This window comes from Mytilus trossulus, chromosome 6 (genome assembly GCF_036588685.1).
Source record: "Mytilus trossulus isolate FHL-02 chromosome 6, PNRI_Mtr1.1.1.hap1, whole genome shotgun sequence".
NCBI lineage: Eukaryota > Metazoa > Mollusca > Bivalvia > Mytilida > Mytilidae > Mytilus > Mytilus trossulus.
Genome location: NC_086378.1, coordinates 72384528 through 72672885, shown reverse-complemented (window position 1 = coordinate 72672885; position 288358 = coordinate 72384528). Strand labels below are relative to the sequence as shown.

The following is a 288358-nucleotide window of genomic DNA, read 5'->3' as shown; positions in this document are numbered from 1 at the left end:
GCTTGATTCATCACTGTGACTTTACTCTTTGTGTTTTGTGTGGGTTTTTTCTTCTATAAAATTGAGAAAGGAAATGGTGAATATGTCATAGCGACAACCACCCGACCATAGAGCAGACAACAGCCGAAGGCAACCAATGGGTCTACAATGTAGCGAAAATTCCCGCACCTGTAGGTGTCCTTCAGCTGGCCCCTAAAAATATGCATAATAGTACAGTGATAATGGACGTCATACTAAACTCCGAATTATACACAAGAAACTAAAATTTAAAATCATACAAGACTAACAAAGGCCAGAGGCTCCTGACTTGGGACAGGCGCAATATTGCGGCGGGGTTAAACATGTTTATGATCTCAACCCTCCCCCTATACCTCTAGCCAATGTCTGCTTTGCATGTTCTTTTCTTGTGTCATGGATACATTTCCCATATATTTCGTTCATCTACAATTGGATTGTCTGCGTTTTGTAATAATTTGTTTAATTTTAATAATTGTTTGTTTCAGATTTAACCATCCATGCACCATTAAAACTCAAACCTGTTTTGGTTTTAGATTTCTCCTACTTTCATTGAGTTAGTTAGTCTCATACTCTGAATTTGTCAGATTGAAAAGCAACACAAATTTTGATTTGATTTATCGCTTGTTTCTATCACCAGCAATGGTCCTAAACTCATTGCACTTACTATTCATATAAACAGTTTTGTTAAGCGCTGCCAATGGAAAGTCTTTTGCAAGCCACACTCTGACTTTGGCAGCACCATTCATGTAAGGTCCCTTTAAATGAACATTTTGTGGTCCTTTGTAGTCGTTTCGGGATCCTATAATACAGTTGATGTAGTTTATAATACAACCCTTTGCCACAATCAATCATGTCGTTTGTTTGTTTTTATGCCTTTATATTTGATCATTTGGTCTTAATTTAATCTTGATAGCCTTTATATTGTACTTTCAATGCCACTTTTCTCATCACCTTTATAAATTTGTTAAAGGACATCGTGATAATTTCGTTCTGTTACAACTTTAAACTTTAAACAACATCCGACGTTCCGAAATTTATTTAGTACCAATACAAAAGTTCAAAAAAGAGATTCCTGATTTTTTTCAAACTACATTTTTAGCCATGGCGTTGTCAGTTTATTTTCGATTTATGAGTATGACTGTCCCTTTGGTATCTTTCGTCCATCTTTTTAAAACTACACTTTAATCTAACAACAGATAAAGTTGTTCTAGATTACAGAAGACACGTGTTCCATATCTTTCTAAAAGTTGCATTTCTGTAAATATTGACAATGCAATTTTCCCATAGGAACTCCTTTTACGGCTAAAAATCTTATCCTAGAATTGAAAGTTCATATGCACCAAAGTTCAAAATAGAGGGCTGTGCTGCAAATTTTAAATATCTATATGCCCTGAACAGTGTTTAAACTAACACTAATTTTCTTACTACTCCTTCATTTGTACCTCAAATGAAAGGTTACCACATTTGTCAATGTAAACAATATGCACGTGTTTATATACTGATCACATTCCCAAGTTGTAACACAGAGACCATAACTGGGAACCAGTATGTTAACAAAATTAATTTTCTATGAATATTCAAGATCTCCCCAAAAGAGGCGTGTTTTGAGAAACAGCTGTTTTTACAAAGGGCAAACTATTATAACTACAGGTTTTCCAACGAGGTTTTAACAAAGAAGCAAAATATACAAATGATGAATTCATACTCACAAAACAAAAATACACGGATAGTGCAATTGTTAAAACGGAAAAATTACCACTAGAAAAACAGTACACAAAAGAGAACATGAAAAACTAAAGACTACGCAACATGAACATTACCATAATTGGGGAGATTATCTCAGCTGTTCCAGAATGCTCCACAGATTCTAACCGACGTGTGACACCAGTAATGTATAATTTGGTTTACTACTTTACGACCGATTTTAGAATATAAGTTATAATTTAATTTTACTTTCATAGATGCATGCAACTTGATGCTATAAACACGGTATCAGAATAGTAATTCTTAGCCTCGAGAAACGAAGCGTTCTTGGTTTCTATGATTTTTACCGTATAAGGTAATCGTCAAATGAATAAAAGAAGTCTAAAATATTAAACTGCTTAAGTGTTTAAGAAGTTATACATTGTTTAAATTTTGGTGCTACAAACATTGTAATCCGATTTTGTTTTCAAATGATTCATTTAACACATGATCTTTATAGTTCGTTCTTTTTTGTAATCCAAAGAAATTCATTGCATTCTGTTCGGTATTCACTCCTCAATATAGAGTTATATTTGATTCTAGAAGTGCTTAAATTTGAAAGCGACTTATTCATGTCTATTGTACCAAATTATAAGCGGGTGCTTGGTTTTAGTTCACCAAAAAGTTTTGCGCAAAAAAAAGACTGATGAAAGTTTCGTATACAATATAAAACAATTAGAAGATGAATTATGATTGCAAATGAAACAACTCTCCACAAGCGACCAAATGATACGTTCGTTTTCGGTAAAATTCATAGTATGTTAAATTATTCAAATCACTACGGAATTCTAACCCAGAAATAAGTCACCTAAGCGCTGTATTTGAGACACTTACTCGAAATACGTAGTTTTCAATGCTACTCAACTTTTTATTTAAACTCACCTTTTATCTGATTTGTTCCAAGCGCCACTGACAATTTCCATGAAAACTCGAGTCTACCGTGCACACTAATAAGATTGGCTAGGATATTTTTTACCTGTAAATGCAACTCCTCCGGTAGCGAAATCGTTGTTTTTTATTGGAAATGTCAAAATAACTTCTTTTTTATTGTATATGTAAACTACTCCTCCGTAAGGGCGATCCCAGTCGTCATCTCTGTGTGCAGATCCAATTCCAGTGAAAATAAAGTTTGTTCCATTTTCCTGGATTTTAATTTGGACGTCAACTTTAACTGGATATTCGCCGAGATCATGTTGTATTTTGAGAAATCGGTAAGAGTAATTTTGAGCCTGTATGCTGTACCATTCACTTTCAAAGCTTGGTTTGGAAATTGAATCAAGTTTTTCTGAAGTCACTGAAATAAATAAGTATCTATCAAACTAAGTTATACTGCGTGTATTATTGTGATGTCTTTGTTCTACGTTGGCTATAGGTATCAGGGGATGTTCAACCACGCAGCATATTTGCGCCGGTTCAAAATCAGAAGCCTCTGACATTCGTTAGTACTGCATGATTATAATTTTAGTTCATATATATGTTTTTCAATTTTCTCTAAACTAGTACACACTTTTATTTATTATTCTTAACGTTGAAATGCAATATTTTGATTGGATAATACGAGGGTGTTAATTTACTCTATCACATGGCTGAGCGCGTGACAATTTTTTAATGTTACCCTCCCGTCCAGACAAATCAAAAATCGATAATTAAGGACAATGAATTGAATTTACATTAAGTAATAAAATAAATTACAATGCTTAATTTCTAGGTTTTGGTTCAGATTTTTTTTTTATTTGACGGTAAAAAATAAAAAATAAATAAAACATCTTGCTTAACTTTTGTTGTTTATTTCTAATACTCGTAACGTTGTCAATAGAAAATAATTTTAAAATAAAATTAATTTGTAAAGACAGTAATGATAGGACATTCAGTATAATAAATTAAATAACACATAGCTGAGAGGATGATAAAGCAGATTGGTACCCCTCGAAAAAGTATTGTCAACCTTGGCTTCGGTTGACAATGTTTTCGCGGTGTACCAATATTCACTTTCACCCTCTCAGCTATGTGTTATTTAAATGTGTTATTTATTCATTATATACCTATATGGAGTTATTTTCTTTCAGAACGTCAGGTCATTCTTTTTCAGAATCAACCCGGACGATACCATGTTTCAATGGTATATGCTCCAAGGTATAAAATAATGACCTGTGTAAGGTCATTATTTTCCTTGTTTAACATGCAATCTATGATTTACTTCAAAATTTTATTCGTCTAATAGTTTTTTTGTGCCGATTTGGATATTTATTTTATAAAGTTCAACCGATGATAGTCGTAAAACAAACCGTCATTGTAGACCCGCAATTTAATTTTAGAAACAAATAACGTGAAGTTTTGTTGATTTATCGCTATAATAATTATAAAGAAACATTAGCATATAGGTCAGATGAATTTTAATGTAGACTTTCATAAAATAAATCCAGATTTAGCATATTCGTGTGTAAGATTTAGAAAATATTATTGAGTCAAACTGAATAGGTTGATTACTTAACGTCCAGTGGCAAATATTTCATGCATGCTCAGAACGATACAAACTGAATAGGAAATCATACTGTGACCTACATGTATTTATATTCGTCTTCGTAACTTTTTTAAATTTATGTATACCTTTTACTCTATCAAATGATCAACTAATAAAATAATCTTATATTCTATTGAATAACACGAAAGGGTCGGTGCAGAGGGTATATAATTTTATCCTGATTATCTTTTAATAAAATGCATTGCTGTTCGAAAGACAATCTTTCTGAATTTTTCATTCGATTCAAGTAAAATGGTTAAATAAATAACAACTTTTTTCTCGATAAAAATAAAATAACAAAACGAAAAAAAAACACATACCCCTCCCCCTTTTCCATAAGCTAAGTGATACAATAAATAACTTACAATGTGTCTTGTATATATTTGTCATACACCGTAATCGGATGGTAACAATACATTTGTGTCTTACTTCATGCAGTTACAGTAATATTTTTATTGTGTACGGATAACAATTTTTAAAAGGTTTATATCTAAATTATTTAGTGATTTTATTTCACATTTTTAATGAGCCGCAGGGCGTATTAAACCTGAACGCATTAGAAAGGAATATCCCACTTTAGTGTTGTCGGTAAAAAAGGATAATTAATTTTACAATCTTTATAAAATTAATATTTTTTGACGGTATATAAGTCAGATAATGCATATTTTAAGGTTTTTCTTGTCGTAGAACACACCTTGGGGTGTCAGGATTGTTCAAAGAAAGACCTCCCTCCGTTAGGTCTTTCATTTGATCAATCCTGTCACCCCTCGGTGTGTTCTACGACAAGAAAAACATTAAAATATGCATTATCTATAACTTAGGTGCCAGATTAGACCCAATTTGGAGTGCTGCATAGAAGACCCACTGTTGGCCGTCGGTTGTTATCTTCTCTTTAGCCGGTTCATGTTTCTTTAACATATTCCCCATTTCAATTTTCAATTTTAATTTGATATTATCCTTTGGGAAGGATATATAATATTCATAGATAATTTGATTTGTTGACAAACTGGTTCCCTGATATGATCGCTATCTTTTATCTCATTAAGATATAACTGGGGACTGTAACCCACATAAGTAGTACATACTATTGCGGTGAAAAAGGAATTCTGATGTAGGTAAAAAGTTAAGGTAGGGGGAGTACACAATTTTAGAATGAGTTTAAAACTCTAACAAGTTCAGGGCATAAACATGTTGAAAAAATACCGAACAGCCCTATGTCTCAACCTTTAAATAAAACAGTAGTGCATATCAAACTTCTATATCAAAGGACGTAATTTTTCATGTAACTTCAAAGTAAAAGTGTCACAGTTTAAGCCGCAAAGGGAGTTCCTATAGGGAATTGCATTGTATATATTTATAGAAAAACTATAGAGACATTAATTTATGTATGGTCCATATGGTTATTTTCAAACAATTATCAAATGATGATCCTTTTGATACTGAAACAGTAACAATATATTGAATATGGTCTATTCTGTTAAAATAATATTATCAAAATTGGATAGAATGAACGGTAAATTCCAGAATTTACTCTAAATACATTTATAGCATTTAAATGCCAAACAGGTTTCCCTCTGATGATATTGTTTTTTTTTAGGATGAACGATTTGAATATAACTAATGAAATAGAAGTAAACTAAACAAAATTGTATTTTATGTACACTTAATAGAACATTTGTCACAAAAAGAGTTGAAAATATGTTAATGCCTACCTTTATTTCCTTTGACTAAACTAATTACAATACGTAATGTCCATATACTTAATAACAACATTTTCCTTCTTTGCACAATTAAGAAATGCACATAATCTTAATACATATATAAAGAAAAATTTCCAAAAAGTACCTGACAAGCCTTCAGAAAAGTTAACGAATTCACAATACTAATGGTTACATGTACATATGCATTTATATTTTTCTGTTTAATTTTGAATTAGTTATAAATGATAAGATAACATACTAATAGATCAATGTTATGTTTCCACTTTCTCTATTTTGAAATCTACAAAATAGGCAGGTAAGATAACAGATAGTTTGTAAATTGGCAAAAATAATACATTGTATTTAATGATTGTGGATAACAATTTTTATCGTTTAATTAATTATCCTTCAAAATTCTTGTGAATGACTTCCAAATTTGTTTTTCCTTTTAAGACAGTATATGTACAAATAGTTAATAAAAGTACCAGGATTATAATTTAGTACGCCAGACGCGCGGTTCGTCTAAATAAGACTCATCAGTGACGCTCATATTAAAATATTTTGAAAGCCAAATAAGTACAAAGTTGAAGAGCATTGAGGATCGAAAATTCCTAAAAGTTGTGCCAAATACGGCTAAGGTAATCTATGCCTGGGATAAGAAAATCCTTAGTTTTTCGAACAATTCAAAGTTTTGTAACAGGAAATTTATTAAAATGACCACATTATTGATATTCATGTCAACACCGAAGTGTTGACTACTGGGTTGGTGATACCCTCGGGGACGAAACGTCCACCAGCAGTGGCATCGACCCAGTGGTGTAAATAGTTATCAAAGGTACCAGGATTATAATTTAGTACGCCAGACGCGCGTTTCGTCTACATAAGACTCATCAGTGACGCTCAAATCAAAATATTTATAAAGCCAAATAAGTACAAAGTTGAAGAGCATTGAGGATCCACAATTCCTAAAAGTTGCGCCAAATACGAACACATTTATTCCTACTTGTTCCAAAATGATTTATCTAATTCATTTGTTTAATTTGATTCGCTTTTGAAATATGTAAAAAGCACGAGGGGCAAAACCGTTGTTGGTGAATTGATTGGCTTATAGAGTACCGTTTGAAACTATTTATATCATATCTAACATTTAAGATACCTTAGCTTTGTTAATCTGGGAGAAATATATTTGACAACTTTAGACTCATTATAAAATCTCAAATAAAAGCTATTTTAACAAATTTTCATACATGTTTTGTTATTCCTTAATTTTCCTCGTCTACACAAGGAACATTTTAAACCTTATCTTCAACCCATAAAGTATAAAACAATTAAATGAAATTGAACACTTCCAAAATATGATATTTTTGTTCTTTGACATGATTCTTTCTTGAATGAACTAAAAACTATCAACAGAATAACGAAATAACGGAAAAAAGAACTTAAATTGTTTATATTGAGCATAATTTCGTGATGTGTATACAGAAACATTAAATAGTTAACATCAAGGGTCATAATATCTATGATGAAATGTCATATCTATCATTATCATTTGTCGTATCAACATTTTAACTGTCTCCATTTTCGGAAAATTACATCTGTTATAAACATAAACTTTGAGCTACATATCTACACATAGAACCAAGTATAATAAAAGTTCAAACTATGTACTGAAAATCGAATCTGCACAAAACCCCTTATAAATATACATTTATTTCGTCTTCAAGCTATTGTCTCATTGCATATTTTTTATTCTACTTACTTGTACACTTGGTACAATAAAAAAACCTGGTAAAAATAAATCAAATAAAACCTTTGAAAATAGTGCAATTAAGTATCGGTCCTTACCGAAGTATTACCCTTCCGGAGCACCTGAGATCATCCCTAGTTTTTGGTGGGGTTCGTGTTGTTTATTCTTTAGTTTTCTATGTTGTGTCATGTGTACTATTGTTTTTCTGTTTGTCTTTTTCATTTTTAGCCATGGCGTTGTCAGTTTGTTTTAGATTTACGAGTTTGACTGTCCCTTTGGTATCTTTCGTCCCTCTTTTAAGTACTTTTGGAGTGTCAAAATATTTGATTGTGTTCCCTATATACGACTTCGCCTCATTTTTTATTAACAAAAAAAATCACAAAACTAATTAAATGGGCATTAAAAGTCAGAATGTATATATTCAAAGTCTTTTGTGTAATTTTTTAGTAATATCAAACAACAGAAGTATGCCAATATGGCCTGCTTTGATATTATAACTGCACTAGAATTTTTGCTAAACACCATTTGTATTCGCTTTATTTGAGATTTTGTTTATCTTCAAGTTATCGGAATTATTATGGGGACTTACTGTGCACCACTTATTGTGGGCCTTGTTTTTTGTATTGATATGAGTTACAAACTATGATTCAATCAGCACCAATGGAAACAACATCTGATACAAAATATTAATGATTTAGATATTTGGATGATATATTGGTTCTCAATAAAGACAACTTCAGTAGATACGGTAATGATATTTATTATATTGATGATATCGATATCAGCACGGTTGCAAAAGCTTAATCCCACCTTTGATCTGAATGACGTCATGTCATCGATTGCAGTCACTGTTGCAAAGGCTTTATCAAAACCCTAATCTGTATGACGTCATGACAAACCTATCATCTGTATGACGTCCAATCAAACCTCCTTATCTGTATGACGTCATGTCACATAAAAATCATCTACTTAAGGTATGTGCATATAATGAAGTGTATATGATATTGCTTTTTCAATATCACACACAGTATCAACCCTCAACAAATGGTGTCTCGTGTTGATACGGATGCGATATTGAAAACGCCATATGATATTCTCTATTTATCTTAGTGAACTGACTGACCTTCAATAACACTAATAATAACAAAGAACCCTTTCCTGGATCTCGACATCTACTAGTATATCTTAAACAGGAGGCTTAATACAAAAATGTCTGACAAAAGAGATGATTTTTAATTTCCTATAGTTAATTAACCATTTTTCCCTTATCACCATCTCACGGTGTTAATGTATCTGAACTTGTTCGATTCGCTCTTGTATGTAACAATGTATTTGATTTAAACAAAAGAAATGTCTGTTCTACTGAAAAATTGTTCCATCAGGGTTTTTGATGTCATAAAATAGTCAAAACATTTAGTAAAATTTATCATCGATACAAGGACATCATTCCTAAATGCAGACATCTTATACCTTCAAGTATTTCACATCCAATCTCTAATGGTCATATTCTACAGATTTATTAAGAAGGGATATAGTTACGATAATGTTGTCATGCCATTAAAGAAGCCATATTTTGGTATTGATATTGATTCACTCATAGGTCTTCGCATAGAAAATAAGCACATTTATTAATGTTGATATGACTCGCGATCGGGTTATGTTCTTTTGTATATTATGTTCTTGTGTATATTTAATGTTGGTATAATACTTAACCCCTAAAGGAAGGGATTGTGCAGAGACTAATAAACAAATGATATATCCCATACTAATTTTCTTGCTTTGCCTTTTAATTGATAATAAAGAGTTGATTATGGTACTTATAACATACGTACACCATTTTAATTCAATGAATGTTCTGTTAGACAACTAGCGATTATCCCTAATTGTGTTCGTGGATGAACATCCTTGAAATGAACGATGACAAATAAATATGCTTCTACATTTCTACATTTACTTTAAGCTCTCGTGAACTTGCAGTGAAGTGAACGTGTGAACTTTATGTTGAAAATTATATGTGATTTTTTTTATAAAAAAAAGCAATAAAATTGCTGTTTCTTTACTATTGGATAGTTCACGTAAACGAAGTGGTTTAATGTGATAATGACACATGCTAGTTACGATACTGATGTCAGGTCATTAAAGATTGCATATTTTGGCGTTAATATTGATTCACTTATAGGGTCTTTGCATCGGAACTAAACACATTTATTTTAAAAACAGTTATTGGCATGACACGGGTTATGTTTTTCTCATATATGTTATGATAGTATGATACAAAATCCCTAACGGGAAGGATTGTGCCTGATATTCATATGATGAAATCATTATCTTTCGGTCAGTTTTATTGAAGTCTGGAGCTGGCATGTCAGTTAACTGCTAGTAGTCTGTTGTTATTTATGTATAATTGTCATTTTGTTTATTTTCTTTGGTTACATCTTCTGACATCAGACTCAGACTTCTCTTGAACTTAATTTTAATGTGCGTATTGTTATGCGTTTACTTTTCTACATTGGCTAGATGTATAGGGGAGGGTTGAGATCTCACAAACATGTTTAACCCCGCCGCATTTTCGCGCCTGTCCCAAGTCAGGAGCCTCTGGCCTTTGTAAGTCTTGTATTATTTTAATTTTGGTTTCTTGTGTTCAATTTGGAAATTAGTATGGCGTTCATTATCACTGAACTAGTATATATTTGTTTAGGGGCCAGCTGAAGGACGCGTCCGGATGCGGGAATTTCTTGCTACATTAAAGACCTGTTGGTGACCTTCTGCTGTTGTTTTTGTCTTTGGTCGGGTTGTTGTCTCTTTAACACATTCCCCATTTCCATTCTCAATTTTACATCTCATGCTCTCTTAAGCTTTATATTAAATTGTTTGCCTCACAATCCATGTATAGGCTGTAAACATAAGTGAGTTATTACCAGAATTTGTGTGTTGTGACATTCATGAATTTAAAATAAAGACAAAGCATCAACTAGAAAAAATATTTTTCAACCACAGCCTTTTATTCAGCTATATATTAGTCTGCCAAGCACTTAATCAAACTAATTAAAAATAGGTAATTGTTTTTTCCCCTTTTTTTCTGTGAAAGAGAATGTGATGAAGTGAATTATTTTAGCTAACCCAATCCCTACTTATTACTAAATGGTGAAACGAAAGGTCTGACAATGGATTTCAATAGAACAGATTCAACAGAACAGAAAAAGCAGTTGATATTTGTTTTAAATGATTGGCACAACTTTTGGGAATTTTGGGTTCTCTATGCTCTTCAACTTTGTATTTGTTTGGCTTTATAATTTATTTTATCTGAGCGTCACTTACGAGACTTATGTAGACAAAACGCATGTGTGACGTACAAAATTATAATCCTGGTACCGCTGATAACTAATAACATGTACATGTTTTACAATATTTACCAATTTGGCAAACATTGCTTTTGCAGTCCACACTTACTCGTAATTGAGCATGTTATATCTGACACTGTCGTTGCTTATTTTATATTTCTCTTTATAATAATCTTGAGATACCATTTTAATAAGAAGCATATAGATAGATATTAGAAGATGTAGTATGCGTGCTATGAGATAACTCTCCATCCAAGTCAAATATGTTTATATTCATTTTGATACATTTCGTGCCTCTGAAATGCCATCAAGAATAGATTATGATATTCATCAGGAATCTCAACCCCCAACTTAAACAGACAGAAATGTATTAAAAAGTAGTCAGGTAAGCGCTTTATGACCAAAATGACATACAAAAAGCAGCCAAACTATGTGTAAGTAAACGTAGTTAATGGAAGTTTAATTTAGTTTCTAAATAAAATATTATTCATGGACAAAGAAACTACAAAGTAATGGCCTTTAACGACAATCGACAAAAAGACTACTAGTACACAAAACACAATAAAGAAACCCAAAAACCGCGAAACAGCTGTAGGTGTTGCTGGAAGGTTCCTAAATAGAAATGAAAAATTACTATTGGGAAGCTAAAATAAATTTTTTTGTCGCAAAGTATTGTTTTCAACCAACCTTCGTCGTCCATTTCCAGATGTATGATTAGATATGAAGGCCTTTTCATTCTATCTGTTGTATCCTTTATTCTAAATTCAATGGGATATAGTGTTTAATAAAAATCATATCAATTGTCGACAACCTGTTGAACTAACAGAGATATCGAACCAATGCTGTTAAATTAAAATGTAAATTAATAACTTTCGTGCATTCTCTATTTTTTTTTAAATCAAGGCATGTAAAAAAAACTAGCAATTGTAGAATCTGAATGACAAAAAGGTATCTTAAAAAATGGCCAAACTCATCTACGGTCAGCAATTAGGTTAATTTTTTAAATCAAGATTGAAACCTGCCTCGCGCGTGGTACTCGCAAAACATGACCTCATTTTTTTTTCAAAATACATGTACGAGTTCACAATAGAATACACTCTATCTTTTGATCACATGTGTATAAACATGTGTATGTACTAAAGTTTGGGAGTGTTAACCATGACCAGTCTTAACAGAATCTATGACATTCGAGACTATTACATTCTTTTTAATTTAAACACTTTCCCAAACTTAACAACAATATACCAATAAAATTGAGAATTGGAATGGAAAATGTGCCTAAGGGACAACAACCCGACCATAGAACATACAACATCAGAAGGTCACAAAAAGGTTTCCAATGCAGCGAGAAATTCCCGCACCCGGAGGCGTTCTTCAGTCGGACCTTTAATAAATATATATATATATATACTAATTCAGTGACCATGAACGCCATACTTAATACTTCACCTACATAGGGAATATACATTTTCAAACTCATTCTATATTGTCATTCATAGTGTCCTATTTGTAACCTTTATCATTTAGTCCTTTTTTCATTATCTATATGTGTATATGGCATGGGTCAATACTCATACGTCCAGCCATTGTGGTATTGTGCTATGGTCAATTTGGAATAATGGTCTTTCAGTTTTGCTGATGTACTTTGTCTATATGCCATTTAGTGTTTCTTTGTTGAAACAGTTCTTAATGTTCATAGTGATCAAGATTACATTCAATATTGACTGCTGTATCCCAATTTTTAAAGCTTTTACCTATTACGTCTCTTTGGTTTGTTCACACATCGTTGTCAATATAATTGAATGTATGCTACTGTCATACAAGTGAAAGCTTAGCTAGCTACAAAACCAGGTTTTACCCATCAAATTTTACACGGAAATATATGTACAGACAGTAATATGACAGTTGTTTTCAAGTCGTTTGATGTGATGTTGTTGCGCTATTGAATTTGCCATTTTATAAATGATTCTTGAGAACTTTTGACCATAGAGTTCTGACAAAGAAGTTACAGACATTAAAGAATTTCATTTCACAGTGTTTTGAGAGAAGAATTGTCGCGCCATTTTATATTATTGAGACTTTATATATATATATACATTTACATTACCATTAACGTTATTAGATTTTTATAAACGCATCAAATATCATGAAGATGAGCTGACTGTCAAGGAAACACTTTTCATATTCCATGGAAACAGATAGAATAGAAAGATCATATATGGAAATCAGATCCTGTTTCGTCGTAAGAATTCTTGAGAGTTTTTTTTTTTTTTTTTTTTTTTGTACTTTATAACGAAAAATACTTCTGAATTAAAATGTTAAGTGTAATCATTAGAACAGGAAACAAATGAAATGTTGGATCAAGACACACAATATATTGATTTAAACAACATATAATTTTGCAAAAAAGGTAAGATAGGACGAAATCGAAATTCTCGGATTTAAATAGGAGCCAAGCTTTATTTTTACATATGACTTCCACAGTTCTTAGATTTAAACTGATACAAATTGAAACGGAGATTCATATGTCCAATGCAAATACAACACTATTTGCCCTGGGAGATTCCAACTCGTTATCCGTATTTGTAACAAAACCATATTCCAGTCTATCTGTTGTATTTGCATCAGAATTCGGATCTACTTGTTTTGCTATAGTTTTCCTTTGCTGTTGTTTTGGTAATACAATTTCATTGTCTTCAGAATCACTGTCACTATTAACACACTCAAAAGGTATTATTTCGTAATGTATATTATCCCCTTCCATTTCACCAACCCCAACATTCTCAATATGTGTAGCTCCATTATCTATGAAGTCATCGTATTGATCATTACTGTCTGTCTGTTCGGTTATCTGATCATACTGATCTTGTTCAGACACATCTTCTTCCAATCTGAAAAGCACAGAAACAAAGAACATGATTCACATTCTAGTTAACAGTCATATTACTATCAAAACAATAAACTAGAGGCTCTAAAGAGCCTGTGTCGCTCACCTTGGTCTATGTGCATATTAAACAAAGGACACAAATGGATTCATGACAAAATTGTATTTTGGTGATGGTGATGTGTTTGAAGTTCTTACTTTACTGGACGATTTTGCTTCTTACAATTATATCTATCATGAACTTTGCCCATTAGTAACAGAGAACTATATTTGGTAAAAATTTACATAAATTTACCAAATTAATGAAAATTGTTAAAAATTGACTATAAAGGGCAATAACTCCTTAAGGGGTCAATTGACCATTTAGGTCATGTTGACTTATTTGTAGATCTTACTTTGCTGAACATTATTGCTGTTTACAGTTTATCGCTATCTACAAAAGTATTCAAGATAACCAAAAACGGCAAAATTTCTTTAAAAATTACCAATTGGAGGGCAGCAACCCAACAACCAGTTGTCCAATTCATCTGAAAAATTCAGGGCAGATAGATATTGACTTGATTAACAATTTAACTTCTTCTCAGATTTGCTCTAGATGCTTTGGTTTCATAGTTATAAGCAAAAAACTGCATTTTACCCCTATGTTCTATTTTTAGCCGTGGCAGCCATCTTGGTTGAATGGCCAGGTCATCGGACACATTTTTCAAACTAGATACCCCAAAGATGATTGTGGCCTAGTAGTTTCAGTGGAGATTTTGTAAAAGATTACTTAGATTTATGAAAAATGGTTAAAGATTGACTATAAAGGGCAATAACTCCTAAAGGGGTCAACTGACCATTTTGGTCATGTTGACTTATTTGTAGATCTTACTTTGCTGAACATTATTGCTGCTTACAATTTATCTCTATCTATAATAATATTCAAGATAATAACCAAAAACAGCAAAATTTCCTCAAAATTACCAATTCAGGGGCAGCAACCCAACAACCGATTGACCGATTCATCTGAAAATTTCAGGGCAGATAGTTCTTGACCTGATAAACATTTTTATCTCATGTCAGATTTCCTCAAAATGCTTTGGTTTTTGAGTTATAAGCCAAAAACTGCATTTTACCCCTATGTTCTATTTTTAGCGGTGGCGGCCATCTTGGTTGGTTGACCAGGTCACGCCACACATTTTTTAAACTAGATAACCCAAAGATGATTGTGGCCAAGATTGGATTAATTTGGCCAAGTAGTTTCAGAGGAGAAGATTTTTGTAAAAGATTACTTTAATTTACGAAAAATGGTTAAAGATTGACTATAAAGGGCAATAACTCCTAAACGGGTCAACTGACGATTTTGGTCATGTTGACTTATTTGTAGATCTCACTTTGCGGAACATTATTGCTGTTTACAGTTTATCTCTATCTATAATAATATTCAAGATAATAACCAAAAACAGCAAAATTTCCTCAAAATTACAAATTCAGGGGCAGCAACCCAACAACCGATTGACTGATTCATCTGAAAATTTTAGAGCAGATAGATCTTGACCTGATAAACATTTTTATCTCATGTCAGATTTCCTCAAAATGCCTTGGTTTTTGAGTTATAAGCCAAAAACTGCATTTTACCCCTTTGTTCTATTTTTAGCCGTGGCGGCCATCTTGGTTGGTTGACCAGGTCACGCCACACATTTTTTAAACTAGATACCCCAAAGATGATTGTGGCCAAGTTTGGATTAATTTGGCCAAGTAGTTTCAGAGGAGAAGATTTTTGTAAAAGTTAACTTTAATTAACGAAAAATGGTTAAAAATTGTCTATAAAGGGCAATAACTCCTAAACGGGTCAACTTACCATTTTGGTCATGTTGACTTATTTGTAGATCTTACTTTGCTGAACATTATTGCTGTTTACAGTTTATCTCTAACTATAATAATATTCAAGATAATAACCAAAAACAGCAAAATTTCTTCAAAATTACCAATTCAGGGGCAGCAACCCAACAACCGATTGACCGATTCATCTGAAAATTTCAGGGCAGATAGATATTGACCTGATAAACATTTTACCCCATGTCAGATTTGCTCTAAATGCTTTGGTTTTTGAGTTATAAGCCAAAAACTGCATTTTACCCCTATGTTCTATTTTTAGCCGTGGTGGCCATCTTGGTTGGTTGACCGGGTCACGCCACACATTTTTTAAACTAGATACCCCAATGATGATTGTGGCCAAGTTTGGTTTGATTTGGCCCAGTAGTTTCAGAGGAGAAGATTTTTGTAAAATTTAACGACGACGGACGACGACGGACGACGACGGACGCCGGACGCCAAGTGATGAGAAAAGCTCACTTGGCCCTTCGAGCCAGGTGAGCTAAAAAGGAGAGAAGATGACATATGTTGCATCACAAATTTTGAATTTTAGCAGAAAACTTCATGAAAACAAAACAGAAAAAGAACGATAAGTCATTAACACAATGAAGGACATAGAAAACGGAAAATTCAGTGATACAAACCTTGTCAAATAATTGTGACTGAATGCAGATGCTCCAAATGTGTTTGCAATTCATGAAAAATTAGGCGAGTTTCATTTTAGAATTGCTGGAATAAAGAGACTTGATATATTTACCGTAAATGATTTTCTATGCTATCAAAAAGTTGTTTACAAGTAGGACGCTCGTCCTTGTCTTTACTCCAACATCGACTCATTTGTTTATACAACCACTCTGGGCAGGCTTCTGGCTGGTCTGGCTTGCCATCACTGAATAGATGGTCACGTAACTAAATTGTTAAAGAAATGTAGACTGTAGTACTGATAGAAAAAGGTTGATACAAGCTAAGTTAAGAGATAAGCTTTTCTTATTTTGCCAATCACAAGGCACAGTTCAATAACTTAAAAACAAAACAGCAGGTGTCAATGTGTTTTATTTTCCATTAATATACAATTGACTTCTAAATTGATTTGACTTTTCCCTTTTTATGCATTTACAATAGTTTTTAGTAACCAAAGTTATCCACAAATGAAATAGGGGTCTTAACTTAACTGTTATTTCATTTTGGGGGGTGTGATCCTCTACGCCAAATTTTATGGTGTATGGAAAACTTGGAAGATTTCCTCTTGAACTGCAGATCAAGTTAAAAATGGTATGTTTTTGGCACAAGCTTGCAACAAACGATAAAAAATTATCGGGTAAACTATACAAGTTACTTTGGTACAAGCATGAGCATGAAGGTTATAATTTCAAATGGTTTAACTATGTAAAATCTGTGTTTAATGACTGTGGCTTTTGTGAAATATATAATATTCCGGAACAAGTTGATTATATAGACAGTAGTGGTACATTGACTTGACATGTCAACGATATAGGGATGAGACTTAGAGACGTGGAAATGCGAGGCTGTGCCGAGCTATTTCCTCGTTTAGGGCCGAATCCTTATATCGTTGATATGTCAAGTCAATGCACTATTATTGTCTTCATACTGCAATCTAAAATAAAACTTTTTTAATTGTTGTTTAATGCGTTAAGTTTATTTATTTGATTTTAATATTTGGGGAAATCCCTTTTAAAAAGGCCTCATATCATGCTCGCGGAGAAATATACAACACAATGATATGTACATTTACCTGTTGAAACCTATACTCGATAGTGAAATCGTTTGAGTATGGACTAAAATATCAACCATAAGCATAAAACATAATGATTTATATGTTGCAAACAAAAAATATTAACAAATGAGATATGTTTTTTCAAACAATTGCAAAAAATAAACAAGGTTGAGCCTTTCCACTTATCGTTGTATGCATTGGAAACAAGAACAGGTTGAAGGGGTCGTATGAATACTAAAGTATTGTTTTGGAAACTTCTATTGAAATATTCATGAGGAAAAGTGATATCGGGGCAGTGACTGTATATGACATAGAAATAAATTAAGGGTATGTTATACAAAGTTCTCCATTGAAACAGGAACATAGAGAAATGTACCACGAAGTGAGAGAATTTGTCCACTTTGTAAAGCTGGTCTTGGGAATGTGTACAACTATATTTGTATATGTACCAATTGTGAAGTCAAAGATTTAAGGGGGAAGTTCAAACCTCTATATTATTTAAAATATTCAAATGTTAAAAAAGTACTGGGCTACTTAAATATTGTAACAATAATGTGCTGTCTAAGCTGTCAATTTTTATTCAAAAAGTAGAAAAGATGCTTGTCTGATTTAAAATTGCAATAAACAAAGATTTATTTCTGAAGATGTATAAATTAGAAATGTATACTGTATGTATTATGAAATATGTTGTGATTTATATTGTGTTTACTATGTTCCTGTTACGCAGTCTTCTGCGGCTGAGTTTTTTTTTAATAAACTTAACTATGCAGGGAAAAAAAACTGTTATTTCACCGATCGAAAGAATATTAATTGAAAGGTAATAACATATGTTGGCACAATTAATAGCTTAGCAGTAATATGTAAAAACACAATCCTCCATATGGAATTGCAATTGATCTGAATTACCATTTATTATCTATTTAAAAATGATGTTTACTTATCGTATTCATAATGTCAATGGAGAAATGTATATTATTTTATCTTACGCATAAAACCTTTAATCGAAAAACAGAAACACTTGGATTTTTTTCAAGGCTAAGAAATGATTATTTTGATGAAAGAGGTCTTATAATTCTAGTAATGAAATTGGGAAGCAAAACACTGAAACACGTAGATTCAAGCAGTTAAAAATGCAATTTCTTCCAATTGTTGACATATTATGATACACATGGAATTAGTTAGTCTCTTTCCAGTTTGAAATAAACTTACATCTTCAAAAGCTACGTATGGAAAAGGTGCTGATTCCATTTCTCCTGCCATTGGATCTTTCTGATTAACAGACAATGTCATGAAAAACTCGTAGATTGCCATAGCTAGTGAGTACATGTCTGATGCAAATGAGTACTGTTTGAATTGAAGCACTTCTATTGGGCACCTGTTTATTATGAAAAAAATGGTTCACTTCCTTTGCACTAGTCAACTAAATATTTTGTACAACTGTAGGGTAATATCAACATATAATAATAAAGAAACTTATTAAACCCTTTTCATAATCACTTACAATTTCTTTACACAAAATTCAGAAAAATGTTGACTTTTGCCTTATCTAACTTGTGTTTATGCACATGAAATATGTTTCAACTTAAATCGAATAATACAAAAATATATATTAGGTTGGATATTTGACGTCATAAATGATATTTTATATACTGAGCAAAAGCAGTTTTGCACCAAATATATTTTTTTAATTTTATTACAAAATGATAATAACGTACAATTTTAATAATTACAAAATGGAATTATGACATGTCAGAAGAAACATGCATAGATATCACTCACATTCGATAGAAATGTCCTTGTATTGAGGGCAGTAGGGTCAAAATGCAGAATGAGTATAGTGTTATTCACAATCAATTTCTCTTCCATGCTCAATGTGCATAAATAAAGAATTGGTAAGCACCACAGTAGCTACCCTTAGCTTATGCTTTTAACTCTTGTGGCCAGAATAAACTTATCACGTCTTGACGTAAAGCGAAGGTAGTGCTCCTCCCTCGGTGTTATTTTTTTTTTTGGGGTCTACTAGAAACTGGCCTATCCTGTGCATTTTCAATTTCTCGATATCTGTTTGTTAACCTCTAAACTTTAACTTATGCACATTAAATCGAGTCGCGGCACTGGCAACACTTACCGACATCAACTATTCCAAGAGCCTTCTGACGGTCATTTTCGGGGAGGCCTGGTTGACACCCCAATGCAATATTTTCTAATGTTTATGTGTTTTTCTTACCGATGGTGTGTCTCTGGACGTTAGTGAAGAACAAATTTCAAATTTTGTGGTAAAAGTACAGGTACAGAAGGTAAAACATCAATTACACACGCAGAGTTTGAATTGCGTGAAATCAATCACCCGGAAAAAAGTGCAACTGTTTAAAATTTCAGGTAGACCTTATTTTTATATCAATGATGTTAACAGAAACAACAAAAAACTTTTTTGGCTCAGTATATTTTGACATCATTACAAAACAGAGAACAACAAAGTGAATGAACATCGCTCTTTGTCATATACCGCTGACAATGCAGCATTATCACATTTGTGTGTAATTATTCGGTTTAACATGACAAATATCATTATAATAAACATTGAACCATTGCTACTTTAGAATTATATACAGAAAAAACACTGAACACATTTACGTACTGCAGCTCAGTAGTGTTAAGTAGATCGAATAGAAAAACTGGGTTTTAAAAAGTGGATTAATTCAATTCATGTCCAATTGTGTGTGAAAATTTTAAAACAAAATGTAATATGACACCTTAGTTGATTTTGAAAGAACTTCATCAGGTACTCTCAATGTTGAAGGTATTCGACACTAAATAAAAATTTAATTCATAATTAAAAATGAACCTATCGTTTAAGTTCAAGTTTACAAACCATCTCAGAGTATCTGTACAATCGTGACTAGCAATAACATAATCATCTTTTAATCCTGATCGGTCAAACCATAACATTCTTCCTAATCTAGCCATCACAACCTTAAGTTAAAAGATTAAATATAATTTACTTATGCATATAGTGCCATCCAATGCATTTCAAAACGGAACGAAAAACTCTCACACATTGTAAACATTATAAAGTTTTTTTAAAACACTTATAATAATTAGGAGGGTTACAAAATGAGTAAACATTATTAAAATTTAAGCAGATTCTAAATTATTATTCTTTTCGATTTGAGACATAAAAACAATGACAATGCTAATTATAAGGTTAATCTCGCCGTTTTTTTAAATTAAATATATCAAAAATCTGCCTCCTTAAGTAAATCTAAATAAAATAAAAGCATTTAAAAGAATTTCTGAAAAGGATTAACCATTTCAGCAGAGATATATCAATATTGTCTTGTACATAATTGTGTGGTATATTTTGTTTGATAAATACTAATCGGATATATTTCATGATACATTTTTTGTACATTCAGACTCATTCTTTGGTTTCAAAAATAAAAATTGAAGTTGAAACACAACAAGAGTGAACAAGTATCTCATTGATTGCTTTCAGGCAACATATAATGTTGCATCTTTGTTAAAAAATAAAAAGACATTTCAATTTTCTTAGTAAGCTAGAGTTTAAGAGTCGTAAACCAATTTAGAATATGATATTGAGACACAAAAAATTAAATGAAGCAAAAGAGTATATCATTTTTTTAAATACCCATGTATGACATTTCTGTATTAGCTTTACAAAGAAGATATATGACAGCCTTCTAAAAATATCTAGTATAGCCTAATTACCTGATCATTTTCATTAGAAAGGTACAAATCGGCACATCGTATTGATCCAAGAATCCACGAACAACGATGCATTTCCATAACGAACTTCACCATTTTAAGAACTAAGTCAATGTTTTTCTTTATAACAATATCAATAAAGGGATCCCCGAAATGTCTTGAACTTGCTATTTCCATAACACTTGTTCTGCAGTCCATACTATACTCCTGTACGTTATATCAAATAGAAAAGAGAAAACATGTGCATTGAATCAGTACTTTTAAGTGTCAATTAAACAGGATACCCTGTATACAAATACATGAAGTAACAAAGTATACCTAATGGTATTGCAAATAGTTATCATTACATCATATCGTCCCCGAAGGTTTCACCTGCCCAGTAGTCGGCACTTCGTGAAGTTAAGGTCACCAATGCTCTTCAATCTAAACTGTATTAATTTTTTTCACTGCTTAGTCTTTAGTAGACGAAAGGCGCGTCTGGCGTACCCAATTTAAATCTCGGTTTCTATGATGAGCATAATTCTTTAGCATTGACTTAATTTTTATCTAATAGGAATTGAATTTCGTCGTCTTTAAAACCAACTTGCTGCGTTGACAAAATCATATACATAAAGCGAGATTTTGTTGGTAAAGTTTAACGAATCCTTTAATACAAGTTCATAGTTTGAATATGAAAAAAGTAAACTTACAAGAAGGTATGTGTCACTCTGTCCATCTGTTGTGGTCCATGTTGGACATGTTTTCATTCGCAGAAAGTGTGTAAAAGTTTCTGTGTCAAGATGTGATCTGATGTTGTCTATAAGAGCAGTTGATACAGGCTCCCGAACGTGTATATTGCTATCCTGTTTATAAAATTGTATTGTATACATGATGCATGATCATGTCGGTTTTGTTCAATGCTGTTTCATAAAAATTCATCAAACTAATTCATCTAATTAATTAGCGACATCATTCAAAGTGGCTTACCATAAGATTTAAGTTATGATTACAACACGGGGGCTTCTAGCAAAGCAAAAAGCGGCTTATCATTCGAGACCAAACGATTTCGTTCCTGTTTTGGTTTGTTTTTCTCAATCGTTATAAATTAGTTTTCTTTAATGTTTGTGAACTGTTGTTTGTCTTTCATGCTTTTTAAGGAAGCTGGCTTGTCATGTTTTAGATTTTTTGTCAGATTTTCGGAATCCTCTGGTTTTATCCATTTGAATACATCGAACAAAATTGCCCGGTGACCCACATTTTTCTGTTTGTTTTTCTTTTACATGTATAATAATAAGCCATCTATAAAAGTCTTATGAAATTTTAATTACTTTTTAACAGTTTATGAGAACTTCAACGAAAAGTCAAGAGGGAATATTTTCCCGCCAAAATTTCAATGGCTAATATCTCGAAACAAGCACGGTGACCTATATTTTTTTTTTGCTTTTTGGATTCCTTTATTAATCCCTTATGAATATAAAATAGTGTTTTGAAAAGTTTATAACTTTAAAACTGACAAGCGAACTCCCTCGGTGGTTTCATTCTTTGTTCGACCTTCCAATGGGGAAAACTTTCATATTGTCAATCGAAACTAGTATATTTTTTGCAAAATACGATAAAAAATATAATATTGTTGATAGCTAAATAAAAAACACATGAATGGAAATAATACAGAAAAGCAAAAACAATCATTTTAGTTAATCAAAACAAGTATCTGACACGTCACATTTTTTTCAAAATAACAATCATTTAATTGAGATATTTGAGAAAAAGTTTAATTACTAGCCTCATTGTCTACACGTGGTCTATCCGGTGCAGTTAGCTCAGAGATCTGAATCTGTAATTCTGTCATTTGACTACTCCTTTCTTCAATTTTAAGGTTCGTGTATGCGTTGTATAAGTGATCTTTGAATATGAAAATACAACAAACTTGCATGTTTTAGGACAAGTATTTTAGAATTTGTTCTCAAGTGAAAGAGGCAAAGGATACGAACTAGTAGAAAATGAACGCAATTTCATATAAGTACCGAGACTTGTGAACATATTTTAACCGATTGACTGAGAGGATATATCGAAAAATTGAATTAAAAGACAGGCGTGTCTATTTACTGTTTTCTTAAAAAAGTAAAATCTCAAACATGCTTTACTCCGTCCAAAATTCAAAACATGAGGGTCCCAAAAATGGCAAAATAAAAACTTCAAACACATCAAACGTATGATTTACAACTGTCATATTCCTAGCTTGGTTAAGGCATTTCCCTTATTATCAAACAAAATAGGTGGAAATAGGTGAAAGTATCAAAAATAGGGTTACAGCAGTAAACAGTGTGTTATAACCTAACTCACTATGAAAACAAACAAAAACGAAATAAAGAATCACAAGCGGTCATATAGACAACGCAAATTATCACAAACGAAAGACAAGATTATAAAAAATATTACCATTACATAATAACACCATGGCGGAATGTACCGATTCACGTCATGTAACAAACAAACACATGATGCATATAGACAATGCACATTAGCAAAAATGAAGTAAACCAACAAAATTTGATTACCCTGGAGTAATAACACAATGACGGGATGTATGAATTAAGGAACCATGTCGAATATACATCAATTAAAAACAGACTAATCAGTAAAAGTAATATTCATTAAGACAAATAAAATAAAAAATGAATATTTAATTGAGATATTTAGGAAATAGGACGAGACGTTTTCTCACATTACCCTGCTTCGTCAACTTTCTTTCGGATATTTGTGAGGTAGGAGCTGTAAGTTGGGAAATATATATCCCATATGCAGGTGAAGTTGGTGCATTGGTAAGGGGTGGTGGATTGGTAATTTCAAAAATGTCATAAATTCTCGTACAGAGATAACCGTGTGTGTCAAATACAAGGTATAAGTCTAAAGAATAGGAAGTTCTTGAGTAAGAAGTTCAGTTCTTCAGTAAGGGTTTAAGTTTCAAATAGCTATTCTAGTTGGAAATCAACTTAGGAAAGTGAACAAACCTAAATTGAATTTGAATAGACAATTCCATGATAAAAACAAAACTTTTCACACAAATCGATAGATTGATGAACATCATAAACCTTGGAGATCGATACGATGTCTAAATCTTTTTTAAATAGTATTTGTTTAAAATATTATTAGAAAATTCATACGTTTCAGTTCTGTTTAAAAACAAATACTTATATTTCATCAAATTTGCAGGTGTTATTCTATTTGTATTATCAATTACCTGATCTGCTTATGGTCTGTTTTTTCATTTGAAGAAAAAGTTGAGGTATTCCCTACAACACAGCATAAACATATATCATAAATGAATTTGTTAGAATACATCAACCATCAAGTCAGGAGAAGTGGTGTTACACGTAGCTAACGAATTAAAAGGCTTTAATGAATTTCTAAACATTCTTAGAGTTTGTACTTGTGTCTGTGTCTAAACTTACTAATGCAAATTTTACCTATCTTCGTTGAAAATGATAATTTTGGGAAACTTAGATTGAAGTCTATCATTCCTGAGCTGGCTCCACCAATAAGTTTATAATTCGTCTTTTCATCTTCCGCATTAAAACTTACATTTCTTGGGAGATCCTGTTTTGGATCTATACTGGGATACAGTTCATTCTCTTCAGATCGGAGGGAAAGATGTCGTCGTCTGGATCCTTTTTAAGAATTAAAAATTATTTTATACAGAATATAAAAAAGGTAACGAATCGTATAATAGAAATAGACGAAACATTTCAAAGCAAAACTAACAAATTCTAAGTATACAAGCTGAAAGAAGAAATGATAATTTTTAAACTTTAAGAACAGCATTACTAGTTATTTCATTGGACGTCTGATATACAGCTTGTAAGCATGGTGTTGCGCAAATCTAAAAGTATGGATTATCTTATCTGGACTTTATCTTCATATCAATTAGGTTTTGATTTAATCCCCCATAGAAATCTGTAGTCTGCTAGCTGTCTTTCTTATTTTTTTCTGTACAAAAACAGTTTTAATCCACTCGCTAACATATTTCTTCACCCTTCATGACAGGTGTTCATTTGTAGGACTATGGAACAACCCAGGCATAAGAGACCAGACAGGAATTGCGGTTTCACCTCACTAGCAATATGTTTTCCAAGTTTTAGATCTTCTAGAATCGTTATCTAATCTGTATTACCAATCCTAATGGTGACATTTTGAGTGTGTACTCATATCGGCATGTAGTAAATGATATAAAACTAATCTTTCAGTACTTTTCAAAATTTCCTTAACTACTATCAAAGAGCTCATCATAAACCATTGTTAAAATATATATGAAAATTGGTGGAACTAACTATTTTTGGAGATTAAAAACATCTGTGGTTTTTTTAGATAAATAATATGCTTTCGGCGGTCCTTTTCATTCTCTTGACAGTTTTGACTTTCCTACCCTTTACACTAAATTCCACACCATCTTTATTAAATTAGATAAGAAAGCGTTGTTTGATAATATCAAACAATGTTTTCTTATCTAATTATCATAAATGGTGGATCGGTAAATCTGAATGAAATGTATTGCTGCAACTCATTTTAAGCCTTCTTCTCTATATACAATGTATATGCTAGGTATACTGAATGGAGGTGTGATAAGATGATTGAAGCTTTTAAGTTTCTCCTTGATAATATTTATGTACGTTTCGACAACAAAGTTTATCGACAGGCTGTATGTATTCCTATGGAACTTATTGCGCCCCTTTAAACGAAGACTTGTTTTTGTACTGTTATGAATCACAGCTATGACCAAACTCAGAAAAGAACAGTTTAAGTTGCATTTAATTGATAAATTCAACAAACTTACCGTTATATTGATTACATTTCGTCGTTAAATAATCAAGAATTTGCACAATATACTAGTCTGGTGAAATTTACCCCGAGGAACTTATTTTAAATAAATCATATTCAAACGATAATTACTGTCCCCGCCTAGACTCGCATATCTCGTTTTTAAACGGGAAACTCCAACTTAAATTTACGACAAGAGGGACGATTTTTCGTTCCCTATTGTAAATGTTACCGTTTGGATGAGGGTGTTTCTTTGGCACCATCTTACGGTGTTTATATTTCACAACTCTTTCGCTATGCAAGTGTCTGTGGTGACGTTTTTGATTTTAACGAATATAATCTATTTTTTACTGTTAAATTATCAAGCAATGGATCTTGGACCACAAATTACTTAAAACTTTTACTAAATTATTTCATAAACATAAAGATTTGATTTTGAAGTTTAGTTGTTCCTTTAGAAATCTTATTTCAAACGGGATAACATATCCACATTTGTACGGAAATCTTGTGCCCGGAAATTTAGAAACGATCCTTGTTAAACTATCGATCCTATTGAAATAAACTTATTTTCAAAAGTTACCAATTCAACACTGTAATTAGATCCCTAAATATTGTTTTTATTGGTATTGATATTAATTTTGTTATCAGTAAATAAAAATCAAACTCAACATTATTGTTATATACATATTCATTGACCTGTAATCTGTCGATACTATATTGGCATTGCACAATGTCAGGTTTTCTATGACTGTTTATGAGGTCTTTACACTAAATTCATTGGATGGTGGATGCATGTGTACTGATTGTTAATTTAGTCATAGATGTACTATTTAGTTTTAGTTAGTGGCTTTGAACTAGCTGACTTCGAGTATTGTCAGATCTGTACTAAATGTCTTTTAGTTATAGGAATGTATAGTGGCCCGGCTACTTGTATTTGTAGAATTTGTATTTTATCCATCTGATGAGTTAAGCCTTTTTCAACTGATTTTTATAGTTCGTTCTTATATTGTACTGTTACACCACTGCTGTCCCAGTTAGGGGAGGGTTTTGATCCCGCTAACAAGTATAACCCCGCCACATTCTGTATGTATGTGTATGTTTTACATTCTCATTTCGGGGTCTTTTATAGCTTACTATGCGGTATTGCTTTTTGAAGGCCGTACGATGACCTATAGTTGTTAAATTCTGTGTCATTTTGGTCTCTTGAGTATAGTTGTCTCATTGGCATTCATATCGTATCTTCTTTTTTTTTATATCATATGGCGGATGATACGTACACAACAGAAAAATATCAACATGCTGAACCACTCAGTCTCGTCCCTTTTTAAATTATCCAATTTCCCCAGTTTTTGTTCAATTTGCTTGTCAATTTCTTTTATGTGGTCTTTCAATTTGGTTATCAATAGATATTAAAAGGCAACTGTAATATTCCGCTGTTCAATAATCATATAGTGATGGATTGGAACATAGGTAAACTACTCCAAACGTAATTTATAGATATGACTGATGAAACATAACTTGTGTGAGGATGCTATTATGAGGATAAATGAAAAAATCATAAATAATGTGTATAACTCTATACTTGTGTGTTTTCGAAAGATATTTAAAATGCATATAACTAGCAAACCAAGTAAAAGAATATTATTCACTACGCATACAGAAAACTACGTATAGCATGCCTATCATCAGTAAATGTACAATGGCAGAATAGACATCACCATTTAATTACGGTTGGTGTTGATTGAACGATTTTGGACATGAATCTCAAGGCTAGATATGAACTGCAAAATATTCTTGCCTACGACATGCAACTCAATATTCTGCAATGCTAATTGCAGGAATTAGAAGTGTTCAAAAGTGAAAATAATAGTTTCCTTTCCCTCGCAAAATACATCAATTGTTCGTCGCTTGTCAACAATTACATAATTGGTTCAGTTTTGTTTTGCATCTTCTGTAGTCATGACAAGCTCATCCAGCAAAAACAAAGTATGCATGTAGGAGGGATGAACAATTTATAATTGTAGTAAATTTAACAAAGCATTCTTTCCAATGAGACAACTCAACACGAGACACATAAATTAACAGTTATAGGTTACTTTGTTTTGTAGATGGGTTTGATGAACAACAAAAGGTGTGGCCAAAACATTAAACCTTAGACAGCATTTCATACATTATATTTAAATAAAGAACTTTTTTAAATAGCTTAAAACACCAAACATGCAAACATTAAACCATACAAATAGAGCATAAGGCCTACAAAGATATCATGCCATGCAAGACTTACAAATTGTTCTAAGTATTCGTGCCTTAAACGTCTGTAAGAAATAAAGCAAATAACACGTATTGTAACAATCAAATGCATGTATATTAAAACTAGACTTAACTATATCAGTCCACCTTTATTAAACAATACAAATTGAGAATAGTTTGTTTAGTTTCAATGAATCAAAGTTAATCAAGGTGACCATTCTATTTCGCATAGTTTGTTCAATTGTTATTCAATGAAATGGTTTAAACCTAGTAGTCAACACTTCGTTGTTGACATGAATATCAATTATCTGGTCATTTTTATAAATTTCCGGTTTACAAAACTTTGAATTTTTTGGAAAAACTAAGGATTTTCTTATCCCAGGCATATATTACCTTAGACGTGTTTGGCACAACTTTTTGGAATTTTGGATCCTCAATGCTCTTTAACTTTTCACTTGTTTGGCTTTATAAAGATTTTGATATGAGCGTCACTGATGAGTCTTATATAGACGAAACGCGAGCCTTGCGTACTAAAGTATAATCCTGGTACCTTTGATAACTAATTAAACAATTATGTCAATGTGGCTTCACATTTTTTAAATTAAACTTTAAAAGAGAGACGAAAGATACCAAAGGGACAGTCAAACTCATTAATCTAAAATAAACTGACAACGCCATGCCTAAAAATGAAAAAGACAAACAGACAAACAATAGTACACATGACACAATATAGAAAACTATAGAATAAATAACACGAACCCCACCAAAAACTAGGGAGGATCTCAGGTGCTCCGGAAGGGTAAGCATATCCGGCTCCACATGTGGCACCCGTCGTGTTGCTTATGTACTAATGAAGAAAAAAAATTAATGTAGAGCAATTCCAACATGGAATTATTACCTTGATTGCTATACGAATCTACTGTCTCTTTTAGTTTATGTTGTATCTCAGATAGATCTCTCCTGTCTTCTGGGTTGCGTTGTAATAATGCAATGATTAGTTCATAGATACACTTTGGAATACACTGCCATTGCTTTGGCTGAAGGTTATGAAAAACAACCTGGAGTGTATATAATAAATGCAAATGTTATTAAAAAAAAACGTTTTAGTAAGATTACTGACAAATAAAAATGCAAGTGTAAAAACAAATAATATAACATCGCTTAAAACACATGTCATATGCCTGACATGAGGCTAAGCATTGATGCTTTAATGTGTCAAAGATGTGACGGACATGGTATCCTTAGAAACTAATATGGTTTATCTTATTTTGAAAATATGTATAACTCCCTTATAAATACATGTTTCAGTATAGGAGTAATACCACCATTTTGATGCCCTACTAGTTTTTTTTTAATAAATCTGCGGAATTTATCTTTGTTTTCGAACAACTTGGCATGAACAACGTTATATTATATCCAATACTACAGGCACAATTTCAAATATCAAGCTATTGTCTGTAAGATAATCACTAACACTGGAAGTTAACTAATAGTATTTTCATAGTCTTTTTCCTGTTTTCAAGCCTTATTATTCATATAACCTTTAATTTAAAAAATGTGTTATAGAAACACGAAGACAACATGTTTATGAATCAGAATTTATTGTCTGCAATGAAATGAAGTGGTGATTTCCTCATGCAGTCAAATTTGAAAGGGAATATCTTTCAAACCCTTTTTCGCATGAAATTGGATGTAACGTAATATGTTTTATGTGGAATTACAACTTACAGAAACCTTTAGAGGATATATACACATGGAAAAAAGTATTGCAACACCTTGATTTTTTAAAACTTGAAAAATCAGTCTCTTATTTTGGATGGAATATTATAAAATATTTGTAAAATAATATTGAAACGTAGTTAAAGATAAACAGTTATCAAAGGTACCAGGATTATAATTTAATACGCCAGACGCGCGTTTCGTCTACATAAGACTCATCAGTGACGCACAGATCAAAACAGTTAAAAAGCCAAACAAATACAAAGTTGAAGAGCATTGAAGACCCAAAATTCCAAAAAGTTATGCCAAATACGGCTAAGGTAATCTACTCCTGGGATAAGAAAACCCTTAGTTTTTGAAAAATCAAAGTTTTGTAAGCAGAAAATTTATAAAAATGACCATATAATTGATATTCATGTCAACACCGAAGTGCTGACTACTGGGCTGGTGATACCCTCGGGGACGAAACGTCCACCAGCAGTGGCATCGACCCAGTGGTGTAAACAGTTATCAAAGGTACCAGGATTATAATTTAATACGCCAGACGCGCGTTTCGTCTACATAAGACTCATCAGTGACGCACAGATCAAAACAGTTAAAAAGCCAAACAAATACAAAGTTGAAGAGCATTGAAGACCCAAAATTCCAAAAAGTTAACATTGGCTTTAAAACGAACAAAAAATGTATGAACAAAAAAAGTTTTATCTTAACAAAATTTTTAAAACAAAATGAAGTTTTTTTGTTAGAAAAAATGCATTTCACAACTTTTACCGTAGTCGAACTTTACAATGTCAGACATTTCAAAATTAATCTTTAGATGATTGTTCACATCATGGTTGATCGTTTTTCGCCAAAGAATTAGTACTTTGTTTGCAGACTCCTTTCAAACGGATAACCGCATCTTAACGTCTTCTGATTCCTGCCATAAGTTGACTAATTTGTTGCTAAGCTAGCAGCAACCATTCTTGACGAAGGGTATTGTTTATTTAATGACTTGTTTGAACTGGGGTGTCCTTTCATGCACTTTACGCCCAATAGTGTCCCATATATGCTCGATATGGTTCAAATTCGGGCTACGATTGGGCCAAGGAAAATAAACCGAATTCCATTGGAACAATGGAAATTCCTCCACGACGATAATTTCCAATTTTGATGAGCTCTGCACTATATTTAATACGGGCATCTGTGTGTCTGTTCGTAGGCAAAGGTCCCCGAAATGGTATAATCGCACGATAACCAGTAGCGATGAGTCGATCTCGAACAGTTCTTGTTTAAAGGCTCATGTATGGTCATCATTCTCTATTTAGGATTGTTTTGTTTGCAATGGGTTTCCTTCTGACCAACCTTCATTATGCTTTATTTTCCCTAGCAGATGTTATAGGGGGTCTTCTTGACCTCGGAAGGTCTCTTTAACATCGTTTCTTGCCTAGTTTTTATTCTTAAAACGACTTATAGTGGAATGGTGATGACCAACATTTTGTGCAATTATCACAGCGACATACCTGCTTCCCTCATGCTTGATATCTGCCATCTTGCTGAAGCTACGAGTTGTGGATGACCCATTACATGGTGTCAATAACATAAATTTATAAACTTGGTTATTTTTAGTGTTGAAAACAATGAGGGTACAAACATCTGTTTTAGTGTTTACGAGTCCAGTAGCTGCATGTGCAGATAAGAACTGAGAGAGTCGATATTTATTGATTAAACTCAGGTGATATTAATAATGTTTAAATAGTTCTATTTCAAAAAAAAATTAACAAAAAAAATAAAAATTGGTGTTGCAATACTTTTTTCCATGTGTATATATACGTATAAAAATGTGTCTATTTTGACTATCAAAAATTCATGCTACACCTGTTTCTTTAACATGACTTACGTGGCATGTTGCTATATCTACTCACATAAGACAGAACCTTGTCGATACCAAAAGTGTACATCTCTGTATATGGCTGGCATCCATGTGTAAAAACTTCATACAGTAAATGGCCAACCATCCATGCATCTGATTTTACGCTGTATTTGTCTTCCAGTATGCTCTCAGGTGCTGACCACAAGGTTGGAATAAGGCGGTAGTCGTCGGCTGTATAATAATAGCAAAACTAGTGTAATTGATAAACATTTCAAGTAGACAATTATAACCTACAGAGCATTTTTGACAGAATTCACTTGAATACATTATATCATAATTGCTCCTTATTGGGATAAATGAAATATATAAAGAAAAAGTGTATTTTTATCATAAAATTTTCAGCGAGCGTTTTCTTTTCCAAAATGATTTTAACATATAAATTTATCAAGTTCTTGCCTTGTATGAAATCCTTGCCATCTAGCTTTAATGCTATGGAGAAATCATGAAGAACGATTCTTTGGCCACCATCACATATCCTAAATGCATGACTAGTAAGATCTCGGTGAACGATACCTCTGTCTTTTAGAAAAATCACCACATCAACAATTTCCATCACCAATGACGTTAACATTTTGTAAGTCTGCCATTTTGATTGCTTCCGTTTTCGTAAAAGAAACTCATTCAGTGTTAATGAGGATATCCGTTCTGTGATGTAAAATAATGGCAGTGGGTGAATCTGATATGCCAATAGTTGTATCACTGAATTGTGCGTTTTCCCATGCTGCAGATATGTAAGCATTTGTAAACTGTTAATGTGAACGTGTTTTTCCTTTTTGCACGCTGCTGGTTGGCATTCGGTGATTTTGCCTTGAGACAAGCAATGCAATGTAGGCATTAAACAATAGAGAAGTATTTCCTTGTCGTTATAGCTTAAAATTCCTTTGGTGGTTATCCATTTTGGTTCTCGTTCGTTTAAACAAGTATAATTTGGAAATGTAATTCCTGTATATAAAAGCTCCTTCATAGTGTATTGTTGAACAAGTCTGGATACAGGTACTGATTTTTTGTGATTATTAATAAACACGCGCAAAATTCGTTGAACGATTTCGGTATTTTCAACTAAGAACAGAGGTTCTAAAACTGTCATTAAAGACATTCTTGTTTCTTGCAAAACATTGGTATTCATCAAAATTAAATCTAAAACATCAAATAATCCTTCGAGTCTTTCTTTTGATTGAAGTTCCAGGTAAGTATCTGAAAGCCGAAGGTTTGAAATAATCATATAACTTTGATAATTATTTCAATTGAGTACTTGTCGTTCGTTTCGTATGTTAAGGGGAAAGAAGTGTTTTCATGTAGTTCTATGTTATTGGGTGTTTTGGTTTATTTTGGTTAATTTCTTTACAAGGATAAAAATTTACTGTTCGTCACAAATTGTAGAAATAATTTTATATTGAACCTTCCTCGACTTTAACTTGCAGAGCATGCGTAAACTCACCCGCTTAGCTATTCAAATATCTGTTTGCTGAAGTAATAAATCAAATCAAATCAAATCCAAGATGGATATAAAAATTCAGACAAGAAAATGTCTCCATACATTCTTTTAAATATATAGTCTGCTTCGAACAGCGGTATACTAGTGTTTCCTTTATTTAAGGTTTGTTTTTAATTTTCTAACGTATACATTGAAAAACGTATCTGGTTTCCATTTTCAATTATATGAACAAAACGAAAAAGCATAAAAACGTTTTTGTATGTATATGTCGTGTACAAGTTGCGATTTTGTACAGGTTATAACATTTACAAAAATATTGTACATGTTATAACTTGTATAATGCAAAAATACAAGTTATAACATGTACAAAAGTACCTCATACATGTTATAACCTGTACAAAATATTGCTTAAAAATGGTTTTAACTTGTACAAAATTAAAAACAAATCTTTAGGAAGTAAAATATATATTTAAATTCACCAATGCATAAAGAACAACAATTACTAGGCCAGAACGTGTCTTTTCCTGTAGAGGACAATGATCACAAAGTTTCAGAAATATATATATTTCATGACTTTTGTTGGGAAAATGTGATTTCATGTAATTGTATGTTTTTTGCAGTCCATCATGGTTTAAATAAGTGTGAAACTATTTACTAAAAGCTTGCATTTCCTCAATGACAATTACATTAGATACTAGTAACTAAATTTTTCCAAAATATTTAAAAACGATGCCTAATAGTTTTGGGTAATACTCCTCCCTCTCATTTTATAGCATGCAAAGACAAAACAATGTCTTATATGCTTATATTACTCTGTAAAAGTAAGAGAGAGCTGAAATAGTTTTCATTGGACCACGCTTCATTATCAATATCTTTTGATCTACTCTTCAACATGTTTGGCCTTCAGCATGACTTATGTAAATTGATAACTCTATCTTTTTTAATAAACTATAGAATCATTGCATGAGGCAAATGTCATTTTGATGTTTTAAATATATATCCTCTACTTTGAAAGCATGTATCTGTGGCCTTTGGATGATGTCTGCACCATGGGAGGGATGTTGTCTTTTAGACACATACCCCATTTGAATTCCCAATTTTATTTGTAGACACATCTACCTAGCTATCCTCTTATGTCTTTTAGTGTCAACTAGAATGAAAGTATTTTACTATTGCCTTCAAAGTGGACACTCACAATTATAATTAATCAAATGAAGATACATGTATGTCCATAGATAGTCATAAGAGGATCATAAGACATGGCCTAAGATATATCTAATGATAGGTCTTAGAAATGCTTCGTATACCGACCCCTAGACATTAACTGTATCAAAAAAGGACAAAAATCACTAACATGAAGGAATGATAAAAGAAGTTATGAAAATGTTATTGAGGTCAAAATCATCTGTAACAGTTGCAATAATAGAAACATATCCTTATTTTTCGATTTTGTACAAGTTAAAACCATTTTAAAGCAATATTTTGTACAGGTTATAGCATGTATGAGGTACTTTTGTACATGTTATAACTTGTATTTCTGCATTATACAAGTTATAACATGCACAATATTTTTGTAAATGTTATAACCTGTACAAAATCGCAACTTGTACACGACATATATATGACAAAGACAAAAGAAAGAAAAATTCTTACCATTTCTGAGAAGAAGATAACAACCGGTTGTTACTAATCTAAGTATAATATCTTGAAAAGTACTATTTTCTGATTGAGGCTTGTGTTTCTTTTCAACAAGAAGCCTGGTCGTACACTTTAATTCCTCCACATACTTACTACAATCTGTAGAAAGGAATATCTAAAACAACATTAAAAGACATTATCAGATCATTCACTAGTTTAAATATAATAGATTATTGGTAATTACATCATTAGCGGTAGCAATGTTCTACATCAGATGTCTTTTCGGTGAGGTTCAGACTTCTTGGCCAAAATATTTGTAGAAATAACATGTGCGCAAACGTTGATGAACTGACCAAAAACCGAGAAAGACCTAAATTAAAGTATACCCAAATCAGGAGAAGGAATCCGAGTTTTGCATGAGTGAGATATTTCATTAATCTAAAATTATTTCTAAAATTTTATATCAGCTAATTCAATCAACAATATCCGTATTTTTATGCCAGTACCGTGATATAACATATAATGGATTTAAAATTAAGTAAGAGTATCACATGAAAAATTTCAATCAGCATGTGAGGTTAAAAAAAAGACATATTTATATATAGTGATAGTGGAGTATCGCAAATAAATGACGAACACTTATGTTTGATGCCTGCAATGATATCATTTTTAATCCCTTCATATTCTGTATTGGTCTGTTCTATCTCGGGAGCCTGTAACCTAGTTTTTATTGTGTGTGGCTGTATATCATAATAGGTTTTTTTTGTTGCATGTTTTATCTAACTATAATCGGGCCATTAATTTTCGTGTTTGAATTTTTTTACATTAAAATGTCTGGAGTGATAGCTTACTATGCGGTAATTAATTTTGCTGATTGTTGACACTAATACTGTCTTGCTATATTTAACTACATCATTTGGTCTTTGATGGAATTTTGTCTTATTGGCATTCATACAATGAATTCTTATTGTATGCTGTACTTAATTAATGTCAAGTCTAACAATCTATCTCGCAATGAAGTACAACTGTCTAGTATTGCTTAAAGAAAAGTTAAGCATTGTATAAACAAAACAGAGCAAGAAAAAAGAAGGTCTTACCTTATTTATGATTCCGAATAAATGGGAATACTGGTCTACAAAGTTCGTCGTCGGAAAACTTTGTCCTTCTGCACTACTCTTAGGAATTTCCCATTTCGTTGATGACTGCATCTGTTCCGTTAGCAACTTTATTGCGCTCAAACGATGACAGACTTTTGACGTTCTAAGAGATCGGTATCTTTTTTGGCATTTTTTGCACATGTTTGTTTTCAATGTCATTTGATTTTCACTATATTTTCTCCGAATAATTGATGCCAAATTAAATAGTATCAAAAGAAGATCTGGGGAAGAATTGGCAATAGTGAAAACTTCAATTACTGCATTAAACGCTTGATAAAAATCTTCCGCATTTCCACAGTACAATTCTGTTTCAATTGTCTCTTCAAATAATACTGGAATTACTATGTCTGTGATAGTTTCACTGCCTATGTGTAAAAGCTTCGCAATACCTTCAATATTAGTCCGCCTCAGGCGTGGCAGCACTTTAGTTACAATATACCTCTTAAAATCCTGTTGACGGAGATCTTCTATTGCGCCAGGCAATGTGTTAAATTGAATCAATTCGTCAATTGTTAGTGACCAGTCTTCTGAAATAAAAAAAAGTATTATTCATGTGAATGCTTTCCGCAAACGATTGACAATTCTTTATCACGAATTGTAACGGTAAATTTGCATTCTGAGAAACAACAATTCGCGTAACTTTTTAAAGAAAAAAACTTGTATCCATAATATTTATATAATTATGTCTTTTAAATAGATATTAAAAGACGTGGTATGAGTGCCAAAAATATTTATAAAAAGTCAAATCAGAAAAATACATAACCTTGAGCAAAATTCAATCGGAAAGTCCCTAATCAATGGCAAAATCAAATGACAGAACACGTCAAACGAACGGACAAACACGGTCATATTAATCCTGACTTGGTATAGGCATGTTCAAATGTAGAAAAGCATATATAACAGTTTTTGAAATCAGGACATACAATTGTGACATATTCAATCATAAAAGGGAGAAGACATCACTTATGAATGTTATAACTTGCGTCCAATTCCTTTTGCTTTATACTTTTGCAAATGAAATATATTTTAACTTAAACAAACATATACATGTATCTTTCGTTTACTATTTGCTTACCAGGTGGGAAGTGCAAAGAGTCTTTAACGAATATTCCTGAAGTATTATCATCTGATTCTAATCCTTTTGTTGGAACAAAACGGTTGACTGTCGTACTTTGGAATTCCTTTGATATCGGTAGATCTGATAACAGTTGATATTCTGAAGGCACACGGGAAAATCCACCTGTTGGCGAACGAATGCTACTATATAAAAGGTTTCTATCTGTTTCTGGAGATCCAGCAGTTCGTTTTAACCCTATGCTTAGATATGTGAATGCAGTATGCGCGGAGCATACGGAAGTATTTGATCCAACTGAATCATTCAACCTTAGATTATTACTATATAAATTGACCTCTGAATCAGATAAACTGCCTCTGAAGTCATGTCTGTCTTTTTGCAAGCTAGTTGCATCACTGTAACTGGTGTGTTCGTAAGATTTTAGAAAAGTGGTTGGTCTTCTTGGTGGTAAGGGTGGTGCCCCAGAATTTCCGACTCGCTGAGCAGGATTATTAATACAGTTTTGACGAGTCGGTGATCCAAGTTCGGCATACGGCATCTCTTCTTCGTACTTATCGACCATTATTTAGCTGCAGTCCTCTAAATCCTTCGTACAAAATATAAAAATATATATGTCATTTTATAATTTTTGGCATTCTGATTTAGACTTTACTAGGGTTGCATCTTTAACAGGTACATTTGCATATTTAGTACTTTTTGAACTGAATCTTACTAAAGTATGCAAAAAATACCGCTTGATGACTACTCGATCACTCAAGCCAATTTTACTGGCTTAGCCCAGTAGTCAGCACTTCGGTGTTGACATGAATATCAATTATGTGGTCATTTTTATAAATTTCCTGTTTATCAAACTTTGAACTATTCGAAAAACTAAGGATTTTCTTATCCCAGGCATAGATTACCTTAGCCGTATTTGGCACAACTTTTTGGAATTTTGGATCCTCAATGCTCTTCAACTTTGTATTTGTTTGGCTATATAACTATTTTGATATGAGCGTCACTGATGAGTCTTATGTAGACGAAACGCGCGTCTGGCGTACTAAATTATAATCCTGACACCTTTGATAACTATTTACACCACTGGGTCGATGCTTTTGCTGGTGGACATTTCGTCCCCGAGGGTATCACCAGCCCAGTAGTCAGCACTTCGGTGTTGACATGAATATCAATTATGTGGTCATTTTTATAAATTTCCTGTTTATTAGACTTTGAACTTTTCGAAAAACTAAGGATTTTCTTATCCCAGGCATAGATTACCTTAGCCGTATTTGGCACAACTTTTTGGAATTTTGGATCTTCAATGCTCTTCAACTTTGTATTTGTTTGGCTATATAACTATTTTGATATGAGCGTCACTGATGAATCTTATGTAGACGAAACGTGCGTCTGGCGTACTAGAATATAATCCTGACACCTTTGATAACTATTTACACCACTGGGTCGATGTCTCTGCTGGTGGACGTTTCGTCCCCGAGGGTATCACCAGCCCAGTAGTCAGCACTTCGGTGTTGACATGAATATCAATTATGTGGTCATTTTTATAAATTTCCTGTTTATCAAACTTTGAACTTTTCGAAAAACTAAGGATTTTCTTATCCCAGGCATAGATTACCTTAGCCGTATTTGGCACAACTTTTTGGAATTTTGGATCCTCAATGCTCTTCAACTTTGTATTTGTTTGGCTTTATAACTATTTTGACATAAGCGTCACTGATGAATCTTATGTAGACGAAACGCGCGTCTGGCGTACTAAATTATAATCCTGGTACCTTTGATAACTATTTACTGACCATTTGAGTACATCCTTATCCATGATTTTGTAAAAGTTATCTATAGACACCGGTTTTATATCCTAACTGCATTCGCAATAATATATGTAACACGAGTTTCAGTTTGAAATAAAAGTTGAATAAAACAAGAGGAAAGTAGCTAACCGATGTTAGAATCTAGTAATAGAAGGTTGCCCAGTATCGAAACAAATGTCTAGTTAACGAGTTTACGTTCACGGATAACACACGGCTATATTTATATGCAAACTATTGGAATAAATCTTTATATTTTCCAATTATGAATGTCGTCGTAAGCTCCCGTGGTCACGTTTTTCAATTTTTTGTGGTTTCTAAGGGTACCCAAAGATACATCATCATACAGGCCATCTTCAACACACAATATACAATTATTGCTTTTGTGTTATTTGTTCAAATGATACTCATCATTTAGCTTAAAAATTAAATTTATCTTAAAACGAAAGCTGAAAAGATTTATATAATTTAAGTATAAGTATTTCATGATTTTAGTAAGACTATTTTTTTAGCTGAAATTTACAATATTTGAACTTAAGAAAAATTTATTGCGTGTTACTTTCACGAGATTCTTACTCTGAATACATAAATATGAGGTCATAATTTATTACGACATGGTTCATATGTGTGCCAAATATCTTTCGTGTAATGTTAATCGGTGAAAGAAAATAGCAATTTAAAACACAGGTTTATGGCACGCCGTTATTATATTTATTCAATTTCGAGATATCTTATTTAGTTAAATAAGATATCTTATAAACTAATTGAGATATCTAAATAAAAAAATGAGATATCTTATATATTAATTGAGATATCTAAATAACAAGATGAGATATCTTATATATTAATTGAGATATCTGATTTATTAAATAAGATATATAATATGTTAATTAAGATATCTTATTAAAATGTTTATAAAGATCTCTTATTAAATATATAAGATTATTTAAAATATAAGATATCTCTATTAATTTAGGAGATATCTTATTAACTATATAAGATATCTTTTATATAGTAAATAATAGAGATATCTTATTTACTTAATAAGATATCTCCATAAGTTAATAAGATATCTTATAAAGTATGTATTTAAAAGATATCTTTATAAAGAAGTAAGATATCTTATATACTTTATAAGATATCTTATTAATTAATAGAGATATCATATTAACTTATAGAGATATCTTATAAACTCATAGAGATATCTTATAAACTTTTAGAGATATCTTATTAACTTATAGAGATATCTTATTAACTTATAGATATATCTTATAAACTAATAGAGATATCTTATAAACTTTTAGAGATATCTTATTAAATTATAGAGATATCTTATTTAATTGGTTATAAAGATATTTTATTTAATATATAAGATATCTCCATGAATTAATAAGATATCTCTATTAGTTTATAAGATATCAGTATTAATTAATAAGATATCTTATAAAGAATGTATTTAAAAGATATCTTTATAAAGAAGTAAGATATCTTATATACTTTATAATTTATTCTTATTAACTTATAGAGATATCTTATAAACTAATAGATATCTTATAATATAATAGAGATATCTTATTTACTTTCAAATTAAATAAGATATCTTATAAAAATTAAAGATATCTTAATACTTAATAAAATATCTTGTTAAATAAATAAGATATCTTCAAATTTGAATAAATATAAAAACGGCGTGCCATACAGGTTTAATGATAATTCTGCCTTGATACAAATACGCTTTTTCTCGTGTCGTTAATCGTTTTGTAGCTTACACTATCAGGTCATTAACTAGGACAATTGTCACTAACTTCATTTCTCTTTTTTGCTTGTAAGGCCGTTAAACTACCCATGAGGCAATTGCCTCACTAAAATTTTAGCACTGATTTTTTTCCGACGTAGTCGGTATAGTTTCGGTTTGTGCCCTTTGAACTTAAGAACGCTTAACTATGGCAACAGAATGCGCATGCTCGAAAATCCTTTCTGTGATTGGACAAAATGCTGTCATGGTGGGTGATTTGGTTGTGTTTGAAAAAAAACGTCTCGTTAGTTATATCGTGATGGAAAGCAAGTGAAAAACTATAAATATTTGATCTAGATCTTATAAAGATTTATATTTAATTAAAATAATTGTTTCTCCAATTGCTCATGGCATCCATGACAGCTGTTTATTCGGGACAATTATATAATTTTTAATGTAAACTTTGTTGCACGAACGTACATGACTTTTAGAACGCACCTACGTATGTAACATTTCCGCGGGATTTTGGTGAATGTAAACAGAAAGATACGAGGACCTTGAGTCATTGTGCTTCTGAAGGTTATCGAAATGATAGTTTTATACATATACTCAAATTTGATACGTCGGAGATCTTTTTCAAAGATAGTTCTTGTTTATACATATATATAAATAAAATAGTCATTTGTTGTTCTGTCTCAACTTTAATTTCTTTAACTTGTTGTCATTCCTTTTAAACTATTCTTCCTGGATATAACTCAGCATCTCAACGGGTGATGTTTCTCCATTACATTAACCTAGTATTAACGATAATCATCATGGATCTCTAGCCGAAAAAGGAAAAGCGACACAGAAGGTAAAGAAGGCCGGAATAATTCTATTAAAATAGTTTTTTTGTGAACAGAGTCTGAGTATTGTATAAAACATCATTAGACATTCCAAAAACGATAAGTAGACTGACAAATCAAGAACTGGCCTTCGGAAGGGGGCATTCCTGTCTGCGTATTTATTTCTCCGTTTCACCAACTTTTAACAAATCAAGTACTTGGCATTGAGAGGGGGCAATACTGTCTGCGTATTCATTTCACGAACTTAAAATCTTTCTCTTTACAGTTAAATTAAAAAAAATATGAAACATGCATGGATTAGTTTTTATCCATGTTTCTTTAACCTTAAAAATTGAAAGAATATCTCGTATTCCAATTTGATATTATTGAGTAATGGTAGAACCTTTAACACAGGATTTTGTCTTTACTTATTCGGAACTACGGAATTTCGTTTCTTTATATTCGGGGTTTCGGAATCGGACACCCCTAACCCCTTATCCCTATATTTATAGATTCTGGAACTAAAATACCACCAACTATTTCCAGAAAAAATTTGAAATTACGGACCTAAATGTTAACGTCAAAAACTCTATTTCAATTCCCCTGTACCCATATCATATATACATTTTTTTTCTTACTCTATAGATAGAATCATAAACATGTATCTTATCTCATTCTATCCCTAGTTAGGGCCCCGCCGACTAAGGCGGGTCGCCCTATAGTGATAAGTCTGTCCGTCCGTCCGTCTGTCCGTCCGTCCGTCTGTCCGTCCGTCCGTCCGTCCGTAACACTTTCGTGTCCGCTCCATATCTAGAGAACCATTATGATTTCATACTTAATACTTAACATGATTATCAACCAACACCAGAGGGTGTGTCATGTTGTATGTACAACTTTCTAGGTCAAAGGTCAAGGTCAAAAAATTTGGTTTTAGTTGACAACCCCCTGTCCTGTGGTGAAGATCGTGTCCGCTCCATATCTAGATAACCGTTATGATTTCAAAGTTTATACTTGACATCCATTTCAACAACCACCAGAGGGCGTGTCATGATGTATGTACAACTTCCTAGGTCAAAGGTCAAGGTCAAAAACTTTGGTTTAGAGTTGACTACCCCATGTCCTGTGGGATTGTGTCCGCTCCAAATCTAGAAAACGGTTATGATTTCAAAGTTTATACTTGACATCCATTTTAACAACCACCAGAGGGCGTGTCATGATGTATGTTCAACTTCCTAGGTCAAAGGTCAAGGTCAAAAACTTTGGTTTAGAGTTGACAACCCCGTGTCCTGTGGGATTGTGTCCGCTCCAAATCTAGATAACCGTTATGATTTCAAAGTTTATACTTGACATCCATTTTAACCACCACCAGAGGGCATGTCATGATGTATGTACAACTTCTTAGGTCAAAGGTCAACGTCAAAAAAACTTTGGTTTCAGTTGACAATCCTGTGTCCTGTGGTGAAGATTGTGTCCGCTCTATATCTTGAGAACCATTATGATTTCAAATATTATACTTGACATCCATTTTAACCAACACCAGAGGGTGTGTCATGATGTATGTACCACTTCCTAGGTCAAAGGTCTGTCTGTCTGTCTGTTGGTCTGTCCATCGCTAACAAATTTGATCCACACTATATTTTGAGAGGACAGCTGTTATTATTTCATACTTTATACCTGACAAACATTTTCAACTTAACATATATATAAACCAACACCAGAGAATGTGTCATAATGTATGCATCCTAGGTCTAAGGTCAGTCTGTCAGTCTGTCCATCCGTTTGTTGTTCTTAACAAATTGTGTCCGCTCTACCTCTCGAGAACCGTTAATATTTCATACTTTATACTTGGTGGGTCATAATATATTGAAGGCATAATTCTAAAAATATGTGACAAATATCAATTGGGCAGCACCTTTAAACATATTGTTCAAACATCAATCCATACATCCAGAAGTCACCTTAGAGTAGTCAACAATTAGTTCACATCATGCAGTCATATCACTATTATACTATGAAAGTAAGATGAGAATATGTATCAGTTTTAACTTAAAATCTTAGATTGAAATCACACATGAGACTCCTTAGAGTAGTCAACAATTATTAGTAGTTCACATCATGCAGTCATATCACTATTATACTATGAAATAGTACTATCACTATTACCCCACGTTATTGACAGCGGGGCCCACAGAGATGGCTTCCATCTCAATGATATCTAGTTTGTCTACTCTTTGTCAGCATAAAAACGAGTTTAATATTTTGTAACTGTTACTGTATGATGGTGCTTACAGACAATCTTAATTCCCTTTTGCAAACAAAACTGTTACTACCGATACTGCTACCGAATTGCTGAGGGAGAAGGAATTGGAAGAAGACATTGCTCATTGTTTTGATGATAATGTACTACCTTTAGAAACACAGCCCTGAAACGATTGAAAACTTGGAAAAGAGCATGCATGAGTGGCGAGAGATTGTGCGGTCTTGCCATGCTCCATGTTCAACATGATAAGGATATTAGCAGACCAAATTATGATTCTGAAACGATTTGACTGAACCGGCCATAGAAAAATTTGGCAAACTCTACTGAATCGAAGTTTGTTCTATGTTCTGGCAGCAGACTCAAATCTGTGATGTTGAGATGATCATCTCACATATAAATTAATATAAAGTTGTTAAAATTTGGTGTAAGTAAAAGTCTTAAAATATGAAAAAATATATATATAAAGTGTCCAAATTTAAAACATTATCAAACTCTCTAAAAATGCCTAGAATGCAGAATTTTGCACTATTCATTTCATACCCTCCAAAAAAAAATTCGCCTCGCTTCGACTCGCTTCGCTCGGCTCAATTATTTTTGCCTCAATAAAATAAGATGCCTAGTTACGGCCGTGGCTTGTTGTGTGGTCGATTTGTGTATTTGAAATAGTCCATTTAGTTTGAAGATCGTTGTTTTTTAATTGGAAACATTTTTTGTTGGTTTTTCTATCTTTAATTGCTTTTTTTATTGATAGTTTTGTTGTAATTGTAATATACAAATCAAATCCTTCGGTCACGTTTCAGAAACTAACAGACACAACTGTATATATATATATATATAGTTATTTTAAAGCTGAATCAAAATCTTGTTCGTCTGTAAAAGTGTTTGATGTATCGAAGGTAGTCAAATTCCTGACTGGAGAAAAAACAGGCGTTAATCTGATTTCTTGCATGGCGAATCGATTGTTGAGCATCATGATAGATCAACAGTTAATATGATACATGAGGAAGTCATATTCTAACTAGCACTGCCAAGGACCCTAAATCAGCTCAGAAGGAGTTTTCAGGTTTTAAGAATTATTTGTACGCCCGATGATAAAGATACTCGCATGATTTTACATGCTATTCACGAAGACAAAGAGTTCGTTGTAAAGGAATTAAGGGTATGATAATAATAAAGTCACTAGATACAGATGTTCTGATCTTATGCGTCCATTACTTCCCCTCCATATAGCATACGCGCGATCTATGGTTTCAAACAGGCACTATAACTTGCACTCAGGATATACGCCGCTATATACCTGTCCACGAAATATGTAAAAGTCTCGGGTTTTCCAAATGCCAGCTACACAAGCTGTAACATGATGCGATACAACGTAATCGGTCCTTTTTATGATCGGTAAGCGCACTGTTTGTTTAGTCTTGAAGGACAACCCAAATGATTTCACCGATTTGTCAAATATTTCTAATTGTGACATCGATGAATCTATATATGCAGCTCGAAATCTTGATGTTAGGTTAAAAGATCTTAAAGTCAAAACTCAAAATAGATCATTGTGACCTAAACAAATTGAGCGTAAAATTGGATACAATTTAAAATTTCTCCCTTGTTAAACTTCTTCCTTGTGAATCTTCTTTTAAACAATATGTAATAAGAGCTTCACTACAGACGTAAATTTTATGTCTTCCCATTTGGCAAAAATACCCTGACATTCTCCTCTTCGGTTCGAATAGGAAAGAAGAATGACTTGTTCCTGTCTATCTCAAAGGTCAGATGTTATCCGAATTTCTGCAAGATTAAGTTTGTTCTTGTAAGGGGAAATTTGTGTTTTCAAAGGGTTGCATTTGCTTCGAAAAATATCTATCATGTATAGATGTATAAAATTGAGAATGGAAATGGGGAATGTGTCAAAGAGACAACAACCCGACCAAATAAAAAACAACAGCAGAAGGTCACCAACAGGTCTTCAATGTAGCGAGAAATTCCCGCACCCGGAGGCGTCCTTCAGCTGGCCCCTAAACAAATATATACTAGTTCAGTGATAATGAACGCCATACTAATTTCCAAATTGTACACAAGAAACTAATATAAAAATAATACAAGACTAACAAAGGCCAGAGGCTCCTGACTTAGGACAGGCGCAAAAATACGGCGGGGTTAAACATGTTTGTGAGATCTCAACCCTCCCCCTATACCTCTAACCAATGTAGAAAAATAAACGCATAACAATACGCACATTAAAATTCAGTTCAAGAGAAGTCCGAGTCTGATGTCAGAAGATGTAACCAAAGAAAATAAACAAAATGACAATAATACATAAATAACAACAGACTACTAGCAGTTAACCGACATACCAGCTCCAGACTTCAATTAAACTGACTGAAAGATTATGATTTAATCATATGAACATCAGGTACAATCCTTCCCGTTAGGGGTTTAGTATCATACCATCATAACATATATGAGAAGAACCATGTCAGTCAAATGACATATGTTAAAATGTAAATACTCGTCTGGTTGCAGTTAGAAACATTGATGACGATGTATAAGATTTCATTTTTCTGTATGTACCTTATAAATCATTGTTAGCTATCGAATAAAAAGGTTGAAGATACCAGGATTGTTATTGTATACGACAGGTGCGCGTTTAATAAGGATTCAAAACATTTAAAAACGAACAAATGACAAAGCACTTTTTGGGGCTCAGTGAACTTCATGGCGTAAGACCATAGTTAATAAGAGCAAACTATTCTAGTATTAAAATATCTTTATTTTTTTATATGTGGAAAATGATTGTAAATGTTAGAATGTTTATAGGGTGCCGGTTTCTTTATTGAAATTAATGAATTAAGCTACAAGCTATATAGAGAGAGCATACTTCATTAAATGTGTGTCTTTACTTTGTGAACCAGGAACAATATTATCCTTTAAATTCGGAATAAATGCAATTTACATAATAAATGAGTAAATTTACAGCTGAATTAAAATATATTGCACGAATAAGACATGTGGTTCTTGTACTTACGTTCAATCAATAGATACTTTTATCATCCAAAATTTCAATACATTCTTACGTAAGATCACAGCTAGGTTTCCATTTAAAAGTTTATGACTTGGTGACATACCCGTATAATCAATGATGCGATTTGTAGGTCGTTGATAAACAGATAAACTTTCCCTAAAAATAGTTAGGCGGTGTTTGTCAATAAAAAGGCATCTTACCTTTTAAGATCATTTATAAAATGTATATCAAATTGTTTCGGTATACATGTATTGTAACATGCAGTACAAGACAGTGAAATATTTGTATACTTGAAATCATAATCGGAAAGAAAATACACACCTAAACACGACGTAGTTAAAGTTCTCAGTCAATCCGCATTATCAAATTACTTATGTACTCGTACGTCTAATAAGTCAACATATAAAGCTAGCAGACTTATTCTGTTTCATTGGTACATGTACTCATACTAAATCTTCTTGCTTATGTTAGCTGTATCTGTAATGTATGGTGGCCGGTTAAGGCCATTTCGCGTTTTCGCGTTTTCGCGTTTTCGCCCATCATATTATATTGGGCGAAAACGCGAAAACGCGAAATCGCGAAGTCGAAAACGCGAAAACGCGAAGTCGAAAACGCGAAAACGCGAAAACGCGAAGTCGAAAACGCGAAAACGCGAAGTCGAAAACGCGAAAACGCGAAATATTTTTTCTTTCCGATTTCGCGTTTTCGACTTCGCGTTTTCGCGTTTTCGCGTTTTCGACTTCGCGATTTCGCGTTTTCGCGTTTTCGCGTTTTCGCGTTTTCGCGTTTTCGCGATTTCGCGTTTTCGCGTTTTCGCGATTTCGCGATTTCGCGATTTCGCCTTTTCGCGTTTTCGCGATTTCGCGTTTTCGCCTTTTCGCCTTTTTGTCTCGGTACCATAAAACAAAATCTTAGATATCAATTCGTGGATTATAATCCAAACCCGAAAGTTGAATTATCGATTTTATATATATCTATGGGGGTTGTTGTTGTTTGTTCATGCAGGTCATATGGTCTTATTAAGGAAGGCAGTAAAAATCGTAAATTATTTTGTAAATTAGGCCGTTAGCTCGTTTGAACTGTTTCATTTTTTTGTCGGGGCATTCAATGTTCAAAGCCACACAGTGTCCTTTGATCACTTTCTATTTTAAACATATTTTATTTGATCAAGTTCAAATTGGATAAGACACAAGTCAAACAGATTTATGAAGTCTTCTCCATTTAACATTTTTAGCAATATAATACAAAATGTATGTATGAGCATTCATGTATAGAATGGTATATCTATAAGTATATATTGATTTATGTCAAAAGACAGAGAAGAGCAGATAGAAAAAAAGAAAAAAAAGAAAAAAATATATAAAAATAAATAAATGAATAATTAGAAAACTAAAACACAAAAAATAAAAATACAAATTAAACAAACGAGAAAAAAAGGATAGACTGTCACGTAAATGAAGATGTGTGTGCGATCATGGTTTGCTATCTAGAAAATTAGAAATCTTTCCGAACTTTTAATATACTGGAAGACATTTTTTAAATTAGTTTGGTTTTTATCTAGATCAGTTTGAGCTGTACAAGATCTGCAAAGAGACCCCGTCTGCAATAAACTGATACAAATATCCACTGGAGTTAATTAACTCATGTAGCAGAAAGTGATGAACATCATTATACCATTCTGCAGACTAATGATTCATTTATTCCATCAACCATACGTCTTTGGAATAATCTTGATGATTCAACTCGTGATGCGGAATCAATAAATAATTTTAAAACTGAACTAAAAAAACTTTATCCTCAGAGTAACATATTTCTACCGAAGAAATTTGAGTTAGAAATTCGAAAACTTAATATTATTCTAACCCAACTTCGATGTTTTTGCATCATCCTTAAACTATGATCTATATAGGGTCAATATCATCCCTGACCCTTTTTGCCTGTGTGGTGTTAATCGTGAAGATTTCTATCATTTCTTTTTTAAATGTATATTATATTCAGAAATACAAAATGATATATTTGAAAGTCTGCGCTGGCTGTAAAATTAACTAAGAACTGCCAACCTCGGGTAGTTGTCTTCTTTCTCTAGATAAAAACCAAACTAATTTAAAAAATGTCTTCCAGTATATTAAAAGTTCGGAAAGATTTCTAATTTTCTAGATAGCAAACCATGATCGCACACACATCTTCATTTACGTGACAGTCTATCCTTTTTTCTCGTTTGTTTAATTTGTATTTTTATTTTTTGTGTTTTAGTTTTCTAATTATTCATTTATTTATTTTTATATATTTTTTTCTTTTTTTTCTTTTTTTCTATCTGCTCTTCTCTGTCTTTTGACATAAATCAATATATACTTATAGATATACCATTCTATACATGAATGCTCATACATACATTTTGTATTATATTGCTAAAAATGTTAAATGGAGAAGACTTCATAAATCTGTTTGACTTGTGTCTTATCCAATTTGAACTTGATCAAATAAAATATGTTTAAAATAGAAAGTGATCAAAGGACACTGTGTGGCTTTGAACATTGAATGCCCCGACAAAAAAAATGAAACAGTTCAAACGAGCTAACGGCCTAATTTACAAAATAATTTACGATTTTTACTGCCTTCCTTAATAAGACCATATGACCTGCATGAACAAACAACAACAACCCCCATAGATATATATAAAATCGATAATTCAACTTTCGGGTTTGGATTATAATCCACGAATTGATATCTAAGATTTTGTTTTATGGTACCGAGACAAAAAGGCGAAAAGGCGAAAACGCGAAATCGCGAAAACGCGAAAAGGCGAAATCGCGAAATCGCGAAAACGCGAAAACGCGAAAACGCGAAAAGGCGAAAACGCGAAATCGCGAAGTCGAAAACGCGAAAACGCGAAAACGCGAAGTCGAAAACGCGAAAACGCGAAGTCGAAAACGCGAAATCGGAAAGAAAAAATATTTCGCGTTTTCGCGTTTTCGACTTCGCGTTTTCGCGTTTTCGCGTTTTCGACTTCGCGTTTTCGCGTTTTCGACTTCGCGATTTCGCGTTTTCGCGTTTTCGCCCTATATAATATGATGGGCGAAAACGCGAAAACGCGAAAACGCGAAATGGCCTTAACCGGCCACCATAGTAATGTGTGTGGCATCCATTATTTCAAGTTCGGATTGTTTGTTGCGTTACACAAATTAAGTCATCATACTTTGTTACTAATTACTGTATAAGAGAAAACACCATCTTTAAAAAAGCACTTAAAGTTTGAAAGATGCTATAGGCTTTCTTTACACTCATGATGGGAAGTTTAAACTTTTTTTTAGATATAATCTTGTTTGAATAAAGAATCAAGTTGGAAAAAATATCAGCACCGTTAAAATTACCAATCGTCTGTTGAAAAAAATCTCAAAAGAAGTGTGATTTTTATAGTGTACCTCTGTTCTTGTTCTTGTAGATTTTTATAGGCTATGATGTTATAAACATAAGCTGAGACTACTATAACACAGACATAAGGTTCAATTATATACTAACCTAGTCTATTTGGATAGAAGTGAAATGATCTGAAGCAACTAATGTTCTAGTTTATATAGATTTTATATAAGGTAAAATCATAATAACATTCATTTTTATCCAATATTCCATTCACTAAGATGTCACCGGGAAAATGGGGTGACTTGTGAGGTCGTGCAACAAGAGCCTGACTGAATGGCCTCTTGTTACTGAAACTGTGTGAAACACCTGACCACACAACGAACGATTGCTGTGAATAGCAATGAGAACTCTGACACTGAAACTCTAGTGAAACTAACTACTGAGACTGATCGAGACTCTGGAACTAGCAATGAATAAACCAATAATTCAGCATGGAATACTAATACTTTTATTACAGATGGACTGTGTTCAGGGTAAAGTCCTGAGTCCGAATTTTGCTTATAAAATTTATAAGCAAGTATTTATACAGAATTGAATTAACAAGTATAGACATAACAAATAACAATTAATTTGATATAATTCAAATACCTTTACTGTATTGCTTATAAATACACACGCGTACAAAATTATGAAAGCCGGAGCTATATAGTTACCCAGAGACATATATACACATACATAAATAATGTGACGGGGTTAAACATGTTAGCGGGATTTGGGAAATCTATGCAATGGTTCCATAAATAATTTTATTTTATTTTAGGTCAATCAACAATTAAACAATTAAATAAAATTAAAACAGATATAAATTCAGTTTCTCACGAGACAAAATTCGGCCACAAAATTCTACTGGCTACATATTTTTTTATATATGCTTCATTTCCTTTTTTGACATGTTAAAAGACTATTTTTGTTTTCCTGATTGAACATACACTAAAGTATAGCCGAGTGCTTCTGTTAAAATAAAGATCTGGTCATGGTTAAAATAATATATCAGAATTTGTTTAGTTTTGAAAAACAATTGCGAAGTAATAATCCATTTAGAACTTCACCTCCGGCAATAATCAGGTGATCGGAGGGCAATAAATTGCGTAATCGCATACCTGTGAATCAACAGTCACAACTCTATTAAGGACATAATTACCGGAAAATCGGACACACAAAATTTTACTGTGTAATTGAGCAAACTATTGCAAAGATATGCCGTACAGAAAATTTCTTAGATTTAAATTATAAATAATGAAATGCAGATAAAAATATTTTTTCTCAAATTGACAAAATGCTTTAAAGATCTTTAAAGATAAATATAACATTCAAGTATTTTTTTTTAGAAAAGAATTTATAATATGATCTGATATCATTTTCCCATTGCTTTTCTTGATTATCTATCGAGGTTATTCATCCCTGACTTGATTACATGTGGGATGGTTAAGGTCACTCAGCACTGTTTTTAGCTATTTGGGCATAATAAACAGTAAAACCGCCGAAGCGGTACATAATTGCTGTATGAATGGATAACGTCTAATCATTGGTATTTTATGATAAAACAATAAATTATGTTTCATATTGTTTTGATTTACCCTGGAAAAAAAAGTCACGTGACGATCACATGACTACTGTGGCATTTATATATAAAATTATAGTTTTCCGTAAAGTTCTAGTACGTACACTTAACGTAAATATTTCCTTTTGGTCTCATTTTAACGGGAAAAGTATGTGGAATAAGAAAAATGCTATACACTGGTGAATACTCACAAGAGATAATAAAAAATTAAAATAAACAAGCGAAAAATCGTTACGATCAACCTTTTTAAGTAAACAACGCTTTCTGTTTAATTCACCAATATTGCCACGCAAATTGTATATCAGTTTTCATAATCCTGAAAATATTCCGATTTTAAAAAGCTAATCATATTAGAAAAATACAGATGATTAATTCTAGAACTTTCGCTCTGAAGTTGACCAATGTCAAAATTCTTAATGTACGTCATTACTGTCAAACGTTCAAGTGACGTCAAAAGGGACACAACTCTGTAAATTATTCTGACGATCTTTTCAACATAAAAATAAATCGATGAGAGGACAACATACCTATATTTTAATAAAATAAATGTCATTCCCAATACATTTACCAAGTTTTATGTTTTTTTAACAACTTTCAAAACTATTTCATACAGAAATTATTAAAATAAAATGACAGCTTTGATATAAATGCCGTTGGTATACCTTTATCCTTTTAATAAAAAAAAAAAAATGTTTTTTTTTGTGTGAAAAAAACTTACCTTTAAATGCATAATGTTGGTAATATATATTTCAGCTGCAGAATAATATTTCAGTATATTTTTTTTCTTTTAGTTGCTGATAGTGTTAGAAAGACTTCCAGATGACCATATCTAGGATCAAAGTTCCATCACAAGCGACCCACCCTATTTGTTTGCCTTTTTGTGATAATAAAGATCTAAGTTATGATCTTATAATTATTTTAACCACCTAAAACGAAATTTTTACTTCATCAACATACACAGAAACATTTAGAACATGCTGGACAGAATTTGAGGGGGGGGGGGGGGGGGGGGGGTACTGGTGTTGATAGTATGACCAGGTCTTAACATTAACCCATCACACTTGTATTTGAAAAAAAACCACCAAATAAAATTATTTGTGCATCTTCCCCTGAGAATAAGTAGTTTTTGTCAATGGATAATCAAACTTTTTATGTGGAGCATCCAGACTCAAGTCTCATATATTTCTATTCATTTCTGTTTTTCGACTTTATTTTGTTTTTTAATCATTGTTGTACTTTTTCTGGTTGTATGTCTATCTTTTTTCTCAAAAGTCATATCATAAAAATCTTCTGGAAATTATCTGTATTCAGCAGAGAATAGCAGCAGCAGCAGCAGCAAACCAAACATGGAAGTCATCTGAGTCATAACACAAACATTTTTCATCTTGAATTTTATTTTGCATCTCAAATTTTGACATATATATCATGAACAATAATACAAACAAGAATATGCAATGATATAACAAAAAATATCAAATACAATGAACTACTGCAATTTTGCCAAAGTAATTATTGCAAGGTCAACAAAGGACAAGACTGCAATTGACAATTATAACCAGTCAAAACAACAAAATCCAGAGCCTGATAAAATTTTGAAGCCCCATTATAATAATCATTTGTCGATTCAACAGCGTTATGAAAATTACAGCATTTTCATGGGAAAATATCCAAAAATGCTCATCAGCAGCTACAATTATTTTCGGCTAAAACTGCCAAAACTACAAGATTATGTATACCAGAATAGATACTATCTCAACAAAAACAAAACTGGAGAAAAGGAAAAATTTGTATCCCAGTTTAGTTTGGTCAACTGGATGCAAATGAAGGAAATTGAAAAACATCAGCATACCCTTGAAGACTGCCCAATCTGCACCACAAAATACAATGTGTCTTCGTCATTACATACATGTAGAAAAGTTGAAAATAAGGCAGAAAATCTTAAGTCTTCCTGTACAAATCTGGTGGACACAATTCAGGAAGAGTTTTCTGCCTCTCCATCTTTAAACAAGGTGTGGTAAAATAAAAATTCTTAAAATTAAGAATAATTGGTGTATAAACTGGAAAAATATCACTGACAAAGTGAACCAGTATCATGATAAGCTACAGGCCCAGCAGCTTAGGCTTGTAAAATTGCATTCAGATCCTGTCTGCAGGCCAACAGAATCTAATAAAAAAATCCTAAATTTGAGATCAGATTTTAAAGTTCATCTTGAAAATCGAAAATCAATAAATAAATGAAAGAATTTAATAAAATGTATGTGCAATGTGATCTATAGTTTATGAACAGATAAAGTCCTTTACAAAAAAAGTGATTATCCTTATCTCTATAAAACAAATAACTTCTAGAACCACTAACATAAGCCTTCTCAACAAGAATCATACTAACATATTTCCTCATACACAAATGTATATAAGATTTCTAGATTGTAATCATTGATCATATCAGACTATCTGTTTCAAAATTAACATCGGTTTAAAAAGTGGGAGGTATGCATGGCAGGGAAAAATTGCCTTCCATGTTTTAACTGCCTATAAGGATCAGGCAAAATGGTAAAATAATAAAACTAATAAAAAATAAACACCAAGCTAATCATTCTACTTTGAAGTTCATTCATTATAAGTTAGAAAAAGTGAATTAGTTGTTAGCGTTTCTGGTTATGGAAATAACCAAGTTGGAGAATTGGTTAGAATAATAGAAAATTAGAGTTATCTCCCCTAAATGCTTATTTTTAGTGCATTTCAACCAAATTGTATCTTCTATTATCCAGACAGTATAAGGAAAAGAAACTATCCTTTTTTAATTCTACTTAAAAAGCCATGAATAACAATCAATGTAAATTATGGTGTTTTTTTTGGCATGTTTTCACCTGGTACTGGCAGCTAAATGATTTATTTTTATGAACAAGCTTTTTCAACATTATATAAACTTCTACTACTTTTAAAACATTAAGTTGGTATAACTGGGTTTTGACACAAAAATCAATTAATACAATGACAAACTTGTTCAGGTCAGGAGTTCAGCCAACTGAAATGAGGACCAATTTCCTAATAATCAAAATTATAATAAAATTTGTCAAAATTAACTGTCTAAATCTCTAGCCCTTCAGCTTTACTTGTGAAGTGAATTTTAACTTGATATCTAATTCAGTATTTGTACATTAAATTTATATTAAAGATAAAAAGTCTAGCTCACTATTCAAACTGATTTATAAATGCATGTATCAATGCTATACAGTTGTCTGAATAGTCTCCCTTTAACACTTATTCATAAAACAATTACCTTTAATAGTGGTACATTAAAATATTCAAAAATACAAAAAGATCTGACATCTTTATAAGACACAACACAATATTTGGAATAAAACATTAATAAAAAAAGAAGTTGAAATAATTGTAAATGATATAATATGCAGCTCACAAAATAAGAAGACTGGTTTCCTAAGCTTTAATACTTTTGATTAAAAATTCAACATATAAACAGTTTATTTATTCTTACTTTATTGTATTTCAGTGTGCATGGGCAAATCAGAAGCAAAAATGCATTCAACACAAATTAGGAAAACTTGAAAGAATACAATACAAGTTTGACTCATTAATGTCTAGTTTTACTATTAAATGGTCCTCCTCCTTCATGATTTATTTTTCCACAAAAGCAATTATATCATACAAATTTTCTTTCATCAAGCAAATTTATTCAAATAAATTCAATTATGTAATGAATTAATTAAACATTTCCTAAATATATTTTTAAAATTGAACTAATTCTAATTTTGATCATCAATATCTTTGTTATGACTCTCTTGAATTTCATTTCCAAATCATTATACTGCCATTATGATAGACTTAGATGAAATTAAAAAAAAAAAGGGAACAAAATAAGCTTTAAAATGTTTATAGGTTATTTAATTCATTCTCAAGATGTTTGATGTTGAAAAAAATGCTGAAAAAGGCTTTCTCTGACTTTTACCTTATATTAAAACCATGAATCTAAGGAGAAAAAACAAAGATGTCTGAACATATGACAAAAGATACCAAAACCTCATATCAGTATATTCCTTAAATTGCACAGCATTTAATGATAATCAATTCATGCAATCTGTTATGCTGCAAATGCATATAAATTTGCACACTCTAGTTTATAAAACATTACCATAAAAAGACATATTCACCTTCAACAAATGCAATTTTTTTTATAAATGAATCTACTATATTTGTAACACTATTTGTAGTCTCTTAAATATAACATGTTACAATTAGATGTGTAATTAAGTGACCAGTTTAATAAAATAACTTGAGTCTTAACTATAAATCCATGTCCCTTTATAAAGTACTTAAAATGTTTTCAGTAAAAGACATTCACACAATATTATAAAAGGTAGTTCTGGGGATACTGATTTTAATATGTGAAATTGCCAAGCTTTTTAGATTTTAAAATTAATTGTCCGAGTTGAGAAATATTGTAGTACACAAGATGAAGCGTTTGAATTTTTCTTCTATTGACTTTTAAACAAAATCTAATACAAACTTTGTCCTGTCATTCCAAAAAACTTCAGAAAGTTGTGTTCTTTCTATTTGACGCCATATCAAGCATGGCTGCCCTTTTTCGTGACGTCACATTGAAAAATTTAAATAAAAGCAAGAAATTTTGATGTCATAATTAAAATTCAACCAATCATGCCAAGAACATGATAATTATTTTTCTCACAAAGGTGGATTAATGTGAAACACATTAAAATGAGAGAAAAGGCAATATAAACATTTTCTATTAACCAACATAAATATTTTGTCAATGCATTAAAATTTAAATGATCTTAGATCAAAGAAATATTTCATTCCCCCAGAACTACCTTCAATTAAACAACATACATTTCATTTGTAATACAATCCATTATTCTACTACAAAACTGTTTTAACAGGTGACAAAAGCTGTTGTGCAAGTTATAAACCCAGTATTTGCTTCAAAATTTGATGTAAACTTTGAAACTGCAATTGCTGAATCTTTTCATCTGTCACCAACTGAAACCGCAGAAAGCAGGAAAAACACAATGGAACAAACACTCAACATGTCCATGCAATCTATCAACAGTGCATTAACTGACAATGACAATGATGTTAGGCAGTTCTTAACATTAGGGAAATCGTATAAAAGCCATGACCGCGAGAGGATGATATTTTTTTCAACAAAAGAAGAGGCAAGAAAGATTACCCAAAAGAAACTAGAGCAAGAACAGCTTGGAAAACTGAAACCAAAAAAACATCACGGGAATTTTGATAAATACAAATTTGACAGAGAGAATTTCATTGAGGAAATATCAACTATTGAAGAGGGTCAAATAATAAATTGGACCAGCATGGCAAGAAAGCACAACTTTCAAAATCTAAATAACAAAATGCCACTCAATTCAGGACAGATTTTAATGGCATATGCTAAAGAGCAAGGTATAATGAAAGCAATTTTTACAGACTCCTTTATTTTTTAATATTTACTGAATATAAATTTTTAATAGATCCATGGATTGCTTTAAACTCTTTATTTAAAAGTTTGCTATTAAAAGTAAATTTGTAATCAAGCAATCCACATCCTGAATGGCAAAAACAGTAAAAAATATTTTTGTAAGACATATCAATTTGATTTAAAAAAAAAAAAGAAAGGAGTTGCTATTATTACCCAATCAGAACCATACTGTAGCAATTATAGAATGTGTCCATAGTACACAGATGCTAAACTTGCACTATTATATTCTATGTTTAGTAAATTCATCAAAAATCTAATTTGGCATCCCTTTTGATAATGTTAAAATGAACTTTGATGGTCTGAAACAGTTGCTTTCAATCTGCCTTTATTTTTTTCATTAGGAATAGATATTTACAAATTTAACAAGCAAAGTCGAGTCAGCGGCAGGGATTACATGCGCCGTGTTCGTCGTGCAAAAAAAAGGTTGCTGAAGACAAAGATTTCTATCAATACACCAAGGTCAGCCAAAATACTGAGAGGTATAGTTAAGGAAAAGGTAGAGTCAGGCGAAATTAACATTGGAAAAAAGATAGCTCCAAAAACCTTCCTAACAACAACGATAAATAAGGAAGGAAACCTTATTGAAAAATCAAAAACAGTCTATGGTAGAAAAATTCCATTAAAAGAAATATTGGAAAAAGAAAACCATAGGTTACATGCAGCTGGGGTTCTTAGAGTGAACACTGATGAATATTATGACGAATTAACAGAGCCTGAGCTAGACAAGTGTCTGATCAACTTGCAAGAGAATCATCACTGCAACAGCAACACAGAAACAAAACGTAACATCTTGAAGGCAATTCAAAGATCAAGAAACATTAAAGTCTGGCATGACCATTCTGATATTCTTAGCCATACCTACATAAATTTCATGATAAGTTACATGTATGACTCTGCAAATTTTCTAACAAGCAAAGAGTATCTGGAAAAAAATCCTACCATCAAAGATATAGACATACAGAAAATTGTTGAAAGGCCACAACTGTATATTTTAGGACAATCAGGTAAAAAAAGTACTACATGACAACAAATATATAAAGTATAAGGAGAAATATTGTATGGAAAGAGTTTGTAACTGATCAAATTCTATTTAAAAAGAAAATGGGGTACGACTACAAATGGTACTCTTTCTCCAACTCATGAAAATAAAATTGGGTTTGATTACCAATTATATATTTCTTTGTCCTATTCCATGAAAATAAAATGGGGTATGAATACCTATTAAACATTTCTGTTTCCTATTCTATATAAACAAAATAAAGTATGTTTACCAATTTTACATTTCTGTGTCCTTTTCCATGAAAATAAAATGGGGTTTGATTACCTATTAAACATTTCTTTGTCCTATTCCATGAAAATAAAATGGGGTATGATTATCAATTATACATTTCTTTGTCCTATTCCATGAAAATAAAATGGGGTATGATAACCAATAATACATTTGTGTCCTATTCAATAACTAGAGGCTCCAAAGAGCCTGTGTCGCTCACCTTGGTCTATGTGAATATTAAACAAAGGAAGCAGATGGATTCATGACAAAATTGTGTTTTGGTGATGGTGATGTGTTTGTAAATCTTACTTTACTAGTCTTGCTGCTTACATTTATCTCTATCTATAATGAACTTGGCCCAGTAGTTTCAGTGGAAAATGTTAATAAAAATTTACAAATTTTATGAAAATTGTTAAAAATTGACTATAAAGGACAATAACTCCTTAGGGGGTCAATTGACAATTTCGGTCATGTTGACTTATTTGTAAATCTTACTTTGCTGAACATAATTGCTGTTTACAGTTTATCTCTATCTATAATAAAATTTAAGATAATAACCAAAAACAGCAAAATTTCCTTAAAATTACCGATTCAGGGGCAGCAACCCAACAACGGGTTGTCAGATTCATCTGAAAATTATAGGGCAGATAGATCTTGATCTGAGTAATAATTTTACCCCGTGTTGGATTTGCTCTAAATGCTTTGGTTTTTGAGTTATAAGCCAAAAACTGCATTTTACCCCTATGTTCTATTTTTAGCTGTGGCGGCCATCTTGATTTGAAAGTCGGGTCACCGGACACATTTTTAAAACAAGATACCCCAAAGATGATGATTGCCAAGTCTGGATTAATTTGGCCCAGTAGTTTCAGAGGAGAAGATTTTTGTAAAAGATAACTAAGATTTACGAAAAATGGTTAAAAATTGACTATAAAGGGCAATAACTCCTAAACGGGTCAACTGACCATTTCGGTCATGTTGACTTATTTGTAAATCCTACTTTACTAAACATTATTGCTGTTTACAGTTTATCTCTATCTATAATAATATTCAAGATAATAACCAAAAACTGCAAAATTTCCACAAAATTACCAATTCAGGGGCAGCAACCCAACAACGGGTTGACCGATTCATCTGAAAATTTCAGGGCAGATAGATCTTGACCTGATAAACATTTTTACCCTTGTCAGATTTCCTCTAAATGCTTTGGTTTTTGAGTTATAAGCCAAAAACTGCATTTTACCCCTATGTTCTATTTTTTGCCGTGGCGGCCATCTTGGTTGGTTGACAGGGTCACGCCACACATTTATTAAACTAGATACCCCAATGATGATTGTGGCCAAGTTTGGTTCAATTTGGCCCAGTAGTTTCAGAGGAGAAGATTTTTGTAAAAGATAACTAAGATTTACGAAAAATGGTTAAAAATTGACTATAAAGGGCAATAACTCCTAAACGGGTCAACTGACCATTTCGGTCATGTTGACTTATTTGTAAATCCTACTTTACTAAACATTATTGCTGTTTACAGTTTATCTTTATCTATAATAATATTCAAGATAATAACCAAAAACTGCAAAATTTCCACAAAATTACCAATTCAGGGGCAGCAACCCAACAACGGGTTGACCGATTCATCTGAAAATTTCAGGGCAGATAGATTTTGACCTGATAAACATTTTTACCCCATGTCAGATTTCCTCTAAATGCTTTGGTTTTTGAGTTATAAGCCAAAAACTGCAGTTTACCCCTATGTTCTATTTTTAGCCGTGGCTGCCATCTTGGTTGGTTGACTGGGTCACGCCACACATTTTTTAAACTAGATACCCCAATGATGATTGTGGCCAAGTTTGGATTAATTTGGCCAAGTAGTTTCAGAGGAGAAGATTTTTGTAAAAGATTACTTTAATTTACGAAAAATGGTTAAAAATTGACTATAAAGGGCAATAACTCCTAAACGGATCAACTGACCATTTTGGTCATGTTGACTTATTTGTAGATCTTACTTTGCTGAACATTATTGCTGTTTACAGTTTATCTCTATCTATAATAATATTCAAGATAATAACCAAAAACTGCAAAATTTCCACAAAATTACCAATTCAGGGGCAGCAACCCAACAACGGGTTGACCGATTCATCTGAAAATTTCAGGGCAGATAGATCTTGCCCTGATAAACATTTTTACCCCATGTCAGATTTCCTCTAAATGCTTTGGTTTTTGAGTTATAAGCCAAAAACTGCATTTTACCCCTATGTTCTATTTTTAGCCATGGCGGCCATCTTGGTTAGTTGGCCGGGTCACCGGACACATTTTTTAAACTAGATACCCCAATAATGATAGTGGCCAAGTTTGGTTTAATTTGGCCCAGTAGTTTCAGAGGAGAAGATTTTTGTAAAAGTTAACAACGACGACGGACGACGGACGACAGACGACGACGGACGCCGGACGCAAAGTGATGGGAAAAGCTCACTTGGCCCTTCGGGCCAGGTGAGCTTAAAATAAGATGGGACATGATTACCAAATATACATTTCTTTGTCCTATTCCATAAAAATAAAATGGGGTATGATTACCAATTAAACATTTCTTTGTCCTATTTCATGAAAAGAAAACAGGGTACTATTACAAATATTACATTTGTGTCCAAATATTGCAAATAAAGACATTTTTTGTTAAGGGCCTATAGTTTCCCTCGTAAGAAAATCAAACAAGATGCAATGGCTTTTAAATCAAAATTACTTTTACTCTCCAGTCCTACCCTTTTTAAAAGCCTGTTTCACTTTTTGAAAAAACAACTTTTTAAGATTATTCAATGAAATCTGTGTTGCAAAAAAAATATTAAGTTGTCGACCAGATTCCTTGATAGAATTTGAAACTGATCAAATCTGTCTCTGGAGAATATTTTGAATAAACTGGGATACAATTTCAGCAAGTACAGATCAAGACCAAAGAACTTATATACAGACCAGAATGGAGGACATTGTAGAAGTATCTGAAGGAACCAAATTCCAAGATGTCACTTTCACGGACAAAATAAGAGTTTTCAGTGGCGACAACCCGGCAAGACAGTTTGAAGCAGGACAACAGAGAGGTGGAGCATACAGCTGTCTTTGTGGTATTCCATCAAAAGCCCATATTAATCTTGAAAGCTGCTACAAGCAAAAACCTCAGGATCTGGAAGACAGACGAAAACTTGTAACTGAAGGGTATTTGTGGAAAAAAATTGAGGGAGGTAATTTTAATCCCTTCAAAAATTTAAAAAAAGAAGAAATTATCAATGAATTGGATTATAGGAAAATCGAAATCATAAAAGAAGATAAGCCATCCCTACAACAAGAACTGACAGAGCTGTTACATGGAATCTGCAGACCACCAGCACTGATGCTAAATAACCCATCAACATCAGCCTCTGAACATCATATTGCCCATTATGAGATCATGCAGTGTGAACCATTGCATGATATAACAAATGTGGTGCAAAATGTTTTAACAGAACTTCCACACCATGTGGAAGATCCTGAGACAAAGATGGCACTTGAAAAGTTTACAACAAAGGCCATTGGTGATAAAAACCAACTTAAGGGTTCGGATGCCAGATGTATTGCCATCAAACTGGAGAAATTGGTTCACTCTCTCTTCTTAGATGACAAGATATCTAATGATATAGTCAAGATGGTTTCTTCCATGGTGGAAATTATTCACATTGCTTACAGCCCTGAGGAGAAAAGAAGTCCAAGGCAAGTACTTCGCCTTTTCAACATAACCTTTTTATTTGGAGTATTGGCGAAGTCTGTAATTGCTAATCCTGTGAAAATGACACAAAGAAAGTTCTATGGTAACCATTTTCACTCCATTGTTACACATCTAGCTGAAACATACAGGATCATGAACACCAAATCTGTTCTTACTGAAGATGAGGAGAGATCTTTTGGACTTCTTAGAAGAATTTCCGAGACCACTTCAAACAGAAAACCTGGTGATGTGATTGACAATGCTATCATCAGATACAATTGTCAATCACAAGCTGATGACAGATTAGACTCCTTAAAAAAACAAGAATGTGAGATAAGTCGCCTAGCTAAACTACTACCAGAAAGAACAAGTTCTGTATTTAACAAAGACATCCTAATGAACAAATCATCTTTGTATCAAACACATTTAAGCAGGATTGCTGAATTTGTTAAACCTGGAGAAAACATCTGGTGGCACTTCAATGGTGATTCTGTGGTCTTTCATGACAGTCAGCAGGAACCTCCTTTCAGAGATGATGGGCCTCTTCTTTTGCATTTCAGATCTTCTTCCTTAAAACAAAAACATGAGGAAAATGAAAAAATCTGGCAAAATTGCATAGATCAATATGAAACAAAAAATCTGTCATTGCCTTTACTTAAGTTAAACTAGAGGCTCTAAAGAGCCTGTGTCGCTCACCTTGGTATATGTGAATATTAAACAAAGGAAGCAGATGAATTCATGACAAAATTGTGTTTTGTTGATGGTGATGTGTTTTTAAATCTTACTTTACTAAACAGTCTTGCTGCTTACAATTATCTCTATCTATATTGAAATTGGCCCAGTAGTATCAGTGGAAATGTTAATTAAAAATTTAAAATTTTATGAAAATTGTTAAAAATTGACTATAAAGGACAATAACTCCTTAGGGGGTCAATTGACCATTTCGGTCATGTTGACTTATTTATAGATCCTACTTTGCTGAACATTATTGCTGTTTACAGTTTATCTTTATCTATAATAATATTCAAGATAATAACCAAAAACAGCAAAATTTCCTTAAAATTACCGATTCACGGGCAGCAACCCAACAACAGGTTGTCAGATTCATCTTCCAATTACAGGGCAGATAGATATTGATCTGATAAACAAATTCACCCCAAGTCAGATTGCTCTAAATGCTTTGGTTTTGAGTTATAAGCCAAAAACTGCATTTTACCCCTATGTTCTATTTTTAGCCTTTGTGGCAATCTTGGTTGGTTGACCTGGTCACGCCACACATTTTTTAAACTAGATACCCCAAGGATGATTGTTGCCAAGTTTGGATTAATTTGGCCCAGTAGTTTCAGAGGAGAAGATTTTTGTAAAGATAACTAAGATTTACGAAAAATGGTTAAAAATTTACTATAAAGGGCAATAACTCCTAAACGGGTCAACTGACCATTTTGGTCATGTTGACTTATTTGTAGATCTTACTTTGCTGAACATTATTGCTGTTTACAGTTTATCTCTATCTATAATAATATTCAAGATAAAAACCAAAAACAGCAAAATTTCCTTAAAATTACCAATTCAGGGGCAGCAACCCAACAACCGATTGACCGATTCATCTGAAAATTTCAGGGCAGATAGATCTTGACCTGATAAACATTTTTACCCCATGTCAGATTTGCTATAAATGCTTTGGTTTTTGAGTTATAAGCCAAAAACTGCATTTTACCCCTATGTTCTATTTTTAGCCCTGGCGGCCATCTTGGTTGGTTGACCGGGTCACGCCACACATTTTTTAAACTAGATACCCCAATGATGATTGTGGCCAAGTTTGGTTTGATTTGGCCCAGTAGTTTCAGAGGAGAAGATTTTTGTAAAAGTTAACGACGACGGACGACGGACGACAGACGACGGACGACGGACGCCGGACGCAAAGTGATGGGAAAAGCTCACTTGGCCCTTCGGGCCAGGTGAGCTAAAAAAAGGGGTCAAGATGGAAAAATTGTTATAGTGTTGAATGAAAGAAAGAAAGGTAATACATGTACATGCGTCTTCACAGAATATTAACTTACAATGCTTTCATTGCAACCATATTGAAACCTCTCAGCAGCACAAAATTGACCAAAGCCTTAAAAGGTTTTTAAGTGTAAAATACAACCAGATGCTCTGCAGGGCGCAGCTTAATACAACCAGAAGTCAATTCTTGAAGATTTCTTGCTATTGCAGAATACTGTGCAATTGAAAATTTCTTGCTATTACACAATACTTATAATACAATATAATAATTTTGGACCACGATTTGCACCAACTTAAAAACTGGGCCCATAATCTAAGTACCTGTTTAGATTCAGCATATATCAAAGAACCCTAAGAATTCAATTTTTGTTAAAATCAAGCTTAGTTTAATTTTGGACCCCTTTGGACCTAAATGTAGACCAATTTGAAAACAGAACCAAAAAATTAAGAATCTGAAAACACGGTTAGATTTGAAATGTCAAAGAACCCAAATATTTCAAGTTTTGATGAAATCAAACAGTCTAATTTTGGACCCTTTTAGCCCCTAATTCCTTGGAACCATAACTCCCAAAATCACTCCAAACCTTTCTTTTGTGGTCATTAACCTTGTGTTAAAATTTTAAAGATTTCTGTTATTATTAACTAAAAATCTATGAAGAGGAAAATCAACATAATAAAAACACACAACTATCTAAAACTACACCTTATTTCTTGTAGACAAAGAAGTCCCCTATCCGAATGTTAGCACAGGTATCCAGGCAACATCAACAAATAGTGTTGAGCAATCTGGTAGGTCAAAGTATCCTGAAATATTTGTTTAATTAGAGTTTTTGCTTTCATTTCATGTTTCATTTCTTGTTTTTTTTTTAATAGATACGACCATTGTTTTTCCTGTTAGAATGGTTTTACACTAGTAGTTTTGGGTCCTTCATAGCTTGTTGTTAGGTGTTAGCCAAGACTCTGTGATGAAGGCCTTTGACCTTTAATGGTTTACTTTTATAAATTGTTATTTGGGTGGAGAGTTGTCTCATTGACACTCCTACAACATCTTCCTATATCTAGGAACAAAGGACATTATATATATAAAGAACAATTTTTTGTAGTGTTTTAACTTTTTTCTCTCATGATATGCAATAAATCATTGCATTATGATTGTTTGCATTTATTTGGTCTCAAAAACTGCAGCAGTGTGGAAATTATGTTGCAAGTACTTGTCTCTGGACAAGTCTAGCTGTAAATGTTACTTGTCCAGTAAAATTTTACGAAATTGAACTTTGTCATGTGATTTTTTTTGTCCATTGAAAGTAAGATTTAAAAAAATACTTGTCCATGTGTTTCAATGTACACTGTATGAGTCATGCAAGGCATTTCCACACCGATGAACTGTATTATTTCTTACCAGTTTCTTTGTTTTTTAGATGATGAGCATGAACCTGCATTTATTCCAACTGTGGATGAAACTCGCAGCAATCATGAAGAGACAGGTATTTACTAAAATGAAAAATATTTAACATTCTCATCAAATTACATTTATAATTAACATGATATTCTGACCGGATTATACTCATCATGCACAACCTCAGTAGCCCCTGTATGTATGATGGTCTGTGAAGTTTCATCAATACCAATTTGTTTATTCGGGTATTTGAACTAATTACACATATAAAATGATTGTGTATGTATTTATGAATTGCAGTTGTATCATGTGTATTGTTTGTTTCTTATTTTGTATTTGTCATAAACTTGTTGATTATAGTTTATTCCTTACTTGCGGATTACAGAATTTATCTTTCATTTGCAGAGTTATCTCCTTTTTATAGTAAGTACAGCAAATTTTCAAAAACTATTATTTCTTACCAGTTTTTAATTTTTTCAGATGATGAGCAGGAACCAGCATTTATTCCGACTGTGGAGGAAAATCACATCAATCATGAAGAGACAGGTATAAACTAAAAAAAAAAAATATTGCAGCATTATCAATATAAAACATGTTACAACCCAATATTGACTTAAGGTGGTACCTAACACTACAGGGAGATAACTCTGTAAAATCAGCTAAACGTTTTAATTACGTCGTGTTGTAAAGGGAATATTAAGCTTCTCAATGATCAAAATAAGCATTTGTCAAACTGCTATATAACCAGTGTATTTTTTCTGATAAAACGGTTGGTTCAAATTTTTTGAAATTTTTATATTTTTGTCAAAGGGTCAAAGTAAATAATTTGTCAAAATTTTATGAAAATTAAACGATCCAAATTAATTTTAGTTAAAGTGTTGGGTACCACCTTAAGACTTAAGCAACTTAGCAGCACAAAGAGTTTTGTAGGTTAAGCAACATAATTATCTTTTTTTTTTTTTTTTAGATACAGCAGTCCAACATTCTATTCAGGCAACAACAACAAGTAACATGAGTAATGATGAGCAATCAGGTAGGTCAAAGTATCCTGAAATAATTTTATAATAAGACTTTTTGCTGCCAACCTTTATTATTCCATCTGACGTTTGGTAAAATTTCAAAAGCATCTTTCAATATAAAGCAATGTTTTTAACACTAGTTATTAATTATCTTGGAGCAAAACATTTGCTGTAATCTGTCACTAGAAGTTTGAGGCCAATACCTTAGGAAGGTAGCTATATGCCTTGCTAACACATACATTTAATTCAAATTGAATGCAAATTCGTTAAATAGGTATACACACTCTTCTTTTTAATTCGAATTGGCTATTAAATTGTAATTATCCAATTCACATTACATATATGCTTTTGTTAAAACTAATCAAAAGTTAAGGTTGTTTGGACAGTTAAGGCAATTTGACATGCATTGTAATTCAAATTAAAATTGACGTAAGATGTGTTGAATTCGAATTACGTGTGAACTCAGCATAAGTAAGCTATAGCAAACTTTCCAAAAACTATTATTTCTTACCAGTTTTAAATTTTTTCAGATGATGAGCAGGAACCAGCATTTATTCCGACTGTGGAGGAAAATCACACCAATCATGAAGAGACAGGTATAAACTAAAAAAAATAAATATTGCAGAATTATCAATCCAATATGAAATATGTGTACTCGTTGTTTGTTTATTAAATTTCTTGTAACAATGAAACTGAATGAAAATGTCCCACAACTCAGAACCTACAAAATCCAGAATTCATGAGAAAAAAAACATGCAGGAGCTTACATTATAGATACATGTATAAACATTTCTTCAAAGTTTCAGGCATATTGGTTAAAGTGTTTTTGAATTAATGTTCAACAAGTTGATAACGTACGATCAACGGTATACCATCATACGTCCCGTAAACAGGCGTATAAAAACTGCAGTAAACTGTAGCCAGCATAAGTACTAGGCCAGGATTTGAACCTGGAACCTCCTCAACTGGGTTGAGGTGCTCTTCCAAATGAGCTACCTAGTAAACAATAAGGGTCAAAACTATCAATTCACAAAACTGATGAATTTGTCTTATATTTCAATGTCTTAAAGTGTCCAAAGTGAATGTGGTTTATGTTCATGATTTCTCCAATATGAATACTTCTAAAATGCAAAACCTTTAAAGACAAATAATTCAGCCATATTTTTATTTAAGATGATGATTCAATGACCATTTCATCTAAACAGATTGTTTCCCTTTCTGGAGACCATTGTAAATTTTAAAATCTAATACACATCATGCCAAAAACTGAAAAGTTAACAAAATAATTCTACATGGTTTTTCAATACTTATCAGTGTTTTTGGTTAACCAGCAAAACTTTACAAATACTTGGGTTTTTTTTTAGAATGAAAGCCTGTTGTCAAAGAATTCTTATCTCCCTGTGGTGGTCCTTGAAGAATGTCTGGAGGTCCTCAACTTTAATCTTTACTTTTGCATATTACCAATAATTTGGTTAAATCCATCCACCAAGTTACCAACAAATTTTCAACAGTAGTCTTTGTGTCTGAAAAGTAATATTAAAAAACTAATATATAAAATGTAATGAACTTTATTTTAATTTCATTTTCCTTTATCCTTATTTACAGGCTACCAGTTATCAAATCATACTGTACACAATGTTGATGAGAAATTTGCTGCAAGAAAAGTAATAGATAAACAGCTTTCAACAAGTTAGTCTTTTGTTTTAAAATGAGATTTCTGATGACTGAAAAATGCATAGGAATTGCATGTAAAGAAATTCATTGTTCATTTTTTACACAATTGGGCTAAATAAAAATGTAATTGTGGTTCCAGTTACCAGAAAGACCCAAGAACTTTTTTTGTGTCATTTCTGAAAACAACAATTAATTGATCAAATTTGGAGGATTGTGAATTTAAATAATTAAATTCATAGATTCCCGTTTAATATCTGAACTTCATCAGAAATATCAATTCTTAAATGCAACAAAATTAACAAGAAACGTAACATGGCTATTTATTTTTTTCCCAGTAACACTTGAAAAATGTGGAACTTCCGGTAGAGGCATGTATAATACTGTATTCAACACATTTTTTTTTATTGATTTTGACAATCCATCATGTCCATCATAAAAATTTAAAAATAAATAAAATGAAATTCCTCACCTACCGACCCTCATTTCCTAAAAGAATGTTACTGTAACCACACATATATTTTTATTTGGCCTTGGCATATAATTTTTAGTATTCCAGTAACACATACAATACATGTACCTATAAATATAAAACAAATCTAACTTATCTATGTATTAATATATTTATAAACATTGGTAACTTTATATTTATAATTAAGTTTGATGGATGAAGTTTTTAGGTTCAATGTTTTATCTTTCAGGATATAAGCATTTGGAAGATGACAAAGTTAAAGTTCTTTACAACTCATATATTAACAAAGGTATGATAATTATAATAAAAACTTAAAACTCAATCAGTTACATTAAAACTGGCATTTATGAAATACCATTTTTACCATAAAATATATTGCTCGGCAGACCTTAAATTATTTTTTTCTTGCTTTGGCTTGGTTTTTTTAATTTTTTATTCCATTTCATACCTTTATATTCATGAAACCATTGTTGAACAAACTTCACAACTACATGTACATGTAACTGAAAATGATGAAAGTTGTCAGTTTAAATGGCCATGGTAGGGCCTAAATTAAAATATTGTTTGTTTCCCCAATCCCGACCCTGCCAAGCCAGGTGACGGTAGGTAGGTAGGGAAATAACTTTATTTTCTAAAAAGCTTGAACATTATCAGACGATCCAGCAAGCGTGACAATCCAAAATGAATAAAATAATATTCGACTTAGTTTTGACAATAAAATTTTATGAGCAGCACCAATTTTGCAGGGTCGGTCGGGATTGGGGAAACAAACAATATTTTATTTTAGGCCTAGCTCCCTATCTTCATGATCTATGATAACGATGTTATCTGCTTATTGCATGCATTATTTGACAAATATTTGAATTTTTCAATATACAATAATCCAAATGCAAATCTTATTACAGATAAGAAATCTGCTATATGTGACAATGATGACAGGTCAAGTTATACAGCAAGTACATGTAGAACAACCATTAGGAAGAGAAAATTGCAAGTTAAAAGGAATCTTTTTGAAGACAAAAAAGGTAATGTACATCCTATTGAAACTATTACATGTATGACTTGTTGTGTCAGAACGACATAAACAGTCCTTTTTCAAATAAAGTGAAAACCTGCAATATCAATTACAAGTGGAGACTGAATCGTGCACGGTCCAGTATTCAACTGTCTATTTCAGAATATTTTAGACAGACTGAGAGTGCAAACTTAAGTCCCCTTCAACTTCAACGGTAGGGGTCTAATAATAATTTACTTTCCAACTGAAAAGATGCTGTAATTTTCAAGTTTCATATATGATTTCCATGCTTAGAGAATTCAGAAACAAATCATTTTCGTCTTTTGTACATACATGTTTAATAAATAATAAAATGAATTGTCTCTTCAAACTTGATAAATGTGATGTTTTATTTTCAGGTAAAAGTAATAAGGGGATTCTGCTAGAACTTGGACAAATTGACAAAATGAATATGGTCCATCAATATGTATTAGATTCAAGTAAAGGTAAATTGAACAATTTATACATGTTGTAATTAATAAAAATAAGTTGTTCTTTTTGTCAATAATAATCTTGCTTTTGAAATTAAAAGTGCATAAAACAAAATAAAAATTAATGACAGGAATTCTCCCCCCCCCCCCCCTCATATTAAAACATTTAAATGATGATCACTTTTTAATTGACATGAATATCCTAATTTATAGTACATTTGTATCTAGTGTACCTCATTCTTGTATTGCCAAGACACAGGAATATAGGCAAGCCAACAGTCGTATACTCAATAATTATAAACAAAAACATAACTGGACAAAAAAATATAGTTAAAAAGAGGACACAGGACTGACATCTAGGACCCTCTGTATTCTTCTGTCCGTTCATCTATTTTCATTTTACTGCTTTTTTGGGAGGTTTCATTTTAAATCATTTGATTCACATTCTGTTGATAAAACTTACTTAATCATGATCAAATCATCTAGCTACCTTTAAACTCTGAGGTTCCTTAATTATTATTGTCAGCACACCAATTAAATTACTTAACCTGGTTCCAAAAGTTAAGTATATCTATGACAAGTAATAGCTGTAAACCGTAAACCAGTGTGTCATGATTTGACCAAGTACCCTATGTAACAACAAATTTCAATGTATACGAACGAACTTTTATGTTTTGAAAAAAGTTTATTGTGCATAATATGAAAATTTTTATTGAACACTTTTTTTTATCTGTATTTTAAATAAATGCATTTCCTACATAGAACTGTATTTTATTTACAGTGATGGCAGATGTTCAAAAACCTAAAACAGAGATGGACTTTTGCAAAGATCTGTTAGGTGATGAGAATAGAGAAATAATAGATGTCATCAAATACCAAACTCTTCTTGAAAAATATCCAGGCAACAGATCGTTTAAATCTTCATTTGATATTGCTATGGCTAAGTTACAAACTGCAATATCAAAGGAACATAACACACTAAAGAAATTGTTTTTGGAATCAAAGTTTGATCGTATAATATCTGGTAAACTAAAAAAAGCAGAAATGCTTTTGAAAAAATGGAAAGTATATTTCTTTTAACCCAATTTTGGTCAGGTTTTCATTCTTATATATATTTAAATTCAAATGGTAATTATCTTGTTGCAGTGATAAGTATATATCATAGATTTAGAAGGATTATTGGGTTTTTCTTTTTTGATAAGCTGAATGTTATGTTATATATAATTATTTCAAAGAGAAAGCAATTCAAAATGAAAATCTTGTTTTTATTGTTTTTTTCATCGGACTGCGTTGAATTCAACACATGTATCTATTTTACATGTTAATGTATTTACATGTATATGGAAGTTAAAACATCAAGACTTTTTCTGCAAAATGTTTATTTAGGTTTTTTTTAATGTAATTAAGCTCATTTCAAAAACTAACAGTTGTCACTTGACAAAAATAAAAGGTCAACATTGAAACCAGGTACTTGTGTACTTTGAAGGTTTTATGAAGTTTGAGTTTGTTATGTAATAAAGATAATGTTAGTAAAAAAATGTAAATACCATTTTCTGTGAGCTTCCTCAGGTTTTAACAATGGATGGTATTTAAATTTAGACAAATTGTCAATAATCATTGAGTTATGGTGCCAGGGAAACATTAAGGTGGCAGTTAAATTATGGTACTTTTGAGTTATTTGATTGTTATCCATCTACTTTGAACTGTTTGATAGGTTTCCAGTTACAGTAACATATTTTGTTATAACATGTGTAATATCAATATCTAACCAGTAACTTTGTAAAAATGGATGTCAAGCTTATGATAGATAAATTAATTATTTTTAATTAATAAAAGATGAAAACATAAAAGTTAAATCAATTTATGGAATATTTTCTATACTAATTTGTCTTAATATATTATGAATTCTAGATTTTTGCTTACATGCTAAGGATTACAATTATATTATGAATTCTGGATTTTTCCTTACATGTTGAGGATTACAATTATATATTTTTCTCAAATTTGTCAAATGCAGAAAATTTAATTAAGAGTAAACATTTTTAACATCTTAGTCTTTTATATGTACATGAAAAAATTGTTTATTCAAATACATTCATAAATGACACATTATCATAAATATATAGCCACTAATATTTGTGTTGTTATACTTTATTGTTAATTTGTAAATACAAATGAGGGGGAATTAATTGGACCTTAATCGGGACCCTCGGATCAGGTGTTTTTAAGATCAGGATTTTGGGATTCTAAGCCCAGGATTTTGGTATCAGGACCCCTCCTAACCCCCCTCACAAATGTATATTAAAAAGATGTGGTGTGATTGCAAATGAGACAGCCCTTCACAAGAGACCAAAGTTAAATGACACGGAAATTAACAAGTCAACTGTCAAGACTGTATGTGATCATACAGCACAGCCTTCAACAATGAGCAAAACCACTACTGCATAGTAATCTGTATAAGGCCTTGAAATGACAAATGTAAACCAATGCAAACAAGAAAAGTAATGCCCTAAAGCACAAAAAAATACTGAAAATCAAAAATGTAACACAGCAACAAACTATCCTGACTTGGGACAGGCACATGAATACATAATGTGGCGAAGTTTAATTTCAAGTAATAAAAACAAAAAACTCCAGGATAAACTTGTAAAAATAGAGAAGACCAATTAACAACTAAACAAGAATGTGTCAGTTTTAGGTAGAGTTGTTAAGAGATCTGACCTGTTTCTGCTATCCACAAGAACTTGCGGTCATCCACTGTTCAGCACTTCAGTACTTAGATAAAGTCTGTCTGCACCTAATACTTATCCAGAAACATATAGAACTTGTGTTAAACTCTGTTCCAATTTGTTTTATTGGACTTCAGATGGATTTTGTTAATTCAAGAACTTACTTACCCCGCCCACCCATGGCTCCTTAAAGACTTAACACATGTAGGAGTTAGAGGACAGGTGCAGAACTGCCAAAATCATGCATTTTGCCTAAGATTCATGCATTGTCATCGAAATTAATTTCTCTATAATCTTATAATTTTTGCTTAAAATTCATGCATACATGTATGTTGAATTTTGGCACCCGGTAACGACCTAAGATAAGCAAAAAAAACCAAACTGAATATTTTCAATTTTTTGGAATTAAGGACATGACCCCGGATTGAAAGAGTGTGATACTTGTGTCAAGCAACAATCCCTTTTGCGGCAGGCAACTTCAGATTATAAGGCCAATCAGAACATACAAATACAATGTAGCCAAGTGTCTCAAATAGAAATTGGAGGGATATATCAAGTATACAGCTTATCAGATAACATATGGATAGGGCTTTTTTCTTCTGAGTCTTCATAGTATATGAAAATGAACTTTAATTAGATTACAGTACAGACTGTATTAGCTGCAGAAAAGTTCTTGTGTTTAATTTTTATTTTAGTGCACATCTACATGTATCAGGCGCTTAAAATTCTTTTGTAATTGTGGATCAAATTGACGAAATACACTCATTTCCCTTTTGTTTAAAGATATTCATTATACATATAATGAATCTCATAATCTGCTGAGATTCGTTATGTGGTTTGCAGTTTTGTCAAGCATGTGTCATATTAATGCCAAAGTGAGATATGTAGCTTCATACATGTCTACTAAAGTGCATAGATCTGTATATATGTTGATTTTATGACTTCATATTCCTTTGCAAATAGAGAGATGCACTGAATAGCTGTACTTATTCAGTTTATAGCTATCGACAAAAGTTGAAGAATTCTGTATTTGAATTTTCAAATGTCTGGAGATACATTGTATTTGAAATGCCAACAAATGGTCATTTTGACTGCATTTTTCACATAGCCATAGGCAGATCCCCCTTGGATGGGAAAGTTTGGTTGATTTTATCTTAGACTACTCGATTATTTGTACAGGGAATCACAGAAGCATGACTGGAGCCCCCCCCCCCCCCCCCCTTTTCCCTTTTAGGATAAAGCTCTGCACTGTTTCGGGCACAATTTAGTTATTATTTATGACAGATTTTCGCAATAGATAGCAAATCATCAAACTAAATAAATGATTAAATAAATATCTTCTTGACAGGCATCGCTTAATCAACGGATTTGATGCAGCGACACGACAAACACTGAAACAGGTTAGCAGTTAAACACGTGTTCTGGTAAAAAAATTGACGTTCTGACACCAATATTCTGTTATCCGGCGTGACGTATCAGCCGGTAGTTACAGCATCCGGGCATCACTGTAGGTGACGCTTTACCCTAGATACTCCAATCACCGCTAATGGTCAGTGGTAATACCCGAGGGTAAGTTAATTGAGATAACACTTTACATTTATTAATTAAGGTGTAAACAATAATTAGATGGCATACAATTATTTTGATAAGCTAGACAGTGTGGCACAAGGTCGTTATAGTACCAAATTAGTGTTAATTAACAGTGATGAATGTCCATACAAGTTCCCTGCAGGTGTTTGGAAAAATAACCCATCTTGTTGGCCAGATCTCCAGTTTGGAGATGTGTATTCATATTTAATTGACTCGCCAGGTATTTAGAATTAAAAATTATTAAGCTGAGCACACCTATAGATAACTTTAATTATTTTTTCCGGTTTTGAAGAATAAGGGTGTGCCGATTTATGCAGTGAAATATTAGTATGAATATGTCTCTGTGTATTAAAAGTAAGCAGAAAAATAATAAACACATCCTTGAAATAACTAACAAAATATAAAAAAATATATATTCACGGCGATATTATTTAGAACTAAACACAGATTAATACATATGTAATATAGATTTATTGTGTAGCAAAGTTAATTTGGTTATAATTTTGTTCTTTTAAGTTTGATTTAAAAAACAAAAATTAAATGTAAAGGACGCGGACCATGATAGAAGTTGTTATAAATGAAGATGAGATGACACATCTTTGGCAATAAACTTTGCACAGTGGGTGATTTCCTCCCAGGTCAGGTGTGAAAGGATAGATTTTTATATTCGTTTAGTGTCCATGTAAACTTTAATTAATACACGAAGTTATAATTAGGATATGTGTCAAGTTTTTAAAATGACATGAAGCTGAAGATATAGATTAAAATAAAAAGTGAATAACTTTTAAGAATGTTACAGAATATTACTTTAATTTATTAGGAATAATACTAGGTTACGTATTAAATGTTTTAAACATGTGTTTTAAAATATTTGTCAGTTATACTGAAAATTAAATAATGTACAAAAAAATGTACAAAGCTCCTTGTATGCTTAAGGTACTATGGAACAGAATAAATTCTTTTAGCCTTCGCCTTTTTACAAAAATCTGTTATTTTTTTTTTCTAGTAATTTAAATTGTTTTTGCTTATACCGGTATCTTGACATATATGTGTACCATATTTAGAGTGAACTTTTTAAAAAGGTTAATATTGGAACCTATTAAATTTAAATTGAATATAGGACAGTAAATACACCCAGCCGCAAGGACTTATTCTTATGTTAGTCAATATATGATTTTCAGGCATTTTTACCCGAGAAAGTATGAAATCCTATAAGAGTTTGGATGCCCACAACTATTTTCAGTCAGGATGGGTTCAGACAGTTTACAGCTATAAGCCTGCCACCAGTGCATACACTATACTGAAAGCAGATGTTAGGCCTTCACAAAGACTGAACGAGGAACCTCATCACCCATGGGTTGCCCTCTCTGGAGATGGTTCAGTAGCCGTGGCTCACTGCAATTGCATGGCAGGGTAGGTTTTAAAATCGTATTGAAATCATTTATATTTATTATATGCATTCAGGTTACTTTGAAGGTTGTTCTCTTTTTTTTTTGATTTGCTTACGACGGTTAATGTAAAGACAGGAAAAAAGTAATGGAAAAAAGGTCACAATATTTTTTTATGTATGAAACTTGTCATAATAGTCTGTACACATATATCTCTAGATAGCAAAACAAAAATCCTATTTTTTTTTAGGCTTGCAGAATCATGTTCCCATATTGCAGCCCTTCTCTTCAAAGTAGAAGCCGCTGTGAGACTGGGATATACCACTAAACTTTGCACTGAGCTACCATGCAAGTGGAATGCTGATTTCGTTAAAAAGGTACAGCCTGCGCCCGTAAAAGACATTCAATTCTATAAAACCAGCTGTATAAACAAAGCAAAGAAGGTGAAAGTTCGACATTTGTCATCAACCCAACAAGAACAACAGACTCTTCTTCAAACTTTGCATGCTTGTAACAGCAAACCTGTGGTTTTAAGTACATTTGACAACTTCTCTGACAAATTTCACTGGCAAAAAACTGTTTCCTCAGATCCGATTGTACCACAATGTCTTAGATCTCTGTACAAGACAGAGTATGCAGACTTCACAAAAATAGATTTAAGCAGGAAATGCTCCGAAATTAATGATAGTTACAGCATGAATAAAGAGACAATCGTGTATATCTACGATGTTACTCAAAAACAGAGCTCATCTTTAACATGGCATGAACAACGCATTGGTCAAATTTCACTCTTTTCACTGCTAAATCTGGTGATGTGAAGTGGATTTTCCTTTTAGCTACGTTTTCATAACGCTCTATTTTTTTCTGTTTAACTGTCTTTGTATTGGTTACAGCAAAGGAGAACACAGAAGGCACATAGTCAGGGTGGTCGTGATCTTCATTTGGTTTACCTGAAATATTATATTTACTCAATTCAGTTAATGGAAAAAAAATGATTAGAGGTTAGATAGTCTAGATATATTTTTAAATACATGTACTATACAAATAGTTCAAATCGAGAGGTGTATTTATTTGAATTTGTTTTGATTTTAAACAGCGTATTTTAATGACCAATAAATTCAAGGTAACATTTAAAATTCGGGTTTCACTTGTCTTAATGCAAACACAATACTTATTTATGTTAATGTGGTCAGAATCACCTTTCTGTTAATTAGTTTCAATTCAAGATAAACAGTTCGTATGTTATCAGACTGACCAACTTGTTAGCACCTTATAAAAACAGCTTGATTCTAAATTTTATCTTTGCCAGATGACCACATCTACCTGTTATCTTTGGTGTTTGTAATTTTAATATCGCTATTAATTTCAACAGGAATACGATCGTGGCTAATCAAACAAGATATACAATCGCACATGGCTTGGGATTCATTAAAATAATTTCTAATATCCATTTGACTTCAAAATGTTTTATTTTACATCAATTATAAAGGTATTGCAAACGGACTTAAAATAAGTTAAATTAAATGAAAAATATTCAAAAACAGGATTTTAAAAACTTGTCTTTAGGAATTAAAAAATAACAAGACGGTAAGTGCTGAAAAAAAAATATTTGAAGGTGTGTGTTTGTGAGTTGAAATAAAACAGTTAAGATGGTGTATCTGTATGTTTTAAACAGAGTAATTAATTAATTTATAATCATTTTAAACATGAAGTGAAATACAAATGAATTACCTGTGATGAAATGCTCGCTACATATTACTGAGTGTTTTGTTGGAACCCACGGTGTACCGTCTGGTTTGTCTCTTTTAAGTGCAGCTAACCACTTAATTTGTCTGTCGGCATTTCTAGGAAATCTAAAGAATGATAATCTTTTCAGCATCAAGTTGTGATTTTTACAGCCAACTGCACAACATGACTTGGGCATGTTTCAATTAAAATAACAATATAAGACACAGGTGCATTCACGACAAATTCTTTATTAAAAATGAGCATCTGCCCTATTATCTATACATCAAAGCTTCACCTCCTTGACATCGGAAATCGGCGTAACTAGGAAAGGGAGATTACTCGTTTTGAAAATGCCCGTATGTTCGGATAACAGAATATCGTTAATTGAGGTCTTTTCTCCATTATTATTTGACTTACTTGATGCATGCAATCATAAATGTCCTAACAATTACTTGTCTTGCCCAAAGAAACCCGATTCTACAGTTTATTTCAGGTTTTTCTAGGAAAAGTCACTTTACTCGTTGATCAAACAGGTGCTCTCACCCATTCAGAATACAAGCTCTTGAAAGACCCCGAATGATTTTGATTGGTCGTTTAGTCAAAATAGGCGGGGCTAAGTCCGCGATAGAAAAACTGCTAAGATAAATAAACTTTACTTATAAATGTAATTATTATGACGAATTATAGAACCTTAAATAGTCATACACCATATCGGAATACTCAGACAACAATGCATGGTCTGTTTCTACCATATAACGAAATATTTCCTTCCGACGCTGGGTGTGCACTGATGACGTAGTGAAAAATAATGGCGGAACATGGAGTTATCTCCCCTTAGTAAAAAATCCGGGAAAAAATACCTAAATATGCCTTAACAGTCCCGCGCATGTCCTAAAGTTAGCCTGGGATCCGGCCCAATCTAGCTGCGCGTCGTAAGTATACTGACAAGATTAGCCAGGACCCCAGGCTAGTCCTAAAGTTTATCGACGAGAATCTCATCCCGGGGCCGCGATCTTTAACGGGATTTCACAGAGTTGCCAATCTCTGTGTATAATGTCTCTGAGTTACCATACATTCTACTTGAATGCACATTTTCAAAGTAGACTGGGATCCCGCTATATATGATCACCTTGTTCTATGCATATTTATCTAGACAGACGAACCAGTCTAATTTTCAAAGTACCTTTCAAAAGGAAATATCAAATTTAACTCTTTACAAAGAACCGGAAAAATGAGTGCCCTTAGTTCGTTCAGTGGTAACATGGCAAATTCACTGTCTTGCTGGTGTCAGTGAAATAGCGATTTCTATTATAATTTGCTAAATTACCGGCTTGAATTAAGATATTTAAATGAGAGCCGCTCGGTGACGGGATATTAAAGCCACTGTAAATTAATAAATATATGTGTTTCTGGTAGATTCTATTTTCAATTAATGTTATGTTCTTCCGACAGTCTTGTGTTTCAGTATCTCTTTTCGGTATACGGTCAAACCGACAGTATACTGGTTTGAGTTATTTCGATGACCTTTCCTTTGCTCTAAATTCAAACTGTACTCGACGGTTCCAGAAAGATCAGCTTCTCTAGATTCGCAAAATAGGACAATATAACGTATGTAGAACACATTCATCATTCTTTTGTTCACATCTTGATGATATTTTAGTTGGCATAAAACTTGCTTTTTCCTTTTCTTGGCTAAATCTGCAAATTGATTATATTTTTGGCCAAATACTCAAAGCCACAAGTTCCCGCAAAAAATATGATTTGGCCTAATACTGATAACACAAATAACACAAATAACACAAGTATTATAGGCCTCAGACCACAATTAATTCCCTTTGTTCGTAGTCTAAAACATATGGGGAAAAAAATAGTGTTGAAAGTGAAAGTAGTGATTTGGCCAAAATGAAAGTAGGGTAGAAATTAGCCTTCATCCTATTCCTGATGAAAATCCTATCAGAGATGGGTCCGATTACTTTCAATATAATTGATTAAATTACAATTACTTTGTCATTTGTATGATTATATTAAATTAAATGATTACATCATTTCTGAAAGTGTCTGATTAAATTAATGATTACATTGGCAAAGTAATCATGATTACATCTGATTACATTGACAAAGTAATCATGATTACATCTGATTACAATGGATTTAAAACAAAACATGTTGAATGATGTGAATGAATAAACGTTTAATATAACTATAGCATTTTTGAGAAAGTATTTTATTTGGTTCAATTGTAAAATGATAACTTCAAATTAAACTTCATTTATTTAAATAAACACCATATTTCACTACATATATATACATTACACTTAATCACCAATGATCTCTGAATTATTTTGAATTAAATTAATTTGATAAAGAAGTATCATAATTAAGAGTTTTTTTGTTTCATAATTTATATGTATTCCAAGGTGCAGTTTATGGAAGTTTAAATATGAATGAAATAAAGTTACTGTTGAAACTGTGTTAAATTTTAATAGAAATATTTAATCAAATTGTAAACAATATGTAAATACTAAAAATCATTGCATTTTACATGTCCGGTCCAAATACATTTTTTAAAATTTTAAACAATGCATTTGTCCATCTTTTAATTTAGTTTGTGCTAATTAGATGAATTTTCATGCCTGATTTATCTTTTATCATATATATATTTTCCTACAGCTATACTCAATTGGTAATTGCAATAAAAACAAACCTTAATTAGTCTCCTACATGTCAATTCAAAGTTGACAAAAATCACAAAATTATCAAAAGAAAAGTATTACATGAATATATAATAGTTATAATCAAATATTAATATGAAGATCATTATAAACAAAGAACATACATATATGTTCAATATCTTTTACTAAGATAAAAGGTATATAATGGTATTATATGTCTCTGCTTAGGCTAATGATGACTTTTCAATACTGTAACAGTTTATTTTTTACTGTTCAAGTAGACACCATTAAAGTAACCAAACCATTTTAGCATGTTAAAAATTTATCAAATATAAATAACAAAAAGGTTCATTTAATGACCAAAACACAATTTTAGATTTTTTTCATTGTAATCAGAATGTAATCAAAAAGTAATCATGATTACAGGGTATTTTGAAAAGTAATTGATTAAATTAAATTACATGTAATCAGATTTTTGGCTGATTAATGATTACACTGATTACTTGAAAAATTGTAATCAATTACAGCTGATTAACAATTACAATTACAATTACCCCAAGTCTGAATCCTATCCTACTGTAGTCTAAAATCGGTCAACTTGTCAGTTCGTTAGGTATTTTCGTTTGAACTTAACACACATTATTATTGTATTTTTAGGAATTTTGAAATGACATGCTCCTTACGTCTTTCGCTATTTCCCTGCGAAAAAAGCCCAACCAAAATGAAAGGAAAACTATATGAAAAAGCGATGTCCATGCCATAATTTTGTACAGGAATATAGAGTAGGTAAACATGTTTATAAAAACAATTTACATTTATTTTTCATAGATTTTTTTTTATTCATTATAAATAAATCGATATTCTGACCATCATGACTGTAGGTAAATATTTATACAAAATTCCATTGATGTCAAAGGGGATGGCAAAAAAGGAGGTTTCCTGTTGAATAAAACCCCAAATTATTGCAAACTATTTTAAAACAATATGATATCCCACAGAGAAATAAAGTAATTGCCGTAGACTGAATAATCCCCTAATTTAACAGTAGAGTAATTTGATTGGGTGTAACGATTTGACATCACATGATTTTGACGCCATTGAAATTTGAATGTAAACAAACTAGGTCAGAAGGTTCAGTATGGGACAGCATCGTACATTGAGTTACTGAGAAACAATTATAAGTTACCGAGCTTGACAATGCATGCTAATAAAAAATTAAAGCTAAGTCTACAGGAAAAAAAAGAAAAAAATAGCCTTAGGATAACGACTTATCAACACACCTGGATACCATTTGCAATGGCATGTTAATATCATATGGCTCTCAAAAGAAAAAAAGTACTGATGGATTGTCCTGGGACAAGCATATTTTATTCAAATAATAATGGTCTATAAGCAGTTAAATTTATTTCATGGTTGAAACAGTAATTCAATTTAACTTTTACCAAAAAATGCACTGCAACCAATGGGAGGATTAATTGTGATGGCTATACTAGGGCAGAATACTTATAGTTTAATTATATGACTACAAGACAAAAAACACAATAATTAACATTATTTGAATGATTGATTTAACTAAAACATTAAACCTGGGAACAGTATAGGTTATAGTCCAAGATAACTCTGTTGTCCAATGGCTGTTTTGCCAGACAAGCTGGGACCATGGGATGTCAGAGATCGAACCATATATCTAAACCTGGATATTTGATTGTCAAAAAAAGATGCGCTGCTTTGTCACTTCTTTTGCCTGCCAAACAGCCTTGGAATTACATGAATTGAGAATCAATTTGTTTCATTTCTAGTTCATCTGGCCCAAAGGGCCAAGTGAGCTTTTCTAATCACTTTGTGTCCGGCGTCAGCATATGCGTCGGCATCTGCGTCGGCATCCGCGTCAGCATCTGCGTTGTCTGTCGTCGTTAACTTTTACAAAAATCTTCTCGTCTGAAGCTACTTGAGCAAATTTTACCAAACTTGGTCACAATCATCATTGGGGTATCTAGTTTAAAAAATGTATGGCTTGACCTGACCAACCAACCAAGATGGCCACTATGGCTAAAAATAGAACATAGGGGTAAAATGTAGATTTTGGCTTATTACTCTGAAACCAAAGCATTTAGAGCAAATCTGACATGATGTAAAATTATTTTCACATATATATAGTCAATTTTTAACAATTTTGATAAATTTTTGTAAATTTTGATAAATTTTTAGAAAATATTTTCCACTGTAATGACTGGGCCAAGTTCATAATACTAGATAGAGATAAATGTAGCAACAGGAATGTTAGTAAAGTAAGATCTACAAATGCATCTCCATCTCCAAAACTCAATTTTGTAATGAATTTATCTGTGTCTATTGTTTAATATGCACAAAAACCAAGGTGAGCGACACAGGCTTTTGAGAGCCTCTAGTTTATTTATCTCTTCACTTAAATGTAAGTTTCTGTGAAAAGTGTATAAATATGAGAAAAAAAGGGTGGCAGGTAGATGAAACTTACATAAACGAAAAATGAACCAATTGATACACGAGTTATATAATTCCAATGCCGTTAGTTGGCACCAGAAGCAAAGGAGCAGACCATCTACTTTGGACGGGCAAATATCCAGTTTTTAATATGGGACGAGCTCTGACCTCCCACCGCCCCAGCTTGTCTAGCAAAACAGCCATTGGATGTCAGTGGTCAGAGTATCTCTGACTATATATGTTCCTGAATCCTGATAATTACTTTTCTATTTTCTGTGAAACTATTTCTTTTTGCTATAATCTTGCGCATGTTGTGTGCCTTTTGTTCTAACTTGTGCTTTGTCTTAAGATAATATAAAACTTTATTTTGCATACTATTATTTTAACTTTTATGATATCTTACTAAAATGTCCAAATAATTATGACTTCTTGCAAATTCTGTGCATAGTGCATTATTTATTTCAACTTACAAGGTGAAGCTATGATTTTCTGAATAAAGACAACTTATTTATATTTACCACTTCATGGATCACACCTACAAAAAATTGTAAAATGAATTTTTAATTTTAAATGAAAATTTTCAAAATTATTGCATTGGGTACTGTTGAGCATATTGAAGAACAGGCAGAAGCTTGAAACTTATTAGCACATTATTGAACACTGAAATGAACTTTTAGTTTTGATTCCTAGATGCAGTTATTGAATCATTGTATACATAATGTTATATGCTATCAGAGTTTTTTTAAGGAGTATTACAAATCTAGTCCAAATAATTATTATGTCTTGGAGGCTATTTAAAATTTTTGCTTTTACTCCTTCCTGCTATGTACATGTACATGATGTAAGGCGTCCAAAAAAAGAAATATATCATAGCCTTTCAAGACGTCATAATTTAAATTATTGGACTACAGATTCTGATTGGTTGTTGGCTCCACATTACTTGACACCTTTTATAATCTTCTTTTGATCAAAGGATTTAAAAAAAATGTTGATCTTTCAAATGTTAGAGAACATCATTGTTGAAGGCTGTACGGTGACCTATAGTATAGTTGTTAATGTATGTGTCATTTTGGTCTCGTGTGGACAGTTGTCTCATTGGCATTCATACCACATCTTCTTTTTTTATAAGAATTTCCCTTTGACGTTTTATCTTGTGACTTGTGACATGCATGCAGAATTAATTGACATGGGAGATAACTAAAAAAATAATGAACAATAAACAGAGCAATATCTTTGAGACAAAATACTAAGGTTTCTTTTGAAAATTCACCTTTAAAATGCTGTAGCATGAACATTTTGCTGTTGCCACCTATAGGGAAAACAACTTTGCTTTTACATGTGCATGTCTACCTGACAGGATTCACCTCACATTGACCATTTATAACATATTGGTCTACTGTTCTATCGCAATTGTATGACCCAGTCTTCACGCTCCGTGGCAGCCCAGGAGCCCAGGCTTGTCAAATTGCTTTTGGGCCTGTTAAAATCATATCTCAAGGCCGACAGAATCTAACTCAAAATTTTCAAAAATTGAGCTCTAGGCCTGTAGATTTAACAGTTCATCCTGATGACTGATGACCACACACAGAGGTCTTTAAACCATGTATCATAGGCTATTCAACTTATTCAAAAGCTGAAGACCATATAGGCTTAAAGACATTACCCTTAAATTAGAAATTTTTTTTTAGAACTGAGCAGATTTTAGAATACATAAATTGAGTTATCTCCCATTGCACACAATGGAAAAATTTGAAATTAAATGCTTAAAAGTGATTTTCTGTTAAGTGATATACAGAAATTTTTATTTGTGACCTTTTTTATATTCCAGCACAAAGGAGATTAAAGTTTTTCTTTGAGTCTTTCGTATTCCAGTGGCAGTAGTGATTAGATTAAGGTAGCACTACAGTCAGAATTTTCTGACTCCAATCAATAGTATTTAAAGACCAATTTCTCCCAAACTACTCAATGGATTTTTAAAATCTTTAACTCATTTTAAAGCTGAAATATAACTCTTTCTTAATTTATATATAAATTTATTTTTGGTTTGATATGTCTCAAAATATAGCTCATTAATGGCCAAAAAAGTGGTCTTCCAACTTGGATGAAAATGGCACATTCATGTCAAATGGTAGTTAAAATTTGTTTTCATCCCTGTAATCAACCATATACAATCTTTTAAACCGTGTCTCAGATTTTTGATATATGCCTCCAGTAAGAAGATATATTGATTTAACTGCTGGGTGCCAAACCTCATTTCACCTTTCATTTTTGGAAACCCATAAATTCATTTAGAAACAAATTATCCAAAAACTGGGACACGGTATTGTAGAAAATACACCCTTCAATCATATATATCAAAGTCAAGCCAAAGGGGGTACCCATAAAGTTTCTATTGTCAATTTTTCCTTACATTTTTCATGAAAAATTGTTCTGAGAAATGACCTAAAAACTGAAATTCCCCCTTAGAACCCCTATAAAGTCAATATAAATACAACCATTCCACTGGGAACACCCCAGGAGTGTTCTGATACCATTACTATATAAATAGAACCACACACTTTGTGTCTTTGATGCTCTAGTGCTGTAAATTTTGCATTATATGTGAACTGTCCAACACTAACTTGGCATTTGGCGGGAGTTTGACGTCACAGATCTGACCAACATCTGTGATAAAGTAATTAAATAAAGACAAAGCTCCGCCTCTTTCCAGACAGTCTCAGATAGGGAAACACATGATTGACCAGCTGCATTAATCAATGCTTAACATCATTATTTTCTATATATAAATAATAATTTTCATTTGAATTTAAAAAAAAGAAATAATGTAAAACTATGTCTGAAATTAGCTAGTACATTAAAAGTGTGCATCAAAAACATGTTGATAAAAAGATCAACCCACCCTTTTCTTGAAAATACATTTAATTTAAAGGGACTGAAAAATACACATTAACTGAAAATTAGTTAAAATTCATAAAACTGTATTTAATAAATGAAGAAGACCACAGAGAAGAATTTTATACAGGCAGTCAGACGCTTTCAAAAATACTTCCCCACTCTTTTCCATAGTACTAATTTTCCTTTTTGGTAGATTTTTTCCCTTTAGTTTTTTTTTCTTTTTCTTTGTTTACTTCCATGTTATATAAATATTTTTGTTTCAAAACAATGAGATAAGACTACATTATTTATCTTGTGGTCAGGGATTAACAGCTGGACACTGGTATCAACAGATGATTGATATATTAGCCCCTCCCAAATGCCTATATATTTAGATTAATTACCATGTGCTTTTATTTACATAAATTCATTATCACTTTACTACCTGTTGTGATATGATAATGACTTTGGGATTTTTACAAACTGTGCAGAATAATACTTACTTCAGAACTATGTGATAAAAAAAATTTGACCAAAAAATCATTGTTAGACTGTAGTGCTACCTTAAAAGGGAAAGGATTGCAGGTCATACTTTTTTGCTAATTATTGTTACAAATTTTACCTCTTCATATATTTACACCCCCGCTTTAAAAAAGGGGGGTATACTATTTTACCTCTGTCTGTCATTCCGTCAGTCCGTCCGTCCCATGAATATTTTTTTTTTGTCGCATTGTTCTCAGGAACTACAACATAAGGATTTCTGAAATTTGGTTTCAGGGTTTATCTAAGTCAGCTATACTGTGTGATGCGTTTTCAGATTGATCACTTCACAACTTCCTATTTACCGAACACTTGTATGATTTTACACATGATACCCAAGTTGAAAATTTTCGTCACATTTTTCTCAGGAACTACAATACAAGGATTTCAGAAATTTGGTTTCAGGATTTATATAAGTCAGGTATACCCTGTGATGCGTTTTCAGATTCATCACTCGACAACTTCCTGTTTACCGAACACTTGCATATTTTTTACACTATTAATAATATCCACTTGCGGCGGGAAAATCATCAGTGAGCAGTAGCTCGCAGTTTCACTTGTTTTAAATGTCATGTAAGAATCTTTTCTTTAAATTATCATTTTGATTTTCAGAGTAAAGTGATGAGGGCCTCTAGTAAGTTTGACAAAGAAAAGATCTATTCATTGGAGTATTTAACAGAACACAGTAATCTCCAAAGAAGGAAGTGGCTGCAGAAACTATATGAGGTAAAATATTGAATAATGGTATCATCAGTCATTTTTTATTAAAAGTCACATAATTACAAACAAAGAACACTTAGAACTTAAGATTTTAGAAGCAAATTGGCACACATTATGAAAAAGGTCTTTTAAATGTAATAAAGTATTGAAATTTTTTCTGAAATATCACAGGTATTGAAATTTTCCTGAAATATCACATGTATTGAAATTTTTCGTGAAATATCACATGTATTGAAATTTCCTGAAACATTGAATATCACATAGGTATTGAATTTTTTTCTACCATATCATTATTTCTTTTATTTCTACTACCTCCTTTGCAAGTTATATAGATGCATTATTTGTAACTGTTTCCCCTACAAAGGAAGTTTGACAAGGACACAGCATTGACCACACACAAGTTTTAAACAACTATAGGTCACAGTATTAAAGCCTTTTAACAATGAGTAAAACCCATACAGCATAGTCAGCTATAATGTACCCTGAAATTAAAAATGTAAAACAATTCAATTGAGAAAAACTTACAGCCTAATTTATGTACAAAATAATAAACAAAAAACAAATATGATATACAGCAACAAACGACATATATTATATATGTGTATGGTTCTTTCTCTTCTGATTAATATTTTGGAATTTAGTTGATGTGAAGGGTAAAAGATGTCAGCAACTGCAATGAAAAATAAGCATATTCATGTCCACACTAATGTTTAAAGGAAGGAAAGATAACAATTCAGTTTGTCTAGTAGGTAATAACACAAGTTTGTGGAGTATCTCTGAAGCAAATATTATCACATGATGTGACTTGGTATCCACTGTCTCATCTACCAGAAAACAATGTTAATTTGTGGACTCCAAGGCTTGTTGTGACAACCATTAACACAAAGTTTTCACAAGGCAAAAATTCAGGATGTACATTTTAGGTATTTTCTAGACACAACAGGTGATAATTTGGCACCTTAAATCAAAAGGGCCGCACTTAATTCACTTAAATACATATCAGTTGAATAATAGTTATGTCAAAGGAGTGTTGGGGATTCCTAGATGACAGTAGCTGTTCCACAAACAATTATTTTGAAAATAAGAATGAAAGAAAAACAAATATATAACACTTAAACAAACGACAACTTCTGAATTACAGGCTCCTTGATTAAAGATTTAAAATTTAAACAAAATGGACCTAAAGATTTGATCTTGACAGTAGGAATATATGCTGTTCAGGAGTAATGCTGCTATGTTGGGTGGCACAGATTTGAAATCACCATAATCAAGTTGGTTCTTTTTATCCTCTGTTAATCGTATGAATTATATATAGACATTAGGGCGATTGTAGAACACTAAATCATATGAACTCTTTCCTTAAAATGCTATTCTCCCAAGCTTAATTGTATAAGATAAATATAAAAGAAGATGTGGTATGATTGCCATTGAGACAACTCTCCATAAGATACCAAAATGACACAGAAATTAATAACTATAGGTCCTCATACTGCCTTCAACAATGAGCAAAGCCCATACCTTACAGTCAGCTATAAAAGGACCCTATATGACAATGTAAAACAATTCAAACAAGAAAAACTAACAGCCTAATTTATGTATAAAAAAATGAAAGAAAAACAAATATGAAACACTCAATCAAACAACAACTTCTGAATTACAGGCTTCTTAATTAAAGCATTTTTATTTATTTTTTAAACCTGAACGAATTATTCCCACAATGGAAACAAATTTATCATAAATAAGGCATGGCAATCATTTTGTTTTTTAACTGATCAGTTAAGAGCTTTAAGTTGGATAGATTGGAAGATTGGTAAATTGTAACTTTCTCTTTCACTAATTAACAAGACTTTATATATCTTTTAATTTGACACTTTTTAAAAACCTTTACAATTTTTTATAGAACAAAACTGCAGGATGGCACATTTTACATTGTTCAACATGTTAGAAGGTACTTGATATATTTGCTCTCTGCACATCTTTACATTAAAAGTGAGATGTTTCAAACTTGTGTCAATATGGGTGAATGATTCAATGTCTTCAATTGTCCCTAATCCAGTGTTGAAATGGTTGTTAAAACTTGTACAACAATAAAACACAATGTTGACACAGCCAAATCTTAAATACTCGTTTTATTTGATAAACTATAATTGGTAGTGAGTTTCTACACAATAGGCTTCTAACAAAATAAATTAAAGATTTGTTCAGCTTTTCTGATGATAATTAAATCTTATTAATCATTGTATGTTTAATTTTATATTAGGAGAGGTATCTGAGTAATCCTGTCCCCCTGGAGCAAAGATCAAGGAATATTTCACCAGGTAAGGGATAACACCTGAATAGATTATGATTATCTAATTAGTGGCCAGTATTGTTCACTTGTTTATATACCTATTGGAAGACAGTTTTGAATTTTGCTTTATATACTTTAATTTAATATACTTGAAAAAGAAGACCATTTTGAATTTGTATCATATAATCAAGGTTTTAAGTTAGGTAAGTTGTTTTGCTTATATGCTTTTTTAGTGTTGAAAAATAAAAATAAAAGCTTTTAATGAATGAAAATATCAAATTTTAAGCATAAACGTAAAATTGTTTCATTTTGTATGTGCATTTATATTATTAATTAGAAAAATTTAAATATTCTGATATTCATACTTAGTGAATTTGCATATTTAAACTTAAAAGGAACCACAATGGATTCATTTATAATATGGATATAATCTATCAGATAATATGTTTAATTCATCTTGATAAAATTCATGATTTTAACATCCATTTACCTTTAGATCTGATACAGAAGCACATAGTTTGAAGTTGTTTAGTCTAACACATTTAACTAATATGTAGGACTAACCAATAGCCAATTTTCTTATGTTTGTAAGATCTTTTTAACCGATATTTAATGGAGGTGTGATAGATATAGATTGGATGTTATAATCTGATATATATGTAAATACTCTTTACATAACATTAAAAGTATTTGATAATATCAATTGAAATCCAGGTTCTTTTTTTGTAACATCTGATTAGGTAGAAATCTGATGCTAGACCACCACCAGAAAGAGGGTTGAATGAATTTAAACAAACTTGATGTGGATTTAAAGTGAAATGTCTAGTGTGAACGTAATCCTAATTGTTGTAATATAAGAATTTAGATCCAAGTCTTTTTTGCTACATGCAGCCATGAGATGAATATTCTTTAAAGTCTGAAATGACTGAACTTTGTAAACATAAAAAAAAAATATCACAGATGAATGTTCCTCTAGTTTTGCTGAAGTTTTTGCTTCGTGAATTTTGTGAAGTCTGAAACTTCATTGTGACACTTTTTATAGTAAATATGACTGGAATAAGGGATGACATCAAAAGATCGATGTAGGATAAGAAACTTAAATCAAATATTTTTTTGGGTTAAAATTCTAAAAGTTTTGTATATATCTAAAATCACAATTTTTAACCGGATTTTTGTGACAAAAATGTCGGTTATTGATTTTTGGGGATGCTCGGCGGGCTGCCGGGTGGTCGGTCGGGCGGGCGGCAATCAAATGTTGTCCATGCATTAACTGTTCATCCAAAGCTTTTAAAATTTTAATATGTTGTTACTGACAACTAAATAAAGGTCAAGTTCAATAATGACGATTTTGACTTTTACCGTTCAGGAGTTATGGTTCTTGAAAGATTGAAAAATGGTGTTTCAGGTCGCGTCTGTGCATTTTCTCATGAACCATTCAACCAAAGCTTTTCAAATTCTAACACGTTGTTACTGATGAGAAAATAGAGGTCAAGTTCAATAATGATGATTTTGACTTTTACCGTTCAGTAGTTATGGTTCTTGAAAGATTGTAAAATGGTGTTTCCAGTCGTGTCCGTGCATTTACGCATGAACTGTTCTACCAAAGCTTCCCAAATTTTATTATGTTGTTACTGATGACTAAATTGAGGTCAAGTTCAATAATGACGATTTTGACTTTTACCGTTCAGGAGTTATAGTTCTTGAAAGATTGAAAAATGGTGGTTCCAGTCGTGTCCGTGCATTTTCTCATGAACCATTCAACCAAAGCTTTTCAAATTTTAATATGTTGTTACTGATGACAAAATAGAGGTGAAGTTCAAAAAGACGAGTTTGACTTTTACCGTTCAGGAGTTATGGTTCTTGAAAGATCGTAAAATGGTGTTTCCATTCACTTTGTTGCATTTACTCTCGAACCATTCAATCCAAGCTTTTCAAATTTTAATATGTTGATACTGATGACAAAATAGAGGTCAAATTTGATATTGACTATTTTCACTTTCACCAATCATCAGTAATGGTTCTTGTGATATTGCCAGGACACAAACAAATGTTAATAAATCCGGTTTGCTGTCGTTGTGTCAGCCTCTTGTTACATATATCCCTATTGGTAAATCAATTTTTTCAAAATTTAGTTAAGAGGGGGGTGGGGGTGGGGGGTCAGTGAACAAACTATGTGAATTTAGTTTTTTTTATCCTACATTGAACTTTTGATGTCGTCCCTAATTAGATCTACAATTAACTCTACATGTGATAAATTGTCAATTGAAGGCTTATATGAGCTATTGACTTATTTTGCATTTATTTGAAAACACAGTAGTAGATTTGAAAAAAATAAAAGAAAATAAGAAAAAAAAGTATAATCTACTATTCAACATAACAAAAATGGTCAATCCACCTTTTGGTGGATTGATTGCCAGGAGAAAAGTTAAAGAGATATTAGTAATTCAACATGGCTTAAGATATATACTGATTCCCCATCAGAGTTATTGCCCCTTTTCAAAAATTTAGAAAGAATAATTACTATTAAAAAGCCCAAAATATTTGTAAAAATTTAAAGACTGGCAGATGTGTCATCATGGTCAAAGTTGTCAAATGACTGCTTAGAGAAATTAAATTCTTGCAATATGATTTTCATCCATATTTCTTGTTGGTTTTTTTTAAAGAAGTATAATAGATACTTGTAAGGCTACCCCAAATTAGAAAAAATGTTAAGAACAATAACAAAAAGGTCAGCATGACAGAAGTTGTAAAGTAACTCTTTGTAGGAGTTATTGACCCTTTATAAATTATTTTTTTCAATTTTGCCAAAAACTAGATGGGAGAGAGGAACTTGATGCAAACAGGATTAAAAAAAATAAGATCTCTATGTTAGCCAATATGAAAAAAGTAGCCTTTTTATCAGATTTATTGCCCTTAAATGATGATTAAAATTCTAACTTTTTTTTTTCAATCATCTCAGAAACCTTAGATTGATTGATATGATAGGTAGAAACTGAAAACAATAAGCATTTAAGGAAAACAGAAATTGCCCCTTCAGAAGATTAATTAGGCAAAGGTGAAAATAAATATCAAAATGTCATATTTCAGTGAGCAATTAAAGCCATAGGAGCCTCTTGTTTAATTCCTTTAACACAGATAATGCTATAAAAGTGATTGCTATTATGCTACGCTGAAACCTGCTGCAAGAGAAATGCCTTCTTGAGTTAGGAAAGTCTGTGTTATTGGTGAAATAACCCAAAACTGCATACATATATTACAGTTAAATGAGTTTGGCTAAATATTGTGAATATAGAAAGAAACATTGGGACCTAAATCCCAGCAGACTTTATTTTTAGTGAAATACAATTTGAGTTATTTCCCTTTGATTGAACACACAATGTTTTCACAGCTCTGTTTGTTAAAGTTAATGATTAAGGAAGGATTTCAAAGGCCAGATAATAATTTCAGTTAATTTTGAGACTATAAGAACAAAAATTGAATTAACATATTTTATAAATTTTTTACCTTCAAAGTGCTTTAATTTTATGTTTCATCAAAAATAAATTCATTCTTTTGTAGTTAAGCCACAAAAAACATTGTTACATTTTTTTTCTCAATTTTTTAAACTTCCTATATATTATTTTTTTTTTTTTTCAAAATTCTATCATTTGGTCTCCCTCGAATCACTAAATGATGCTTTCCCCCTGTACCATGCTATCAAAAAGTAAAGATTTCACCATTTGTAGCTACAGAAAAATGAGTGATGAGCTATATATTTTGTTATATACTTGGCGTAAGCAGGTCATAAACTATATATTGGCAAAGTATGAAAAATGTCTGTCATTTTTTCTTCATACCACTATACATTCTATCTGTAGTGAGACATTCTACCACATGCACTTTTGTTTATTTTTACCCCCTTTTATCTTAAGTACATGTAGTTTTGTTAGCATTATTATTTTTATGACAATTTAGCATAAATGACTGTTTTATTTTTCTGTATTTTCCTCCATTGACATTTTTTTACGCATACCTGATTCGCATTGGATTTTTTTCAATTAAAAAAAATCAGGTTTAAAGTATCAATTCATTGCAAAAAGGAATATTTCATCAATGAAATTCCAGTCAGATATTCTCTTGAATATCCTTTTTACATTAGTTACAATTTTATTAGGTCTCATAAAGATTTTTCCTAGGTAAGATGTAAGACGTTTCAAATGAGGCACTACAAAGGCGTCAAAAGGCGTCATTATGGAGTAAAGGGGGTGGGGTCAAAAAGCGTCATTATGGAGGAAAGGATTATACAAACTGGCTAAAAGTTGCTAAAGTTACTTTTCATAGATTTTGTCTTTCAATCATTGACAGCATCATATATTAGTTCATAGGTTGCAAATTCACTTATTTGCAGTCTGCACCAAAAACTTTTTCAACTACTAGTCCGAAGACAAATATTCTGACATTTTTCTTATTGGTCCAAACAAAATTTTGCAAAAACTCACTAGTCAGAATCAAATTTTACTAGTCTGGGGCATCGGACTAGTGGCTAACCGTGCAGACTGTATTTGAATACATAACTTTTATGCAGTTTTCTTATTACTAATGCATTTCATTTCAATTAAGTTTTGTTTTAACTTGGTATTTAAAATTAGAAATGGTCTCTTGGTTTAAAAACAAATGTGTCTTTATATCATGTTCAAGTGTTGGTTTACTTATTTGATCTGTTTAACAAGAACTACTTATATTACGATAAGTCAATTGTATTTGTAGTTCACAAAGAACACTGCATCTTCTTCTTGGAATTATTTTAACATATTCAGTAATAATTACTGTCTCTGCTTTTTCCAATAACCTGTACTTTAAAAGGTCAGGTTTCTGACTACTTTAGTTAACAGGAAGCATATTTGAAATTGCTAGAATCTTTTTGACACACAATTGTTTATGTAATATCTGATTAAAAGTATTGAATATAAAAGAATATAAAAAAGAAGATGCGGTATGATTGCAAATGAGACAACTCTCCACAAAAGACCAAAATGACAACAGAAATTAACAACTATAGGTCACCATATGGTTTTCAACAATGAGAATGTAAAACAATTCAATCGAGAAAACTAATGGCCTTATTTATACCCAAAAAAAATGAATGAAAAACAAAAATGTAACACATAAACAAAGGACACCAAAATGTAACACATAAACAAAGGACAACCACTGAATTATGTCTCCTTCAAATACATGTACTGTAAATTCAATAATTCTTGTGATGTTTTTGAAGAACATACAGTACATGTATTGTGAAAATTGTGACAGAACACATTTCTCCAAAAAATAAAATAAAATTGCATTATAGCTTTTCCTGAAATTGCAATATTATTTGTCCATGACTATTTTTCAACAATCCAAATAAAAGGTTGAAACAAAAATTTCTGAATTCACTGGGCTGTACTTGATTATTTTGAAAGACCACAAATATTCCAATATTAAAGACACTTTCCTCATTCCATACTTTAGTTGAAAGTATATTTATTGGAAGAAAATATATATTCAATTGAAAAATGTACTGTTTTCTCAGTGACCTTATTTACCCAGAAAATCTCAATACAGAGGAGTTGTAATCCAATAAAGAAGTTTGTGGCAGGGCCTTCTGGTTTTTGTTAGATGATTTATGGCTATACAAAGAGATTTAAGATTTATATTTATAAATATTATTAATATTTACTGTAGCCATTTTTCCCCATCGCCATGAGATTCACATATCTGGATAACATCAATGGTCGTGATTATATAAGCAGTCGGAGACCATGTTTTCAAACATTATAAGATGGTTACCGGAATACACATCCCAGATGCCCCCTTGAGCTACCACACTTAATCTAATAAAGCCACCTGTTCACCATCAAAGGGAGGCAATTAATTCACATTGGAAACATATGCTGGAAAAAAATTAGATTAACTATTCATTTTTTGATAAATTTTATTAATTTTGACAAGGATAAAGATGAAGTACATTTGCAAATAGAATAGAAATTCTCAAAATTTGGCAGTTTTCAAAAAATTTCTCTGGTAAGATGTTTTCCAGATACGCATGGATTCTATCATAGAAGCTAAACAAATACCTCTTTAATAAATAATTCCAGTATCTGGATCAATATTTATGTTGAATTGTGTTAAATGTGTAATGAATTGTAAGGTAAATATCAAATGAAGGATAAATATTTTTATAAGCTTGATATAAAGAAAAGGCAAAAAACCAAATTTACATATAATTTTTTTTATAAAAAGCTTAAAAAATTGATATTCATATTTTCATTTAGGAACACGAACTAGAAAACACAGCAAATTTTTACCTAAAAAAAACCATTTTGATAGAAATGACACAAATTGCTCCACTTATCACATCTCCTTTTTTTATGCACAAAAAAAAAAGTGTAAAAAAACATTTTTTATTGGGATCATGAATTTACACATATGCTCATAAAAATAAATAAAGCAATAAGTTTTTTAGTTACTAATTGTCTGTGATGTCTTATTTTTTGGAATTCAAAAGTTCAAAAGACTCATATATGACAGGTTTGCTTATATGTTTTATATAAGAGCTCATATTTCAGTTAACACTTTATTAAATACTATATACTTTTGTATGATAATTAAAACCTTTTGAAAAGCTCATAATGTCACATGTCCTGATGTGCATCAACTAGACAGGAACATAACAACACAAACAATATATTTCTATCTGGTGGTCAGCATGAGGCCTTAGACAACTGAGAAAAGTGTTTTTGATGGTGTCAAATGTCATTGATTAATTTCTTAATCTTACTGAAAATGCTTGAAATATTGCCACTGGACTTAAAGCAACCAACAATGAATCTAATTTCCATGAGCCTAGACAAGTTAAACGGAGACCACCAAAATTCTGCCATTAACACAGACTTTAAATGGACAAGAAACAGATAGTAACTGCAAAACAACCATTGACAAATTCCTGACTTAAGACAGACCAATTAACATTTATTAAGCTGGGTGTTGGTAGTAGAGTGATCCAATCAGTTGGTATACTGTATCACTAGCCTGTCAACACTGAGGTTGAAAGGTTGAACCCCTGATGTAGCAGGTGCACAAGACTCCAGTCGTCTCAGTTTCTGATGGAAAGGATGGTTCTCTCAGTGCACTCTGATATCCTCCCAGTAAAAAAACTGGATGCCTGAAAATAGCAGAATAGTGCTGATAGTCGCATTAAACACCATACAATCACTCAATCCAATCTAAAGTCTGTTTTTCTTGAGTTACCTACAGGGAATATATATTGTAAAGGGTCTCTCTGACCTTTATGGAATGATTATTAATTGAGAACCATGTTTTTTTAGGAAAGTTCTGGCACATGAAGTAACCAGCTATTCCACATATTGGTATTTAGATGATACAAAGGAATTCATAATAATCCTGGCAGGCCATTGTGACAGCTTGAATAATACTTTTCAGTTTGAGGTAGGGTAGATTTACTCATCAACAACTTTTATAACATAACAACTTATGAAATATTTCAGTTATTATGAGTAGAAGGACAACTATATTTGGTATATATAGTATAACTACATGGTTACCATGTCCATCAGTTAGGGTACACCTGACCTTGACCTCATGTCATGGATCAGTTATAAAAGTTTAGCTTACTTCATCAGGTAGCAATTAATTTGTGGAATGATTGTAAGGTGTTCAAATCTGTGGCAATGATAATCTTACAGTGACCTCAATTTTATGGTTCACTGGTCAACCTTAAGTTTATTGATTAAGTCCATTTCTCAGCTATATCTGGTGTATTGTGTACAATAAGGTCATGTGTCTGTAGGATTCATCTGACTTTGACAACATTCTAACTTTTTGTCAGTATAAAATAAGAAGATTTGATTGTGAATGATAAATCTCAACTATAGGTCACTGTACCCATACTATAAAGAAAGGCAACTTTTTCAGATACTATATTAAGGCAAAAGGACAGCTGTATTTTTTGTATGAAATGATTGTGTTGAGAACATGTATTTCTGACAGGGTTCATCTGAACTTGACCTTATTTTCATGTATCATTGATTTAAGTCAATTTTCTTGTAAACCAGTAGAAAGAAATTGATATTAAAGACTTCCAACAGGAAATTCAGTCATAATTAGTACAGCAGGCAAGACAATTCATCTGGTACAATCCTGCTCAGATTAATGTCAAGATTTTTGTTGACTATATTAGGAAATAATTGTCAGTTAAAAGAAAATTCCTTTTTTATGTTGAATGCAATGAACCCAAGGACTTATGAAGCAGTTTGTGTAATAACAATAATGAAATATTCAATTGCAAAAACACAGTGTGGCATATTGATTCTAATGCTACAAAGAAATATAAGTAAAATATCACTCCAGATTAGTCAATATTATAAAACATATGCTGTTTAAACGATCTGAAAAATATATTTGCTACATCTGTGTTTAAAGTCCAATATAGTTTTATCACAAGCACGATAATGATTGTTTTTGGGGACAGCTGACGGGCTAAGTTACTTATGCCATCTGTCGAACAAGATCAGCAGATGGAGTACAGATTACATTAGTTGATCTAGTATAATACTGCTTGAAATTTATATTTGTATTGATTTAAGTAAGTAAAAATTTAATTTATGGATATCAGCAAAAATCTGTTTCCCTGGTGCATTGTTTACGCCACGTACAGTGTGTAACATATTGTATATTTGATTTTTTATTTATTTCAGCATCAAAATAAAAGACCATAAAACTAAATCATTTATTTGTAATTATTAGGAAAATTGGTTTGAGTCTGCATAGACCCTATAATACCACTATTTCTTGTAAAATTGATTTTCTTTTGTTGCAATTTGATGTAAGAAATTGTAATTTTTTAAGGACTACATTTAATATACTCTGAGACTCAATTAAAGATCACAGCATCTGTCACATTTCTATTTACGTTTTATTTGACGTCTCTGTATTTTGTCAGGGAGTTAAGAATATGTCGGTAAAAAAGTACATGTATAACAAAAATACCCAACTCCAAGTCACATTGCAAAAGGTGAAGTCCATATAAACTTGACAAAATCAAACTCTTAACAAGCAACAGAACAAGTTAAAAACAAATGTCATTTTTATGAAAAATGATGGGTTGAACCTGGTTTTATTGCTAGATAAAGCTCCCACTTGTATGGTATTTTTTTTTAATGCTGAAAAAGACATAATAGGACTGTCCTCACGTCTCTCCATCCCTTTGATATTTGTATCCACACTCTAAAAAGTAAAATCACAAAAATACTGAACTTAGAAGAAAATCTAATCGGAAAGTCCATAATCACATGGCAAAATCAAATAACAAAACACATCAAAAACAAATGGACAAGAACTGTAATTTTCCTGACTTGGAACAGGCATTTTAGGTTTGCCTTCTGCACATTTAATTAAACTCTTACACAGTGTTTAAAACCAAAACTCATAGTCAGAGTTTGAATTTGAGCAACAGTTCACTTACCATTCTAGAGTTATGCCCCTTTTAGATTTGGAAAATTGCAATTTTTGGTTGATTGTAGCACCATTACTTAAGATGTTTTCATCCAAAATAATGAAAGGGCGCAAGTTCCATAGCAGGAAAGTCGCCTCCCAAAACATCAATATAATAATAATAATGAAACTTATGCACAATGGTAAAAACAATAACTTACAGATAGAGTTCAAAATTTGGGCAATGAGTCATAATACCATTCTAGAGTTATGACCCTTTCTAACAGGGAAAACTGCAAACTTTTCATTTCTGCACTTTAAGTTAAGTTTGTCTCTTCTAAATTTTATGCAACTCAAACCACCATGCTTAGAGCCACAATGCATACGATTTAGTTGTGAGTAATTTCCCATTCTTCAGTTATTCCCCCTTTTATCTTAGAAAATAGCAAAACTTGAGTGGGAGAATGTGTGTCCTTTGACACATTCATCTGTAATTTTATCATATTTATCATTTCAAAATATTTAAACAATATTTACCTTAATGTTTTTGATTTGGATAAGAAGTCTTACTGACAAATTTATATCCTTCCTTTGTGGTCTTATTGTTTACATTCTTTATCTGTGTTGTATTTGAAATTTAATGAAATATTTGCTACTGGACATTTATGATGAAGCAGACTGTCATCTATATGTGTGGAGACCCAAATTTTTTTTTTTTTATTGCAAATTGTTTGTAAAAAAGTTGTAATAATAAAATTATTCAAAGCTGAGCACAAAAACACTGAAATCTATTAGTTATTTAACATGATAACTTATCATAGCTACCCAGGTTTATAAATTGGTATGTCAGATTTCCTTGTTTTCTCATAAACTGTTTAGTGGCACTTAAATCAAAACAGGTTGCAGTGAAATCAAATACAAAAATAAAATACTTTGCAAAAAGGAACCAGTTGAATTATTAGTTAAAAAATGCAACTGATTAGAATGTTTCAAATAAGGAAACCAGCCCACATTCATGTAAAGCATGTTGTAATATTTTAATATTTCATGTAGTTTATTCTGTTTTATAGACTGAAGTAAAGAAAAGATAGAAAAGGAAAAGACTTTGGAAATCGTAAGTATAATATAAAAAGTCAGGCTATCCAGATAAAATACTTCTACATGTACCAGTAATTCCAGAATCTAAATGCCTAATTGGTCTCATGAAGCAATAATAAAATGAGACCTAGTCCCATGAAACCAAGCAGTTTTACAGGACATTTTACCATATCACCAGTCAGCAGCCTGTTTTTTCAATGTTTCAGGCCTAGGTCATACTGGTAGTTCTAAAGTACTGCATACCTTTACATGTGGGTCTGTCCATGTCTTGGAGTTGCTCAGGGTCTTGTTGTTCTCTGGCTGTTTATGACATCTGTGCTAGATTCATTGGATGTTGGACGTGTGCTAATTGATGGTTTGGTCTTGGATGCATGTTTTTTAAGTTAGTTGTTGGCTTTGGGCTGGGAGGTTGCTAGTTCTCTCGGATCTATGTGTAATGTCTTTTGTTGTTGGGGTGTGTAGGTGCCCAGCAACGCCCTGTGTTTGTGTTTGTGTTTGTGTTCAGCTGGACAGTGGTTTGATAATGTGTCATTAGAAGTGGAAAATCATTTTGATTTAAGGGTCAAAGTTTAAGGTCACAGACTGATATCTGAGCAATATTTTGGATTTTGGGTGTTATCATTTGTTATCTTGGTTACTTGAAGATATCTCTTGTATCCAATGCCCCTTTGAAAGAACAACATTTTTTATACATTACTTAGTTTACAATTGACAAAAACTAGAAGGTTGAATTGCAACTTGTTTCTCTGAACATGTTACAATGTCATGAAATATCAAATCTTCTATTTACAAAAAGTTATTTTGCTAACCAGAAATGATAAAATTGAATGGCTTTTTAATGTGTTACTGCATGAACACTATGCCACCTAAACAATTCAATCTGCACTGCTTTGTATAATACAATATTAAAAAATGAAAGGTTTAAGTTCATGTGTTTTTTTCTTTCTTCTAAGGGAAAGCTTAGAGTAAACCTACTGAAATTTGAACTTTACATGTAATTATATATAATTTATTTCTAATACATCTATAAATGGAATAAATGCTAAATTAAAAGGATCAAATTAAAACAATCGTGAGTAAAACCATTTGTTTCAGTCTAATTAACATTTAAGTCAGTATATTTGCTCAGTTCAAAACCTCTTTATTTATAGTCAGTTTTTCTTAACATAGGAAGCAATTACTCAGTGACCTTGCAGAAATAAAAAAATGACAGATCCTAAAATTTGGCTGGGGAATGGGTGCAATACTGAAAGTTTTGTTTGTCCTATATTTTGGGAGGTCAGTTGGGAAACATATGGCAGAGCCTGACTCATAGATATATGTTTTGTTGTTGGTTTAATGTAATAAACATAGGATATATTGACGTATAAACGAAATGTTACATGTATTTTTGTGACACATGTGCCAGATCAATCTGAGAATCAATGTTCGGCTTTGTTTAAAGTGACCACATATGGCTTCATTACTTCAATCAAAACTCTCATATTAAGTGATTGTTAAGGAGGGCTTGACTAGGGTAATTTTGTAAAAAAATGATATTATATATTCGTTGATGTTTTCTTTCTGTATATGTGTGATTGATCCTAATAAATTTGTACAAAAAAAAAGTACTGGTATATGTGTACTGTGCAAGATAAATTCAATTCTGAATTATCACAACAGTACTGAATCGTCCAATAAAATTTTTTTCATCACTTTTCTCTCTTCTCCTATATATTCATGATGTATGCTAACTGGACTTGCAAAGTTGCACTACACAGTTTTGGGAAAATATTAAAGAAAGAATTTTTTTATGAAAAAAAATCATAAGTCATCTGTATTTCAAGTTATTTACTGATGTCAGTGGTCATGATGGACACTGGTTTGATGGTCAAAACTTTTCCCTCTGCAAGACTTTATGACTCTTTCTTGAACACTTGGAATATGACAGTTGTTTTCAATTTGTTTGATGTGTTTCAGTTTTTGATTTGTCATGCATTTGCTAAGGAACTTTTGGTTTTGAATTTTTGGTGTGATTAGATATTTTTATGTGTAATTATTATTGACACCCCTTTGGCCTTTGCCCTTTTCGTAGTAATAAAAAAGCTTTGCAAAAATTTCCTCACTTTATTACTATTTTCTGCCTTCTGCTGTGAGGAAAATAATAGTGATAATTATAGCTCTCCTTCATTAAGATGACTTTTTAGTGATAGACACCTCAGCGAATTAACAGCTTGTCCAGTAGGTAACACATAAATAGTTACATTTTAATTCTGCACTGAACTTCAAGTACTAAGTAATCAATACCTTAAAAGGAAATGCAGAGTGTTGTTCAAAAGGTCTTTTGAAAATTTGAAATGTCTGGGACTATAACATAAGTTTATTGACAACTGGACATTTTTTTCCAGAAGGGCTGTGGTTTTATCTTGCCCCTAAATAAATATGTTTCATCAATATGACTTCAACCCCTGATGTTCTGAAATATAGCAATGTGGTCTTACTGAATTGGTAGTGAATTCTATACTAGGTCTCGTTTACACTACCAATATTTAGAAATTGATGTTAAACTACCAATCAATGGCTACTATTATTTAAAAGCTTTCACTTTATAAATATTACTTTGAATTCATTTATAAGTTGTTGGGTACTACATTATTATTGAATTTGAAGATAGAAATAGACTATGTATACTAGTATACATCTTTAGGTATAATGCAAAAATTGTAGAAAAATCAAATATCCACAAAAAATACAATGTTTTCATCAATCCAAGAATCCTATTTGCTACATATGAAATGAAATGAATCTACTTGAAAATTTTAGGAGCTTTATTTATTGTTCTGTTAAATTCAGTAACATTTTGAATTCACATTTATCACCAATAATAGGGAAGTAAAATCCATGTATTTATCTTATCTATGATTATTTTAAGACCAATTTCCTTTTGATTGATTTTTGTATCTGTTCGGCTGAAGTGGACCATATAAATAATTTCACAAATGTCACGTTACACCACTGTTCAAATACGGAGGCAGGTGATTTTGTTAATTTCACAAAAAACTAAATTAATTATGCTGAAGGAAATTGGTTCGAGCAGGTGCTCGTTGATATCATAGCCTTAATATATTGTGTCTCTAGAGTTTACTGCCAGACTCGTAAGCATCAGTAATACCTATAATAGTACAAAAACTTATTCTATGTTGGTTTACTTGAAATTAAAAAAAACATATTGATTTATTTATGGATGAAATATAAATTCAAAATGCAAAATATCATAAGAGGGAAATTTAACTGTTCCATGTTAGTTGTTAATTTTGAAAAAGGTATTGCTATTCCTAAACTCCTTTTAACCCTGAAACTGCTTAACTTTTACCATGAAGTTTCATGAAAAATCCTTTTCAGGTAGATAAAGGTTATGCTATAAAATTTGTGAAACAATTCAGAAGAAAAGCATAATCTTCATAAAATCAGTTGGAAAGGGCTTGACTTAATATAAAATAAGCAACCAAAATCCCAACAAATTACAAACAAGAAGCAACCACAACTATTCACACAAGTTCAAATAAAGAAAAATAAACAGTTATACATGCACGTCACTGAAAAAACCTTCAACAATGAGAAAACCCATATTGTATAGACAACTATTAAAGCCTCAACATAAAAAATGTGAAACAATCTACCGGTAATTTAAAGAAGAGACTAAACTCTAATATTTATAACAATACAATTTACCAAAAGACCAATAATGTCAAACAAACTCCTCACGTGGGGCAGTCACATCAAGACATGTGGCAGACATGTTTGTGAGTGCTCAACCCTCCCCTTACCTTTGACAGTGGTATAACAAAACAATATTAGAACTGGTGATGGCTTGAAACAATAAGGTACAAAAAAAAAGATATATTTAAAAACAAAGCACAAATATTAGAGTACATTTAATTTACTTGTAATTACTGACATCTAGTTCAAAACCAATTTTGACTAACAAATAAATCATGTTCTCCCAGACTAAAATTTCAATCAGTACACATCCAACAGATTTAGTATAAAGATATCATAAACATGAGGAGTTTACTTATGTTTAGTTGGGTTCATGTCCCATGTGTTCCTGAGTCTGAAGTTATCTGTGAGATGTTTTTTTTCTTTTCTTTTATGACAATGGTGTTTTCCTCTTTTTTTTTTAGCTTTGTCAATTTTATTGCACCTTTGTTATTATGGATTTTTAAAAGTTTGCCCAAAGTCTTAACATCAAGTGGATTTATGGAAATAGAATACTGTGGATTCATTAATATTCGTTGGATACCAATTTTCAGGGATTTCGTGGGTACAGGAGAACCTTGAATTCAAAAGTTCAACAAATAACAAATTTTCTAAAGGAATGAGTATAGACTTTGCCAAAACCACGAAATTAAATATCCACGAATATGTAAATTTTCCTCAAACCAGGAAAATTGATACCCACGAAAAATAAATAAATCCACAGTAGCTCCTATAAGTATACTGTTGATTTATTTTATTTTATAGTTTAGAGTCAGTTTGCAAAGATGTATCTCAATGGGTGAAAAGATAGATTTTAATTCAGATAATTTCACAGGTTTTATGCACAGAGACAATAAATTGTTATTAGGAAGTTCAAGATGATAAACTAAATATTTATTTTTTGCTTTTTTGGGGTGAGGAGGGTACCTGCATCACATGAGTAGTAGCTGAATATATTTAAAACTATCATGAAATTCAGATCTATTTAAGCTAATATAATTTAATTAGCTAATCCATAATGCATATAATTGATTGCTATAGATGATGATATTTAATTATTTTGGCTTTTACTACTTCATATATTGACTTTGTAAATGGTTCATTTGTTTAAGCTTACATATTTTGATTAGCAAATCCATAATTCATATAAATGTTTTCTATTGATGATGTTAATTTTAGCTTTAATCATTCCAAATATCATAAAAGACAATATTTGACAAAGTGATCATAATTATAATGATATTAATTGTGGATAGTTGCATATTCCAAATGTATTAAAAAAACTTTTTTGCAAAGGATGAAGAGAAGTTGACTCAATATTTGACATTTGTCATACTTTGGATTAAGTCATAAAACCGTTGTTTTAATACAGAGCCCACCTGAGTACAACTGTATATGCACATGTGTGAGCCTTGTGTTTCTTGTCGTTAGCGATTCCACCCAGAATTCTATACACCTGAACCAAGCTATTCCAAATAGACAATATATATTTTAACAATCATAAATTTGGTATGGAACACCTGAGCTTAAATTTAACATCAGCACTTTATGGTAGGAAATGTATACTGTTATGAACCATTAAATATATATGAATGCAAACATGTCAAAATATATATTGTCAAGATAGGTTCAGTGGGAGATATTAAAGATGATCTGGATAGAACATGGGGGATTATTGTTAAGTCTCAACTTTTATTATATATATAACTGCCATCAATTTACTACTGCTAGTATTTGAAAACTATAATTTATGTATATTCATTGCATAATCATATGTCTATGTTGATAAGTCTTTAGAAATGGATGAAATGGACGAAACCATGACAGTTTAATATGAAAAGGAAATTACAACATAATAAAAACAAAAAGGATAGTTACATGTTCCAGAAAAAACCTCCATAAACATCCAAGACTATGTCATGGCTACCAAATTCTTTTAAGGTCCTTCGATGGTATGATTACTAAAGTCTTTTGAGAACAGTTGGGCAAAGACAAGAAAATATTGTATTAATGAAGGTTTGTTAGCATGAAAATGCAGCACTTTAAACAGTTTGTGGTATGATGTTTTAATCTAGATATAAATGTACCAAGAGATAATATCATGGTTACAAGTACTTTTAAAGACAGAAAATACCAAAGCTCAAAGCCATGGTTACCAAGTTCTTTTAATTACATAAAATAGCAAAGCTAAAAGTCATGGTTGCAAGTTCTTTTAAGGACATAAAATACCAAAGCTTAAAGTCATAGTTACAAGATCTTTTAAGAACATAAAATACCAAATTGAAAGCTTAAAGCCATGGTTACCAAGTTCTTTTAAGGACATAAAATATCAATTGTTACCAAGTTCTTTTAAGGACATAAAATACCAAAGCTTAAAGTCATGGTTACAAGTTCTTTTAAGGATATAAAATACCAAAGCTTAAAGTCATGGTTACCAAGTTCTTTTAAAGACAGTAAATACCAAAGCTTAAACTAAAGTCATGGTTACAAGATCTTTTAAGGACATAAAATACCAAAGTTTAAAGTCATGGTTACAAGTTCTTTTAAGGATATAAAATACCAAAGACATAATCTTTCAATCAGTTTAATTGAGGTCTGGAGCTGGCATGTCAGTTAACTGCTAGTAGTCTGTTGTTATTTATGTATTGTTGTCATTTTATTTATTTTCTTTTGTTACATCTTTTGACATCGGACTCGGACTTCTCTTGAACTGAATTTTAATGTGCGTATTGTTATTCTTTTACTTTTCTACATTGGCTAGAGGTATAGGGGGAGGGTTGAGATCTCATAAACATGTTGAACCCCGCTGCAATTTTGCGCCTGTCCCAAGTCAGGAGCCTCTGGCCTTTGTAAGCTTTATAGTCTTGTATGATTTTAAATTTTAGTTTCTTGTGTATAATTTGGAGTTTAGTATAACGTCCATTATCACTGTACTATTATGCATATTTTAGGGGCCAGCTGAAGGACACCTACAGGTGCGGGTATTCTCGCTACATTGAAGACCCATTGGTTGCCTTCGGCTGTTGTTTGCTCTATGGTCGGGTGGTAGTCGCTTTGACATATTCACCATTTCCTTTCTCAATTTTATTAAAGTCATGGTTTAACCAAGTTCTTTTAAAGACAGAAAATACCAAAGCTGAAACTTAAGTCATGTTTACATGATCTTTTCGGGACATAAAATATCAAAGCTTAAAGTCATGGTTACAAGTTCTTTAAGGACAGAAAATACCATAAGCTTAAAGTCATGGTTACGAAGTTCTTTTTAGGACATAAAATACCAAAGCTTAAAGTCATGGTTACCAAGTTCTTTTAATGACATAAAATACCAAAGCTTAAAGTCATGATTACAAGTTCTTTTAAGGACATAAAATACCAAAGCTTAAAGACATGGTTACAAGTTCTTTTAAGGACATAAAATACCAAAGCTTAAAGTCATGGTTATAAGATATTTTAAGGACATAAAATACCAAAGCTTAAGTTATGGTTACAAGTTCTTTAAAGGACAGAAATACCAAAGCTTAAAGTCATGGTTACAAAGTTCTTTTAAGACAAAAAACATTAAGTCATGATTTCATGGGCTCCATATTATTTTTTTACAAATAGACATAGAAGACCAAGACATGATGTCATGTTTACCAAATTATAATTCAAAATGACATTAAACACTAAGACATTATCCCAGCCATGGTCTCCAAAATTTATTAAGGAAAAAAACCCACCTAGGCATGAAGTCAAGGTCAACATAAAACACAAGTCGAGATGTCATTCTCACCAATAGATATATATACAAAGCTGTGGTATGAGTGCCAGTGAGACAACTCTCCATCCAAGTCACAATTTATAAAAGTAAACCATTATAGCTCAAAGTACAATCTTCAATACTTGGCCTGGACCCAATTTACAATGAACAGCAAGCTATAAAGGGCCCCAAAATTTCTAGTGTATAACTATTCAAACAGGAAAACCAACGGTCTAATCTATATTAAAAACGAGGAAACACTTATGAACCACATCAACAAACAACAACTACTGAACATCAGATTCCTCAGATTCAAAACAAATGCAGGGGGATTAAACATTTTAATAAGTACCAACATTCACCCTTATCTGAAACAATAGTGTAATGACACACCATAGAAAGACATTGTAAAATATCAATTGAAATGGCTAGAGGCTTAACTCAATCAAAAGAAATATTAACACAAGTGAACATAACTAGTTCATGTAAGGTAATAAAACAGCAAGACATGATGTCATGGTCACCAAGTTAAAAAAGGACATAAATCACCAAATTATGATGCCATGGTCACCAAGTTCATTAGAGGTCATTAAGCACCAAGACATGATGTCATGGTCACCAACTTCATTTAAGGTCATAAAACACATAGACATGATGTCAAGGTTACCAAAGTTATTAAAGGTCACAAAACACCAAGACATGATGTCATCGTCACCAAATTCATTAAAGATCATAGAACATCAAGACATGATTGTGCCTGTCCCAAGTCAGGAGCCTCTGGCCTTTGTTAGTCTTGTATTATTTTAATTTTAGTTTCTTGTGTTTAATTTGGAAATTAGTATGGCATTCATTATCACTGGACTAGTATATATTTGTTTAGGGGCCAGCTTCAGGAATTTCTCACTACACTGAAGACCTGTTGGTGACCTGCTGTTGTTTTTTATTTGGTTGGGTTATTGTCTCTTTGACACATTCCCCATATCCATTCTCAATTTTATGATGTCATTGTAACATAGTTCATTAAAATTCATAAAACACTAATACCTAATGTCATGGTCACCAAGTTCATTAAAGGTCATAAAACACCAAACAATGATGCCAAGGTTAAGTAATTCATTAAAGGACATACAAGTTCTTTAAATGCTATGTTAATGTCATAAGAAACCTCAAATCAAAAAATTCAATTTTATAACTCAATGGATAGTTTTCATTATAAAACTTATGTACATATACTTTTTTCTGAAGAAAATGCTCTAATTTATCCATATTTAGGAGAAGTTTACTTTATTTTAATTGCTTCCTTCCAGGCAATTCCCCCGACATATTTTCTGTATGCAAAGTGACATCAGTGTGACCCATCTCGTAAAAATTTGGTGATCACAATAGGCATGAATGTCCTTAAAATAAACTATTATCTGAATTTACATGTTAAACATGTGCTAAATTTCCATGCTTTTTTGTTGTTTTTTTGTCAATTGTTGACAAACAGGTGACAATCGTTAAACTTCGGCTAAGAAATTAAAAAAAAATTAAAAATAAATAAACAAAAGATTGTCTTGAGTTCATACCCCATTGTTTTCACGGAAAGTGTCTTGCAAGAAGCAAGTTCTCTTCACTCTCTGGTGTCGTCCCTGCATGTTTTTCGTTAACCATGTTTCTATTTTTCTTTTAGTTTTCAGAGTTGATGGTCTATTGTTTGTACTTTTGTTTCCCTTCTTTGTCTTTTGTTCATTTATTGTCCTACATTTACTTTATGACTATAGTCTGAGTGTTGATTTTCATTTGTAAACGTTGTTTTTCAATGTTGCATATCCACCGATGTCTAGACATTGTGCGAGAAAATATTTTAAGAATATATGATGCTTCTTGACACAAAAAATAATTAGATAGCTGACATGGTTTGAATTAAAATAAGGTCACCTATTTCCCGGTATCAAATAATTTGAAAAAAAACCAACAACAAGGTATTGCCATTTATGACCTTTTACATTGAAGGGTTAAACTTGCATTAAATCGTGTTGGGACCCTTCAACAGAAAATAAAGGAATATGGACTAGAGGTTCACAGGACCTAATCTCACACAAAGTCAATGCATATATATAGATAAAATACAAATGACCAGTGGTCAAAGTTTTTGTTCCTGTTCTTCATCTTGATAGTTGCTCAGTGGCGGGTCTTCAACAATATTTTGAAAGAATCATTAATACTGTAAAACAAGATGAAGATGGTCCGAAGTCCGATGGACTTGAGCTGTACTAGTACTTAAAGTACTATATTTAAATCTAGTCATAATAAAAAATCACCAAAGTCTAAGCACAATACAATCTTGACAAGAACAGACAGACAGATCCGGTATTACTAATTATGAAAATTACGATTTTTGCTTTATCCCACATATCGGTCTTTTGATATTGTCTCTAGAACCTAAAAGTTTTAAATTACAATGATTCTAGGTTTTTGCTTTGGGACCAGAATATTGTCGAAAAAAACAGTTAAAAATTAATGAAGTCGTTTCAATGCAAGAAAGAGTCTGGGAAACGATCAGAATGCATGATTTTGTGTTATTTTTCTCAAAGCTTCTGTGGGCCTTGAGCGGCCCCCAGACCCCTCGCCAAAAAAATTTTGCCTCACTTCGCTCAGCGTAGATATTTTGCCTCATTATTAAAAGAGGCTAGTTTATGTAACGGCCCTGGTACCAAGTCAGGAATATGACAGTTCTTGTCCATTCATTTTTGATGCATTTTGTTATTTGATTTTGCCATGTGATTATGGACTTTCCGAATTTATTTTCCTCTCAGTTCAGTATTTTTGTGATTTTACTTTTTAATTCACACGTACAACCTGACCACATATCTGAGTACACTCTGTTCTATCCTGTATGTCTTCTGATTGGATGATACAGGATTGGAATTACTTTTAATTGATTGATTATTCAATTAGGTTTTAAAATGCAGAAATTCATATTCACCGTCATATTTACCAAGTATAGAAAATATCTTTCATCAGAGCCTCTAAAAATATGCCTTTGTCATTAAGCTAAAGAAAAAGGAAGTGAATTTTATGTCATTTTTTGCTGCATGACCATATATATATTTTTTGGTTGTAATGCAACATTGGCATGCTACCTATTTTTTTCTAGTTAGATCTCTAAACAGAGTGTCATCAGATCCTTGTAGGCTATAAGCATTGACACAGGGTCTATATCTTAACCAAACTGAGCAATTCAAATCTTTTTACTGATGAATTATTTGTTGGACATTTGTTATATATAAATAACTGTTAGCGTTATAATAATTTCATCAACCTCACAAAAGTTCAAGGAATAATAATTCAACAACAAATCTCTGTATTTGTGAAGAAATTTAATAAAATTGTTTACCAATATTTTTATATTGAACTAACTGAGAAATTTGAACCTCATATGAAGGACCCATCAGATAAAGTTCCACATAGTGAAAAATATGACGAGTATTCAATTTCATAAACAGGTACCTAATTTTTTTTTTTTTTTTAGATATTTACATCTTTTTATGGTAGACCCTTTTAAAAAATTGTTATCATAAGCACACAAATAACAATTTTAGATTTTTAATCATAAATTATGATAAAAATTATGATATTAATGAAGGTTTGTTAGCATAAAAATGCCACACTTTAAACAGTTTGTGGTATGATGTTTTAATCTAGATATAAATGGAGATGGAGTCTATGTCAAGTGGCCAGCAAACCAAGAACACAACAGCCTCAAAACCTTATTGTGTTTTGCTTTTTCTGGCAGTTTATCTTTTTTATGCCCCACCTATGATAGTAGAGGGGCATTATGTTTTCTGGTCTGTGAGTCTGTTTGTCTGTTCGTGTGTTCGTCCGTCCGTCTGTTCGTCTGTCCGTCTGTTCGTTCGTCTGTCTGGCCCGCTTCAGGTTAAAGTTTTGGGTCAAGGTAGTTTTTGATGAAGTTGAAGTCCAATCAACTTGAAACTTAGTATACATGTTCCCTTTGATAAGATCATTGTAATTTTAATGCCAAATTAGAGAATTTATTTTAATTTCACAGTCCACTAAACATAGAAAATGATAGTGCGAGTGGGGCATCCGTGTACTGTGGACACATTCTTGTTTCTATTTCTAATATCATCAACCTCAGCTGATATTTAATTATGGAATGGTTATCTCTTGAACATTATGTTTAATGTATTTTTTTAATTGGAATAGCATGAAACCTTTTTATAAATTTGAGAATCACCGAAGACAATATCTCCGTTATTGAATCAGATCTTCTAATAAAATACCAATTGAACGGAGAATTTTTCAATATCCTTTTTGCAAGATGATACATATTGAAACTCTTCATAAACAAGAGCGTATGTTACGTGACATTATCAAATCAAATTTACCAATCTCATTACCAAGAATGGCAAAGCTTGCAGATGTGCACATTTTAGGAGAAATTGGATGAAAATATCCATATAAGTTTATTATATGGTTTTCTACAGAATAGCAGGATTAAGACGGACCAATTCCATTTTGTTTTAATGAAATTTGGTAAAGTGCCACCTGCACCCAACGTTATTGGAATTAGTAGAAATATTGTTAAACCATTTGTGACATTTTGAAAAACTACATTACGACAATGTATGCTTTTGTTGACAGAATAAGTTTATCAAATGAAAGATGTGGGTTTGTTTATTATCATTCTACAAACCACTTCTGTGTAAAACATCTATATATATACTGAATTTGCCTCTAGTTCTAGTTGATATTAGTATGATGGTTTAGAAAATAAGTATTTATTGTAATGTTCTTAAAGCTTTTAACAGCTTCAATTATGAATTCAATTTAAAAGACAACTGCATTGCTACTATTCTTTCAATTTGAAAAAAAAACCAGAAGGGGAATTTTAACAATATGCCCACTGAAGAGTCAGAATGAGGGGGATTAAGGCAGGTTTCAATTCAATAGATTAACTAACAGTGTAGGTTAATTTATTCTTACATTCTATAACAGAAGTAAAAACTATTTTATTTTGCATCATTTAAAACAATAGCCAAAATTAGTCATAAAATTTTCATATCTCTTTAAATAATAACATTTTTGGAACATCTGGAAAACAGACGGAGGAATGTTTGTATAATTGGGCAAATGATAGGACAATTGTACAAATGATCTAATTCCGTGTAATTGTCTTGGCTTGTTCTATCATGACAGTAATCATACACACAGATGTCACATAATTTCTACAAATCTCCAATATTTCATCATTTAAAAGTCCACATGAGATCTGATATAAAATTATATTCCTTATATCTATTTGTAGTTGTAGCTGTAAATGAAAGTGAAGATCAGAAAATAAGAAAGTTGGAAAAAATTGTAAGTAAATACAGTAAAATCTCCTATAAATGAAGGTAATCAGACTTGAATAGACATTCCTCACTTTGTCCATGGATATTCCTCACAGAAATGGTACCCTTGTTTTCATTCTTAGATTCTAGTGAATCAGTCAGTGATATGTTAGTCTTGGTTCAATCAGAAACAGTACAACTTATACACATCTAATTTTTCCTAGCTCAACAATCAAAAGGCAAAAGATACCAAAGAAATATTCAAACGTATGATTCAACAAAACAAACTGACAATGCCATGGCCAAAAATTATATACAACCAAATGGTGAAACATCATTCTGCAAAACACAACACATACTGACAGTGCATTTCTCAGTTTTAACTGTAATATTTTTCTAGAGACCAAAAGTTGTCCTGATAACTGCTATAAAAGAGAACCAGTATCCTCAGGTCACCCTTTTATATGCTGTAGTTTTGAATGTGGGTTCAAAGGTCAACTCTTTAAATTAGAGTCTTATAAGGTCAGTTGTATCTGGCCAAGGGTGACTTTAATATACAGGTTGGACTGTATTAACTTAATAGTAAGGAATGCTATTGATGTTGTGAGATGTCGAACATGTACTGAATCAAAATGCATTAAAATTGTTTTAAGATTTTTAAATTTTGGGAAAAAATATATCTAATCCTAAATGTAGATAATTGAATTCTGTATTTCCCAGTAAAAATCTATGGCTATTTAGCAAAAGTCAGTGAGCTACTTAATCGGGCATTTTACTTTATATAACTATAGAAGCATCAACACTTTCACTGAAAAAAAGTTTAGATTTAATTCCATCTTTCACTCCAGACTGATAAATCAAAAAAAATTATGAAACATACATATCATGAATATATGTAATATTAAAGTCCTAGCTGCTGTTTTAAATTTGAAAAAAAGTCTTTGATATATTTTCTGTAGGGGAGGATTAAAGTTTTGTGGAAGTTCTCAATCATTCTGTTTGACATCTGATATTGTCAATGTATGTCCAATTGTAAAAAAAACCTTAATAAGAGCGAACATTTATTCCAATTTGAAATTATATTATTTATAATGATAATTTCCAATACTTTTTTTCAATACATTTGGCATGGTGTATAAAAGCTTAACTTGCTGTCAGAGCCAATATGTCAGTTTTGTCCTGTTCGTGATATTTCTCAATAAGTATTCTCTTATGTGTCAGACACAGACGTACAGTTCTAAAATATCTGTAAAAAGACAAATCCGTTAGGATAGATTGCCAGTACAGGTTAAATGGTTATATTTCCATATTTTGAAAACAGTTGGTTTGTTTGACAGGATTTCTTGGCACATGCATATGTTGTTTGAATTAGCAGTAGAAAATTAAGTGTCACTAGTGTATGTTAGTGACTGTCATGTCGGTTCTGATTCTGACAAATTATTTGAGGTTTTCTGTCTAAAACACATTTTTTTTGGTCATGTACTATAAACAATAATTGTATGGGGACAATAACTAAGTATGGCTTTGGCATGGGTATTTCTTATTTGATAAAACTATTAATTAAAAGCAAGGATCATATATGAGGTCAAAAGGTCAACTATTTTCGATGACCTTTGGACCTATAAATGGAGCAGCTAACAGTTGTTTTACAGTATATTTTTTAATAGGGTGACTTTTAGTAAAGGATAATTAACTTTTGAAAAACTTATTATATAATTTTTGGAAAAAGATCTAAAGACTTATGATACTTGTTATGTGGTTAAGATTTATATATTTGAAATATTTTACAAAAGTGTGAAGGCAAAATTTTTTTTAAAATGTTTAACCACATTTCAAAAGTTTATAAAAATCAGTGCTTTGATAATATAATACTGTGAATGACTTCCTCTGTATACTATAAGAATGTAAGTTTGACAGTCCTAAAAGACTACGTTTTAATTTTAGAATTATACTTCATATTGGCATAGTTGTGGACATTTTCCATGTTTTCAGTATGAAAGAAATAAGGTCATGATTAAAATTGTGATCTAATTTCTGAAATAAATAATTATATATTTTACTGTCTAAATACTATTATTGTTTAATTCTATAATTGTTTAATTCTATAATTGTTTATTGTTTCCTGCTTAAAATATTTTAATCTGGTTGACTATTTTTTCCAACAATATTATATTATAAATTATGAAACCACTATTAAAACATACTGAAGTAGGTGTATGTCTACTTCCATACTTCCGCGTGCACGTCTCTTGGAGATTCTTAAAAACAATAAGGGAGGTGTTTTTCATGTAAAATTTTAATCATCAACTTATATTTTTCAAAAACATTCAAAGGGGAATATAAGAAATGACATTAAATTGGAAATTTGGACAAAGCGTAGTATCTTAGGTATAATTAGGTACAAGAGTGACGGAAGTATGTTCTCACTTTGGAAGGAAATCTCATTCGAGTGTTCCTTCCTCATTATTTATCTTGGTAGTACAATTTTCCTTTTGTTTAGCCGTAATTAAGTTAATGAGATGTCACATGACAAACTTGTTTATCACATCTTCAGTAATTGTACTTTCATTGTTATATGGGAATTTCCTCCTTTATAAATTAAAAGATCCATCTATTAGCTTTCATAGCTATTTTAGTGTTTCTTTTCTTTTTGGATACTTAAGGGAAAGTGTAAATTAAGGCTTGATGACAATTTTTTTCAAGTAAATTTTACTCATTGGGCCATAATAAATAATAGGTTTGTTTGCCCAAATGCTACCTACCCAGAAAAAAGCTGCCTACTCAAATTCTTTTATTGTCCTGATTTGAAGAAGTTTTTTTTAATCAAATATGCATGAAGACTTATAAACCTTATAAACATCTGATACTCCAATTTCTTTTTTTGAAAAAAAAAAGAAGAAAATGCCTACCTACCTACCCACTGTCTCAACCTTTGGGTAGGGTTTGGGCAAATCAAAATATTTTTAAGTGCGGCCTTAGAGGTTTATTGTGTCTTCTAGTTTGTCTCAGTGATAACACTCCCCCTCCACACCACCGTAACCCACCCCCTCTCAACACACAATTTTGTGTATGAACATCAGATCCAAATATATATGATTCTTATAAGTGGCCAATTATAATATTTTAATGTAAGATATTGTAATCAGCTGTGCAGGGTAGGATTAAATCGCAGAAAGTTCTCCTTACTTAATAAACACTATCATTCTGCAATGCAATGACAATAATTTCTTGGTGTTAAATAGATACATCCATGCAGGTGTATCAGAAATACTTATTTTGTCTTTGGTAGATCATAGTCTCCTTGTGTGAGTGCAATCATTGAATAAAACATTGACCTCATCACTGTGTACTATTTGCCCCTGTACCCCCTGTGTTATTCTGCATTGGATATAAATATCTTAGACACACCCTCAATTGGCAATAATATCTTGGTGGAAACAGATACATTTGTACACCCATTCGGGATAACACTCTCAAGGTGCATCTAATACTTATTATATCTTCGCTTCCTTGTGTGAGTGCAATCATTGCATTTAACATTGACCCCCTCTGTCATTTTGCATTGGAAATAATTTCTTGGTGAACAGTAGACACACCCATCCATATCTAATACTTATTATGTCTTTGGTTGATCATAGCTTCCTTATGTAAGAGCAATCGTTGTATGAAGCATTGACCTTGATCAGTAATACACATCCTATTATTTTATTATTATATTATCTTTACTAATTAGATATTACTATATGATGTTATAGATAATTGTTTATAATAGATGATAGTGTATATCTATTAGAACAGAATGTTTCTTTATTTAACCTTTAGCTAATTAAGTTTATTTTGATTAATAATTTTCTTATTAATAAAAAATGTTTCATGACCACTTGGTAAATATTCAGTTTTACCTTAATGTTGTTAGATTGCTGTCTTCTTGACAATTATCCCACACCATTTTGATGCATATGTATTAAATATACATTAGTAAGAAGAATATAATTGTTCATGCACTTGAAGCGACTTGTTTTTGTGATCTTAGCATGATATATTTGAAAGCTTTTAAATGTTTCAAGTAAAATGAAAGTTTATTTGATAAAGTGTAGTGCAAGTTTTATGTTTTGAAGATTATAGAAGATTTAGAGGAAATATTGAGAGTTGGACTTTTCAAATCTAATCAGATGCATGCATAGAAACTCTGCATGTACATATATACCAAACATTATGATGTATCAGAATGCTTAAATACCTATATACCAAACATTATAATGTATCAGAAGTTTGTTGAAAAGAAAAAAAACTGTAGATATTATTTTACAGTTACCTTCCTTTCTTTTTGGTGAAATCATTTAATCCAGTAGAAGTGACACTGTCTGTCATATTGGTGTGATATTTATCAACAGTAAATAGTCTAATATACTTGCTGTAATTTTAGTCTGTAATTATTGAATACCAGTACTTATGACATTATCATAAGATTTTGTACCCATCATCTAGACCTTCACTTGTCCATCTACATTTGAACTGACCAATGTCCAAATGGTCCACCTAATTTGCGCACACCAATATAATAGCAGGTCAGTTATCCATTATATTTCATTGATGACCTAACAATCAGATGAGAGTCCCTTTACTTTTATCCTTTAAGAGCTGTGGAAAATAACTTTAGAAAGAGGGTGCAATTGACTTGAGGACCTATTATAATATGAACTTGTATTCCTGTGTTTGATCTTGTAGCTAAAATATATTATCTAGTAATCTATTGTACTTTAAAAATAGTAAAGTATTTGTTCCAAGAATTGTTAGAATAAGGATACGAATAAGAATGATATTAGTTTTAAATCTAAACAATAGGATTGTTACTAAATAAAAAAAAATAAAACTAAAAAATGTGACTTTAGTATAATTGGTGTCCCCCTATCCGCTCTATGTCACTCACTCACTTATTGTCCCCCCCCCCCCCCCCGATCCACTCTGGCACTTACTCCTAAGTTGTGTAATCCCCTCCCCTTGTAACTTCAGTATGTACTATCTCCCCCTCCCCCAACCCTCATAATCCCCTCTCTGTCACTCACCTCACTCCTAAGTTGTTTTATCCACCCCCAACACCCTCCCATTGTAACTTCAGTATGTACCTTCTCCCCGCATACTCCCTCTATGTCACTCACTCCTAAGTTGTCTAATCCCCTCCCCCTTGTAACTTCAGTATTGTACTGTTGTCCCCCCTATCCCCTCTATGTCACTCACTCCTAAGTTAATCCCCTCCCCCTTGTAACTTCAGTATTGTACTTTTGTCCCCCTATCTCACTCCTAAGTTGTCTAATCCCCTCCCCCTTGTAACTTCAGTATTGTACTGTTGTCCCCTCCCCTATCCCCTCTATGTCATTCACTTCTAAGTTGTCTAATCCCCTCCCCCTTGTAACTTCAGTATTGTACTGTTGTCCCCCCTATCCCCTCTATGTCACTCACTTCTAAGTTGTCTAATCCCCTCCCCCTTGTAATATATGTATCATTGATTACTTATTGACATTATTTTTAAGACCAGGTGTAACATGTGTTTGATACGAACAGCTGTTTTTCTCTCTGATACTTCACAGACTGAAGCCAGTACTGCAGGAATATCTATCTGGGTATCTATGTTGGCGCCATCAGTTTTCTTAACCATCTGCTACTGCTATCATCGCTACATGAGGGTGATTGGAACCATCTAATTGATATGATAACACTACATAGAAAATGTGTGTGTTTGTAAGTGGTGATTGTTCAGACCTTAAAATACCTGTAGTCGACATCTATCAATGCTATTTGTACTCCGTTAGTTTTTCTGCAATTGTTAAACCAGATGCCTTCCGTGCTGATGAAAAAAGTAGCGCTAATTGACTTACGTTTAACATAAAGGTAGATTGTTAAAGACACCATACCTGAGTATTATATAAATCTCTGTTTACCTGTTGAGAAAAGCTAATTGGGAAAAGAATTTAGTAATCTGTATTCCAGATAGATGCAATATTAGCTGACATTCTTAAGTTTATATTTGTCATTGAGACTGAATGTTTGATGTTTGTGTGAAGTCATAAAAACTTTTTCCTCAATAACCCAACAATTTCACTTTTTAGCATTGATAATTGAATAAACTTTGATCAGATGCTGTTTTTGTGAAGAACAAATGTGGTAGAAAATCAACAATATTTGAAGGACTTTGAAACCTTAAAACGATGATGGTTTCTGTACGGAAAATTGACAAATTGAATTATGAAGTGACTGTAGGTTATTTTATTTGACTAAGACATTTTAACTAGATATGGATGAAGAAAAGGAGAGAAAACCAATCAGCCTATACAAACTAATGAAGTTAAATCCTCAGCGATACCACAGTATTTTCTCAATGGACATTTTTCATCCAAGACGTATGTAAAAAAATTCTTTCAATTTGAAGCATGTTTTCAATATTTTATGGTGAAAGACAAATTATTTTTTTTTAATTTATTTCATCTTCAGAATTTATTTATTTTGTTGTCAATTTACCAATAGACATTTTTATTTTATTCTTAATTAAGATATAAAGTATTTCTATATTACTTAGGTATGTAGTATACAATATGAAAAAGTTAACTTTTGTATGAACTTTTGTAACATTCTGTAGAAAAAAGTTTCGTGACTTTAGTTTTTTGTGGGACTTTTATCTTTACATGTTTAATTGTCATAACATAGCTCAGTACTGCAGTTGCTGTTGCATGCAAAATTAATGTGGTTTTGTTTCAAGTGCTTCAAACTAATATCAATTGATAAGATTATCCCATACCACAAAATAGCTTTTATTATTATAAATAAAATGAGTCAGTCACTGCCACCAGAATGTGCAAAATTATTTTAATTCCTAATAATTATTTTGGAAAAATTCGGAATTTATAGGGAGGTAGTTTTTGCAGCAAAATTTCAGAAATGGAAAAAAATCTTCAGGTCATTCTCTTTCTCTTGCTGTATAGAAAAATTATCAAAATCTACATAACAATTTGTTACATAATTCCAATAATGGAAGTAACCTACATTATTAAATTAAACTCTTAAAATTTGCATTATAAACAAAAAGAAATCTCTGAATTTGAGAAAAAATATTAAAATTGAGAATGGAAATGGGGAATGTGTCAAAGAGACAACAACCCGACCAAATTAAAAAACAACAGCAGAAGGTCACAATATTATAACACATAAATGTCTTGGTATATATTAATGATAATTTATGCACAGGAATTATATTTAATTCATGACTATATTGTGAATTTGAGAAAAATTATTACTATCAATTAATTTGTTAAGTGAAGGCAGTGCATGAAGGCTGTTTTTTTCCAAATCTATGGCAGATTTTGTAGTTTTAAAGTTTTTACCACTTTTTTGAAGCTGGACATTATTGGTTTTATTAAGTTAGATTTTCATTACATTGTTTCACCTATACTGATGTGAGATAATTGTACTGGTGGAAAAATTTAGATTTTTAAGAAAGTCACTTATTTAACACAAGTAATTGGCCATTACAGGACTTTGACTTAATTCTTCATCAATTCAAACAGATTTATGTACACTCAATAGATATTAGGTAAAGAGTTTAACTGCTTTTGGGGTTGTTAAGGACTTGGTTAATTGAAGGGACATTCAGGTACCATGCACCGAGTAGGAAATCCTTTTTCTTCAAGGTCACCTCATTTCACCTATGGTTATCAGCGTTTTGCATTTGCGCCGATTTTTTCTTTCATTTGCGCCGATATTTTCTTTCATTTGCGCCAATTTTTTACAGGTAAATTACAGGTGAATAGATTTAAGAAGATGTGATATGAGTGTCAATGAGAGAACTCTCAATCCAAGTCATGTTATTTTTCATTTAACATTATAGACCTCTTCCATTAGCCACTTGTACAAATTTATGAATTGTCAATCATAACATGTATATAACTGTTGTCCCCTGTTCACAGTGGGGAGGTGGAAGAAGGCCTACAAGATACATCTCCAGACATTTTCCCTGACCGTATCCGTAGTTCTTTAGCCTCTGTCTTTCGGACATCTGCCACATATTCATGCTAGGTCTGTGTTTTGACAATAAAATCCCTGGTGACTCTGGCTTTACACAGTTTTATGGTACATTGGTAAGATATGTTGTTATATGTCAAGATACTGACCTCCAGATATGTATGGCCCTTGATGATTAAAGAATTGTCTCCTCAGCTCGTTTCAGTGTGCAATATGCCCATCATGTTACAATGAAGTTGCAGAAAAATATGAATCAAAATTATCTTAAGCATGAATAAAAAAACATTTAGAACCAAATTTTACCAATGGTATAGTACATGTACAAGTATTAATTTACCTGTAAATCTAATAAGAGCAAATAAAAAAACGGTGCAAATGAAAAAATGAAATCGGCGCAATTGTAAGAATGAAAATTTTCAAAATCGGCGCAAATGTCATACGCCCATGGTTATGGTTATACTTTCTTGTACTTCTAGCCTGTTTTTTTTTATACTGGGTTTTACTTAAGGTAGAATTGATGGAAGTCTAAAATAAAAATAATAGAATTAAATTGTTCATACTTTGGGATCATATACAGGAAAAACCATTATAATGATGATTAGAAGTTAAATGATAGAATTGTAAAAATACTTAATTATAGCTTTTAGACAATGCTCTGAGAATATCGAAGATGGTAAAAGACACCCATACCACCTGAATAATAGCTATTTTATATGACCTATGTCTTGCTTAAACCCCGAAGTACACCGCTTTTTGATCAGTTTGGTGATGAGGAAAGTCACTGTATGGTTTCTCTTTATCAATGAATGTATGACCATATATTTGACAACGAGAAGCTGATGACTTGCAGATGCCTAGCCTTGTTTTACTTTCGTTACAAATATTATACTTTAAATGTCATTAGGTAAAGAGTGTATAATGAAGGTCAACATATAAAGTGTGTTTACAATTTTTAATGTTTCCATATCTTTAATTTGTAATTTCATTTCAATTGATCATGTTGATTTGCAATCTTGACAATGTACTTTTATTCAATACTTCTTTCATATTTGAGTATATTGCTTCATTGAAGAAAGACAAATGTGGACACTTTTGCAAAAAAAGTGGACACATTCATCATGCTTTTTGAAAGTTTTATTTTGTACTAGGGAAAATATAAATAATAAAAAAATAAAAATAAATTTTCAATTTATACAAACAATTTAACTCTGAAATCGTTATGTGTGAATATTCAATGCATATGTAGTTTGATAATAAAAATTCTTTCCTCTAAAACTAAGGTCATTGTCTTTTCTCCGCGAACTGTTATCAGATGTGAAACCATAACCTCAACTGTTTGGCAATTAAATCTGTCACAAGTTGATAAAATATTGTAGCTGTTTCAGATCATACAAATTCAGTCCGGACTGAAGATTTTCGGGGTTTAAGGCAACTTTGAAATTGCATTTAAGGTCATATATGTACTTTTGCAGAAAATCTGCCAGAGAGATTTAAAAACTAGAAATTTGCCATAGATTAGGATTTTAAAAATCTGCCATAGTACATGGATTGGTTGTGACGTCATAAAAATGGAATCTGTCAGAATATCACAAAGTACTTATGCATTTTTCTATGTAACCAAATCATTCTTGTTGGGCCTTTAAAAATGTTGAAGTCATCTTTATAAGAAATAAGATCACCCTGGGTTCCGAGCTAGTAAGAACTTCAATATGGTTAATTCTTTTTGTATATTAATTCAAATTGACATAAACACACTTTAGACATGGAAGGTATTTTTTAATTGCTCCTGGGAAGTGGTAAACTAGACTTTTGTTTTTCAAGTTGACTTCCAAGATGTTGGAATGTAAGAAAATATGAAGAAAGAATGAATAGACAAAGAATGTTATGAATAAATGTACAGATGAAGAAGTACCAAAAAAATGTAAAACTTAAAGCTGTCAACTTAAAGTTAAGTTATAAGTATTAAAAAGAAAATAAGAAAAAAAACAGTGAAAAAAGTAAACAAGTGAGATAAAACGATGTGGGTTTTTAAAAAAAAAAATCTTCCCATTTTTTTTTTTTTGTCAGAGGCTTATGTCATCTGATCCAGTCTGAACCTGTTATGTCTAAGGAACATCTAGTATTATAACAAAAGGCTTGCTATGTAAGCATTACATTTATATGCATTACAAAAGGGCCAATGAAACAATTATAAAGTATTCCAAGTGCCTATAAGACTGTTTATATTGCCTTTTTAAGTATCAGAGAAGTGGCAAAAATATGTTTTTGTAATTATCTTGAGTAATCTTTTGACAAGGCTTGATGGTTTCTGGTATATAAATTATAAAAATGCATGTGTTAAACATCTACCATCCGCTAGTATCTCTGCAGTCATTTTGCACATGTTGTCTGGCGCCAGCCTGTCGCTGACAAATCTGCAAAATCAATTATTTTGACCCCAGCCAAAAGAACTACTCAAAACATATGATATTGCAATGCGGATCTAATGCTTAAAATACTATACAAGTAATGATTTTAACATCTGTTAGTTTTCTCTGATGATAAGAAGCCAGGGAAACATCAACAAGTGCACTGGTATAATGTTGATAGTTGTTAATATCTATCTCTAGCTTAAATAAACTGATAGTGTGAAACATTGGTGTTGATACAGATGTAAGACAACACCTATACTATGGCAATGTTTTGACAGTTAGGTAATATACACTAACAATGAAGTAATAGTCTAGATATTTTGTCAGAAAACGTGATACTATTATGTCTGTGTATATTTTGACAGTTTTGTTATAGATATTTGTCAACACTAATAAGTAATGGTTGACTGGATTTTGTCAGAAAAGAATGGTGTCATAACTGTCTCAGTTAGTCTGACCTAGAAATTTGACCCAAAAGTAGTTGTTGTTATTGTCCGTCAGAAATAGTGCCAAAAGCTGTGAGATTTTGAATAGTTGTTTTATGAAATGATTGTAAGGTGAATGTCGTGTGGCAGGTATCATCTGACCTTGACCTCCTTTTCATGGCTCATTGGTTAATCAAGTTTTCATGGTTAAGTAAACTGTTTCTTAGATACAGCATGAAATAGGTCAACTATTTTTAAAGCATTAATTGATTGTAAGGTGAACATGTCTGCCTGGCATAGTTCATCTGACCTTGACCTCATTTGCATGGTTCATTTGTTCTATGTATACCTTTACTGGTTGAGTCAGTTTCTTAGAAACTATAAGCAATAGGTAAACTATATTTGGTGTATTGGTGTACATCATTGCAGCAGTGAACAGTTTCTAAAGGAACTTAATAAAAGCCTCCTCAGCTCAATTAAAAGGATCACTCTGACCTCCAGTTTAAAGTTCATTGACTTAGGTTATTGTTCATATTTGGTGCACAGATACGAAACGAAGTGACCTGTACTATAAAGAAGTGCAAAGATACATGAGAAAAATTCTGGAATCCCACAAAAATTAGGTCACTTTGACCTACATCTCATGTGTCATTGATCTTGGTTTTTCACACCTGAGATCAGTAACATAGGCCAAGGACAATCATAACAGTAATATCAAGATGTATCTATTTATTAAAGTATGACAGTTCCCACCATATATTATAAGGCATTCTGACATAGTTGTTTTAAACCTAATGACTTTTGTACCTTTGAAGTGCCACTTCATTTTTTAGATATAAAGTTTAATGTGTAATTGAGGAATAAGGCTAACTTACTGTTACTTTATACCAGTTTGTAGAGGAGAGACTAGAGGCCTTTTGTTTTTTTTGACTGAATCTGATTTTTATTTTCATAACTTTTGAAGCAGACAGAATGTCAGCTTTGCCAAAGGCAAAGTACAAAAAATATGCTATTTTATGACAATATAAAAAAGAAGATGAGGTATGATTGTCAATGAGACAACTGTCCACAAGAGACCACAATGACACAGACATTTACAACTTAAGGTCACTGTATGGCCATCAACAATGAGCAAAGCCCATACCGCATAGTCAACTATAAAAGGCCCTGATAAGACAATGTAAAACAAGAAAACTAATGGCATTATTGAATGGTTGTTGAACCACTGTTCTCTTTAATTGCAACTCTAAGTACATCTGTTCAAATTGAAATATTTTACATAAAATTCAACAATTTTGAACTTGATATGGGTTAAACATATTATCATGGTCACAAACAAAGCTTAAAAGGTCAGTGACTGTTTATTGCCAACATTTGATACTCAATGCATTTTGATTGCACAACGACTAAGCACAGTTGCAGAATTAATTGTGTTCATCTTTCAAATATATATATATGATCTGAATCAGTAAAAGTTCAAGGTCAGAATATTTTTTGTTTATTTCAGATCAGTCATCACTTTAGTCAAAACATTTTTTTTTAATTTAAAAATCTGTCAATTTTAGAGAAAAATATGCTGCTGAAAGTTAAATGTTAAATCTGATAAATAAATATTGAATGATTTAAAAAAAAAAAGAAGTAAAGCTCAAATAGTTTATTTGCAACTCTTGTCTTATTGGGAATAATATTTTTTTTTTATCTCATCTTTATTTTTACATTAAACATGCTTTATGATTGTATGGCATTTAATATTATTAACAAAATAGCAGTTTTAATGTTCTGTCAAGGCTTTTGTCAGCAATTATACTTGTATAACTGCTAATTATTTCATTAAATGCTGACAATATTAAAACATTTAATTTGTTTATCCAATTCTAAATTTCAATTTTTTAAAATGTGAACATTGGTGACGTTATCAAATTCAGATATTATATATAAATTGTTGTTTGTTTGAATGCAGTTTAACTGATTTGAAAATTTCTTTATTGGACTGCACAAAAATTTGCATCCATAAATATCGTTTTTGAAGTATTTACATAGCTGATTAAGTCCTCTATTGACTGGTGAAAGAGAAATTGATATCTTTGAACCAGTGTATTAAAAGTGATTTGAACAGGGATAAAGATTGTTACTTAGTGTGGGGTTATAATGATAAAGTGGTATTTAATGGGCCCTTTAATTTTTTCTGTCAGAGAAATTATTGTATTGGTTGTTACAGACAAATTCTTACTAACAAGTTTTGTTTTTGAAAAACTGGGAAATAGCAACATCTTTTTAACCTTTGATAATTTTCAAACAAATATTGTATAAATAGATAATAATGATGGAAAACAAATAAATAAATAAAACAGATAGATAGATAAATAAATAAAAACTTCACAACTGACATTTACTCAGACTTAAGATTTTAAAGGAAATTAAGAAATGTTATATCATTTCTCAAACAAATATTTTTATGAATAAATAATAATCAAACAAATGTATAAATAATAATCAAACAAATGTATAAATGATAATGAAACAAATGTATAAATAATAATGAAACAAATGTATAAATAAAACCAAATAAATAAATATATACTTCAACTAACATTTACTCAGACTGAAAATTTGAAAGGAAATTAAGAAATGTTATGATATCATTTCTCAGACTTCTGCAATAATTAATATCCTGCTGATAATCTTTTGCACGACATGTAGTTGAATAAATATCTTGTTTTTATAGATAATTAAACCCTCATGTCGACAAAAAACTGTTTTAATTTGGCCTCCGAGAACGTTATTGTGTTTTCTTTTGAACTTTGTAAATACTGCCGGATTTTCCCGTAATAACAGAAAATTGTATTGAAAAGATGCAGGTATTATTAGAATTGTCTTCATTAACTTCTAAGACCATGTTATACATAGACATATGTCAAACCATATGTGACAATCTGTCAGCCATTGAAAGCTACACCCTGTCCTCCAGAGTAACAATACCATTGGATCAGTGCTGGTAACCGAGGTGTCGATAGAGTCAAGTAAATAGACCCTATTAAAGGTATCTTGAATAAGCAGATTAACACTTGAATTGCTTGTAATTGTCGCTTGAATTGAGAAGTAATAATTTGTTGCATTGATTCAGAGGTGACAAGCTAATGATGAAATTTTGAAATATCTGACATATGGTAGCAAGTTTACACAATAGAAAGATCCATATCATCATTATGTTGGTGCTAATGTTTGACAATTATATTTTTATTCTTATTCAATTACATGGTGTTTCTATTTTCATTGGAAATCAATTTAAATGTTATTTCAATTATTTTCTTAACTTTTTAAGTGATTTTTTTACCAATAAAGATAAGGAAAAAAAACAAGGCTGTAAGAATTTAAAGAGATTAAATTGCAGTATGCATGGCAGCCCTTAATTTTTACATTCTTAACTTCTTAAGGTGTGACTTATTGTCATTTTTATTTTTTTCATTTTTAATAATTTTTCCACATATTATATTGATATATATACAACATACATAAATACATATATATGTATAAAATAGTACATGATTTTCGTAGACTGAGAGACAGCTGTATATATTCTAATTTTGTCTACTTTGGATTTGATTATTTATAAAAATAATAATGTACAGCGTGTTGCCTATATATATATATAATACCATTTGATATTAAACCTACATGATATTGTATTGTTACCACTTTTTGGTAGCACATGGTTTTCACTTTTAAATGGTCACTGCTGGGGTTACATTTAATTCTGGTTTTTTTTTTGTCATTCTTTGGACAAGGTTGTTATGACATTAAGAGACAATTATCATTCTTTTAAAAATTATACTTGCAAAACAATAGAATCATACCATTGTAATCACACAGGTTCCGGTAAAATTATGACGTCATAAAACAAAAAAGCTTATTCCACAATGAAAAAGTTATTGTTGTATGTGTCAAAAGTTCAAGCGTCCGGGTCAGCGGAGATTAGCAATAAGGTGTATTGCTGTCAAAAAGGCATATTCTTAGAATCTCAATTAGTACACCCTTGTATTTGTGTTGTGTGAACTCAAAGATATTTTCTCTTGTTTTCTGTGTTGTCGTATTGCTGTCACAAAGGCATATTCTTAGAATCTCAATTAGTACACCCTTGTATTTGTGTTGTGTGAACTCAAAGATATTTTCTCTTGTTTTCAGTTGTGTTGTTGTATTGCTGTCTCAAAGGCATATTCTTAGAATCTCAATTATTACACCCTTGAATTTGTGTTGTGTGGACTCAAAGATATTTTCTCTTGTTTTCTGTGTTGTCGTATTGCTGTCACAAAGGCATATTCTTTAGAATCTTCATTATTTATGAATTTTCTTTCAAGTTTGGTTGACATAAACATACTGGTTACAAATTGTCAAATCAACCAAAATTCACCATAAGCAACCATCAGAACAAGTGAAAAGCAACTTCCTAACTTGGTAGAGGCTGGCTGCAGAATATTTGTTACCTCCCTTTGAAAAATGTATCTCTTTTTTTTAATGTTAAAATATAGACATGCTCAAAGTCTCTAAAATTTTAAGATTTTCTAATGTAAAATAAAAATTTGATGGTTATTTTCAAGATATAATTTAATGGATAGACTGGTTTTTATTAGTCAAATTTCTTTTGTTACTGTTGACAAAGTCAAGCATGGTTATGCCAGCTGATCACAGGCATTTTATGTAAAGATAAATTATGGAGAGAAGAGCTTATGAATTGTTCTTAATTCATTGAGTCAAACTAACCAGATGAGGTCTAAGAAAAATTAATGCAACCTTTAAACAGATTTGAATTTGTGTAACAATAACGTTTTTGTTGAAATATATTATAGAATAATTTGTAGTCTTTCGTTCTTGATATTATTTAACTGAATTTAGAATGACTTGAATACTGGTTATACAATGAATGTAAAAGCAGCAATCATATATGGTATACACCTAGTTTTATTTGCGCATGCAACAATCAAGAAATCAGATAATGTACAGCATGCTCTTTTAAAGTACATGTAAGCTTTTTGGCAACATGATATACTTAAGAATCACTGAATTATCAGTTCAGTTTTGAAATATCTAATATATTGTACTGCATGGGTGTAAAATAAATAGCAGATCTTTGTTTCTGCTGTAACAAAGGAGTAGGTCCGGTAAGGACCGATTTTGGCCTCAAATTTATCTTTCATCTGAAGAAAGATTTTGACCACTTTTTAAACACTTAAGTGTCTATTTCATTTGGTTCAATTAATTTTTGTGAAAGATTTTAACTCATTTAGTCATTAAAAAGATCCGATTCAAGCTAAAATATGAAAAATCTACCAAATATGCGAAAAAATGTCACTTTTCATATGTTTTTTGTCAAAAATGAAAGTGGCCGCATCCGTGTTCATCCTCAATCTTTATATATGTTATGTATTATCATCAAATACAACTTCCATTTCAATATTTTGGATGAACACGAATGCAGCCACTTTCGTTTTACACGGAAACCATCTAAAATTTAACTGAAATGCTGGAATTGTGAAGATTTCAGTAATTTAGCATGACTTAATGGTGCTAGTACCCAATATATGTGCATTGTATTGTCAAAAACAGCCCATATTCATGTAGCAGAACCATTCTTCTATCCAATAAATAACTAAAAGATTACATTTTAACAATTTTGTAAAAGTGCTATATTTTGGGGCCAAAAAGGCTCTTACTGGACCTACTCCTTTTATAAACTTGGGGAATATTTAGATTAGCATTATGAGTGTTGAAGACTCTGTGATCCTCTTGATGTTGGTTGGTTAAATTTAGTATTTTTTTGTCAAAATATACCTCGCATCTCCTTTTTATAATTTTTTGTATTTAGAAATTTTGCCAATTTGGAGTTGAAAAAAAATTAATCATTTTAAATTAGGAGTGTGTTGGTAAGGTTTCTATCCAAAAATATGGCTTACATTGATTCTCTAGTAAAACTTCTTTTAGTTTAAAAATAAACTTGTGTCATGGATGCTTAAATAGGAATAAAAATCAAACAATTAACCACACTCCACCCCAGTGTCAGAAATGGAAATCTGCAGGAATTGTTATACAGTAACCAAATATAAAAGATTAAAGGATAAAAGATGACACTTCTATTATTTTCACCTGATCAAACTATTACATAGTGTTAACTGATCAATACCTTGTTATTATTACACCTGACCTAATGTGTTTACACCTGTCTCAGAGATTATCATATTGATACACCTGGAGAGTCATACCTGGCCAAGATCAAAGAGAAATTCACCTGGTTGACTTTAAAATATGTTTAAAGGTAATAAACTGTACATTAAATCAGACTATAGAAATAGTTTGTTAAGTGATAATGTGTATTATGATAACTGTAACTAATTGATGAAAAGCTGTAAAAATAATTTATTCATCACTTATAAAATTGTAAAAGATTTGAGGGTAGAAATTTATTGTAATGAGCAAGATTACAATATGTACAAATATTTTGTTCTGTTTCTAGTTTTATTGTTACAGATTTCAGGGTTGAAATTCACTAATTTAACAAGATTACAATATTCAAATATTTTGTTCCGTTTCTAATTTTATTTATAAAACAATATATCTTTGATATTGTCACAATTACTTCAGATCTTATACAGACATAAAACAGAATACAAAACAATTATAGTATCCAGATCACAATTTCTGTATTTGCAAAATTTAATTACCATTTATAGATTAAATTAAGGGCAGAGTGAGCATGTTTGTACATTCCGAAGACCATGGAGAATAAAGTTGAATAAGGTCATATTTGGAGTGCAGAAAGGACAATACATTGCAAATAGGTTGTTCTTTGTAAGAATGAAAAAGCAATCGAATAACAGAAAAAAACAATATTTGACATCTGATATTGAAAACTAATAATTTCTGACATTGTACATTTGAACAAAGCAAAACAAATATAATTCCTTCAACCTTCCCACTATCTCATTGACCGAGAGAACCTTTTAATATTTGTATCAAACAAAAAATAACAAAGTTTTATATGACTTTATTCCAAAATTTATTAATTACACTACCAGTATCCAGATGATACCAGACTTGTTATTAAATCAGCAAGATTTTTTTTTAGAGAAAACTGTAATTAATCAATGAACTAATTCCGCAGATAGGAAAACATCTGGATGGAGTCTGGCCTGATATTTGACAAAATTGGAGAAAAGCTGATTTTCTTTGGCTATCTTAACTTTGCAGTCTATGTACGGACTTCATAAAGAATGATAAGACAGTATAGAATTTAATTACATACCTTGGAAGAAAAGTATCAGTTTAAACATGGTAGCAAGTGATAATGGTAAAACACTATAGAAATGTCTTCTCTGTAAGGCATTGATAACTCTTCTTGACTTAAAACAAAGAGGATCCCAATGGTGGGACAATAAATGTTCATTCAAAATTCATAATTGACATCGATAAATGTCCTCGGTCATTTAAGGACATCTGTAGTACTACTGTATTGAATATTAAAAACAAAAATAATAAATCTAGTTTACAATAAATTTTTTCTCCTTTTCAAAATGTTGACTAAAATCACAGACTGATAATCTAGTATGATTTACTACCAGACTTGAAGCAAACAACAATCAGTCTCTCTTGTTTAATGTTTGAATTTAGAATTAACATAATTTTTTTAATAAAAGTGGAAATAAGTCTAAGAGGTAGAGATATACATATAGTTATCTGTATAGGACTATTGAAATAGATATATATTTTTAAAAAAACCAGCAGAAATGAATCAAGTTAAGAATAAATTCATTGTCTATATTAAACTCTTGACTAAAGTCTGACTAAATATCTTGTATGATTTACAATTAAAGCAAATAACAATCAATCTATCTTGTACATATGTATTAAAATTGGAAGATTGTTTTTTAAAGTGAAAATAAGTATAAAATGTGTAGATATAAAAATTGCATTAAGAATGACTTGAATAACATATTGTATGGTCCTGTTATATAATTGTCCAAGATACCTTATGCAATATTTCAATTAGGAAAAACAATTACTTGTAAGTGATATTAAACACAAGACTTTCAATTAATAATTTAAAGGTAATTAATTGTATTTATTTTCAATAGAAATTGATTTAAAAGCAGGAAATTATCATTTCAATATTTTTTTCAAATGGCAGGTTCCCAAGCTACTGATCAATTGCAGGTTTTGCAATATTTCCAAATTAAAACACAATACAATATATTTTAAAATAGAATTATTGAACCAAAATCAATTTTGGAACATAGTGAGATTTCTCAGTCCTGTTCCATTCCCAAGAAAAAAGTTTTGGTCAATTTTTTGCCTGCTCCTTCCAATAAAACAATGATTTTGCCAGAGCTAATATTTGATCTAATATAGAATTCAGCATACAGTATTATTGGGCCATCTGCTGTTTGTCAAATTATTTCTCATATTTATAAATTATGGAATAAAAATGTCTTTGTAGTTTATTAAGCATGCAGACTCCAGACAATACAGACAGTTTATCGGAAACAGGTATATATAAGATTTTCTTTTAATTGACTTGACCTTTAACTTTTTCTCTAATATAAGTTATAATAAGACTATCTCTTTTCATTTTAATTTTCATATTATTTATTTTTTTGGTCAAAAGTCATTTTATTTGAGAGTCTCAGACTCATGACTGGTAATTTTAAGGGCTGACTAAATTAAAACACATTGAATTAAAAGCTATCATTATTGTAATGGACATTTTTTCTGCATCAAGGAATGATAAACAAGAGTTTTGGATTTTACCATTTGTAGGCCATAATAATGGCATCACAAAAATAGCAGCAGTGTTAAAAAAAATAATTGTAATAATGCTGTTTGGTTGATTTTGATAAATCCACTGGAAAAATCCTCTGAATTTTTGCAAATAAACTTGGTCAATCTTCTGTTTTAAGACAAATCTAGGACGAAATAGCTAGACACAAACAAAATAACAAGATAATGTATGAAATATTTTTGAATAATTGTGTAAATTGATATTGAAAATATGAAAAATGACAATACTGCATTATGAAAAGAGCGAATGGAAAGCTGTTTCCGTCTCATAGAGTTGTAATAATAGAGTTATTGAATATAAAATACACATCAGTCAGCTGTATGATGGAAATATCTATATAATATTGTTCTGTTTGAATAATTAATTGTTCTATTTTAGTAAGCACCATAATATAAGCTATTAAGTTATATGACAAAAGATCTCTTTTATATCTTATCTATGACGTCTAAAAATATACCATATATCTTAGAGTGATTCTCCTTTTATACATACATACATGTATAACTTTTGTAAATTTGTTCTTAGATATACTCCTATTGTTTGTACATTGTACCTGTAATCTGTTGTGATATTACCTGTTAAAATTCATCTGGTAGGTAATTTCCCTTCCTTCCTTGTATGTACAGTATATGTATAGGGACTGAAAGCCACATTTGTAATCTTGTATGTGCTAATTGTCTCACTTTTCACGAACTTGAATGTATGTTCTGTGCATCCCACAATCCCTGAACTTGTATGTACCAAGTGTTCTATGATCCCAGAACTTGTATGTATGTTCTGTGTGTCCCACAGTCCCTGAACTTGTATGTACCAAGTGTTCTATGATCACAGAACTTGTATATTCTGTGTGTACCACAATTGATGTTCTCTGTGTCCCACAATCCCTAAACTTAAATGTTCTGTGTGTCTCACAATCCCTTAACTTGTATGTTCTGTGTGTCCCACAATCCCTAAACCTGTATGTGCTTAGTGTCCCACAATCCCTGAACCAGTATGTGCTTAGTGTCCAATGATCCCTGAACTTGAATGTCCTACGTGTTCCATGATCCCTGAACCTGTACATGCTTAGTGTTCCATGGTCCCTGACTGTATGTTTTGTGTGTCCCACTTTCCCTGAACTTGTTTGTTCTGTGTGTTCCATGATCCCTGAACTTGTATGTTCTGTGTGTCCTACTATTCCTGAAATTGTATGTTCTGTGTGTCTCATGATACCTAAACCTGTATGTTCTGTGTGTCTCACAATCCCTGTTCATGTATGAACCAAGTGTCCCACGATCCCTGAATTTGTATGTACTGAATGTGCTCTGTAATCCCTGAGCATGAATGTACGGAGTGTTACACTATCCCTGAACATGTATGTGCTGAGTATCTTGCCATCTCTGATCTTGTATGTACTCTGTCCCACAATTGTGAATCTATCAAGTGTCCCTGAACCTGTATATATTGTATGTAGAGATCAATCTTATGCTAAAAACTGTAACTGTTTTGCCACTTTCTTCCAGATTGTAAATATTTTTCATCTCATAATACTTCAAATAGTAAATATTTTTCCACTATTCTTCAAATCTTATACTGTAAACATGTATATATTTTTTTGTGTGGGGTCACTTGTTATTTTCACAATTAAAAAAAAAAGCTTTTTAGGCAGGTGTTAAATTCAGTAATGGAACAATAAGTGATGTATTTCAAGTTAATATTTGTTACCAGTAATAAGCAATTTGTTATAATGGAGTTTGGAATTAGAATTTGAAATTAAGATTTTTTTTATAATAAAAAATTTGAATTGAGGCGAAATTGGTAAATGATCAATAAAAGAAAAGGAAACAGTTTTATAATATAAATGGCTATTGAATTATTTATATTCCTATGGAGATGTCACTTTGTGACTCAATAAATAGAATTATTTAGTGGTGGTAAAGTTTAATGAAGATCCATATATGTTTATGAAAGAAATTGGCAGGGCTATCATCCAGCTTTTTACAGAGATAACATGGAGAAGGCTCTTGCTGTTATATTTTGACACCACTTCCAATGAAAAACCATGATTTGGTTCATTGATGGTTCTGTATTGAATCTGAGTTAGGGTTGAGAAACAGTCTGTATTGGTGTGGTCAAAGTTATATTACTGAATGACCAAATACGTATGCTCATGTAATTTAATAATGCATTTAGTATGTTTTGCTGTTAAATGAAAGTATCGAGTTTGACCTGCTGCAGATTATCACTTCTTTTCCTGGATATTATCATTTTAATAGTCAATATACAATCTTGGTCCTTCAACATCTAAATTCATGGTTAAACCACTAAAAACACAAAAAGTGGTATCCAACAAATTATAATAATCCACTGTAGATAAATGTAGAAAAGTTGGGATAAACATATATTGTATAAGCAAAGATAAAAGAATTTCTTCAATGTTTCTTGTTGGATTGTTCAGCCTAAGCCCTTATTGTTTAAAAATCTAATTTTATAAATGTCTGTAGCTTACAAAAATTTAGTCACAAGCAGCTAGCTAGAGTAAGCCAATATTTTTAAAACTCACAATTTTATTTTGGTCTAATTAGCTTCCAAAACTGAAGTCACGAGCATATGTTTTAAAGGTACTTACAGACATGTGTTGCATGCATGTATCAAGTTGGTATCACATGTGAAGATTTTATGTATATATATGGAAGTGAGACACGAAGGAAAACAAATATATGTGCGAAAGTTCAAAATGAACTCCTGGAAAGATTTGCTAATTAGATAATATTAAACTGTAATATATCGCTAACATTGTACAAGGAAAACATGTTTTGATATAAAGCTTATGACATCATAGCAAATGTCACTTCCAGTGTTGGACTTGAAAGAAAAAAAATATTTTCGTAAGAATAGATATCATGCAGGGTGTTAATTTTTATAAGGTGTATATATAATAAGTGGACAAGAAAAAAAACCTCCTTGTATATTTCACTGGACAAGGGTACTTAGGGTCCTATAGCATAGCAGGGTCTGATTTTACTGGACAGGTATACCAGGCATCTATTTAACTGGACAAGTACTATACCAGCGTCCTATAATTTAACGGGACAAGCATACCACTTCCACGGTCAATCTTTAACTGGACACGTATATCAAGTCTTATTTCACTGACCAAGTGACATCTTAACATAAGGTAAGGAATTAAGAATATAAATGCAAACTCTCTGCGTGATCTTTTTTTTTCATTGGAGAAAATCAAAGATGAGTGTACGAAATTTCCAAGTGTATTTCGTTTTTAGTCATTTCTTGAAGTTTTGATATCAGTGCATTCTTTTTGATTTTTACTTTCTCTCTTTGGATTTTATATGAGCACACTGGTACTTGTCTGATCACATATTATTACTTATGGTGCTGATGTCTTCTGGCAATTTAATAATTTGTTTCTCATAGTTTTTAGGGGAACATTAAAATTAATTAACAGCTTTGAGGCCATGTAATTTAATGATGATAATGCATGAGATAATATAATTTGACAGGTGAAGATGATTCCAGTTTTATCTCCAGTTTTTATCAGAAATTGATTTATGAATGTAAAAAAGGAAGATTTTACTTTGCAGCTGTAGAAACAGGTGAAGTTGTCAGTGTAATCCTTATTTATTCAGGGAACCAGTCCCAAAACAGGAAACCTGGATATCTGATCATGTTAATTCTTAAAACAAGTTTTGGAATGCATTTTTTCACATTTATCAAAAATCTGTTGAGATGACATCATGCAATTCATGTGATAATGTATTTCTCCTATCATCTTTGAAAGTCTGATATGGGGTAAAAGCTTTGGTACAGAATCAACTTGAAACTTCAATACATTTATCATGAAATTACCTATTTAATATATATGATAAAATGAATGTTTTGACCAAATTGACCCAGATTACACATTCACTGATCATGCAAGTATTATAGTGATTGTGAATTTAGGGCATGATGACTCCTTTGAAAACATCATCATGATTTTACTCTATTTGTCCTGACTTTTTCAACGTTATTGGGCCATTATATTGCCTTTAAATGATTATCTCAATTGTAGTCACTTTTATTGTTAATGATCAAAGTTAATCTGAATTCTTTTTTTCATTGAACTTACAATAATGAAGAATGGTATTAACCAATTTGAAATTTGTTTAGTTCAGATAAAACAAATATATTTCTATTTGTCCTGAATATATTTTTCAAAAAAAATTGGTGTGTGGATCATTGAGACATTAACACTTTGTCATACCATGATGAATAACCAATACCCAGATATTAAATAGAAAAATTGTAATATCCCCTATGAGATCCTTATAACAAGTATAATCCCCTAGTTGGATCCTCTGTATGCATTGGCCAGCTGTTCAGTATCACTAGCCATATGCCTAGTTCCCATCTGGCCTAGTTGGTATTGACCACTATTAATCAATACATCCCTGGAATCAATCAACTATCACTCTAACACAGAGTAAATATTTTTTTATCAATTACACCTTTGGTTAATGAGTTTTGATATGGGGAAATAAATAACCATAGGTACTTACACCTAAGGGAAAGGGGTAGCCGCAGATAGTAGTTAATTTTATAGGGAACTAATTGTTGAAGAATTTTCGGGAAAACAATTTAGGAACTTGGTGTTGCGGAAATTTAAAGAAAATAAATTACTTTTATAGTTTCTTATGGTGACCATATATAGTATATCAAATACAGTAGAAATACAGACAGACTTTGCAGTCTCATTTTGAAGAAAAAAATATAACCATTATCTTTATTCATAAATGCATATTTGTACCCTGAGGGGTTGATGGCATAAGAACAATACAAATAACACAAACAAGTGGCGTATCCAGAACTTTTCATAAGGGGAGGGGCTGACTGACCTAAGGGGGGAAATTTCAATCATGCGTCAGTACTTCCCTATATAATCAACCAATATATTCCAATGAAAGGGGGGCCCGTCCCCCATGCCACCCCCCTGCATCCACTTATACTAACATATAAAATGCAGGTCTGGAGTACATTGCACCCTCCTCAGTACAAACAATTTTTAGAAGAACAAAACAAACAAGCTGCATAATTTTAAATGTATTGTCATAAGAATTGTAATTTATTGTTTTTAAATATGTATAATATGAAAATTCTGTAAATCTGCTGAACAAAAAATGCTTCAAGGGGACAAACTTTGAAAAAATTACCTTATTAAATTATCTTGTTACAAGGATTGGAATTTTGAGATATAGTTAAAAACAGGGTACATATGTTTTTGAATTACATAAGGTCTTTTTGATAGACCAAGGTTTAACCTCTTTTTTAAGCCATCAGCCCCACAGTAAACTTATAAGCATCAGAGAACATTAAATTGTTCAATTTGCAACATCCTGTATTATGATTTACATTTTTTCATACAATTTGTAGTAAGGAAAATAATAAAGAAAATTATTGATAAATAAAAATTTTGGTTCAACATATGTTGCAGGGATTGTGATTCCTAAGGTTATAAAACATTATTATAGTGCAGTTTAAATTCTCTTAACCAGGAGTCAATCATTGATTAAAAACTACACAAAAATGTATTTTTTTTTATATTTTGTACTGATTTGGCAAATTGTACTAACATAGGTTGATATTTATAGTAATGAACCGCAATCTTTTTTCTTTAAATATAATTTTCTGGAGGTAATTCTATTTTGAAATTTAAATGCAACTCTATCTCTCACTCCCCCCCCCTCAAAAAAAAAAACAAACCCAAAACAAATACCATGTACAATCATGTATTAAAATGAAATTGAGGTCATTAGCTGAAGTATCATCACAATCATCAATTTGTGGGTGTATAATTAATATAAAAAAGTTAGTCCGGCGGCTTTGTGAAAAATTGTGCACATCCTGTTACAAGCATGAAATTTGGCATAGACCTTCCTCAACTATTACTCTTTTGTTTCAGATAGGGAGGCATTTGAAAAAAATGTCTCACTTCCGGTAAAATCCAAAATGGCGGACGTCATACTTAAAAATGAGCCCAATATCGAAGGCTAGCGTGTAAAAATGTGTTATTATCATGCTACTATCATAATATTTGGTACAGACCTTTGTTTTGTACTACTTTTGGATAAATTAAATAGATTAGATGTCTTCAGAAACCCCACTTCCGGTTAAAATCCAACATGGCGGACATTGTACTTAAATAAGCTAATTTTTTAGGGAGGGTTATTGAAATGTGTTTTCACGTATTACTACTATCATTAAATTGTGTAGGAACCTTTCTTTGGTGCCTCTGATGGCTAGAATGTATAAGACATATGTCTTAAAAATCCTTACTTCCGGTTATAACCAAAATGGGGGACATAGAAATATCATTTTTTTATTCAAATTTTCAACTTTTTTCAAAATGTAAAGAAAATGATTTTATTTTGTGTTGGTCATTAAACTTTTGGCTTTAAGTTATCCCCAAAACCACTTATTCTAGCATGTTGTAAATGTTTGAAAATTAAGTTGACACTTCCGGTAAAAATATGACGTAAATTTCAAAGATGAGTCCTCAATCTATTTTTTCGATGTAGAGTTTTGAATAGATTGATTAAAACAAAACAAAATCACTATAGTATTAAAAAATATTTAAAATTACTACTATTTGGCCAAGCATACATGATTATTCAGTCACCACCACATGCACACATCGCAGTGCACGGAATACCCGGTTTTCCACATTAAAAATAACCGCGGCATCCTTTCTTACATCCATAATGTACAAGCTTCTGAAAAAATGATGAGGTCTCAGAATTGTTTTTTAAAGGGACCCTCTTTGTCCCTTCGCAATCCATTAATGACTAGACTATGTAGCATAATAGTCAAACTCAGGCTCGTCTCTCTAAACACCTGCATTAGTATATTGCACGTTTTACATGCTTGAAAAGACTAGGCCAAGTCGTGGGAATAGCCTCACTTATAATGAGCTTTCCATTTTGTGCAAAAATTGACTATCTTGCTTCGTTAATCATATTAGCTCTATCTGATAAGTTTTTTTTCCCTTTTAAAGCAAAGAGAGAACCGTATCACAACCGGTAAAGGTATGGGTCAGAAAAAAGTGTGTGTGATCACTCATTGCCAAGTGCATTTGAAAGGCCATTGATAGATATTAATCCAAAGATTTTTCCCTCCCAAAACACAATCCATAGTTTGTCTGCCCCTATGTCACGGAATAGCGAAATAGTATTGACAGCATAATCAGTGACTGTTAATCATGACTCGTTTAAGTTCGTGTTTCACTGCATCAGACACATGCACCATGATTTAAGTGTCAGTCTCTTTATGTGAACATGGTGCTACACTTAAAATACATCACGTGTTGGATAAGATAGAATATCCTGAGCATTTGTTGCTACTACTACCATACTCACCAAAGACTTCATCCACTCTTGTTACAGTTTCAAGGTATTTTGTTAAGGTAAGGACATAATACCCAATCATCATACTCGTTCGGAAACACTTTTAAACTGTAACAACAGTGGATGTAGTGTCGGATGTGAACATAGGCGATACTGGTAGTTTGAAAGCTGCTAAAAGAAGCAAGAGCAACATTAAGGGGAAAGGGAATACACAGACGAATCCAGGATTAAAAACATCCTCAAAATTGGCAAAGTTTTCTGAGAGATGACAACAGTAAGAAAGAACTTTTAAGTTTTCATTCACAGCAGCTTGCTCAATACAATTTTGAGTACAAGGTAGTTGAAGCAACAAATGCTCAGGATGTTCAGTGTTATCCAACACTTGATGATGTTTCAAGTTTAGCACCATGTTTGCACGAAGAGGCTGACACTAGAATCAAGATCGATGTGTCTGATGCGGTGAAACACAGACTTAAATGAGTCATGACTCAAACAGATACTGATGTAATTGCTGTTTCGCTATTCCGTGACATAGGGGCAGTCAAACTTTGGTTTGCATTTAAAAGGGAAAAAGTATGAGATATAGATATATATCAATCAATGACCTTTCAAATGCACTAGGCTTTAATAGAGAACACGTTTGCTGGAAAAGGAACTGCGTTCGTGACATTAATGGAGTTTGAAGATGTGACTATAGCATTTAGAATGATGATTGACCATCCAACATCACAATATGGATTTGATAAGTTTAATGTCATTGAAAACGATACGTGGCTTTGTTGTAAGATCGTAAAAAAAGAAACAGATTTGGTTAACAAGCCAAGAAAATATGTGTTTTGGGAATTTAACGATGTGAGAAACAATACCACAGTCTTTGTAAATGTTGTTAATCAGCTCTCCGATTGTGAATTGCGGCCTAACGAGTACGCTGATTGGGTATATGTCCTTGCCTTAATAAAATACCTTGAAACTGAAATACGAGTGGATGAAGTCTTGGATGCGTCAGGTAGTTATAGCAACAAATAGTCAGGATATTCTATCTTATCCACCACGTGATGTATTACAAGTTCAGCACCAAGTTCACATTTAGAGGCAGACACTAAAATCATGGTGCATGTGTCTGATGCAATCAAACACGAACTTAAACGAGTCATGATTCGAACAGTCGATAATGATGATGCTGTCACTACTGTTTCGCTATTCTGTCACATAGGGGTAGACGAACTATGGATTGTGTTTGGGAGGGCAAAAGGCAATGAGTGATCTGAGTGATCTGACCCACTTATTGTTATCCATGCCTTTACCTGTTGTGATATGGTTCTGTCTTTGCTTGGAAGGGAAAAAAGACTATGTTGGAAACATTGATTGCATTTGAAGATGTGACTTTAACAAAAAGAATGATGATTAATCAGACTAAATCACCGAGGTTTTCTGTAAGATCGCACAAGCTTAACAGATGGGTATAACATTGTTAACGAAGCAAGAAAATAACTATTTGCGCAAAAAGGAAAGCTTTTTGATGCTATCCCTCAACTTGGTCATGTCTTTTCCAGCATGTAAATCATGCAATATACTTAGGTAGGTGTTTAGGGAGACGAGCTTGGGATTGGCTCTTATGCAACCCACTCCAGGCGAGGACAAAGAGGATAGCTTTTTAAAAACTCTTTTTGAGACCTCATCATTTTGTCAGAATCTTGTACATTGTGGATGTAGGAAAGGATACCGCGGTTATTTTTAATGTTCAAAATCGGGTATCCCGTGCACTGCGATGTGTGCATGCCATGGTGACTGTTAATAAAAATGTATTCTTGGCCAAATAGTAGTAACTGTTTTAGTATTATGGTGATTTTTTTTTTAATCAATCTATCCAAAACTCTGCATCGAAGAAATAAATTGAGAACTCATCTTTGAAATTTATGTCATATTTTTACCGGAAGTGTCAACTTTATATCTAAACATTTACAACATGCTAGAATAAGTGGTTTTGGGGATAACTTAAAGCCAAAAGTTTAATGACCAACACAAAATAAAATCATTTTCTTTACATTTTGAAAAAAGTTGAAAATTTGAATAAAAAAATGATATTTCTATGTCCGCCATTTATATTTAAAGAGGTAAGGGTCTTAAAGACATATGTCTTATACATTGTAGCCATCAGAAGCACCAAAGAAAGAATACTTCACAATGTAATGATAGTAGCAATACGTTAAAACACATTTCAATTACCCTCCCTAAAAATTAGCTTATTTAAGTACAATGTCCGCCATGTTGGATTTTAACCGGAAGTGAGGTTTCCGAAGACATCTTATCTACTTAATTTATCCAAAAGTAGTAAAAAACAAAGGTCTGTACCAAATATTATAGTAGTAGCATGATAATAACACATTTTTACACGCTAGCCTTCGATATTTGACTGATTTAAGTATGATGTCCGCCATTTTGGATTTTACCGGAAGTGAGACATTTTTTTTCAAATGCCTCCCTATCTGAAATAAAAGAGTAATAATTGAGGAAGGTCTATGCCAAATTTCATGCTTGTAACAGGATGTGCACAATTCGTCTGAAATGTGCTTGTAGCCGCCGGACTAAGTCAGATATAAATGGTTATGAAAATAAATAAAAGCAGTTTTCCTTCTTATTATAAAAAATCAATACCATCTGATAAAATAATTATATGTTGAGCAAAATGATTGAATTGTTTACATGCAGCAGTGGACACCTGTCACCAAACTTTTACCTGTGTCAGCTCTTACACTTCCCACAGAATAAAGTCTTATCTCTTTGGCCATTACATGATGTCAATTTCACAGTTAATCATAATTGTTTACCATATTTATTAATGTTTAATTTGGATTAGGATAATCTTTGGTATTATGATGATGCTCAAAACAGTAATTGCTGGTAAGGTGTTCATGTGTAAAATTATAAGTTAATCTGTACTTGTCCACAGGTTGTGGTGTATTACTGCTGTAACATAATGGCTAAACGCATGTAACTACCATAGTAGTATGCAATCTTAGTTTTGTGGAAAAACTATTTTATTCAGCCAGGCTTTCTGTTTAAATCTGATTGTTCTGATAATCAGGGGCAATTTAGATTATATATTTTGCATGAACTTTATGAAAATGATATTATATAACATTTGTTTACATTTATGGACATACAATTTTGATTAATGTAAAAAAAGGTGGTTTTATACCTCAAATTCTCTCTTCTTGAACTTAAACCTTATTTGTAATGATGATTACTGCAAGAATTCACCATCAGAATATAATGATGTTAATATTGAAATCTATTTAGACATATTGATAGTTGATTATTTTTATTTTGTTAGCCTTTCTGGTAAATTATTAGCTCACCTGGCCCAAAGAGGAGCCCCTAAAAAATTAGAAGAAACAAAAATAAATTAATTAGTATTAAAAAATGCAAATTTTCAACCCTTAAAGGAATGAGGACCCCATTACTCCAATGCTCCTGGCCCAGCCATTTATCTCCCTTTAATCAGAATTGACTTCCTTTGAATTGTATTCTATTATCTGACATATTCAATTCTGGCAGTATTGACTCTGCACCCATGGTTCTCTTTAAAGACTGAGTTATAATGTCTTATATATATTTACAAAATGAAACTATTAGTATAACATTAAATGCTAATTGCAGCTCACAACATGACTTTTATTAGAATTCAATATCTGCAATTGTTCTTAATTATAAGAGGGTCTCTAACCCTTGCTTTGTGCCTGGCTGTGTCTGGCTTCTCTGTTAACAGTCTGTACTTCTCATTAGAAAGAGTTAATAGCAAACTGGCGCCAGTTGTGTTTTCTTTTCAAATGGTTACACATGCTAAACTTGTCATCTACTATCTTCAGTGAGAAGTGAGAGTGGTTTTTGGCACTGGCTTATATCAAGAGAATTGTGCCATGTGTTTGCCATATGGTGGAATGTTTCTGTTTTGTAACTGTTTTATGACCTTCCAGTTAAACCCTGTCACATTACACATCTTTGGACATCTGGTCAGTTATTACATTGGTGGCAGTGGTTTTGGATAAGACTTTAAAGTTGTCATATTTGCAGAGTTTTTTTTTTAAATTTTAACATTTAATTGGAGTCCCAATAATGTGTCTTTAAATGTGTTTTTCTGTTGACTGATGTCTTAATTGTGAGCTTTGACATCAATGTGTCAGTACAGAACAAAGCATACTAGCATAATATTTGCTCTGAAAATTAAACAGCAATCAATCACACTGTAAAATATTTGTAAATGATTTCACAAATTTTTATAATCAATATTCAACCATCCACATAACCAGTCAAGATAGTTTGAAACAATTACTGTAATGTTTCTATTAATTTAAGTAAAGATTTCAGAACTTTCCAAAATTATTTTTAATAAAGAGTTAACATTGACTAGATCTCTTTTGCAACAAAAATCAATAAACATGAATATTACTAAATATAAATATAATGATTGAATTTGACCAAATGCTGCATGAAATATTGAATTATATTAAGTTGACTCCTAGAGGACACATGTAACATTTGGCTAATATACTGAAACAGACGTGGCTAATATACTGAAACAGACGTGTGATTAAATGTATGATGACAAATACTTGGTTTGGAAAAACCACAATCAAAATTTTGTCTAATTAAAATTTAGGCCAATTATGGATCAGTATTCCTCTGTTATTATACCCTCAGTAAAGTTTTTGGTATTTAGATGTTACTCTGTGTCTGGTCATCTCTGAATCAGATGCAGTATGGTTTAGACACCTTTTTATTCTCCCATTGTACTTGGCCCATTTGATGAACATCTCACAGTTGTAGATGACTTATGGCTGACCAGAACTTGCAAATCACATCATGTCTTTCCATCATGGTTGCATGTATGTTAACATCTTTACTAGCCCAGGATTAGAATTCTGCTTCTTCCTTTCAAATATTGACCAGAGGTGACCCTTAGTTGTGAATTTTAGATGGCAGATCAGTGTCGCTTGCAGATCTCGCGCATTTGTAGTAGCTTGGGTTCTCTGTTTGGTTGCTTGCTTGATGTTCTGAGCGGCATTCTTTGTTTGATAGTTTCATTCTTATCAATTAATTATTTAAATTGAAATCACCATATTAAACACTCTTTACCTTATAATTTTGAAAGGACAGTCCACATGGTAAATACATGGATAACATTTCTTAAAGATCATGTTATTGTATATTATTATGATGTAAAAGCCCTTAAACTTGTAAAAACTGCTGAACATTTTCATCAGTTTACAAATATTATTTGTCATATCTGTGAAGTCATTCTTTTTATTTGCTATTTGTGAAGTGAACAAAACAATTTTCCCACCATTGCAAAGATAAAGGTTAATTTGGCTTCAAATTGGTCTTAAAATAAATAAAATTCTCCCAACTGGCAATAAAGCAACAACCAACAATAATATATAAATAACAGCATGTGGATGGTTCACTTGGACACTGGTCTATCCCCACTATTAGACAGTGTGGCTGATGCAGTCTGTCCTAGAGTGAGTAGGAGGCTTTCTCGTTCAGACCTTGAAGGCATAAAACATTGCTCAGTGCTCGGAGCACAAAAATCATGCTCGAAACATAAAATCCAGCAATTTGATTGGTTGATTTTCGTGTCTGAGTACAAAAATCATGCTCGAAAGTTTTATGACCGTAAGGCCAGGTCTGTTTATTCCAATCGAATCCTCTCTCTATGGTGAAACATGTATTGCTACAATAACATTTTCCTCATCTGTAACGATTATCAAGAAACATTTCAGTTTGTCTTCAAATCATAAAATTAATACTTATATTCGACTTTAGTAGCTTCCTTTTCAAGAAGTTCAACGAAATTTTTACCTATACGATATTTGATTCTCGAAAAATAGTGCTTGTCAAGGACACCTAATCCTTTGATGCCCTGTCCCTCTCCACACTCTTACCAACTTGACACCCTGTCCCCTTCCACGCCCTTTCCATCTCCACACACTGACCACCTTGATACCTTGTCCACTTTACAAAATCTCATTAATCCATTAGATTCCCTTGCATGTTCACATGATATTAAAACTCAGTTCTGTCATTTTCTCTTAATTTTTCTCCTATGTTTATTGATCAAGAAAACAATAAGAATATGAAATGAGAAAAAATCTTAAAGCTGACATGCAAACGCCTGTCCAACACATGTGTTAATTAGTTAATGAATATTGAAGAAGCCTTGAGGTTTATTGTCATGTCACCATCATCAACATGATTACTTTTAATCATACTTAGTAAATGGTCAGAAGGGTTTATCGTCTATTGGCCTGGTATCATTGATATCTATCTGTAATCATGGAATGTTTAGAGGTAGCAATGTATTTGATGTATTCATAAGCAATGAAATTCTTTATTGTTTCATTATTTTTTTAGTTAAATGTCTTGAAGTTTATGAGAAGTTTAAATTCTAAGCTTAGCATCTTAAAGAAGTTTTAAATGTTCTCATAAGGTGTAAATGTAGCTATATATATTTCATCTTACTGTAATGAATGACAACAGAGCCTGTCAGATTACTGCAAAAGAAAATGTTAAATTCAGAGGTTTTCTAATTTTAGTCTATTTTAAAGCAACTCCAGTTAGGCCTAAATTAATATATTGTATGTTTCCCCAATCCCGACCATAATCAAGCCAGGTGTGGGTAGGTTACGTAAGCAAATAATTTTATTTTTTTCAAAAAGCTGAAACAATATCTATTGACCTGACTAGATTGAAAATTAGAAATAAATAAAATAATATTTGACTGAGTTTTGACAATAAAATTTTAAGAGTAGGACCGGTTTTGCAGGGTCAGTCGGGATTGGGGAAACAAACAATATTTTAGTTAAGGCCTTATAGTTATTTATTAAATGTGATGTAGAAATAATATTGTTTAAGAACCAAGAACTGGTATGGACTGGTACATGTTGGTCTTATTGTGTTGTTGTGTTGCTGTCTCTTTTTTTTTTGTTAAAAATTGAATTTGATTTAAGTGGAACTGATAACAAGCTTTTAAAATTTAGAACCTTAAGATTCTGTTGTCTATCTTTAATGGAATCTTCAGAATATTATAAAGTTGGACTTTTTGATTAAGTCCTAGATGTGTGTCTCTCATTGAAGACAATATGCCTGACCTTTACACTGATTTAAATTTTTGTATTGTTAGAATTCTGTTTCATTTAGGTGTATTCAATATTATAACTACTTTTACACCTATTTTAGCATTTCAACTTGCTTTAATCAGAATTGTCTTTTATACAGAGCTTGTTATATGTTTCATTTATAGACTTGACAGGACTATATATTACAGAGAGGCTCCGTCTATTTAAAGCATGCTGCTTTAGAGTAATACTTCTGAGAAATTCTTGCTAGGTAATCTCTGTTCATTTGTCATCACATTTCTGGTCCAAGTTCTCTAGAAAATAATCTGCCACTAATTGAATCATCACATGACTGCCACCTGACTTTGTCCCCATGGAGACCAGTTCATTGCTTTTACACCTGATTATCTCCCTTGGGCAATAACATCCTCCTTCCATATTAATTTTCTGTCAGTGTCCTCAGGTTGCTGTTGAAGTATGCAATTGTTTTAAAGACAAACCTGGGAATGTAGTAAATTGAAAATAAATGTAATTTATTGACAATTGCTTTTTCAGTATCTTTGTAAAAAATCAATTGTTTTTTTTCAAGACAGTTCAAAGTTTGTTTTGTAGTCAGTTTCATAACAGCAGGTGATGTGTAAAGTAAATACATTGAATTATGTAGAGGAGTTAATATATAATTTCTGTGTATGTTGAAAAATCACAGCTTTCGTAGAGGTGTAAATATAAATTACTTAAAAATTAGTTCTCACTTTTGCAATAAATAAAGTTATATAAAATTATTTTTTGATATCGTCAAAGTTGATGTCAGAGATGCTATTTATACTGACCCTACAGTGAGGTAATATTTTTTGTAAATGTTTGGATGAAGAAAAGAAAAAAATTGCAAAATAACATATCTGTTAAAATATCATCATAATCTTTAGATCTCCAATGGATAAATTAAATATCTTAACTCTTACAAATCAGCGTTAATATAAAAATATCTTTTTATCCAGACAAATTTGAAAATTAATGTAAAATTCATGTGTAGAGTAGGGGAGTTATGTAACAGTTTCATCACTCTGCCAGATTTGTTATGTTTTGTTTGACCTCTAACCCTGCATGGTGTAGTGTTCTGATATTGATAACATGTGGTATATGATTTCACATACCTTGCTGGAACCAGTCTGTCTGCCAGCTGTAATGTTTAACAGATGTTTTATGTAATGTGTTTAGCACAGGTGGGAGTTAAGTAGTAAGGATTCTGAAAGAAAAAGGGGGGGGTGTAGTAAGAAATGGAGGGACACCAGTGGGAGTAAGTAGAAAGAATTCTGAGGAAGGGGGGATGTAGTGGGAAATAAGAAATGGAGCGCTGCATGTTTAACACACATGAGAGTAAAGAGGAAGGATTCTGAGGGAGGAGGGATTTAGTAGAGAATGGAGGGATGCATTATTTTTCCAGGTGACAAATGCCTGAGTTTTGTGAGTGTCATTCCTAGATATGTTACTAAAATGTTTTGCTTTACCCTCAGATTTTAACTGCTGTCATCTGTCAGCAATAAAGTGACTGTAGGTAAGATTTTTTTTAAACAGACAGATGTTTGAGTTTATTAAATTGTCAGATATCAATCAATTCTAAACTGCACAACTAAGGAGTCACATTCAAATCCTCCATCCCCATCCAACTACCCTTTCATTCAACCTCACCCATTATATATATAATAACATTGTATTTGAAAGGTCTTAGTGTTCAAAAACTTGTATATAAATATATTTGAGCCATACTAAATTGTTAACAAAAGGGACAAGTTTGATTGAAGACAAACTCACAGGCCTTTACTAATTGTAAGCCTCACCTTAAGTGCTTATTTTGCAGACTGATTAAATATTTAGTATTTCATTCAATAAAGTCTGTCATATCCTGCTACAAGGAGTCCTCTCTTAATTTTATTGACTTCTGTTTAAGGATTGCAGCTGTTTTTATATAATTGTTGCAAAATTGATATAATATAGAAAAGGTTAACATTATGGTTAAAATGTTATAAATCATTAAATCATTTAGTTTTCAATTTGAGTGTTTAATTCCCATATGGTTGTTCTACAGGCATGTCACCTGTTCTACTGTTATCCGTGTGTCACCTGTCCATGGTATAAATATTTTACCTGCAATGCAATGCCCTAGAGAGAAAATGCTTGGAAAGCCTCATTAAATTATTAATGTTCTAAATGGAGTCACAGATGAAATGCAGGAATAATGGAAAGAAGACATTAAATCCGTTATTGTTGGATTTTATTGCTTGTTTTCCTGTAATCCTTAGTAATGAGTGGATCATCACCAGAAGACATTCATCTTTATAAACTACAAACAGATTATCATGAAAGATAAAAAAAAATCAAAGATTTTTATTACTTCTAAAAATGGAATTAATGTTTGGGGAATGATGTCTTTTAGTATTTGGAAAATAAAAATATTCTATTCTATTCTAGAATAAAAATTTCAAAGCATGAGGATTTTAGATTTAAATATTTTTTTAATAGCTAAGAAATATTGTTCAGTCTGGTTTCATGTGGATTATTGGTTATCATTAATGTCCAATGGCAGATATTAGATAGGTTTTAATGTCTTACCTGTCATACCTGTTTTCTGTCTGCTAATCCAAAGTTAGCAAAGTTTCTGCATGGTCACATAAATGATGTCCAGTACTTTAAACAATTATTTGTAATTGTCTGAAAGAAGTTCTCTGGACTGAATCAATAATTATACTTTATTAAAATACATAAAACATCTAAAACATGCTAATTCAAAGATTTCATAAAAATATAAACATGACCATCAAAAATAAAAATCTCGCATATATTTCAATAGTAAAAAAAATGTAATTCAGATCTTCTTTAAATGTTCCGTATAACATGTAAAATGTTATACAAAATATCCTCCCTCAAAATGTATGGACATATGGTACAATAAAAAACCCACTTACTGCCCAGAAAAATCTAATTTCATTAAGATTTTAAGCTTTGTGTATTATTAGGCAAAATAAAATCAAGCGCATGCCAGGCCAAAATTACTTTCTTCTTAATCTTATATGAGATTCATCAGAGAATTTAGGAAAATTACAGAAATGTATAAATTATAGAAGAACTGACTTGACAAGGGAATAAAATAATTGCTCCATGAATTGAAACAATGATTTTTGTCCAGAAAAAATCAATATATTAAAATTAAAATTTAAATGATGTTTTCTTCCAGAGTATCAGTTATCACATTGAGCAAAACAATTGTCATGGTTATATTGACTATGGGGAAAATAAAATTATATTTATATCTAGAATGAACATTTTGAAATCAAAAACAAAGATTTAAGACATCTGAATTAAAGTTTTCGGAAGGTAAATTAGTGTATTTGGTATAATTCTTAGATGTATTTGTAATTGGATCCAAATGGGAAATATTTATTAAGTATGTTTTAAGTGATCAAAACCAAAAATACCACAAGTGTGAACCAATATTAATAATTGATAGCAACTCAATTAAAAGAAGGATATATTGGGATACTGATATTAATTGGGTACATTATCTAGTTTAAACTGTTGTACTGAGAACATCAAAGTCAAATTAACGTAAAAAGTAAATATAAAAACAAACACTAACAGATTAACAGTAAATAATTCAAATTTCCTTCTAAAGATTGTTTGCAGAAGAAATAAATTTGTTAATTTACTAAATTATTTGTGTATATGCACAAATAACTGATTAATTAGTTTGGCAATCATTAGAAACAAGCGATTCCTTAATACCTGTTTCCCTGAAACAAATTAATTGATTGGTTGGAATTTGCTTATCAAAGAGAAGACAAAAGCAAAACCACATGACCAGGCTCCAGCTTCAAAAACACAAATGATTAGAATGTAATGAAAGAAATGTGATGTGTAATAGGAAACAGATTGGGAGATTTTCTACAAATTTTCTCTGACAGTGGAAGGCGGAACTCATTAACACCTAAGCCAGACTCTGCCGTACAAAGTATCAAGCCATCTGCTATTCATTAATGATAATTGGTCTATATTCTTGGGTTCTTGGCCAACAACTGAATTCCCACTGCATATTTAATATGTTTTTTGTTTGTTTTACTTGTGTTTTTAATTTGTGAGGCTCCAAGGCTAAGAATGAGGAAAGTTTTATGTACTTTTCTTCATGCTGACAAAAGTAGGACTAAATTTGGAAGCTTTGGGTGTGTACAAATAAATTAATAACAATAATGGAGGACATTTAGTTCAGGAAATTTGTAGATTGACATATGGAAATGAAAAAAATATCTATTATATTTATTTGTATAATTATCATTAACTGATATCATTTTAAAAAAAAATATTTAAAAATGAGAAAATAAGTATGCATGATAATCGAATTCCACCTGAGCAAGAGTAAAAAGCAACGTTGCTTAAAAAAAATAACATATAAAACTGTAACAATATTAACAGTATGAAGGGTTATAATCAAAGTTAAATAAAATGTTTTGGGAAGCAAATATTCCTATCATTACATCCTCTTTTTCTTTCAACTTCAATGACAGAAAAAGCATAAAAAGCAGGATTATTTTGTTTAGCAGATCTATATAAAATACAATACTTCAGACCCAAGTATTTTTACAATAGGTTTGGCATTTCCAAATAGCATGTACTTGTTATAGCAAATATTTATTTAACCACTTATATTAAGAGAATAGATATGTGACCTGATATAACCTTTCATGTCCCCTCCACCTGGGCCTCACCACTGTTTGTCATTTTTAAGAGGTTTGTTTTGATTGGTTGATGAGAAGATACATCTGACTCCCAAGAGGAAGCAATACACATGGATAACAACTTCACATTGATTTGGTAGCTCTGCCAATTTCATTCTATTTCATTGATGGATGTAGTTTGTTTTGTGTATTGATATATTTGTATTTTTACATTGATGACATTTTGTGGTGGATCATCAAAATTTTGACTGACAAACAGTGATTTTTTTGTGTGTGGATTTATAACATTAGTTTTTTTCCTAGAAATATTACGTATAAACATTGATATACTAAAGGGATGTTAATCTAATGACCAATTGTGAGTATGACAGCTTAGTCTATTATTAAACAATATTGTTCTATCATTTGATAATCGTAAATGCTTTATTTTGGATTTTTTTTACTGTAAATATGGATAATTGTTTAGTTTTCTAAATGCAATTAAAATTGAAATCATGAATTATATAGTATCAGCTAGATGTACAAATCATTAAAATCCTCAAGATATTTCTCAATTGATTTGGATTTTTTTTCAATTTGAAATTTTGTTTGATATTGCAATTAAAAAAAATTGTATTGATGTGCAACTGCATTTGGAAAACAAAAATGTTTAAAACAAATATTGTGATATGGATTATCACTCATCATGGTAATTAAATTTTACTAATGATTTCCATATAATCCAATTGTTTTAATTATTGTATTGTAGAAAAATCAAGGCCTTAATTTTCTTGTTTGAATGGTTTTACATTTGTAATTTCAAGGCCTTTTATAGCATGTAAATTGTAATATGGGTTTTGCTCAGGGTTGAAGGACGTTCAATGACCTAAAGTTGCTAACTTTCTCGTCATTTGGTTTTTGGTGAAGAGTTGTCACATTGGCAATCATACAACATCTTTTTATTATCCCCTTTTTAAAAAAGAATGCAAAAAGACATAAATAACACATTTATGATATTGAATTCTTTTATTTCTGAAATTTAAGTATTTAATTGAAATATATATTAATGGTAAAAAAACTACCTAATTAAGTAAAATCAAAACATTATATCATTCTTCCGGCAAACCTTGAGCAATTTCCTCAAATTGTTGACGAATATTTAAGAGTTTATTTAAGAGTCGTATTAAAGGAGTATAAATATTCTAAACTTAAAAGATGAATAAATTATGGAAGATTATTCCAATGACTAAAAAAGAATTGCTGAGATATGTGGGCACAATATGGTATATATTAATCCATGAGGAAAACAAACTGATTGAAGCCAGCAGTGAATACAGTCATAAAATACACAGTTGATTATCTCCATTCTGTCATTAAATCTGTCACTGATTAAAATCATGGGGGTCCACCTGTGTCCCAGCAGGGTAAACAGACGTGATGTATGCCCTGGAGCATGTCGGTCACGCCTCCTGTCATCTGTTATAACAGGCAGTAGATGCAGGTACTTGTTACGGTTGATTTATCTTTGTCAAACAAGCTGTAAGAGATTTGATTACTTGTTTATTAGCCATCTGATGGTCTGATAATTTCAGGAAGTGGTACTGACACACCCCCTTCTTAGCAATGCAGGTAGTAATTGTTTGATGGCTAATTCATAAAATGTTTGTAATAAAACTGAAAAGAAGGATTTAAAAAAATTGTTGTCATTTTATAACAATCATGGTTCAAGAAGGTTGGGGTATGTACATTTATACATGCGTTGGATATTCTTTATAAATTTTTTACATTATTTACATAGTAAAAAAAATGTACTGTATCTGGAAGGTTAAAGTTGAGCAGATGGAATAACAACAGTTTTAGTATTTAGAAATTGGAGATGAACATTTGTAATGTTGTTTTTTTTATTAAATCATTATAAATTCATCACCTAAATAGTACAGAGACGCAATAACAAAGAGATTTTTACTGAAAAAGTAACTGGTTTTACCAATCGTAATTATCCTGTTTATAAATACAAGTGTCAAAGTGTTTTGTGAATCACCAATGTAAATGAGGAGTTATGACAAGTGATCATGGATATTTAGATTTGAATTTTACAACAAAGTGCATTGTTATCCAACATATAAGGATTAGAGGAATATTTATGATTAACAAAATGTTTTAATTTGTGGTAGATATTTATGTGAGACTAGTGGTCCAGCCATAGCTATATCAAAACCATATTCCAATATGAAAGTTAAATGTAAACTCATGTATATATTTAGTATGTTTTGGTGAAAAAACCCTTGAAATATTTGGTTTCCCTAATTTTTTTCTGATGTTGGGATTTCCAAACCATGTGTTTTTGTGTAAAGAACTTCTTACAGGTCAGAACAGTCTATTAATTACATGTATATGACAGATGTACTGTAGACAACATTTCAAATATAATATGAAGTACACTGCACTCTGGTGTAATGTGTAGGAGGGTCCTTATAGTAAAGTCAAGTAAATCTGGGTGGCACGGAAATAGATAGATATTTGGGTCAGTTTTCAACTTGACTTGTGTTCATTTTGACAAAGAAAAATTGGGTGGAATAAAGTTTGTTTATAGTTTAATAGTTACAATGTAATTATTTATAGATTTATAACATGTTAACTGGCAATATAACCACCTATTGACTTGTAATGATAAGACAAAACAACACATGTGTTACATTGAAGCATATGGCTTTTGTTGGTAACATGCTGATGTTCTTTTCTACCTAGCAATACAATAAAACAATATTTCAGTGTTAATTCTGCTTGAAAATCCACATTGAAAACGCATGGGACAAGTATTTGGTGTAGGACAGATACTGCTTCTCTTTCAGGTTTAATTTTATGTATACTTTTTTTTTTACTGTGGATTCATTTAATTTCGTGAGTACCAATTTTGGTGGCTAAGGAAAACTTGCATACTTGTGGATATTTAGATTCATGTTTTGTCAAAGTGCATGTACATACCTTTAAAAATATTTTATTTTGTTGAAATTTTAAATTTTTGGATCCTCTGTACCCACGAAATCCAAGAAAATTGGTATCCAACAAATATTAATGATTCCACAGTAGACAACAGATATGATCTACTGTAAAGTAGAATACTCAAGGGAGATTATCTGTCAATTGTCTCCTTCTGTTGTTACAGGTCTATTATACAGTGTTACACTCAGGGGAGATAATCTGTTAATTGTTTCTTTCTGTTGTTTCAGATTATCGTGAGAACATTATGCCAGAGTCACCTGACATTAAAACACCAACACAGCAATCACCACTTAATATGACAGGAGGTATGGGCAGTACAGTTAGAGATGTACCACGCCCACAGTCAGGGGGAACAGCTCTGCCAGGTATGCAGATCATCATTATATTGCATTTACCTTGTAAATCTCTCCCTTCTTCCTTCCATCCTTTAAGTTCAAACAAAATAGTTGTTTATAAATATATGTCTACTTGTATACAAGAAAATTAGAATTATATAAAACAAGCTCAGGTTGATCATTTAATTTACATACTGACTTTACATGTACATGTAACAAATGTTTCAGTAGCTTTACCATGTTGGTTTTCCTTTCAATAAGAAATAACCTGATCAAAACCTATACAAGAAGGGAAGGCCTAGTAAGTTTGTACACATTTTTATATCAGTTTAAAGTTCATGATTTGATTTTGATATGTTAATCTTAATTATTTATTTTTGTGGGGTAGGGTTTGAAGAATACCATATTCAGGGTGAAATGCTTACATAACCTTTTATTTTGATAGTTACATTTTCCCTTAAACTAAAGTATGAGAAGGAGGGTGAAGTTTCTTTCATAAAATTTGTGCTTCTATACTCAAATATCTCTGAATTCTGAAGAAAAAAAATCAGAATTGAAAAATTTGTGGAAAAAACTGAAAGTTTATATTAGTTTTGACAGTAATTTCTGTACATAAATGTCTTACTGGAAACAGCCTCACGTTTCAAGTAAAACAGTTGATGCACTGATTTTCAGTAGATGATACAATTTGCAGCAAAAAATATATTTTTGATTAATAACAAAAAATAAATAGATGATTTTTTAATGTCAAATCTGAATAAATAAGGAAATGAATAATTCATATGAAACAAATTGAAAATGCAGATTTGAAACTATAAATCACAGTAGTATCTGAAGAAAATCTATTAAATATGTTACCAGATATGAATGGCTTGATGTTAAATGTAATTGTTTTTGCACAGCAGGTTCCACTGTAATTATTTAATCAATGTTTAACTATGTATAAATAGGCTCTGATTATTATCAGTGGGTAATCACTTTATATAATTCATTCTGGCTGTGAGAGATAATAAGATTCTCATTAATAAAAGTAATTGAAGATCATCATGGTTATAATATTGAGAATGGAGAAAGGGGATTGTGTCAAAGAGACAACAACTTGACCAAGGGGCAGAAAACAGCCCATGGCCACCAATGGGTCTTCAATACACCAATCCGGCACCCAGAGGCGTGTTTCACCTGACCCCAAACAAAAATTTGTTCTAGCTGTTTGAAAAAAGGACATCCAACCTATATTATCCTTTTTAAAAAGTTTATTGTTCTGTAGCTTATCAATAGATTAAAAACAGAGGAATTTTATAAAACATTTGAATTTGAAGAAAAAGTAGGTCGAGTAAACAACTATGGTTAACAACATTATAATCACATGGTTCTGCTGCTGAATAACCTTAATGACCTTCAGACTGTAGTACTAGTGTTGACTTCCTGTACAGCTGGTACTTATTGAAAGTGAAATAATTGTTTTCCTCTTTATAAGTTGTTTACCATGATAGTGGTCTGGTGATAACCATGTGGTCAACTTGTTTACATTATAAGTGGTCAGGTGAAAATACCATGTGGTCAGCCTGTTTGCCAAGTGATCTTATGATAACATGTGGTCATCTTGTTTACATAATTAGTGGTCAGGTAATAATATGTGGTGACTTTGTGGTTATCTTGTTCACCAAGTAGTGGTCAGGTGATAAAAGATGTGGTCAGCCTGTTTACATTATGGTCTAGTGAAACTAACATGTGGTCATCCACAAGATTGTCACCTGGTTTATTATTGTTATTTGACCTTTCAAGTGTGGTCAGTTATTTTTTATGTATTATTGCTGTTTAACCTTTATTGGTAGCATCCACAAGGTGTTAAGCTGTTTTAATTGCATATATGTTATTTGACATTTAGTCACCAACAAAATGGTCAGCTGTTTGTTTAGCACCTGAAGGTACTGTGTCCTCCTGATAGTTTATTCAAGGTAATAAATATCTTCAAGTTGGCCAGCTGAGTGTAAAAAAATAGTTAAAATATTATTTTTTTGAGTTAACACATACATTATTAGATTATATATGTAACCTCCTAACTTGCACTAAATTAAAAGAGGGAGGTTTGAGTAATAGCTGAGGCATATGAAGGAGGTTAAAGTAATACCAGAGACATACTACTATCTGTGATTCAAGATGCATGATGTCATGCAACTTAGTAGGGACCAGTTTTTATTTTACTGTCAGATAGTATTTGAGAATCTGAATAAATTATGTCTAAGAGCTTTGGGCATCTTCAATGAACGAAACAATATTTGATAGCTTTATAACATGAATATTACAGTGATGCATAAATTTATTACTTATTTAATTTTGTTATGTTTTGTAGCGTCAGGCAATCATTCACCAATAGGCAGTATCAATGGAGGAACTATGTCACCAAATCTTCTTGTCAACTCATCTGTTAGTCAGCAACTTCCTCCTGCATGTGGAGCACGTCAGCTCAGTAAACTGAAAAGATTCCTGACAACATTACAACAGTTTGGTTCAGACATTTCACCAGAGATTGGAGAGAGAGTTCGGACATTAGTATTAGCACTTGTTGTAAGTAAAAATTTTAGAGAAGGAATTGAGATAGAAATCTAGGAAAGGGTTCTGGAGCCTTTCATTTTGTTACGTCATTAGATTAACCACTTTTGTTGCAGTAAAATATAGTAAACTGGATCAATAATGCATCAGTACTTTCAACTACTTTTTCAAAAGTAACAACAAGGGAATATCTGTTCAAGACATTTTCTGTACATGTACTTACTCAACTACAAAGGTTAGGAAAACGATCAGGAAAAGACTTGCCTTACATATGTACTCACAAAGACAATTTAAGTTAGTTTTTAAATTAGAATTTTTGAGCTGAAATATACATAATATTAAGAAGTATAGAAAAAAGAATATGAGTCAACACATGCAGCATGATATTTTGATTTTATTTATTTTATAAGGCACCTCTTACATAATCTTAAATATTTATTTAGCTTATTAATTACTGATGTATAATTCTGTTGTTCTTTTTTCTCCTTCAGAATTCCCATTTATCTATAGAGGAGTTCCATAGCAAGCTTCAGGAAGCTACCAATTTTCCGTTAAGACCATTTGTGATACCGTTTTTGAAGGTAGGATATCTAGATGATTGCATTCTCATGAAAAAAGTTCACATCTCACCTGCATAGAAATATCTTATCACATTATGAAATGAATCAACATTAAGTTTACATAGATTATAAATAAAACATTTCAGTAAACAAGATTTTAGGTTGATATTTGAGCTTTTGAGAAGCTATTTTGATTCAAGGCTAACTTAAAATAGCTTTTTTTTTAAATTGAAGGCAAAAAAAACTTGAAGATTTGAGGGAGTCTTCTGCATTCAGTCAAATTGTATGATAGATGTTGTAATCTGACATGACAGTTTATAATGTATTGGTTTATTTCAATTATCAACAACTCATCTTAGTTATGATCTGTGGTAAGGGAGACAACTGTAGAATAATTGACCTTTCTCAAATATAAAATGCTATCAATGGAAAATAGCAGTAGTATATCATGTATTTTATATTGCTTATTAATTAATTAACCTACTGGTGAAAAACCTAATGCAATGTTTGAGGTCAAATAAATGGCAGGACCAAACAAAAAAGCGTGTGTTGACTGTTACATGCCAAAGAAATAGGTAGTTAGGATTTTTTGGGGATTTTTTAATTTTTTTTACATTGAGTCAATGGGAGTAACATTCTGACTTTAACAGTACTTTATCAAAAATGGTTAAAAAAACTTAAGGGGAGGGGATTAAAATGCGGTCTATATGAAGTACTAAAGATAGGGCTACAGTAAACACACAAATACTTTTTGTTTTGCCTAGAGATCATTATGAGCTAGTAAATTGATTATAATATAGATGCCATATTTGTCTCTTGTATTATTAGGTGACCCTACCATAAGTTATGTATTATATCATAGACACTGTCAGCCCTTTATGGTATATATTCAACCAATTTTCACTTTGTAGGCCAATTTACCTTTGCTACAGAGGGAGTTATTACACTGTGCAAGAATGGCAAAACAGACACCTCAACAGTACTTATCACAACATGAGCAGATACTTTTTGATCACACATCTCCCCCTAATGAGCCCCAGGATTTCTCCAGTGAATTTAATGAGAATGGCAAAAGAAGATCTCCTGACAGGTTGGTTACATAATATATTATATAATATACACATTCTGATGAGAAATGTTATGATTTATCTCTATTCTAACCTCCCAATGTAAATCTGAGGTATGCTCTGGCCTCATATTGACCTTAGAATATAAATTGTATACCTCCTACAGACTGACATCTGCTGCCTTTCTGTGTTATAAAAACATGCATAATCTTGTGTGTAGTAAGTTTATGCTTAGTTTGAAGAAATATTGATTGAGATTTCTATATTTTACTCTCATCAAGTGATTAGCTTTGTGTTTGACATGAAGTGTACAAATTCAATGAATTTGTCAATTAAGGCATAGCAGTTTACTGGCAGATGAGTGGGGTTGAACTTTAAAATCATACAAAGAGAATGTTTTTAAATTTATAAACCTCAGATAAATAAAGTCCATAGAGATTCTTTCATTTAAGCTGAAATGTAAACTCATCATTATCTTTTTATCAGCATGGCTAGTTTGATTGAAGGTTTTAAGAATTTTGAATTTCACTTCCCCTTATTTAACTTCTTTCTGCAGTATTAATTGTTTGGAAGGGTTTTAAATATTCGGTTGTTACATCCTCCTCACAGGTAATTAAATAGAATTGCACCTAGTGAATGTTATCAAAATATCAACTACGGATATAATTTACAATTAACCTTGAAAATGTAGCAAAATTTACCTTTACTCTTTTCAGACCGAAAGAAAATGGTATTGACTCTCATCCTGACCACCCTGTGAAAAGATTGCACAGCTCACGGGTCAGTCCAAATGGCATACTCAATCTCAACGTAGGACCTTTCAGATCAGAAGATGTTAATCTGTCACGGGAATTACGGGAGCATGAACGACAAGAGAGAGCCAGATTGGAACATGATCCTTTAGATAGAAAACTTGACAGAGAACAACAACATTACCCTTCATATAACAGTAAGTGTAGAAGAGAAAATTGTTATTATCCCCGTGCAATTACTTTGGTAGTTTTGGTCCATCCATAGATTTTTTGTAGATTAAGAAGGTATATCAAAATATAATAGAGGATTTTGTGTATGATTGCCAATGAGACAACTATCCAACAAACGAGAGGATAAGAATGTAAACAACAATAAGTCACCAAATGGCCCTCAACAAATAAGAACCCATGGGGTATATAGTAAACTATGAAAGGCTCGTTCATTAAAAAAAAATTTAACAAATCAAATGAGAAAACCCACAGTGAGATTTAAAGTTTACGAAAAAACATTTACTCCTATTATATAATTATATGAATTTAATTTTGAGTGGAATAAATTCAGATTACAGATGTTTTAATTATACATTGTATATAGGTGTTTATACTTACGATAATTATTTGCAGATTACACCAGATCTGAATCATTTGATCCTTTAGACAGAATGGATGATGATTGGAGACATGTAGAAACAGTAAGTACTAATTAATGAATAAAGTAAACAAAAAAGGAGACTAGAAGTGACCTTGGCAGTCATTGACAATTTAGTGAAAATTTTGATTGTGATTATTGGGTGAAGAAATCTATGTAATTCATTCTATCAGCTACTCAAATGACATAAAAACTTTGTTGTAAAAGTACAAAAAGCAAAATGGTCTGTGATTGTTTGATGTCACAACGAGTTGTTTACTATTGCTTGCTTCCTCTGTAAATTTTCCTTTTTAACCAAGTTGATTAAATGGCAAGAAAAGAAATTCAAACACATAAAGTTTTATTTTTTTAAGAATCAATCGACTATATTTTATATAGACTTGAAAACACACTGAGCTAAAGCTACAATATCAAAGATCAAGGAACACGTACATGACATACATGTCCTCAATGCTTGAAATTTGGTATAAAAAAAAAAAATCCACAGTCTTGTTAGTCATTAGTCATTCCAAAAAATTACTATGAAAGTAGATAACTCCATTAATATTGCAGTCTAGGGGAGGTTACTCATGACCAACCATTGAACAGTAATAAAAGGATTTTCTTCATTTCAGATGTTGAATTGTATAATTGGTATGGTAGACAAAACAAAGAGAGCTCTGGCAGTGTTACAGGAGAGGAGTTTACGAGATCGTGAAGAATTGTCATTATGGATGAGACGACAAGCTGAGGGTATGGACCAGGACCTAAAGAAAAGATCGTCAGATATGATGTCACATACATTGAGACAAACTGAAGACAGGGTAGCCGATGTCAGGAGAAGAGCTGGTAAGTTTATTTTGATGGTTAGGGTTGGGGTAAGGGTTTATCTATGTTGATGGTTAGGGTTGGGTAAGGGTTTATCGTCTTGTTTTTGGACACTGCATTCAGAGAAAATAATTTAATATTAAGATAAGATGTGGTAACTGTATGATTGCCAATGAGGCAAAATCTTGAAGATTATGTAGAAGTAAAACGGAAAAAGTTACATTTCACATTTATTGGCAATACAAATCAAGCATTAATTTCACAGTCAACATGCACCTGTGCCTGGTATTTTCACACTTTATAAGTTATCTATTTTGAACAATTTTGTTTAAGGGTAAAAGCTTCCAATGTCTTAAAAGGAAAAGGAATTCCTGTTTTCAAACAAAATATTACTACCAAACAATTAGACAACAACTTCAAGTACAATATAGAAAGTAAAATCTTTTACAAAAGTATTTATTTTATTTCGTCTTAACATAAACATTTATTTTTGAGGAATGTATTAAACTGTTTGAATTAATTTCAGAAGAAGCAGTAAATGAAGTAAAAAGACAAGCCATGTTGGAATTACAGAAAGCTGTCAAGGCTGCAGAGATGAAAGCCAATGAGCTTGTTACAACAGAGAGAATTAAGATGGAAAGGGCAGTAACTGATGCTAGGAAACAAGCACAGGAAGAGGTCATGACAAAGGTCAATCATCAGGAGGAATCCAGTGAGGTACTTAATTATTGAGGAAACTAATATAAAATGGGGAGAAGGTGTTGTAATTAAACATGGTCATCTAAAATAAGGGGAGGAACAGAGAGCCTTCATTATAAAATGGGGACATAGACATAAAGAAGTCGTACCAGGAAAAAAGGTGCTTAAGAAATGGCTGTCTAAAATTAAAGAAGTTATATTAATTGTAAAACAGTATGATGAGACTATTGAGGTACTAAACAATACAGGGTCTTGAATACAGGAAGGAGAACATCATATTTATTTAACGAAACCTTCATTGTATTGGAAAAAAACCTTATTATTGAAAATGGCGATAATAAGAACTCCTACATAAAATACAATCTTTTAGATTAAAATGTTATCTATTATTTGTTTCCATTTTTTCATATTTCTCATGTTTTAATGTAAAATATCAATACAACTGGCTGAATAGTTTTAAAATAATTATTTTTCATTTTTAGAGTTGTTGGAATTGTGGGCGTAAAGCTAGTGAGACCTGCAGTGGATGTAATACAGCACGATACTGTGGATCATTCTGTCAACATAAAGACTGGGAAAATCACCATCTCGTCTGTGGAAAATCTCGCTCATCTGCCCCCACAGGGCCCGCTCTCAGACCTGACTCACAGAAGTCTGCCCCTAGTAGCCCCCCTCAGGAAGCTCCAGAAGTAGTGACACAACCAGAACCTAGTCCAGTTAACTCTGTAGAACGTTTGTCAGTGTCTCCACGATCTAGTACAGGATCACCGTCAGAACCAAAGACAAGTGACGTGTCAAGATGAGAAAAACAAATGGCATTTATTGGCTTATAATGTAAATGTGTTGTTGTTATCAATGAACTTCTTGCAAAGAATTTTGTTGAAGTGTTTGTTACAGGATCAGTACCTGCTTGATGGTTTGAAGATGAGAAACAGTGCTCTTTGTTTTTGCAATGACTGGAATTATATTTCATTTCTGGAGTAAATTTGTTGTCATTTTGTTATCATTTGAAAAAAACGAATTGTTTCATAGCACCATGCTGAACATGCTGAAGGAAATAACACATATGGCAAACTAAATTAAAACATGATTTATCATTATCATATGGAATCGGTCATGTTGACAAGCAAATGACTTAGTTTTTTTAGAGATTTGTTATTCAGCAGGTGATTTTATGGCCGTGGATTCAAAAGGGAAAATGTAGGATCTAATTCACCTTTTGAAAATCTAAAGGACTTTGGGCATTGTTCTTACACCAAAATTAAAATAATGTTACGTCATTGGTTGAATTTCAATTGTTTAGAAAGTTTTTCACCAATCACAGTGTTTTGGTGTACACTTTTAAAATGTTACCCAGAATGCATTAGATTTTTAAATGGCGAATTGATCAAGAGTAAGATATGTTCATTGATAGATTTTTAAAATGTATCTTTTTCAACATTCTTTTCCTTGAATGAGTTTTTAGCTTGAAATGTAAAGAAAGTATGTTTCAGTAATTATTAAGAGTAACTTTGCTTATGACTATTGACTAAATCATTTATAGCATAATATTAAGTCATATTATATGTATATATTGTGATTCTATATTTGTAAAATGCACAGCATTTTGTGTTTGTATTTTTATGTATAAATAACTATTTGCAAATCTGTGATTACTTTATTAAGCTTTAAGTTTTTGTTTCTGACGATGATATAGTGCTGACTCAAGTTTTTATTTTGTTTCATTGATACTTCTAGAATTCCAAGTTTCAGTATTTATGCATTGAAAGGAAACATAGTTTATCATAAATATAGATGGGTTTTTAAAGCAAAAAACCTTAGAAAATAAAAAGTAATGACAAGCACACATAAATACAGTCCTAATAATCTTAATTCCCTTGTTGAGTATTTCTAAGTCATGGTTATGTTTATACTTAAATTTGACAGTATTTTCTTTTTATTTGGCTGCTTATGCTTGAAGGCTGTACTTTAACCTACAATGGTTTACTTTTTAAATTGTTATTTGGATGGAGAGTTGTCTCATTGGCACTCACACCACATCTTCCTATATCTATATTATGGTGTATGATTAACATATTAAACAGACATTTTTAAAGGGAGATAATTATATTTATTCTTTTGTCTTGATTTTAAGTTGTCAGAATATAGAGATAGATGCATTATAGGGCTTTCAGTTGATTTTAAATTTTTCTGGTCATTCCTAATTATATACAAAAAAATATATAGACTTTTTTGGTAAATTTTTATAATATCTTTTTGGCAATTTGGTTTGAAAAAAATCAAAATTTCAAGATCACTAAATGTTAGTGAAATGATGTTTAGAAGCTAAATACTTAAGTCATCTGTCGATAATTTTTATTGTGATTTGCTTTTATGCAAAATTTGAAACCATATGCCTAGGCTTTTTAAATGTAGGAGGACCGGAAAAAATAAAAATATTTCTCAAGACTATTTGCTGTAACTATATCATTTGTCATCTATTTATGGATATTTCAGGGTAATGTTTGAGGTTGAAATGTATATGTTGGCATTTATTTTGTTATCTTTATTTGTTTTTCTTTTTATGTCATACTCATTTTATCGTCCCTTTGTGCCAATTAAGTATACTCTGTTCATTCATTTCATAATCTAGGGGAGGCCACTCTTGTATTTTTTTCCAAGTTTATTTGTTTAAGAAATATTTTTATCTAAATCAAAGAAAAGGACATAGTGTTTTTCTTTCTTTCCATACTTTAGAAATTAAAGTTGTATTGTGATATATTATTAAGCTTTCCCTTTGTAGAAATAGGTAATCCTTTAACAAGTAATTTAAGGGACAAAAGAGTACCGGTAGGGCAATCAGCATGTAAGTACAGTTTTAAAATGTTGACAATCATTTCATAACAATAATAATGCAACCAGGATTTTAATTTTGATATATTGGTAGACATCTAAAAAGGTTGACCATACCCAAAATGTCCCATTCACTCAGGAAATGTCCCCAAAAAATGGGGAAATAGCAGCTATAAAGAATGAGTTTTAGAAAATAGTCCAGTTAAAAAAAAAATCCTCTAGATTACAAGTTTTAAGGGCTCATAATGCTTTGAAGGTGAGAATTTACATACTGTGAATTTGTTTATATTCGTGGGTACTCATTTTTCATGGATTCAGAAAAAATATAATTTTGTAGGTACTTGATTGTGTGGCTTTCACTAATTTTACATCCCAAGCCTATAGAAAATTGGTAGTTTGTTACATATTTTAATTTGTGGTTTACTGTTACCCATAAAAATAAGTACCCCACGAACAATAATATATTCACAATATCTCTTTACAATATATTGTAAGTTGCTTTCCAGATAAATTTAAAAACCGAAAGGAAATTAATTGATTTGATATTCAATGATTGTCCCTCAGTGATATTTTTGATATTGTAAACGAGTCATTATAGTAAAAATGTTATTTCTAATTTTTCCTTTTATTTTGTATTTGAAAGTCATTGAGGAAAACTTTTGAGATTTGACTTATATATGTATGTTATAGATGTATATGTATTTAATGTGCAATATGTCTGAATTCTGTCTCATTCTATCATCAATAAAATACTCAAAAATAAAAAAGTCCTGTGATTCTATCAATATGATAAGTTATCAAAGGTACCAGGCCTATAATTTGATTGACCAGAAGCATGTTTCGTCTCTTTCAAAATAGTAAGAAAGCCAAACAAGTAAAAAGTTGAAGAGCATTGAGAACACAACATTCAAAATAGTTTTGCCAAATATGGCTAATATTATCTATGTCTGAGATAAGAAAATCTTTAATATTTTGAATAATTAATTCTATAAATATCTCTTGTGGAATGATTGCCAATGAGATGACCAAAGTTCAAATGAAGTGGTGTCAGCAGTTTATAGTTTACCACACTGACAAAACCCACAGCTATAAAAAAAAAAAAAAAAAAAAAAAAAAAAAAAACTAACATGAAAAATATGAAACTATTGGATTGAGAAAACCAACAGCTTAGTTTATAACAAAACAAATTATGAAAAACAATGACAACCATTGAACTACAAATTCCTGACTCTGGTCTACATGTGGCCTTAGATCGATCAGTTCAAACTATTTCTATACTACTGCAAATTTATTTGAGGTAGTATTATGTTTTAGTGTTGTCTGTGTCTGAAGACATTTTGGTTCACAGACAATAACTTCAATATAAGATCATGGTTCTCTTTAAAATTTTAGCACGGGGTTCCATACATTGGATGGTTGTGATTTGTTTTTTGGGTGCTTTTGTCCTTGCGTTCTTTGTTGCGCTTATGTTTTGTCGCAGAAAGCTCAACATAGGGATAGTGATCTGGTGGCGGCATTAGCTAACTTCTTAAAAGCTTTATATTTTAGAAGGTGGAAGACCTGGATGCTTCATACCTTGTATATGGATGTCTGATGTTACGAAGTTTTCGTCAGTCACATGTCCTATGTCCTTGGCCTCATTTTCATGGTTCAATGACCCCTTGAAAAAAAAGATTTTTTGTAACGTTAATTTCTCTTTTCTTATAAGTAATAGGATAAATAAATTTGGGATTTGTGTATCTTACAAGGTCCTCATGTCTGTCAGACAGTTTTCACTTGACCTTGACCTCATTTCATGGACCAATGAACAAGGTTAAGTTTTGGTGGTCAAGTCTATATCTCAGATACTATAAACAATAGGTCTAGTATATTTCGGTGTATGGAAGGACTGTAAGGTGTACATGTCCAACTGGCAGGTGTCAACTGACCTTGACTTCATTTTCATGGTTCAGTGGTTAAAGTTATTATACCCCACGCAACGCCCCTTTGAACTTATTTGCTTCAATATACTTCTGCAACAGTTTGTCATCTCAACTCCTCTGAAACCACACAACAGAATTTCATGAAATTTTGTAGATAATAAGAACATACTATTTAGATGAGCATATTAGCAGGAAATTAATTTTTCTTATACAATTTTGTTTTCTTACACCTATTTAATTTCTCCTATGACCATATGGGGACGTGGGGTATGTGAGCGTGCTCACTAAGGTTCTTTAATTTTTTTGTGCTTTTGTCTGTTTTTCTTATACTGTATGCCATAGGTCTACTATATTTGGTGAATGGAATGATTGTTAGGTGTATATGTCTAGCTGGCATGTGTCATCTGACCTTTACCTCATTTTCATGGTTTAATAGTCAAAGTAAGTTTTTGAGGTTTGGTCTGCTTTTCTAATACTATTTGCAATAGGTCAACTGTATTTGGTGTATGGAAATGTTTAATGATTAATATGTCAGTCGCACAGATTTTATTTGACCCTGACTTCATTATCATGGTTAATTGTTCAGTGTTTTTGTGTGTTGATCTGTTTTTCTTAAACTATAAGCAATGGTCAACTATATGTGTTGTATGGAAGAATTGTTAGCTATACACGCCTGCCTGGCATGGTTCATCTGACCTTGACCTCATTTTCAAAATTCATTTGTCAATGTTTATTTTTCTTGGTTAATGTTTATACAATTATATGTCTCTGATGTTGTAATAAAGCTTATATTTAGGACTATGAGCACAATATCAATGATTAGTGAAAAAAAGGCGAGACATTTCAGCATGTGCACTCTTGTTTAATAAGATGGCCAAAAGATGTATATCCTATATATGAGACAAAAGAAAATACTTTTAACTTAATTATGTTTACTTGAGCTAGAACATTATACCAAAAATAATAGATTTTCCCTCTTTTACAAGCCAAACTTACTGACATTTTCGCAAGTATTTACAAATCAGAAGTAAGTTTTGAGGTTTGTTCTGGTTAGACCTCTTTAGCCCGGAAAAAATAAAAAAAAATCGTTCAACAACTCAGCCAAACTTGAGAGATTGCTTTACAATTTGGTGTATAATTGCAATAGCTGAAATTATCATATGAGAGTTTTGTTTTCGGGCGTGAATGTAAAAGTGAGAACGGAAATAGGGAATGTGTGTGTCAAAGAGACAACCAAATAACAACCGAAGACCCTACTTATAGACCTCATACAGCTCCTCCTTGTTTGAATTAAATAAAATCTAGGATTTTTTTTCAGTATACCTAATATCAACCATTGGGATGCAAAAGGGGGCTTTGTCCAATTTCACTGAACTAGTACGTATTTTTATTTAAAGGCTAACTGAGGACCACCCATGGCTGCTGGATTTACCCGCTGCGTTGAAGCCCCATTGGAGGCCCTCGGTTGTCATTTGACCTTTGGTCAGGTAGTTGTCTTTTTGACAATTTCACCATTTCCATTCTCAAATTTATTGTCGATCCCGGGGTCGATCCAAGGCGCAATAACCCTAGTATTGACTATTCATTTTAAACGATGTTTGTCTACTCTCATTCAAAGAAATACAGCTTAATGTAAGCAATGGTTTGTATAGTACTTTGATACTATTCAAATCCTTGAAGTAAGTGATTTTAGACTTTAAATAGAGGTAATGTCACATTTCTAGAAAAAAAATACATTAGATGCCAGAAGATGGCAATTGCAAAAATATGGGGTATTTGTTTTTACTACACCAGGAACATGCTGTTCAAAGACTAAACTGACAAGATATTCCCAACAACCGAACCGCTAATTCGTAAGGGTCAAAACTGTGTTTATGAAACAAATTCTGTTTCGGGTGTCGTGCAATACAAATTCAAACTAAATCAAGTAAAATTTGTAAAATTTCTACAAAATGGTCATTAAACATCATGTGAAAAGGGCAACATTACTGTATATGGATATCTGTTAAAAATCTGAATACTTTAAACCCTCGTATTTAAAGACTGTACAATATACACTATACGTTTAGGCAGCAACCATTTGATTTTCGGGGGGGGGGGGGGGGCTATGTTTTTTTTGGGGGGAAAAAGTTTGTTTCCAGGTTTTGTTGGTTGTTTCACCCTCAGCTGCCACTATATGTAATGCTAAAATTGAAAGAAAAAATTATTTTCGGTTTGTCGCTAAAAAAATAGATTGTTCTTCGCCGAAGGCGAAAAAAAAGGTTTGCACAGAAAAAAAACATAGCCCCCCCCCCCCCCCCTCAGAAAATCAAATGGTTGCTGCCTTAATAACTTGCCAAACTGAGACAGCTTCATTCGAAGGTAAAAGCCTACATGGTGCAGTGTCATTCTAATTTTACTTTACTTTTTTCGTGAATAAATATCTCCTCTAAAGATTTTGTAATCCTGCTGTCAAAATAAGAGATAGGTGTTATTTCTATACATTAAGATAACAACCTTTTCATCTTTTGAAGTCCATGCATCTTAGTTCCAAATGAAAATCCCTGCTTTAAATTATCAGTTACATTTGAGGTAGCGCATTTATCTTCCGAGTTGTAAGGTACCTGATTCAAAAAGCTTGGTGGTTTTTCTCGGTGGCGATCTATTTTTGTTTTTGTTTACTTCTTCGATGTTTTATGCTTAAACCAAAACATTGAAAAATAAAGTTTTTACTGTATTGTTTTTTTTTAAACAGAGATGTATGTCACCGTGTGCCATGGATAATTTTGATAGTATATTGCAAAAGTTGAACTTTAAATAGCATTCAAACATTTGTGCCTACATTAGTTTTGAACATTTTAAATCAAACAACATATATATAAAAAAAAGATGTGGTATGATTGTTAATGGGACAACCTCCCACCAGAGAAATGACGTAATCGGGTAGAAGCTAGCAACTATATGTATGTCGACATACGACCTTCAACAATACGAAAAACCCAAACCACACAAGTTATTCAATAAACAACAAGTGAAACTGCGAGCTACTGCTCACTGATGATACCCCCGCCGCAAGTGGATAATATTAATAGTGTAAAAGTAGGCAAGTGTTCGGTAAACAGGAAGTTGTCGAGTGATGAATCTGAAAACGCATCACACGGTATAGCTGACTTATATAAATCCTGAAACCAAATTTCAGAAATCCTTGTATTGTAGTTCCTGAGAAAAATGTGACGAAAATTTTCAACTTGGCTATCATGTGTAAAATCAGACAAGTGTTCGGTAAACACGAAGTTGTTAAGTGACCAATCTGAAAACGCATTACACGGTATAGCTGACTTAGATAAACCCCGAAACCAAATTTCAGAAATCCTTGTATTATAGCTCCTGAGAAAAATACGACGAAAAATATTCATGGGACGGACGTACTGACTGACGGACTGACTGACGGACTGACGGACTGACGGAAGGACAGACAGAGGTAAAACAGTATACCCCCTTTTTTTTCTTTTTTTTAAAGCGGGGGTATAATGAACAGTCTGATGTTTATGACTCTCGTATTATTTCTGGACGTGGCCGCACCAGATTTAAATATTAAATAAAAAAGTTAGAAAAGAGATAGAAGATATAAGTTCATATGCATCTGATCTTATTCTGGTAGAACAGTGCATTCGGTGTTGTAAAAGGAACATTCTGGTTTTGCGCATACACCGTTCCAACGACGTCGCCTACATTATGACGTTACGTTCTTTCTCTAAGAAACGTTTCCCAGTGAAAACAACGAAAAACAATTCCATAGAATTCCAAGTACGTTTTGATTCGAAATGCAGGGAAAAGTTACCAAAAAGACAAGGCAATGTAAGCAGTGTAAAGGGCCTTGTAAAGGACACCCTTGTGAAAATGACGAACCTCCCGATGAAACAGAAAAACAGTCTGAAAATGAACATGCTTCAGCAGATCAGAGTATGGGAGTTTTAGGAAATGGTTTACTAACAAAAAAAGACGATTTCCCAGAGGAAATCTTTAAACTAGCAACCAAAGAGCAGATGGTAAGTGAAGCACAAATTAATCTAATACTACTTCTTTTCGGAAACTTGCTAATCTTAATATCGGTAATATTAATGATAAGGGTCTGGTGGTCTTTTCACAAAATATCTAACGAAAAATATCGATCGTTACTTATACTGAAATGTTCACATACCCATAGAATTACATTAACTATATTTTGTGAAAGGAATGATAGTAAAATGTACATGTCTGTCTGGCAGATTTCGTCTGACCTGGACCATATTGACCTCATTTTCATGGTTCATAAGAAAATGTGAAGATGTGATCATATCTGCCTGAAAGAGTTCATCTGACCTTAATATAAAAAAAAGAAGATGTGGTATGATTGCCAATGACTCGGTAATTAACAACTATAGGTCACCGTACGGCCTTCAACAATTACCAAAGAACATACCGCATAGTCAGCTATAAAAGGCCACGCAATGACAATGTAAAACAATTCAAACGAGAAAACTAACGGCCTAATGTATGTACACAAAAAAAACCAACAAATATGTAACACATAAAAAAACGACTACCACTGAATAACAGGCTCCTGACTTGGGACAGACACATACATACATAATGTGGCGGGGTTAAACTTGTGAGCGGGATCCCAACCCTCCCCTAACCTGAGACAGTGGTATACAGTACAACATAAGAGCGAACTATAAAAAAGCAGTTGAAAAAGGACTAACTCATCCGATGGATAACCTCATTTTCAGGGTTCGTTAGTCAATATTAATTTTTCATGGGTATTTCTGTTTCTCAAATACAAGCATATAAGCAATCGGTTAACCATATTCGATGTATATACAATAGTCTTCTCTATTCGGTGTATAAATGAAATTCAATCAAGATAAGAAAAGCGGGCGAGACATTTCAGACTAATGTCATTGCAGCATTTTTGAAGATTATATGCAGTAATTAGTGAATGTATTGTCTAATCAGTGGGTATCTTTTACATTACGATGCTCGAAAACATACGATTAGTATTAATAATACTTTGTAACATAATCAAGAGTTATGCATGAAGATAAAAAAAGAACCGTTGGTTCTGTCATATAAAACTCCATTACTAATAATTGTAAAAGTATAAAAACTATCAGATGCTGCTCAAATACGAGCATACGCACGTCTGTGTAATGTTGGCCTGAAAGGGTATAACCCTTTCAACATTGTTTAAGATGAATGAAGAAGCTTTGTTCTATACAGTCCGCCAAAAGTTAAGCACCACCTATTTATATTGCATAGAATTTTTTCAAATTAAAAAAAATGAATTATTCTACGAAAAAAAGAAAACAATCATATAGCAATTTTGCTAATGTATACCATAAACACACCAGAAATGTAACTTTAGTCACTTATGGAGGTTCTATGCATGTAGGTTTTCCGTTCAAAGAAATAGTGTAAATTAAACAATTCAGAAACAGAATTTAAGTTTCACTGTGATTTCATTTTTTTTACAACAATTGATCACCCAATATTATTAAAATTTTCTACACATGAGCTTTGGTATGTTTGGCAAATTTAATGTCAAAATTTGAGTTAATAGCATGTTACAACCTCGCTTCCGGTACAGTTTCATAACACGACGTGTCCTTCTCGGTGCAAGCCGCCAAGCTTTAGTTTAGGATAATCTGTTGCATTAAACAACAAATGCCACTTTTAAATCGACAAAATATTGTGAAGGTGGATATCTGTGATTGAGATTTCCGCCAATGGCATCTCAGAAATGTTTGATAGGGTTTATGTATGGGGACATGGAAGCCTAAAACATGGTGTAAATGGCTTGATGCTCTTTGGACTCGTGTTAAAATCCTGCCCTATGTGTTCTAGCGTTGTCGTCTATGTTCAAGGGTCTTGGCAATGTAGACGCAAGTGGGGGATTATTAAAATGAGAAACTACAATGTTTTAAGGCACCAAATCTCTGTATGTCTGTCGGTTTATGTTACCCTGCAGACTATGCGTACCGAGCTAATAAGGGTATAAGAAGCAACCCCGTACTGGAACACCACCAGCACTGAAGGCAGTCCTTGTGCAAATATTTTTTTGGTCATAGGCCGTTTTGTTTCCCCGCGAAATTCGTATTATGGCGTCTACTGGCAGTAAAAGAAACTGACTACCATCTGAACAATGAGTGTTTTCTCAGCTTCTTATGTTCAAGCAAAGATATTCATTATCCCATTAAAACCTGACGGTAGAGTGCCTACCTGTAAGTACAGGACTCTATACACCAATACTTGCTCTTCAGTTGCCTCTGAGAAATCGACTGACCAATGTACGAACACTAACACGACCACCTGGAGAAACAGTGTATATGTAAACGCGCAGATGACCTTTCATAAGAGGTTGCTTGACTACTTTATCGGAGTTCAATCTTTTTGGTCATAATGGATTTTCTTAGGGTATGTTGAAGGTAATTCATAACACCAAACATTAATATTTTTTTCGCAATATATATGAAAATATTGCCAGTTATATTTCGGTGGTGCTTAACTTTTGGCGGACTGTATATAAGACAAACACATGCTTCTTTTTTAGCCTACTTAATGCAGTATACAATGCAGTTAAACAATATAACTGTTGCGTTGGTATGTGATGTTGTAGTATGTGCTTATACCCAACATGTCCTTTGTATTACTGAAAAGGTATTATATAGCAGATGCTGCTCAAATGAAAATATCATTTTGTGTTATTCATGTTGCATAATTTCATATCTTTTCCCACTTTATGTCCCATTGTACGTCTTTTTGACTGAACAATCTAGAGTGTTTTACGTCAGATGTTGTATGTGTGTATCCCTTCTTTGGATTGAAAATACTTGCCCTGTTTGTGCTGTATCAACCTGTCCCTAAGTAGTATTGGTCACTTGGCGATCAGGCGTGGAGAAACTTATTGTACTTGGATTTTATATGACAGCACACATTGAGCCCCGAATTTTTATCCTCATTATATATCTTGATTATTTACAAGGTATTATTGGTGTCAATAGTATAAAAGATATTTCGAACATCGTAAAAAATTCTCACTGCATAGATTTTCAGTATTTACTTCATAAAATCTTCAAAAACGCTGGTAGGGCATAACCATTTCTATCTCGATTTTGAAAAATACTTCACGTAAACTTTCAAAATACGCCATAATATCTTCTCTAAAGAAGATTTTACAGTCACTGTATCATTCCACCAGTGTCACATTCAACCCCGGTCTCTTCTTCTTACTTATAAACATATATGCCATAATAATGGGTTGCATCCTCTGAATTAAAAATAGGCCATAATAATAATTAACATGACAAATGCTATTTTGTATTACATTCAAAGTATCAATTCAGATAGTTGCACACAGTTATCTCTCTTCCTACGTGAAACATATATTTATACAAGGCATGCAGGCATTGTGTTTTTTCATAAATGACAGAACATAGTTTTTCTTTACCATTTTAGTATCAACTTGGGATGGATCCAATTTGTATTGTGGCAGCCATGGGACATCTTGACGGAATGCGAAAATTTGTTGAGGCTGGTACAAACTCAAATGACAAAAGATCAACGGTATATAGTTTCCCTTTAATTTCTGTTGATTTCATTCAATTTATGTAACTTAGCTCACACCTTCAAGGGAATCAATATAGGACAGTAAAAAACCTAAACAAGATGATGATACAGAAAATGTCATACAAACCAAAACATTACTGTATAAGAATAATAAGAGGGGGGGGGGGGTCTAAAGGGGGTGAAAAAAAGTGAAATAAGACATAATTTCACGTTGAACGTGAAATAATTTCTGTAATGAACGTTGCACGAAAAATACATACTTTTATGTGAACCTTTTGTGAGTGGGTTACTGTCTTTTTGTATATATCAACTTTTTGTTTTACTTGATATTCCGATTTAGTATACACATTTATGATATATTTAGTTTACGGCTTTTAAAAAAAGTATTTCTTGACGATGCCTGCCAAGTGTTTGAATTTTATTTGAAAAATACCAAGCACGCAAAATAAGACTTTGAAAATCACGATGCACGTAAAATCAAATAAGCAGAACACGTTGAACGAGGCACCCGTCTTGCACGACTGAACGTCAAATAAAAAAGTAAAAACTCGTTGAACGTGAAATCAAAAACGGCGATCACGTTCCACGAAAATAACCCTTACCATCCTCTAATAAGAATGTGTGGTATCACTGCCGATGAGTCCACTGTCCTCCAAAGACAAGCACCTAAACAACTGTAGACGCGTTATACGGGCTACATTTACGGTCTCTGATAACAATAAGCAAAACAAATACCGCACTATAGCTATAACATGCACCAGGATATAAAGACGATGATAAACAATGCAGAAGAGACAACCAAGACATCAACCAACGGTCTTCTGAAATGATAATTTTACATCATTAATACCATAGAAGTTTATCTGACAGGGAAGACCATGTAATTGGCATGATTTTGAGATTAGAAAATTTAAACATAATAACTTTGATTTGAATTGAATACAAGAAGGTTATGAGTTATGCGTCAATGGGACAACAACCCAACATTGACACATAACTCACACAACAACACATCAAATCAAACACGTACATGCAAATGTCAACTGAACATATTACAAGTATCACAATGAATTTGTTCACACATTTAGGGCAATTCAAAGTGGTACACATTTGGTAGACAAATGTCTGTGCATTGCCTTCTAGATGATAGTATCTTTTTGTTACTTTTGTCTTTGGGCTTCATTGACATACACGCCAAATTTCTTTTCACTGAAAAGTGAACATAAACAAAGCTGATTTATTCCCACCGTGTGTGATACATGTAGCTGACAAAGAAAAAGTTATAAACAAAATATCTTTTTTCAATAACATAGGATGGTAGTACCCCACTGATGTTGGCCACACAAAATAAGCATTTAGAAGTGGTAGAACTATTACTAAAACACAGTGCTGATGTGACGGCGGTTAATAAGGTGAGTACATGTATATATATATAGTTCAAACCCATGTGTTATATACATTCCAACAATTACAAAGGAAAATATAGTTAAATTGAAAATAAATATAGATTTTAACAATTGATTGAGTGCGCACATCATATTTTTTCTATCGAGACAACAACATTTTCAAATTAAAACGCAAGCTATGAAACTTCGTGCAGTTATAAATACTTAGCTTGGGTTGAAAAGTTCACTTAAAAAAATGAAAACAACATGTTATATGAATGACATGCATCCGAAGCGCTTTTCTGGATGTACCTTTATCAGGAACGCTCAAAGCCATGTATTTGATGAAAGTCGTGGATTTTTAAGACCCGAAACAATCGAATAGTTATATGACCAAACGAAACCTAAAATATAGCCAAAACCATCTAAAAAAACTCATCATAGATACCTGGACTAAATGTAGTATATACGCCAGACGCGTGTTCCGTCTACAAAAGACTCATCAGTGACGCTCGAGTCCAAAAAAGTTAAAAAGCTCAAATAAAGTACGAAGTTGAAGAGCATTGAGGACCAACATTATGAAACCTTAGTTTCTTTATAATTTCAAAATTTATAAACGGTCAATTTTTACTGACCATCAGCTCTAAAATAAAACTTTTAAATTGAATTGACCTTCTATTTTAGGAGAATAGCAATGCTTTTATGGTGGCAATAAGGACAGGCGATGCCAAACTAGTAAACACCATATGGCCATACAGGGGAAACTTAGACATCAACCATCAGAACAACGTAAGTTTATTATTCATGAATACCTAAATATAACCGTCTTCACGAGATTAACACTAACAGTGACTGTATGATATATGATTAGGTTTATTTTTTTCTGACAACTGGACATATTAAGGTAGATTCATGGTATACCGCCATCGTAATCATTCTGAGCAAATTTAGGCAATTTTCAATGACTCGTAGCTTGAAAAACAGTACGATGACCCATCCTTTTTATTATATGTTTGAAGAGAGCATAGTAAAATCTTCATTTCGGCAAAGCGTAAAAAAATTGTCTCGGGAAACATACATGTATACCTATGTAACATGCGAAAAATTATTTCCAAATGGGTCGGTGACATTCCGAATCTCAGTCATGAATGTACAAAGCAAAATCAGGGGCCTCTTCTTATGTCGGTGGCATATAAACCAGCAAGAACACAAAGAGGCATTTTTGTCGAACCAAAAGCGTAACTACAATTACACAGAAGTCCGTTTTCATACAGAGCGCTAGCGAAATATAAACATTGGCAAATATCATGCCTATTCATGTTAACGTTAGCATAGATCATGATATGATAGATTTATATCGATTCTAATAGAAAACTTTAAGATACTTTCGTACTTCGAAGCGGACCTATACTAAACGCTTGAAAGGCAGCCGCCATTTTGATTTGATGAACCAAAAACATGAGGGAAAATCAACAGTTCAACAATAAAAAAAGCATGTACATTTACTATTAAAATGGTTTTGTTTAATTTCCTGGCGAGCAACACCATGTTGATCTAATTTTTTTCCCCTAAGCACGTAAATGAGTATCAAAGAAGGTTTGCGTTATAAAATTGGAAGTAATGTCTTCTCCAGATACGTTTGTGGAAGGACATTTCTATATTGAAAGATAGAGAGAAAAAAGGAAATAAAAAACATTTTCGATGACGTGGGAGTAATTTCCTAAAACAATCCCGTATTTTCTTGATAAAGACGTGTATTCGCAACACAAGAAATGAGACAGTCACATAAATGTGAAAATCACAAATACTAGTAATCAAAATGTGATCTGAGGTTATCGTTTTTTGAACACACGTAAAATGTAACAGGATCATAGGTATTATGATTTCGACCGTTACGATTATTGACGATAAACTGTCTCATAAATCTAAATCATATGATGTAACTTTTTCGGCAGCTTGGTAACACTGCTCTCCATATTGCCACAGACAAGTGCTGGGATGCCTGTGTACAGTTTCTTTTATCTAGTGGTGCAAATATCGACGAGCAAAATAACGTAAGTCATCTATGTATACAAGCATATATACCATTGAAGCTGCCGTGTCGTCATCAATTCTTGAGACTTGGCTTTTGGTAATGGCAAGTGCAGCCAGTGTAACAAAGTGATAAACTTCGCTACATTAGCTGCATTTTATCTTTAGAAATAGAATACCAGAAATAAATTTCATTTAGATACAATTTGTATATTAGTCACTCTATATTAACTGGGAAACATTATATGATAAATCACGTAATCTAAAAGAGTAGAACAGGTTTCTTCTTCGTCTTTATATTGAAACAAGTCATTTGAAAGTTGTTACGTTGTCAAATGAACTGGCCTACGAAAAGTGTTAATATATATTTAAGAATGAAAAGTACATGTATCAATACACTTTGTGGAAGGCCTTTGCAGTGATCAAGTATTATGAACTATATATATTCAGATACTCCGATTTATTTGTTATTTTGTGATCAAACGCATACTGACAACGCGTTATGATGGTATTTAATTCGCATTTTAGAATCTAAAATACAATGGGTAAGCGCAATGTTCGTACACCAGCAAAGAATAAAAAACACGCTACGCCACTGGTATAATTTACATTGTTTTTGACGTTTTTAACCAATCAAAACGGTGTATGGTTTTGCATCCCTTCGTGAATTTTACTGACACCATCACGTGTTGGTTGACCGTTTTACAGACGATATTGGATATGTTCCTTACGTCGTAACAACAATCTCCTTCCCTTTCATGAATGTAACCTACCGAATTAGACTATTTATCGGATTTATTATAATACGAGCAACATGACTGGTGCCAGATGTGGAGCAGGATCTGTTTACCCTTTCGGAGCACCTGAGATAACCCATAGTTTTTCGTAGGGTTCTTGTTGCTTATTCTTCAGTTTAATATGTTGTGTCATTTTTACTATTGTTTGTCTGTTTGTCTTTTGTCATTTTTGGCCCTGGTCTTGTTATTTTATTTTCGATTTATGAGTTTGACTGTCCCTTATGTATCTTTCGTCCCTCTTTTGAAACTTTGACCCAGAACGCATTAGATTTTAAAACGGCGAATTGATACCAACAGAAGTGAAATTGGTCAGTTTTATTCTTGATCTTGCATGTGCATCGACCATCAAAACATAAACAGTTACACAAACATATCAATATATCAACGATTGATGCTTATCTTGACATAAGTGATAATTCACCGACGTTTCATTGTTATTACTAAAAAATGAAATCAACGCAATTTCATTGGATGAATTTCAATTAATTTGGACGTTGGAAGCCAATTGCAGCACTTTAAATTGATGTATGCTTTTCAAAATATTACCCAGAATGCATTTAAGATTCTGAAGCGGCAACTCGAAACACACAACAGGTTGTCAGCACGCAGACCTCAAATTCAGTTATACACTCATTGTTAGAGTTTGAAACAAACGTCATAATATACGGGTGTAAAATTCAAGATCTTTTTTAATACTTATGAATATTTCAAAATACAGGATGGATACACGCCGTTGATGGTGGCATCGTTGAAAGGTGATATGAAAATTTTAAATCGACTTTTGTCGTCTGGAGCAGATCTACTAAAGGAAGACATTGTAAGTATCTTACGAAACTGTGTAGTAGTCCTATAGTGGACCGACTGCTATCGGCTAAAACAAATGAACTAATTAAAAGCATTAAAATGAGTACCGCACGATACGGGTCCCATGCAGCCGATTGTTTATATGCAAGGAAACGATTTACTTTGAATTCTTAAGAATTACATAATTGTTCAATAGAGCCCGGGACACTCTTATGAAACAAAGTCGAAAGACTGAGAGCAGAGAGAAATGATCATGAGACAAAGCATACATTTGATACAAACAAAGTTGTTGTGTCAACCAACAGCACGAATAACAAACATACATAATTCACGCAATGTTTATGGCCGTACGGTTATCTATTGCTGCTAAAATCTGCGAACTCTTTTGAATTCCTAATAAGGAGTTACATATTACCAGATACACGAACAAAACAGTGTTCATAAGATTGCTCACCCGTCATGAAAACCTGACCTCAAGTTAACAATGATTAGTATTTTTTTCAAGACGATAGCCGCGCCTTGTAATGAGTCAATTAAAATTCACTTTATTGCATTCATGTCATATGCACCAATTTTTATGCATTTTTTTTTAACCCTTTGACTGCCAAGCCAATTCAATACTTTGCCAAGGCAAATTTTGGGTATAAAAAAACAACGGTACCGCATATGACGTCCACAATTAGGTAGCGTCACGGAGAGGGGCACAGATGGAGGTATACATGCGTGTACCGTGAGAACAACAACTACATTTAGACACTGAGCCGTTTAATTAAATAACGAAAGTAATGAACAAGACTCAAAAGTAACCCGAAATAATGTTGATGTATTGCGTTGTTAATTATACATATGTAACAGTTATCTATATTTTTCAGCAAGGATGTACTGCACTGTGTCTTTCAGCCGAATCAGACCATGACACGGTTCTAGATACGCTCTTAGATAAAATTTCCGACCTGAATCTTAAAGAGAATTTTGTAAAGGTACACTTAAAAGCATTTTTCATAACGAACACTCTACGACACAACATTAAAGAAGCTCTCTTTTTATATTATAGCAGAAAAACAAATCTTTTAGATTTGACTAAATTTTGGGGTACTTCTATTTCTTCATTGTGTCAGAGAAAAAAAGACACCAAGTATCGACGTCATAATCAAGAATCAACGTCATAATCAAGGATTCATATGGTTAGTTTTCGATCTCTACTCTGGGGAATGATATATATCCCTTCTCAGATCTTCATAAAATAGCAGATCGCTGTTATGGTTCAGCTTTAATTACCAGACTTACATTTACCACCGACTTCATCTTGTTTATCTTTTGACGTTTTTTGTATTTCTGACGTTGCAGTTCTACATCTATGCCCAAGAAAGTGAAATCTCATATTTTCTCTCAATTATAAAATGGTCAAGAAGGGCACACACCGCCTTTTTTTTGTGTTTAATTCTTATTTTAGAAATATTCTTATATTGATTTGTTTTATCCTGAATTCAAGACATAATTATTTTCAAATATGTTTTTAAAAATATTGTTTTCTGTCCATTTATTAAAATAAATTTTGTAAAATAATCGAAATCACATTTAATGAAGAAAAAAAAGATACATTCCTTGGTTGCTATTGCGTATTTGATTTTTATCCCTTCTATCAACAATTGTCACCTATAAATTGAGAGAGAAACCATGTGGTATGAATCACTATACATTACAAGTATTTATGAATGTTTAAGGAATTTAGAGTCCCGCAATTTGTATATATTTTTTTTTTATGAAAAAAAAAACACTATAAGAATTACATGTATCAACTCATGCTCTATCTTAAATATTTATCGTCTAGTTTTCTCTATATTTCACAAAATTCCTTGCAAAATTTGACCAATCTGTATCTTTAAGGTAGATCATAAGTATATATTTTTTGAGACAGAATTTTCTTATAACTTGCCAAAATGAAGATATTATTATGCTTTTTTTCAAAAATATAATAACAAGTATGGGTCACCGTGCTATTTTTCAAGCTATGAGTCGTTGAAAATTGCCTGAATTTGGTTAGTTTGTTCATGAAAAAACACATTAGTGTGCATAAACAAATTCTATGAGATAGAATTTTGAAATAAATTGTGAGAAGATAGGTTTCATACGATTGTTAAAGAAAATGAAAAGAAAACATGGTGTCAACCAACTTCTTTTTTTGCTACAAGTAAAAATTTAAAATTTCTCTATCAGCCTATTGTACTAAAAGAGTTATCTTCCCTTAGGGCATACGATACAGTTTTGATCCTCTATTTACAAGTTCATGAAAATTTGCATATAGGATATTTTTTACCTGATTAAATCAAATATGTAATAAAAAATATACCTCCATGTGCTACTTTTTGAGTAAAATGAGGTCGAAATTTTCTATATTTCCTCAAAATTCAGATTTGTGGCCGTAATTTCTTTTTCGAAAGAAAGACATAACTTTTTTGTTATAAAAGATAAGCACAAATTGTTTTTTGTTAAATAATCGGTAATTTCTGTATTTTATAAATATCCTAAAAAAGTATGCATTGTTTTATTCAGAAATAACTCATATTTATCAAATGTTCATGAATTGAGGAAAAAACGTCATTTTTAACTGCATGTTTATCAAAATTAAAAAAAATCCTCTATTTACAGTTTTATAAAATTTGGGTCACATAATCTCCCTGCAAAATGAAACAAAATGCCGTTTTGAAAAATAGGGGTCCATGAACTCGTTTTCAAATTAAATCAGTTTGAATGATAAAAATCCGTCGAAAAATGCATCTTTTCCCGATATGTCACAGTTTGACGTCGCGAAAATAACAAATCACGTTAGCAACGTCATTACCTTCCCTGTAACTGTATCGTATGCCCTTAAATGGCTCATTTAAAAAAAAATGATTTTAAAAACCAAAGTATTTGATACTTGTATAAATATTTTAATTAATATAATAAATCAACAAGTTTTCTTTACATAAATAAATAGTATAATCATTAAATTGCTATTCTGTCTCCGAATTTGCAGATTGGAGCAAATTACTAGACCGATTTTGTACTGTGATTGTACAATCCAAGATGGCGGTATACCATGAATCTACCTTCAAAAGGCTATGTAACACATACTTATCGTCACATATTTTTAAAAATCTACATTTTGACAAATTATTAAAAATTCAGTCAATTTAGACGCCTGCTCCATCTGAGGCAAAAGTAGTTTACCGATGTCCAAATCTGAAATTTTATTAGCAATTAATAAACCTCGAGCACAGATATTTAAGGAAAATTATGCAATATTTGTTTGGTGATATCGAAGGGGATAAATGTATTTACGTGTATTCTTTACATTTGTCTTTTCCGTCAGCCAATTAATGTGTTGAATTTCCTTCCTCGAGTTGTGATTTTTTAATCTCCCTTAAAATTGAAGTTCTTAATTTATTGTCATGCTGCTAATTTATATTATTGTTATCATCATTATTTGGAATGCGCGGGATTACAAGTATTCATCTTAAAAAACCACTCGTATTGTGTTACTCTTTTTTTGTAATATTACACTGAACAAATGTTTTAGAACCGATTGGATCGGATTAAAAGTCCGATGGGTGAAGAGGATCTAGAGGAATTGCTACTTGCTGTACTTTACGTGTTTCAAAAGCTTACTGCACTTGACGAGTATAGAGACGTACTTTATAAACTGAAAACTTTACCAAGTGTGATGTCAGTTGTTCAAAAACATTTAAAAATGAAGGACGTAACCTTACTAATGGTTCATATTGCCTGCAAATGCATGTTTCACAGAGATCCAGATTTTATCGATGACAGATTTGTTCAGCAATACATAAAGTCACGTGGTTTTGAGCTTTGTTTGAAAGCATTAAAACTGCATTCTGATACTAACAGGAAAAACTATGAGCTTTTGATTTCTTGCTTTTTCCCAATAATCTGTGCGAGTCAGATATCGGATGGTAAAACATGGATTGAAAAGAACCACTCAAAAATTGCATGTTACAGTCACTTACGGGATCAGTTCACCAAAAAGATGTGTGTCGAATTTGAGGGCGCAAGAGAAATTTGGAACAAATTTTGGGAATCCTTCAATGATATACAAAAACAGCATCGAGACAAAAAGATGGCAGAACTTCTTGAAGAGGAAGAAAGAGAGAGAAATAAGAAAATAAAGAAGCGTGAAAGAAAGAAGCAGCGACGAAATAAATTACAAGAAGTGAAAACGAAAGGCGATGGTGATAGTGAAAAAATAAATTGCGATGAGAAAGGAGAAGAAAATATAGAACAAGTAAAAGAAAAAACGAGAGTTATCCTCCGTTCTAAGTTAATGGATATTGAAATGAATCGATATGTGGAAAAAATTAAAGACTTTTATCATACAGACAAAAATGAGAATCTGAAATACGAAAATGTAACCGAAAATGCTAGAACATCCAAATCGCGTCGTTATGCTAAGTCAAAAAACTTCTTGGATGAAGTGTCTGCTCAAAGTGTTTACGGAACAAGTGAAACTCAATTAGAAACTCGAAATGACAAATGGGTCACTGTTCAAAATAAAAAAGCTAATTTACGACCTGAAACATTTGAAACTGACAGTCAAGTCGGACATCCAGGCCGCAAGAACTTTCAATCAGTTACAATCGACCAACAAAAAAGCGGCAAGCGTTGGGCTGATGTAGCTAGTAACCAAATAATTCCTAAACATAGTATCGAAGAACCAGTTAACAGTTTGGCAAACGACTGCGAAATAAGCGCGACTGCGCATTGCAGTTTTAAAGAAAAACACAAATATAAACGAGGCGATTATGAAGACGATTTTCCAAGTCTAGATCCAAATACGTCGCCCAAAAGGAATTCCCCGATTGAACAAAGGCGAAAATCAAACGATTCCATTAGTCCTATGCTTGATGAATGGTATCTTGAGGAATGCCCAGATGAATGGACAGCAAGAAGTACTAGTTCGACACCAACTGAATTGGAAAGGTACAGTTATCAGTCAGGAGGCAATATCGATGACAATAAGACCCTGGATTTACATGTAGGAAATACACCAGGTATTTCTTATCAACATTCATCAGATCGTACTCAGTCGACAGAGTCATTTCAAAACACAGGGGAGATACATAGAGATGCCAACGCTCTATCGAATACTTGCATAGACTTTGGTTTCGCTACTACAGACGACAAAGAAAAAGCAATAGAATGTGCGCTAGACACTGCAAAATATACATTTTCCAAAGCACAGATGACCTATTGGCAAGACAAAGAGTTTGTGCCCCTTCTTTATGAAAATAAAGACGAACAAGCCAAGATACAAGTAGGTAAGACCAGTCCAAATGTGGTTACTACAATAACTAAGACGGTCAATTTGAAATCGGACATAGGAAAAAGTACATATACGGCACAGCCTCAACAACAGGAATTGATATCTAACATTAAACCTGGAAATAATGAACAGAAAAACATTAACACTGAAACAAAAACGGCGAAACTTTGTAATCCGAATTTAACAAATTTCAGTTATATGAAGAATGCTCAACCAGTGGTTGATGAAGCTTACAACAGACAGTCGAATACTGATTACGCTCATCGATATATTCACCCAACAAATCATATACAAACAGAACCAGTCTCTGGGAACTTTGGCGAATCAGATGCTGTCAAAAACTGGCTGAGAAACGATTCCATGATGTCTAAAACTGAACCACATATGGTCGATAATAGCAAGTTCATTGGAGGTTTACCTTCGTCGGTGTTTTTAGACAACATGAAGTATTCCAACAACATTGACACACTGCCACCGAATTGTTCAATTCCAAGTCAACACATAGAACCCCCACCAAACATATTATCCAAGCCATCCGAGAGCAATGTCAAGAAAGGTGAGCATACAAAGGCTACGGAGACAAATACCACTGCCAGTAATGTTATTACTACCAACAATACTCTAAAGCCAAATGCTGCTCCATTTTTCATAAGATTTGACAGCAATGTAATGCATAACACACAGAAAGAAATTATAAGCGACCAATTGTGTTTCGATTCCGACAACCAACATTTGCAAGAGACATCGGAAAATAACTTGAATTGTACTAGACAAGATAGCTGTAAGTCGCTAAGGAACTGTTTAAATCGACAGGTCAATACAAATGAAACAGATAATTCGTATTTAAGTTCAACAAATTTTCGTAGGGCGGAAATTAAATCAAAAATGGAAGAATTCAAGGTCAATAGCATTGCTGTTGTTAAACCCCTAGGAGCTCTTATCAAAAGAGGCAACCATGAGAACCCATTAATGACTAGTAACAACACCTGTTCAGAGCAAAACTGTGATCTAGGTGAAAGTATTCTTAGAAACGTTGCGAATCTAGATATTGCTGATGAAGGCGTATGGTATCCATCTAGACTAAGGGGAGAACCCGAGGAACAACAACCACGTCATGAGTTTAGCTACAATCAAACTAATGTTTTTCCTGGTTTTCATGATATCTCTTCAACCGCAGATAATGACAGGGATACTGTCGACTTTGGCTTTAGTGAGATGAAGAAACTGGCAAGTTATCAGTGGCAAAAGCAATACAATGAAGTTCGAAAGAGAGGACCGGTATATGGATCGTTATATTACCATGACATTCCCTACTATGCTTCTTGTCTCGGAATTTCTGAGCATGAACTAGAACGATCATTCGTGTCGGATTTGAAAACGACTTTCCAGCATACCAATGAACAACAAACGGTCGATGATATCGTTCAATTGAACGAAAACACAGTTAACGTGACAAATGAAGATGCAGCAACAGGTAGAATAGCCGCCAGCAATTTACAAGAAGACAACATACCTGATTTGTATGATTTTACACCAGGTACTAGACCAGCTGCAAGTCACCCTGTAATCGCGAGATCAGGTAATGAAGAACCGCACCCTTACCTCCTGTCTGAAGAATATGATACAGAGATTAACACTATGAATCATATAAAGAAACCAGTTTATGAACCAACATTCTGTGAGAAATACAGGTACCAGTTAGCACAACAAATCCAGAATATCCAGACCAAAAATCATATGCAGAGTACCAGTACAGACAATCGTTCACCAAGTATAGTCCAAACAGGAGTGCAAGATAATGGAGTCTGTCCTCCACACAAATATGCACAGTCAAACAATACCATTCAACCATGGATACAAAGAAGCATCAGATGGCGACAGAAGCTGATGGAAATTAGAAACCTACCAGCAACGAGCATGAAACGAATAGACAACATTTTGATTCCGGTTAACACCGAGACATATCTCTTTCCCTACTCGTATGTATGCTAGTTATTTGTTAGAACATTAATATTCTGGAAATACTTCACTGAAAGACACCCAAACGCATTCACTGCTTTTTTTAATTCAATAATGACAGCATATGTATAAATGGTTCAAGCATGAGATAATGTAAAACAATTCAAACTAGAAAAAAATTCAAAATGGTATGATTTATGCTCAAACATAAAATAAATAATATATGAGGCAAACAAAAAATATAAATTTTACATTATAGCCACATGTGGCAAACGTAAAATTGTTCTTTCAGGTGCACATGGACGTTTTTACATTTTTCAAAATTTGATTTAAATATATTATGTTAAAAAAATTATTTTGAATGTCAACGCAAAAATCTTTAAACATGAATAATTGTTGTATTCTATCTGCTGCTTGTAAGATTACAAATTTGCCAGGATGAAAGTAGCAGTTCAAGAAATAGTGTAACAGTTTAATTGAACTTGAAACATCAAACCTATTACCCACGCTGTAGGACAAGTATTAGGCTTCATCAGGCTTGTCTTTTGTAAATTTTTAACTGCATGTTTATGGTAAAATTGCCTTTTACTAAATTCTCTTTTAGATTTTAAACAATATATTTCGGGTCGTAATTGGAAGTTTATAATTCATTGTTCACAATAGCTTCAGTCACGCGTGATTAATATTGTCGTCATCATGCTGAAATATTGTAAACAATTTATGATTTATCAACTGTGTAAATGCGTTTGTCTCTGTCAAGTTAAAGCTGGAAACAACCCATTTGTTATAACAGTATCACGTGACGAAATCGTCATACCTTTTCCTGCCTTCTAAATGTAAATACTTTTCTAATCAGACATATTTTTTTTGGAATAACATATCATTTAATAGGAAACTAGTTTATTGACCACAAAAGACATGCCATATTGCAACCAAAGGGAACAAAAATAGATGTAAAAGAACTTTAATCTGAAACATTTCTAAAGAGTAGTAATACAGTTTTAAAATGAATGTATTGTGTTATTGCTGTATCATCTTACAGCCGCATGTCCAAATTCTAATACATTCATTGACGTTATTGGTGATATTCTTGAATTCGCAAGCATGTGAGGAAATATGTCCGTCTAGTAAAAGTTATATAAATTGTCAATATCACCGTTTCAAGAGTTGATTACTGAAATCCTTGCAAAATAAACCATACAATGCCACATATTAACACGCAGTACACTTTTATTTAAATTGGCAAACTAATTTGTTTTAGAAAGAACTCTAGATTTGTTGACAGTCTGAGGTTATAACAGTTGCCCGGATTTTATATGACGGTGAGAGCCAATACAACCCGTTGAAGGCTGAACTATAAACTATAACGGTTTATTTTTTATTTTTACAAATCTTGACGTGATATGGAGTTCTCTCATTGGCACTCATACCACATCTTCTTATATTCAAACTTACGCTGTCTCAATTTTTGTTCCAGGGATACAAATGCAGTACTTGGTTTTCTTACCGACGGATCAGAAGTTCTTGTTCATATTATAGATATGACATCTCGGACTATCAACTCGGACATTCTAAAAAGTATCACTTCACCTCGAAATTCTCATTACTTTCTGGTGAAGTATCGGGTAGGTTACACAATAGTAATATGTAACATACAGTCTGACAAAAATATCACTGTGACTTATCTCTTAAATGACATTGAAACTTTCTATTTTGACAAACAATTTCAGTTGTTTAGATTTTCTGGAGTTATATTAATTTGTATCATCTGTTAAGGAAATTCAACGGCCAAGCAGTTATTGAACCTTTTTTGGTTAGCTTCGAATATTTGAATTGATGTAATAAAGTTCATTGCATTAAATCAAGGGTTTCTGGTACCTTTGATAACTATGTCATGTCAAGTCAATTGATTTGAATTTGAATGTTTGTAGTAAACTTTTATAAGAATGCTCGATAATGGCTAATGACTCGTCTCAGATTATTTTAGGATAGTGTCTCTTTGTAAGATTAAAACAATCAAGTCCAAACTTTTTCTGAAAATCAAATGTCCAGAAAACAACCACTAATACGACCTCTAATGATCACATCAAACTGTGCAGTTAATCAGTGCTTTTTTGCATTTAAACATAAATTGCAATCACTTACACACAATAGGATAATACATTCGTGTTTGAAGCATAATGATTTTTTTTTGGAAATAGTTATATACAAAATACTCTCAAAGCTTTCCAATGTTTCAAGCGTGTCTTATTTTGAAGATTCAAAACATTTACAAATGTTAGTTTAATATTGAGGCTTGAAATAGGGAATGTTTCAAAGAGACAACAATCCGAAAAAAGGACACAATACAACCCAAGACCACTACTTCAACTCAGCGAGACAATCCCGCCCCTGGAGGAGGGATTCAGCTGGCCCCTAAATAAAAATGTGTACTTGTTTAGCGAAAATAAACGTCACACTACACTCCAAAACGAATAAATGAATTAAAAATAAAACGTCTGTTTGAAATTATCATCACGTCTCTCAAAGGACGGTAGGGTATAAATGTAACATCCTGTTGACTTCTAACAAAGACTGTTTGTGAATTGTCATGATGTAATATATCGGACATATTCGAAAAGGAATACCAATTTAGTTTCATCTTCTGTATTAGATAAAAAAAAAAACACAACATTTATGCCTAATGTTAATATGATAGTCGCTGATTGACGATTCCGGTTGAGACTAGATATACGCTGTACGTCTAGATATCGCTAAACTAACGCATTGAGCAAGTCTGATCCGGTTCTCTTTCATAGAATGTTTTTAATGCTCTGTAAATATATATAATCTAAACAATAGGTAGAACGCAAAATATACGACAAAGACAACGAAGATGATAGAAAATTTCTCTTATCTATTACATCAATGATTTGTATAGACCTAAATCCTTGACCATATCAACTATCGTTCATATCTTTAATCTAAACATAAGGACACATGTCAAGCGGCACATCATTAAAATTTAGAAAAATAAATGAACGCAGTTCATCAAAGCTATGCTATAAATACTAAATGCTTAACAAACAAAAATAATACAGTTAGATAGGACATAAGACAACCAGTGACAAGGATTTGACTTTATGTAATAATTGAAAATAAGAATTTCAAAACAGGATATTTTTTTGTTGTTTTATTTATGTATATTTTTGCATTTTTTTTCTCGAAATGACATCATGCCAGGCTAAAATGAATTACTGCCAAAACGTAAACTCGTTTGATCACGATTTAGATAGCATACGTCTCATTTTCTAATTGAAAGTGTAATCGAGTTTCAGAAATTGCCATCTTTCATTTCCTCACCTCTCTCCGGACACTGTCGTGTTATTAATCCATCCATCATTATTTCGATTCCATTTCCCAAAAGCCATTCGGATGTTCCCATTGTGTCTAATTGCTTTCCTCACTGGCTAAACATAAAGTACACATTTCTAGTCATATGTTTCCTAAAATATTACAAGAAAGGGAAAGGAAAAATGATTTATAAAACAAGCACTAAAATTCATATTAAAAGTTGTTCATTTTACAGACAACGATATTGTAAACAAAGAATTCATTGAAAACAAATTAAATGTTGTTTATTCTGTTCTTTTAAATTGGTGCTTGACAGTTGCGTAATTGATTGCATGTTTGCCAGTTTAGTGTTTGTTACGTCACGTCATTGATATTTTGAGATTTTAAATACTTACTAATAAGCGATTAAAATTTAATTTGGAAATGGAAAAAATAAAAGTAGCCATTTCTTTCGTGGTATGAAAAATAGTGTAAATGATTTTGATGTAACGATGTACTTACTAAATTTAGAATACGAATTAGCTAAGAACAGTTGTTAACTTCAATTTGATTTATAAAAAAGTCTTCGATATTTGAATTGACTTACTGCTTTTGTCATCGAATAAAGCTATAGACAAATATTTTAGTCAAAATTTCTATAATATTACAAAAAGGGAAGAGGCAAGCTGATTTATTTATTACTTATGTATTAATGTATTGTGATCTTTTAGATTATAGGTCTTCGTCTTTCATATAAGCTTTGGATTGTAAATATTTTGGCCACGAGCATCACTGAAGAGACATGTATTGTCGAAATGCGCATCTAGTGCAGGAAAATTGGTATCGTTAATGTTATTATTAACTAACTATCAAAAAGTTGTTAGTTTTTCAGGAACAATATATTGCTTCTGCATTCTTCGATGATCAAATACAACATTGTGTGCATGCTTAGTTCCTTCATGTTTGTATTTGACACTTCAATCATATTTTTTTTCCATTTCATTAGATCCTAAACTGTTAAGAATTTGTTTTTGATATTACTGTTGTTTTAATATGTTAAATTTATGACGCTGCCAATGATAATGTAATGGTATGTATGATTAAAATAGAAAAAAAAGGAAATATAAATAAGATTTTTAAAATCTTGCTGTGACTAAACAATAAAGAAAAAGAAAATCCGTCGTCACAAATTGTTTACTACTATATATATACATTGCGATGCAATTCCCAGGAATATCGACGTTTTTTGTACGAGGCACAGAAACGAGAAGAAAATCAAGGATAAAGGAGAATTTCTTGTCTGCTTCAATTGAAGTGCAAATGACATTTATATCCGATACGCGCAATGACCATTTCCGTTATATTTTAACCTCCACTAATTGAATTATATACAAATCAGAATTCACTCGTAAAGTCGGCAACAAATCTTAAAGATACATATTGTTATTATCTTAATAAAAAGATTATGTGGTCATACAGATGAAATAAAAATAAAAACTTTCACCAGGATTGTTAAAAAATATGAAAAAAATAAAATGGTATCGGATAGAACTTACCATAACTGGCTCCATAGCGTCTCAACTACTAAATTTTCTTACAATAAAAAATACAACGGTACGGATTGAAAATCTGTGAGTTCAATTTATCTTTGATATTTCCCCCCGCAAAACCGTAAATAATTATTAACTCTTAGTGTTACTTTTGGTTCTATTAACTGTTTTTTTTTAAAATAAAGTTTAAGTATTGAATCATGAATTAACAAGTGGATTTTCCTTATTAATATTAATAGGCTTACTTTTTTAAATTTTTTACAGACATTTGCGTTCGAAAGTGGTCGATGCTATGTCGCCATGAATTTACCCGAGTATTCTCTTAGTGAATACCTGTCTATACTGAAATCAGATAGTCGATCAGATCCTATGGTTGTCAACAAACTCGCCTGGCAGTTTCTCAAAGGCCTTTCATCTATACACGAGGGACTTGGCTTGCAGCACGGTAACATGATGGTATGTTTTTTCCCCATAACATTGTTACATTTAACAAAACATAGAATATTGATTTACCAGTAATGATTTGGTACAAAACATAGCTAAGCCAGGGCGTTCTTTTCTAAGATAGGAATGCATGCGTCATATTACTCCAAATGTTTTTGAATTTTGGCTCGTGTAAATCATTCTTTATTAGTCTGTGCTGATTAGACTGGTCTCCCTTTAATGATAAAACACACATTTTAACCGGAAAAGATGACCACATACTTATGATATTCATTAAGTATCATAGTTGTAAAACAGGTGTCAAAATAATAAATTGAAGACCTTTTGATGATTTCATTCGGAATAGTACGATTACCCATCATATAAGCCATGTGCACAGCATCATTCGTTTTATGTTGCCAAAATCTATAAGAGTTTTAAACGATATTTTCACAAATTCATCTTTATATTGAAATCCTCAAGAAATGCTTCATTATAAAGACTTTATTATAAATTGTAACATTACAGCCTTCTAACATAGTTGTTGATGTAGAGGGTAAACTAATGTTGAGTGAATACAGTTTTCTACAACCAGAGACAGCTAAAGCAAAATTCATGGGTCTTATAGCAGTGGAACGTAAGTGTCTAATCTTTTCGAAAAAGCAAATACTGTATTTGACTATCATTTTAAAGTTTTTATTAAATTGCATCTAAATCGTTAAATAATCGAAATAATATAATATGTTTATTTTAAGTTACATTTTGTCTATATACATAACATATGGTGGAATCAAAAACACATTATTATTTCTATTAGAGTCTTTCGTTTATGACGAAAACCATTTTCAGTTTGTTCAATAGACTTTGAAGCAGAGTTAGTATGTGCTTACACATCATCGTAGCATCATCTCTTTCATTTTTAGCTATGGCGTTGTCAGTTTGTTTTAGATTTAGGAGGTTGACTGTCCCTTTTGTATCTTTTGTCCCTCTTATATAATCTTTTGTAAAGCCCCATTTTCAAAAGGCTTAACCAAGTACACGTATCTTGAATATAACAATATTATATCGTTTATTTGAATATGTTTTGTTGCTTTTGCTTTCAAAAGTGTTGTTTGAAGTTAAATTTGTTTTTTTGAGGTATGTCATTTACTTTTCTTACAGATGATAGAGCATGTTGGAGTCCAACAGAAGTTATAACAGAAACTGAACCTTACTCCATGAAATCCGATATCCAGGTGAGAAGACTTTTCTTTATTTATAACATTTACAATTATTTTAGATTTGAAACTTTTTTCCAAAAAAAAGGGATATTTTTTGGTATATGCGTGGTACATGTTTGCAATGAATAAAAAAAATAAAAAAATATATCTGAGATGAAACTAATATTTTTCAAATTACTTCCTCAATTATGTTCATTTTCTGTTGATTTGAAATAAAACGGATAGTATTGTTATTGAATAATAATCATATGGTGCTTGAATTTTAGGTAGCGGGAATGATATTACATTACATCTTGTCGGGTGGACATCATCCATATGGAGAAATAAATCTCGAAATACAAGTTAGTCTCCAGCAAAACTGGCCTAAAATGACTTATATAAGTGATGAGGTCAACGGACTTATAAATGATATGTTAGTAATGCCACAATCAACACGACCATCGATGGAACAGATTTTAAAGTAAGTTGCTTTCTTTTTTTCATTCATATTAATGTTTCTTGACTGTTTTCTAGCAAACAAACTTCCAAGACATTATAATTATATATCTGTTCATACGATAATTCATGTTTTTTTTCTCTGAATGTTATCGACATTGTGTACTATTTTAAAGGTCTAAATCTCAATTTTACCATATTACATTATGCTTGTTAGAAGAGATATTTGACGTCATTATATTTCAGACATCCTTATTTCTGGGCCAATGAAAAACGTCTGCGGTTTGTGCTGATTGCTGGATCTGACGTTCTGCGGGACATGAAATCAGGGTGAGTGTTCATGAATTTTCTGATCATCAATATTCCTGTAAAAATACTAAAAATATGTTAATGTAGTCAAATTCAGTATAAGAGTTTCGTTTTTCGTCTATTTATTTCTAAAAAAATTGCTTGATTCAGAGAATGCACATTCGTTAGAACAAATGGTAGAATTCGATATAAAAGTCAACAGTTTAAATTCTTATGTTCGAAAATATGTACTGTAAAGGAACAGTAAACGGGCAATGCCTCAGATTTTGATATTGAAAACCAACGTTTTACGGCTCATAACGCGATGCAAAGATGTTTTTTCAAGGTTTTGTGGTATTTTGTTCACCTAAAATATCACTTTAGCGTAACAACGATGTCGGTGACACTATTTTTATTTTACATTAATAAAACGGAAATCAACAGCATTTATTTTGGAAGAACTATTTATTGACTACATATTGAACTAGAAATTGGTAATTGGAGTATTAAAAAACAATAAGGATGTACTTAGGTCAGGTTTAGGTATTTTTGTCAGATGTTCGTTCCCGTATGACCCAGAATAAAATATTTTGCCCCATAAAAGCCATTTTTCTTTCCAATGGCCCGTTAAGGGAATACGATACTGTTTTGATCCCGTATTTACATTTTGATAAAAATTTCCATATAGACTATTGTTTACCTGATAAAATCAAATATGTAATGAAAACATACATTCATGTGCTACTTTTTGAGTAAAATGAGGTTGATATTTTGTATATTTGCTAAAATTTCGGATTTTCGCTTTCGAAAGAAAGACATAACTTTTTTGTTTTAGAAGATACACACAAATTGTTTTTTTTGTTGAATAGTTTGTAATTTCTGTAATTTATAAGTATCCTAAATTTATACATTTTTTATTAATAATTATTATTATCTTTTTAACTCATATTAATCAAATGTTCATGAATGTATAAAAAAAAACCTTAATTTTTTGCTGTATATTTATCAAATTGAAAAGAATTGCACTATTTACGTTTTCCTGAAAATTGGCACACGTTATCTTCTCGCGTAATGAAACCAAATGGGATTTTAAAAAAGAAGAGGGGCCCATGAACTCATTTCCAAGTTAAATAAGTTTGAATGATCAAAATCAGTCGATAACTGAATCTTTTCCCGAAAGTTTGACGTCGCGAAAATAACTATTAACGTTAGCAACGTCCTTACCTCCCCTGTAACTATATCGTATGTCCTTTAGGTCATTTACCAAATACCACAAATTTAGGATACTCTAGATATCGTTTCTTTTTATTAGGGAATCCAAATTATAGCAAAGCAAATATAAGGTAAAAGTCCAAAAAGTAAAATTACAAAAATATTTTTTTAGCTAGCAAAAACTCTCAGTTGTACGACAGTCACATCAAATTCCTTTATTTTGAGAACGATGTGTGAATAACACAAACAGACAAAATAGGTAAAAATGTCACAAATAGGGGTACAGCTATCAACATTGTCAGCTTTTTTCCGCGATTTAAAAACACAAATTAAATATTTCGGAACGGGGAGCTCCATAACCTATCAATATGTTCAGCCTATGCTTCTCTGGCTTATAGTATCAATTTTTACTCTTACTCTTGAATGCATTTCCTCTTCGATTTTCAGTTATAGTACAACGTGACCAATTTGTATTCAAATTACACCAAAAATCTATAACAAAGCCTATTTTCTGTAACTTGACCTCAAATCAATTTTGATTGGATCAAATCAAAACTAATAAACAGCAGAATAGCTAGCAAATGTACTTTTTCATTCTGCCCAAATGACGTTTAAGATTCACAAATGGTTTCCAGATAACTTCACTGTCAAATACGTGGTATCATTTTAGTATTTTATGGTTATATTTTTATAATTAGAGAGTCTTTATCAACATAAAGAACTTTTAGTTGTCTTGACCTTACAGTGTAAGCGGGAAATTGGACAATTGATTCCGTCTGTATTTTAAACCAGCTGTGTCATTAATGAAGCCATATTTAGACTGACCAATATAAATCTCCGATTCAAAATCAAATAAATCCATCCGGCTGACCACGTAATGCTGAGGGATCATTAATATATTTTCATCAATTTCGAGATATCCGATTAGATCAGCTTGCTTAAGAAAAAGTTTAAAGAGTTAAACTACTAATAAAACTTATCACTCATACAAAAGTCAAAACAAAAGGTCGCACAAAATCCTTTTCCAACCACGATATCTTAGCATTAATGGTAAATAAAACAATCATTGTACGGTAAAAAATAAACGGGAATTACGAAAAATATTGGATTCAAATTCAAACTTCATCAGCCGAGAACAATCGATTTATTTTAAAGACACCAATGCTCGACCATTAACACATATAATTACGATATTTATATGAACTTGAAAGCTTCACTTGATAGAAGATAGATATGTTAATTATTTTTTAGTTATATATATATGATGCTGAAGCTCTGGTGATACCTTACTTGAGGATTATATTAAAACATTGCGATGCTATTGAAAAACGTTAATAATAATTCAAATGTCCAAACAGATATTCATCAAACAAACTTAACTACACATTAAAAGACAAATGAACAAATCAATGAATTATTGTTGTTCAATCGTAAGTCAACAGAAAAACAATTACTTTGACTTGAAATCTTAAAAAAGCCCGAAACAATAAGATGTATGTATCGTTTCCTTATTGAACATCGTCATTACGATTTGATACAACTTTGATATCACTGCACGCAGCTGCAAAGAATGCTAGTCTAATTGTCACTTGCAAGCAAAAGTTGTAAATGTAAAGGTTTGTGCACAAACAAGACGTGCAAATGCAAAAAAGCTACGGTAACGTGTGGAAGTAAATGTCATCCTATATATATATGCAAAAGTACAGCTAGAGATTAAAACTAAGATCAGTTGACTGTGGCATCTATATTTAATGTATATGTATAGCCTTTGAATTATAAAATTATTACATTTTTAATGTAAAAAAGTTTATTGTATTATTGAAACGTTTCTAATGCATATTTGAAAAAAAATACCTATACCTAATGGTCCAAATACTCGTATGGTCCGGCCCGTTCATAACCAAACGAGTAATTCATTCCTTTGGTGTAATACAACAGTAGATTCATATAATGTTCATATGAACCTCAATTCATATGAAAATAACGTGAACATTTGCGTGTGAGTGTAGAAGTTCGTTTAAGGTTAATTCACATGCAAATTTTTCACGTGAATTTCACCTGAGATGAATAGGAAATTCATGTGATCAAAATGTATTCGTTGTAAAATACATGATTGCTGCGCAATGTCTCGTTTGAATGTTTATTCTAATATAAAAAAGTAATGTTACTTTATAGCCGGTTTTACAAAAAAATGCATATGCAACGACAGACTGTAGACTAGTTTTTTTTCCAAGTACTACAAGAATGATCTTGCACTCAGGTCGTAAACTTAATAGATACGTCCATGTGCGATCTTTATTAGAAAAAAATGGAGATCGACACTTCTTGCAAGAAACATACGAGAATCGAAGAATAATAAATTTTGATTTATATGCATACCAGTTTCAGTTATTTTAGGCAATTACCAAATAAACAAGTACAACAAAAGTTGTAAAAGATATTTCTCCTAGTTAATATGTCCGCCTTTCAAATTAAAGGAGAGGAAATATTCACCACATTACATTTACTAAATCCGAGTGATACCTTCCTACTTTATATTTTACTACTATTTTCATATCTGCTTTACACAATGTTTTTACTTTTTCAGGACATCAACGACAGGTGGAGCAGGCTGGACAATGATTGATATAATCAATAATGCCTGTAGAAATGCCATGTTTTGTGAATGGGTGAGTAAACAATGATTGATATCATCAATAATGCCTGTAGAAATGCCATGTTTTGTGAATGGGTGAGTAAAAAATGATTGATATAATCAATAATGCCTGTAGAAATGCCATGTTTTGTGAATGGGTGAGTAAACAATGATTGATATCATCAATAATGCCTGTAGAAATGCCATGTTTTGTGAGTGGGTGAGTAAACAATGATTGATATAATCAATAATGCCTGTAGAAATGCCATGTTTTGTGGATAGGTGAGTAAACAATGATTGATATAATCAATAATGCCTGTAGAAATGCCATGTTTTGTGAATGGGTGAGTAAACAATGATTGATATAATCAATAATGCCTGTAGAAATGCCATGTTTTGTGAATGGGTGAGTTAACAATGATTGATATAATCAATAATGCCTGTAGAAATGCCATGTTTTGTGAATTGGTGAGTAAACAATGATTGATATAATCAATTATGCCTGTAGAAATGCCATGTTTTGTGAATGGGTGAATAAACAATGAAAAACGTTTCTAGATATGAACCTACATGTTGATTTAATCTTGCACTGTATTATGACAAAAACTAATAATGTTGTTACTACATTTATGTTATACTAAATATGGTCTGTACTTCGTCTTATATTTAAAACTAATAGACATTGGGAGATAAATATTATCTGATAGCCTATAATCTCATTCAAGATTAGAAAGGAATTAAAGGGGGGGGGGGGGGGGGGCAGAAGGTAATAATTAAAATCCATGTGAAAGTTGTGTTACTTGTTTTTGGAAAGAGTAATTGATACGAACACAGATTTTGGTGCCACATGTGGAGCAGGATCTGCTTACCCTTCCGGAGCACCTGAGATCACCCCAGTTCCTCTGGTATCTTTCGTCCCCTTTGAATCCTTTTATAGCTAAACATAAATAAATAAATTTTATTTTCAATTTCCTTATTTTGAAGTTAACATCCTAGCAGTTGTTTCACGCTAATCAATTTTAATGTTCCTGATGCTTGAGTTGATAGCACTTTACTGTGATTAATCTTTTCGTCGTTGAGTACATTTCTAAAAGATCTCTCGTTATTTGAATTTTGTTTGAAAATTCATTGCAGACGTCAGTTGTTGATCTTGTGGTTTTGAAAGAGATGAGATCCTTCCGCCAGTATAAGAACACGTTAGTGGAACTAGTTTTGTTTGTTTACAACTGCTGCTTACATTATGACAAACTGTAAGTTTTTATATTGTACATTCTTGATACTTCTACCGGCAATTCAAAATGTCTGACACAATGAGTCACACTAAAAGATAGAGAAAATAGCAAATAATTTATAAAAGTTTTTAAACCATCTCCTGAAAAATCGTCAAAAATCTATATAATCCAGAATAAGTTCCTGTGATATTAATGTTCAATATTCAAACAAGCAAGAATCTCTCGTTACCGGTTTACTCAATACATTACATGTAAATGAACTCATCATATAAACCAGGATTGAAATGTTGCACGCCAGACGCGCGTTTCGTCTGCAAAAGACAAATAGTGACGCTCAAATAAAAGGAGTTTGACATGAATAAAAGAAGTACAGAGCTGCAGATAATTCGGACCCGAAATGTTAGAAGCCTTTTCAGATCGTTTGTTTTTCGTTTAATGAGTCTTTAATCTCCGCAAATATTTCATTATTTATAATTATATTATGGGAAGATGTGTTACACCTTATGTAAGAATCCTTGGTTTTGATTGGTTGATAGCCAGTGTATTTTTCACCAATTTACTATTATCAAATGAATATCTTTCGATATTTAACGTCACCGGGGTAAATGCAAAAAGGATATACCCTTTTCCCCCCTCTATGCCATGGTATTTGCCAAAAAATACTCTATCCGACTGGACGCTTGTAACGTCATGATTATCAATGCGATTTTTAACATTCACATTCGGTGTAATTAAACAGATATAGCATGTTCCTGAGGGGTATTTGCGAAAAATAACAGTCTTAAGAATGAATTTCCCTCGCCTTACGGCTCGACAAATTTAACATTCTCTCGACTGGTATTTTTTGCAAATACCCCTCCTTAACATAATATATCTGTTTATTTTTTATTAAAGATATTTAGAATAAAAAAAAAACACAAAAAAACTAAACTCCGAGGAAAATTCAAAAGGGAAGGTCTCTAATCAAAATGCGAAATCAAAAGCTCAAACACATCAAACGAATGGATAACAACTGTCATATTCGTGACTTGATACAGGCATTTTCTTATGTAGAAAATGGTGGATTGAGCTAGTTTTTAAAGCTACCTCAAACTTTAACTTCAACAAAGATTTCTCAAATTCTTGTTTTATTTATATGTAACTGGTTTACTTTCAGTTCACAGACGGCGAGAGACATCATTGACGAACCTTGCAAATATTTCCTTACAACCTTTCCTTCATTATTTATGTCAGTTTACACCGCTATAAAGTCATCTTGTCGAGTAGAACGAGCCTGTTACAAACCATTCTTTTAAACAACGAATTGTGACATAGAAACAAGACTATGATATTATTGTTGAGATAGTCATTGCATGAAATTTTGAGCTCATTAAGAGTGTTATTACTTTTATTATATTTGTTTTGTAGTTTATATTTTATGATATTGTTTTGATACATCTTAGAAAAGGCAATAATCTTTAAAATGAACATTTTTTTTAGAATTTTTATAAATTTTTAATGATTTTTGATTATTTTCTATATGCAGAGTCTTTCAACAATTTCCCCGATATTTTTTTTTTATGTTATATGATTAATCATAATAATAATTGTTTATGGTGAATTATTTATACATCCTATTGACATCTTTTGTAAAAGAATAAAATATATTTATAATAAAACATATTCTTGTCATTTTTATTTCTACAATACGAGTTTCGCATATGAATATTGATAGTGTCTTATACACATAATGAATAAATAGAAAGATATAGAATAAAAATACTGCATTCTTTCAACTTTTATGAAAGAAGAAATCTCTCGTGATTTAGAACTATTCAGAATGTTCTTTTCTGATTGAATGGTCGAGCAAGGTTAATTCATACATAGCTTATACGTTTTATTTACAAAACGTTCATGATCTGTCAATATCCTTGTGAGGAATCGCCGGAACAAACAAAAACTAAGAATGTGTCAGATATGTCAATGAGTTTATTTGTAGAAAACATCCCATTAGTCTGGAGGCTGATTGTTTGTGATCTTTATTGAAAAAATCATGTAGACAAAAGTCAAGCTGCATACGAATTGTTCATATTATGTGCACAATCTTTTCGTCAACGTTGCAAAATATCGCTGTCAGTATGAAAACGGATATTTGATCAAAAAAGTATTTTAGGAATGAACTGCTATGACAAAGTTATAACAGAGACATTGCTATTCGTTTAACTAGCTATGGATTTGAAAATAAATTCCTTTTCCAGCTTTGTATGTGCTAAGGATAAATATTGTTATTTTAGACCACACATGTATTGGATCAAGATATCTTTTTTTTGTCTTTCAATTGTATCTGGTGGCTTTTTCTGCCCCAACTTCTCCACCTCATTTTATTCGAATTTGTTGCACTTGTTTTTCATTGTTCCTCGTTAGAAGGATCAATAAATGTATAGTCGATTTCAAATCGACTTGGCTGTGTCTTTAGGTCGCTCGAAGGTAATACGTTTGCTCCCACTGAAAAGTATGTAACCCATGGAGAACCAAACCTTTTGGTTTATTTCGATTTAAATATGCCAACATCTCCATTCCCCACTCATAGTTAAATATAAAACGTATCTAACGTATGATATAAATGACGATTTATTTTGTCCCCCCCCCCCCCCACCGTTAACGTGACGTACCATGCAAAACTGTTGTCCAACCGTCCGTTATCAATATGTCGGGCAAAAACTAAAAAAAAGCATTCACAAATCTTTATTTATGAATTGTTTCTGGAGGAAAGCTTCCTTACAGTTTCAGTTAGAGATAATGCATATTTTAAGGTTTTTCTTGTCGTAGAACACACCGTGGGTTGTCAGGATTGATCAAATGAAAGACTGACCGGAGGGAGGTCTTTCTTTGAACAATCCTGACAGCCCGAGGTGTGTTCTTCGACAAGAAAAACCTTAAAATATGCATTATCTGACTTATATACCGTAAAAAAATATTAATTTTATAAAGATTTGTAAAATTTAGTATCCTTTTTTACCGACAACACGAAAGTGGGATATTCCTTTCTAATTCGTTCATATTTCAATACGCCCTGCGGCTCATTTAAAATGTGAAATAAAACTCACTAAATAATTTAGATATAAACCTTTTAAAAATTGTTATCCATACACAATAAAAATATTACTGTAACTGCATGAAGTAAGACACAAATGTATTGTTACCACCCTATAACGGTGTATGACAAATACAAGACACATTGTAAGTTATTTATTGTACCACTTAGCTTATGGAAAAGGGGGAGGGAATATGTTTTTTTTTTCTATTTGTTATGTTATTTCTATCGCGAAAAAGTTGTTATTTATCTAACTATTTTACTTGAATCGAATGAAAAATTCCGAAAGATTATCTTTCGAATAGCAATACATTTTATTAAAAGATAATCAGGATAAAATTATATACCCTCCACACCCGACCCTTTCGTGAGTTACGTGTTATTCAATAGAATATAAGATTATTTTTATTAGTTGATCATTTGATAGAGTAAAAGGTATACATAAATTTTAAAAAGATAAGAACTGACACGAAGACGAATATAAATACATGTAGGTTACAGTATGATTTTCTATTCAGTGTGTATCGTTCTGAACATGCATGAAATATTTGCCACTGGACGTTACGAAAACAACCAAAAATCAATCAACCTATTCAGTTTGACTCAATTAGATTTTCAAAATCTTACACACGAATATGTTAAATCTGGATTTATTTTATGAAAGTCTGAATTAAAATTCTTCTGACATATATGATAATGTTTCTTTATTATAGCGATAAATCAACAAAACTTCACGTTATTTGTTTCTAAAATTAAATTGCGGGACAACAATGACGGTTTCTTCTACATCTTTATCGGTTGAACTGTAGAAAAAAAAATTCCAAATCGGCAACAAAAAACTATTACATGAATAAAATTTTGAAGTAAATCATAGATTGCATGTTTATCAAGGAAAATAATGACCTTACACAGGTCATTATTTTATGCCTTGGAGCATATACCATTGAAACATGGTATCGTCCGGGTTGATTCTGAAAAAGAATGACCTGACGTTCTGAAAGAAAATAACTCCATATAGGTATATAATAAATGTTACATTTAGGTTTTCAAGTTGCGGCTTTTTTATTTATAAAATTTTCTTTCTATAATTCAAAATTGCTTCGAACAACTTTAATGAAACTTTGGTTACTTGTTAATATATTGATGTACGGCCTTTTTGTAATCTTTTGAAATTTCTGATCTTACAGTTTGGGGTAATTTGTTACTTAATTCGTATAAAGGGGTTATTTGCAAGTACTGGCACATTTACAAGTACTGGTACATTTGTAAGTTAATTTTATTACTTCCACTGGGTCGATGCCTCTGCTGGTGGACTATTAGTCCCTGAGGGTATCACCAGCCCAGTAGCCAGTACTTCGGTACTGGCATGAAATACGGATTTTTTGTGTTATTTAAAATTTGCTGTTACAAAGTATTAGAAATTATTATAAATTAAGGAATGTATCTCCCTCGTGCAAAGCTCTCATTCCTTTCAAGAATTTGGCTATATTTTTTGGACCTTTTGGATTATAGCTCTTCATCTTTTATATAAGCTTTGGATTTCAAATATTTTGGCCACGAGCATCACTGAAGAGCTAGACATATATTGTCGAAATGCGCATCTGGTGCAAGAAAATTGGTACCGTTAATTTTATTACTCTTAACCAGTTTCAGTAGAAAGTGAAAATTTTAGGACTTGCTTAATCTGTTGGAATAAGCTGCTCTTAGTTTTTCATTTGAATTTCTGGTATGCCATTGCAGTGTTATGGAACTTTATTCGTTAAAAATTGGTGACAAATTGCCATTTTAAACTTTGGACAGTTATAAAAAAATATTCATGTTTTATGGGTACCACTGTTTCTAGTTGAACAAATAAAGCATACAGACGAAATAACTTACTTACTTAATTAATACTATTCATGTTCTTTAACATATAAGTTATCAACAAGGGACCTCAAACTCGTTCCAACTTTCGCGATTTTCCCTTTCTGATTCCAGGTATAATCTTTTTATCGTTACTGTTATATCTCTTGTCCATGTGCCTTTAGTTCTTCCAAGCGTTCTTGTCCGTTGTGGTGTCCATGTCAGTCAGTTTTTCACATGGCGGTTGTTATCCATTCGCAATATTAGTCCAATATTATTTCCACCGCCTTTTCATTATCTCATTTACTATATTCATCTTACCTGTTCTTTCTGATCACTACTTGAAATAACATTTGCCCATCTGATGTTATTAATTCCTCTCAAAGAGCATCCTTGCAATCTTCTCATTCGTCTTTTTTATTGTTTAGTTGTTTTCCATGTTTCTAAACTGTAAAGCAGCTTTGAATTAATATTGCTCACATACAATCTAAGCTAAGTCTTTCTAAAAATCCTGTTTTTGTGCCCCACCTACGATATTATCCCCTACCTACGATAATAGAGGGGCATTATGTTTTCTGGTCTGTGCGTCTGTCTGTTCGTTCGTCTGTTCGTCCCTCCGTCCGTCTGTCCCGCTTAAGGATAAAGTTTTTGATCAAGGTAGTTTTGATGAAGTTGAAGTCTAATCAACTTGAAACTTATTCCACATGTTCCCGTCTGTATGATCTTTCTAATTTGGATGCCAGATTATTTTTTCCCCCAATTTCACGGTCTATTGAACACGGAGAATGATAGTCCTAGCTGGACATCCGTGTACTTTGGACACATTCGTGTTTTTTGCTGTGTTGTTTAGGTTTTTATACAAAAAAATTGACGGGACGTATTATGGTATACAATGTCCGGTGTCCGTCTGTCTGTCCGTCTCTCCATATGTCCGTCCGTCCAGCGTAAACATGCCGCACTGTAATTTGAGAACGACTTATCCAAATTTCATGAAACTTAAAATGGTTGTTTCTTATGATGATCAAATGATCTGTATACTTTTTGGTGAAAATAAATTTAAACTTTTTGAAATACGGGACTTTATAACTTAAACAGGGTGTTTTTTTCACATGTATCGCCGTATCTCAAAAACAATTTTGATTATTGCTTAAAACTTTACACACTTCTTTGTTACATTACTCTAAAGATCTGTAAACTTTTTGGTGATGATTCAATTTTTTTTGTTGAGTTATTGAGTATTTTGTAAAAAAGGGGGAGATTTTTTTTACGTGTCGCGCTGTATCCCAAAAAACTATTTTTGATTATTGCTTAAACTTTACACACTTCTTTGTTATATTACTGTTAACATCTGTATACTTTTTGGTGATGATTCAACATTTTGTTTTTGAGTTATTGATTATTTTTTTAAAAAAAAGGGGAGGTTATTTTACATGTCGCGCTGTATCTCAAAAACGATTTATGATAATTGCTTTAAACTTTACACACTTCTTTGTTATATTAATCTAAAGATCTGTATACTTTTTGGATTTGATTCGAAATTTGGTTTTAGAGTTATTGAGTTTTTTTGCTAAACAAACAGAGTTTTCACATGCCAAGCTGTATCTCAGAAAGAATTTAGGATTATTGCATAAAACTTTTATTTCTTCTTAGTTAAATAAATCTTAAGATCTGTATACTTTTTAATGTTGATTCAAAATTTGATTTTAGAGTTTTTGAGTTTTTTGTTAACAAAGACGGTTTTCACATGTCACGCTGTATCTCAGAAACAATTAAGGATTATTGCATAAAACGTCCAAACAAGACGACGGGTGTATCATGCGCTTATGGCGCAGCTGTTTATTTTAATCTAGAAGCCGCTTTATCAATACAGATGTTGATTTCTTCCTCCATATTTTCCTTCTGTGTTGACTCTACTTCCAAGATAGTTAAAAGAATTAACTCGTTCCAGTTCTTTTTCGTTCACTGTTATTGTTTTTTTGTTCTTTGTAGCTATTTTCATTACATAAGTTTTCTTTTCATTTACAATCAGTGTTACTTTCGCTGCTCCTAATGTAACTTTATCCGTCCTTTTCTGTATGTGTTCATGTGTATGAGAAAAGAGGCTGATATCATCAGCAATGTCCATGTCCTCCAACATTTTAATTAGTCTCGTCTGTATGACATGATTTCAGTTGTTGCCTTCTCCACTACCTAGTCAAACACAAATATAAAGAGAAAAAAATACAGGGTGACTGATCTATCATGCCATCATAGTGCAGAATTTTATTAACTAAGAAAACATTGACTCCTTTTTCTGTTTATCAATGTTATCCCTTTTTAATATAAAATGTTTACTGACATGCTGTTCTTTTCTTTTGGACCACATTAAAACCCACTACCTGCACTTGTAAAATTTACCTCAGATTATTAATTTAGTATATAGCTTGGCCTCCTTAATATATAAACAAAACATATTAAACAAATCCCACCAATATTTGTCATATCTAAATATAAGTATGCAATTTTAATTTTTCAAGAAATTTAGTTTTGATGTATACATAAGAAGCTGCGATTGCCAATGAGACAACTATCATCAAAGGGTAAGATGACGTGGATTACTCAATCATGATGGCACGAACAAGTGTTACGAGTAGGTTTGATTTACATGTGATTACGCGAAATTCAATGAACTGTATTTACTATAGTAGGATGTTGGTATAAAAAGTAAAATCACAAAAATACTGAACTCAGAGGAAAATCCAATCGGAAAGTCCACAATCACATGTATAATTTAGTCGTTCGAATTATCTTACAATATTTTATTTTCAGAACGTTTAAATTCATTAATAAATATCATGAGTTAAGTGCAACAGAACTAGCTATTTCTTATCTTTATTCTAATGTAATGCATGCAAGAAAATTAATTCACTGGAAGCCTATAATTTAAATGCAAACTTAAGTTGGACCAGAAATAGGTAATCTAATGTTCAAACGTAGGAGTGAAGCTAGTTATTTTGGTTCCAATTTCTATTCGTTTATCTGTAAAATGATAAAGGAGTGCAACATTTCTTTATAAACACTTAAAGCAGTTATGGACTTATTTCAATTCATTATCACTGCACGACAAATAAAATATTCAATTATTTCAATATGGTTATTTTATTTGAAATCAATAAAAAGTGGGCTCGAATCAAGTATTTTTCATCGAGAATTAAATTTACCCGGCGACTAATTTCAAAATATTTCACAAATAACGTATTTCTTGTTAAGATAACCACATTATATCAAAATTTTTAGCATTGTATTCATGATAAGCTTATTAACGAACTTGAGTTTATGCTTTTTATAAAATACTATTTTCTAGTGATCCTCGTGGTAGAAATAACTGAAAAATATATACAATTCACCAACCTTGTTTTCTAGATGATTAAGGGCATACATGTACGATATAGTAAAAGGGGAGATAATAACGTTGCTTAGGTAAATTGTTATTTTCGCAACGTCAAACGGTTAGTTATCGGGAAAAGAAAATTAACTGATTTAACTTGAAAACGAGTCCATGGACCCCTCTTTTTAAAAAAGACATTTGGCTTGATTACGTATATTATTATGTGTACCAGTTTTAATGAAAAAGTCAATAGTGAAATTTTAATTAAGGAATATGTACCCTTGTGTTAATTCAATGCTAACATATAGAAAATTATAGAAAATCCACAGCCTTTTTCTTGTACTCTAATATTTGGCAATTTGATGACTGATAGATATAGGATCATTGCATGCAGCGCTAGCATTGAGTTCTGTAAGACAAGTCTATTAATGTAGTTATCGGTTAAAACATAAAAGAATATGGACCAAATCAAGTACACCGTTTAGGGTGCGCTCGACTTAAGTGACTCAGCACGAGTTATTTTGGAATTTACAGGTTGGTTAGATCTTTTCGTAAAAAAAAACCCACTAGCACATCATAGAAAAGCAAGTGAGTAATCTAGGTTTCAAATATTTTATAACAAAAATCTCTGTATCAAAGGCTGTAGATTTTAAATAAAAATCTTGGTTTATTTGCCACAAAGTTCTATTTTTCTATTTATTGCAATGAAACAGTAAATAGTAATGCCTTTCATCAGGTTTCCTCTTATATATGTACAAAATGGCATACCTCTATTATTCATTTTATCTGTAGTTTTGATACAATTGAAGTTTGAAAAATTCGTACAAAAATGGCTTCAGAAAGGGTCATTAACCTGAATTTGAATACGTATTTTTTCTACATTCACAAACATTTGATAATATGAGTTCTTTGTGAAAATGAAATTTTCCAATTTATACAACATTTATATAAAACATACAAATAAAACTTACAAATAATTTATGAAAAACCAGATTGTGTTTATCTTTTAAGATAAAATTCGAAAAGTTGAGTATTTCTGTCGAAAGGAAAAAAGCGTCCACAAATCCAAATTTCGAAGAAAGATCGGAAATTTCAACCTCAATTTACTCAAAAAGAAGCATATGATGGTATATTTTTATTATATATTTGATTTAATCAGGTAAGAAATAGCCTATATGCAAATTGTCATCAAAAATGCATTATGGGATCGAAACTGTATCGTATGCTCTTAAGGTAAAACAGTAACATTTTGTTTTGTTATGGAATTGAAAATTCTAAGTTGAATAATGCATTTGGAATAAATTGACAGTAAATACTTCAATCAAAATAGTCTAGTAAATTGGTGCAATTATTGATTTGTTTTAACTGTATAATAAGAACAATGTACATTTAGCAAAAACAAAATGTTTAATTCTAAGAGATGCACTTTGTTGCCTTATTGCATTCTAAAGAGTTATCATTCAAAGTAGATGATTGTATGTTTGTATGCATATATTTAACGTGCATATTGTGATGAGCTGTATACGGTCAATAGTGTCATTCATATTGGGATTTCTAACGAATTTAAAGATCTACTGTAAAATGTTCATTTACTTTCTTTATAATTTTTTATATACGTTTGATATTTTTATGTTTTACATAACTATTCCTCACGTTCAATTGACATGCTAAGTTAAATATCATATATTTAGAAATAGCCTTGTCTACTACAAATTTTCACAAAACATCTTATTCTGTGAAAAATCGCAAAGATAAAAAAAAACCACCAATAACGATACAATCAGAAGGCTAAAATATAACAGGTAGTCGCAGTCGAATAATTATTTATTTGGGACCCAACTCACCAATGTGCGTCTGTGCTCATATTCAGATTAAGCAAACTATCGAAATAACTAGAAGGTCTGCTTCATATCTTGACCTCTTACTCGATATTGAAATATGGACGACTTTGAATTAGAATTTATTGCACATGTGATGATTTCAACTTCTTTTTTCTCAGCAGTAACAGACCCCTTCACTATCGTGTTGTGTTTGTATATCTCAATTGATACATAACACTCGTGTTCACACAAAACGGACCTCACTGGTAAGTGTGTGTTCCTTGCACTTACGGACTTTAACAGATTTACAAGGAAGAGTGACTGAAAATGATACTCACTAAGCGTTACGTTGACCATAACGAATTTGTTGACAGATACGATACGTCTGTGTCTCATCTTACTGACGTTATGTTAAGGGCATACGATACAGTTACAGGAAAGGTAATGGCGTTGCTAACGTAATTTGTTATTTTCGCGACGTCAAACTGTGAGATATCGGGAAAAGATGCATTTTTCGACTGATTTTTATCATTCAAACTGATTTAATTTGAAAACGAGTTCATGGACCCCTATTTTTCAAAACGGCATTTTGTATCATTTTGCAGGGAGATTATGTGACCCAAATTTTATAAAACTGTAAATAGAGAATTTTTATAAATTTTGATAAACATGCAGTAAAAAATTACGTTTTTTCCTCAATTCATGAACATTTGATAAATATGAGTTATTTCTGAATAAAAAAATGCATATTTTGTAGGATATTTATAAAATACAGAAATTACCGATTATTTAACAAAAAACAATTTGTGTTTATCTTTTATAACAAAAAAGTTATGTCTTTCTTTCGAAAAAGAAATTACGGCCACAAATCTGAATTTTGGGCAAATGTACAAAATTTCGACCTCATTTTACTCAAAAAGTAGCACATGAAGGTATATTTTTTATTACATATTTAATTTAATCAGGTAAAAAATAGCCTATATGCAAATTTTCATGAACTTGTAAATAAAGGATCAAAACTGTATCGTATGCCCTTAAGCAATCTAAGATGATCTTAGATCTGAAGATACCGGAATAGTAATCTATTCCGATTGTGTTCTTTCTCGAACATGTCAGCTTGACTGTAAGTGGATTTGTGTGGCGGGAGATACATATATAACAGGAGAGGATTACTCTGTTGACACATCCGGTAATACTCCTTTTGGAATTAATGAAAATCTTTTTGTTTGCGATACCTTAATTTGTCTTTTTATTTAACATGACGTTTGAAAATCTGTGTTAATCTACTGTTGCCCTAATTTACTTTACTGAATGGCCACCGGAACTTGAACCCATAGTTGGTTTATTCACGAAGACATCATCCGTTCAGCATGAACTACGAAGATCGTAGAATATACTAATATGAACTAATATGAACAGATCCGGAACAGACAAAATTAAGGACAAAGTGTATTTACTAAATGGCCTCCGGACAAATGTTTGGTAATTCACGAAGGCATCGTCCGTTCCGCATGAAACTACGAAGATCTTAGAGAATACTTGATGAAACGTCGCCAAATATGAAAAGATCAGGACTGAATGAAGAACATGGTGTTGTGTACAATAACAGGTATCCCTTCCTCACCAGACATGACAAATACATGGAACACGACACATTCAGATTAGCAAACAATCATCGAATTTCGAAACATAAAATTTTAATTGCAAAACAACAAATATTGTCTACGCAGAAGAGTGTTGTACTCTTTGCGGATTGATACTTGATTGGTGCAAGAAACAGAAGGCTTAAGGTTTATGTACTCTTGTGTTGATTCAATGTTAAACTTATGAACCATCTCTATTATTAATTACATTGCTGTATTGATACTATTATAGTTTGAATTTTCATAATTCACATGGCTACTGAAGAGGTCATCAACCTTAATAAAGGTATGTCCAGTTATAAGTCAGACATTAACAACAATGCAAATTTCATTGTGTATCTATAATTAATCTGAGCATTCAATGCTTTATATACGAGTTCGCGTATTCGAAACAATATATCACAGGACTATTAATCTTGGTATATAATCCAATTAACATCGCTTGTGTAAATCACAATACACTACCTGCTAAATAAAGAAATTATATATTGACTATTTACTTGGAAACTCAACATTTAGCCCCTCGACACTTAAAAGACCAGTATCACCAACCCAGAACTTACATACCTTTCTTTCCTGAATTCTATAGCATATGAATACAAATATTGTTTAATTAAATTTTTTTGTATAATTTTAGATATAATTTTTAATTGAGGGATATATCTTCCTAATCATATATATTATATAGTCATTGAGATTATAACACAAAGTTGATTGCTGTATCCCTATTTTCGACATTTTCACCTATTATATTCGTTTGTATTGTTCACACATCGTGGTTAATATAATGAAATTTGATGTGACTATCATAAAAGTGAGAGGTTTGGCTAGCTATAAAACCAGGTTCAATCCATTTGTTTGATGTGTTTGGACTTTCAATTTTGCCATTTGATTAGGGACTTGAACTTTCCTCCGATTCCTTGTCTGGTTATTGCAATATATTATATCTGCTTAAGTTTGATCCTCTATTCAACAGTTATATTATATTTGGAATATTCAAATTTTGAGGTATCGATCATCATCATAATTGCCGAAATGCGCACCTGGCGCATCACCATTGGTTTCGTTAAGAGGATAATTTAAGGATTTATTCTATGTAACTTTGGAATTGCTTCCAATTTTATATAAAGAACAAATCTGCCTTTATTTGATTTCTACAGTATCATACCTGTCCTTACAAATAACATGATATTGATATGTCTTACTTCTTTTCGTTAAAAAGAGCAGAAACACATATCGTGTTCAAGCGGGTGTGGGGAGGGTCATACTTAATAAAACTGAATTCTGATTCTGATTCAAACAAAAAATACTCTGAAACTGACATTATCATGAATTTGATCTCTTGATTGACAGCATATTTGTAACGTTTGAGGGACGTACTTTTCAATGACGTACGCAGTAAAAGAGTGTTAAGGACCAAAACTTCTGAAAGTGTTATCAAATACAGATAAGATGATCTATTCCCCATCGTAGAAAATACGCCTTTCGACAAATCCTATCCCATCCATTGATAAAAGAATACAAATCAAATTGAAAAATCAGCTTTAAATCATAAATAGGATTTTTACATATTGTTTAAAGTCGTACAGTCACTTATAGTTGTTAATTTATGTGTCATTTTGGTCTTTTCTGGAAGTGGTCTCATCTCTTTTTGAAATGTAATTACAGATGCTCAATTTGTTAGAAATTTAAATGAAAATTTTGAAACGCCAGGAGCAACAATGATCTTCATTGTAAATCAACAAGTCCTGTCTACAGAGGAGAGTTATGTAATCTTTGCGGATTGATATATGATGGTTAAAAAAACGGAAGGCTTAATGATTGTATGTTCGGTAATAGGTCAGACAATGCAAATTACATTGTGATTATCCTATATTATCAGTTTGTTCATTCAATGCTTTCCATACGAGAAGGCATCATCGAAACAATATACCACAGGAGTAATAATTTGCATCTTGCAAGATCTCTTTTTAAATAAAAGAAGATAAAATCCAATTAACAACGTTTGTGTTTGTAAATCCCATTACATAAACTGCTTGATAAAAATAAGGTATTTACTACTAACTCAACGATACCCCTACGACACTAATAAGACCAGTTTCGATAGCACCAGCCTAGTTACCAGAGGTTTGATACTTCCAGGTAGATCCGGATATTGTTTGATTAAAACTTGACGTTATAAAAATTAGAAAATATTTATGAATTAAGGAATACTTCTTCCTCGTGCTGATTCCTTGTCCTGATTTGACTATACATTATGGTACTTCCAGTTTTGGTCCTCTTTTCAACAGTTGTATTATATCTTAGTTATTCAAATATTGCGGCATCGAACATCTATGAAGATATATAATTGTTGAAATGCGCATCTGTCGCATTAATACTGGTGCCGTTTATATTTATTAGTGACCGTACAGTGATGTTTTTGTTTTGTTGCTACTGTCATCGTTGTGAGGGATTTCCTAGCTATAAAACCAGGTTTAACCCACCATTTTCAACATACAAAATGACTGTACCAAGTCAGACTGTGACAGTTGGCATCCACTAGTTTGATGTGTTTGAGCTTTTTGAGTTTGCACTCTATAGATAATGGACTTTCTGATTTGAACTTTTCTTGTCGTTCGGTTTTTTTTTGGTTTTTTTTTTTAAAGTTTACTTGCATGTTAATACCAAAGAGGAAATCCAGAATAGTTATAGGTTTTTTATATGACTCTTTGGTTTTTCAACCAAAGCTGAAGAACAAATCTGCTTTAACTTTATTAGATATCTGCAATAGTTTGAATGTCCTTACAAATAACGTGATATTGATAGGACTTACTTGTTTTCGTTAAAAAATATGTAGAAATAAATTTCATGTTAAATGAAGTGGGAATCATACTTCGTAAAATACATATTGTGATTTAAACACAAAAGAAAATACTCTGAAAATGATGTTGACATTCCCATAGGAACAAACTGTGCTCCTCCTCGTACCAACTTGTTCATTTATTCAAATAAGGCAGACTGCATACAGAAGTTTCTTATGAAAAGAGCTAGCATTACCCATTAGCTTCATGTTTCGTTATAAAGATGGTTTCCTCTCACAATAAAGTAATTCAAAGTGTAATGCAAAATAGATGATCTCAATTGTGAAATTTCTATTTTATTGTAAAAACATTCCACATGTTCCAGCAGCGCATTTATTTGTATTATTTACATTTCCAACTTGATACGATACTGGAGAGCTAAATTACATCATGATATCCTTGGAAAGGGTTGCTGATAACAAAGAAGCTTACAAACCAATAGTTCCAAATAGTGAAGTGGTGTAGTTGTTAGTGCATCGAACTACTAACACAAAGGTTCCTGGTTCGATCTTCGCTCCGGGGAGAAGATTTTAGGAACCTAATTTTCGGCTTTCCCTTGACACCATTTGCGAGTATGTTCTTGAGAAACGATGATAGTCCGTCGGAAGGGGACGATACATGGCTGGCCCGTGTTAAGAGAGAGCCACATCTGTTGCACATAAAAGACACACTTGTAGATTTAAAAAAAGAGCAGGCTAACGCTGTTAAAAGGCAGCACTCGCACCCGCAAAGTGAAAAGGCGAGATTAATGTAAGTTACAATGACTTGTTTACCAATTCACTATAAATAGATATGTTTAAACAAATGGTGAAGATAAAGTCATCCATTTGAAAATTTTGGAGTCGGTTGTCCGTTATGGAACATTTGTTTCACATATGACGATGAATACGCCTCAAGTATCGTTACCTAAATCTTATCCTCTTTTCCCCTAAAGTGACAAGACTTAATAAGCTGTCAGTTAATGTGTTTTTGTTAGATATGTTTCTGCTTTGTGTCAATCTGATGTATTCTTTCTAAAATTGTCCGTTTATAAATTTTGAAATTATAAAGAAACGAAGGTTTTAACTCCCTCAGTCATAGTTGGCCTTCGATGCATTTTGGTTATCTTTGAGGTTTTCTATGGTCAAATAGCTCTTAATTTTTCAGGTTCTTATAAATCCTTGGGTTTCAAATATTTGTCTATGAACATTCCTAATAAAGTATACACAAAAGCTCTTCGAACGCATGAAACTTATACAACGTATTATTTACATTTGCTTAGCCCTTTCCAACTGTCTTATAGTTTCTTCTTGTTTTGTACTGTTACACCGCTGTCCCAGTTTAGTGAAAGGGTTAATTCCTTCAAACTAGTTTAACCCCGCAACATTGTATGTGTGAATGTCCCATGTTGTGTATATTTGAACATAAATCAAGCCGCTAGTTCTTTTGTTTGAATTGTTTTTTTGCAATTGTTAAGGGCCTTGCTTAGCTGACTAAACGGTATTGTTTTTATTTATTTTTGAAGGCCGTATGGTCTCCTTTAGCTGTTAACTTCTGTTTCATTTAGTCTTTTCTAGTTTATTTTAAACATATTTTATTTAAGAATGAAGATGAACATCACAATTGCGTTAAGATAATATTCAACTTCCTCGGCCCGAACAAATAAAGCGTTTCAACATTACTAACTTGGTAAACTATCTTTTTCAATTCTTTCTTTAATTAAGAAATAGATTCCACACTGCGATTTTTTTTTAAACAAGTTTATTCCATTCATGTATTGTTTAGGGAATAAACGATACAGTAGTACGACAAAGCCTGCTAAATTGAACAATAATATCATATTAGTCTTTTCTGAAGAGTGGTCTCATTGGGAATCATATCACATCTTTTTATCTTTATACAAATTACAGAAATTTGATTGTTCATTTTGTCCTGGATCTAATCTGACTAAAGTTCAGACCTATAATGTCTCACGTGCTCGTACATATAAGTCCAACGAAATCAGAGAACTATAGTTTAATTAGAATGTCGTTGATCCAGACTTTTAATGTACATACCAAGATATGTCGTGTCCGTCGCAAACAGAACGTGAACAACGAATACGTAAAAAATGTCAGCAACAACTCTTGATTGATATAACGACCTAAATGTGGAAATTTGAACAGCAGACTGATACCACTTATTAAACACAGTGTTGTAACCAGATATATGTAGCTTCATTTTGTGACACATTAACAAAGGAGTGTTAAAAATAACTGTTTAATGGTCCAAAAAGAGTTACATCAAAACGGGTTCGTCTTTACAACTCACAATAACATTACATCCTCAAGTACGCATTCGTTTTAGCTTCTGTGTGATCTTGTTCAGGAATATATATATCAATATATATGAAATGGAGTTTTGACGTAAACTAGCGAATGAAATGTTTATTAACGTCAATTTGGGCTGAAAAATCTATACTTTCGATCTTAGTATTCACAAAACGTATACGTTTTAACATCATTATTTAGATTAAGAGCTTTTATCGGATGTAATGCCGTGACATCATTTAATTATTCGTTTATAATTCCGACTTAAGTTTCAATTCTACTGTTTTTCAGGACTCTACGTAATAAAAAAAAAACGGTAACAAATTAGAACTTTGATGGTCGTTTAATGGAATAACTCTTATAAACAATATCATTGAATAAAAGTTATAATTATTTCGGGGAATGTAGTTGAATGCCTGGACGTCTTAACTTAGGTGTATTGGCTTTATACGTAATATTTAATTTATCATCCCAATTAATACCGACATTGTACTAGATTATTCACCTGAGCTTGGAGATAAAGACTCTAGCGTAGGAAGGCAAAGCGACAAAGCAGCTGAATATTCTTCCTATTGGTAATTGGATTTTATCAAACTATACGTTATTTTGTTTAGCATCGTAGATATCTTGAAAAGTTAAACTAATTCATTTCTAATCTGTGTTTTGGAAAAAGGATTGATTTAAATAGCAACTTTGTGTTATGTTTTAAAGTTATAAGAAACACAGGACAACAAAATGAAATCGGTAAAGGCTTATTATGGATTGCATGAAACACGGAACGTCACAATATGTGTGCCTCACGTGTTCCCGCCAATGGCTGACATAATTTACGGATACATAATACCATCTTTAGCAATAATTACAATATGTGCTAATTCCTTAGCAATTCTGATTTTTATTACAACAAACCGCAAATCACCGACTAATATTGTTTTGACAGTGCTTGCGTTTTCGAATATTTTTTCAATCGGATCGATAAGTCCGATGTTTTTCTTTGTTTATGGGATTAAAAAGGCGGATTTTATTTACGGATGTGCCTTTAGTGTCTACCATGACTCAGCATACTATGTTACATCTAAGTTTCATTGTTTTTCAATATGGCTGACAGTCTTGCTTGGAGTAGAAAGGTACATAGTTGTTGCTTTTCCAATGGTTGGACCGCGATTCTGCAACCGGAGAAACACAGCTGTGACCGTAATTGTGATGTTTATTTCGTCTTTCCTAGTGATGATTCTTCCTAATATGTGGAGTAAACACTATATGCCTGCCAGATTTAACATATCTTCTACTGATCTACCTCATCTAGACACACCGGAAGTAAACTCGAGCATGGGTAACAACATCATTGCTGTGGATGTGTGCGAATGCACATACGAACCCTTCGATTTCGAGTACAATAAACTTTATAACTGGCTTAGAAACATTCTGGGGACAACCGTACCTTGCTTAATATTGCTTGTAACAACAGTTCTTCTTATCATCGAACTGAGAATAAATAACCGTAATATTCAACAACTTCATTTTGATCAGCATATGAAAGAAAGAAGGGAGCAAAAACATATGTCTAGAGCATCGAAACTCATCATAGTCATCACTGTCTTTTTCTTGCTAACCGAACTTCCGAATGCATTTTTCTTCACGTGGATAATTTTAGAACCACATGCATATGACTCCGCACTTGACTCCAAAGCACGATTTACATCCGCCATCATATGTAATTTATTTGTTTATATTGCATGTACCGCAAATTTCTTTATTTTACTACTGATGAGTCACTACTTCCGGGAAAAACTGAAATATTTCATGTGTCTTTATTGGTTGAGAGAGCCATCCACATACAGTCGACCTCAGTATAGTTATAGTTACTCTTCAAAGTGTTCAAGAGCAATTTGAATATTAGACAATATCTGGCAAGAAAAATGTTTCTTGGTTATATATAGTTGTCCTGTTTTATGAGTAAAGAAGATTTCAAGTTACTTTTCTACTGTTTAAATGCTATGTACAACTAAACTATTTATGTCAGATCAGATGACGATACAGATTTTCTGAGGACACACTCTCACAAATGATTTGATATTTTTGATAAAAATGAAGGATATTGTATGAAATAATCAGAATCGATCATAACCCGGTGAATATTTTGCATAAACTAGTATTAGTATGAATTATTGTTATTTAACATTATAACGATTAAACACTTCAATTTTGACAGTGGTCCCCATTTCTTTTCACCTTTTTATTGTTTAACAAAAATAGATTTATTCATTTTTAAACGTCTATTCCACCATATTCTATTGTTAATTTGTTATACACGGTATTTGCTGCTAAAGCAAATATAGCAATATATACGTTTTATCTTGAAGGCTGTATCTAGCGCTAGTGTATAATTGTCGGTCAACAGATGACAATGTTTGTAAAAAGAACTCACCATTTATTTATTATTATTTTATTTGTGTAAGTCATTGACGATCAAGAAAACAAGTCAACATAAATATCTTACAGCTGTTTTGGTCTTGAGTGTAATGTAAAAAAGGGTTAAGTTTGCTTATTCTCTTTTAAAAACTCCTCTCGCAAATGTCAAGTTTTAGAACGGGATCAAAGGGTTGATCTTTTATTAGATACTAATTTCACACTTTAAGTCATCTGGCATATTGACAATGCAAGAAAAAATACAATTATATTACAATGAATTTTGAAAGTAGTTGCACTTTGCTCTTGTTCTAGAGATTGTATCTTAAATAAAGATGGGTTTCTATCTACTTTAAATTGGAAAAAAATCTGCTAATTTGAAACACTGATGAATGATATGTTAAAAGATATTAAATAACGGATTTGGATGCAGATCTGCTTTGGAAATAGTTAAGAAATAAAAATAGTGAAGAAATAAAAATAGTGAAGAAATGAAAATAGTGAAGAAAAACCACTGCCATTTATTTGTTTAAACCACTGCCATTTATTTGTTTAAACCACTGTCATTTATTTGTTTCCCTCATCTGTAAACTAAGTTTCCCGATTTACGAATTATAACTATGGAACACGCATTTAATAAAGAACTGAACCTAAGTGTTCTTTATCGTTGTTGTATAGATTTCTTCTGATGCAACTACTCATTTAGCAACTGTTACTGTTTTTCAAAGATTGAAATCAATGTTTATTATCCCTAAAACATAACATAGCGTTGGAATCTGATAAATTAGCATGATTAAAACGTATGTGCCATGTAGAGTGAATGTTTGACATGCATGTAGTTTTTTAATGTGAAAAGCGCATTTTATTTTTGAAAAATAAAATAATGAAAACAGCACGTTATAAATTTCATACTTTCATGGTTTACTTTGATAAATTGTTATTTGGATGGAGAGTTTTCTCATTGACACTAACACCACATATTCCTATATCTATATCTCCTTATTATTTGTTTTATCTCATGAGTGCATCTAGGATTCCTGATGACTCTTATACTGCAAGAACACTTAAAACCGAATAGGTTAGAGCCATGAATATTTAAAAACAAAGACAAAAACAATTCAAACGATAACATATAAACGAGAGTTATAACAACTGTAATTCAACTCTATCTACTGGTTTCAGCGTCCACTACTTTTTCATCATCCTTTCATGACAATGTATCTTATATCATTCAGTCACCTATAAAAATACAAAGGTTGAAAAATAAACCATCTTTTAGTGTATAATATTAACCTTATATCATATACATGTATTTGCAATTTTATAAGATTGACTGGATAAAAAAGCCGACAGAAAATAAAAGTTTTATTTGATTTTGTTTTCTTAGTTGTCTTTACTTTCTTTTTTGTTAGAATTTTAACATATGTTTTTACATTCCGTTTCTGTGAAAGATAACAATTTAGTATGCTAATGTAATTAGGAACGTTACAAGATATATTATCTTATCAAAGACACTTGATAAAGGTGTGGATCCAGGTGGATTTTTTGTTTAAAATGCATTGAAACGTTCGACACAGTTTCAAGCTAGTTAATGTTATCCATAAATTTGCCATGATTGCCAATTGCAGATCCCCCTTTTATTACATTTTAATTAAAATATTTAATGAAATCCTTTTTTAAATATTGTTTGATCCTCTCGTGTGTATAGGGTTGAATATGTTAGTTTAGATACAGTTAACTTTTGCGATATCAAATATCTTACTTCTGCAATCTGTATTTATGTGTAGCTTCTAGTGGTATTTTTTATCCAACAACAGTGAACGATTTGACTTTCCACCATGTAACTCGTCTATTTGAATGAAGTTATTTACAAAACTAATCTTGAAACTAAGTTGAAACTAACATTTATAAAAAAAAACACAGTTAATTGTCTTGTTCACATGCTATAGTTGAATATTAACTGCTTATTTGTGTAGTTTTATTGGGATTAAAAGTATTAGCAGAAGTACATTTTGTATAAAGTGCCTTCCTTAAGAAAGTGTAAAACTGAGGATAGAAACGCAATCCTTTTATTCTAAGATAACAATTAAATGGTAAACCATTTATTAAGAGTTAAGAATAAGAGTTTGTTTTGTTTTAATCTTTCTTACGTTTACTTGTCATGCTATCGTAGATCTAGCATGTTCAGTCGTAGTAGTTTTGTCGTATGCAACTGCACTTTACATTACCACGTGATTTATTGTATTTACCAATCACTATAATTATTATCTAGTATGTAATGGGACATTATATGCATAAAATGTATGAAAATGTCGACAACAGCAATTTTATCATACCATGTTCTAGTCTAAATGTATTATACCTTAGACTTCTGGCCTTGAAGGCATAAAACTTTGCTCAGTGCTCGGAGCACAAAAATCATGCTCGAAACATGAAATCCATGATTGGTTGATTTTCGAGTCTGAGTTCAAAAATCATGCTCGAAAGTTTATGACTATTTAGATTGGTAACTCTTCGGGGGCATAATATAATGGTTTTGTAGTTTTTGATGCGTTGTTTGATTTTTTGTCCCGTAAAATCTTTGCGAGCTATTGTCTTTCTTTAAGAGGGTGCATCAATCTAGGGATATTTTTATAAGCTAAGGGTTTCATATTGTTTCATATTGCGATTCACGTATTTAAATGTAATAAGTAGGGAAATTAACAAGTGTTGTCTTATTATCATGGACGGAGGTATAGTAAGAAAGGGACAGTGTAAAGAATTACCATCAGATAATGTGGACTGATAACATGTAATGACTGTGTAATTACCATAGTTACCGCTAAATTACATATTTTAGACAGGTCAACAGTGATATGAAATAACAGTTTTGTTCAGATATTGTCAAACATATGATCAAGGTAAACAGGTTACATGATTTGAACAAAAAGAATATCGACAAGCAACAGTACATTTCAGAACAGACATTACTTAGTTGAAACACTTGGTTGTTTTAACAGGAAAATATGTTTAAACGTAACACTATCATGGTTTATTAAATTTTCAATTTTAAGCAGGTTCTAGGCTAATTTGTCTTATCCTGCAATGCAATATGAAAATTCTAGTTCGTAGATGTGGAATGATTTCTAATATGACAACGATCATTGAAGCTGAAAAGAATAAGATGTGAACAAGTACATGTACATTGTACATGTCATAGCAAGACCTTCAACAATGAGGAAATTCATTAAACTTGGGCTACAATTTTGGTTTTGACAGACACATACTACTACATATTACGTCTACAGTAATGTGGCTAAATGATGTAATGTCTGAATTAAAACAATTTACCTAGATATTCATCATTCTATTTAATGTCAAATTAACAAAAAAATGAAAGTTTGGAAGGAATGGATGAATGTGTGTTTGAAATAAGGTTGAAAAGTCTTGACTCGAAAATGTTTTTGTCATAAGACTCTGAACATGTGCATAACGTTTAAGTGCATTGTGATACACTTGTGAGCAAAAGTCATTACTCAGAACAAGTGCATTTTGTTTGCGCGCATTACCATTACATTTGTGCGCAACAATCATTACGTTTGTGCGCAGGTTTTGATTTCAATTGCGTGCATTAATTTGACAAGTACACTTAAGTAAATATAGGTTATAATTATAATACTTATTTATTTAAGGAATGACTGTAATATTTTTTCTGTCTATGAAGAAATAACATAAACAATTTGATGCACACTGAATAACGCGCGTAGGTTATTTAACAGTGTTCACTTTATTTTATTTTTTGTTATTTCGAATACACAGAATAAATATTACAGTCATTTCTTATAATTTAATTCTTTATTCCATTTTAAACCGTAGAAAACCATGAATAACGTTGATGATGTCACGGTCAAATGACTGAATTATGTCTATGGGCTGATAACAAAAAAACGTTAGCCAATCAGAAGACGCGTTACATCCAAAATTAAATTATTTGTTAATCCATTTAATACATACAAAACAAGTATTCCGTCAGTTAGTCAAAAGTCCATTGTTCACTAACAAGGAAGTGAATAATTCCGTTTCATCATGCACTAGAAACACAAAAATACATGGATGTGCAGTATAAAACTGTTCCTTATAGTCAGCATGCAATGATTCTAAGCCGTTTGTAGTACGCCTGGGTTCTGCTGATGAAAGTAATACCTAAATACTGGGGGCAAATATGGACTCTATGTTTGTGCCTTGGTGCAACTTAAAACAAGCTTACTTAAATTATTTACCTATTTAAAAGCAATCACTCTTCAGCGAAACACTATTCGCTTTAGAGATTTTATGATTTTATGACAATTTGAAGAAGTTTTTTTCTTTCAATACAGATGTACATTTATTTTAGAGGGATATTTCCGGAAAATAAGAAAAGCTTTAATGACATTTCAGCGTCCTCTGCGTTGAAACAGATGATTAAACTTGGTCTAGATATTTTGTACTTTCTTGCATAATGGATTGTTGTTTTTAGTTGTTGAAGCCATGGATTTTTCTTTCTATTATTCTATTAATCGAATACAAATTTGGGGAAAATCGTAAAACACAATTTAAAGGATATTATTTCTTGATCGATCCATCCCTTGGGGGGGGAACGGTAATGCTTTTGGAAAAGTCTTCTAAAATAGAATTGGTTTTCCTTTATTTTTGTTGATATTTTTTTTTATATAAACATTTCAATTGTATTTCTTTAATGTACATTCGTTATCATATCCATTTTGAGAACATAAGTCTATGAATCATTTTATTTAAAGACATTATATTATCTCACGAAAATTGTTTTCTTTCAACTTTTGGTTTATTACTTCTTAAATGTATAAATATAGCGACAATAAGTTCTGAGTGGATGTGTTTGAAAAAATATGATCATGTTAAGATAGTTGCTCGACTATGAAGGTTTGTTATGTTGTGATTAGTATTTACGACATTTGGCCTAAATAGTTAAAAAGGTGGTACATAACACTATAGGGAGATAACTCTGTAAAAGCAACTGAACACGATCACGTTCTATGGTCAATCAATTATTAAGCTCTCAACATATTTTTTTATCAAAATAACTTAAATTTCTTTTCAAACTGCTATACGTGTATGTCTAATAAACTATTTCCGGAAAAATGCGTGGTTTCAAGTATTTAGAATTTTCACATTTTTGTCAAAGAGTCGAAGCTAATATTTTGTCATATTTTCAGACTGAATATTAAACGAGCCAAATGAATTCTAATTGCGCTGTTTGGTACCACGTTTAAAGGGAGACTGGTGTGCATGATAAACTGTTTAAAACCACCACACAGGTTTTCTTGAACATATGTTCTTCTTTGTTACATTGTGTTTTGTATTAACGTCTGTTTTTGGATAGTCGGTTGTATGTGTGGTCCGTTGTACTGTTACATACTTTGGTTGTTATTTCTGTTATGTTATCTGTTATGTTATTATGCATTATTACATTGTAAGAATGAGGCTTTTTCACCTATTTTTGTCTTATTAACAACCACTAGAAGTTATCAAGCGATGTCCTTATCTTTTATCAAGGTCAAATACGTATCTGTCTGAAGTTTCTGGTTCTCGTTCGAGTACATGTTATTAAGAGATATATACATTTGTATAAAGTACTAATGTCAAATCAATTTGTCAATTATGTAAACAAAGAATAGCTTATAGCCATGATTAGAATATGAAAAGACGGTAAGTAGCTGATACACCTGCAAAACAAAGTAATATTGCTAGTTATGCGTATTATACATGTACACGGCACATTGCCTAGGTTACCTTGCATTATTATAGTAACGTTGATATGTTATTTGATATCTAGAGACTTTTCTATAGAATTGAATGCTCACAAATGTTTGATATTTAAAAAAAATTTTTTTAATTAAGCGCAGCTTATCTATCCAGGAGCACGACGATAATTTTCTGTACCAAATGCGCATTTCGACAAATAATGTCAAATCAGTAATGGCGAGTTCAAGTCATTGACATTTCAAAACTCATTAAAGAAACGAAGACCTTATAAACGAATAAAAGATATACAAAAAAAAAGGTATAGCCTGAGTCGGACAAGGACTAAGAGCTTTACACGAGGGAGATATGTTCGTTAATTTACAAAATTTGTAAACTTTTGTAACACTTAATCTTAATAACACAATATTCGTATTTCCATGCCAGTACTGACGTTCTTGCTACAGGGCTAAAATGCCCACCAAGAGAGGAATCGACCAAGTGGTAGTAATGACAAAAAAGGTATCAATTGTTCTGCACCAGATACGAATTTTGACCATCGATGTTTCTTCAAAGTATATTTTCCTGAGACAGTGGAATTAACTAATTCAAAAAATGTGAAGCTTATCATATTTTATATATCTAAAATCTAACTGTCGAAACTGGAGAAATAACACACGAGATATTGTTGATGAATGTTTTCCTCTAATGATTTTAGATGATATGTTGGCCAACAATATCTTTCTTTTTCAATCATCTGCAAACAGATATGTTGTTGGATATAATTGACGTAAACAGGCATGATTGACCCTTTTGGAGACGTCACAATGGCAACATCCGAGGAAAACAAGAAAATTTGACGTTGTAATTGAATCATAAACATCGGAAAACTAATATCAAGCGAACCACATGTTGATTATAAAAAAAATCTAATACCGTTAGGGACCAGTTACTGAATTATTAATCGACCAAGAATTACATAAATATATTTTACCACTTAATCGACTGTGATACGATATTTTTCCTCATGAGACAGTAAATTTTTCAAATCTGTTCATATAATGATTTTAGACGATATATAAACAAACGCTATATATCATTCTTTCTCGTTGATCCTATAGAAATGAGATCGTTTTCTTTCTTTATGACTTTCAGAAATTATCATAATTTTTCTACGCGTCACAATATAGAAATCAGGGCAAACCCAGAAATGTTAAGATAATAACTGAATTGACCACTGAGGAATTGATCGAGAAAACAAAACGGAAAATAAAAGAAAGCATGCACAAAGAGAAAGTAGTTCAAAGAACGGATCTTAAAGATTAATTTAATAAAACATAACAAACAGCAATTATTCACTAAAGAAACCATGCCATCATAAACAAGAACTATCTTTAAAAAAGATATCCGACGTATTAAAATTTGAGTATATGAATGTTTAAAATTATCATTTCGATAACTTTCAGAAGCACAATGACTTAATGATGCAGGACCTCTTTGATAAAATCTCCATCTGAATGTAACTACAAGAAGTTCTTTACTAAGTCTGGTTATATTAAGGCAATAATATATAAGAATATGGTGATGACACCTAAAAAAACAGTTGTCAAAAAATCCAGTGCAAGTAACAAGAAACAAATATACATTTACTACTGTTTACATTAAACCTAATTCATGGTTAACAAAGCTATATAAACTATTGGTAGTATAAGTAGTATCTTTCTGTTTACATTCACCAAAACCCCGCGGAAATCTCACATGCGTAGGTGCGTTCTAAAGTCATGTACGTTCGTTCAACAAAGTTTACATTAAAAATTATATAATTTTCCCGAATAAACAGCTGTCATGGAAAGAGCTATCGGAGAAACAATTATTTTAATAAAAATATAAATGTGTGTAACATCTAGTTCAAATATTTATAGTTTTTCACTTGCTTTCCATCACGATATAATTTTGAGACGTTTTCAAACACAACCAAATCACCCACCATGCCAGCATTTTGTCCAATCACAGAAAGGATTTTCGATCATGCGTATTCTGTTGCCATAGTTAACTAAGCGTCCTTAAGTTCAAAGTGCACAAACCGAAACTATACCGACTACGTCGGGGAAAAAAAACCATAACACACACCAAAAATCCTAAAACTTTCAAAACAAAATCAAATGAGACAGAGATGTTAACATGATCAATGGGTCACAGCAGAAGAAAATGCATGATCATTTAATTTGGGTCTGGAGTAAGTATTTCATGACACAATTTAGTTTATACCTAAAAGTAAAATCAAGCATATTGTATTTAAAGCTTGAATGCTTCTTCTTGTAAATTTATTGGGTTGTAAAAACGTTGACCGAAGGTACAGTTTGTAAAAATGTGACCATGGTCAGCGCATTGTCAACTCATTTACATCGATATAAAATTACTAAAAGAAGCATTCAATACAATTGCTAGGATCATGAAAACACGATTTCTATTGAGGTTTTCTTCTGTTTACCTGAGCACTTTATTCGGAAGCTCGTTTCATTATGCAAGTTAATTTTAATTTTTAAATGTTTTTTTTTTCAAATGATGACACGAGATTACTGTAAAGTAATCAAAAATAACGCATACACGTAATAATATGTATTACATAAAAGAGGGACGAAAGATACCAAAGGGACAGTCAAACTCGTAAATCTAAAACAAACTGACAACGCCATGGCTAAAAATGAAAAAGACAAACAGAAAAACAATAGTACACATGACACAACATAGAAAACTAAAGAATAAACAACACGAACCCCACCAAAAACTAGGGGTGATCTCAGGTGCTCCGGAAGGGTAAGCAGATCCTGCTCCACATGCGGCACCCGTCGTGTTGCTTATGTGATTACAAATCCGGTAAATAGTCTAATTCGGTAGGTCAAATTCATGAAAGGGAAGGGGATTGTAGTTACGACGTAAGGAACATATCCGATATCATAACAATGACACCGAATCGTATCACTCCTCTCAAGGAGATTATATAAATTTCTTGGTCCTCCGTAGTTGTATCGATATCAGTCAGGGATTCGATAATTTCGCGGGGTTAAACATGCAATATTTGTTTTATTGAATTCTGAATCCATGATAATTCCACCTGCAACTTCCTTTTCGTTTCAGAAACTCATCATCATTTAAAAAAAACATCATTTAAAAGTAATTTCTAAATTTTCTAGTTCATTAAACCCACTGTGTGAGTGTATTTGAATAATCTAATTTAGTAACATTTCGGTTTAGTAAAATGAGCTAATATTTCATAAACTGAAACCTTCCTGGTTCTCTATTTTAATTTAATAAATCCAGTGCAAGTTCGTTTTCTAGCTAATTTAAAATCTTAAGCTATTTTCTCGTCAAATGTGATTCAAGAAGACACAAGAAAACGGCAGTACTTAAAGTTATAGGCTAACTATCTCAACCAAGCAACATTTTCTTTATTAATTTTTCCTTTTTTCATGTGTTTTTTTTTCTCTCTCTTAAATCATATTGTTTGTTATTTTATTGTTCGTTAACTCATTATAATTGATAGGTGCTGAGAAAAAAATATTTTTGATTCCTATTCAGTCTGGTTTCGAGGTAAGAATCTTCCCTTTCCGCACTAATTTGTATATGCAATCAAGGTATAAACAATATCTCACTTATCTGCATGAGTAAGACCAGAATTATGTAAAAATCTCTTTTGGAAGTCAATGATCCTAAACTACCGCTTTTGAGACACAAATAAGCATGATGATAATTATTTTTTTGAGGTAAAATGAACATGTAGACTCAAATATTATTTAAAACTACAATTTAGGCACAATAATCATAAATATGATACATTCTTTGAGACACTAGGATCAGGTGATAGTTCGCTCGAAACACAGCAACTTATTTATTAGAGTCTAATAACACAATTTGATAAGGACTAGTCTCTTTAAATTGTAAATGTTTTTAAAAATGTTGCCCTTTTGTTTTGATAATTTTTAGACATACACAGCTACTTTTGCATAGGTACTATTTCTGTACCAAAAATACGTAGTACTGGAAATCTACTTTTAATATTCAGTACTATTTTGTTACTTAAGAATTATTGTAATATTTAGGTACCTGTATTTTACAATATTTGAATTGTACTTGAAATCTAAGTACAGTAACTACAGATTTTTGGTTGCACGGTAACATTTTCAGCATTTTGAAAGTTTGTATCTTTTAATTCTCTTAAAGTTATGATGTTCAAACATGGAATACTGTAATCATTTGTTTTTGTACCAATATTTTAAGTACAAAAAAAGTACTGGAAAATACAAGAACCTAAATACTACAACTATTATAAAGTAGAGAAATTGTACTGAATATAGTAAATTTCCAGTACTACAGATTTTCAGTACAGAAATAGTACCTATGCAAAAGTAGCTGTGTATGACGAAAAAATTTAATTACAAAATACCTAAGTTTAAAGTATATTCAAAAAGGGGGAAGTCAATAACACACACAAAGTCAAACGCCAAATTACATGTATATATACAAACATGTCCATCAACACAACGACCGGAACACTACTCTCATATTCCCGAATTGGTACAAAATATAATACAATCAGTCAAATGGAAATACTTTTAGAGTATCTAACAATTGTCGAATTAAACTTGCCATGTCAGGGGCGGATTGAGCTATTTAAAAAATAATTGCTATGAATATAATTTGTATTTAAAAAAAAGAACGGTTAAAGTATAAATAGACAATCCACGCAATACTAAAGTTACAAAACCTTTAGTCGGCTGTAGAAATTTTTGATTGGAGTTTGTGCTCTAAAATATGTTTAAAATTTAGCAACACGCGAAATTAATAATAAAACAAGGTTGTATGATGGCAAATGATGTTCATCTGTCAAGCAAAGACCAACTGACGCAAAAGTAAGTACCTTCTATAGGTCAAAGTATGGCTTTCAATAATGACCAAAACCTAAACCGTACAGCAAGTTATGACATTATGTAAATTTATTATTTCAAACGAGAAAACAGGCCGAGTTATGTGGAAAACAATAATTGGAAAATGATAGCAAACGACAAACAATGACTACGTCTTCATGATTGCACAATTTAAAGTCTGACATATTGTTTGGACACTGACTTCACCCCAAGTTTTTGGTGTGGTTCGTATTGCTGTTGTACCCATACTTGGGGTCAATTTCATTGGAATGTAATTAATTAAATAACACATTACTTTGCAAAAATTATCAATTTCATCAATTACAAATTATACTGTTTTTGAAATGTAATTAATTAAATTACAATTACTTTAATTAAGTAATTAATTAAATTACAATTACCTTAATTAAGTAATTAATTAAATTACACATTACATTTCGTCATGTTATTTTTTAACAATATTAATACGTGTATAAATTATGCATGTGTAAAATATTCATGCAGTAAGCATAGTTTAAGCGTTGCATTTATGGCATATGATAATCATTTAATTTAGCTATTTAAATGCTTTTTCATTTAGTCTGAATCTCTCTGGTCTGAACACTTAAACATCAATTCTAAATAACTTTTCGACAGAAGCTAATGTGACTGTTTCTTTTGTTTACACATCGTTGTCACTATAAAGGAATTTGATTCGACTGTCATACAAGTGAGAGGTTTAGCTAGTTTTAAACCAGGTTTAATCTACCATTTTCTACATAAGAAAATATCTGTAACAAGTGATGAATATGAGAGTTAACCTTTTTATCCATTCGTTTGATGTCTTTGAACTTTTGATTTTGCCATTTCATAAGGAACTTTCTGTTTGAATTTTCCTCGAAATTCATAATTATTATGATTTTATACTATTTGTTGATTGTTGAAGACTTTATGTTGCTCTTTCTATTTGTCAATTGGCTTTGGGTTGCTTTCCCATTATGTACATGTATATTGGTTTATCTCATTTAGTCGTATTACATACAAACATTAAATATAAGTATGGATGCACTTAAAGATAAAATAAACTATTTTGCACTTAAACATTACACATCAATTTAATAGAAACTCAATTTGATTATTTTAATACTGCATTTGATAGAAAAAATGCAATTTATATTTTGAATGTTCTGCCCATTGACAATACATTGTACGTTTGCTTAGAAATACATTAATCGCATGGAAATATAAACTGCATTTAATTGCTACATTGAATGAATGGCAAGACAAATTAAACAAACATTTAGTCTTATCTAATGTTAGATATGAAAAGCAAATATATCTGAAAAAGATAAATATTTGATTAAATGATACTAATTTGGCTTAATCGATAGGTATGCAGTCTAAAATAAACCTCATATATAATATTGTAGTTTAAGCAATCCCAATGATAGTTAGCTTATTAAGGCTTTCATTCTTGTTAATACTCGACAGTTTTTATCACTACAGATATAACTGGAGAAAAAAGGGAGGTTAATAAACGACAAGAGGAGACTAGAGAAAAAAAATGTTTACTGAGAGGACATGACAGGGTGGTGAGAGAAAACATTTTTTTTTTTTTTTTTTTTTTTTTTTTTTAAGATTTTATCATTTTATCTTGTTTATATTGTTGTCGATTGGCATTAAAATGATGAGTATCCATGACACTTAATGTCTAACACCAATCCTGGCTTGACTTACAATGAAGCTGTTCTTATTTATTTAGATTTAATGACACAACGCAAGGACTTCGTGAATTGTGTTTTTACTGGTCCCGTCACATTGCAAGCAGAAATAATTATGAAATTTTATGCATTGAATTTGCATGGAAATGATTAACAATGCATTATAAACAATAAAGCATCCTACACGTAGGCCTATATCAACATTTCATATGTGAATGTGACCAACAGATTAAGACTTAGTATCCAGTTTGTGCGTATGTAAGCTAAAGAAAGTTAACAACACACCTCAACACGTGGGATCAGCATATGCTTACCCTTCTGAAGTGCATTTGATCATAGCGATGTTTGGTTTATGTTGTGTTTTTGTACTGGGGTTTGTCATTCGATCGACTCTTTGTAAAGTTGTTGTCAAATCTTATTGATTTATTAGTTTGAATATCCCTTGCATGTCTTTGTGCTCTCTCCAGATAAGGAAAGAGGATATTTCCATTACATAACAAAAGTCAAATATATATTCATCATTGCAATGTTATGTTCATACAGTGTGCTATTGGATGTTGCATATAAGGAAATTTATTATGCAACTGTGTTTATTGTTTTATTGTATTTGTTGCAATTGTAAAATACAAATGAAGAATTTGAAATATTCTATAATGTAGAATTCGTTTTATAGAAAACAAATGAGTATTGAAAACTATGGAGTACTTTATAATCTTTATTGGTCTCTACAGAATAAACTTGAATATAGTTACATAACTTTGTATTATGTCACAAAAATAAGATCGGTATTAAAAGGTATAATAGAACAGGAAAACGAACAGAAAGTAGAACATGCTCTATTTGATAAAAGAAAACCATTTTACAGTCACGAAAATACGATACAATGTACATAACATCTAACCTAACTTAGGCCGTGTTCAGACCAAACGCCGTGTAAAGTAAACATGTTTACAATTAGTTTAGTGTAGTGTACACTTGTTTCACATTACATTTGTTCACATCTATACACCTTGTTTAGCTACCTGTACATAAGATTTGTTCCCATTTGTAAACTATATGTCATTTAAATGTTCATTACGTAGAACTGAATTCAAAATTTTTAGGACAATTCTTCTAGCGGTAAGGAAACAACCATTTGACTTCAAAAGGGGTGTGGGGTGTGAGAATGGAAATATTCCGATCCCCAATTTGATAAAAAAAAAAATGGTCATACAGATGATAAAAAAAATATTCTGAATCAAGAGTTTCCCCATACATTATAGTGTTAAATATTGAAAACAAAGTATTTGATCACCAGCATCGAAAAAAAACCGGAATAAAAACGTACGCGCAAAAAATAATCTAACTCAGATAAAAAAAAAAAACTCCCCCTTTTTTAAGTTAAGTGGCTGTTACTTTATGACAGCCATTTTTATAATTTTCAGTAGTTTGAAAATACTAGAGATGGCTCGATTACGCATTAGAAAATGTTAGCTGCAGCAGCGTGCTTACAGCCGACAAAAAGGATTGGGATAGTAGGGATCACTACATTTTTATGTTTCAAATGGTATTTCTTCTCCAAGGAGTGTTGGGTAAAGGAATAGGGTAACGTTTTTTTTAATTTATTTTAAATGTTATTTAACGGATCTGAGATACTAGACAAACATATCATTTACCTCACACTTTTTTAGTCATGCATTTATGCGTGAATCGTAACGGTTTGAGTAAAGACCAGTGACGAATATTTCTCTGTACGTCAAGTCGATTCGGGGAGACCTTTTCAAATGAATTAGGAAGCAACTATTTACTTCATTTTTGGGGGAGGGAGAGGGGGAGCCGGGGGGGGGGGGGGGGGGGGGGGGTAGTTGTTGGGGGCGTGGGCTATTGATTTTTTTCAGGACAAATTTTGGTGACAAGTCGAAATCAATTTTAACATTATATATAGTGGCAGCTGAGGGTGAAACAAACAATTTTTTTTCAGGCCCAAAAACTGGAAACATTTTTTGTTTCCAAAACAAAATCCATAGCTCACAACCCCCACCCCCTTGCCTTTATGTTTTGTACTCAACTATAATAGCCCCTCCCCCCCCCCCCCCCCGAAAATCAATTGGTTGCTGTCTTATCAGGTTCGGCAATGATGCTTGTTTGAGTCTTGCTCAGGGGTTAATAAAGTACGATACATTTTTTTAACAAAAAAAATCTGTAAAATTTAGACAGCAATTTCTGTAAAGAACTATACTAATAATTATCAAAAATATCAATTTTACTCAAAAATAGTTTCCTTCTTAAATATATACACGGTAAAACTAATGTCCTAAATATCTAGTTTTGTGTACACTTGACCTACATAAGGCCTACATTGACTATCGACTGTGTGTAGATAAAACATGATTCAAACTACATGAAAACCTCACCAAAATATATCTCTATTTGAATTATACCGTTTTAAAAGGCTTCTGTTTATGCACTTAAATTGAAGTAATGCTAAAATAAACAAACTTAAGGTTTGTTGCGCTTTACTCTTGCCTTTTTACAAACCTTTTGCAATATTTGGATGTACGCTAAGCTGTTTTGAATTGCTTATTTTGTCAAAAAATCTAAAAGTTAGACAAAGTCGACATTAAATTACAAATGATGAATAAAAGCTGTATTACTTGTTCTTATTAAAGAGAAAAAAAATCACAATTGTGTATAAGCGTTAAGTATACGTCAATGAGACAGCAACTAAACCACACAACACTATCAAGAATTTGAAAAACTTCAGTTTTCACCCTTAAAGAACAAGCGTTTGCCATACAGAGTACGAATTAACACTGAAAGATCTAAAAAGTGCATAACTTGTTTTTCTGTGTGAGCCAAGGCTCCGTGTTGAAGGCCGTACATTGACCTATAATGGTTTACTTTTATAAATTGTTATTTGAATGGCGAGTTGTCTCATTCGCATTCACACCACATCTTTCTATATCTATGAAGACAGAACTTCAAATAAACAATATTTTGATCTGATGTACATGTATATGAAATGGACCACATGTTCTAAACATAAAATACATCTAATATGGGTCTAAAAATAAAAAGTGTTTTCAAAAATAGTTATACCCCAGTATCTTTGACATTGTGAATAATATTACTTTCATGCGTATGAAATGTTGGCGATTTCCTCACTTTAGAGGGAAGCAATCTTATCCAGCCAAGTAACAAAATGAATTTGAGTTTTTTTCGAAAATTTTGACTCATTGTTATGAAGACAAAAAAATTAACCATACTTCCTAAGTACACCAGAAAATTAAAACTTAAAGCAGTGTAAAACCTGGAGTCTTCATTAAGAGACGAGTATTTAGGATCCGGTTCTATTAGGATCCAAATGTAGAGAGTAACAAATGGAAGTTCTATGAAAAGAAAACAAACTGCTATGACGATTATCGTTCTTGATGTCCGTTCTATTTGCTTGAGATCTCGTCTCTCTCTGGTGTTTCCCTCTGAATGTAGTAATATTATCTGAATAGTGTCTCTTTTTAGTTCGGAAATAAGAAGAACTGTTGTAACTGTCAACATAAAACAAGGAACAATCGTACCCGGAAATAACTTTAGACATGTATAAATTGTTCCGATTGCCCGAGCCGATTCTACATATTCACAAACACACAATTTCTCATATTTTTCACCGGTTGCTTTTTCATAAAATTCTCCTCCGAAATAAGTCTTTTGGTGATATGGCACAAAATTAATGACAAAAGAAAGTATAAATAGAATGAGAATTCCCAAGAATGAGTTTCTTCTAGTCCATAAACGTGGACCCCTCAAAGGAAAGGCGACAACAATATATCTTTGAAATCCAAGCAGTGTAGTCAGCCATATTGAAAGAATATGAAACATATTGGCAACATAATAGGAATAATCATGATAAATGCAAAATGGATATCTCAATATCTTCTCTTTGTTTCCTAGACCATACACTATAAATAACATAGGACCAATAGCACACAGCGCCAGAGTGTCTGATAAAGCTAGAGCGATGAGGATCATATTAGTTGGAGACTTACAATTGGTTGTCATGAAGACCAAAATTGCAAGAGAATTGAGAAAAAGTGACACGACAGCCAGTATTGGTAAGCTATATCCATATATTACCTTATCTCCATATGGGTAGTTCAATGCATGACAGAAATTACGGTAAATAGTATTCCTATTGTAGGTCACATTATCGAAAATATTATCCGTAAGGTTAAATTCCGATGGACCGAATAAATCACGAAACATGGAAGCCATTATTACGTCACAAGTTTCACAGCAGACGACAAGTCTGTAACCTTCTTGATCTCCAAAGATATTTCGGTGTTGAAAAAGTTCAAAAATTGTATCTATACTTTTGTCCAGTAACATTTTTTTCAAAACACATTTAGATTATAACAGATACGAAAACATCACATCGAAATCAAAAGTCACTACAAATAACTTAGAACAAACATACAACTGTAAAAATTTGAAGTTGCGTGTCAAAACAAATTATTGTGCAGCAGTGGTTCAATTGATTTTTTGAGTTTACTTCCTTGTGACAGTCTAAGTAATAGTTTCTTGTAAAATATGAAAATGAGAAAGTATTTCATGGGATTTGGCGAAAGTAATATTGTTTATAGCAGACAAGATATACATAAATTTTACACAATGTGAAAATAACATGCAAAAAAACCATTCAGAATCACATTGTTCAAAAGACAAATGACTTCTATAGAAATCAGTAATAATAATACATGTATTACTATATGTGCAAACTTAAAACGAAATTGGTTAACAGAATAGCAACAAAAAAAAACCCACAAATATAAACAATTTTGATTCAAAGATAAAATAACCAAGTCATAAAACAGGTCCATCATAAAAAAAACCCAGTTACAACAAACGGAAGTTGGACAAAATTAACACAATAAACAAAGGAAGGTGTCACCAAGGCAGTACATTAAAACCTATATAAACTTATATTTGACAGAACTATACCTTTCCCTGTATGTGTTCGTTCTGTCTGCCGTGGTATTTAGTAGTTTGTATTGTCTTATTTTAAAATATCTTAATCCTTTAACAAGATTAAAATATTTGTGGTTTTGTATGTTAGAAATTTCTCAGCGTGGTGTATAGTGTACGTAATTCTGATGGTTATATTTATAAGACATTTGTTTTCCTGAATTCATCTTATTCGCAATTCTCAATATAGCAAAAATTACAACGTACGTTGAAAGTGACCATTTTAATTCGGACATCGGAAAGTCGGACAATGAAAGAAGTCAGCAAATAAATGAATAGAGAACTTCTTAGTAGGGTGTTCATGTGTCTGCAAAAAAACCCAGACACAATCAACCCGCGATGTTGTACCGCAACTGTTCTTAATCACTTTATTATCAATTTTTGAGATAGATAGTATTGCCCTGTCTGTCAAAAGGTTTCCTAACATATATCATTTTTGTAATTAATGAATTGTTCTACCGATATACATGATTAAAGATTGCCATGATAATGTCAGATAGACATTGTGTGGTTTTCTCTATACGTCATAATACAATTTATAGCGAGATGATGGTAATTTAATTAATATCAATATATTTAAGATAAAAAGATGTGGTATGATTTTCAATGAGACAACCTTACAGCACAGACTAAAAGCGTGAGGAGTAAACACTTATAGGGATGTTACAAGGTTCAAAATAAAAAAAGAACAATTTACATAGGCGACAATGGTAGCTTTTTTCTATAAAATTAGTCGATAAAACTATTAAACTCGGAAGGTGTGAATAACATTACAAAACACATATCGTGTCGCATCTGTTTTGATAGAAAATTGCATTTTAAGGGTACCCAATGAAATTTAGAAATTGTCGAAAAAGTATGAACCAAGAACACCACTTGCTTAACAATAATTTTGGACAAAAACGTTGCTCGTCACAGACAATTTCCTGAAAATTTCTCTCTATTTCTACACCAACGACCAACACTCATTTCTCACTATTTCAATTTTGTTTTCTAATTACCAGGGCAGCAGAAAATAAAGTAACTTCTACCTATTAACTTGGGAGTAAAATTTAGGTGGCACCAGTATTCTTCGATTACTTCCTTTTACCATAACACAAAATGCAATAAACAACAGACAATAAACCGTCAACGACGATAGTTTTACTTGGGACAGACATTTACAGTTTTTCGCGTATTTTAACATATGTGTGACCCTGTAAACATTCAAATTGGAAATCGTAGTAGTTATAATGGACAATAATGTTTTTCTAATTTTTCCATGAAGCAAGCATGACAACTTCAGAGCAAAAACAATTACAATCACATTATTCGAATTAAGTTACTGCACCAGATTCGCGTTGCAACAATTAGAGACGCAGTTTTTTCAGTGATGCCAGAGGTCAAAGTAATGGGAAATCGATAACTAATGGAGACATCGAAAAGCTTATATAATTGAACGGGATCAAATATAATGCTAAATACAAACAAGAAATCAGAGCTATGCATGCAAGAGATTCTTTCCTTTATTTCAAATGATTTCTCTAATGTTGAAGCACAACTACATAAGGTGTAATTATATTATTACTGGTTATACTCTCGGGGACTTAAAAACCAATAGAGTTTCTCCATAGTTGTAGTAATCATATTAAATGGTACCCGTTTTACTGCACTTGGAGCGCATTTAAACATTTTTTTGTCAATTCTGTGATGTTCTAGGCTAAAACTTAATAAAAAGGAGGAAGAGCTGATATAATCGAAGATGACCTATTATATTGCCAAACCCCGACAGAGCTATGCATGTGCTGTACAATATTTTCGTATAAGATATAAGCGCAATACGTAAATAAAGTTGCACAGTGTTCGCCTTAAACGAATGTTTACTTTTAAGGCAACTGTTGACATTATCATGTCAGTCGAAATTACTATACTGTTAAAGTAAACAAAAGGATCAATGTAAGATTTCCCTAAAGAAAACTTATGGTTGTTTTCAGAAGATACCCTCGGTGTGACATAGAATGTAATCGACACTTACTGATCAGGAAACCAGAGAGAAATGTCTAAAGTCGTTAAATGAATTAATGGCAGTCAAAGAAAGGGAATATAACTATGAAACTATGTAAAATGAAAAATGATCAGATTTATAAATCATTTCTGACAAGGGGACAATTTCATTTGTCTTCAAATTACTAATAACTTGACATAGGGGAAGATATGTCGTAGCTTATTCATAAACATTGTATCATATATCACCAACAATTATCTAAAACAATAAAAAGTGAAAAGGGATGATTGTTTTGGTATCTTAAGGTATGACTTATGATTAATTGAATTATGTATTCTTAAAAGCCTAGTTTACAACACCTTTTGACCAACCGGTTTTTGACCATGCCTGCGTTTATAAAAACATCTTACCATAAGCTATGAACTACTCTTAAACATGAATGTGCTATGGAATGACTATTTAACCATAAAGAAAATATTGTAAAAGCTCAAATGTTTATTTATAAAAGCCCGAATGTCCTTTTGAGAGGCGAAACTTTATTATACTGATTTGTTCATGGCTGACATGCACTTTTTTCGTAAGAATGAGGATGATATTCAAATGAGGTTGATATCAATCTATTAAATACGTGATTTATATATGATAACTATAAGGGAACAAATGTCTTCCACAATGCAGAAGATATAAATAGAAAATTGACAAAAGTTAACAATAAAAGACATCGAACAGTATAATATGCTGAACATTTTTTTCACTTTTCTGTTTATTTTCAACTGTTCATTATTTTTTAAAGAACATAACTTAAAAAAAATACTGGTTTGACATGTACATTCCTTTTTACATAATTTGATTTGATTGATGGGTTATGGCAACTAATAGGCAATTTTCCAAACAAATATATTTAATTAACGAAGATTGTGTCCCAGAATATTTGAAAAATTGAATTATAAGTTATTTTCTTCTCAATCAAACTTTAAACAAAAAGATTTTGCAGGATTAAGGTATTTCTTTTTTGAATGCCAAGGATTTTAAATGCCAAGAGCAACAGCATTAACACATTTAACGAAAAGAGTTCATGACAATGCTGAATGAATGAATGCACGAATACTTCTTCTCGTCAACTAATAAAATATTAAGAATTTTATGAAACTAAATGCAAAGAAGAAGATAAACGATTTAATATTTCATACATAATAAAATTATACCATGAACTTGATCGTAAAAAGTAAAATCACAAAAGTACAGAACTCCGAGGAAAATTCAAAATGGAAAGTCCCTAATCAAATGCCAAAATCAAAAGTTGAAACACATCAAATGAACCGTTATAACTGTCATATTCCTAACTTGGTACGGGCATGTTCTTATGTAGTACCCAATAGACGTGTTTAAAGGGTATCTCTCTTTGATATGTTCTTGAAACTTTTTATTGAAATATGCAACGTTGATTATTGACTTTTTAAAGTTTTTATAATGGTTCTTGCATATTTATTTTGTAACGTATATATAGGCTTATATAAACCAATCATACAATTAGTGTTAAAACCAATTGACAGATAAAATGCTACTCCCTTTTTAATTTTCTTAGTACATTTAATATTAATATATATTTTATATGTCTATGGTAAAAAACAGAATAACGGGTAGCTTGTAATATTATAACCTTTTTTTCATACTAATACTTTAATAAACAGCCTCCAAATTATTCTATCTGTAACCATGATTTTGTCCATCTGGTCATTTTATTGGACACACGGGAAAACTGACGATGGCTGTTTTGAAAGTAAATTGACAGGTATAGAGAATTGACGTCGAATAGCATCTTTAGGACAAAAACATATGTTCTTTTATCGATTTAATTAAAAGCCAGATATTTACCACATCAACAAACTACAACTTCTGAACAATATACTTGAAACACTTTTTCTCTTCAGTGTATAATTGGATTTTGAAATGATCGACATTTTGCAATTGTAATCAGGAAGTCAAATTACGGCCAGTCAACAATCACCCCCGCAGTCCTGTAAAACAGCTTAAAAAATTAAATCTTCTGGAAACTTTTAAATTATTTAAGTTAATGCATTGAATTATAATTTAACCCTCTACTTTCAAGACAAATTAAGTATTGAAAATTATGTTTTTTTCGTTTGACTATAAAGCTTAAGGTCGTCAATATATTATAATGATAGAGTGACAATTTAAGAATATAATGCACTAACACGCGCAACCTGTTAAGTTTAATCAGGCGATCAATTTTCTATTCCACAATTCTGTTTTAATTATAATTTCTTTCGTTTAAGTAATTTAATGGAGTACATTATTGGTATTATATCTTTATTAAGATTTCTTTCACAATTTAAGAAAGAATGAACGTGACAGACTAAGCTTTGGAAGATACAATTGTTGGTAATGTCAGTTGCATAATTAGGTTGCATACAAATATGCATAATCAGCTAAAAATGGAATTTGTTTCCTATAAAGTAAATAAGCTTTACATTGGTAAACTAAAGGTTTCTATTTCTATGATTCAATAGAAACAATATAATTGATTCGATTCTTGCTAGTCATTATTCTTTTTCTATTTTTGTATTTCTCTTAAATCAGTTAAGGAAAAGGAAAAGTAAGTGCAGATAAACAGAAACAATGCTATTACTTTAATAAACAAAACAACAAGAATTATAGTGTTTAGAAAAAGAAACATAAAGCTTCTCAAGGATAGATTGAGTACAATATTTTTACCATGAATTCAGGACATCCAATGTGGTGCTTTATTTTCACCAACTATTTTTACAATGAGCTCTATCGAGTGTGATGCTACCCCCCTCCCCCCTGTTTTCACCATTCAAATGTCACCTTGTACTGCTCTCTTGACCACAACCTATTAAAAGTGACCAATGTACATTTCCAGACCTTTGGTTTAAGAGTGTATTGTGGTTATATTGACTTCCCAATATGAGCCTTAAATTTCCTGTAAGTTTTCCCTTCTCCTGTTGGTTACATTCTGTAATTGTTAACTTCTCATGGTCGGCTCAGTTATCAGATGATTCAGAGTGTTTATATGTCCCTTTTAGAATACAGTTAACAATACATCGTCATTTCTGCGGACGTATGGTTCCAACTGTTTTGATTTAAAAATTGTTTGTCACAACCTTGATTTAGCAGTAACATATTGTCTATAAAGCTGACACATTGATGAATTATCGTTTCAATCTGTCGTTTTAGGCCAATAGTCAATTGATAATTGTTATATCTGGTCGTCCGTTTTTATATTGTATTGGATGAACATCAGTTGCTTAGTTATAGGCTGATGACTTTTTACCTCAAATGGTCCAAAGCTTTTCCCAACACTTGCTGGTCATCGCCTATCTTTGTTATCGTCGTTCTCTAACTTTTACAATACCTTCTCATCTAAAACTACTGGGCTTATCGAGCTTTCCCACAATCGTCATTGTACATTGTTTATCATCTAAATAACGCGTTATAGTATTCTTTTATTTGCCTTTATGATTATTACTTTTACTGTTCAGTATGTTTTTAGTGATATCCATTTGACGTGGCTCTGTACTTGTGTTTCTTTGTTACATATGGCGTGACTATGTTCTTACACATCCCGTTATTATGCAATTGTGCCATGGTGCACTTTTGTATTCTTGTCTTTTATTTTTGATACTTAATGTGCTTGTCTGTATGCCTTTTTGTGCTTCTTTGAATAACACATTGTTGACTGCTGTACCTCTATTTTTAACATTTTGACATATTATGTCTATTTGTTTTGTTTACACATTGTTGTCAAAATTGGGAAATTTAATGCGACTGTCATACAAGTGAGAGGTTTACCTGCTATAAAAAGCCGTTAAATTTACCCTTTTCTTCTTTGTTTGATATGCTTGTGCTGTTAATTTTGCCATTTAAAATTTGACTTTCCGTTTTGAATTTAACTAGGAGTTCAGTATCTTTGTTATTTTACTTTTTAGATTATTTAAGGTAAAAATGTTTCCACTGATTTTGCATGTCAACCAGCATGCAAAACATGGCTAAAAATAAAACATATATAGGTGTGCAGTCCTAAGGTAAAATGTAAGTTTTGTCTTGTATTTTGAAACCCACTGTAGATGGTTAAAAAAAAAACATCTGAAGGACAAAACTGTTCAGTATGATGAGACCTACCTAATGTGTATTTTCATCAAAACTGTCAGAAGACTTTTTATTTTAATTTTAACTATTTCACTTTTAAAAATGACGAATTCTATCTATTGTTTTCATGTTTCCCTTTTATGAGTATATTGTTCTCAAAAACTTCAATAATTGGTAAACAAAAACTTTATATAACATAGACATTCGGTAAGTAAAGATAAGATGTACTTGTAAGTCTATTGACTGAAATCGTCAATAGACTACTTAATTGAGTTATTGCCCTTTATTTGCCGATTTAACCCCGCCACACTTGAATATGATGTGTCTATCCAAAGTCAAGAACCTCGTTAATAGTTTTCTTTAGTCAATATCTGCATGATTTTATGATTTTGATAGATTTGTTTTCATTTTATTTTTTGCACTTTTAAACATATTCCTCCGTCAGCAAGTTAACTATTTGAATGTTTGTCATGTTTAACCGAAATATTCTTTTAAGATAGGAATTCTACGAAATCAATTGAAAGAAATAAAAGATAGATTTGAAATTTTGATTATATCTTTTAGTAATTTGTCATAAATTGATATCTATTTGAACTATCGCTACCTAATGTATAGACGTTGTAAAAGTTTTATTAATCTAGTTACCATAGCTGCCGTGGCTGTAATAAAACGTTATATTTTGAAAATGTACTTTTATTGGCAACACATAAAACATCAGCACGACCGAAATGAATAATTAATAGAAATCCATCTTTCAAAATTACGAGAAAATCTAGACATGTTCAAAATGAATACAATTAAAGATTCTAGTCTAGTTGACTTGAGTGATTTCATAAATACTGCCGCTAGTTTATACTGAAATGAATATTGTCCTGTGATGAGACAATATCATTCCTGGAATAAAAATGGATTTGCGAGTGTGAAATAAGTACCTCTTCGTGCAGAAGATCATTAATTTAACAAGCAAATAGAACGTCGTAATTTTTATAAGAATGTTAAATCGTTTGTACGGTGCGGTAGCTTCTCGCTCATTGAAGACCCATTGGTGGCCTTCGGCTGTTGTCTGCTTTATGGTCGGCTTGTTGTTACTTTGACACATTCCCCCATTTCCTTTCCCTACTTCAATATTGATACAGCACATACAAAGTACGAAAAACGTTTTAAGATCATATGAAATAAGATCTGAAATGGTTAAAAGGGGCTGAATACATCATTGCAAACATAACTAGAGGCTCTAAAGAGCCTGTGTCGCTCACCTTGGTCTATGTGCATATTAAACAAAGGACACAAATGGATTCATGACAAAATTGTATTTTGGTGATGGTGATGTGTTTGAAGTTCTTACTTTACTGAACGATTTTGCTTCTTACAATTATATCTATCATGAACTTTGCCCATTAGTAACAGAGAACTATATTTGGTAAAAATTTACATAAATTTACCAAATTAATGAAAATTGTTAAAGATTGACTATAAAGGGCAATAACTCCTAAAGGGGTCAACTGACCATTTTGGTCATGTTGAATTATTTGTAGATCTTACTTTGCTGAACATTATTGCTGTTTACAATTTATCTCTATCTATAATAATATTCAAGATAATAACCAAAAACAGCAAAATTTCCTCAAAATTACCAATTCAGGGGAAGCAACCCAACAACTGATTGACCGATTCATCTGAAAATTTCAGGGCAGATAGTTCTTGACCTGATAAACATTTTTATCCCATGTCAGATTTCCTCAAAATGCTTTGGTTTTTGAGTTATAAGCCAAAAACTGCATTTTACCCCTATGTTCTATTTTTAGCGGTGGCGGCCATCTTGGTTGGTTGACCAGATCACGCCACACATTTTTTAAACTAGATACCCCAAAGATGATTGTGGCCAAGTTTGGATTAATTTGGCCAAGTAGTTTCAGAGGAGAAGATTTTTGTAAAAGATTACTTTAATTTACGAAAAATGGTTAAAAATTGACTATAAAGGGCAATAACTCCTAAACGGGTCAACTGTTTGGTCATGTTGACTTATTTGTAGATCTTACTTTGCTGAACATTATTGCTGTTTACAGTTTATCTCTATCTATAATAATATTCAAGATAATAACCAAAAACAGCAAAATTTCCTCAAAATTACCAATTCAGGGGCAGCAACCCAACAACTGATTGACCGATTCATCTGAAAATTTTAGGGCAGATAGATCTTGACCTGATAAACATTTTTATCCCATGTCAGATTTCCTCAAAATGCTTTGGTTTTTGAGTTATAAGCCAAAAACTGCATTTTACCCCTTTGTTCTATTTTTAGCCCTGGCGGCCATCTTGGTTGGTTGACCAGGTCACGCCACACATTTTTTAAACTAGATACCCCAAAGATGATTGTGGCCAAGTTTGGATTAATTTGGCCAAGTAGTTTCAGAGGAGAAGATTTTTGTAAAAGATTACTTTAACGAAAAATGGTTAAAAATTGACTATAATGGGCAATAACTCCTAAACGGGTCAACTGACCATTTTGGTCATGTTGACTTATTTGTAGATCTTACTTTGCTGAAAATTATTGCTGTTTACAGTTCATCTCTAACTGTAATAATATTCAAGATAATAACCAAAAACAGCAAAATTTCCTCAAAATTACCAATTCAGGGGCAGCAACCCAACAACCGATTGACCGATTCATCTGAAAATTTCAGGGCAGATAGATCTTGACCTGATAAACATTTTTACCCCATGTCAGATTTGCTCTAAATGCTTTGGTTTTTGAGTTATAAGCCAAAAACTGCATTTTACCCCTATGTTCTATTTTTAGCCGTGGCGGCCATCTTGGTTGGTTGACTGGGTCACGCCACAAATTTTTTAAACTAGATACCCCAATGATGATTGTGGCCAAGTTTGGTTTGATTTGGCCCAGTAGTTTCACAGGAGAAGATTTTTGTAAAAGTTTACGACGACGGACGACGACGGACGACGGACGCCAAGTGATGAGAAAAGCTCACTTGGCCCTTCGGGCCAGGTGAGCTAAAAACGGCAAAACGTTTAAAAAAAACCGCTTTCACCTAAGGCGGACTTCACTGAAAATCCCGGGTGAGACAAAATTCACGAACTTATGATTGGATTGGGTTCAGGAACAGTTATGAATAACAAACACCAAACACGTAGAAGGTGTGACGAAAAGATAAAATCTAACCAACACGGACCTCACTTAACTCTCAGATACTTCATAGGGTCAGAAATCATAACTCCACTAGAGGCACCTGTCTTGTTGCTTATGATAAGTACGAATTTGTTGATAAGAAAGCACTGTAGGTATTATCATAATCATGGATAAAAAATAAAAAATTGAATTAATGTTTTAGATGGTTAATGTCAAGTACTAAATTACCGAAGAACGGATTTTTAATTATTATAAGACTTCTTGTATACTTTGATTTAATTAAAATGGGAAAGATTCAATCACAATTCCCAATCATCTTTGAATTATTTAGTGAAAAGGCATCGTCATATAACGTGAAATCAAAGAATTAAAATAGCTCAATGACCATGAAATGTAAGGATTAAAACAGCTCAATGACCATGAAATGTAAGGATTAAAACAGCTCAGTGACCATGAAATATAAGGATTAAAACAGCTCAGTGACCATGAAATGTAAGGATTAAAACAGCTCAGTGACCATGAAATCTAGGGATTGAAATAGCTTCTGATATTTTCTCTTCTCTAGAAGTACATGTTTATGTATACATGAAGATAACAAACATTTAATGTATAGGTAATGGAGACGGCAATCCATCGACACAAATTACAAAGACAGTTCAATAATTATTGGTTACAAGTATACGTATATTGTCATACATTTCAAGAAATGGTATTTTTCACAAAATTTCTTTAAATTGAGATTTTTTCCCTTTGCCAGTGATGTCCTCTGCCAAATGTTTTGAAAACCATTTTAGCCACCATAAATTAAAGTTAGCAGAAATTTTACCACTAGGTCCTACCAGGTAACTATCCACTTACCTATAGATTAAAGGCAAATGACGAAGGCACCGCATCCAGGAACAATAAGCCAGCCCTGCAAAGGAAACAGAAGCCTCCAGTTTCATCCAGTAGATGGACTCCAAAAAAAGTCGTTGCATCCTCAGCTAGCCTGAATCTATTAACAGTACAGGAACAGACAACATCTGTCAGACGCAACCCAAGGACACAATTATTGGTATATCGGCACTAAAACCAACAAAGTATCGGGAAGAACTAAAGACGGACACTAAATCAATTCCATACAATTCGCAGAATGATCGCTGATACTTCTATTCTCCATCTAAACCTAGAAGTAAGCGTTGCATATGATAGATTTTACAAAGGGTTCGACATAGATGGCCAACCTACTTCGCACACCATCGGTTACATCTGCTTTATCCTTGCCAGATCCCGAGACCACATAAACCGATTAAAATAACTTCCAGACACTCCGTACCAAACCCATGGCCCACCACAAAGTCCGAACAAAAGATAAAAGAGAAAAGAACATCTGATTCATTATCTCAAGAATAGGTCGTCGAAGTCTGAAATAAAGCCAAAGATAGCCGGACACAAAAACCCAACATTATCATCGCCGAAGCATTTGTCATTTAGGAATTCAAGGCCAGGTCATTAAGAAATTCTATGTTCCGTAGAATTTGCTGTCATATGGCAAATACCATTTCTAAAAAAGTAAAAATAATACCACTTCTAAACGGCTCTGAAAATGTGTTTACCTCTAAACCGGATCCTTTTGACAAACACCCCTTGTAAGCATGATACCTTTGTATATGAAGACTAAATCTTAATTGTGTACATAAATAAGGCCGTTGGTTTTCACTTTAAATTGTTTTACACTTGTCATTTCGGGGCCTTTTATAGCTGACTATGTGGTATGGGCTTTGCTCACTGTTGAAGGCCGTACGGTAGTTATTAATTTCTGTTTGGTCTCTTGGGGAGAGTTGTCTCATTTGCAATCATACTACATCTTAATTCTTTTTATATATCAATTTTAAAAATGTTTTTCCTTCTTATGAGTATTCAATTTTTAAAATTTAGCACTTGTGTCAGACACTTTTATTTAGCTGAGTTCAAGTTTATTTGCCTATAAAAGTAAATGGAATAATGATTGGAAGTTAATTCTTAAATTTAATTTCATGAGCTGGGAGTGTTCAATAAAACACATAAGTGTTATGTTATCTAATTCACTTATAGCTCAACTTTTCAGATTTCAAACAAGAAGATATAAAGTATTAATTTTCTTTTAAACCGGTATTACGTGTGCCAATTGTTTCTTTTCGAAATGCACATCACGTGCAGTAAATTGGTAGTGTGAATGTAATTAGAATAATGTATAGTTATCTTTCGTTTGTAAGGTTATCAATGTTTTAAGAATATGCAAGATATAAAATAATATGGCAAACCTTACTCTCAATACAAAAAAGAAAACAATGAATATAATTTCAACCAACTCAAAGTTAGAGATAACATGATGTTCAAATAAACAAACCAATTTAGAGGAATATAATATATAATTGGCGTTGGGGTCTTTGAACTGCAGTTAACTAACTACCTAACAAAAGCCTGTCATAAAAATTATGGAAAATGCATATAATATCAATTTTCTTGTCAATCGTAAGTGATCGATAAGGCAATTTGTAAAGACAGGGCGATTCATCATTTGTGTACCTTTTTTTTTATATGTTTGTTTGATTTCGATATAAAATATTCAGTTTTTTAGTGTTTTAATACGAATAGACGACGCTTTTTATAACAAATAATCAGGAACTTAGTATTTTTTAATTGTTCCTGTAGATTCGAATTCATATTTTTTATTATTTATTTATTGTTTTATCATAGATCAGACCATTTGTATTATAAGTTTGAATTGTTTTACGTTTTGTCATGTTGGGATCTTTTATAGATGACTATACCGTATTGCGTTTGCTCATTGTTGGTTGGCTTGCGGTGACGACCAGCTGCTAACCTGCATCTATGTCATTGTAGTCTTTCGGGGATAGTTGTCTCAACTGCAATCTTACCACATTTCCTTCTTTACAATTAAAAGAGCTTTACAAAACGGAATAATATAAAGAATTTACATTTACGTATATAGAAAATATAGGAATGTCTGCTTTTTACGTTAAATTGATGATACTAAGCGACTTGAACGAAGCGTACACATGCTGTCGATAAACATCTTCGACTGTTGCTTATGCTGACAAAGGTTAAACATTATAAAAGGACTTAATTCACAAAGATCAAAACAAATTGGAACTCAGATGAAAATATATAATTGAACACAATGGTAAAAGAAACTGGCTGAGAGCTCAAGAGTCTTTCCCGATTAAAATATCATAACCTTGTCATCATCAATCATAATAAGTGGTTCTTAAGAAAAAAAATCATCAAATCAAAAAAATAAAATAAAAATAGAACATCATATAAAAAACGATGATTCTTAAGTAGAAAAAAGCTTAAAAAAGATATGTATCAACTTGAAAAAGTACAAATGTACATCACTGATTAAAGATTGTGAAAAAAATCAACCCTACTGAACAATTGAATATTTAGAAACATATAGAGTGCAAATAAGTTGTGTGTTCTCTTAATTTTCCTTCATGAGACTTGTACCTACATAATTTGATACAAAAACAGTAAGGAAAGAATAATAATTTTGACATTTGGAATGATTTTAACGAATGTACATGCATAGAATCAACTGTTTTGTTAAAAGAAAAAAAAATGAATCAACAGTCAAACGTATTACATGTATATAGTAAATGGTGGATCTCTTTGTTTTATTTTTATCTAGACCGGCCTGAGTCTATAAAAACGGTGAACAAATATAACAGAAACTATTGAAGACCAGCACTGTCATTAACATGATCAACATTTGAAGGGGATCGGTAATAAATAATTGCATCTGAAAACCATGTCTTACAACATACCCCGAGAACCTCTTTACATCGTAAGGATTTGACCCGTTTTTGAAGGCCATACGACGATCTATTTAAGTTGATTACATCCATGTTGTCCATCCTGGAAGATAGTTGTCTCATTGAAATCACCCGAGATCTCCTTATGTTGAACTAATTGATGTAATATAAAAAAAGAAGATGTGGTATGATTGCCAATGCGACAATTATCCACAAAAGACCAAAATGACACAAATATTAACAACTATAGGTCAGCGTACGGCCTTCAACAATGAGCAAAGCACATACTGCATAGTCAGCTATAAAAGGCCCCGTAAGCTGACTCGGGAGGGAAAGTGAATGTGACACTTGCCGTATTGCTCATTGGTTATGATACAGTAACAGTTTGAATACATATGAATATTTTTACTTATATGTATGTATTCATTACAAATACTGTTAGACAAATTGTTGATACCCCGTCCGCAAGCGTCTCCGTTATAAAGGGATAGTTTCTTAATACATATATATATATATAATATATTATATGTATTAATTTATATATAATTATTTAATTAAGCTGATCTGCAAAAATTCCATCATTATGTCTTATATATCATGTATTGTGTTACGAAGCAAAATAAAATCTGACGAGGAGAGGTACCACACGGCTACTGAAATTATTAGTAGAGCCTAGGTGGTCCAGTGGTTGAGCGGTCTAGCGCTTCTGGCCTATAGCAAGGCGACTTGGTGCAACGATATCTTATTAGCATGAGTTCGAATCCCGGTCAGGGAAGAACAAGAATTTGCAGTAAAGATCTAAAATTGTTGGGCTGATATTTAGACGAGCTATGTATAATATATACATGAACGTCTGATCCAGTGACAACTCTACAACAGATTTATCCATCGGAGCACCAGCAGTGATGGGGATACATGGCTGTGCACATTATGCATAAACAACTCGTCTAAACATCAACCCAACAATGTCAGATCTGTAAATTTGCTTTCGCAAATATTTTGTTCTTCCCTCGTCGGGATTCAAACCAATTCTACTGAGATATGGTGACACCAAATCGCCTGCACTTTAGCCGTCCCGCTAGACCACACGACCACCCGGGCTTCATAAAAAAACGAAGCCTTCGGTGGCCGAGTGTTACCTTTCCACGTCAGTTTTAATCTAGCGTCGTACTACAGTACATGCTATATAAGACATGGAGATGTTATGTTTACAGATCAGCTAAATTATCTATAGTATAGGATCCTACAAATTAATGTAAGATACAGCCACAGATAATTAAATTTATAAGTACGTCTGAGCCAGTGACAACTCTACAATATATTTATACATGTATATATTAGTGATGCCATATCCCACAGTCAATTGCAACACACTCGCCTGGTTATTTAGAAGAAATTCTCAAGCTATTTTAAAGATCTTAATTTTGATATAATATAACAATGACCCAGTAAGTTTTATTACAGCGATTGTGCTCACTTAATATACAAATAGTCTTCAGAAGCGTGATATGGTCCCATGTTAGCTTGTAATATAGGATGTATCACAGAGACTCGCTACCAGATTGAGAATTCAGAATGAAAGAGTGATCTCCCATTTCGTATTTGTTATTGAAAAGCGACGCATTTTACAGTTACGTTGCTTTCGCTGCAAATTTTGACTTTGACAAATTTGACCGGAATGAAACGACTAGCTAGCGAGTAAGGGTATCGTTGATCAATAAATCAATGCATGCTTCTGATAGAAAAATCTGTAAGGAAGAAAATGAGTGTCACATAGACATATTTTTAATTGTTTTTTTTTCATCTAAAGATGGATAAGTTATTCAAAGTGGTGACTTAGATTTTTTAGGATTTATCAGTATACGGATATGGATAGTAAACTGCACATTGCAAGAAAAAAAAAATTTATGTCATCGTTGAAAACGTAAATAATATAAAACAGAAAGACAAAAAAAGTTAAATAAACATTAAAAAACTATATTTTAATCTGCGTACCGAGTACCTGTGGGATGAATCTATGCACAATTATTTGAGACCAAACTTATTATATGTGTCATACATTTTTGTGTCTTTTAGAGTTTTTGGAATAAGCAGATGTCTGGTTATGAAGCAAGTCCTACTTTTTACGTATATTATGTATATTCAAGGCAGATTATGTAATATATCATTAAACCTAGTCGTATAGTATTGTGAAGTTTGAGTCCCATATAGAAACAAATGTGCGATCACATTTCGTCCCATCAGAATTTTCTCCATATAATTGATGAAGAATGACAAAATTGACATTTATGGAAATATCAAAGGAGGGCAAGATACACATATGATTGATAAATATCTTAGGTATCATAGTCGTATGAGTATATGTAGATTGTTCTAACTATACTGCCAATGTCATATTATTTTATTACGCAGTTAATATATAATTACTTTTGACAAAACAATCGATACTGCCAGGAATTTTGTCAAAAGGAACAACACCGTATTTGTCTTGGAGATAGAATTGTTATATTGCAACATAAATGTCATCAAAATATACGGGAGTCGTATTCCTTATTTTCCTGATAAGATACAGAGTAAATGTTAAAGTAGACATCCCACTAAAAAATGCAGAGATAGTAATTTTTAGATTTTGTACTTGTTTTCGATATCATGTGTTTCCTAAAGGAAACATTCAGTAATTAATCTTTTACATGAAAAAAAAACCAACTAAAACATTTAATCCTATGTGTGTAGCATGTACGGTGCAATATTAATATAGCTAAGTATTAATTAACCTTCCTATATCTTTAGTTTGCTGTTTCGAATTGAGGTTTATCCCTACTCATTTTAAAAATAGAATGATAGTAAGAATCTTAACACTTTTAGTTACTGCTTTGGTTGTTGATATTAAACACATCTACTCTGTTTTCATATTTCAGATCCTAAGCATACAGTCATAAATTCCATCTTATGAAATAATGTTGTATTTTTCATAATTGTTTTATAAATTGATATTTTTTTCCTCTGTCAGTATGAGCTGTATTTGTTAGTAATCAACCTCGGGTGTATTCCTTACTGAAATATCAAATGACTTGCAAACACTTTGAAGTAAGAACGAAAGGGACCGGTTTAAAAAAAGCCAGGTTAGACCAGGTTACTGTTCACTAACCTGGACCAAGACCAATGATTCGAAAACAATATCCAGGAACCCTAAGACGGTCCTTCAAAGGAAACAGAATCAACCAGGAGACGAAATGCTCATTGTTTCACACTGTTGATGAACTCCACAACTACCTCTGAAAAGTACTTGTGTCGGACATTTTTATTCAGCAGAATTCATGTTTAACCTACCTATTTGACTTAATGGAGTAACAATTGTATAGATGTTGGAAGTAAAATATCTAATTTTATTTCTAGAGGGGAAAGCGGTCAATTTAACAAATGGGTATTCTTTTTCTAATTCACATATTATTCAATTTTTCAGATTTCCAACAAGGGATAATAAGGTGTTACTGTGTTACTATATATTACGTGTGTCAATAGTTATATATATAGTTAGAATATGTTTTATGAGTGCCAATGAGACAACTCTGCAACCAAGTCAAAATTTGTAAAAGTAAATCATTATAGGTCAAAGTACGGCCATCTTTCCGAAATACGCATCACGTGCAGTAAAGTTGGTACAGTGAATGTAATTAGAATATATAAGTACAGTTATCTTTCGTTTACAAGGTTCTCGGAGTTTTAAGAATACGCAAAATATAAAATAATACGGCAAACTTTTCTTTCTTTGTAAAAAAGAAGAAAACACAGAATATGAATTCACTAAAGTTAATACACGAACCAATTGAGAGGAATTTGAATATGATTGGCGTTATCGTCTTTGAAATACACTTAACCAACTATCTAACAACAGCCTGTCATAAAAAACGAAAACAAATACATTCAATGTCGATTGTCTTGTCAATCGTAAATAATCGATAAGGCAATATGTAAGGACAGGGTGATACATGTACATCATTTATATTTCTTGCTTTTTATTTGTTTGATTCCGATATAAAATATTCAGCTTTTAAGTTTTACAATAAGAACAGACAACGCTGTTTATAACACAAAAGTCATGAGCTTAGTATTTTTTAATAGTTCCTGTAGATTCATATTCATTATGATTTTTTTATTGTTTTATCATAGATCAGACCATTTGTATTATTAATTCGAATTGTTTTATTTTTCGTCATTTGTGGGTCTTTTATGTCTGACTATACGATATGACGTTTTCTCATTCTTGATAGTCGTACAATGACTAATAGCTGCTAACATATACATCAAGTTGTTCTCTGGTTGACTGTTGTCTCAAATGAAATCTTAGTACTATTTGGTCCGTTTCTGTGTGTGTTACATTTTGATGTTGTGTCGTTGTTCTCCTCTTCTATTTAATGCGTTTCCCTCAGTTGTAGTTTGTTACCTCAATTTTGTTTTTTGTCCATATATTTACGAGTTATAAACAGCGGTATACTACTGTTGCCTTTTATTTACCCCGTTTCCTTCTTTATAATCAAGTGACTTTTACAAAACTTTATAATATAAATAATTTACATTGACATATATACAATATAGGAATTTTTGCTTTTTATGTGAAATAAATGATATTTAGCGACTTGTACGTAGTGTACAAATGTCGTCGATAAACATCTTTGACTGTTGTTTGTTTTAATTTTTTCTGATGAACACATTACATATTATACGTTAATTAATAAAACGCAGACATAAGTTTAACCATATAACAAGATTAAGATAAGGAGTAAATTCACAAAATTCACAACAAATTGGAACTCGGATGAAAATATATAATTGAACACAATGGTAAACGAAACTTACTGGAAGCTCAAGAGTCTTTTCTGGTTAAAATATTATAACATTTTCATGATCATCAACCATATAATAAGTGATATAAGAAAAAAAATCATAAAATTTTATAAAATAAATAGAAATAGAACATTATATAAAAAACTGATTAAATATTGTGAAAAAAATCAACCCTACCCAAAAATTTAACACTTAGCAACATAAAGTGAAGAGAAGCTTTGTGTTAACTTGATGTTCCATTATCAGACTTGCACTCAATTATGAGAACAGTATGGACAAAATCAGATAAATTTAGCATTTTCAATGATTTGAACCTATGAATCAACAGTTCTTGAAAGTTGAAAGTATAGTAAATGATGAATGTCTTTTGCGACACCAACATTTTATCTTTATCTTATGCTTCAAATAAAAAATCGGGAAAAACACGAAAACAACGGCATTAACCCTTGCTTACTGTCCCAGGTCATGAGCCTCTGGGCTTTCTGAGTCTTGTATGTTTTTTAATTTTATTTCAATTACATATTTCGGACTTTAGTATTGCGTCATTTATCAATGAACTAGTTCTAAATTTTGTTTAGGGGCCGGCTGAACCACGCCTCAGGCTGCAGGATTTTCTCGCTGTATTAAAGTATCATTAGTGGCCTTTGGCGGTTTATTGTACGAGTTTATTCTATGTATGCCTATATAATAAGTCAGAATATATACTGTAGGTTAATATACTTGGTTGTGCGATTTCGCTGCTTCCAAGACATAACCCCGTATCATATATGGTCATCCCCGTGTATGGGATCTATGTATTATTAATGTTACAACAATAGCACCTCAAAAACAATACAATACAATACAATACAATACAATACAATACAATACAATACAATACAATACAATACAATACAATACAATACAATACAATACAATACAATACAATACAATACAATACAATACAATACAATACAATACAATACAATACAATACGATATTTTTTTCGTAAATCAAGAACGCCCTAAGAGGGCAGTGTCATTACAAACAATTTATTACACTGAGTATTATCAATTCGTAATGCTATGTAATTTGCTGTAAATAAAAGCTTTCAGTAAATTAGTTCACTTAGATCTATTTCATCCTGCAATAAGCCATCTATTGTTCAAGTAACAGGTATACAAATACATTTTTGCTTTATGTGTAGTCTCCTTTAACACCCCACTTCCATGTTGAGAAATCGGTAATAAGAATATTTCTGTTTCCTTTTGGGTTCTCTTAAGCTGGGGTCACCCATTCACGATTCTTACTACCGTCCTTAACAGGACCATTCCCGATTAAAAACAATTAAAAGTCTGATCAAGATCCTGTGAATCGTGAATGCAAACAAAATAATTTGATCACGACAACAATCAGATAGTGTTCAGGAAGCGTCGATATTCAACCGTTTCTAAGCGAATTAGTCCCGATAATCCCGTTCTGAATCAGCATCTAATCCGATTTGTATTTTTCGCCAGGTAAAATTCGACCGAGTCTGTCACGACTGCGTCCCGACTCTATCGAATGTAATCCGACAAAGATAAGACAGTGACCAGACAGCGAACCGACGCTGACGGAAGTTATCCGTTCGAAAACTGTCGGCATATTCGGGATGATCAGGTACTGTCGGAACGTAATCCTATCATGATCCGCTATATCGCATCACAAACGGCTTTTTCTGGTCTCAGTCGTATTGTATTCTGTAATTGTCGGGACTCGGACGTGGGTATCATTGACGAATTTCGTCTTAAAAACGGGACTGTTTCGGAACGGTTTCGGCAAAAAACGGTTCGCAATCGACAAGATCTGGATGCAATCTGGACTCAATCGGCAGAAAAACAGCTATGAAAAATTACTCCAGATCATTCCCGTTCCACAGGACACCGTCCAGAATACACAAGACATTGTTCAGAATTCGATCCGATACAGCAGAATCTGTCACGACATAGCCACGATAGTAATCCGACTAGACAAAATCGGCTGAGTTGCCCCGAATGTTACGGGACGCACCTAACTTTCGGGGTGCTTTGCCGAACTATTCGGAACCTTCCCGACCCGTAGGAATCTGTTACGAACTAAAACGACTGCGTTCAGACAATGATAGGACATTCCAGATAATTGAGGATACTAATCCGACTTTTTTACTTTTCGTGTCGTAATGTGGTCTGATCTCAAACGGGAGCAATAATCGGCAATGTGTGAACCCCACATTAGCCGTCCGCGTTTCAACTATGTTGATTTCTTTGAGAAATTGGAGACAATGATTTAGATTTTAATAACTACATTTTCAAGTGTTTGGAGTAATTGCTGGATAAACACAATATATGTACATTATCGGAAAAAATAGAATTTCATTTGTACGCGCTAGGAAAGAGGAGAAAAGTTCGGCAGAGGCTAAAGCTCATACTAATATCTATATTTCGTTTCTCTGTTAGTTATTACTTGTGTTCAGTATTAATCTGTTGTTTAGCAATTTTCAACAGTTTTAAAGTTTTCCACACCGTTTTTGAAGGTAAGGGGAGGGTTTGGTGCTTACAAACATGTTACACCCACCACATTTTTTATGTGGCTATCTCGTATACAGAGACTTCTTGTTATTTAATGTCAGCTGAATTTATCTTTTTTTGGTTCTCAATCAGACCGTTTGTTTTCTCGTTTGATTTTTTTTCACATTTTATCATGCCTTTTATATGTTGTGCATTGTGTCCTATGATGATGTGTTTGTTTTATTCTTTTTTAGCCATGGCCTTGTAATTTATTTTCGATCTATGAGTTTGACTGTCTCTCTGGTATCTTTCGCTTCTCTTTTATAGATGATTATACGGTATGTGTTTTGTGTCGTTGTTCTCCTCTTAAAAAAAAATTCTGTACCAAGTCAGGAATATGGCCATTGTTATATTATAATTCGTTTCTGTGTGTGTTACATTTCAACGTTGTGTCGTTTGTTTTTCTCTAATTCTTTAGTGTAAATTCACATTGCGATAAGACGTGCCAAGGTACTTGTCTATCCCAAATTCATGTATTTGGTTTTTGATGTTAAATTTGTTATTATCGTGGGATTTTGTCTGATGCTTGGTCCGTTTCTGTGTGTGTTACATTTTAGTGTTATGTCGTTGTTCTCCTCTTATATCTTATGCGTTTCCCTCGGTTTTAGTTTGTTACCCCGATTTTGATTTTTTTACATGGATTTATGAGTTTTGAACAGCGGTATACTTCTGTTGCCTTTATTTTGACCCGTTGTTGAGAATCGAACATTGACCTATAGTTGATTACATCCACGTCTTTTACTCTGGGGGATAGGGATTTCATTGGCAAATATACAACATCTTCTTAAAATTACTGGATTGATGCCAGGGTCGTGAAAGTGAATATGACACGTATTGCTTATTAACGATGATGATGCAGCAACGGTTTACACTAATAATTCCAAACCAAATGATTCACACTCGCCTGATAATTTAGTAGAAATTGTCACAATATTAAAGATTTCAATTTAGAATGAATATTACAATGACCCAATAAGTACTACAATTAACAGTGATTACTCTCTCAATGGACAAAGAGTCGTGAGAACGTGATGTGGTACCACGTTAGCTTGAAATGTAAAGTGTGTATATGCTAAAAAGACTGATCAACTATATGGGACTTAGTTTTTCACGTTTATCAGGCATTTTTGTTAAAGTGTCTGTTATAGTTCATGTGATAGGCAGCAGGTGTCTAAGCATGAATCAAGCCCTGCTATTTACGTGAAGTATACTTACATTTCATTTAAGCTTACTGTATATATACATGATATTTTGTTAAAATGTATTGCGTAGTATTGTGAAGTTTGGGTGTCATATAGAAACGCTTCCAATTCTTCTCATCAGAATTTATGAAGAATGACAAAATTGACATTTATGGAAATATAAAAGGAGGGCAAGTTACACATATGATTGATAAATATCTTAGGTATCATAGTCGTATGAGTATATGTAGATTTGTCTAACTTTACTGCCAATGTCATATTATTTTATTACGCAGTTAATATATAATTACTTTTGACAAAACAACCGATACTGCCACGAATCTTGTCAATTAGAACAACACCGTATTTGTCTTGTTTTGTTTAACAATAACGGGAGTCGTAGTTCATATTTCACTGGTAAGATATACAGCCCGTAACAGAGAAGTGATCGAATTCGGGTTTCTTTACCGTCGGAATAAGTTACGTTATCAACAAACTTATTTCAGAAGTGACATAATTTAATTTTCTTCATCGACAAAATATTTCATGTCCAACGTGTAAGTTTTCATTGTTTAAGTGGAAGTTTTTAAACACAGTAAAACATTTTTTCATTGATCATGACTTTATCGGGGTCGCGTTCATCGTTTCTACAATAAACATGTCCTCATCGATTTGCTCAATGTAGATATTATATACTGCTTGCACTGTGAATATTTATGGGATTCAACGCTGAAATAGTTTTTCTTTCCTCTGATATAGAATAGAATACCCCCATGTCTTTTATTTTTCATACCTATCTGTTTATATTGTCCCCGACCCGGCAGGGCCGTATCTACCTATGAGACAGGGGAGGCAGTTAACCTGAATTTTCTGCACCAAATTTTTTGTATTGAAGTAATAAAATGAAATATGGACAATATGTACACGAAGAACTTGAATTTATATTATAAACAAAACAAGTTTACAGTTTTAACAGTGTTATCATGCATGATACGTGATATGTCTGTCATTTTCCTGATTTTTGCTTTATTTTATTTTATTTTTTTCGTGTGGCCGTCCTTCTTTTATTCAGTATTCGTACAAGACACATAGAAAACTTTGCTATCGACAATTTTGAACAAAACTTAACTATTCACACTTATTTAGGGGCTCAATTAAGAAGAGGAAGTTTCCTTTGTATTGTGAATCTTTTATGATATTCAATGAAAATTCGTTTCCGGCTGAATCAGCTGTTGGATAATTTTTTTAACGTCTTCCGATCGTAAGAGAACATTATGGTCAATGCCCTAGAAGTTAAACTCTCCCATTCGTTGTAGCAGGGACTTTCTAAACTAGGTATATACTAGTATAGAAAGTCCCTGGTTGTTGTTATATACATGTCTGTTCAGCTGTCAACAATATTGAAATTCAAGCCGTTCCTCGATAAAAAAAATATCTTGCGTTATAATGATCTTGCTTTATATGGTTTTTTTTTTAACTTGCCAGTTTGATTTCTAACAAAAATACCTTTAAATACAGATAATGATTGTTTGCATAAAACTATGAAGATTGTTTCCAGGATCCAGCAATGCTGATGTTTCTTAAAGTAAGGAAATCGAAGAAAAACGGGTAATTTTTAGGCACTGATTTTATTGAGAAAAAAAATCCGCGGTCACAATGTATTTAATGTTAATAATTATAGGCTAACGTACGATCCTCAAGACGGAGCCTTAACTGGTTCACCCCAAACAGCAATCTCAGCTTGTTTTGAATAAAAGTTGCTTCCAGGTTCAAGAAATACTGATGCTTACTTGAAGTTAGGAAATCGAAGGAAAACGGGAAATTTTTAGCCATTTTACTGAGAGAAAAAAAATCGGCAGGGGGCTGCGCCCCAACCCACCTCTCTTGGAGGCTCATTCGGCGGCCCCATACACCTGCCTCCCCTGAATTCGAACCCTAGTTACGACCCTTCCGGGATTATGTCAATCATACATTGTTGCAATACCGACATGCTTGTACTTTGTCGCAGAAAAACTGAAATAAATTTCCTTCAAATCGAAGTAAAAAATACAAATATACCCTTTAACATTTGAAATGTTGAAGACAGAATTGCTCTATATCTTAAGTTATTGACGAATATTTAAAATTTCATTTTTTCATTGGTAATGATCCATATCTGACAGAGAAGAAATATTCATAATTCTCAGAAAGTTTTCGTAAATATTGTTAGATACCACTAATCGTTCCAACAATCAAGACAACAGAGACAAACAGGGAAAAAAATATAAAAATGAAAAGATATGACTTAAGTGTTAGCATGTTTAGGGCTCGGAGACGGCACTCAATTTACCAAAAAATAATTGATGTTTTAAGGAACTGTAGAGGTCTTCACAGGTTTTCAACAAGGGTAGAATTCAAAACCTTGAATATGAAAGCATCGAAATCCATGATTCTTTTTCTGTGCGGTAGCTATATCTACAAATCCAATCATATACACGACATATAATACATGTATATTCATACATTTTTATTTATATATTGGGAATTTATTTTTGTTTCCAAACAGAATTATAAGGTTATGTATTAGTACACTGCACAATTGTAAATTGTCTTCCTAAAGGAATCTTTTTTTTCTGTTCTGACTTTGAAGAAATGACTACTTTTCGCACAATCGAAATGGTGCATGGACATATTTTGTTTCGTATTATTAGAATTATTTTCAATATTATCGGTATTAAACATGATTATCGACACATAAAAGTTTGTCAGCATTGTCTATCTTTTTAACGTTAAAGTACCAATAGTTCGGTCACTACTCAATTAAGTTTGTCGATAACGTAGCTAATTTTGACGGTAAAGAAACATCAATTCGATCACTTCTCTGTTACGGGCTGTATTCACTGCTACAATCGAGAATTATGCCAGAGAATTGGATAAACGCGCACAAGAAGACGTAGAAACTCTTTTCGAATGGATTAAGACTGTGAGGTCGTTGATACAAATCTTAATTATTAGACTAAACGGGTCTATCAATACCCATGCTACGTCAATCTTTCTAGACCCAAATGTTGCAAAACTCTTATCATACCTCCATGACAAATATGTTGTTGTACATGTCCCCGCAGATAAAGTGCAAAACAACAAAACTTCTTGATAAATGAATTAGCTATTGGATATTCATTTTGCTCTTCGAAACCTCTTTCTAAATTATTAACATCTGTGTTATCTACAATCAAAGCCGGTCTTCAAAGTTATTGTGAAACTGCCTATTCTAGATGTGGCGTGAATCAAATGTGGATACTTAAAATTCATAAGATCTTTTAAAGTACATACAGTTAGAGACTCTTTTTGTAATAGTATTTTAAAAACATTTGACTTTTCTACACTTTACACTAATATTTCCCCATTCCAAACAAAAAGACAAATTGAAAGAGTTGGTATTGTTTGTTTCATAAAAAAATAATGGCCGAAGAAGATATTAGTATCTTGTCTTAGAGACAAATCCTACTTTGTAAAGAATCAATTTGATTTAAACAAAAAACTCTCTGAAACTGACTTCTTAATTGACAACATATTTGTGACGTTTGAAGGCCAGGTTTTTCAACAGACTATCGACATTCCTATGGCAAACAATTGTGCCCCTCTTCTTTCTGACTTGTTCCTTTATTATTATAAGGCTGAACTCATAAGAAACTTCTTAGAAAGTAAGATAATAAGTTGCATTATCCTTTAACTTTACTTTCCGCTGTACAAATGATGTTCTCTCACTAAATAGTAAAATATTTTGTGACTATATTGAACGTATCTAACTCATCGAACTAGAGATACGGGATACAACAAATACTGTTAAATCTGCCTCATATTTTGACTAACATCAAGAACTTGATAATGAGGGTCGGTTGTAAAGAAACCTGTACGACAAAAGATTATGATTTCAGATTCCCAATTGTAAACTTTCCATTTTATGAAGCAACATTCCAGACTTTTATTTTTTATCATAAATACCTTGATAGAGAGTTGCTGCTAACAAAGAAGCTACTACACCAAGTGTTTAAGTTGAAATCATCCCTTCTCAAATTATAAGGACGCCAACTCGAGTTGGCTGAGAGTTATTGAATATCCGTTACAAAGATAATATCGGAAATGTTTCTTTTGTCGTAACTACAATCCCGTCCCCCTTTTTCTGACTGTGACCTACCGAATTAAACTATAAACCGGATTTGTGATAATTTGAGCAACACGACGGGTGCCATATGTGGATTAGAATATGCTTACACTTCCAGAGCACCTGATATCAGTCCCAGTTTTGGGTGGAATTAGTGTTGCTTATTCTTTTGTTTTCTATGTTGTGTCTTGTGTACTATTATCTGTTTATTTGTCTTTTCTTTTTTTAGCCACGGCGGTGATAGTTTATTTCCATCTATGAGTTTAATTGTCCGTCTAGTATCTTTCGCCTCTCTTTTACACTTAACCTGAATTAGGTGTATTTTCCAACTCCTTTAGAAGTATCATAGATAAAACAAAACAAACACAAAGAAACAATACAGTTAATCTACAAGGTTCAAACCTATTTTTCTTGATTTAATATGAATTCCCGCTGCGGGATTTCCCCCATTGATGGCCTTCGTTTGTTTCTGTCCTTCCGTCGGGTTGTTGTCTCTTTTTGACACATTCTATGTTAAATTGGTGGAACAGAACATGAATTTAGGATACACCTAAAAATTAATACACACTCAGCCTGATACTAAAACGTAGTGGTTGATTTTGTGTTCTGTTCAATTCTTTCATTTTGTTATTCCGGATTTAATTTCTCTCAACTGAATGCATTGTTCGATTAGTTTTCAAATACATAAATTTGACAGATGTAATATGAAAATCTATCAATATCAAAGACAGACACAAAAGATACAGACAAATACATGGACATGGATCAGATGATCTTGTAATTAGGAATGGTCGTTATCATTAAAATATAATTTGTAGTTGTAACATACCCTACTAACTATATCATTAGTGTAATTGCGTATTTTCTCTCAATTTTATATCCGATGTAACAGTATGCATAAACTAAAAAATTAAAGCAACACGTTATAAAGTTAATGCGTCTGAGGTGCTTTTCTTGATTAACCTTCAACAGGAACGCTAGAGCCGAATATTTGAAGGCAAGTGATGCATAAAACCAAAACAGTTGAGGAACTTTAGTCACTTTATATTTAAAAAAAATGACATACTATAAATAGCCTAATTCTTCTACAAATGTAAGGCTAACTTTGATATCAGTCTGTTAATAAAAGTTACACACAACGAAAACTACACATAGTGCAATAGTATATATGCTAACATTGATGCTATGAGAAGAACATTGATTACAGACTGGTGGCATTCAAAACATTATTAGTTCTTAAAAACAATAAATTCCATTTTAAAAAAGTAACACCAGAAGTGAATAAGGAAATAATGCTTTAGCGTATTCATTGTAATTGTGAGTGTGGTTTAAACATTGTCCTGATCAAATCAAAGACATAAAAATTGGTCTTGGCTGTCTCTGCTAAACACGCGACATATTCACACTGTAAGTTTGTATGAACGGTTTTGAACGGATTGGATGACATCTTTTCTGAGTACTGTTACTTTGTTAATTATCTCTTCCAAAATCCAACTCTGTGTGACTGGACTGTCTATACTCAAGCAAGATTCATGATCTTCTCACATCAACATAATATGTGTGTGTGTACTATTTGTCACTGGACATGCCAACTAATACACGCATCCATCAATTAATACCTATATCAATCGAAAAAAAAAAGAAACGCATACGAGATTAATACAATTTTAATACCGACGAATATTAAGTTATCAGTAAAGATGATCAAATAAAATAACGTTTAACAAAAGAGAAACTCAAAGCATGAACCCACATTTTTTTTCTGTTGGGTGGAAAATCCCGTCATTTAATTTCTAATGCATCTAATACGCACTTGTGATCTATCGAAACGTTAAGTAGGGTATAAGTAAAACTTGCAATTCACTTTTGGAAACAAAAGCTTTCAGATGTAACTGCGTCACTAAATTATGTTGATAAATTTATACAAATAATACTTAAGAACATGATCATCAAATCGTTAGAGAAGAGGACTGTATGGCTAATTTCTCCCTCTAATGAATAAAGTTCCCAGATTTCTATACAATACGAAAATAACACTGAATGATTGTCATGCGTCGGAGGCGCTTGTCTGCATAATGGCTACAACGATTTCTTGAATTGTGTTGTTTCTTTTAAGGAACAGAACATAAAGCATTCGGAAGAATTTAAAAATAAAAATAATTTGGTATGATACCACGTCAGCACTATCACGAATACTTTAAACTCTAGACAAAACAATGACTGTCAAATTTCTGCGTGTCGTTATACAGACTTAAAATATTGCGCTTGCAAAGACATACATGCCCAAAACAAACATAAAATGCCGAAATCGTCGATATCGAAAATTTAGACATAATATCGAATCTATATCAATGAAATTATCCACTTATTACAAAATCATGTAAGATATTAATGACGATATCACCAACATAGTCAATACCGACAATTTCGACTCGAGATAAACACTGTCGAATCGATATTGACAATGTCGACTCGGTATCGATAATATCGAAAATATCTACTTGTTATCGAATCAATTTCGAGGATGACTTACATCGTTTCTTGGACATCATCCGGGATATCTGATTATTTTTTCGGACAACCATATTTTGATTGAATGAGTATGTATGTTTGTCTGAATGTATATACATGATGCAAACAAAATATTACATTTTTAACGAAAGTAAAAAAATTTCTATAAGAACACAAAAATTTCAAGGTTATCACAACGATATTACAAAAGTATCAATCTTACCACAAAGAAACTAAATGAGTATCAATGGTATCACAACGAAACTTCAAAAGTATAGTGTTGTCATAACGGAGCTACAAAAGTATTGATGTAATCACAACGAAACTACAAAAGTATTAATTTTACCACAAAGAAACTAAATGAGTATCACAACGAAAAACTTCAAAATATTCAATGATTCTACATCGAAACTTTCAAAAGTATAAAATGTTGCCACAATAAAACTTCAAACGGCAAAACAACAACGGAATTACAAAAACTATCAATATTAATACAACGAAACTTAAGAAATATCAATGTTACCACAATGAAGCTTTAAAGTATCAATGTTACATGTACCCATAACGAAATTACAAAGAAGCACTGTTAACACAACGAAACTTCAAAAGTATCAATGTTACCAAATGACTGGTTTCTTGGAAGAAATTTTGTGAAAGATTAAGACAGAAAGGACACAAAATATATTCACGAGTTCCCATGTTCTTATGAAACACAGACTTTTGACCAAGTCAATAAATATCGATCTAAATTCACAGCAGAAACATTTAATTGTTACAGTAATTGCCGCTATTTTTATGATCCGTTTTCTTAGAATTACATTGACTATTGCAATTACACCACAGGAATTTACCTTAGGAAATAGACTCAGGATAAATGTAACACAAACAGTGATAATTGGTCTTTTCCGGAATTATACATTTTTATTCAAAAGTAAAATCACAATGCTAAATGTCCATCAAAAGAGACTATTTTCCAACTCATTTAATATTTCCTTGTTTCTTTTACAGAAATGTTTTTGATTTCTATGGACGTAATCATGGATAACTAGGAAATTATTTAGTGGATTTTATTTTCGTCAAATTCAAACAAAAACACAACTCTATTTACAAAATCTTTTTTCTAAATGTGACATATTTCTAGAAGCTTTGTAAAAATCACATCCATCTATTATAGTAGCTATGTACTATGAAGTTTGTAGATTTCTTCTAATAAGTTTGTGTCTTTTTGTGTCGGGATGTATAAGTATCCGAACACGTTCACTTGTATTTTTTTGTCTATCTGATGAGTTAAGCCTTTTTCAACTGATTTTATAGTTCGTTCTTATCTTGTACTGTTATACCACTGTCCCAGGTTAGGGGGAGGATTGGGATCCCGCTAACATGTTTTACCCCGCCACATTATTTATGTATGTGTCTGTCCCAAGTCAGGAGCCTGTATTTCAGTGAATGTCGTTTGTTTATGTGTTACATATTTGCTTTTCGTTCATTTTTTTTCTTCATATAAATAAGGTCGTTAGTTTTCTCGTTTGAATTGTTTTACATTGTCTTATCGGGGCCTTTTATAGCTGACTATGCGGTATGGGCTTTGCTCATTGTTGAAGGCCGTACGGTGGCCTATAGTTGTTAATGTTTGTGTCATTTTGGTCTTTTGTGGATAGTTGTCTCATTGGCAATCATACCACATCTTCTTTTTTATATAAGATAAAAGCAAATTATTCATTAAGAGTTTTATTGATAATTGCTATAGAATATTGACATGCTGGGTAAACAATTTATATTACTACCTCTTAATTTTATAATACATAATTTACTACAACTCTATCAGGATTTGCCACGCGTTTGTCGTAAATACCGTCGATTGTTTGTATTGCGAGACCATGCTATTCATTAACATTTTAGAATTCATTAACATTACGTTCATACATGTACTAGAAAACTAATAAAGTTCTTTAAATCTTTTTACTGTGCTAGAATTACGTTTTAGTAATTGCGAGTATTTCTCAGTCCTCCTTTCCTCGAATCTGACCTACCAAATTAGACTTATCAATGGATTTGTTTTAATAGCATGAACAACAAGACGCGTACCAATTGTAGGGCAGGATATACTTACCCTTCCAAGAAAAAACAAAAAACAACTGATATCCCAAAGAGATTGTTGGTGGGGATGTGGTCTATCTTTTCTATGTTGTGGTTTGTGTACTTTTTTTTTGTTTTTGTATTTGACATGGCATTGTCAGTTTGTTTTCCGATTTATGAGCTTATTTTTTGGGGGGTATATGTCGCCTCTTTTGCCAGTTCTATTCATGAAGATACTTGTGTCTGAACTGTAAAACTACTGATCATGTTCAGTCCAGGTCGTAATGATTTGAAAGAGTGAATGACGTATACTATATAAGGTAGGTTGCAAGGAGATTTAAGCTGTCATTGTATAGTTTATTTAAGAGAGTGGCGAAAGATATCAGTGGAACAGTGAAACTCTTAAATCGAAAATAAAATGAGATCGCAACAGCTAAAAAATAAATCGACAAACAGACAAATAATAGTTTAAAAGCTTGCTATCTTTTCATTGGATTGTACAAGGATAAGAGCCCGCATTCCAGTAGTTATACTTTTCTATTACTAATAGTATATATGATTTTAATAGAATCCAATTAAACACGCTGGTGTCTCCTTTGAACCTTTATCAGGGCACTAGAGAGTTCTATAGCTCGCTGTATTGTATTGACTGATTTCCCTTTTTTGAAGGTTATGCGATGAGCTGCATTTTATCTAGTATTTATAGAAAATCATTTCCCTAAGCTTTAATATATAGTTCTATCAAAAGTAATTGAGATTAAATTATTTACAGTATATTTATTGCACTTTAGATGTTAACTGAATCAAGTATAGTGCTATGGACTCATGTTTCCATTTATTTAATTGCTTATATTAACTTAATTATAAAGTGATTAATCAGACAAACGATAATATTAATTGCCTCATTGTAATAACCGGTCTTCAGAAGTTTATTCCGTAGTAGATAAATGCCATTCACACGGAAATTCATTCTCCGTTATACCGGACAACGCACATTATTTTTTACATTTAAACCAGAAGTCTTCAATTTATTCCAATTTAATAATAAATCTCAGATTTACGAGGGTCCGTTTTTCAGGAATACAAAGCAGAAACACGATAGTCATTTGGATAATGTTTTTTTCCTTAATTAATGTATCATACGATCAGCCAACACATTGCACATGATTGGTTGGTTTTTGGTTTTTCCCTTTTTTGAAGGTTATGCGATGAGCTGCCTTTTAATGTTTACGCTATTTGCTTCCAATGACATAAAAAGGGCGATGATGAAACAAATTGCATACTATTTCGTTCGGTATGTTTCTTTCTGAAAATACGTTTTATTTGAATACACAAATAAATTTGTTGTGAACTATACCGAAATTTAATGAAAATTTAAGGGTTAACAATAAAAAAAACAAAAAAAAACGTAACTGTACTTTCCGCATCTATCGAAGACAACTTATATTCAACATGTTCAGATCATTAAAGATAAGGCTGGCTAATCAAAGAGAGAGTTTTTGTAAATGAGATTAATCATAAGTACTTCACAAGACAAGAACCAGACTTCTATAACACGATTTTAATTATATTTTACAAGATAAGATTTAAAGTAATATGCTATTACATGACTGATGATTAGTAAAATCATAATCTACAACGAATGTTAATTGAAAGATAATATTACAAAGATTCAGTAATCTTTACACACTTGCGACAAAGATAATATTACAAAGATTCAGTACTCTTTAAACACTGGCGACAAAGATAATATTACAAAGATTCAGTACTCTTTAAACACTGGCGACAAAGATAATATTACAAAGATTCAGTACTCTTTAAACACTGGCGACAAAGATAATATTACAAAGATTCAGTACTCTTTACACACTTGTGACAAAGTCGCTGGAGTAATAAAATGTTTAAGAATAGGAAATAAGATCCTTAATCACCAACTAGGCCAAACCAATGGTATGAGAAACAACATGAGTCATCTTTAGAAGTTTCACTTTTCCACATCGATATACTATTGTTGCCTTTATTTCGCAGCATCGTCAATTAATGGCAGCTTTTGTGATTGTTTCTTTTTACGATTTAAGAGAAAAGGGACGTTTTAACTCTTATTTCAAAAGTATGTACATAATTTTCATTTTTTTTTTCCGGAAATTATGTTTTGGTTTTAGGAGTAACTTTTTAAATAAACATACATATGATACAGGTTCTACAAAATGGAAAAATAAAGTCGTGTCCATTTACTGTTACCTAGACATATAAAATAACGCACACTTATCTTCTTTGCACTGAATCGTTTGGTTATTTTCACTTTTGAAGTAAAACTATTATAAAAATGTCGGTGCGAATTCCAGACATGGCTAATAGACAGGTGTTTGATAAATGTTTTCTTTTTTAAGTGCAAAAACGCAGAAAAACATTCTTTAATACTGGATTCTTATATTAAAATCAAATCAAATTTTGAAAACATCTGCATTTAAACATAAACACATTCAGTAACTACAATGAACCACATTGGAAACCGACTTAACTGTCTTACGTTTAATGTTATCAAATATCAACATTTCGGCACATATAGAAACTTTGTTCAATAATTTGCAACAGTCCACGAGAAAGCATCTGCACTATTTAGCAAAGTAATACAAACTTTTTGATGTTGAAGTGTACAGGTCTTTGGTGGAATTCTCGCATCGCTTTGTATTCGAAAAGAAAATATGCAAGAACAATGGTCGATATATGTATATGCGAAACACAAAATAATATTTTGTCTGTCCGAAATTTCAGAAGGTATAGCGGAAGAGATTGAAATAGTAAATTAGTATAGCACTTCTAATGGTATGATATATAGTACCTAGTGCCAACTTAATAATCGTTATATATTCAACATTATGCTTAAATCAATGTCTCAACACGACATCTTCATCAACGCTCTTAAATAAATAGATATCTTTAATCTTAATGTAAAAAATAAGTTAATTTATCTCCGAAACGACCAATTTCAATCACACTTCCATATAGATCTGATAAAGAGCTTGAGAAAGTCATTTGGTCACAAATAATACTGATTTAAGAAACAAGAAGACTTTTTTTACAGCTTCACATTCTTGCAAAGTAACATTCACTGGTTTAATTGTTTTACCATTTAAGTGAATCTGTGACTTTTGATACAAAAAGTCTAAACACGGTCATTTTTTTTACAGTCTTATTTATCATTATCATCAACAGCTGCAATTGCGACATTTAATTGTTTCTATCTGTTAAATGTTTAGATTCTGTAGTGCCTCTAATGAATTCCATAACGAGACATGGAGACTGTTGATAAAATTGTTATGTTGCAGGTGAAGATATTTGTAGAAATATAAACCTAACACGAAAAGCTTGCCATTGCATGAGCATTGCTTCCTACTTTTTATGGGATTAGTTTTAAGTTCGCTGAAAATTTACAAAGGAAAATTGCAAGGTAATCATCTTAAATGTCATACGTTTACAGCTGTTTTGTCCAGATAAACAAGCTAATGTCAAGAGTTACTACAGAGAATATTATTCAAACCTGATAGCACACTTGTGTCTACAGACAATTTGTTCAAACAGACTGGGCATTTTAAAACACAATCGTTGCATTTCAATATCATGGTTATCTTGCTTCGAGTATGTAGTTACTTTGCTAATAATCAAAGTATAAATCCATGAAATAAATGTCCCAACACCCTTTTGACAAAGTGGCATAACTATTCAATAAGGAATATCGTAACTAAACTCAGAGTTCTGCGTTTCAGTTGGTTCCCCATCAATAAACACTCATCACCTTACTTAATGCATGTGCTGTAATAGATTGTCATATAACTCGAAAACTAATGTTCTATGTATATTAAACTATTATTATGATAGCTCGAAAATAGCAAAACAATATAAAAGGCTTTCAAAAAAATCGAAAAAGATATAAAAGGGGGCCAACAGATACCAGAGGGACGTTCAACTTATATATCGGATATAAACAGAGAACGTCATGGCTAAAAAAGAAAAAGACTAATAGACAAACAATAGTACACAAAGCAAAACGTAGAAAACTAAAGACTGGGCAACACGAACATAACCCAAACTGGGGTGATCTCATGTGCTCTAGAAGTGTAAATAGATCCTGCTCCATATGTGGCACCCGTTTTGTGTCATGTTATGAAAAGCCCGATGATAAGTATAAATCGGTAGGTCACATTCTAAAAAAGCTTTCAAGATTGAAGTTACGGCATTAAAGACAAAGCCGTTATCACCTGTGAAACGGATATTCCATAATGACCAACCAACTCGTGATGGCGTCCGTAAAACTTAAAAAGTGATGATTTCAGTTTCACAACTTGGAACTCTTGGTTTGATAGCTTCCCTGTGAGAAGCAAACCTCTATCAAGGAAATTCACGAAATTCAAGCCCTGGAATACGGTATCAACTGGATGTTATATACTCCGTAAAAACGATTAGCAGAAGCAGAATCGTTTTTATAACAAAGGAAACGAGTTCAGGCTACAGTAATTTACCAATGTTAATGTATAGGTAGCTAAGGTGTCCTCTTCCAAATAGGTAATTGAAAAAGCAGATCACATTCGGTTTACATGGCGAATGAAATGTGCAAACTTCTTGCATTGTATGTAGTTTATGTGTAGGACTTTTCATGTTGAAACAGCAAATTATGAGTTTTGTAATAATAACGGCTTTCGTTTTTACAACAAAAAAATAAATATTATCATTGGCCTTAATTTCTACAAGTGACAAACATTTCTTGAAATAAATCATAAAAGTATGCGAAAACAAAGACCAAAGTATTTGATTTATTAGTTTTAAGAAGTCATCCTTTGATGAACATATAAATCGGTAATGTGAAATGACCAGGACTTAGTAATGATCGGTGCATTTGATTACCAACGGAGTTATGTATTGATGTAAAAACAAATCATTCGGAATTTACAAGAAAAATGTGTCAGGATTTTAAGTAGCATTCTTATTTAATAAGATCTACTCTGAGAAATGTGAACGTAAAAAAAATAATGTAGTCTTTGCTCCCCTTTGTCTTGCTTTAATACAATAGGTCGACATACGTTCATATAGGTTGGTTATGCTATGAAGCATTGAAATTTAATTGAAAATCTCGTATTGCCAATATTTATCGATCGGTCTTTGGTCTTCTGTACAAATAAGATTTACCGACATGCATGAAATTATAAGAATTGAAAAATCAAATATTATCTCCATCAAATATACAAAATAAAAATTGCTATGATTTCTTCCTCCTGAATATGGAATTAGAAAAACAACAATTGATAGACAATTATTGCAAGACTACATTCAAGATATCAAAGATTCAAAATTGTAAGTATACGACTCTGAGGGAGTCATCAATTCTATTGTATTTATAACAGCAAGCATTGCTTATTTATTTAACAGATTTCATTCTGTTTAAGGATGGCAATGGCTTCAATGCTCTTCATCTTTGTACTTGTTTGGCTCTATAAATATTTTGATATGAGCGTCACTAATGAGTCTAATGTAGACGAAACGCGCTTCTGGCGTACTAAATTATAATCCTGGTACCTTTGGTAACTATTTACACCACTGGGTCGATGCCACCGCTGGTGGAAGTTTCGTCCCCGAGGGTATCACCAGTCCAGTAGTCAACACTTCGGTGTTGACATGAATATCAATAATGTGGTCATTTTAATAAATTTCCTGTTACAAAACTTTTAGTTTTTTTTTAAACTAAGGATTTTCTTATCACAGGCATAGATTACATTAGCCGTATTTGGCACAACTTTTTGGAATTTTGGATCCTCAATACTCTTCATCTTTGTACTTGTTTGGCTCTATAAATATTTTGATTTGAGCGTCAATGATGAGTCTTATGTAGACGAAACGCGCGTCTGGCGTACTAAAATATAATCCTGGTTCCTTTGATAACTATGTATTCTATAGATTGCATATTCTGTTTAAGGATGACCATAACTTTATGCACTTGTAGTTATTATCGAAGTATTACGTCATTCGACACAAAGATCTACTATGATAAACAGGTTTCGAAAGTAGGTTATTCTGGGTGCCCAGACAAAGTGTATGATAAGTTGTTTTCATATACTTGAGTTCAGTATTGATAAATTAACTTGAACATTATAAATCAGAAACTATAAGAACTAATATTGGTTGTAGAGTGAACGCATACATATATATAAAATGCGATTTGAACCCCTCTATCAATGCCATTTTGGTTTTCAGAGATCAGTTGTTTTCTGGTCCCACTCTGGCTTCCAAAGATAAATTGTTCATCGATGACACTCCGGTTTCCAAAGATAAGTTGTTAACTGATGACACTCCGGTTTCCAAAGATAAGTTGTTTATAATCCTGGTACCTTTGCTAACTATTTACTGATGACTCCGGTTTCCAAAGATCAGTTGTTTACTGATGACACTCCGGTTTCCAAAGATAAGTTGTATACTGATGACACTCTGGTTTCCAAAGATAAGTTGTTTACTGATGACACCCCGGTTTCCAAAGATAAGTTGTTAACTGATGACACTCCGGTTTCCAAAGATAAGTTGTTTACTGATGACACTCTGGTTTCCAAAGATAAGTTGTTTACTGATGACACTCCGGTTTCCAAAGATAAGTGGTTTACTGATGACACTCTGGTTTCCAAAGATAAGTTGTTTACTGATGACACTCCGGTTTCCAAAGATAAGTTGTTAATTGATGACACTCCGGTTTCCAAAGATAAGTTGTTTACTGATGACACTCTGGTTTCCAAAGATAAGTTGTTTACTGATGACACTCCGGTTTCCAAAGATAAGTTGTTAACTGATGACACTCCGGTTTCCAAAGATAAGTTGTTTATAATCCTGGTACCTTTGATAACTATTTACTGATGACTCCGGTTTCCAAAGATAAGTTGTTTACTGATGACACGCCGGTTTCCAAAGATAAGTTGTTTACTGATGACACTCCGGTTTCAAAAGATAAGTTGTTTACTGATGACACTCCGGTTTCCAAAGATAATTTGTTAACTGATGACACTCCGGTTTCCAAAGATCAGTTGTTTACCGATGACACTCTGGTTTCCAAAGATAAGTTGTTTACCGATGACACTCCTTTTTCCAGAGATACGTTGTTTACCGATGACACTCCGGTTTCCAGAGATAAGTTGTTTACCGGTGACACTCCGGTTTCAAGAGATAAGTTGTTTACCGATGACATTCTGGTTTCCAGAGATTAGTTGTTTACCGATGACACTCCGGTTTCCAGAGATAAGTTGTTTACCGATGACACTCCGGTTTCCAGAGATAAGTTGTTTACTGATGACACTCCGGTTTACAGAGATAAGTTGTTTACCAATAACACTCCTGTTTCCAAAGATAAGTTGTTTACTGATGACACTCCGGTTTCCAAAGATAAGTTGTTTACTGATGACACTCTGGTTTCCAAAGATAAGTTGTTTACTGATGACACCCCGGTTTCCAAAGATAAGTTGTTAACTGATGACACTCCGGTTTCCAAAGATAAGTTGTTTACTGATGACACTCTGGTTTCCAAAGATAAGTTGTTTACTGATGACACTCCGGTTTCCAAAGATAAGTGGTTTACTGATGACACTCTGGTTTCCAAAGATAAGTTGTTTACTGATGACACTCCGGTTTCCAAAGATAAGTTGTTAACTGATGACACTCCGGTTTCCAAAGATAAGTTGTTTACTGATGACACTCTGGTTTCCAAAGATAAGTTGTTTACTGATGACACTCCGGTTTCCAAAGATAAGTTGTTAACTGATGACACTCCGGTTTCCAAAGATAAGTTGTTTATAATCCTGGTACCTTTGATAACTATTTACTGATGACTCCGGTTTCCAAAGATAAGTTGTTTACTGATGACACGCCGGTTTCCAAAGATAAGTTGTTTACTGATGACACTCCGGTTTCCAAAGATAAGTTGTTTACTGATGACATTCCGGTTTCCAAAGATAAGTTGTTTACTGATGACACTCCGGTTTCAAAAGATAAGTTGTTTACTGATGACACTCCGGTTTCCAAAGATAATTTGTTAACTGATGACACTCCGGTTTCCAAAGATCAGTTGTTTACCGATGACACTCTGGTTTCCAAAGATAAGTTGTTTACCGATGACACTCCTTTTTCCAGAGATACGTTGTTTACCGATGACACTCCGGTTTCCAGAGATAAGTTGTTTACCGGTGACACTCCGGTTTCAAGAGATAAGTTGTTTACCGATGACATTCTGGTTTCCAGAGATTAGTTGTTTACCGATGACACTCCGGTTTCCAGAGATAAGTTGTTTACCGATGACACTCCGGTTTCCAGAGATAAGTTGTTTACTGATGACACTCCGGTTTACAGAGATAAGTTGTTTACCAATAACACTCCTGTTTCCAGAGATAAGTTGTTGACCGATGACACTCCGGTTTTCAGAGATAAGTTGTTTACCAATGACACTCCTGTTTCCAGAGATAAGTTGTTTACCGATGACACACCGGTTTCCAGAGATAAGTTGTTTACTGATGACACTCCGGTTTCCAGAGATAAGTTGTTTACCGATGACACTCCGGTTTCCAGAGATAAGTTGTTTACCGATGACACTCCGGTTTCCAGAGATAAGTTGTTTACTGATGACACTCCGGTTTACAGAGATAAGTTGTTTACCAATGACACTCCTGTTTCCAGAGATAAGTTGTTTACCGATGACACTCCGGTTTTCAAAAATCGGTTGTTTGTCAGTTACACTGAAACTCTGCCTCTGATTTTCAAGATTGGTTGTTTATCGATGACACTCCAGTTCCCAAAAAATCGTTCGTTATTGATGACACTCTGGTTTCCAAAGATCGGTGGTTATCGATGACACTATGGTTCCAAAGATCGATTGATTATCGATGACACCCTGGTTTCAAAAGATCATTTGTTTACCATCGACACTAAAGTTTCCTGAGATCGGGTACTTATCGATAACATTCTGGTTCTTAAATCTCAGTTGTTTGTCAATGAATCTCTGGTTTTCTAACATCGGTTGTTTATCGATGACTCTCTGCTTTCCAATAATCATTCGAAAACTGTAACAGATTAATTTTTATAGATTTGAGATTACCGATAACACTCTTGTTTTTAGGCAACAGTAAACAAAACAACCGATGAAATCTGGTTTCCAAAGATTGGTTGTTTATCGATGCATTCCGGCTTCAAAGGTCGAGTGTTAAGTAATAACATTCTGATAATATTGGTTGATTTATTTAACTATTGCACTTTAATTGTTGTATTTTAGTTTAAATGTTTGTTGATGACACTTTGGTTAAAGGAGTTTAGGTGTTTACTGATGGCTCTCCAGTTTCAAAGGTAGGGTGTAATCGATATCGTAATACTTTATTCACCAAAAAGACTTAATTGTTGAAGAATTTTCAAAAGTAGATTATTCATGATGTACAGATAAAATGTATGTCCAATTAACAAAACAGTTATAAGACTTAACAGAACTGTACTAGTTTATTAAGATATGAATTGATCGCATCGAATTAAAATGTTTAAGAAAAACTTCATTCTCACTATGGATATTTGTGTATATTCTATAATTACCTACAACAATATCCATCTGGTTTAAGAACGTCGGGGCTTTACCGTCGACATGAAAAGAAGATTTTAATAAAATGATATGCGTACTAACTTACATGTAATATTAACGGCTATTGTCAACGAACGAATTTGATCCAAGTTCGAAAATTGAGATACAAACTATTGCTTAATTTTGAATCAGTAAACAAAAGATATTATAAATTTCATTTATAAAACCTCCCTTCAAAAAATTGTATGATAGAAGGTGGTCTCGATTGAGGATTGGTCTATGTTGTTTTGTAAGACTGGAATGACAGTTCAAAATGCTTTATGAGTCCAAAAATACAAGAGACATTTCCAGGCAAAATAGTTTATGTTCCTTGAAGTACATCAACTTAAGTATTAAACCGACTTTGTATATTTGCTGCACAAACCATTGCAGTGCATTTGTTATCAGCGAAAAACTTAAGATAATAAGATTTCAATACAGTCAAATCGGGACGCTATTTTTCTCCCTGTTCAATGTTTTTATATCCGATGCATTTTATACATTTTAACATTAAGACATTTCCGTGTTCTGTGTAACATTTCATCAGAGTGAAACCTTAATTTTGTTATGACTTTAGAATTTAAACTTTAGAATGGGATTGATGAACAATTAAACGAACACACAGACCAGAAAATATATTAATATCCTCTTGCTGTCATAAATTGGCCACAAAACAAAAGGGATAACGCCTAATAAAAGTGATATCAACTATTCTATACCTGCCCGTTCATCAGACGTTTTTAAAATAGTTAAAAACCATATACATGTATTCCATAATAACGATATGTAAGTAATGACACATTTCATAAAACAAATGCATCAGAATAATTAATAGAAACTGGGTTAGTAAAGTGTAATCACTTTAAATCTTGAAGATGCATCCCAATAAAGTCAATTCGAAAAAAAAAATACTAGGAAAAGAAAACAGAGCACTATCATATAGATAATCAGTGATCGAAATCTCGGCCTCTGACAATAGTATCTTGAAAATAATCATTCAAATACGCGAAAGAAAATTGAATTGTGAAGGTCTTTTCATTTCGGTGATTTCGAAACTAATAAATACTAAGATTTACCTACTTGAAAAGAACTGAAAGAATAAAATGTAACCCCTCTCAAAACAAACAAAATTAAAATTGTTAACAATTCTCCCTAAAAATATTAAAAATGATCGCATAAGCAAATAAAACGGTTCGTAGTCAACAATCAACAGAACATTATTGAATGACAACACTGTACATATCTGACATTCTAAATTGTAAGCGTTCAACTACGGATTCTAGAGGTGTCATCAAATTTTTTGTCTTGTGTAACAGCAGTTACTGCGTATTTATTTCACAGATTTCATTAAATTTAAGAATGTCAATGGCTTTATGCGGTTGTTGCAGATTTTTGTTTATCCTACGCTGCGGTATTACGTCAGTCGACACAAAGACCTATTTTGATAAACAGCTTTTCAAAGTAGGTTATCCATGGTGCGCAGAATGAGTGTATGATTAGTTTTTCATATTGATAAATCCAAACTTGACCAATTAACTAGGAAACGATGAGATCAGACCATATAAGAGGAACTATTATAATGGTTTTTCAAGATATACAGTTAACGCATCTATCTATATACAATGTTCTAGAGAGGTTTCATCCCCGCTAAAAGATTTATTTATCAGCATTGTACGTCAAAACATATAGGTATCAGATTGTAAACCCAATTTTCTGTCGTTTCAATCAACTTTTTATTATAAATGTAATTCCGGATTTATCAAATGTAACTGTCTATCATTGTATAAACTTGACAATTCACATAGTTGTCATTAGTCAAACATCATTTAGAATTTAAAAGGTAACTTCTGTAAAAATTAAAACAAAGATTTGACGCTGCTGTGCCGAATTCATTCAACCAGACGCTAGCTTCGTCTTTTTTTAAAATTTTCCATTGGCACACGAATTCCTTAAATTTGACTAATGTTTACTAAGTATAATAAACAAAATGTACATTGCAACAGAGACCAATTACTTCCGGATTAGAACTTGGAACAAAAAAAGACAAGAAAAATTGTGCCTTCGGATTAACCATTAGCACGGTTGCAACAAAGAGCTCACAAAAACAAAAAGTTATCAAAACACACCAGCTGATAGCTGAAGTTAATCATCAAAGCCATAAAACAAACCACCATAAACGCGTGTTAAGAAATTTTAATTGTTCCAAAATAAATCATACTTGCTTTTTTATGGTTAGTAGACAGTATACATTATTTACTTAGAAAATTTGAACCTTTTTTTCTATATTTAATTATAAAAGCGATTAAAAACATTGAAGATTTTAACTTACTATATTAAGCAGTCAGTGACGAATGTTTCAAAGAATTCTGCTCAACTTATACAAAACTTTAAATTTTTTTCGAAATACTTAGTATGTTATACTCCATGTTTTCTTTGAAAACCAATTTTGCAAATCCTTTCGGAAATTGGGGTCTTCAATGCTCTAAATGGTACCAGATTAGCATTTCGACAATCAACGTTTCTTTAGTGTTGCTCGATGCCAAAATATTTGAAAGTCCAAAGCTTATTAAAAAGATGAAAACCTTCAAACAAAATATAACAACAAAGTATATAACAAAAGCCCGACAAAGAATCAGAGTTGTCAGTTTATTATTCACACAGTTCTTGATTCCCCACTTGGACACCTGCAATTCTTTTCTGTGATAAACGTCTCAGAAACATTCTCATATACATTCATCTCATATTTTCTCAATTATAATTCTTTTTGATAAATGTGATCAATCAAATCTATGCAAAATTCTAGTTTCCTTTGACGTAAAATATGAGCTTTCATATTACTAATGGTAGTTCTTGGGTCTTTTTTCTGAGATTCCAACTCTACATGCTGCCAAAAAACTTTTTTTGTTTGATATATTTGACCAAGAACCATTCAATATACAACAGTATTGTCTTAAATGTAGTACTATCTATAGGGTGGATGGACACACGACATTATTATCAATCACATGATATCTAGAAAAAGTGTGAACTATCTTCTCTTATATCAGGGGTACAGAACGTCCACTGCCTGTTCTATATACTTGATGTCATCCTACATAATGAGTAGGAAAATACAAGCATGTGGAGACAGACATTGCATTTTACCAAGGGTCAACTACAATACCGTGTTAAACAAATCTCAAAGGCAAGCAATAAACCTAAAACAATTGCACATACCAAAAACATTGGGAAACGAAATACTACTAACAGTGTCCAAAGTTGTACACATTTGTAATAAAGTCAAGAAGACAGAAGCGACAAAAGCGACAAAAGTTGTAATCTTTGATGAAGTCATTTCTTTGTTTTTGCTTTGCATTGTTATTCTTGAAGACGGTACTATGATATCCTTTAGTTAGATTTGTCTCACGATTGTTAGCAAAAAACATCCTTTTTCCATTTTGAAAAAGTCACATTCTATTATCCAAGATTTTGGTGGGGTTGATCGGTGTTTATAGATTTCTATATTATGTTTTGTGTACTGTTTGTCATTTCGTCGTTTTGGTGTTATGCCAGGCAATTTTTAGTTTATTTTCGACTAAAGGGTTTGAACGTTACTTATATATCCTTTTCTCTCTTAAAAGAGTCATTAACTGTTCAATTCATGTTCATCGATTTGACTCGAATTCTAAAATTTGATTTATAAAAAAAATAAAACGTATATCCAAAATATATAAATGTCTAAAATAAATAATTTATAATACATAGGTTCGATAATATGCATCAGCATTTAGTGTGCAATTTAGTTCCAGAGGCAATCTAATTTACTAATGAGGTGAGCTCTGAAGACTGACGAGGGTCACATAACCCAATACAAACATACATAACGATACATAAAAGGCGAACGTTTGCATTGGATTTTTCAAGGTCTATTTTATTTCATATCATAGCCTAACGTATATGTTTATCAGTAAAATTGAGAATGGAAATGAGGAATGTGTCAAAGAGACAACAACCCGACCAAATAAAAAACCACAGCAGAAGGTCACCAAAAGATCTTCAATGTAGCGAGAAATTCCCGCACCCGGAGGTGTCCTTCAGCTGGCCCCTAAACAAATATATACTAGTCCAGTGATAATGAACGCCATACTAATTTCCAAATCGTACACAAGAAACTAAAATTAAAATAATACAAGACTAACAAAGGCCAGAGGATCCTGACTTGGGACAGGCGCAAAAATGCGGCGGGGTTAAACATGACCACACTTTATTCACTCATAATGTATATCTGGCTATAGGTGTAAGTTAAAGTAACACGAGTACACATTCAATGGGTTCTAACTATTCACTTACAAGTCACAAATTCACCATCGACGTTCTCAGCTTATTTTGACAAAACTGAATCAAACCGAATGCTAAAAGCGTTTTGGTTAATTGATTTTTTTCCTTTCATTAAATATTGACCAAAATAATCATATTTTTTAATTAGACATATCAAAGCCTATGCCCCTTTAAAACGGCATCGAGCATGTTTTTGTAAGATTAGACAGCAAAGTCTTCAGATTGATAACTTTTGGGTCAATTAAAAACATGTAAATGGTCGGACTTAATATTTAGCCTGATTTTTGCTTGTAATATGTTAAATATTACAAAACAGATTTTTATCTATAAAATCAAATAAGCCCTGATAAGTAGGAATGTGTGATTAGTGTTGTTTATCAGAATACCAGGCACTCAGCTAAAATCGTCAAATCACACAACAATAAAAGAAATGAAATAAAACAATGCGTCTTTTCTATTATTTGCAAGTCTAATAAATGCATTATTCCACTTTGTAAATTGCAATTATGAAATATATCTTTTTTAAACCTTGTCTAGCTTGCCAATTAGCCAGAAATATTTGAATAATTTGTTATTAATGTACATTTGAAATCGCATATCTCCATATTGCATGTATGATTAAATCAATATTACTACATATTTCATAGATTGTTACACATATCTTTGTAATCATTATACTTCTCATTAAGAAATAGTTGTTCATTTGAAGTTATTTCCGTTTCATGTCATATTTTATTAATCTGTATAACTCTAATTATTACATGCACATTATAATTCCAATAATATTCTTTCTTTTTTCAACATTATTAGAAATATTTTTCATGTGAAATGTAATTAGCTAAATGTCTCATATATGTTGATGCTTTGTAGCATATGGTAATTTTTCGTGTTTTAGCTCAATGATATGCAGACGTATACAAATGTAAATGTTTGTTTAATCCTAACTGTGAACTCTAAACATATTGTATATATTATACTATTTCATTCAGATACATATGTTATGTTATTGTTATAGCTCTGGTGTGATAATGATTTAGTTACTAGTAAATCTTTGTTCAAATATAAATAATGTTTATTTCATGTTTCATAACAGGAAGAACTGCTACTATCTCAGTGTTTAACAAGCGGAGGTATAAATATCAGTGAATATATAGTAGTCTTTTATAAGTTATATTTATATATGTGACCGTCAAGTGACCCCCTAAGAACTCATATAGGGTTAGTACAATTCACACAGGTCTTTTCCTGCCCCAATTATCATATGATAAAATGCTTAAAATAATTAGACGTGATGGTCACGAAACCTACTGTCCCCTCACGATCACCTCGAAATGGCGTTTATCCAATCACATCGTCACGTTCATACCTGAGGTGTGAAAGTAATCTAAATTATATCAACAAATCGTCCCCTGATTTCCATGATTACTTGTTTATAAAAGCCCCCCTGAAAATAATCCCAGATAATTGACTTTCTATAATATATGGACGATCAATCGTATACGTACATACGTACCTGTATACGTACATGTAATGTAGACTGCTGAAACTATCAAATAAATATAAAGGCCAAACAAAAAGGCAAATTATCAGCAAAGATTTCTTTTCGTAATTAAGAATCAGTATTTAGCTTTATAACTCTTTTAAGACTCAGCTTTTAATTTGAATTAACAAATGTATACCAACAACTGTCATTTATTAAACTACTTGGAAACAAAGTTTTGCAATTATCATTAATAATACGAGTATAATTCCTGTAAAAATGATGGACAAATTCTTGTAAACCGTCCGTTAGCAAATAGTACATGTATATCAGATGAGACCATCATTATGTTCTATAATGACAATATAAGAACAAGTTTTGTACTAGACCAAAAATAATTATTATGTTCAATAGAAAAATAAAAAAAAAGCATTATGAACGAGTTTTTTTAAACTGGATGCAAGACTTGTCCTGTATTATAACATGGATTCTTGAATGTTCATATGTTCATATGTTCATTTATAATTTTCACTCTTTTGGTAACCCTACCTTTACTTTAATTCTCTCAACGCCATAAACTTGTAAAGGAAAAATCAATACATTTCGTAAATAGTTATCATTGGTACCAGAATTATAACTTAATACGCAAACAGTGATGAGGAGCATTGAGTACCCAACATTTCAAAGAAGTAAACGCGGACTGCGAAGAAGACACCTAAATGAACATTTCGCTTACAACAGACGCAAGGTACAAGGAGACTATGTACGTAAACTATACGATATATTTACACCTGTTTGAGTTTGTCTAATTGCAAAATACATTTATTTTTATGCCTCTCAGTCAGGCTTATTTAATCAGTCTGTATTCTTACCTTTCCTAAGTTAACTAGATCAATTCATACATACAGCGTAATACAAAAAAACTCTTTTTAAAATTTAAAATTAGTGTGTCAATTATTTTTTCCCTCCAATTTTCATTTTCCGATTGCTCGTAATTAATACAAAACGATCATTCAATATCAATATTTCCAGTCTAGTTGTGTTATTAGAAAAATAAATTGTCCATGCAAATGGAAATATTACAAGCTTAAGGTAAGTACAAGTTTATGAATATTGCATGCATACTTATGTGAATTTCACACAAGATATTTTGTATAGAAATTTCTAAAAAATATGCAAATGAATTCATAAAAACAAAATGACACAAGATGTTGAATGTAGTGTCAATTTGAATAAATCAATGGAATACAAAGAACATATAATTCCCATGGCCTAACACATGTGCATTTCACCTAGTGACAATTTTCACATGTTTCTGCATAAAAAATGTAAAAACAATAATTTCATTCATAAAAAAGCGTTATAAATGAATCAATATGCACGTTGGAAAGGGTATACTTAGGTACAATCTAATGTCAATCAGTCTGCACGTCAGCTTTCTTTACAATTAAAGCTTGATTGGTATTGGACAAAACAAGCCTCCTCTCAAACAACTACCCTGTTTTTATTGATCATCATTAGTTAAACCAATATTAGATACAGACATAATACTCTTTATTAGTGATTGGTAAAATAACATTTTCACTGCTGGACGGTGATAATTCGGAATATAATAAATGGCATACGTTGGGAATCCTTTTAATAGTTTTGGATGTTTTACTTTAAGTTATTAACCGATGAACACGTTGAGGATATTAGAAATTGTTTTGAATACATTTCATCACTTTTAACAAATATGACTACGTTGTCTTGATTGGTATAGTTGAGGCATGCTCGGACGAAGTTAAAACTTCTATAAGTGTCTTTTGTAGGCAGACTAAAACTTCATTAACGGATCTTTGTGTTAAAGTTATAAACTAAGATAAGTGTAAAGGAATGGCGCGATACTTAAGCTATCATTACAATCTAATCACTTTGTACGGTAACTGTCGATTCTAAGAGATCACGGAAAATGATTTATTGCAAATGACATTGTAGCGTGATGCAACAGATTGATGGTAATTATATACATATTGTTTTCTAAATGACGATAATTTGAAACCTAGAAGTGACAAACTATATTCCTTGAGTACGATAACTGGGATTGCTGATTTGTTTATAACTCATTTAGTAAATATAGTCTTACCAGACAGAAATGTTTTCGCCAATAATGATAATCACAACTTTATTCTAAAGAAAACATCTGTCAAACTTTCATTTGAAATATACCAATTGTAATTCAAAATGGAAAATAATTCGACAGGTGACTTTTACTGTAGGGCTAACAATTATCCAGCAGGATTTTGGATATATGGAGTAATTTGTCCGATAATATCTGCTTTTACGCTGATTTTTAATATGCTAGTAATTGTAGTTTTTCTTAAGCGAAAAATGCGATCCCCAACTTCAGCGCTGTTAATTGGGTTAGCAGTGTCGGATATTCTAGCAGCCAACGTGATAAATATTTCGTTTGTTTACGTTCACGGATTTCTTGACGTTACCAAACCGCTACCATATCCAATGTGCATTATTTACAACGTAACAGCAAAGTTAGCACCATCATTTCACACCACTTCCGTTTGGATTACAACTGCACTCGGAATTCAAAGGTTTATCATTGTGGCTTTTCCGATGCAGGGGCCTAGATTCTGCTCAATAAGAACGAGCACTGTTATAATAGTAAGTACGTACGTTCTTTCTTTTTTAATGTATATTCCGTCCTTTTTACAAAGGCGGTTTGACCCGGTCACAATTTTGGATGAAAGTGGGAATGAAATTACCGTCTGCAACTGTACGAGAGGACAAGGGATCCTTCAAATTAATAAACTTCAAAACGTACTAAGAAGCGTTTTCGGACAACTTGTGCCGTGTGCGATACTATTCTTAACAACGCTTCTTTTGTCTAGAAAACTGAAACTAGAAACCAAGAGAATACTTCAACTCCATAAGCATGAAAACACAGAGACCGAAAGACGGGATTTCAGACAGATTCGGAGAACCTCTCAGATGATCATTGTGTTGGTCTCAATTTTCTTATTCGTGGAGATTCCGAATGGAATTGTATTTGCCTTATTTGTGTTTTATCCTGAGCTATTAGAATCCAACATGGAACAGATTCAAATATTATCTATTGTTCTGAATCTTCTTGTATTTATCATTTATCTGATAAATTTTTGGATATATGTTACACTAAGTCGTCAATTTAGGAGGGAGCTAAAACTTTTATGTGGACGAAAACTGTGTGGATATCGGGAGAAAATAAATATTGGAATGTCAACAACTTTCACTTCAATACCAATGACATAGTAAATATGAGCTAATTAAAATTAAGTTTGTTTTGTCACCTTTCCTGTGAATTTATCTGATGAGTTTCATATAAAATTGTACTAGAAACATTTGTAAGTGTTCTCATATTATTCTAGAGTAGTACATAGAGTATATAACAAATGAAGATAAATTCCCTGTTCCAGATTATACGGTTACAATGATAAAACATTACAAAAAGAATCTAGTTTAGAGTTTATAATTTGTCCGTAGTCGTTCATTGCGAGTGCAAAAAAGATTACAAGACAGGTTCTTAACGGTATATTCATTTGCACTATATTGTACGTTTTTTTACGTCATTTCACTTCCATTAGTGAATGCCCGATTTAGTACCAATTTACAGTAATGTATGGTATACGGAGAAATTTGGTATACGATGCAGATATTAGTCTTTCGATCATTAATGTGTTTCAATTTGTTTCCTATATACCTTCCGATAGAGTACACATTGTGCAATTAAAGTAGGGCGTTGATGATATATTTCGTGTGTACTTTGTGGACATTATGGAGATTCCTGATAAGACATTAACTGGGTCGATAGCACTACTGGTTGACGTTTCTTCCCCGAGGGTATCACCAGCCCAGTAGTCAGCATTTCGGTGTTGATATGAATATCAATTATGTGGTCATTTTAATAAACTTCCCGTTTACAAACTTTGAATTTTTCGAAAAACTACGGATTTTCTTTTCCCAGGCATAGATTACCTTAGCCGTATTTGGCACAACTTTTTGGAATTTTGAAACCTCAATGCTCATCAACTTTGTACTTGGTTTGGCTTTATAATATTTTGATATGAGCTTCACTGATGAGTCTTATGTAGACGAAACGCGCGTCTGGCGTACAAAATTATAATTCTGGTACCTTTGATAACTTTTTACTGTATTTATCGTTTTCTACATGCATTATAATTGGTCAGAAGTTGATCATTGTTTCACAACAATGGTAACCGCTCTAGCAAAAACGCAGTAAAACAAGTTTTATTCTTGAAAAAGATCATTAAAGTCTTTATTTGACCGACAAAGGAAATAGATCATAAAAATTCATATATCAAAAACAAAGGAATACCACGATAAAAATATATATTTGAAATAAAGGTTCTTATAACGTTCTTCATTTTTAGTATGCATGCTTCATCAGTTAGCTTATTGCTAAAACAAGTGTTCATCGGATAATTTCACGAACCAATGCTGATTATATTCATATTGATATTATATATAGTGTCATTACTTCAAACGTTTTATGATAGAACATATGAGTTGTGTGATCGTGCAGTATCCGTCATAAGTGTGTTTTAGACAGATTTAATAAAAAAAATCTTCAATTTTTCACTAAATATTAAAAAGTTTTTAAAAACATGAATATAGCAAGAAAACACTTTTAAACCATAAATCGAAGCAATACAGACATCAAGTCCTAACAAAACGTAAGAAAAGGTCAACAAAACACCATACGAAAAAACAAATATTGAGCAACACGAACAACTGAGAAAAAGGTATTATCATTATATTGACTTTTCGGAACACTGATACATTACAAAGATGAATCTAGTTTAGAGTTAATAATTTGTCCGGAGTCACATATGTTTTTCAAATATAACAAGACAGGTTCGTAGTTATACTCATTTGAACGTTAATATAGTGTACGTTGAATATATGACATATGTTTACTTCCCTAGTTGGATGCCCGCTTGAGTTACAATAAACAGTTATATCTTAGTGTACGGAGAAATATTGAATACGATGCAGATACCAGTTTTTTGATAATTAATGTATTTCAATTTGTTTCTTATTTACAATGCGATAGTGTAAAAACTATGTATTATAGGTAAGGTATATGATTGTATTATAGGTAAGGTAGATGATTGATGTCGTGTTTAGTTTGTGGAAATTATGAAGATTGGAATTATCATTGTATTTATCGTTTTTTATATGATTATAATTGGTCAGAATTTAATCATTGCTTCATAACAATGGAAACTTTTCTATTCAAATACGGTATTAAACATCTTTTATTCTTGAAAAAAGATCATAAACATCTGTATTTGAGAAATAAAGGAAAAATATCATGAAGATCTGAAATAAATGAAAAATATCATGAAGATCTGAAATAAAGGAAAAATATCATAAAAATCTACATTAGAATACAAAGTTTTTCTTTATGATCAGTATGTATGCTCCATTAGTTCACTTGTTGCTAAAAAGGGATTCACCAGACAGTTACTGTAAACAATGCTAGGTTTAACGTCTTCATTTTTTTACTAATTCATTCAAAATATTGAAAAAAGAAAAAAAAAAGTACCAAAGAAAACATTAGGAACTCTTAGTCGAAGCAATGCAGACACCATGTCTTAACAAAACCTTAGAAAAATATCAACAAAACACCACACGAAGAGCTAAATATTAACACGAACCGCTGAGCAAAATGTCATCTACAAAACAATATAATATCATTATATTGACTTTCGGAACACTGATATTTGTAATTTGCATGTTATGTATATAAACAAGTAGTATGCATTCGTCTGAAGATGATGTTCATATTGACTTTTCGGGACTCTAAAATCTGTAATGTCCATGTTTTGTATACAAACAAGTAATATGCCCTTGTATAAAAATGATGTTTATATTGATATGGACCAGTAAGACGGAGTGCTAAGTTAATTATACATTATGAGTTTGGTCACGCAATAAATGAACTTTAAAGTAAATATGGTAATAGCAGATTATATATAATCTAAAAGTCACTTTTTTTAGCGGGAGAAGCCGTTGCTGTTTTTCGGTACATCTCTGTGCTAATCGATATAAATGCCAAACAGTCAAATATCAGAAATATTTAATTAAACGTCTTATACCACAACACAGAGAAAATGTATTCGGGAAAGTTACAAAGCTTAATTAAAATAAATGAATCAGTTAACAATTTCCAAATAACAGGAAATAGTTATTATTCCTAAGTGAATTGTGGTAGGAGAACTTCATAAAATGCACATTATTAGTCGTTAAGTCTGAAAATTTATTGCAACAAAATAAATATTTTCTGCATCGTCAATGTTATAAATCATTTGATATTGCTGCAATTTCAGGCGTCAAAACTCAGAAACTCATATCTTCTAATTTTTTTAATTTATTTTCGTGTAATTTCTGACAGTTGTTGAAAAAACGATTTTTTCATTTGTTTAATTAAGATAGTTTGATTTGAATTTATAATAAACGACAATTGCTCAAATGCAAAAAGTACAAAAAAGCTTTATTAACATACAAGAAATACTAATTAAAAAGACAAAGAAATAAAAAAATAAATCATTTCAAGGTTATCAATAAAATTTCTTCTTATACACATGATACGTTTTAGTATTCTTGTCTTTGAACTAACTTTCAGTAACTGTGAGTACTTTCAGATCTATACTGTGTCTTCCTTTTTTGTATTTGTTAGTATGATAATGTTCTTTGTATCGATGAGTTACAATTTAATCCCTTTTCATCTGAGTGAAATTGCTTCTTTTATGTCGTATTGTAAAGCCACTGCCTCACGTTATTGGTATCAGCAAACATTTATCA

General features: G+C 32.0%; 9 protein-coding genes across 17 annotated transcripts; 6 read left to right on the top strand and 3 right to left on the bottom strand.

Annotated features, from left to right (window-relative positions):
* Positions 1–13403: 13403 nt before the first annotated feature.
* On the bottom strand, positions 13404–22107 carry LOC134721810 (mast/stem cell growth factor receptor-related protein Kit-like). The gene is made up of 6 exons (XM_063585048.1): positions 21959–22107; positions 21273–21476; positions 20416–20516; positions 18753–18918; positions 16566–16717; positions 13404–13961 (listed from the first exon to the last, which is right to left on the bottom strand). Exons 1-6 carry the CDS (start codon positions 22013–22015, stop codon positions 13592–13594), a joined length of 1050 nt encoding a protein of 349 aa, XP_063441118.1. The 5' UTR covers positions 22016–22107; the 3' UTR covers positions 13404–13591.
* A 2558-nt stretch (positions 22108–24665) lies between these two features.
* Positions 24666–47174, bottom strand: LOC134722993 (uncharacterized). Its single transcript, XM_063586623.1, has 8 exons — positions 46893–47174; positions 37250–37835; positions 36115–36701; positions 35033–35192; positions 32318–33138; positions 31937–32134; positions 29212–29371; positions 24666–24916 (listed from the first exon to the last, which is right to left on the bottom strand). The coding sequence occupies exons 2-8, from the start codon at positions 37809–37811 to the stop codon at positions 24666–24668; spliced, it is 2739 nt and encodes a 912-aa protein (XP_063442693.1). The 5' UTR covers positions 37812–37835; positions 46893–47174.
* Positions 47175–57621: 10447 nt separating this feature from the next.
* Positions 57622–72420, top strand: LOC134722992 (uncharacterized). The gene is made up of 13 exons (XM_063586622.1): positions 57622–58389; positions 61580–62866; positions 64346–64402; positions 65104–65175; positions 65805–65870; positions 66263–66328; positions 66750–66815; positions 67332–67397; positions 68407–68490; positions 69174–69233; positions 69850–69969; positions 70358–70444; positions 71211–72420. Exons 1-13 carry the CDS (start codon positions 57780–57782, stop codon positions 71507–71509), a joined length of 2940 nt encoding a protein of 979 aa, XP_063442692.1. The 5' UTR covers positions 57622–57779; the 3' UTR covers positions 71510–72420.
* A 2272-nt stretch (positions 72421–74692) lies between these two features.
* On the top strand, positions 74693–76954 carry LOC134722989 (uncharacterized). The gene is made up of 2 exons (XM_063586621.1): positions 74693–76161; positions 76387–76954. Exons 1-2 carry the CDS (start codon positions 75950–75952, stop codon positions 76952–76954), a joined length of 780 nt encoding a protein of 259 aa, XP_063442691.1. The 5' UTR covers positions 74693–75949.
* Positions 76955–96779: 19825 nt separating this feature from the next.
* LOC134721809 (protein CBFA2T1-like) lies at positions 96780–163329 on the top strand. 9 transcript variants are annotated; one of them, XM_063585044.1, is made up of 12 exons: positions 96780–96887; positions 99962–100005; positions 112778–112830; positions 154912–155049; positions 157373–157587; positions 158064–158153; positions 159044–159222; positions 159916–160148; positions 160576–160643; positions 161215–161428; positions 161934–162124; positions 162589–163328. In XM_063585044.1, exons 4-12 carry the CDS (start codon positions 154929–154931, stop codon positions 162907–162909), a joined length of 1632 nt encoding a protein of 543 aa, XP_063441114.1. In that variant the 5' UTR covers positions 96780–96887; positions 99962–100005; positions 112778–112830; positions 154912–154928; the 3' UTR covers positions 162910–163328. The 9 variants fall into 9 exon arrangements, with proteins under 9 accessions (XP_063441114.1, XP_063441108.1, XP_063441109.1 ...); XM_063585038.1 differs by lacking the exons at positions 96780–96887; positions 99962–100005; positions 112778–112830 and adding an exon at positions 118992–119200 and having other exon boundaries at positions 162589–163329; XM_063585039.1 differs by lacking the exons at positions 96780–96887; positions 99962–100005; positions 112778–112830 and adding an exon at positions 132137–132186.
* A 7233-nt stretch (positions 163330–170562) lies between these two features.
* LOC134721808 (uncharacterized) lies at positions 170563–200612 on the top strand. Its single transcript, XM_063585037.1, has 17 exons — positions 170563–170888; positions 174337–174444; positions 175761–175859; positions 176517–176621; positions 177788–177886; positions 179379–179477; positions 180337–180444; positions 183027–186766; positions 188224–188371; positions 191873–192064; positions 192560–192668; positions 193193–193266; positions 193518–193711; positions 193933–194016; positions 197774–197855; positions 198956–199071; positions 200210–200612. The coding sequence occupies exons 1-17, from the start codon at positions 170664–170666 to the stop codon at positions 200346–200348; spliced, it is 5721 nt and encodes a 1906-aa protein (XP_063441107.1). The 5' UTR covers positions 170563–170663; the 3' UTR covers positions 200349–200612.
* A 33159-nt stretch (positions 200613–233771) lies between these two features.
* On the bottom strand, positions 233772–234947 carry LOC134722988 (sex peptide receptor-like). The gene has a single exon (XM_063586619.1). The coding sequence runs from the start codon at positions 234945–234947 to the stop codon at positions 233772–233774; it is 1176 nt and encodes a 391-aa protein (XP_063442689.1).
* Positions 234948–272474: 37527 nt separating this feature from the next.
* On the top strand, positions 272475–273931 carry LOC134722987 (uncharacterized). Its single transcript, XM_063586618.1, has 2 exons — positions 272475–272929; positions 273346–273931. Exons 1-2 carry the CDS (start codon positions 272475–272477, stop codon positions 273929–273931), a joined length of 1041 nt encoding a protein of 346 aa, XP_063442688.1.
* A 9085-nt stretch (positions 273932–283016) lies between these two features.
* Positions 283017–284873, top strand: LOC134723732 (sex peptide receptor-like). Its single transcript, XM_063587278.1, has one exon. The coding sequence runs from the start codon at positions 283721–283723 to the stop codon at positions 284780–284782; it is 1062 nt and encodes a 353-aa protein (XP_063443348.1). The 5' UTR covers positions 283017–283720; the 3' UTR covers positions 284783–284873.
* Positions 284874–288358: the final 3485 nt, after the last annotated feature.

Bases quoted from the DNA above. Each gene is read 5' to 3' on its own strand.
- LOC134722989 (XM_063586621.1), top strand. From the start codon at position 75,950: ATGAAATCCTATAAGAGTTTGGATGCCCACAACTATTTTCAGTCAGGA. The intron at 76,162-76,386 runs GTAGGTTTTAAA...ATTTTTTTTTAG, and splicing joins CACTGCAATTGCATGGCAGG to GCTTGCAGAATCATGTTCCC.
- LOC134722993 (XM_063586623.1), bottom strand. From the start codon at position 37,811: ATGGTCGATAAGTACGAAGAAGAGATGCCGTATGCCGAACTTGGATCA. The intron at 35,193-36,114 runs GTAAGACCTTCT...ATGTTGTTTTAG, and splicing joins TATTCGGAATCATAAATAAG to ATATTCCTTTCTACAGATTG. The intron at 29,372-31,936 runs GTGAGTAGATAT...TATACACTCCAG, and splicing joins TCGACAAGGTTCTGTCTTAT to GTTGTTTTTCATAACCTTCA.
- LOC134722987 (XM_063586618.1), top strand. From the start codon at position 272,475: ATGACTCCGGTTTCCAAAGATCAGTTGTTTACTGATGACACTCCGGTT. The intron at 272,930-273,345 runs GTTGTTTATAAT...TCCGGTTTCCAG, and splicing joins ACTCCGGTTTCCAAAGATAA to AGATAAGTTGTTTACCGATG.
- LOC134722992 (XM_063586622.1), top strand. From the start codon at position 57,780: ATGCGCCGTGTTCGTCGTGCAAAAAAAAGGTTGCTGAAGACAAAGATT. The intron at 64,403-65,103 runs GTAATACATGTA...TATTTCTTGTAG, and splicing joins GTTGAATGAAAGAAAGAAAG to ACAAAGAAGTCCCCTATCCG. The intron at 66,329-66,749 runs GTATAAACTAAA...TTTTTTTTTTAG, and splicing joins CATCAATCATGAAGAGACAG to ATACAGCAGTCCAACATTCT.
- LOC134722988 (XM_063586619.1), bottom strand. From the start codon at position 234,947: ATGGCTTCCATGTTTCGTGATTTATTCGGTCCATCGGAATTTAACCTT.
- LOC134721808 (XM_063585037.1), top strand. From the start codon at position 170,664: ATGCAGGGAAAAGTTACCAAAAAGACAAGGCAATGTAAGCAGTGTAAA. The intron at 186,767-188,223 runs GTATGTATGCTA...TTTTTGTTCCAG, and splicing joins ACATATCTCTTTCCCTACTC to GGATACAAATGCAGTACTTG. The intron at 199,072-200,209 runs GTAAGTTTTTAT...GTTTACTTTCAG, and splicing joins TGCTTACATTATGACAAACT to TTCACAGACGGCGAGAGACA.
- LOC134721810 (XM_063585048.1), bottom strand. From the start codon at position 22,015: ATGAAAACATGTCCAACATGGACCACAACAGATGGACAGAGTGACACA. The intron at 16,718-18,752 runs GTAAGTTTATTT...TTAACAATTTAG, and splicing joins CATACGTAGCTTTTGAAGAT to TTACGTGACCATCTATTCAG. The intron at 13,962-16,565 runs GTAAATATATCA...TGTGCTTTTCAG, and splicing joins AGCATAGAAAATCATTTACG to ATTGGAAGAAGATGTGTCTG.
- LOC134721809 (XM_063585038.1), top strand. From the start codon at position 119,095: ATGGATGAAGAAAAGGAGAGAAAACCAATCAGCCTATACAAACTAATG. The intron at 157,588-158,063 runs GTAAGTAAAAAT...TTTCTCCTTCAG, and splicing joins CATTAGTATTAGCACTTGTT to AATTCCCATTTATCTATAGA. The intron at 161,429-161,933 runs GTAAGTTTATTT...AATTAATTTCAG, and splicing joins CGATGTCAGGAGAAGAGCTG to AAGAAGCAGTAAATGAAGTA.
- LOC134723732 (XM_063587278.1), top strand. From the start codon at position 283,721: ATGGAAAATAATTCGACAGGTGACTTTTACTGTAGGGCTAACAATTAT.